The sequence below is a fragment of the Anser cygnoides genome, chromosome 1 (genome assembly GCF_040182565.1).
Source record: "Anser cygnoides isolate HZ-2024a breed goose chromosome 1, Taihu_goose_T2T_genome, whole genome shotgun sequence".
In the NCBI taxonomy this organism is placed as follows: domain Eukaryota; kingdom Metazoa; phylum Chordata; class Aves; order Anseriformes; family Anatidae; genus Anser; species Anser cygnoides.
In genome coordinates, this window is record NC_089873.1 from 87,603,816 (window position 1) to 87,888,023 (window position 284,208).

Sequence of the window (284,208 nt, forward strand, 5' to 3'; positions counted from 1 at the left end):
TGATGCATTGTGATGGTGTGAAGTCCTCGAATGGAAAATGCTGTAGAAATATAGAGTATAATCCAAATTTTTTTATCTTGCCTAGTGTTCTTTAGATCAACTCAATTTACTCTACTGAAAGAAACTCCCCTGGAAGCATTTTTAGAGAAAAAGCCTTGTTGGGTGGTATAAAAGAAAGAAAAGATGTGAGGTGGTATATGCCTTTTCTTTTTTTTCTTTTCTTTTTTATCTTATGCAGTTATACATACAGCTACAAAGTAAATGTAGAATAAGAACATAAAATCAACATTTAGATGATCAGACTATCTACCTCCTCACCTTACTTGAATAACAGCCAAAAGCATGGGCAGAAGACAAAAGCAGATGACAAAAAGCAGAAGACAAAAGCAAAGCAGTCTTATGCAGTACTTCTGCAAACCTCTAACAATCCACAGCTCAAGGACTTACCAGGCCAGAGATGGCTATTTCAACAACAATCAGTAGATTCTCTTCTTGTTCATTTTCTCCTGGAAAACACAAAATTATAGCACAGCAGCCCATCTCAAGGAGCTTTCCAATGTGACTTTATGTTGTGTGAAAACCCCAATCTTGTTCACCTATACAGAATTTCATCTACCGTTTCATTGCTCAGCCAGTTTCATAAGCCCCTGCACATTTCCTCAGAGCCAGCCCTTGTTCCTAATACTTTGAATAAATTAATACTGTCAGCACAGCTTTTTTTCTTAGTAGTCATCCTTCCTCCTTTCCAAGACATTTATGTCTTCATTGAGCAGCACAGGTCCCATCAGTGGTGACCTCCCATCCCTGTCAGAACTATTTACCTTCTGCCTCGTATTTTTAGCTAATAGTTTATCCATGTAAGGAGCTGTCCTGATCTTACCTAACCATTACTTAGTTTCCATGAGATCCTTTGATGATGGAACTGTTCAGTCTCTTTTGGCTCCACACAGACCACATCCACAAGATGTTTCTCATCTACGTGCTTGCTTACTCCTTCAAAGAACCTAACAGACCTGAGAGCACTTTTTGATAGCCAGATCATTTCTTCCTTGCTTGGTGCAGAGGTCAAGCTTCACAGCTGCCTGCATGTCCCTCAGCCTTACCATGTCTGGTTGGTCTAGCACAGCAACCTGCAGAGCCTCTGAATACCTACTCAAGGTACACAACCAACTCTGGCTTGATAGTAGGGCTTGAGGGACTCATCTTGATAAGTATCACCTGACACACTCATTCTTCAAAACAGGTCACATCTTTGTCTGTAGGAGACTCAAGAAGATGGGGTTGTACAGTGTGAGCTACCAGGCTCCCAAGATCTTGGGTCCTGGCTTCATGAACCCATTCTCCAGAGCCTCTGGGTCTGTCCCAGAATGGCCTCATCAGTAGACAACACATATTGCCTTGCCAAAGTCCAATTAAATGCCCAAACGATAGCATAAAATGAGCTAATTACTCCTCCGTACCTTTGCCTTACCTGTTAGATGCACCACGTCGATGTCCACACTCTGAGACCAAAGAGCACAATGACCTTGATGGCCTGTACACGATGCCTGCCTTGAAACATAGGACGTGTAATAGCAGCACAGCACATTCATAGCTTTTCTCTAGGCACAGCGGAATTAGGGGCTAAGCCACAGGCACAGCTTCCCAAGGACAGGAAAAGCAGGAGATTTTGTGCCAACCGATGGTGGTGGGAGTCACCCCGTGACATCCCCAGCCTCCCTACCCCTCTCTTCATCCAGCCCTTCAGTAATTCCTCCCTGAATTGCTTGCCTCTCTGAACATTATCAGGCCAAGGCGTGCGTCCCACTTCATTAAGCCTGTAAGCCAGTGGCTGGATGATATCTGACTTGCATCCGTTTGCAATTTAAAATGGGCATTTGCTTCAGATCAAAGCGGCAGGGGCAGCAGGAACAGAAATTAGCATCTCACGGGCTCTCTCTCCCCAGTTTCATTGCCACAGTGTGTCTCCCTCATTAACAGGGAAATGAAACGTCTTTACAGTTCAAGCTGTCCCTGCCTTTTATCCCGTGGCCACCGCGTGAGGCATTATTGCCGCATTTCACAGCGATTGGTCATGGCCCTTCTCTTTCAAATTGGGCAGCGTGCCTCTCCTCTGCCTTCACACCCTGCGAGGGGGCTGCAAAGAGTCACTGCAGCTCCTGCTTTTCCATATTGCTCCCAGCGTTCACCAATTCATTCCCTCACGCTTAAAATAATACTAACCACCAGCTTTCTTCTACCCCCCCCGACCTGTGAATTTTCACACTTGGTTGGAAGTCCCAGAAATAAATGCTCCCCTCGCCCCTACAATGAGCAGGGGCAGCGGCATGAGGCTGGAGACAAGTGAACCTCCTGCTTCGCAGTCATCCCCATATCCCTTTGGTTTTGTGAAGGGTCTGGGGACAGCACCCCATGGGAGGGCAGACTACAGGGATGCCAGGGGAGCAGCTCCCTCCCACTGCCCTTGCCAACAACCCAGACACAGGACCTGCTCCTGGCACCTGTACAAGGAACGAGCAATTAAAATACAAAACACCCTCTGATGGGATTTTTTTAATTATTATTTTTTTAATGAAGCTGCTCGTGCAGGTGAATGCTTTAGCAATGGCAGTAGCAAGCTACACGCCCACACATCCCCAGAGAGCCCTGCTGGGACTGGCTGTCGAGGAAGACTCAGCTCCCTGCCAGCATCGTTTATAAACATATAGCTCTCCTTAGAAATGTACAGAAAAAGGCATAATGAATGAATGAAAGCAAGAAACCCCTAATGAGCATATGCTCAAAGTTGCTGCTTGTGGTATTCTGTTTCCTGTTTGGATTGCAGAAGCAAGTAGCGTCTGGACCCTGCTTTCCTGTTTGCATTTCTAAACAAGCTGCTAGGGAAAACAGGCTTATATATGTTTTAAACAGTGTACACACACACACAAAATCCTCTTGAAAAGGAGGTAAGGGACCATTAATGTTGTCAGCCCCACAGTACCTCAACCAGCCTCGTTGTTGGCACGTCTAGCTAGCTTCAAGGACGGGGAGCTAGTCCCTCCTACATGCCACAGCAGCAAAGAGAGCCACGTTACCTCTCCCACATCCTTCTCTCCTCGAGCCCTGCTCTTTGTACTGCTTCTGCCTTGGAAAGCATGGCTGTAGAGCAAAGAATGCCTTCTCCTGCCCTGTGCAACAGGGCTGTAATCCCATATTATCTGCTGGAAGGAGAGGGAGGAAGCGGAGAATCAGAGGAGAGGGACCAAAAGCCAGCAGCAGGCAGACACAAAGCAGCATTTTCTTAGTGGTTAAGGAAGGTTTAGAGCCCCAGGGGTGATTCTGCTCTGCCTTAGATGCCAAAGACCAAGGCCAAAGGACACGTGAAACAAGCATAGACAGCAGGAAACAGCTTGAATGCAAAATAGCATAAAGTGAGACCAAAGCAGAGATCAGAACAATATCTTTTATTTCCAGTTTTTAAATGTTTTATCACAGGAAGAAAACTGAACGTCAAATTTCAAAACCAACTCAAAGTTAATAGGAAGGAATGAAGAGATACTGCTTCAGAGGGGCATCCCAGGAGAACTGCACATCATTTGCTTGGAAGCATTTCTTGAAAGTTCGGAAGCCTTCCTCAACAACCTTGCCCTGGCAATACCAGGGCAGCACATTGCTGTTGTGTCCTCTTTTTCCAGGGAGCAGGGCAGGGCAGGCCGAAAACCCTGAGCCATAAATTTTGAGAGGATGCAAAGTACCACCTCACTTGCAAGCGTTCCTGCACAGCAACTAACTTGCCACCCAGCCTCCCTCCTCACAGGCTTGCAGAAAAATGCCCTCAGTGCAACCATCTTCAGGGGAGAGACATTCAGGCAACCCTTTGTACCCCATCACACTGCACAAGCTGCCCATGTGGCCATTAAGCACTGTCCTTGCTTCTCTCCAAAGGCAAGTGCCATAAAAGCCTTCCAGGAAGGCAAAGCAGTGGTTATACTCCCACCTGACCCCCCTCACACCATCCATCTTCCGAAGAGCAAGGGTCTGCCAAGCTGCAGGTCTTCACTTTGAGTGGAAGTGCTTCTCTCCCCTTGCACAAAGGTTACCATGCCTCCCTTCCTGACCGTTTTGGAAAACAGGACTGAAGAAAGCCTGATATTGATTTCTGACCGCATGGCTGCAAGCAACCCCGACCACCCCAAAGCTTCCAGCACAACACAGCCCTTGTGCTTCTGTAGCCCCTTGCAGCTGATTCATTCCTCTTGGACCCAACCCTGCATTGCCTTGTAGCCTGTTCAAGCTCCTTTAAAATACTTTAAAACACTTTAAAAAAGAGGACCCGAAGGACCATGAACCTTCCCACTGCATACTGCCCCTCACACAGGACTGTCCCTTGGCAAGGGTACAACTGGGGTGCAACGGGAGCACTGCTGTGCTGCACAGTCTACGCCATCACACTTTTTCCCCATAGGGTTATTACAGCTAAATATATATTTTATCAGCTGTTTTAGTTTACATCAGAGGCCAGGCTTGAAAAAAAGTGGTGATGGGGTGGCTAAAGGTGGCCAAGAGCCCCGGCAGCAAAATCAGCACCCTCCTCCTGACCCACCACTCATACATCTACCTCAGCTGAGTGAAATGTTCCCTTTAAAAATAGGACTGTGTTTTGCAGCTTTTACCGTGATGAGTTACAACTCTAAGTCCACTCATGGAAAAAAAATACATTTTAAAAAAATATAGCCAAAAGGTTTGGCTGTGACCCAGCAGAACCAGATAAAAAAAAAAAAAAGAAAAACCACCCCTGCAAAAACACACACATTCTTCTCACAGACCCTTTCATCAAGGCCCCAGGCGCAGTTCTCAGACCTATATTAAAACCTCTCAACCTGCATGAATGGAAAGCTGCTACTTAGGCCTCTGGCTAACCAAGAGAAAAAGGGACAGAAAAAAAAAAGGTGTCCTGCAGCAGGGGAAAGCCCCCCCTCTCTGCCCACCTTCTTCCCCCAATCCGCCAGACACAAAATCTCATGTTACGGTAGGGTCTGCAGCTTTTTACAAGAACTTTAGATGCCAGCAAAGATGTTTCCATGGACCTGTGGTGGAGCAGCAAGGTGGACGAGCGAGGGACCAGCAGGGGTTGCAGGACACCAAACCCAGCAAGGTCGCTCCTAGGGCTTGCCACAGAGTAATGAACCAGGTAAGCTGGATTCTTCAGCAGAAGGCTGGTCTTGGTGAGGTTCATCCTAAGACACGTAAAGAGTGATGTGTCAAGCCACATGTGTGTGATTTGCCAGGGTAATGCCTGAGGAGGTGTGAGACACCAAGCAACAATAAAAGAGCGAGATTCTTTAGAAAGAGAGGGGAAACTGAACACCCACGTTTTCCTATCTGTGGTCCTCAGAGGTACAGAGGGACAAAGAAAGTACTTGCAAGCACGTAGAAGAATGCAACAAAAAGAAGAGAAACTTTTTCTTGCTGTTTAAACAAGATCAGTTTGCGTCAGCCCTATCTAGGGGGTAAACAGCAGACATCACAGGTTCTTGACTTTAGCAAGGCTTCTGAAGCGTACTCCCAAGGTGCTTACAAGCAAGCTATGGAAACCATCTGAACCAAAATAATGAGGGAGAACATTATACCGGTAGATAAACACTATGTGCACAGAGTAATTACTAATAGTTGATGGTCAGAGACAGTTCCTTCTTTCTTTTCCCACCCCGTAGCATACCTACATCTTCCTGTATCCCCTGATTATGAGCTGGACACCAGGCAGTGTGTGTAAGGTAATTCATGCTGCAGCCTTTCCTTGGTGGGAAAACACACCTGCTTTTTCTCCTTCACCTAGCTATCATTGTCCCTGAAACTTGTAGGAGTTAAGTGTCCCGGGAGCATCTGCTTCTCTGCCGAAACAGACTGAAACTGGCCCATGAGGTGAAACACTATCAAGACAGGACTCAGACAGCCAGCACGATCCTTAGCAAACCAGCGCAGAAAGCTGTTCATCAACCCTGTGTAAAAGGTGCTTCAGTTAGATAGGAAAAGTCAACAGCCTGGACACACAGCGGAGAAGCAACTTGCTGGACAGCAAAGCTGCAGGAGAGCAGCCCGCCGATTGCAAGCCAAGCACAAATAGTGTCACACTGTCACACACACACACACAGAGAATCAAACATCCTGCTGGAATATGTAAGCAGTGTGTAGTCCACAGGGCAGGGGGAAACCTCTGCAGAGAACCAGTGGGAGCCCTACGTGCAGCTCCAAGTGCTCTTGCCGCTATCGGAGAGATGGCTGGGGTCAGGACAGCTGGGGGAGAAGCTGCAAGAGGTCCAGGAAAATTGACCTGCAGGAAAAGGCTGAGGTGGCTGAAGAGGGAAAGCTAAAGCAGTAGCCTTCAAACTTATGCAAAAAAAAAAAAAGTGCTTTTTTCAAGGAAAAAAATGATTGATCAGTATTTGGAATGCAGGGCAGGCAGGTTTCCCAATTGTAAGGAAAGTGAAGGACTTGAATCCTGATCCCACTTGGGTCCAACATATTATATGGCACAACCCAGAGGTATCTAACGCCAGGTCCCAGCTGTGCAGCTTTCTGAACCACACACAGTCCACTGAAGACCCACTGCCTACAGCAGTCCCAGCAAAGGAAAGAACTGGGAAGACTTTGTACACACAGCTCAAAGATGACTTGGTGTCTTCTCCTTCCTTCTGGGATCCAAGACTCCACGCGAGTCCCTTACCAAGTCAATGGGATTTCTCTTTTGTGGTAGGCTGTGGTGCTCCTGCCGTGGACTTTCTTCAGCCCTGGCCAGCCTTGCTCAACCTCTTGTGATGAAAACCCATTTCCTTTCAGAGAAGATGCTCTTTGGGTGCAGGATCTCTCAGAACCAGGAGACAGCAGTGTCTGAGTGCTTCCCCAGCAAGGGATGGGCAAAGGCAAGTGCAATGTCTTAAATGGGACATGAGCACTCTATTTCCAGCTCTGCCAATGTTTTTCAGCTGCACACTGCACAGATTTTGTCAAGTCACCTTAAAATGAGCAGCCATTTGTTGCTTTTGTGTCCCAGTACAAAAAGAACTGTTTTTTCCCCTTATACCTGAAGGGTGATAACAACACTTCCTCCCCCACTGAGACTGTTTGGACATGCATACTGCGAGGACTTCAAATATACAACAATGAACTGATTGTCAAATGGGTGGGTTCCAAACCCAACAGAGGAATGCCCGTTACAAAAACCTTATTTGCTTAGTAACTCAAAGCTGCCTCACTCCACTGAAAGTAAACACAATTTCAAATATTCATTGCATGAGCTATGGTAAAAACAAAAACAACAAAAAAGGCCCTCTTCATGTACTCAGTCCTCCCTCCTCAGGTGTCCAGTTCTCCTTCCAGTTGCATCTGCCATTTTGGGCCAGCTAAGTTCGCTTGACCCCTCCAGCCCCTTTCAGTTCCATCAGCTCTTCTCCTTTGGTGCAGCCCTTTTTGCTTTTCCTGGAGAGGACGCACCAGCAGAAGCCAGCAAGGGCCAGGAGAAGGATCAGAATCAGAGGTAAGAATAGGATGAAGTTCAGCAATGGTGGAGACGAACAGATCGTAGACAAAACAGTTGACTCTGGAGGAAAAAGAAGACACAAAAAAAGTGAGACCCCAAGCTAGTTTGAGTTCCCCTCTCCTACTGTTTCTGTAAGTTACTTTTTATCACTCTTCCCTCAATCTTTAATATCTACCAATTTTTAAGAATTCATACAATACTTTCAAGGCTACCTGAGGAGAAAGGGAAGAGAATCTAGGTAATTTGCCTGAATTTCTTGCTTTGAGAGGTCAGATAGGGCCCTGTCTTGCTCTCAGCTGAAGCATCCCACCAGGAACAGCGTGGCTCTCCAGCTAATCTGTTCCAGACTGGTCTCAGTAAGGAAAAGCCACGCAGCCATCACCCCGAGGTCCCCGCCTGACACCAGTGAGAGGCAGAGGTCTGTCAGAGGGTGCACCAGAACAAGGAGGGACAAGAGGAAACCAAATGAAATGACACCTAGAAATTCCCTGTCCCTTCCCACCCTACGTTCCCCAGCCACCTACCCCTTCTTGCTCCTGCCACTCTGCTGTCCTATTTCAGCCATGCTGAGCTTCAGGCAGCTGCTGACCCAGCCCTGTCCTCAGCACCTTCTACAGAAGAACTCTCTGGTCAAGGTGAAGGCCACCTGTACTGCTGGTAGACCCTCTGGGTCCTCTGAAAGACTATGTTTGGTCAGCCCCATGCTAGCCTGTCTGGTTTTGTTATGGGCTCTTCACATGCACTCATTAATCCTGACCATTACAATCCCCGCTCCTGTCACACAGCTTCAGCCCCACAGGCTGACCTCAGATGCATGTGGCCTACCACGAAGGGCCACGCCAGCTTGCTTAGATCTCCTTCACCCATCTCGGTGTTGTTCCTCAGTTCCTCTTTACCCGTGCACAGATGCTTTGTGCTTGCCCTGCAGAACCACGCTGAGCATGGTCAGTTAGAGCTGGAGCTGCCCCTGGTTATGGGTGTACTTGTATTTCCCTTTGGTATTACCCTCAGACAACCTCCTCTCTGAAACACTGAAATCTGTGAGCCAGGGGGGCATTTTCATGATGCCTGCATCACTGGAGAAGCAAAACAAACAAAGAGAAAAAGGAAAAAATATCCAGCTAATCTCTCATATTTTGTGAAAGCCATGAAAACCACTTGGCAAAAACACCTATACAAAATTGGAGGAGAATTTTCCAGCAGTTACGGAGCAATCGTAGCAATTGTTTCTTCACCAGTAACAAGTACAACAAGCGATTGGGGTGGGTGGGGGAGATGATGGAGGAGAAATTGGAGTGCTGTAAGGAGCCGTGATGGACAACGGCAGGAATTTAACAGCAGAGGGATGGAGCTCTGTCAGCTCACGGTGCAGCTAAATCCAGATTAGCTCTGCTGTAGGTGCAGAGTCTTGTGAGCAGGCTCTGTACGTGCCTGTGCTAGGAGCAAGCACAAGGGAGGCACTGCAGGGCCAGCTCGAGCCCTTCCACCTCGGTGGGTGCTGGTACTTGTTGCAGAAACAGTAATTCCCTATTGGGAAGCACCCAGACTGGCTTTGATACACCCCAGCTCAGCTGCATACAACATGGCTGATTTCACAGTTCATATTTTTTCCTCAACACAGGTCATCTGAGCCTCCTTCTTCCCCAACAAGAGTACTTTCTCCCTGCCAGCTACCTCCCTAAAAACACTTTGCATGCCTCAGTGAAACCTTTCATTTCTTTAAGCTTCTGTCTGCAGAATCCAGCTCATTTCTGCACCAGGCATACACCCCAAGAGGACAGTGGCAGTTTTTAAAGGTCTCATTGGAGATGCCAGAAAAATTGCTGCAAGATTTCTTTCCCCCCCCCAAAAAAAACAGTTAGCATTCTGGCCCAAATGGTTGGATTAAGAGCAGGGTTTTGGGCACACGATCCCGCAGAGGGCCTACAATCCAGCAGCACAAGGGAGCAGACGGGAGAGCTCCCTTGGAAGTCAGTAGCACCGTGCTGTGGACCACATCTTACTCTTTGCACCTCATCTGACCTCCACCTCTAGCATTTACCAAACAAGGACCTGGGGCCCAGCCCTGGCAGATGGATGGGGCTGGAACCTCAGCACCTCTTCACCAGGCCCTCAGGATGGATCACTCAAAGTGCTCTCCTCCTGCCTGCGTTGCAGTGTAACTCCCCAGTATCCAACCCGCCAAGCTCCCCCACAAGTCCTCCCAGCCCTGCTGCATCCCTGCCATCGCAGCTGTCATTACTAACAGAGCACTGCCACTATCCCCTCAGCCCCCCCCCAGCAAGCCAAGGGCAAGCAGCCCCCGCCCGCAGCACCCTTACCTTTGGGGATGGCGGTGAGCCGGGTGTACCCCGAGCGTGCCCAGGCTTGCAGCGCCCACTCCCCCTTGTCCCGCTGCTGCCACTCCTGCAGCTGGCAGTGATAGAGCCCGGCGTCGCCCACCTCCACGCCGCCCAGCGTCAGGCTGAAGTCGCCGGCGGCGGGGCGGCGGAGCTGCAGCCTCCCCGCCAGCCCCTCCTGGGGGTACTCGATGGAGCCGTCGTGGCGCAGGGTGAGCAGGGTCCTGGGGTGGCCGCCCTCCTCCCCGCGAAACCAGGAGGCCGAGAGGCGGGCGGTAGGCACGTAGGTGTCCTGCAGCAGGCAGCCCAGCGTCACCTCCTCGCCCTCCCTCGCTGAGATGCTGCGGTTGGCTTGCTCCAGGTGCAGCTCGCTCTCTGGGGTGGGAGGCAGGCAGAAAGGGCTGTCAGGGCATTGCACGCTGCTACAGAGACGCTCCCCCGCCTCCAGAAATCTTCTGGAGCAATGCGCAGGGGATTTGGATGGCCTCGTGGGTGAGCCTCCACAGGACACCAGGTGATGTACTTTCCCTCAGGTGTTTTTTCCCCTTTATCCCCCACCCTCTGCTGTAACACTTCCCTCCCAGTAAGAGATATAGCATCCTTTGTACCAAAAGCTATTCAGGAGGCTGGAATCCTCTGTTTATTCGGGGCTGCAACCCATAAGCCAGGTGGGACCAAAAGAGGAGGGAACCCACTGCCCTGCACCCCAGGGTGAGAGCAGAGCTAAGCCCTCGAGCCCTGTTCAGGACAGGGTAAGCTTTGTGTCTTGCTTCAGGATGCTGAGGAGCGCCAAGAAGAGGCTGTTTCTCTGTTCCCAGCACTGCACCACTGACCGAGCACAGCATGTGTCAGAGGGGAAAGCAAGGGCTGTGGTTCACTTTGTTGTGAAGCATTAGACCTCTGCTGCTGGAGGCAAAAATACCAGCTTGATTGGTTTGGGAGGATGCAGTAAATCCTCCTAATTCCCTATTTCCCCCTGAGAGGCCCACTCAACAGAGTGAACAACCCCAAAACAACCCCACACAGGAGCCGCTGCTTCTCCGAAGCCCCGCTGCGGACAAACCCAGCCTCCCCCAGGGGCACCCCAGCTCACCGGGCAGCCGGAGCCGCAGCGAGGTCCTCCCCGACTGCCCCTCTCCGAGGCCGCGCCAGCCGTCCTCCAGCCAGCGCCACTCCTCCACCAGGCAGCGGTACCCGCCCTGGTCCCCCGGGCCGGCCGAGAGGATCCGCAGCTGGAAAGCCTCGCTGGACACCCTCTGGCTCAGGAACCGGGACCTCTGTGCAGGGGAGCTGAAGTCGGCCCCGTACTCCAGCAAGCCGCTGTAGCTGGCCCGCACGATCTGCAGGGGGGTGGCATCTGCTGGAGGAGGAGGTAGGAAGTACCAGGTGACGGCCAACTGAGAGTCGTTCTGGGAGAACAAAATCCTGCACTCGATGCTCGTGTCGGCACCTCCAGCTACCTCCACGGAGCTCTCCTTTGCAGCGACTTGAAGCTTGCTTTCTGAAACAGAGAAACAAAATAATCCCTGGAGGCTGCAGCTGCCGGTCAGGATGGCCTGGACTGCCACGAGAGGTGGGAGGATGAGGATGCTCAACGTGGATGCTGGAGCAGGAGGGCTAAGGGCAGGTGGGTGAAGGGGAGAATGAGCAAATCCACACACCTTTAAAGGTGTGAAAGATGGACCGTGGGGCAGGAACAGGGAAACTGAGGCTGCTGTCATGCTGGGGCTCAGAGGCAAAGCCTGTCTCTGCAGTGAACGTGCCAGCCTCCCACTCCCATCACCAGGCCTGCAGGTAAGGGACAAGCCCAGCCCACGGCTGTGGAGCTGGTAGACAACAGCAGCCTCATCTCAGAGAGGCTGTGGAGCCTGTGTGGGCTTTGCCAGCAGCCATCATCTGTTTGTAGTGGTTATTAACCAGAAACCACACACCAGGCTCCTGAGCGTCCTCTGTGACTATACCTGGCAGTTGTTCAGCTCCACGCCAAGCAGCCCCTTCCCACCATGGCACCTTTCCTACTCCCTGAGCAATAGAAACAGCCACAAACAGGTCTTTCTGAAACTCCCAGCTCCTGCAGGTCACAGGTGAATACCTTCTGTAAAACCTGCTTCTCCCGGTTCCTCAGGCACCCATCCAAAACAAGCAAGCAGATCACTTCAGACACCATCGCTGCCTGTCTTGAGGCCAGCCAAGGCAAAACATCCCATCTGGTGGCCTTTGACATTCCCCCTGCTCTGGAGGAACCGGGGAGGGCAAGAAGCAGAAGAGGGGAAGGCAATCACCCTCATTGCAAGCTGTTCAAGCTTGTCACATACACACATGGAGCAGGCAGACTTGAGCACACTTCAGAAGCAGATGCAAATAGTTGCCTTCCAATGCACTTGCCTTTTTCAGTACTTAAATGGGCACCCAGCCTTGCTCTACGGACGTGCACTTCTTCAGAGGAGGGCACAGTCTCCCTCCTTAGAGATACTCAAAAGCCACCAGGGCATGGGCCTGGCCAATCTGCTCTTGGTGTCCCTGCTTGAGCATGGGGCTGGACCAGGTGACCTCCAGAGGTCCCTGCCAACCCCAGCCATGCTGTGATCCTGCGGCCACTGGAAAAGAGCAGGCTCTTAACCTCAGCTGCTCAGCACATAGTTCAGCCTGCTGACATCCAGGAGCTTCATGCAGGGACCCAGTGCGAGCCTTGCCAAGGGTCTGATGCTGAACTGTCCAGGAAGTCAGAAGTGGAAAGGATCTGTCTTCCTTCCCCCCTCCTGCTGTGACCTTTCACGCAGGTCTGTCCCACCTGGAGCCACCAGGCCAGACCCGAGCAGCGTTTAACCCCCTGCAGCACCCACCGACACCCAGTGGTAAATAAAGCACTGAAGCAGAAGTCATGAACTCGAGTAACTCTGCGGGCTCCAAGCAAGAGATTTTATGCACAAAGGAACAGGCTGGCAATTTTCGTGATTTGCAGCTCTACTTTCTACTGTCTAGCCTCATCCCATTGCTGCTAGAGCAGGCTCCCTCTCCAGATTTACTCTGTACCTCCTAAATATCCTTCATGGCTCACGCTGCCTTTCACTGAGAGGCAGTGCTAGAGCCAGCAGCCACCTCCTGCAACGTGGGTCGCCCCCTCCCAGCATCACAGTATCCAGTAATGGCTGCAATATGTTTGGAGCCAAATGTCATCATGTCTTGCTGTCCACTCTGTGTAGATGATCTATGACCACACTTGCTCATCTTCATGCCACTTACACTACTACTGCACATCCACACCAGCAGTTTACTGTCCCCACAGCCTCCAAAGATCCCTAAAATCCAAAGGAGGAAACAGGAGGGGTAGCACTGCCTTGGGCACCCCGAGAGGTGATCCTACTGGGGGCAGCCCAGCCATCAGCAGTCCCAGCTGCCCTGGTTACTACCGATGGGTTTGAAGGAGGCACACCCGCAGCACCACTCACTCACCTGGCGGGATGACCTGTATCCCCACAGCGTTGGAGGTGGCAGAGGCAGTGGGCTGCCCCCGTGGGGTCCTCCAGAGCCCCACCTCGCACTGGTACGTCCCCGCATGGCCGGACACCACGCCATGGATGCGCAGCCAGGAGGAGGCGTCCACCTTCCTCAGCTGGGCTTTGCCCTGGAAGCGGGGCTGCGCCGGCCCCCAGGACACGGTGCCATTGGGAAGGACCCGCACCAGCTCCTGGTAGCTGCCGTCAGGTGGGTTGGGCTGGAAGAACCACCCTACAGACAGCAGCATCTCCTCTATGGGGTGGCTGGCGCTCACTTGGCAAACGAGCTCAAAGCTCTGCGTGTATCTGACGGTGGCGGTCCGGCTTATCAGCGTGGCACGCAGACCAAGACCTGCTCAAGAGGATGGGAGCTATCAGTGTTGGGACAGAAGTCCTGCCTGCTACCACTCAGAACCTTCCCCACCACCCCTGCCCCATGCCAGCCCCTAGCCCCATTTTCACTCTGCAAACCTCATCATGAAGACAAAACCTCCTTCCCACCTCCCCTCTCCTGAGCTGCATTTTGCTCTTCCAGCCCCAGCCACGGGTCCTATCCTGTCCCCTGGTCCACCACTCCCAAGCCTCTGTGAAGCTTGGGCAGCCCTAACTACCCAGGAGAAGCAGCCAGGTGCCAGCACCAGGAGCACATCATAAAGGAACATCTAAGAAAAAGAGCCCCAAAGGCAGGTCCTGCTATGCTGGAACAATCCTTGTCTAGCATGACACGGAGACCAAGAATCTCCTACACGTCTTTCTTGGAGCAGTTTCTCACAAGTCCTCCCCCAAACCAGCACCCTGTTGGAAATGACAGTGACCCCCTGCTGCCCCCTCCCCGGCATTAGCTGCTTTGCTGGGTCACCCCCTGGTCCCCAGGAGAAGCAACAGAAGCTACCCATAGCTTTTTGTGCCAAGGACCCAACCTTCCCACAACTCCACATATTCACCCCAAACCTGATCGCAAAGAGACCAGGCTAAAGACATACACCTTTTGTTGGCAGCTGCTGCATCTGTCACACTGACGTTTGCCAGGGCGAATGCTCTTCCCATTATCATCTACTGAGAACTGGCATGTTCACACTCTTGCTGTAAGCAGCAGCTGCGTTGTCCCTGCCAAGGCGAGACCAGACTCACCACGTTCCCCAGCCCAGGGATCACTGCAGGTTTTACCCAGAAGAGCCACGAGGATTGACTGACCTATGGGCTTCACGTCGACTCTGATGGCTGATGACAGGTTGGTTTGGATGCTCTGAACATCTCCAGGAGCCTTCACCTCTGAAGCAGAGCAGTGGTAGGCACCGCTGTCCTTCGGCCCCACACCATAGACAGCGAGGATGTAAACTGCGCTGCTTTGCTTGAATGCTCGGAGCTGCCCCAGCCCGGCTCTCTCCTCGTATTCCTTCTTCCAGGCCAACAACCCGCTGGGGCCAAGCCTGGCCACTTCCACGCCGTCGAGGAGCCAAGCCACTTGGAAGTACCTGCTGCTGCTCCTCTGGGCTCCCAGCGTGCAGCTGAGCTGCAAGATGTCCCCTTCAGAAAGGTTGCTCTTGGTGGCGACGATGCCCACGTGGAGGTCGTGGTCTGCAGACAAACACAAGTCAAGAGGGTGCAAATGGTAGCCATGCAGAGGGAAACAAGAGGGGGGTTGCTAAAAAAAAAAACATTTCCTTTTTTGTTACAAAAAGTGATGAGAATGGAAAATGTTTACAACGGAGAGATGGTCTGCAGCCCCCTTAAACCAGAAAGAGGCACGGCGGGGCTCTGCAGCTCAGTGGTGCCCCCCTGTCCCACAAGAAGGGCACGGCTCCGTGCTGAGGTTTGGAGGCAAAACAGAGCACCTCAGCGACTGCTGCTGGAGGGGCTGAAGTACTTTATGGAAAGCACATTGCCCTCTGAATTTAAACATCGCTTCATAAACAGTACGTGAGCAGGAATCCCAGTTGCTGCAGATATGTTCGGCATTCCCAAATATTTGCTGGAGCGTTTATAGAAACCGTCGGCCTGCTCGGCTGCGGTGGGGGTGGCAGTGCCGCGCTGCGGGGCCGCTCCTGCTGAGGGGACAAGGGGCCCCGTGTCATGTCCACCTCTCCTCAGCAGCACTGCCTGTACTGATGTGAGCACCACAGCGGCCCTGTGGCACCTCCCCTCTACCCTCAGCAGCCACCGCAGCACAAATACTGCACTTCCACAAGGTTTCCCTACTTCTAACATGGTGGCATGGCACTGGTGCCTGCAGCCATGTTCTTCAGGCCATGCCACAACCCACCAGGGGAACGAGACATCCTCTGGTCCCCACCTGGCTGTGGGGCTCAAAGCCTGACCCACAGTCCCTTTACACCACGTATGTGGTGGAGGCACCAGGGTGGCAGAGGCAGGCGTGTGAGCAGAGAAACTTTTGTGACACAGCACTGCCAAGGCCACCGCTATACGGCCTTTGGTGCACTGAGGAGCTGGAACCAAGGGCCTTACCCTCGGTCGTGACTGACAGCTCTGTCTTCTCTGTCTGCTTGCGGGAGATGTCCTTCCACGTCTCATCGGGGTCCTCGATCCACTCGGCCGCCTCGCAGTACAGCTGTCCCTGGTCAGAGGGCTCCACTGCCGTGATGGAGAGCTTGTAGGTGGTGTTCCCAACCTTGTCCAGCCGCACGTTCCCCGACAGAAACCTCTGTGTGTAAGATGGCCCTGGCTTCAAGACGAAGTCCTTGGAGAGGGTGAGGATCTCCTCAGCTTGGTGCTCCCCTGCTCCCTGAAGGCGGTACCAGCCGACAGAGAGATGTGTGTGCTGGGCGGTGGTCTTGGACACCTCACAGGTGAGCTCCACCGCGTCCCCCTCTGCCTGGGTGAGGACCTGGGACCCCATGGAAACCGAGAGGGTGTCCGGGATCACTGGGCACAAGGGGAGAAACACAGAGAGAAGCCGATCAGGGGGAAAAGCATTTCTTGGCCTCTATGGGCAGCCTGTTGGTCACTACAAAAACCACAGCCAAGCCCCGAGGAGTCTGACAGCTACGGGACCTTCTCCTGTCCCTTGCCCTGGCTGGGGGGCAATGGCCAGAGCAACCTGCTGAGGGACCCTCTGGGCATCCCAGCCTTGGCCGCTCAGGGTTAGGATAGCATTCCCACAGCAGGAATGTGCCATAGACCTGAAGATGAGCACATCTCCCCGTCTGCAGTGGGAAACCTGCCTGCATCCCTACAGGCTGTAGACCCACATGTGCCCAGGTGTCACTGCACACAGAACAGCACATCCTCCCCGGGAGCTCTACCATCACCTTGACAGTATCAGTAGGAAAATGGAAGTGGAAAAACCCAAATCACCACCACCCAGCAGCTGGCCCCCATGGAGTGAGGCTGCCCTTGGGGACCCACCTGAGAGGTTCATCTTGGCGCTGTAGCTCCCGAAGTACCTCTCGTCGGTGTTGGGCGTGTGGCACTCGTATTCCCCGGCATCCTGGTCCTGCAGCTCCTTGATGTGCAGCAGGACGGCGTCCCCCTGCACCCGCTCCACGTAGATCTCCCGGCTGTGCACCCGCTGGGCATAGACGGCGTAGGGGAAGGAGGGGTCGGCCGTGCTGACGATCTGCACCTCGCGCTCGGGGGCCGAGGGCAGGTAGATGGACCACTGGAAGTTCTGCTCGGCCGGGCCCTGGTAGCCGCTCACCTTGCACCACAGCGTGACGTGGGACCCCCTCACGCGGTAAAGGGGTCCCTTTTGGACGGCCACCACCCGCTGGCCAGCACCCACACCTGTTGGCAGAGAGTCATCATGCAGAAGTTTGCATGGATGCTACTGGAGGCATCCAAAAGGACAATGGATGTGGGCGTGCAGGGGAGTGTAGTGTAATACTGAAGTGAGTTATAGCATGGTCTTATTCTGCGAATCACAAAGCCCCATGGATTCTGGTGCCCCTTGCAATTGTAAGAACAAGCCCTTTATCAACAGACCTGTGAACTTGCTTTCAGGGGAATCAAAAGCCACCTGCACACCCTCCCATCCCACACAGTTCCCAGGGGAGATGCTCACTCTGCACTGATCCTGAGCAAAACGCCGGTGGCATGTGAGCACCAAGACAGAAAACAGCAAGGAGACCAGATCAAGGAAGAGAGCTGGTGGTGACACGGCCTAAGAATGCTTCAGAAACTCCATCCCAAGAGAGGGGGCAAAGTAACCCCTCCCCCCCCACACACACACCCTTAACAGCCACACAACATGGGCTTGCACATCTCCTCACTGAAATCTTGCTAGCATCTGTCATGAACCCACAGCACCGATAGGAGCTTGCTCCACTGTACCCTTCTCACCGCCACAAAGCCAGAGCATCACTGGGGCCGTCCTCACCCTACAGCCTGAGCAAGTCACTTTGCTGAGCCACCCACCCGGAGCATCCTGTTCCCCCATTTAGGGAGGCAAAGCAGCCCGGGGGAGGCAGCCCGCACATCTAGCTTGTGCGGGGTTCCCGCCAGCCTTACTTCCCACTCGCCTGCTGCTGAAAGCCCCTGCCGCAGTGCAGGGCACTCACCCAGGAGGAGAAAGAGGACGAGGAAGAGAGCAGCCACCCTGCGCCACACCAGCCCCATGGGAACGAGCTCTGCTGGGGTCCTCTGCTGCAGAGGCGGTGGAGAGCCCTCATGGGTGATGGTGACAGCCACCCCACAATTTTGAAAGCAGCTGGGAGGAAGCTGCCAGCCTCCGGCGGCGGTTTCCTCTGCTTAGAAAAAAGGCGGGGAGAAGTCAGGGAGCAGAGCGTGACATGACATCAATGTGGTGCACCTCTCCAAGGTGACAGCTGGCCCCACTGCGGCTGGGTCAGGGCACTGCCCAGGCCACCAGCTGTGACTTCTCTATCCTGCAGCAGCTCACACGCAGCGTGCACCGTGGCAAGATGCTTGCCCCCTCCCTTGGCTAATTGTCTGCCTCCCACTCTGTTGCAGCAAGCAGCTTGCTCCCTCCAGCAGCAGTGATGGAGCTGCCCGCCAGGAAGGATGGGGCAGGCTTCTAGGGCTGGAGCTTCCCCCAGGCTGGGTTGGCAAGGTGGGGTGCCCTGAACAGCACATCCCACCCACATCACCCCACCAGCCCATCACCTGTGCGGGCAGCAGGACCTCCATCATCGCAGCTGCGTCCCAGGATGGCCCCCAGGGGACATGGGGACCCCCAGGCCAGCAGCACTGTGGTGAGAGCAGCCATGCCGGGAGGATGCTGGCCTCGGCACCGGAGGCAGGTGCTGTGGTTGCATCCCACCACGCGTGCATCGCTGACATCCCACCGCCAGCACCGCACCGCCAGGCGCACACTGCGGCTGCTGCCAGCTGGGGACAGGGTGGGGGGGCTGGCAGGGACACGTCCCAGGCAGGGTGAGCGTGGCCTCTTAACAAGCAGACAAACGTGAAGGACTTGCGATGGAGGCAGTCTCTGAAAGGATTGATTTGGTTTTTGCAGGGAGGAGGGCGGCGTGAAGCGTTTACTCCTGAGCTGCGCTGCTCCCACCAGCCTGCTGGGGCATCGGCTGAACGGCTAAATTGGCTCAGGGATTCGCAAGCAAAAACTGGCCATAAAACAAGCCCTTTTGCTCGATCCCACTGGACTCCCGGAGGGAACAAGATTCATGTAATGAACCAAAACAAACACAAGGTCCCTCCTTGCCCCATTTAATAAATGGATTCACATGACAGCCCGCAGGGCCAGAAGACAGATGCACAGGCTCCTCGTTGCAAGGCTGGTGCCTTTATCAGCTCTGACTGCTCAGCCTGCGCATGCAGCTCCGTCAGCACTGAGCAGCTCCCCAGAAAGCCACATCCAGCCCAGGGAGACACAGGTTCTGGATCAGGATCTCACCTGTCCCCTGCCACCACCACCACTGCAATGGCAGGGAGCGGAGGAGCAGCAGCTCTTTAGGGTGCAACGAAGGGCTGAAATCATTGCTGCCTTCCACCTCAGGGGCTGGGATGAGGTTTGCTCTCCAAGAGCAACTCAGAGGTGCCCCAGGGATGATCCTGATGGAGGGATCCCTTCGGTGGAGGGAAACGCACCTCTGCCACAGTGGCAGAGAAAAGGGAAAGGGCTGGAGTTCAACCTCGGTGAGCTGCCTGCCGTCAGCGTGCAGATAAACACACACACGGGAACAGTTTGACGCCGAGCCTGCAAAACTCTAATGACGCATGAACCGCTGCCTGCATTCACAGTGGAGAAACCGGGGAGAATAGGATTGCCTCGCCCAGCCCCATCACCGGCAACGATGATGCTCTGTGGAGGAAAACGACAGCTCCCTCTGCCCGGGACCACACAGTCTAAAACTTCCTCGCTCCCTCCTGCACAACCAAGCACCTGGTAGGGCCATTAACCGTGGTAAAGGAGGAGCAGCAGAGAATCCTTTACAGGGATGCACTGACAGCAGAAACCTCATCAGTGAGGCATGGGAAGAGAGATCCTATAAGCCTATTTTCTCAGAGAGGACACAGGAGGGAAACTGGTGGGGAAATGCCACTTACTGGGGAGTATGGAGGGTCCTCACCTCGAGTGGCAGGGCCACCTCTCAGCGCATCCAGGCAGGGCACTGCCACCTCCTGCTTCAGCTGGAGGCCAGCTTGCCCACAGCACTGGCTTTGGCTTTAACAGAGTGATGACAGTCTTTCATTACACATCCCCATGTGCATTTTTGCTCCCCCTGCTCTCCAGCCCCCTTTGCTGGCATCCTTTTGGGATGCTGCTCCACCACTTTGGGCTAAAGCCTTCCGGAAAAACACCAAAAATGCAGCGTGGAAAGTTACACAGAGCCCAGCACAGCCAGGATGAAGTCAGATTAGACCCAAAAGGGCCATCAGCAGTGTCCTTGGGGACTGTGAAGCCTCACAGACGGCCCACTGCTGACCAGATACCCCTGTCGTGGGCCTGGGGGCATGGCAGGATGGCTCCTGCAACAGGACAGAGATACTATGGGGAAGCCACTGATGGTGAAGGAGGTGACACCTCTCACCTTTGCTTTGCAGCTCTCAGGGGACATGCCCCCCTTCCCCGGCCCAGAAATGCCATTGCCACATCCCCAGGGTGACCAAGGAGGGACAGCCTTGAAAGCGAGGGGCCGGAGCCAGGCAGAGCTGGGGGACGCAGGGCACAGCGTGGCATTAGCTGGGATAATCCGGCAGTCCTGGGGGACGTGCTACAAGCCTTCAGATAATCAGGGGAGCTGGCACAACAGACTTTGAAGTCTGCCATCAGGTTTTCTCAGCCCGACCCAGACATCAAAGGCAGCTGGTTGCGTCCCCCAGTTACGGAGCAGGAGCCAGCTGGCTTCCCCACGGCCGCCAGCTCATCCGCCATCCCTCCCGTGGGCAGAGCCCTCCTGACGGAGCACAAACGCCCAAATCCACTGGTTCTTGCTGGAGCCAGGCTCGCTTTGCTGGGAGCCACGCAGACTTTCACCGACAGCTTGCAGAGACAAGCGTGATGGTAGCGGACAAAGATCTTCACCCTGACACACTGCCAAACCACACCACCAGCCCCCAGACAGCCATGAAAGCAAGGGAAGTCTAGCAACAGTGCAGAAAGGCAGGGCCACTTCTGATGGCAGTGGGAAGGACTGCTGCTGCCACTCACATCTCGCACCCCAGCTGGATGTGGCTCCAATGTATGGCAAAGGCAGGGTTTTCTTGAGAAAAACCCACAGCAGTTTCAGCACTGAAAGGCTGCTCTGATGGTTTTGCACCCAAAAAGAGACATTTTCTTTGGTACAGGAACTGAAACAAACCTTTTTTTTTTTTTTTTGCGGGAGGGATGAATGACACGACACAACAACCTATTGAAATCTAAGAGCAGAACGGGCTGAAAAGCAGACAATCGTCAGTACTCTGCAGCTGCAGCTTTCTAGGGCTCTGGCTTTTCTCAGCAAGGGTTGGCCTAGGAGGAGAGCACCCAAAACTCTTTTTTTGGTGAACTAAGGGTTGCTCTCATTCATGCCATTTCTCCTGTAAAAAAGTTAGGCAAGAACAAAATTGGCCAGGGCACTAGAGAGATACCAAAAACCTTCAGAAATGCAGTTCCAGCCACTGACACGCTCATCTGAAGGAAAACCCCCAAGGCACAGCAAGGTGGTCACCAGGGCCTCAGCACCAGCTGGTTTGCTCTTTAAGTCCACACCATCTGCTAAGCCAGAGCCAATCTTCCCTCTAAGCAACACTCGTCAAAAATACCTGACAGGTAGGTATTTTTGAGGTGACAAGGGGCTGCTGCAGCACTTCTCCCAGCCCCTGCTGCCTCCCATAGCCAGCCTTTCCCCCTTGGCACCAAAGCACTGCAGCTTTCTGCCTCTACGACAGCACCTCTGCGGCTCCCCAGGTGCCCTGGCATTTGGGCAACCTTTATCAGGTGGCACATTGCTTTAAGGGGACGACGTGCTGCCGGGGACCAGGCAGCTGAGAGATGCTGCAGCGAGGATGTTAATTCAGCTTTCCCCCAGCAGCTCCCTGCAGCACCAAGGGAAGGAGCTTTGGCACGGAGGCACCACTCGGTAGCTGCCCTTTCCTGCACGGAGAGGCTGTGCTCCTCTGGCCGTGTGATTTGGCTCTGCGATTTTTCTCTCTACAAACCCCAGCATCCCCCTGCTGCAGCACGTGCAGGACACAGTCCTGTCATCACACAATTGACAGGAGCAGCCCCCTGTCTGGCTCAGCTCTGGCACAGCACTACTCCAAACCTCTCCACGACGGCACTCGAAGCAGCATCAGCATTTTCTAAGCAAGCAGCAGCATGAAAGACTGAAGCAGAGCAGCAGAGGATTGTGCCTCGTTCTTTTTGTTCACAGTGGACACAGGGAGGGCAGAGGACGGGGAAGAGAAGAGGGGGTTAAGAGGGGAACAGGGAGAGCAGTTGCAGTAGGCTGTTGTTAAGTGGGAACTTCTCCTGGGGAATACAGAGCAGTATAACATGTGGGAAGAGAAGCTAGGTTTTAATATTAAGCTGCTTATTTAGGTCTCTAAGTTATGGAGATGCTGTGCTTCAAAACTAATTAGATTGACAGAGCTTGGATTTGATTACAGGATTTGCAGAAGCAAGAGGGTTTAAAAAAAATTAAATGGCTGCCCTGGAAATGTTAGCAAGGGAATTAAACAGCCATTGCTGCAGCCAATTGTTAAATACATATAAGCTGGGAAAAATGATAAATTCCAGCTGCCAAAACTTGCTGCAGCAGTGGCTGCAGCAGGGAGCTGCTCTCCTAGCAGGCCTGACTGGAAGATGCACAAAAGGTGCGTTTCCCCAGTCTTAGAGGGGGGCACAGGAGCTCCACAGCCCCTAAGGAAGCACATGCCTCCCATCGATGGCAGCCTGCAAATCTTAGAGCAGATGGATTTTCCCCTGCCCTGACCCTGTGGCACTGAGCGTGGCAGCTGGGAGCTGGAGGCAGGCAGATCTGGCTTGAATGGAGAGAGGCTGCAGGTCCCACAGAGCAGCACAAGAGCTACTTGGGGAAATCCCACCACCTGAAAAGACAGAAAGTCCCATCCCCGCACCCATGACAATACGGCTCTGTCTGCACTGGCAGAGAGATCACCCTGGCACTAAGGACAACATGGAAGTGACACACTGCTACGCTCCTGAAGTAAGGAAGCAAGGCAGCAGTGGCAGAACATGTACAGCTCACCTAGCATCAAAGTCTTTGCTATATTGGTAGCACTCATCTAACAGAAACAATTCCCTCTCCCACTCCTCTAAGATCATGGGAAAAGCAGCAAGTTCACAAGGTCCAATAGCAGAGTTGTGTGCTCTTTTTGAAGGCACACAACTGCTGACTTCTCTTCCTCCTGAAGCACCTAAAGCAACCTCCATCCATGAATATGAAGCTTCTCTTCAAGCACATAGACAGGTGTCCAAAGGAATTCATTTTGGGGCCTGACGGGTTGTCAGACTTAAAATGTAGCGTTAGCATGCTAGCAGTCTGGATGTTTTAGCTACCAGACAGAAGGTCCCAGCAAAGTAATAGATGCTCTACTCCTATATGTCACCTTCTCACCTTCCTTGGCCTCATTTTGTGTAAAGCATTCTGGACAACAACATGCTGTCCACCCAATCTTGCTCTCATTACTGCACAAACATCTTAAGAGAACAGAATGTGGTGTAGGCAATATTGATGCTGTTGCTGCTGGTGTCTTCCTTTCACACTAAAGGAGGATGTCACAGAAAGACTGGATTATATTTATGCTTAGCCAAACATTTTTTCCTTCACGCAGAAGGGAGGAGCTACATCGAGCTCCAAGGAAAACCTCCAAGGCATACAGCTTTGGTTAAATAGAGGCATTAAGAAGGGTTATAAGTGTATGTACTAGATGTCACCTCTTTGTGCTTGGATTGCAAGTCTCACCCTGAAAGCAACTCCTCCTTCAATGCTGCCGTTGCTGCCCAGGGCTTAATAAGGTATGCTCCCAGTACTGCAACACAGCAGCTATCACCTCACTTTAGCCTGACACCATCCACCTAAGAGACCCTGCAATGCCTCCTCAGTTACTCCCAGAGACTTGGAGAACGTCTCTCAACGCGGGCTCAGTCAGGTGGGAAGTGGTGACACTCAGAGGACATGCTGCTGCTGCCGTCCACAGAAGGTAAGGGAAGGTTTAAGCACAGCAATGCCATGCCCATGAGTCCTGAGAGCCATCTTGTTAACTCTGCATACAACCAGGTCAAGGAAGGAGATGAATAGTGACTAACAAAAGACATTCCTGGATGAATGCGGGAGCTGAAGAGAGAAAGAAAAGAAAAAGATAATGGCACCAGGCAAGGACACCTCAGCACGCACCTGAAAGGCTACAGGCAAAGCCTCCAACTTCAAAAGGACCTTAAACATTTTACTTCTAAAGAAAACGTAAACTTCCAGGCTGAGAACTCAGAGCTCAGCTTCTGAAGGGGCACTCCCTGAAACATCAGAGACAGACATCTCTGAGCTATGGTGGCTGGGGGGAGCAGCGAGAAGGACAAACACCGTAAGTAGAAAGACACATACATTATCCTTTTCATTGCTGAAAGACTCACCTTATGGCAATGGTTTTGCTCCAAGTAAATACTTCAAGAAGACTGGTCACTCACTATTAGTGCAGTTACTAGAAGAGATGGCTTCAGAGAGATACTTTGCAGATAACACGCCGGGAACCTTGGTATGAGACTCCAGGAATTCCGTGGCAGGAAAGCAGCATGGCTGAAGACCAGAAGCCTGAGCAGGGATATAAAACACAATTAGAGTGGACTGGATCTTTCCCACAATCCAGTGACTATTCTTATGCAAAGACGGATGTTATAAACTCAGTGAGGAAAAAAAAAAAAGACTAAAATCCATCCTAAAACTGTTTTCACAAAAAGTCTCTGTGAGAATCAATGTTATAAAAAGCTTAAGACATCATCCATGTCTTGGTTGAATTAATGACTACGGCTATTTGCTGTGGTTTCCTCCCTTCTTTCCCGTCCTATCACTAGAGGGAGCTGCTACTGCCTCATTTCTCTTACCTGCCTGGCCAATACTTGTACACACTTACCACACCTAATCCTCACATCTAAGATAAGCTGTCCTTTCCTTTACAGCTCATGGTAAGAAACGTGTACTTGCAGGTTCCCATTCTTCTAAAACGCATGTCTCAAGTAGGTCAGATGAACTTCATTCTTGAGATACCTATTTTGTCAAGTCCAAGGGGGCTAGCCAAGGTGTTAAAGATGAATCCCACCACACTAACCTGTGGAAAAAGACTTTGCTTCATACTAGGTACAACGTTCAGCGCAGGGTTGCTTGCCTGGAACTCACAGATGAACAGCGTTTGTGTTATCATCGCAAGCAGCCGCTTGGAAGAAATCAGGCCAAAACCATCTTATTTAGAAAATCTGTCCTTCTGCTTTGGCAACGAAAATATTGACTTACAGCAGGGTAGAAACAGGGTCGATTCAGAAAACAATTAAGTTCCCCAATTCGTCACACAAACGTAGGCAAATATTTTAAACTTACTGTAAAAGGACTGATGCTTATTTTTCAGGGCAAGCAGCGCTGGGAACAGGACTGGAAGGTTTACATTTGACAACCTGGCAGTAACAATAACGTCTGCATATGTGCAAGGAACAAGGAGGGAACTCCCATAGCACAAACATCCAGACCCACAGCACAAACTTAATCAAAAAGGCTCTTTATTTTAAACAAAAAGAAACATTTTACACAGTATTGTTAGAACTATTGGGTACCTGCATTCCAGAACTGTGCCAAACACTTCATTTTGTAACTTTGAAATTAAAACAAAAGAAAGAAAACATCTTGCCCTTCTGCTATACGGATGTTCAAGCTTGTCCTGGATCAAATTCCAAGTGCCTGGAGGAATTTACCAGCTTACCCAGGAGATGTGGCAATGCGAACAGAGGAAGATCAACATGAGCCCTTAGGATACTTAGACAATACCACAGGTTGCAGCAGAGAGGATACGGATCCTTGCACAGCATCTCAGGCAGCTCACTCTCCTGATATTCTGCAGGTTTAATACACGACCAGGTGCACACACACCTCCATTCACACAAACCCTGGTCACACAAGAAATAATAATAAAAAAACATGAAAGTGACCAAGAGTCTTTTTTTTTTTCCCCACCATTGGAGACAAGATTTCCACTCTATTTTTAAAAAAGGGGATAATACAAAATTGGCACAAATAGAAGGAAATCTGTAGGGTAAGCCTAGCCCCTCAGCTTCTAGCCTTCCAACTACAGCAAATACAGGGTCTAAGGGGATGCAGCATTGCCTTCCAAGGGGCTGGCAGCGGTGTGAGCTAGCAGCGAACTTGCTTCACTTGGAATGACAAAGATGGTTTGTTACTGACCTTGAAGGAAGGCCAGCATTAGCTAAGGACATAGGGACCTTTCCCTAGAGGAGCAGGGAGCCCTGACCAAAATAACCCTGAGTTTTTTTCCGGCAGGGATAAAGTGTGCTATGTTGCGTGCTTGGGAAGAGATGGCGGGTCCCTGCTCATTCATTCCCTAATTATTGCCTCATGACCCTCTTTCCCTAAAACTTAACCAAGGGCACATAAATATGGAGTCAGTCTGCTCAGATAGCAAGCAACTGATGCTGTGCTTTGAACTTCACCACCACTACCAATCGCCTCACCCAAGACACCCCAATTCCACAGGTCTTTTCTGTGAAGAAAGCAGGTATTAAAGCAGGAAAGAAGCTGCGTAGATCAGTGTGGGAAGGACAGCCAGCACCCCAGACATCAGAATGGTGCTCCTTAACATCCAAGGAAAAGCAAGATTTCACTACAGCAGCCAAACAGGAGAGGAAGAAAAATTCTTGCTGTCAAAATGATATTTGAGTGAATTCTCTCCTCGATGCCCTTTCTTTGTAAAGCATCGCTAAAGATTTCTGGGCTTTCACAGTGGAAACTAGAGATTGCTTCTGCCCTGTTCCTCAGCAGAGGCAGCTACATCTGTCTGCGACATAAGCCTTTTCAGAGCTCTTCAAGAGAGGAGGAAAAACATACACACACACACACACCAGGACAGAAAGAGAAGCTGCTAGGAATGTTTAGGCCAAAGTCTTCCAGAGGTTTATAGGCTTTCGGTCTCTCAGCTCTAAAACCCTACACAAAGTGCCAGAGTCCAATAGTGAGTTGCAAGCTCCATCTCTGCAAATCAAGTCCATTTTGAAGATGCCTCATATTCAGCTTCCAAAAATTATTAGACATTGTGTGTGTACATATGTACAGTCAAGGTTAACCCACCAGCAGTGTGACTGTGCATATTTGCATGCTGGGGGCAGAACATAGCCTTCCAGAGAAAATTTTCATGCCGACCTCAGAAAAAAGGTCACAACACAAGCCAAGAAAACAAAACAAAACAAAAAAACCTTACTGAAAAAAAATGGAATAGCTGTAGTGGTGAGTGAAAGGGTCCACAAGCTAATGTGAAATGAGATCATCATAGCACAGACCTGCAGCTCCCCTGGAACAAGCTATTAGTGAAGGAGACTGTCTAGAACATAACTAATGTCTAAGATTGGCAACAGCACACCACAAACACTACCTTCTGCAGATGCCATCCTCCAGAGTCTTTTCTTTTATCCTACAAAATCTGTAAAGGATTGAGCCCTGACCTCATCTCTGCATTTTCAACCCTTCCTGGTGCAAGCTAGACCCTGGCTGTGGTACAGTCCTACTCTTTTGTTTGTACACAGTACTATACTCTGACTTTTATTGCTTAAAATACCAGCTGTGCTGGAAAGACAGAACTGCCTAGAAAAGCAGCTGCTCCCTTGGCAGGAGCCAGGTCAGTGTATGTGGAAGACCAAAGCAGGACTTCTTATAATATAGCACCTAGGAATATGCCTCAAACCCATGGGGAAAACCTCACTGCAGGCCCATGTACGAGACCAGGATCGCAGGTACTTTTTTGCTGCCCTCTTTAGCTTGCTCATATTCCTACCCTAAGCTACTGCAGTCAGACTCTGCTCACAGGTTCAAGGGTTACCACTGAGTGACTGGCAGAAGCAGCATTGGTATCTGGTCTGTGCATTTGGGGACAGTTTACCAGTCTCCTCTAAACATGATCAGTTGGCCAATTGCACACGAAGATCCATCTCACATTTTTCTCATGAGTCACGCCATTGCGAGTTGGGCAAGGCCTCTTGCCTCTGCCAAGGCCAGCAGAAAGCTGGGTCTTGTCTCTAGACACCATGTTGCCCCCCCGCCACAAGCAGAGCAGGGTCTGAGGCACAACGTGAGCAGCTGTAGAGAGGAGAAAAGAAAGTGGAAGGGTTGGGGAGCTGGTGGCCATACGCAGACATCCAACAAATGCTTGTCTGAAGAGTGACTCTTCAGGGCTGCCAAGTTAGCCCCTGTTCACCACAGTCAAGAGCTTTGAGCACGGAAAACTAGAAAAAAATAATAAGAAAAAAGTCTCAAAGACCTCCAGGCAAGTTATGCTTTCAGGTTAATTGTAAACCCTTTGAAAGCCAGGGAAGAGAAGGCATGCTGACAGCCAAAAATCAATTCCCTGCTGGAATAGCCTCATGAGGCACCAGTGGAATACCCTTCTCCAGGCTTCAAGCCAACGTGGAGAAGTCTGTGAGATACCAAGGTGACAGAGGAAGCAGACAGGATGCTGCAATGAGGGTAGAGGGGAAAAGTAGATTGGTTAACACAATGAAAATCTGACGATTCTACCAGTCCCTTCCCACACATTGCCCTCCCTGTCATGTTTTCATAGAGGAAGACCTTTTCAAAAACCAAGAGGGGCTAAACCAAAATATTTATAAAATAACACTTTAGTGAATTTTGTCACAGGGCCCTGCTGAAAGCAGGCTCAACAGTTTGTACATTAGAAGGACACAATCCCTATGCAGAAAGTGCTGCTGGAAAAAGGAGAACTTTGAGTCACTAAACATGGCCTGAAAGCTCTCGGGACATGATGTGTAACAAGGAGAAGCTTGAGGTCCAGGCTGAAATCAGAGAGGAAGTGTGCTGTCTTGTCTGGGCCTGTGAGCGAGTGTCTCAGCACAGTCCAAGAGCCCTGTGAGTCTCTCCCGAAACGCAAGCGTGCCTGGCTCCAGCACTCAGTCCATCTCCATTGACATCAGCCGGCGACGCTCTCGCCTTGTTTCCTGCACTTCCTTCTTGCAGCACCAACGGGAGCTGCAGTAGCCAATGAGGCAGGATAAGAGTCCGATGACAGTGGCCAGACCAATGCCAATCAACAGGGGATACTTGAAAGCATTCAGAACTGAAAAACAGGAAGGAAAACAAAGTTTAGATATCACAGAGAAATTTAAAGGTCGACATTATTTGTTCTTGCCTAAAAAAAGGGGGGAAATCCCAAATCTTTCAGTCATGGGCAGGTTAATTATTTTGGAAGGAAATTAAGCTAACTGATTTCTGTCTTTTGATGCCTGGGATACTGGTGTCTTACTGGACACCCTTACCTCTTCACCATATTTCTTCCTCCACCATTTCAAAGCTCTGGGGAGGCTGGAAGCACCAGAGAAACCTTGCAGTGAGACAGCAAAGTGACAATAGTTCTAAGAAGTACCCCATTACCTGTTTTTCCAAACAACAGCTATGCAAAAGTTCTCTATCAGAGGCAGACTGCAGCTGCAATCTCTTTATAAACCTGTTTCCAAATGGCAAGGACTTTACACTTTGCTTGATTAGAACTGCTCGTACCGTACATTCACTGCCACTCAGCAACTCTGCCTAATCAACCTCCAAAGTTGGTGCCCGAACAAGAAATTTGATTTGTAGGCACCTGATATTCAGTTAAAAGACAAGGTCAAGAAATGGAAGAAGCTTAGAAAGTACAGTTACGATAGTTATCTGCATAGTAGGGAGAACAAAAGTTTCTGATTCAAGTTCATGGAACTTCTCATTGTGACCTCTCCTGAAAATGCTCAGAAGAAAGCAACCAGTTCAAAACCTCTCCCAAATTCATTCTCCTCAGCTACGTGCTGAATGAAGCATCTAGCACACATCTAGCTTCTCACAAAGTCTAGCAACACTTGCAACTCTGATTGTAAAGCAGACAAGGCATTAAGTGCAAGGAGCAGCATGTCTTGTGGTTAGGAGAGGGAGGAAGGCATCAGAGCTCTGACGTTTTGTTCCCTGCTTTGATATTAACCATAACACGACTACTTCAGCACACCCCAGCTGCAAACCAATGCTTCCTCCAGCAGGGAGCAGGAGGATTAACACTTGGAGAGAATGCTACACCTTGATTAAAAGATGCCCTAGCTATTCAAAATGTCAGCAAGACATCAGGGAAAAGAACACTTTGCTCTTACGAGTATGACCTATTCAGGCCTACCTAGTTTATAGAATTTGGAATTACAGAAAACAGCAGCAAGAGGATAACAAAATCTAATGAGATTATCACAGGCATAATTAAAAACATACATAGAGAACATTTGCCACAGAAAAACATAACAAGGTGCTAAAAATCCCACAACACACACTGTAATCCCTTACCATCCATTTTCACAGATAGGAAGACGGGTTTGGCTTTGACGGCAGGTTCCCGCTGCCACACACCGGTGGCAGACCGTACCCATGGGGTCACCACGCAGTAATGGTTCCCAAAATCATGGTCCTCGCAGCCATGCACACGGAGACGGAATTCCAGCGGGCTGATTCTCTCCAGGCTGAGATCACTGCTCCCGTTTCTCCTGCTCTGCGTCACGATCCCTCTCCGGTCCACCGTGGCCAGCAAGACGGGCTCTCTGTCCAGCGCGAAGGAGCGCACGGCAAACCAGGAGACGTCAAAAGACATGTCATCTGCATTCGTGGACAAAGAAGAATTTGGACATGTTGGTGAGCTCCAAAGACTATTCACAGTGCCACTTCTCAGCAGAAAGGTTAATCTGCCAATAGCGAAACCAACATCAGACTGACAGTGGGGGTAGTGGAGGCAGGGAAGAATGCCCTGAACATGTCCTTTCTAGGAGCATTCAAGCAGTGAACTGCAATGAAATGCACTGACAGGAAGAATATAGCTGCACAGGGAGGGTGACTTACTATGGGGACAACATAAAGGAGGTTTCTTGCTTTCCTGCCTGTCATCCTAAAATGTGTATTTCATCTCTAAGTTTTCACAAAGCAGGCCTGGTACCATGAGAAGTTCTATAACTGTGCTGAGCCTACACTGAAAAGGGAGTAACAACGCTAGGTATTTGCTAGCAGAATGATTTGCAATCACTACCTTCACGCAGCACCTGCACAGCTACAAAATCAGAATGCTCTTTCCTAAAGGCTCCTTCTACACATTTAGTCTGCCTAAATGAATAGATTCTATGCAGAGCAGAAAAAAAATTACTTGCAAAAATACAAAGCATTTGGAAGCAAAGCCTGACCACAATGCTTTATGAACTTTTTCTGCAATTGTTAGTGTCATGGACCATCATGCACCATGCCTTGTATGAATTTTACTCTCTGAGGAGATAGCCTACAAAAACCATTTGCAGCACCTTCCACATTAACCTTGCTGACAGGTAGACAGAGCTCATCAGCACATTTAGCTCTTCCTATGTTCGTGCAAAATGCTATTGATCCCATTAGCAGATCTCAATCTTAACCCTATTAGGCCATTGTAGCTGAGTATCTGCTTTAAAAATCAGCACTCCGCTTTGCTAACGTGAGCTCAGTAATACCTGTTAAAGGGTCTGAAACCTGGCATGACCCACAGCGTAGACAGAAAAGGGTTTCAGATGCCTGCTCACTTGGTTCAACAGCAGTTCTTCCTTCCTGGCACTTAACAAGCTGATAGGCCCAAACTGGAAACAGAGGGTACTATTTCTGCCCTGAATTTTGTGCAGACATTGTGCAAGGGGATTAACCTTTGCACACCTAAGACGGTCCTATGACTTTGGGCATGTATCAAAACTCCACTTGCTGGTATTGAGATCTGTGAAAAATACAGTATTAGCAATCTGAAATTTAAAACTGATCTTTCATCTAATCCCTGAACCTCCTGCTGTACTTAAATTATTTGCAGATATAAGTGAAGACAACTTTTAAGCTGTTATCAGGCAAGCTGACATCTTAGGAAGACAGGGAACCTTGGAATAATCTTTTAAAGCAGGGTAGGGACATCCTCAGTTCTGCTACTGGAGGTACAGCATCAGCTGGCCCGCTGCTACAGTCCCCCTTACTGCAGACAAAAACCACTCATTGTTTGGGGTATAAATCCCCAGTAAGGTACACTGTTTCTACACACATCTCCAAAAACAAAACAAAAACCTGAGGAAGCAGATGGAAGCACTCAGTCACTCCCAGAGACACTGGCTGACCAAACCATTTGGGACACCAGCCAGTTTATTGCCCTGCCTGCCATGGCCAGCTGCTCCAGGTGACAACACAGAGCCTCAAGAGAGCACCTCATGTGTTTTGCAGCCCTATCGCGGGAAGAAGTTTCCTGGCCCCACATGGCGGTGAGCATTGGTCATATGGACCAGCAGCGCTCATAACAATCACAGTTTCCCATCATACCACAGATACTACCATTAGCTACTTGGCATACCACTCCAATCCCCTCCCTGGAAAGCAAAGCTAATAAAGATCACCACACACACATTTTCAGTTAACAGGACTAAACTTTGACCGCTGCCTTGTGTACTCACCCGACTAGCTGTGGGAAACAGGGCTTGAGAGAGCTCCGTTTCTATAAACTATTCTTCGTCTCTGCCGCCTGTTTATGCCAAATACAGTATTAACACCAGCCACAGGCAGTCAGGTTGGGAATGACCAATTCCTTCCGAAGATCATCAAGGCTGACATTTGCTCCGTGCTTCCAGGTACAGTGGGAGCATATGGACACCTTCCAGGCTACGTCCAACTACACTGAATACACCATTGCATTTACTAAAATAGATTTCAACAGTAAGCTTGGGTGGGGGGTAAAAAATAATCTAGCCTTCAGATTCCCAGGGGATTTACTACCGTTGAAGAAGTCCTCTGTTTTAGTCTCACTTAATTTGAGGTTCTCTTCCCTCAACGTACAAAGATGAATGCAGGCACTTGCTGTCATTTTGAAATAGCTGAATCTGTCTTCTGTAATTACAACATGGGACAACAGTATTATGCCAACATATTTTATTAGTCAGTATACACAGTGTGCAATTAGTGACTCACTGCAGACAGTCAGAGGGAGGATTTGGCTCAGAGTGCTCTTTGTCGCTATCCTCCTTGAACTAGCTTCATACAGCAAAGTCATCTGATTCGTTTCTATCTCACATTTTTCATGCTGTAAAAACACAGTAAAATTTAGCAAAACAAGGACACAGATCAAGCGCTCTCTAAAGATCAGTGACGGCCACGCCGAACAGCTCCCACATGCTAACAAATACATGATTTTACTGACAGAAAAAAGGCCACACGCTAGGCTTCCCAAAAGCATCTGTTTAACTCCACACACACTTTGTGTCCATGTTGACAAGTCAGACACTCAGTTTTTGTCCCCAGTCTACAAAAAACAAAACAGAACCACTTGACCCACAGACACACTTATGACTACAAAGGTTTCTTTCACCATAAAGGACAGGAAGGGACCATGCATTACAGAAAGCTCGGCACTGGGATGTTGTGCTACAGAAGGCCACCAAGGACCTCAGCACCCACAGCTCGTGCAACTCAGCTCCTTTCATACAGGAGCACAGAGCGCTGGATGCTTCACAAGCTCTGTAAGCAGAGGAAGAGTGGTGCCATCCTTCTTCCCTCCTCAGCTAGTGAGCATCATCAACATGTAAAGCACATCTTTATGCACATTTCGATTTAACACACAGGACTAAGCTGTCTGGGTCTCAGCTGCTTCTCTGGCCAATCACCCCACAGAACTGGGAATCCAATTTCTAGACCAGCTCCTAGGAACCATGCACTTCCACTGCTTAGAATGGAGCTCTCTCAGCTTCTTGTTACAGTGCTGAATCACAATTTTGAGACCCTTTTTGTTTACTACATTTAAATGAGGTTGAATAGGGCTTCCTAGAGAGCTGAGCAAACCACTTCAAGCCATACAAGAGGTAAACAAGCTGGTTTTGTTAAATTCTCCAGAGTGCCCACTGGGTCCGTCTGGAGCAGATTTAAAAAAAAATAAATTCTTTCAGGCAGAGTAAGTAATACTTTTAAATCCCTAAGCACATAGCCCAAGAAGGGGTGATCTGGGAAGTCTAGAGAGATCATTTGTGAAAATGTGTATTCAACAGAAACATCAGAAGCAGCTTTTGTATCTTCAGGGCACAGAAGTACTACTACTATTCCCCCCTGACACACACATACTTCCCTCATATCAATTCAAAACACCAGCTACAGATGCCAAGCCAAAGAAGCACTTCTTTAGACGGAATGGTTGCTGCCATGTACTGAGCTCAGTAATACACACTCCACTTCAGCAAGGTCTCAAAGAAGCAGAGGAAATTAAACCACGTAGCAGTCATGACAAAACCTTTTCAACCCTTTTGAAAGTTTCCCACAGGGTGGGTGTGTGTACTCACACACAGTTGTGAATTGCCTCTACTAGAGGATGGGCCAACCCATAAGTAATGCTTCTAGAAACAAATGCGTGTAAGAAGGGGACTTACAAAGATCATTGGTCACTTAACTTTTACTCAGCTCCTCGGAAGTACTTTATTTCTCTGATTGTGGACACAAAGAGGGAGAAGAGCTGGCACCTGACACCTCACCTTACTACACAAGGTATACATGCTGATCTGCTTGCATACTTGTAACGTCGCTCTACATATACAAGAGCAGAGCCAGCTGGCATACCGAGTACATTCAGACTGTTCAGGAAGTGGATTTAACAAAAGATCTTATGAAATTCCCTGATCCCTCTTTGCTCACAAGAGGGCCCACAATACACCACTGCAGAAGGCCTGACCCCAGAAGAGCAGACCTCCCGAATGACCCACAGAACAGCAGTATAGCAACACGCATATGCAATTGCTCTGCTCTCCCTTCTCAACAAGTTCCCAAATGGAAAGGCCATGCCTGCACTGCTGTCAGCTGTTTTCTTCTAGGAGATGCTGGCAACTCTTGCTTTTCCTATCTTGTTATCTGGTGTAGGCTTTCCCCAACAACACGCCTTATTTCCCCACTGGGATGAGACAGCACTGTAATTTTCACAGTCTGTCTAATGTTTTGGCATTCATTTAAAATGTAAATTCTCCATTTTGGTTGTGAATTAAATTGTGGTACTGAGTGTAGAGACCCATCAGAGATGGGATATGGGGGGAAAAATGTTCCCGTTGAATGATTACATCTGGTTGTTACTAGATGAGCCCTTAAGGTCCTCCTCCGCATAATTTGCTGTTACCCAACTGCTCTCGTCCTCTCCATCTCTCAGGACAGAAGGACAAGAGAAATCTGCACACCCTGCAGCTGCTGCACAGATTCCAGATGTTCCCTGAAGCTCTGCTGCCCATCTCACCCAGAGGACCAGCAAGGACCGGAGAGGGGCCAGCTTCTTAGGCCCAGCTGAAATGCCCTCATGGGACTTCCCCACAGAGACACATAGAACAGGGCTGGTCAGACCCCATATCTTGCTCTTTCAGCAACTGCAGGCTCAGAGCATGGACCAAAATGTTTCCCCAACGCTTGCCACAATGCCATGCTGCTTTACTCCTCTCTGTGGGTTCCTGTCCTGCCCCGTTACAGACAAAAATCCACAACAAAAACAATGGCAGCAAACGGAGAGGCAGGGATCTGCCATTTCAAGATGATATTACCCAGTTACGGAACGCATTACAGTGCTGACATTTAAAACTCTGTGCTGGCTGCTCATGATCTCTGGAAAGGGCAATGTTTCCAAATACAGGCATCATCTATCAATTCAACAGACATCCTTACTCTCTCAAGAATTTTCCCAGTTTAAACTTAACTGTGCTGATCAACAGCTCCTTGAAGAGGCCACCTTTTTATTTAAATCCATTTGATTACCCTTATCTTGTCAGTGCTTCTGTCTCAAGCTACCAAACACACAAAAACATCACAAACCCAACTGCAGCAGAGCACTGACAGGAGAGCCCCTCTCTCAGTAAGTGGCCTCTTTTCAAGTTTTAAGTGGGTCAGGGATGCTGAGGCCTCTTTCACAAGGCAACCCCAAGCTTATTTTAGCTGTCGAACACCAGGAGAAGCAGCAGCTGCTCCCTGCCAGCAATTATTGCTCTGCAAAGGAAGCCAGATGCTTTGGGTACTGCCTTGCAACAATACCTTTAACATCTTAGAAACACCTCAACTTTAGAAGATGCTTTCTGCTGAGCAGAAACTGCAGGACAGATGGAGGCATATGTACAGACGTACGTTGCTGCAGACTGTCCAATATCCCAGGCTATGACTCTTTTGACAACAATAAAGTTTACTCAGCATTTCCCCCCTACCAAGCATTTCAATAATACGATCTACAGACTTCTATCATTTTCTCACAGGCAGCACAGAACTGTAATCTAGGAAATTGCCTTCCTGCTACACTCAGATTTAACATCGAACAGACATTCTGCAATTTCAAAGTGATGGAGCTTCACTAAACTTGGTACTTCATCTCATCAACTATTACACTAACTAACGTTTGCCACACAGCCCCTTTTTTGTAGTGGCTTTTGCATAGATTTCTAAGTCCCACATGAATCATAGTATCTTCATATTTAAGTAGATATATTTATATATTTATATTTAAATACATCTTTACAGATTTGTTTAAAATATTTTTATATTTGCATATAAAAATGACTTTAAAAAACACACTAAACTCACTCCAAAGCCACATTTTGGGTACAATAACCAGAGCTACTCTCACAGCCTTTTGATGAAAAGCAGCTCAGGCAATGTTTGGCAAGCAGCTAAGTTTTGAGCAATTCTCTGAACTTTTCGGCCCTTCACAAAAATCTGTCTTTAAAGTGTCTGCTGTCCCTTTCATAGTGATTAGGTACCGTGCTTCTTTTTTTCTTCTACACAAAGAAAGGAAGCTCACCTTTGAAGGCATCAGGAAGTAATGCTCATATTCAGTATTTAGGCTGCAGAAGTCAATTTCTGCAATTCTTAGTATTATGTTAAGCCTTAAATTCACTGTAAAGTTCTAAGCTGACTGGCCAGGTGATTTTAAGATTTGTTTACAGGTAACTGCTTTCTCCTAACAGGGTTTGCCAATAGACCTTCTTTCTAATTGAAGGAGACAGTAATAGCTTTCACGCCCATCTAGTGGTTGCAGGCTGATTGCCAGCAGTGGGGTCAGTTGGTGCAGACAGCACAGGGGTTAGGAATAAGAACACTTTTCTCCCCTCTCACCTCAGAACGTGAAACACAAATCTTGTTTTAAACTTGGCCGTGTAAAGCAAACATTCTCTCCTGTATTTATCTAGTTCTGTACAACTTTAAAAGTTCTCAATTCTCCAGCTTCACTCACATGACACAGGGTTGTAACAGCTGGTATACAATCTGGAGGCGAATGAGTTACAAGTAAAATATTTTCTTCAAAATACCTGGCTCCAGTGCCATTCCATCCGTTGTGATGATACAGAGCAAGTCTGCCAGTTCACCCTGGTAAATCGTCAGGTTGTCAGAATGCACGGAGACATTAAACACAGGACCTAGAAAAGAGTAACCACAATTATTCATGACAGGCTTCTCTTCAATGTCCAAAAGTATTCTTGCATATTTTTGAATCTCCCTCTACATGTTTGCAGAAACAGAGCTTTGAAGTAGGGACGAGCAGTCGTGCAAGTTTGGGCAAAATAGTTATCCATTTTTAGCCACTAATTGCTGCACTAATACCCAGACTGCCAGACCTGTCACACAACACAGAAATCGCTGCCCCAGTCTTCCTTCCACTGTCCTGCACAAAACGAGCCTTTCTTCCACTGGTGACTTCTCTAAGAAGAATAGAGTTCAGGTCCTCAGGCTAATCCAGCACAGATCATTTTGGCTGAGGCTGTCAACAGGAATTCAAGTTAGAGCAAACCAGTAATTTAACCATACAGGAGGTTCTGCTGCGGAACTGAAACACAGACAATACAAGAAATGCATCTGATAACACTTTTCTGTGGGTTTTCCTTCAGGCTCTGCTACAGATAGCTTCTTTTGTACAAGATGTCTCAATGCCCAAGGGTATAGTAACTCCTTCAGCTGTGAAGTGATGATGATATTGATGAAAACCATTAGGCTGTTATGAAATGCTCAGACACCATAACAACATGTGTGTTTGACTTCTGAGATGCAGAAGATTAAAAAAAAAACAACACAACTTGCCCACATTTTTGACAACAACTACATCTCTGGTGCAAAGTTAACAAAACCACAATTCCTCAGACATGCCTACATTGCTAGGTACTCTCTGTATCACAGGGCAGAAAATGAAGAATGCATCAAAATACCCTTAGTGATTTTTCTACTAAACAAGGCAGAGGAGATAAGCAGGAGGAAAGCTGATGCCAACTGTGGCCTCCTGAATGGCTTTGGGGAAAGGGGCCAGGGAACCCAAGAAGGCACTTGGGATTCAGATTTAAAATTAACTTGTTTTACTTTCTCTGGACTCTCTTAGCTGCCATCATTACCCGGCTCAGCTACCTCTGGAACAGCAGGAGCAGCAACAAGAATAGAAAATTAGTTTGTAAACTGCTGGAAGTTTTGCCATCCTCTGCTCTTACATGCTAACAGTTTAAGCACAGGACTTGTAAATTCCAAATCCATTCAAGATCTGTGGCAAACAACACTTTTGACGGAGAACATTTAAGGAAATCAGCCAAGCAACCCACTTGTCCCCTGCCCTCCCAACAGGTTTCTGTGAAAAGCAATGCCGGTAGCTCACCACACTGCACACGCTTATCGCATCACTTCCAAACCGAGGTTCTGGACAGAAACGTGGAGATGCCATGAAGCTAGAGCTGTCATTTTTGGTGAAACTATTCTAGACTACAGGGGCCTCGCCTGTTTTCTTCAGCAGAAATTACGCAGCACACTAAGAAGTAAATTCCAATTACAATGCAAAAATTATTCTGTGGCTTCCAAAATCCCCCCCACAATTTCCACAGCACACAGCCTGCTGTGTTCTGTTATACCGCAAACCTCTTATAGTCTTCTCTGCCCCAGAAGCAGTTGCACTTTGTACACAAGGACTTCGTGCAAAAATATCCTAACAATTGGTACCCATTTTCACACCAGAAGTCCTCTCTATTGAAAAACAAGATTGTAAGTTGACCCACCATACAAGGATAAAAAGGTTGGTAGAGATGCACTAGAGGTTAACACATACACATGGACTAGTGGCCAGGACTCCTGTGTGCTTATGCTAGAACATAAAAGGATATTTAAGGAAACAAGAGACCCAGAATGCTCTGAAGTATAGCTGCTAAGGTAGTGACTTCATGAGCAGGCTGCAGCCCTAACTTAAGTTTAGCATGATGGGATCCCTTTCTGAGAAAATGTAAAAATATTAATTTGATTGCTTCCTCATACTCTGTCCAGTCTTCCTACAGCAATTCCGTGTTTCCTGACGCTCCTCCTGCCTGCCACTTACACACTCTAACCATATTCCCCTTGCAGCTGACTTGATTATTGCTCTTCAGATAAAAAATGTATTTCACTTTTTTGGGGGTGGGGTGGGGTAGTTGTGCAGACAGAGGTTCAAGCACCCCTGTCCTTTGAATGTCATTAGGGTAAATGCCAATTTGCTTGGTTGGTCTCTCGGCCAGGAGATGCCATATCACAGCAACACAGCACGCCATACAAACCCTCTAGTTCTGGGTCACAAAGTACATCTGTAGCCTACCTGCGTGTGAAGAGTCAAAGCTTCCTAGGCAATAAGAAGGCTGCTCAGCAGCACCTGCTCGGTCATTTCATGATCATACTCCCCCTTGGTAAGCCACAAACAGTAATTTCCCTTTGGTTATTTCCCTACAAGGGTACAAAACTCCTAAAAATTACCATCTGGAACTCCAGGGGAAAAATCACTGCCCTGTGTTAGAAAGACTGGATTTTGACAGAGGCCAGAGGTATCTCAAGGCTGTGCTTCTTCCCTCTTTCTAGCTGAAGAGGGGGAAAAATATTATTTAATTAAATGCTTTTTAAAATGTAAGTAAACTTTATTACAGTGAAGTCTCCTTGGTCACCTTGAAAACTGCAGCTCCTTAGGAGGAGCATGTTTCTACCTTAGCAGTACTGCAGACCTTCTGCCCACATGCCCCATGCCCTGGGCCTCAGGCTGCCCTCAGGCATGAAAGGGCAGAATAAAGAATCTTCATTGATAGTTTTTCCCTCACCACAGAACTTGAAAAGACAGGAGGCTGCTTGCAACAGAGACACCTAATTTAGCCCTGATCTGGATCAAGACAACCGTGTAACCCCTTGCCATCCAACACAAGGTACACTTGCCAGAGCTGCAGTCACTGCACAGCCTGGGAAAGGTTCACAGAAGCTGACAATGTGGCTTTATTCCTCATGAAAAGTCTACCCCTTCTCTGTAGAAGGGTTTGAGCTTTTCAGTTTGGTTTTATTCTAAAGAAAAAAAAATGACAAGAGTTTTTAACCTAATAACGTGTATGATTTATGTCCCCCTGGCTTAAATAATTTCGTCTGGCTTCAGCTGAACCTGCCTGACAACAGAATAAGAGAAGCAGGAATGAACTGCATGAGAATCTCAAGCAAAGGCAGCAGCAAACCAGTGTTTGTTAGTGGGTTACAAGCAAAGCCATCACCTTAGCTAACTGGGTATCTTCTTTATTGTAGGCTCAAAAAAAGCACTTTGGTTAAAAAAAAAAAAAAGACACCAGAGCAAACACAGGATGCTTGCAGACACCTTTTCAAGGCTCTTGAGGACCTCCCAAGACAAACATGCCACAAAGTCTTCTGTGAGGTGTGGATCTTTTTTTTCCACCCATTACCATCACATCACAGTATTCACGCAGCCCTGGATCTAGACTCCACCAAGAGCTCATCACACAAAACCCAAGTGGTGTCCTTAAGTTTTTAGCCTCCAAGTAAAAAAAACAAAACAGCAAAAACCCAACCATACACACTCAACCCCAAGCTTACAGCTGCAAGCACTTGGTTAACAGGAAACCCTCAGAAGACAGGGACAACAGCAACAACTATTGGTGTCTCTCCATTGCCATGTTCAAGTGTTTGCAGTGTCACAGGAAGGAATGGGGAGGTAACAAACTCTCCTTCGACAAGATCTGAGTGCGTGCCACATTAACATTGAGAAAAAATAGAACTCTGCAGACAGATGATGTGGCTTTTCTCACCTTGCCACCTGTATTTAACAGTTTGAAATACTGTTGTTGGCAACTACAGGTCACTCGAGAACAAACAAGCTGGAATTTAGTTTCAAGTGCAAGGCTGACAGATGAAGCATGACTTGCAAAGCTCATCAGGAACAAAGCAAAGTGTAGGGAAGCTATTCAGTAGGTTGAAATCTGAAAAATAAGTGGATTTGAGTAACTTCTGGTTTGAACATAAGTGTCATAATCTCAGCTAGTTCAGAAACTAAAAAAGCAGACTTACAAAATAAACCAGCATTCCCAATTCTAAGAGCCAAGCATCAATTTTCCCCTATATTGTCATCCTCTACTAAGACCTTTGATTTAAACTAAGCCAAACACTCCGTTTCTCACTAAAGTAAGGCTGTATGTAAGCTTAGAAATGTCCCTTTAAAAAATTATTCTTAAATAAAGTAATAACAATTTTATATTAAAAAGCAGCTACTGTCAAGATAGGAAAAGAAATAGTTTTCAGAGTCATTTCTTGACTTCTGAATGTCTGAAAAACACTTAAAAAACAGAAGTAACTGAGGTAAATTGAAATTGAAAAATTGGTAAATTGAAATTGATCAAATGAAGTTTACTAGTACATATCTAGAAGTGCTTAAAAAGAAACTGTGTTCCAGGATCAGGACTTGTTTGGTTTAATTATTCAATTAATTTACTCAGCTTAAGGATTTATGTACTGGAAAAAAATAAATCTTGAGCCTTGTTTACCTGATGTCACCCTACTCTCCCTGCTTTCCATCACTGCTCAGTAATCCGAACACTTTAAATCTGCAAGAAAAGGAAGGGGGGTGAAAGAAGAATAACCAAAAACCAGTTAACATCTGGATTTACAATAGAAGAGTTAATTAACCAGGTCCTAGGTGACGTTTTGGTCTTTTCTACTTCATCTCAGGCACTATTTCTCTGCAAAAACAAGTTCTAATCTCCCCACAGAAAGGAGTTACTTTCATTTTCCAGACAAAGTAGGGCAGAGAAAGGTCAAGTAATCTAACTGGCAAGAGAGATCCAGACCAGGCTGCTCCAGCAACAACCCTGTACCCAGTCCATTACCGAGCACAGCGGCAGCAATCACTGCATCCAGCTCCACTGCTTGCAATCAGCCAGCATCACGGACCACAAGGGGGAAAAAACTGATGCAATCCACAAGTTCTCCATCATCCAAAGTATTACTCATATCTGCCCTGGCAGCGGATGATCCGCTCAAACTGAGGATCCCATGATCTGCCTCTCCAGACAACAAGCTCCTTCACCCGCACCATTTCAGCCCCCGTCCTCTCCCAACTTCTTCACAGAGCTGTTCCCCAGCGAGTTTCACCCCAAGCCTCATAATAGCCATTACTGGAAGAAGCCCCTAGTAGTTTAGTCTGAGGTTTGTACTTCCAGATACAAATTAGTGCACACAGGCACAAAGGCATACAATGACAAAGCACGTTCCTGTCCATTAACAGTGGCTGGAAAATACCAGCCTCTCTCGCCAAAGAGTTTCTGCTGTATTGCTGTTCATTCATTTCCACGATTAAGGTTTCTTTCCTTTAAGAACCTTTCTGCTTTACTTTCTTGCAGCTGAGTATCTCTGGGTCATTGCAGGGCATCATTTCATTTTAACTGCCAGTTCAACATCAATACTCAGCTCATATTTCCGAAGCTCTTAGTTTATCTCAACTTCTTCCAAAGCGAATGATAATACATTGCTGTGCAATGAGCTCACATGCAGATGTAATCCAGAGTTGAAGATTTAATTGAAACACTTCCCTTAAAGTTCTCTTTTATTTTTGCCTCTCCAGAGCTATTTGCCCTTTGTTGAATGGCACAGAGGAAAGCCAGCTCAGAGCACCGCCCAGCTCCAAATGGTCCTCTCTCATAACATACTTGTGAATACACGATTAAAAGCTTCCTTCTTTCTGCTTTCCTTAAGGCAAAGGAAAATAAGTCACTTCTGTGGAAACCTCAGTGAGCATAGAGAGGGCCAAGACAACCTAGACACTAACCTGGGTTGCTGGGTACAGGCTGAAAGGGATAGAAGATTAAAGGATGAATGCCAAAGAAGAATATATGGCTCCGGGATAAACCAGATGGATTTCACAGAGACCAGGTGATTGAGCATAAAAAAAACAACAAACAAACAAACAACAACAAAAACCAACTACAACAACAACAAACCAGCTCCAGGCCAGCTGGAACCATTTATACCCAGTACCTGTACACAGACCTGTATCAGATAAGCGCTCTGATCTCAAGCAAGTTCCCAGCTATTAGAAGCCCACTTTTGCTGGCTGGCTCAGTTAAGTCTGACGGTGATAGTGTGCACACACCAGAAAAAAAATAGTCAACCTCTCACATCTGCAGCTCAGCCGTAGCAGTGCAAAGGCACTGCCACTGGAGCAGCACCTCCAGATGACCAGGAGAGCTGATTTTACAAGGGAGAGATTTCAGGCAAGGTGGGCAGGATCATAAGCCTTACAAGAAGCTGTCTTGATATGCTGGCTTCAAAAGGAAAACAGGAAAAAACAGCAGAAAACAGACGTGTTCCAGGCTGAAAGAAACGCTATGTATATATACACACACATCATCTGATCGCTCCATGGGGGAGAAGCAGCATTTGGGCTTCAGCAAGAACGATGAAATGAAATTAAGAGAAAATCACGAGACAAGCACTAGCAGCTGGTCTTATCCCTCCCATTGCTGGGCAAGCTTTGAGAAGGGATGGTAGCACTTCTGTTTTAAACTGAGCTGACCAAAAAGCAGCACTGAAGAATATTACTTCATATGGGGTGAAGATTACTTCATATCCTCCTGCTTCTTTCCCAAATAAGATTAGTTTGCTTATAGCTACTGGACATACAGCAGGCATTCATTTCCTAAAACTAGCCTAGTGCTCCATGTTATTCATAAGGCCTGACCAGAGGACTCTCAAGATCCCCCTCTGGTCTTAAAATACATCCAGCAGAGAACAATCTGCCATTGATTGAAAATATGCAAACTAAAGACTTACGAGGCTCCTCCTTCCCCTCCCCTCCTCCTCCCCCTCCAGTTTATATAATTCAGTGAACAAAATCCACTTTTTTTTTTTTTTTTTTTAAGTTCAGGAAGTTTCAAACAAATGCCTTTACATTAACATTTCAGATCATAAACTAAGTGGAATAAATACGTCCCACTGCAACAGCAAGTGGAGAAAGAAGAGAGGAGGTCTCTCTGCTTGCAGCCAGCAAGTTCTGCCTTGAATGGAAAGAATCCGAGCGAGACATTTTCCACAGATGTTCATGGAAAAACATTTCGGAGCACTGCCACATTTCAAGCCCATTGTGGCAGGAAACACTGAAGTTTCATGCGCACAGTCCCCAGCTCATATAAAATGCTTACAGGCCTCCTGCTGCTCAGATAGATCACGCTGCATGACGCGTACGCACACCAAAACCCTTCCTTGAAGCATTGCTCGACTCAGAGATCTGGGAGGGAGTCAAGCTGGAAGGAAGGATTTCCAACCCAAGCAAGCCTCCCTGCCCCCTACTGAAGAGGAATCAATAAAAACAGCCGAGAAAGAAATTCCTCCTACCACTAAAACCTTCATGTAAAACCTTTAAGGGCTTCCTTCTGCTGAAAACGCTGCTTCCATATCGATCCCCTCCCCACTTCATTCCCCGCATGGTGCCAGCTGAAACTGCTGTGGCAGCCCAAGCCCTTGCAGTCGGGAGGAGACAGGAATGCCTTCTGGTTTTGAAGTTACACTGCATTAGCATTGCCCCTCCACTGCCACACTTAAAGCGCTTCTCTGCTACACTTTGAGACCCTTGAAGTCAGGAACACTGTTAGCAAGGTAATTGCACTATCGGGGACAAACACGCTCATAAACCACTCACCACATACCCCCATTTAACTCGGGATTTAGCAGAGAGGTGCCTTCCAGCTTTTGCAGTTACCCGCAGAGCTACATGCCCCTCTTTGCTGTCTCTGACCCTCTCTCGGTTAGCTTCTTCCCTCCAGTTTTGGGGAACCTCCCATTTTCCCCAGAAAATCTAGCAACCTCAGCAGTTCTGCCTTACACCGTTCCCATTTAGGAGAATCTGGCACCAGCTTCTCTTTTTGGAGAACAAGTTTGGCAGCTGCCTGTACCGCAGGATGCGAGACAAGGGTACGATATCTGAGCTGTGCTTTTATGGCTGCTCCACGGCTTTGCCACTTACCTTTGGCTGCCTGACCTGGTCAGAGTTTGCACCAAAGAAAGCAGAAAATCTGGGGGAAGGAGGGTATGTAATTAGGGAAGCAAGCCTGCCAGCATCCGTTCTGACTGTGCTCGTCATGTGTCATCATCATGCCCACAGATGAATGTCCAGCATGGATATCTGAGCAACTACTGAAGGACACAAAGTTCATCCATCGGTTGAATAAAGGTATTTTAAGCCAGATTTCGCTACATGGCGAGACTATTTTGGGAAGCAGCTCTCCAGCAAATTGTGCCTGGGATCTCATTTCTGCCTTCATTCTCTTGTAAAGCATGGAAGGCTGACAGGGCTTCAGGACCGTCCCTCCCCCTGCTCCGGGAATTCACACATTCCCAGGGCAGTGCAGCGGGCTGCCTCCCCTTCTTCACCCCACGTGCCGGAAATCCTAGCTGGGCGAAGAGGGAGCGAGTAGAAGCTGACAGCAGAAAGAAGTCAAGACTGTGACATGCACACTTCCCTCCCTTGCATAGCTCACAGGTTTCCCTCCGAACCATGGATATTAATAGCCTCTTGCCAAACCTTTTGGATGGGAGTTCAAAGTGACATAATGCAAGCAATGTCGGCAGAGTCACCAAGCACCACTTTTGTGCAGGAAAGCCCCCACGTCAGCACTTGCAGGGGGAGGTTTGGGCCAGATTTCATCCCTCCTGGTTTCTTGCATCAGCCCTTTGCAAGACTTGCTCTCCCACTGCATCTGATTGAAATAACAAGAGCAGCAAGGCTGAAGCTACAGCCCATTAAAACCATATTTCTAGAAGACAAATCTACAGCAATACTCAGCTGTGACAGCGTTACTCCAAGAGCCTTTTGGAACATATGCAAACTAATAGGATATTTTCAGAACAATAACTTAGCATAACACTAGAAAAGCCAACTGGGATGACCTAGAACTGAACAGGCACTGAGCTGAGTCCCCGTCCTCTCTTTGACCAGCTTAGGTCAGGCTGTGTCTTCAATAGGGTTCGTATCAGGATGATACACTTCAAAACTTCTTACAAAGTGAAGTCCTCATTGCACAGCTGCCCCCATGCTCAGCCCTTGTCCTTTTCCCTGCACACTGGCTACAAAGAAGCTGAGGTTTTAGAAATTACCTGGTGGAGAATGATTACCTTAGTTATAGAGACAACCAGAAGTCAAGCTGCTCTAGCCTAGTCACAGCCACCTCTTCCCAAAACCCTTCAGTCCCAACATTATATGCAGAGTAATTCAGTTCATGAAGAATAAAGGATGCAAAGAGAGACTTTCACCCAAGCTGTGTTTGTGAACAGCAATAGGAGGGTGCAGGAGGTTTGAGATAAGCAGCTAAGCAGAGAGCTCCAACACAGGACACGCCCTTGGGCTACGCCAAGAGCTCTTTACAAGCGTTCAAGTCATCACGAGCTTGGTTTATCGAATCACAAGATGAAACTCTCAGTCATGAGTGCACCGCCATTACAAAAACAACTCTGCAACAGTTCCCACCCACGCACCATGATAGGAAGTCAGCGTTAACACGCACCTCTGGCGATTCAAACCACCACTGCCCCACTTTCTCTTGCCCCAACAGTACACCAGGACAGGCACGCTTCTCTAGGAAAACTCCGCCAGGCAGGGTATGTTACAGACAAAGGTGAGGATTTCAGCAAGGATGTGGGGAACAGGATGCACATCTGGGCACTGAAATTCACTCCAACTCGTGGAGCTTTGCAAATCAGCCACAAGAGGCTTTAAAGGTCTTCAGCAGCAGGATACACTTGCTGAGATTGTTGAAAAATTGCCATTTCCTTGACCTGACCATTTTCTGCAATTACATCAACATGAAGGTGTGCTCAGGCAATTTAATGCTATGCTAATGAAGTTTGTTTTGGAACAGAAATCCAGTTTATATTAATACTCTTCCAAAGCGGTTGTTACCTAACAGCAACCTAGCAATGAAGCTGGTAAATGTGGCAGCAATTATTCCATACTGAGAACTAGCTCCGAGTCTGCAGGACCATAAGACATGCATTAGTAAAGGAAAAATTAGTTATAATCGTAACGTTTGGGTTATTGAATGTCTTTCTGTAAACAATTTGTAGCACAAAGGATGCAAGTACCACCAAAGGAGATAAGCAAACCTCTCAGCCATCAGAGCATCTGGAGAGCCTTTCAATTTCTAAAATAGTAGGTGTTGCCCAGAGACAGGGAAGCCACTGGAAGAGTGTCACAGAACTCCCTCCCCTTCTGGCTTAGACACACACACACACAAATTCTATACCAACCTGATGTCTGGAAGTCTATCTGGATAGGGTTGGACAAGCCGTTCACCGCTTCACGCCACATGCCGCCCCCACCTGGAGACCAGGCAGTCACCACACAGCGATACAGCCCAGCATCAGAAATTTGGGTCTGATACATCCTGTAGCGGAACTCGTTCTCCTGCACCTTCTCCAGAACCACGCCATCCACACGAGTCTGGTCCGTCCAGTCTTCCAGCCGCACCACCGAATCCTGGTTCAGGGAAATTATGCGAGTGGTTCCATTGGGATTCGACTGATCTGTCAGTGGCTTCTCTGCTGTAATGAGGACAGAATAGCGTGGCGTCTTGATGTTTTTCGAAGACACTTTGCATGTCATCTCAAAGGTGTGGCCTGCCACAAAGAATGGCTTCAGTTTCACTGCCTCCACTGTCAGCGTGTAATCTGAAGAGGGAAGGAAACAAGTAACAAGGAGGGGGGTTAATAAATAGTGCAGCTATTTCTGCAGCACTTGTTCATCTGGAAGGTTACTAATAACCAAAATGCTTTTTTTGCAGAGACAAATCCCAGCATATTTATCTAAACACATACGGACATCCCAGAATGCTACTTAACAGCACACAACAGCTTGGGTCAAGATGCAAGGATTCAAACAAACCCCAAACACTGAACAGATGATGCAATACACAGGACATGGGATGACATAACCTCCAGGACATTTTTATTTAAGAGTATAGATAGTAGCCAGATGAGACTTGGAGCCCCCGTTTTGTGCCGGATCTGGAAAAGCCCCATCAGCAACAGAGTACAGGGACACTGACGAAGTACTTGTGACTAGTGACAAAAGCTGCCACTGACTGAATCTGCAGCACTTAGTAGAGCTGCTTTTTATTTCTCTTGAAAAGTTCACCCTAACGGCAATCCAGACATGTTGAGCTGAACTCCCCAAATCATGACAAGATTGCATGACAAGAAAGTTGGCGTTAACATGAGAAACCATCGCCCCCAGTACACTCATACACACACTGCTCTTGAAGAGGTCAGCACACATCTGCCTCCACAAATGCTCTTTTCACTAATTTCTAATGAATTCACCTGATGACAAGCCTAACAGAGACCTTGATGTGTCCCCAGCAGTCTGGCATCAAGAATGCCAACACTTACTACTTGATTTCATTCCTTTTATTCAGCATCCTCCAAGTCTGCGGGTTCCTCAATCCCAGGAATCCCTTAATTATAGGGTTTGGGAAAATTATACATCTAGGAGCAGTGCCTCAAGACAAAAAAAAAAAAAAAAAAGCTCACAGTGAGAAACTGAGAAAATGAGGAATGCCTGAAATCATATCTGAATAAAAGGGAGTTGCTACTTTCCTGGCATTGTGATGAAGAGACATCCTGCACACCCAGGTTCTTCCTTAGGAAAGAAGGGCTGGGGCTGAGCACACAATTTACAGCAACTTCCCATAGTAGCAATATTGCAAGAATTTGGCCAATCCAGTTTTCTGGACTTCACTACAGCATATTCTCCTTTCCCCTCCTTATGAAAAATGGGTCCAGACACATCAAACAAAATCTCCACACATCACCTTTATGCAAGGTGAAACTTCTCAGGATAAGGAAAATAAGCGGTGGTAAGATTGCAACGCTTTCCCCAAAGTGAACTAAATGAAGTAATATTTATGCCCTCCCCATAAGGGCAATGAGATACTTGTCAAGATTACATTTTGCAGTGTTTTGCCTTCAAGCAGCAGTTTTCACAATGAGTAAACACGGCCCGCAAGATGAGAAACCCGGTATGACAACTTTAAATCGGTACTGTATAAAGCAGATCACAGTCCAAAGCTATATAAAGAAACAGCAGGAGCAGCATCAAGTGGTCTAGCTGAGCACAGAATTATTTGATACTCCACACCAGCCCCCCTTGTACTTCCACCCACTAGGCAAGTGGGAATGTACGAGTTGCACATTTAAGCACTGAGGGTACAATCACAATTGAAGTTCCGTGTGCAGGCATCCTCTGCTCCCCTGGGTGAGAACTCATTTTGCATCTGATTCTAGGCTTCAGATCTGTTTTTCTCATTCTGTGTCCCTGAGACTCTGATAACACCCTCTTTATAAGATGGCAGCGTTTAGGAGCCCAGCACAAATCAACTTGCCTCATATTTTAGGAATACAGCCTACAATCATGCTTTTGCCCCAAAAGCAGAGGCACAAACAGCTAACCATACTTCTCTGCCCCTTACGGCTGCTCACTAGACCTTGTGAGAAGGCTCTGGGCAAAAATATTCCTGATGCAAATGTTCATTGTACTTCTGATCTCCATGTCAGAGAGCCAAGCTCTGGACACTGAAAAAGAAATCTTGCACTTGGTCTCTCATACATGTACATAAGGAAAATACCTTCATGTGACAAGAGCAGTACAGATGTAGCTGAGAAGCTGCAACCCTCCCTACCATCTGGGCTGCAAATGCCATACTTCCAACTATTCTCTGAGACACAGGTCAGGAAGAATTACATAGGGGATTGTGTCTTGTCCCCAGCAAGGACAGACCAGGCTTTGTCCCCAGGTGTCCTTTCTTGGCTTCCTATTTGAGAGCAACAGAAAATGCTGCTTTGACCAATTATTTTTGTTAAAGAAAGAAGTAATGGTAGCATGAAAAAGCAACAGAAACGCCGTCTGTAGAGTTTGTGGAAGAGAACATCTGAAGACCTGCAGTGCAGCTGGAGAACAGCGGTTGAATTCAAAAGGGTTAGAAGTTAGGATGCTGAACAAAGAACTGGGAGACATTCTTCTAGAAGTCCTTGCACAGGATTTTTCTACCTTTATAAAAACCCCAAAGCCCCTTCATCCTTAGGTTGGATGAATACCACGGAAGGCAGAGGCACATTCTCTTATGTGAGAACATAAGAAATGCAAACCAGAACGACAAAGGGGACACGAAAAACAGCACCCACCGGTTCTGAAGTGTTTGTTGTTTGCTAGAAAGCAAAGTATAGGCCAGAGAGGTCAAAGAACATCTTCTTTCCAAGAACTACAGCCTGATACCTCTTTTCTAATCTTCTGAGAATTGACAAGAAAGTAATGTCTGTGTCTTGACCACTACTGTGTATGCTTGCCCCTCCATGCAGGCGCACACACACACACAGGCAAGAGTCTCACCTTCCTGTGCAGGCAGAGTCTCACCTTTTTCTCAAAAACCTCTACGTAAGAAAAGCAGGACAAAACACACCCCTGTCCATCGCACATAGGAGGCTGCAATCTGCAGGATTTGTTGGAAAACAGTAGAGGAAGAGATCCTAAAAAAACCATACCCAAAGCTTATAACCAGTTACACACCCCTATTACAAGACAGAGGGCTAGCAGAGAAAAAAATTGTAGCCAAATGATTCAGATAAAATTTGAGTAGTAAACTGTACTTTGGAGCTCGGCAGCACGTGGTGCTGCCTTCCCTCCCTGGCCACTCCAAGTGGATAACCCACACTAATTCTCTTGCTGCTCCCTACGACAAAGTGTGTGCTCAGCTTCAAGGATGCTTCCTGAGAAATAACTGAAAACAGTTTTCACCTACTCTGTCAGTCCAATTGCTAGAGAAGCCTAGCAGCTAAAGGGCAAGGAGACCTTAGGAAAAGACAAACATGCGTGTTCCCTGTACTCCACTGATTCCCGTCAGGAAAGAAGCACAGCAGCCATGACTAACTAATCTCAGAGCCTCGCCGGCAGCGCCAAGTAACACCATCCCAATATTCGTAATGGCTTCTTCATCCCCCAGTGCACTGAACAAGATTGGAAGAAGAGGGAATGCAGCAGACATTAAGGCAATGACAGTTTTGCCTTCACAGGAGGAGGAGGCTATACAGCACCCCGCGGTACAATTGCTGGCCCAGCAGCTCGGGTACTACGAGCTCTGAAAACACAGCCAGCACGCTGCGGCCTACACCATGGTCTGATACACGTATACACGAGGCAACTGCTGTACACACACACACCGATGTCACCTTTACTGCCCTGCTCAGCTCCTAAGCAATGAGTACAACCACTTGATCCTCGTGCAGCCAGGGGAAGAGGAGCCCAGGGGCTCCTGGCAGGAGCGCCTACCTTAACGCACTTGCTTGTTCTCAGGCCCAAATTGGCACGTAGGCGTGACGGAGTGGTGCCATAGGGATGGGGATTTCTCTGCTCAAAAGAAACTGCGTGTCTGCACTGTGCAGTGTGTTACACACCGGCAATTGCAAAGACAAGTGGGTAGAAGAAATATCACCTGCTCCCTGTTCGCAGGACTTTCTGCAAGATGAAGATGCCCTTGCTCCCCATTAAATTTAATGGCAGGTCCTGAGCAAACGTTTAGGACCAGTAACATTCTGTTAAATACAATTACTTCGCAAATTAAAGACAGAAGTATTAACAAAACCCCAAATAATAGTATCTTTGGGATACGCAGTTTCAATTAAAAGATAATGCTCTCTTTTGCTAAGGCTTTCATGCAGATCTAAAGCTGACAACACTGGTTTAGGAAACAAGCACCAACTCTGCATTACACTGCTAACAGCAGCTTTGTTTTAAACGTAGGTAGTACTCACACTCCAACTGATAAATAATCTTTTCTAACTATCAAACTTCTGTGTTCAAAAATCACCTACAGAACCAGGCAAGAAAGTTTCCTTCCCTTCCTTTACCCCTTTATAAAGTACAGATTCCAAGAAGTAAATTACCTGAATACAAAAATACATTCAATGCTTTTCATTTTTGAGATGAAGATGTTTTGTCGCCATTGGTGGGGGGCAGTGGGTGAAAAAAGAAAAAGGCAAAGAAACAGAAATCAGGCAAACCATGTCAAAAGCAATGGTGATGTGCAGTCGGCTGCACTTGTAAAGCTGAATAAGCAGAAAGACACATGAGCTTTATTAGTCCCAACGGATAGACCAGAAAAAAAGGATAAAAGGCCTCAAGTGAAAATGGGCAAGCATACAATTTATTATAAAACACAAGGAAAAAGGGCTTTGACGTCCTCACGTGATGTTTACATTTCAAGCAAAAGCCTGTTATCCTCAACACCCCTCTGTACTGACTGCCCCACGGATGCACCAAGATCATTTCTCCTTTCTCAGAGACTCAGGATGAGCTTTTCCAAAGTCAGATCTCTCTGAAGTCCTCCCCACCCCCAGCACTGCTCTACAGTTAACACAGACAATGCAAATAGTGAAATAGTTGGAAGAAAAGCCTATATGTAGGCACAAGCTATCCAAGGAAGAGGCAAATTTTGGTTCTCTCCTTAGGCAAACACGTGGGGGCCTGGCTGCTTGCTTTTATAAGCATTGGGAGCAATTCGGGACTCAAATCACCAGAGATACTTGTCAAAACAACAGTCAGAGAGCAGAGGCAGCAGCACATTAACTCTTTCATAGTTGGTGGCTGCACCACCAGGCTCACAGCCCCGTCTGGAGCCCACAGGAACCAGCTACGGCCAGGACCAGGGCGTGCAGGGAATGGCATCTGGGGCCAGATTGCTGGAAGAGCATGGCAGGGAGTGGAAGGGAAGAAGGGGGAAATCAAGCTTAAATATTTCCCCCTCCATACATACATATGTGTTTTGTTTCAGGAGAAGAATGTTTGTAGGAGAGTTTGCTTTCACGTCGTAAATACCCCAGCTCTGAGTTTTGCCAACAGACGTACTTTTCAGCATGGGGACTGTAACATTTACATTTGTGTGGCAAAATTAGCAGAGTTTTTGGAACAAAACCAGAAACAAGGGAACGTTCACACCTGTCACGGTTTGTTTTCCCCCAGAAATGTCAACACAGGCTGAGACTTTTCAACTCCAGCTGGTTTCTCTAGCTGCTCTGAAGGCGATGATCCATTACGTGTGCATGCACACACACACACACACTCACTCAGTTATGGCATAACTGAACTAATTGTGACCAGCATTCGCCATTATTGAGAGATCTCATTCCTGCTAGAGAAGCCAGCTCGTAACAAAAAAGAAAACACCCTTTCTGTGGACCAAACTTCGTCTGGGGGTGAAGAAAGGACTAAGCAAGCAGCCTGCCATTTTCTGTCTTTGCTGCAACAGAATCACAGCAGAAGTTCTCCAGTTCATTTAAAGATAATGCCTAAACAGCTTTAAACTCATTTCAAACTAGCTCTTTGAAATACAGTCATCGGACTACCACTGCCTGAGCTAGACTGCACAACAAATCTATGAGGTGCAAAGGCAGCTTAGCTAATCAATTTATTTTTTTTTCGACAAAGATGTTACATCCTAGGCTATCCCATTCAGTCTCCTCTTGCACGACTTCATATGTACGACAAAAGGGTATCACTCCACAGGACATTCAGGCTACATGCACCCACTTTATACCAGCATATAAGTGATTCAGGTACCTTTTTTTACCTCCTAAGAAACGCTTCCAAAGACAGTTTAAATACTGACCAGAGGGCGGTTCACTTCTGTCTAAAAGAGGCCTAGGTTGAAGCAAAGCACTGAATGATTTTGCTCTGTCACATGCTGTTTTGTTTTGGTTTTTTTTTTGATGCTCTGGTACTACTATGCCCACGAACTTACTCAGAAGTGCCCTCTAAACACATACTTGTAAATATAAGTTGGTATAGGGTGAAAACAAACAAACAAAAAAAAAACAAGCAAAAAAAAATGCTATCAAACTGACAGCCAGAGAAGACTTAAAGTGAGTGACATCCCTTCTTTCACCCCAAGACAGCCTTGTTGCTAGCATCAAGATGCATCCTAGAGAGACTGAAATACTCTGGGTCATGAAAGGGAGCAGCATTACTGCTGGATACCACCCTGTCACAATGACAGCCTGGTTCCTCTAAGTCTCAGCACAGTTTGAGCGATGGATCTGTTTTGCACTTCCTCTCCAAACTGTTGCACAAAACCGGTCAGTGCTGTTTAGTAGTTATTTACCTCCAAAAATATAGGCCTTTACACAAAGTAAGAGTTTTTTCCTCTTCATAACACAGAGCCACATTTCCAAAACCCCTTTGTAGGCCTTCTGCCTGATGGACCTACTCAAGAGAAAACTATCTTAGCTTTCTAGGTCTTCCAGTGAAAAGGTGCAAGGTTCCTACCTTGTGTAGCCCATAAAATGCTGACAGGTGCAGAAGTCACGTCTTTGCTTTTTACCCAGCTGTTGTTGCGGTGTCTACTCCATGCAGAGATGACACAGAAGTAATCCCCTCTGTCACTTTCTGAAGTCCACTGGATCCGTAAACTGAAGGTGTCAGCAGCCTTTTTAGAGAAGATTATTTCCCCGTTCTGAGTCCGCTCTCTGCTCCTGTCCCCAAGAAGTAGAGTCCAGTCTGCATCCATGGTGGCCAGCAGTTCCTCTGTCGCAACATCATCACCAAGCAGGTGCTCCTTGTAGTACCATGAAACTGTGAAGCGGATGTTTGCTTCGGTGTCCTGGGCATTTGTGATCCTGCACTCCAGCTCGGTGGGGTCATCTGAAAACTTGGGTGTTTTAGATGCATTTAGAAACACCTCATAATCTGGCTCTGCGGGAGAGAAAACCCAGAATAAAGAAGTGAGAAGATACAAGCAGAAGGAAGCAAGTGGCAGAGCTTAACATATAAGATACTGCTAACATCCAGTCTGTGAAAGCACATGATCCAAAAGCCAAGTGCCAGAACATCTATTTTTCTTATAAGAGCTGGCGATTGGGAACTTGGACTCTAGCTCTCAGACTCGTACTGGTCTGAAGTGAGCCACCCTAGGCCTGAATTTCCAAACAGGACTTGTGTGTCTGCTGAGACCATTTCAGAAAAATCAGCACCAAGTGATCTTATTGAGCAAAATCATTCCCTTCTTTAGGCCTGGCCCCAAGAACCCACAGTTGTTTCAGACATCCAGTCACTTTTGCACCTGTCTGAAGGCCTCCAGCAGCCGGAAGACCAGTTACTCTCTGGCTTTGGACTGGCCAGAGCCACCCCACTTCCCCATTTTCTCTGCAGGATAAGAGCACATCCCCTCCTGATATGCCGCCTTCTCTGCACTTATCATCCCATCATCTCTCTGCAGCACGCAATGAACGTTAAACAAGAACAAAACACAAACATCTCACCCACTCATCCACCCAAATCAGGGGGCATCAGTGCCACTGGCCACAGGCAGCACAAACAGCAGCGTGCAGTAAAGTTCAGCAGGCATCATAATAAATAACAAGTAGGTTAAGCCAACGATGTGTATATCAGAAGAGCTCCACAGAACAGAGAAGTACATGCTGTACAGCTACAAGGCTAGAAACCCTGAAGCTTGAAAAGGATCGCTTGAAATGCACGGGTTAAGATTGGGGCTGTTGTATTTAAATCTAAAATAGCTTGCTGTCCAAAGCCTAAAAGAGATAAGGCAGCCACATGACTATTTTCTCTTGGACTATGGAGATAGTAAAGGAAAAAGATTACAGCAAAGACCTCTTACCACAAAGGAGATACATGTTTATTTACTAGCATTAGAATATTTTTCTCTCTTGCTGCCTACTATTATTCAGAAAAAAGACTAGCCTTCCAACTGTTCAGCCAATACTCATCACATGGATTTTATATTAAAAGCGTATTCAGTGCTCTATATTTATTTCTTGCTTTATGTTGTATTTGGCTTTTTGCCCTCCCAGAAACAATTAACTGAAGCTATAATTGGGACAGAGAAGGCAATCCAAGGCTAAAACTTAGACTTAGCTCACCAGTGAGCCAAGATAATAAAACATCTTAATAGAGCTGCTGCGCTAATGTGTGTGCACATGCACTTTTGGACTTCGGATGCAAATGATGGAAATGATTCTATTCAAGCAACCTGGCCGCTGCCACGCCAGCTTGAAGAAAGGATCTCTCACCATTAAGCGTTCTGCATGCAGGCATGCAGTGTCCTTGCATCTAGCAAGGACAAGGGCATACAAACAGACCAGATGCTAGAGTATCTAAATCACTGAGTTTTTGCAGTGCTAGGTAACACACAAACTTAAAGGTATCGCTCACCTAAGTCCAAAGTACCTACTATTGGCAGCAGTACCGTGCAGCTGTATAGCGTTGTACTCCTTTATTCTGAGAAGCTTTCCTGATATATGCATCTTTGACTGTTAACCTACTTTGTGTTTATTATGATGCCTGCTGAAATTTACTGTACACTAGATCACTATGCACTACATAGTGAACATAAGCATAGATTTTTGCAGACACTCGGTATGAGTAATACGAAATAAAAATTCACTCAATTCCTCTGCTGCAACCAAGTCATAGATTAGTAATGGTGGCCAAAACCCATTTTTGGTGCAAGTAAATCCCCACAGATCCTACAGCTACTCTACCCTTCCTGTCTCATTCCCAAAAGACCAGTCTTCTCCATGGCCTCATGATATATTGCACACACTCTGCAGTTTTCTTATTCCCCCTTGACTCATCTTTATCACCAAAAAAAGAAGACAGTCAAGACCAATTAATATTTTCACAGCAACAAAGACTAAAAAAGCGGAAACTCTTCTCAGGATAGGAACACAGAAAGGAAAAAGCTGCAAGAAAGTCAAGTCCTTCAATAATCACTTCAGGATGTTTTATTTGTGGGGAGGGAAAGGACCACTAAGAAGAGAGCCTTGGCTTTGACAGCACCACTCCAGATAGGCGCTTCACCCTGACAGACATTCAGACAGAGGATTTAGAAAGAATAAAAGGCTGACTGGATAAACCTCATTCCTCCACTCTGTCAGCTGTCAAAGAACAGCCTCACTGACAGTTCAATGACTTAATACCCCAGCAGCTCTTAACTTCCATTAAGGAGGAGGAGTTGGTAAATTCTGGATGCAGCTGAAAACCTCAAATGCTGAAAAATTATTCTACTTTCCTTTGTCCTTAGCAACCAAGCGTCTGCCGAGGAGTAGATTTTATTCTTTCCTTTCCCCAGATAACACCCGATTGGAGTGGAAAAAGCAAGGAATAGTTCTACAGGCACCAGCAACGTAACAGAATATGTGAGCACATGGTGCACCTCTGCGTGCATGAGCATGTGTGCACACGCATGCACGCAGGAAAAGGGGGGAGCTCTCAGAAGCTGAATGTGTGATTCAAATGGCTGAAGAATGGAAATGAAGACTTATCGCTTGTGCACTTACCTCTAGCACACGTTAGTGTATGCAAGAAAGAGCCACAGCTCAACTGCTCTGTACAATGCCAAATTGCAAAATTACAATGTTTATCACTGGAATTTAACCTTGTGGTACAGCTATTTATTTCTGAAAAACAGACTCTCTATACGCTGAGCCCATTCTATCCTTTTATGTTGGAGGAGCTCTGCCTTTATAACTGGGCAGTACCATCAGACTGATTACAGGAGGCTCCAAATGAGTACATGGAGAATGTTTAGGCACAGATGCTTGCATCCAATAAAAGCTGGGAACAAACATCAAGTACGACAGTTCTGCCAGTTCCCCTCCAGTTCACATCTAGGTTCGTTCATGCTTCCAACACGAGCAAGTCTTTGTGAATTTTAGCAGGAAAAAGGTGGAAGTGCCTTACCTACAGCATCCTGCATCACCATCCTGAATTACATTGCTTCTAAATTGAAGTTACTCTTTTCTCGTGATATAACTAGGAGATAAGATAGGTAGGCTGACGTACCCCTAAAAAGCCAGGCTTTTTAGAAGTTTTCCTGGAGTTTCATTCTTAGCATCTCTCCCAAGCAACTTTGCTTCTGAGCATATTTGCATAAAGAGAGATGGCCAAAGCTTAATGTTCAGAAAGGATAATGCAAAGTAAAATATTCACAGTCCTCAGCATGTATATGACCCAGTCGATCTCCAAAACACATTTTTCTCAGGGCGGGGGTGTAGGGAAAGATATTGTCAGCCAGCTCTTGTAGGCCAGGTAGATCAGACAAGCCTGTTGAACCTCTGACCTCCACTCCAGCTTCTGCAGCTTCTGTTCTGTTTAGAATGAACAACTGCTAAACACAGCTCCTCCTAACCACAGCCCCCTTGCAAAAAAAAAAAAAAAAAAGAATATTGATAGTATTAGAGCTATAAGAAGGGAAATAAAAGGGAAAATAACTATGAACAGCTGGGGAATGAAAGAAGGAGAGAATAAAGAGATCATCAAACTGCTGTTTAAGTAGATCTTTTTTTCCCACTAGTAACTTAAAAAAAACTTGCTGCAGAAATGTTGCAGTAACTTAAGGAACCCATACGTTCAGCTGCACAAATAATCCTTTGTGTGTCCAAAAGGACAAAAACCCACTCATGTCTAGAACTGAATGATCAAAAATGCACCAGAGTGGGATATTAAATACTGCAGCAAGATCTGCTTTAGTGGTTACTGTGCTAAACAACACTTCCAGTTAAGAGCTCTTAGCCAGGTCTCTCTTGTTCAGTCACACGATTCAATAGTGCGGTCTCCTAAAATAGACTTGTCTGTTGAGGGAAGAGAATAAAGCAGCATAAAATCCTATCCCATCCTAAATCTACCAGTAGGATGTGGTCTGTCTCTAGTGATTAAAACAAAAAAGAAAACAATTTGAAAGCTATTACAGTTCATTATGAAGTTTGTATCATAAATAATTGTATGGCAAATGATTCAAAAATGATGGGAACCACATGGTATCACTGTTTGGAGCTCAGAAAGAACACCTGCTGCAGTATCAAAGCCCTGCTGACAGTACACGGGAAATGAAAGGGGACAATATGATACTGACGCAGCTTCAGCCCCTGGAAAACAAGGCGGACTTTTAAGTTCTGTTTCCCAGTTACAGACAGTTCAGTGACATCCTAAAATACTATAACATACGAGCCCAGAGAGAGATGATGGATGCAAATGTGTAAGAGATTAGATCCTGCAAGGTCCTTTCCCTTTTCTGATAGGAATAAGAAATGTGTGGTACAATATCCATGACGTTTGCAAGCAGAATCACTCACCTAATGCTGTCACCACTACACTGACTGGCGCAGATGTCCTCTCCACCACTTTATGCCAGCTCCCATTGTGCAGTGGCACCCAGACAGCTGCTTGGCAGAAGTAGTACCCAGAGTCTTCCACACCCACATCACGCACCAAGAGGCGATAGGAATTCCTATCGACATGGCTCAGGCTGATAAGAGTTGAATCACTGACAACAGAGTCATGGTCCATGCTCAACAAAACCTGAGCATCTGACAAGGTGTCATCAGGTGACCCAGAGAAATACCACGTCACCTCGGCTTGGAAAATACCACTCCTGTCCGTTGTGATGTTGCAGGTAAGGTCCAGGGAGTCCCTTTCAGTCACGGACAGATTGCTTGTTGAGATGAGCACATCTAGAACTTGGAAATGAAGAGAGAAAAATTCAAACAAAAAATAAAACATTGCTTTTATTATTATTTTAAAGAGTCCACTCACTGTAAGTTATGCAGACCTTCACTTTCTATTACAGAATTTTCTCAAGTAGCTCAGTAGCCCCACTTTCAAGCACCCATAGACTATTGTGCTGCATCATCTATTATAAGACAAGCACACATTATCAAGCAAGCAAGGGATCTTTGATAAAGGTGGGAGAAAGAAGTGAGAAAGAACAAGGTTTCTATGCCTCAACAGCAACTGGTCTGTGAAGGCTTTATTCTAATCACAGACCGTACACCACCCTCACACAGCAGGAAAACATGAAGGATTCTTATTCTCACAGGAACGTCAAGGTATTTGGGACTCTCCCTCAGAATGGAAAATGTCCACTGAAACCACTAGAAACTACACCAGAACTGTAGTAGCTCTTCTCAGTAGTTCCACGAGTCCCGCCTTAAACAGGCAGCTAAGAGCAGATCAATGATTTCTATGTAAAACCATGTTCTAGTACCTAATACATATCCATCTGTAAAAGCTTTCTAGGACTACCACCAGGAACTAGAGACAGTATAGAAATGCCACACTGTTTTTCTGAGTGGCCGCAACTATTGCCAATAAAACCACAGCAGTACTCATCTCACTGCTCACCACTTGATAGCACAGAACAGACTGAACAGAGGCCAGCAAGCCTCTCCTGAGAGGCAAAGCCAAGTCCCCTATCTGATGAATGCCCCACTGGGACTGGAAACAGTAGGAAAGCCTAGTTAATTTAACAGACCAATGCCAGAATACAAATTAAGAGCCCTCTGAAAAGTTAAGAGCAGTGTTTCTCCAAGGAGCACCTCTGTCTTCATGCACCAGTGACAGGCATTCAGAACCTGGCAGGATAATCACGGAGAGGGACTCTAAGAGAGTTTACTCGTATGTGCCTTCTCAAGGCTCCTTTTTTGGTTGCAGAAGTGCCTGAAGGCCTCACTTAGGATTATATTCCTGTTGTGCAAGGCGCTATTAAAAAAGACATACAGGAAAAAAGTCAGGCCCAAAGAGTTCATGATTTAAGGACACCAAAGTAGAAAGAAGAGTATAACTGCTTTTTCTGTTGTTCCAAGTAACCTGTGCTACTTATGCAAGTAGTTACACAAGTAGCTTTGTGCATGACTTTATTTTTTTACATTAGATAGTAATTTCTGTTATTATTTTTATTTTATTTCTACAAATTCAACCCTACAGTTTACAGCAGGTAAGAAGGGAGGGGGAGGCTAGAAAGCTTTCTTGCCCCTGACAAAGTGCCAGTGCTGCCAATGACTGAGCTGAAAATGAAGGCCAAAGAAAAAATACAAACCAAACAGGGAAAAAAAAGACACACATACAGAGGGAACATTAAAAAACTGCCCCATTAGGCACTGCTACTGGTCCTGGCCATCCTCATCCTGTTTTTCAGCCCACCTACTTAAGCCAAATTCTCCACAAGTGCAACAAAACAAAGAGCTACATCTCTTAATTAGCAACCCCTGTCTCAGCAGAGAGTACCTGCAAGCTTTACTGTGTAACAGACACCCTGAAAAAGGGGCAGATTGATCCTGTCAAATTTCACAGGCTAAACACCACCAGGATACTAAAACTACATCCAAGGGAGCTAGCCAAAACCCAGCAGTTCTGACTTTTCCCTATAACAATTACAAGATTACAAAAATGGAAAGATACCCTTATTGTCTGAACACTTTGAAAAAATACTGTCATAATCTCATATTTCTGAGACCATCATTGCCTGTTTTGCCACCTATTGAGTCACAAGAAGCATCACCCCCTGCTTTCCCCCCTCCAACTAGCAGTGGCAATGCTAATGCAATTAAGCGCTTAGTGCATCTACTCCTGAAACCCACATAGAAAGGGATATCTGGATATCCTCAGCACAGCACTACGTGTATTTTTGTCTCCTTAGTCAAGCATGCAATGATGCATTTAACAGTGCCCGCCAACACAGCGGAGCCATCAGCCCAGTGATCCAGTGGTAGTGATAGAAATCAGAGGATAATTTGTCCTTTGAAATTATCACTGCCTTTCTCTTTTCTCCCAATCTTTCTATGCCATTTTAATACATAACATTCACATCTGTCATGAATCACAGTCCACTTTTACAGGGGAAGCACAGCGGTTTAGTGCTCTCAGATAACCTATGTTAATGACAGCACAGACAGCAGGTTTAGGTTGCTCAGGGTTAAACACAACACTATTTAAGAAATAGTGTAACCAGAGGAAGTCCAAAGTGAACTAAGGATGAGATAAAAATCTCAGTCTAGGCACATAAGAGATTCCAGTCAATCCTTCCATGCCATCATCCCCGTTGCCCCCAGAATAAAAGCTAGCAAACTCATGCCAAGCATATGCTAGTAACTCAGATGTAAACAGGCCAGCTATCCAAACAGCACTCTAAGCTCTCCTGGAAAGGTGTCCTCATTTAGTTCAGCTTATCCAATTTCTACTCTCAAGAAGCATCGCCTCGTGGGCACAACAGCATTGCTGTAGCTACGAGCTATGGCCCCAGCCCAGCAGTAACACTCACCAGTCCGCTGGATCGACACACTTGCTATCTCCACACTCTTCTCCTGAATCTTCTGCCATGAGCTATCTGCCCCTCTCACCCACTCGCTCACGAGACACCTGTAGACGCCCGCATCCACCGACGAGGCCTGGGACACAGACAGTCGATACGTGTCATTCACTCCTGTGTCCAAGCGGATATCTCCATTACGGTAGCGCTCCTCATAGCCAGGGCCAGGCTGGAATTTGCCTTCATGAGTCAAAGATAGGATGTCCTGCCAAGACAATCCACTTTTGATCTGCCAAGTCACGTGCAGGTGAGTGTGCTCCGGTGAGGTGGTGATTGCCGAGCAGCGCAGCTTGAAGGAGTCACCCTCAGAGAGTTTCAGAGATGTTGAAGAACGTGCTTTTGAACCGCTCACCAATAAGCCATCAGAAATCACTATTAAAAAAAGACCAAAATACTCAAATATCATAAAAGCAAAGAAAGAAGAAAACACCCACAATGACCTGTTTGGATATGAAGCACTAAAACTACCACCTCTCCAATCGTTCCTTCTTCCACACAAATACATTCCAGAAACAAGGAAACTCGACTGAAAATTCATTCGTCACCCGCTTCAAACAAGCCAAGGCAAGCACTCAACTTCATTTACCCTCCCCCACTTCAATTTCTCATCCAAGTAATATCATTCAGACTATTCCCATCCAGAACCATCTTGATTTTCATGAGAAAAAGAGACAACACAAAGAGAAAAAACAGTCTCCCAGATCATTATTGAAGAACCCTAAATGAGAGAGCAAGGCTAGGACATAACTGCAGGAACAACATGCTAAAGAAGAAATGGAAGACTACTTCCTTCATAGAAAGATCTCTAAATGACACTGTCTAAATAAGAGAGAACACAGGCTATGTTTTTACCTGAAGTTAGCCCCTCTACCCAGAGGCTTAGTGACATTAAGCATTTGCAGACATCTTAGGAAAACACACTGGTTAGTTTTCCCATATTTATTTAAATATTTCCTAGATAGAAAAAGCAAAAGTGGTGTTTAGAGTAACAGCTCCCCTTTGCTTCTTCACCTCGCTTGCCCTTGCTCCTATCATGCCTCCCAGTTTTGGCTTTAGTAGAATCAAACAGGAAAAAAAATCACAATGCTCATAAGCGACAGAAATTCAACGTTATTAAGGGTACATCTATAATCAATATCAAAAACAAACTTAGAGCACACCTCACTCTTCAGAAATACCTTTCACTTGGACCTCAGCATCATAATTTCCCTGAACGGTGGCATCAGTGCTGGGCGTAGAGCATTTGTATTTCCCTTGGTCAGTTGGCTGGATGTTTTTAATCACGAGTTCCACAGCATCGTTGCTGCTCCGTCTCAGTTTGATATCCCCGTGGCCCACACGTTTTTGGTACTCCTCAGAGGTGAAGGTAGAATCCCAGGTACTCACTATCCGCACGAAGTCAGTCTCTCGGGCGAACTCCCAATCAAAGTTCTGCTCGCTGGGTCCGTCGTAGTCACTAACGCTGCAAGGGATCGCCACCTCTGTGCCCACAACTCGAATCAGAGGACCTTTGGGTACCCTCACAATGCGTCCTCTGCAGAAAGCTAGGTTGGGGAATAAGGAGAAAGAAAGCAGACAGTTAACAAAGGAATCACCAAGTTAGCCTTTGACAAAAAAATGTGAAATACAGTAAGGTTGGGCACCCACCCTGCAGAAAGCTAGAACTAGTAAGAGCAATCTTTCCCATTAACGTTTAATCTCATTGGAACAGCATGGGCAATCTTTGGTTCATTGCTTATTTAGTAATGTGTTAGGTAATGAAACACGGAGATGAGGAGAGAAAGATTTAAAGAGGAAAAAAAAAATGAGAACACTATTTAGCCACAGGTCCAGTGGCTAACAGTTTCCACCAGAGGCAAAGTGGTAAGCCTCCAAGCGCCACGTTTCCACCAGAGGCTAAGTGCAACACACTTATACAGCATTAATTAGTGGTTTTCATTACTACAGCGATGGCATAATCTAATCAGGCATTTTTATGTCTTCTGCTGACATCAGTAGAGGGTTCAAAGAAGGAAATTCTAACTCTCCTTCAGCTTGACAGCCATAAGAATAGCAAGTTGACATTCTCCAGAAATGAAGTCACCTCTTCCCTGCAGGATCTTGGCTTCTCTAACGCAGGTGAGCTTCCCTGCTTTCCTAAGTGACTTTAAAGGAATTACTGATTTCCACAAACAGTGCTTGAATGGGTTTCTGCAACCACACCTGCTTCCAGCACCCACTTCACCTTTAGTGGAAGTCCCAGAACATGGGAGCAGGAGCAGAGCGTGCTCCTTCCAGAGCATGGAAAAACCGTGTTCAGACTGTTTTCTGGGACCATCTAACTTGAAGGACAGAACAGCAACAGCAGTTCTCTGCTGAAGGCTGGCACAGCAGCGTGTTATGCTCCAGGCAAAAGCGCGAACCACTTAAACTAGCCAGAGGACCTGGCAGACATGGAAAGAGACTTTTCTGGTTGATTTGGCTCTGTAGCTCAAAGAACAACCCCAGCGTCTGCACATGGATCTTGGCAGATTCTCACTTCAAGAAGAGCAAACTGCTTTGATTCATAGTTCCAACGAGAGAAACTTTTTCAGCAAAAGAGAGTTACTACCTAAGCTTAGTCTCCAAACAGGAACAACAAAACGCTTACCAATATTCTGCTGTGGACATGGATACCACAGTTCCACATCCACAGCAAAATGGCAGAGCAAGAGAATGGCAGAACAAGAAAAGCCAATATGCTAAAGGGTAGATATTGCAAAAAAACAAGTAGACCACCATAACTATAGCAGGAGCAGTTGGACCAAAGGGTTGATCTAGAACATATCACTCAGGCAATGTCAAATTTAAACAAACAACCCACGTATGCATGAAGCCCAATAACTCACAACTGCTCTAATTCACCAGTTGAACCAAGGACTGACGCTTTCTTTACCTCTGCAGCTGGTAAGGAGATGTAGTCCCCAGCACGCTCTTTGCCTTGCAGGCTGTTCATGTGCATGGGCTCGATCCTAAGAGCCCAGTTTCCTGATTGCCATGACTTTCTATTCTTGCCATTAGTATTTTATTACACTAACCTCAGTCAGCAATCAAAATAAGTGTCTTACCCCCTTACACCTCTCGCAGAAGACTGTTCTAATGCATCCGATCAAGTGATTGACTAGTCCTAATAAGGAGGCCAAACTTCTCTGAGTCTTTCACCTGTGAGCAGGAGAAAAACCTTGACTAACTATGTCTTGTCCCCTTGTTTAAGGGGATCTCTCTAAACACAAGCACCATATATTAAAATCCAGAATACAGAAAAATAACCAACAACAAAAAAAAATAAAGAGAGCTGAGGGGCTCCAGCCAATATATTCTCACCACGTCTTAAGTTCCAGCCCCATTCAATCCTTCAATTTAGCCTCTTGCAGAAAGCAGGAACGTCAGCAGGTAAGCTTTAAAGCACTGCCTCACTTCCACAACAGCTTTGAACAGACCAGTGTGAGAAGTCAGCTCAGGATCCTGACTGAGGGCATTACTTATAAACGCTGTCCTCTCTCTAGAAAACACTCTCCTGTGACACTAAAGCAAGCAGACAACACTGTTCTGCATGTGTCTTCAGCTGTAGACCCACATACCATGTACTGCACTAATCCAATCCAGAGGTGACAAAGGCACACTGATGTGGCAAGGGCTACACATTTGTGCTTGAGATTAGCACTGACAGCTCTGTTTCTCTTCCTTCCGAGGTTGCTAAAGACCCTCTGACATTTAATGAAGGTAGTGGTGATTAGCATCTTTGTAAGAGAAGGCAGACAAAAGGAAAGAGATAGGGGAATAGCGATTCCTCCGTGAATCTGTTCAGAGTCGGTATCCTGCTGCTGCAAAGCACTGCCTATATCCTCTTCACAACAGTCCCAGAAGCATGCAACAATTTCGGTTTTACACAAAGGTGGAAGGCAGGCAGTGGAACAGCTGCAGGAGAGAAAAGGGACACCCTGTAACATTTTCTTATGATTTCCTGCTTTGCAAACAAGAACATTTGTTACTGCTAAAAGAGAGGAGGGTTCCCGTGAGGCAGGAGCACAGAGACAGCATCACGAGGTAAGAGGATGTGTACTTACTGCAGAGCATCTGCTGTGCCCTAACTGCCTACAGGTAGGGAAGAGAGTGCACAGGGCTGATACTCGAGGGTGAGTTGCTATTCTAGGTGACCCAGGAGGCTCACTGTCTAGCAACCCGTGAATTCAGGGTTCTGCTTTTTGTCCCGTAGCAGTCAGCAGCAAGGATATCCCTAGCTGCTCAACAAGGTGTTGTGTTCTTCGCTGTGCATTAGGGATTAATGTCTCATGTAACTGCAGCAGAAGGCACCAAGCCACAGACACCAGTCTTGGCAACAGCAAGATCCATTTTGCTCTGGCAGACAAAACGGGAGGTTTTGCAAATATTTTGTTCTTGCAATGCCCTGTGTTAGACTCGCACACGCCTCCCTCCATCTTCCCAGAGCAATCCAAGTTCAGCTCTCACAATCCAGAAGAGCTTCGCACTCAGTGAATTTATTGGGAACATTTATTTTTCATGACACCTAATATATTTTAATGTTAATATAAGGTGACATGTTCTTAATGAATTCACTTGAATACTATTTAACTGTACAAACAGATGGATCGGGACAGAACAGTGAACATGCTAGTGACAAAGCTCAACAGAACATAAGCAGTTTATGATGGTGCTCTCTATGATACTGAAAAAAATGATGGGTACTTAGTATGGACTTGGTAATTGGCTCTGTATCATAAACTGCAATGCTGGACATCAAATCTGAGTAGAAGATGAACTGCTTAAACTGCACACTTAAACTGCAAAATTATTTTTATAGAGCCCCCAAGCACTAGATGAAATTGCAAGGAACTACTTTTCAAAGCAAAAGGTAATGGAGTCACTGTAAGGAGGCCAGCACACAAACACAAAGCATGGGACTCGTTGCTTGGGCTCATTAGACAGCTGACAGGCCTACCTGGCAACACCGGTGCTTTTGGGCCAGAAACACCCAAGTAGGAGGGCAACCACAGAGCTTTCATGTCTGTTTGCCAAGAGCTTGGTTAGAGAATTCCCCCTCGGAAATGCACAAAATACTCCACCCGAAACACAGGCAAAGTATGTCTTAAGGTAGAATAATAAACTGGGGACTGCCATGTCAACAATATAGAGGCAAGATATCCCAGACACAGCCGGGTTAGTTTTGAGCTAGTGTTTGTTCCCCACTGATGTTGCATGAAGTACTTAGTTTAATTTGCCCCGTCACTTAGATGCGCCATCTCATCGCTGTCATGACATGAAGTATTTTCAAAGGAGAGCGCACAGGAAGCAGATGACTGAGTAGATAGGTTGTGAAGTCAATCCAAGTACATTAAATAGCAACCTGTCATTTTTAGGATAACCAAGAAAACAAGTCAGCAAAATCAAGAAGGACCTAGATAACAAGTGGTCTGTTTAAACTCTTAACCAGCAGCAACTCCTCAAGAAAGTAGCTGGTGAGGATTTCTTCTTACATTAAGGACATTACCATAGATAAGGAAAGCCTCCTGGGAGCTTCATCTTCACACAGGTTGTGTATCTACGCATCATTTGTGAAAGAACAAGATGAGAAGTAATCTGACGAGTCACCCACAAGGCTGAGAAGGTATTGTTATTGTGAAGGACACACTTCTGCTTCAGCACTCTCTTACACGAGGTGCTTCCCCCAGCCCGCATGAGACTGCTCCATCTAATACGAAACAATGTTCTCTTAGCAGCCCGGAGAAGGAAGTCGACTCTCTACATCCGCCTTCCAAAGGAAAATGCAATGTGACATACAGTAGGAAGTCAATTAAAGCCCAAAAAGTGAGAGCTGACGACTCACTAAATTGGCTCAGACTGAGCACTCTGCATCTGAAAGGACACGCAGCCCAGCTCCTCACCCAAGGCAGCCCTGGGAGATGTAATGACAACTTCGCTGATGCCTTTCATCCCCAAAGCATCTCAGAAGAGCTTTCCAAACAAAAGGTTGTTTCATTTGCCAACTAAACGTTAGCATGCCTGGGAAGGAACTACAGCAGCCCTTTCAAATTCACAACGGTGTATGACAGGAAAACATATAGCACCCAACTCTGCAAACGGTGGTAACGATTTTCCTTCTCTCCTTCATTTATTTTCAATCCAGGCACAACTCCGCTGCAACCCTGTACAAATGAGGGGGTTGAGCAGGGACAACCCTTCCTGTGCCACGTCAGAGGACGTACAGTGGATTCCTCACCACGAAAAGCTGTGCTCTCTGCCTCCAATTTGGAGCAAAACTCCTGATCTCCCAATTCTGTAGCACCCTGCTCAATTACAGCGTTTGTGACGCATGAAGCCATTTTATAACATGGAAGAAAAAAGGGATTTGATTTTTGCATCTTTTTTTTTTTTTTTCCTACCGCAGAGACATGTCCACACAAATCCTCTTCCTCTGTTCTGAAAAGAGCTGTTCAGGCCCCCGCCTGGAGGCACTGAGCAACTTTTCCTAGCCAGCAGACAGGTAAAGAGACAGGCAGCATGCCACACAGTCCTAGGCTCTTTTCTAGGGAAGGAGAACCAAAGCATATCAGCAGGAGAGATTACAATCCTTATCTCCAGTCTTCCCCCCCTGCCTCTCCTCCCAGCTTCAATTATCAGGCAGCTCTCCACATCAAGAATGACATATGTGACTATCGGGGAGAGAGAAAGGAGCTTTAACAAGCACGTCTCTACAATGTCTGAAAACCCTTCAATGCTTTTACATACATATATTATTTTTTTTAAATATATAACACTGTTTTCCTAGAAGTTGCACATTAACACAAACAGCACGTTGCTTTGGAATTTCCCCGTGCACCTTTTTAAATGCAATCAATTCAATTTTCTATCCTACGTTGCCTATGTAGAAGAGAAAAAGACAGAAGGAGATTAAGGAGAATAAAAGGGTTTTTATTTTTTATAGTACCAGAAATCCAGCTAATTATTGAAATTTCTTTACTGGTCTTAAAAGTAAATGAGATCTCTTACCATCCCTGCATAACGTGCGCCAAAAGCATACTCTTCTTTCCAGTGCAAAGAGACGCACAGGGGTTGGGACCTACCCTAGACAAAGCGGTAGGCTCTCGCTCTCTTGCTACTCCTTCAAAATTACAAAATTTAGATCATCCTAATCAGCAGAAGCAACCTGTCCCTTACAACCAGGCAGCCTGAATCACAAGGGGCTCCTTTAAAAGAGACCAAAGCTGATCCCTTACATCTAAGGGGTAATCGCCATACTAGCCTGGAATTACTCGAAGCAGCCTGTGCTCTGTCCCTTGCACAGCAACGGTACTGCTCTACCTCCCTGTCTGCTATGCTCTACCTAAAAAAGGACTGGTAGGTTTTTGTGGCTTGAAAGATGTGCAGTGCATCATCTGAAGTTATCAGAGAAGAGCGAATGAAAGAGTCCATGAGAGAGACATTTACATTGTTCTTTCCCAGGCGGCTGGGATTCTTTTTTTAGATAATGCAGAGCTCTTATCAAAAGGAATTAGCCTGGGTGTAATTGCTTAAAACCCATTATCTCTATCAGGATGAAGAAACGCATACTGCATCTTAAGTGAAGCCTCAGAAACGCTATCAAACTGCAAGGCTGCTGGATTGCTCTAATCTCCGTGCCATCTGAGATATCTCCGAAAAGCCACATCTCCAGCCCTGGGTGAAAAAGCAAGTACCTTCACAGTTGGACTCCATCTATACCACGTGGACTGGGATTCACATGAAAGGATTAAACAACATCTTTTGCAGCACAGTAATGAACTGCTGTCTCCTCTATTCATCCCACACACATCTCCCCCAAGAAAAGGGATTTCAAATGCCCCTAAGTGAATCACAAGGCTTTCACTAGGGGCACAGTTCGCAGTTATCCTATGGTGCATCTCCCCAGTTTCCAAGAGTCCTTTTGCACAGCTGTGTTAAGATGCCTGACACCTTAGTTAGCTAGCTACCTAGGCTCTATTTGTCATCAGTAGAGAAAAGTGCTCCAATAAATTCCTCTCTCATTGCTGCTTACGGACAAGCCTCGCGAGACAACCACCTGAGCTCAGCAGAAAATAAAAACAGATTTTTTCCCTCTTTTTCTTTTTTAAAATACACTCCATACATGCAAGACACACCATCACAGTAGGCCAGATGAATATCCAAGGAATCAGGCCTGATCCCTTCTGCTCAACGTGATGATGTTACTTTGGGTAAGCACAAAAAGGGGAAATAAGGAGCCACATAAACCTTTCCCGGCTATGTAGAACAAAAGCCTAGCTTGCCAAACTGCGTACCCTTTGGTGGGCAGAAAACTGCGGCACCTCCAATCCAAACAGAAGAAATGTCTAACAGGCAGAGATGATACTGAAGATTGCGTTATACATTCCTCTGGATGTCAAACAACTACCACATATGATCTCTATTTCCTTTCTCTACCACCGACTGACAGTTGAAGATAAAAGGCTGCATGTAAAGAACTACTTTTGGTAAGTCTCCAAAATGCTGCTAGGAGCAAAGTGGGAAGGAAAGAAAAAAGCAATGAAATGCAAGAGTCAACATGCTGCTTTTTCCTGGGTCTTACCTGAAAGACCTGCTCCTTTTAATGATCTTAATTTACTTTCCTCCATATACTCTCCCAGAACTTTCTTTACCCTACTCTATCAGAGCACCCCATTTAGGTTACCTGGTGACATCCAAAAAGTCCAGGGACTCTAAAACTGACATTTAGACTGTCTCACCAGACAGGTGATTTTCTTTTGTTCTGCCTCAAAAGCAATTTGTATTGCAAGAGGACAGGTTCAATATGTCACATTTTAAGAAAAAAAGTTGACAAAGCAGTCAAGCCCACGACTCAAAGCTGAAGAGTTGGCACAGTTGGAAGCGGGGCTGCAACAATTTGCAGAAATGCCATTTTAAAAATATCTCCACTTTTTTTTTGTGGGGGGAGGAAGGTCACAAGAAAAAAAAAAAAGTAATATTAATCCCAACTCAAGACGAAAACATACATTTACCAGAATTTAAAAAGTCCTCAAACTGCAATATACAGAATTAAAGTCAGTGCTGTTCTGCAACATCATTAACTTGCACTTATCTGTTACCTCAGATCTTTCCCAAAGCAGTTGGAACTGAGCAGAGCAGTCCAAATCCATTTGCTCTACACTGTAATTTCCTCCGGGCAGAGACCAGCCATTTTCTTTGCTCTGTGTGGAATGCAGCACACCTCTAGCATTGAACTGAGCCTTCTTTGGATTTAACTTGAGAAAACAATTAGACTAGAATAGATCATTCCTAAATCTGCATTAAGTAAAATCACACAGTGTGAAAATCCAAAACAAGACAAAAAAAATCCAAATCCAAGGCAAGATCATGTTAAACTGTAGAACCTAATAAATTTTTCAAGCAGCATGATTTTAAACTGAACATAGCACCTAGCAGTGATGGGAAAGCTTTAAAGCTAAGAAAAAGTATTTTTGTCAAAAGACTTTTTAAGAGATGCACATACAGCAATATCCACGTGCTTCATAAATCTATAATTTCACAAAATATTAATCTTAAAAAGGAGACTGTAGAACATTCCCACCTTCCCTCTCTCCCCAAAATAATTTCCATGATTACCACTCCTTTTTCTTCCCATCTTCCCCGAGCAGCAGGTATTGATTTTTATTGGCATAAAGTGATCATTTGTTTTCAAAGTTATCTTTAATATTAGGTAATACACAAAAGCACTCAAAATGCTTTCAAATATAGGAAATGCTGAATCCAGTATGAATCTCCTTTTACCTTTCACTTCTATTAAGAACAGAGCAAACAAAAAACTACCACAGAATAGCTGTTTGTCTTTTTTACTGGCTCAAATTTGGTGCTCCTCATCCACTTCAATTTAAACCCGCGCTTCACCTATACCAAAGTCCTGCCTAAAGCCAAGTGAAGTCTAACGGGGATTTGCAGAGGAGATTAAGGAGCCACAAACCCTTTCATAATCCAGACACTAATCTTACCCGCTATTTCCCCAAACTCCTTGCTGAGGATCATTTCACATCTCAGTACACAGAGCTAATTTCCCAGCAAGCATTCCACAGGATGAGAGAAGCCATCACGCAGACTTCAGCGAATCCAGAGCCAGGCCTGGCTACAGGAGACGGCAGCCACAACAACGAACATCCCAACACCACGTCAGGCTCCTGCAGTCTCTGGTTGCTTTGGGATCCCCAAGGGCAGCTTCACTCTCTTTGCATCTGCTGTGGTGAGAGATTTAAGGAGGTGACGGGGCAGCAGGCCTGCAGGAACTGCTGGCCACAGCAGCATATGGCACTGGCCCGCCTTGGCTCCATGCTTGACAGCTGATTTGCAGCCACAGGAGCCAGTGGAGGGATGGATCACAATGTTTGAGTAATCCTCTTTATCTGTAATTTAATTACCTAACAGTCCATCTTCAACAAAAATAACCTCCAAGCAAGAGCCCACATTAAAAATGCCAACAGCAGATGCACACCGAATGGGCCAGCCGTCTTGCTGCAGAAGATACACCTGGACAAACCAACCAACGAGACCACACTCATGTGGTACAACAGGAGCCATTAGAAATAGATCGGGCACTCCTCATTTCAAGCTTAGCGCCCATTTTGCCGTAGCACACCGTTACTTCACGTAAAGATGAAGACAGGAAGATCTGTTGAACTAGGCAAAGAAGACATGAGCAAATGCATAGGAGACAGCTCTGACTCTTGGTGCCCCCATAGCTCAGGAGGCCCTGAGGTCTTCACGCAGTCACCTGCACCACCACCGCATCTGTACTCTTGCCTGTAACCTGGAAAAAACAGAGGGCAATGTTTTCCAACCCCTCCTCTCAATTCCTAGATCCAATTAGCACTCAAAAGCCAATTTCAGGTCATGTGGAGCAATACTGTTTAGTATGCTAATCTCTATGGAGCCTGCATGTTAGGAGCAGATATTTTCCTCGTAGACAAGAGGGAATCGTACGCATGCGTACACATCCGGAGTATAATTTAAGACACACCAGGGCTCTTCCTTCTTTAATATAAGATTTGCATAACTAATTCTGTAACTGAGAACAGGAGCGCAAGGTATTTACAGTACTTGTTGCAGCTGAGCTTTTATTATTTGCTATGGGACTATGAGAAACTCCCTTGCCCCAGAAAAGGCAGCTAGTTTGGTCTCCAGCATTAAAAAAATTACACATGAAGTTACCCCACCTCAGAAAGAGTCAGTTTTCATTAAGGTATTGCCTCCATCTTGCAAAGTAGAAGACTGCAAGGGGTCTGGAAGGGGGCAAGAGAAAGGAAGGGGTCTAGATCAGAAAAATACAAGAGGCCAGGGGCATAAACAATGCCTAGAAGACACGCAAGGATTCAGGTCAAGGTCTTTAAGAGGGTATGTGTAACCCCACACAGAACATTAAATAAAATTACCCCCAGAAGGGTCTACAGAACAGCTGGCTTTAAGAGAGACACGCCACAGCACTCTTCATTATTTGAAAGAGACTCTTAAATACCAACATACACATTTCCAGAGACACGGGAAAAGCCTTCACAAACAACATCCAAATCAATCAGGTTGCTCGCATTAAGACTTCTGAGAACTGAGAATAAGGTATTTAAATCAGTAGATGGAACACACAATACTCTGTTTACTTCAATAATATCTAAAAAGCAAAAAAAGCTTATACTGCATCATTTATAAACTCACAAGACTAGCACAACTGTCTGCTTCAGCAGCCAGTCCCAAAGGAGAAAAGGCTGTAGAAGGTTGGTGCCGAGGCCCCAAGAACCACACTACACATCTGCTGGGGGTCTGCACCACTCTGGGTTTGGTGCCATAGGCCAAAAGGGCAACTGAAGCACAGCAGATGTGCTGTGAGGAGATTCACCTCAGCCATTCAGTCCTTACCCCATGTAAAAAGGTAACGAGGATGCAGCCTGTGGGCTCCTTCTGAAGGGTACTGTTCACATTTCACTTTTGAGAACTTGAATGTGGAGATGGGAACTCTTCCCAAAAATCACAAATGTGACTTAAGCCATCAACACTTGTCCAGGATATGGAATCCACCCACCCTCTGCAGTGCTGCTCATCCCTGCTCAACAAATTCCAAGGCCAAAGTTTCCAAAAAAAGTGTGCAAGAGTTGAAAATTTGCTGGCATTCACTGCCTCCCAGAGCTTGAAGGCAAATTAGCTGTGTAATTAGCTGTCTTTTGCCTGAATTCTACCTCTGGAAAGCTGTTCTCACACGTGAAAGGAAATGACATTGTATGAGACTGCTGTTTATCCTAACCAGGCCGGACAAAGAGAGGAGACTTGCTGGAACGGGTGGGCAGGTACAGGCATGCGTGAGGGATTCAGAAACCTGTGGAGAAATGAACAACCCTGGGCAAGACTCGCTCCTGGTACAACTCTGCTCCCATTTACCCCTGTCCTGGAGAGAAGCAACCTCTTTGTATTTGCCCTCTCTAGAAAAAAAAAAAAAAAAAAAAACAGGAAAAAAACACTCCACTGATGACCAAAGTTAGCTAGTTCAAGAAAGCAAAAGGCTTAATTTTCAAAAAACCCTGAACATTAACCCTAATGTTAACCTTCCAGGTCTCTTCATAACATTTCAAAGCTCACAGCCTCAAGCTCTCCACCTCCTCTCACCTCTGAAAAGCTTGCCCTGCATTCAGCACAGGTATTTTGTTATCTCCAGGAGCGGAACAGAATAGCAAGGTTCATCAATTCAGTACCTGGCTGAAGAAACCAAGCAGTTGTCCCCTGTTCCCCATCACAAACTGAAAGTTTTTTCCCGCTTTAGATTATAGGCCAGCAAGTTTTCACTGCTATTTTTTCGACTGACTTTCAGCATTTGCAATAGTATCTACTCTTTCCTCTGCAATCAATGCTGAATAGCCTCCCTTGTATACACAGTAGCACATACCACTACAGAATGTCACACACATTTAAGCTTAGGGACAATTTTATACCATTAGACATTTGAGCAAATCCACATGCAGCCACATAATGAAAGACTGCATCGCAAAGTATTGTTTCTTCAAGTCTTAGCAGTTGGCATTCAGCCATGAGCCACTAATTTTCAGATAAGCATGCCTAAATACACATCTTAATACGCTTCCTGTTATTCCCACTTTTAAGAAATTTATCTCACAAGTATTTACTTTGCTGCTGTCACTGCCATGCTGCGTACAAGAAAGGTCAACATCGCAGGTGATAAAAAGAGAAGGGGAAAGTTAACACAAAAGAGCAGCTGATATATACCCTCACCCAGCACACTTCAGAAAATGAAACTTCAAAAGGTTAAATGCAATGCCCATGAGTCAGCAGACTTCTGGAGGAAAACTCCGAGGCTAAACGTGAGGATACCACCTCTAACTTAGAAGGTCTCCAAGCTAGAGATGGTCGTGAGAGGATGGTAATGGGGAGGATGTGTTCTCTCTTCCCTAGACATCCAGTCTTGGCCGCTGTCAGAGGCAAGATACGAGGCTGAATGGACATTTCTGGTCACCCTTCTCTCTCTCCAGCTTCTGGAGGTTGGAGGAAGTGCCTTTTTCCACTGGTTGCTCCTCAGTGGCAGCCAGGCTGGTGGTTCCGCTGTGCCCAGGAGTGAGAAGAAAGGCAAGAAAAAGAAAGAAAGAACAAACACAGCATTTTCAAGTCAGTCTGAAAATGAAAAGCGAGGGAACCCTTTGGGGCATGACACGGAAGAGAAAGGGCAGAGAACCAGCACAATGTTAAAGCAGCAGGAGGAAGAAAATACAGTTTTTGAGAGAAGCCCAGAGGGAAACTGCTTCTTTCTTTTCTGCTCCAGTCTCCTTGCAGAGCTGTTCTAGGGTTACACTACTTAATAAGACAACCTACATACAAATTAAGTAGCTCTTAATATTTGGGTGAAACTTGGATGTCCTGAAATTATTCAGTAACTAACACTTATAATCAGCTTACACGGCAACGGACAGCAGATTGCACTCACCCTGGGCACCCTCACATTTGCTGCACTGGGAAGAACAGGTATGACCCAGGGTACCTTTTACAGCACAACAAAAGACTCCGCAGCCATGCTTCACCCCAACAGAGAGCATGCCAGACATTTTCAGGCTCCTGAACATGTATAGGGCATAAGAACTCAAGACAACGTTGCAAGTTCCAAATAACCATTGCATCAGCAGCAGCACAGTGAGGTCTAAGTCTCAGAAGTCTTACACCAGCCACTGTATTAACACAAAGGAGTAATTTTAACACTGACTGAAAAGAAATGATGTCTGGTGCAAGCGCAGCAGCTGTCTAACAGCACACAATATAGAGCACCATACAAACAGAAAATGGAAAGTACAACACCCATTTAGAAATTCAAGGGTGTTAAAATTCATCAGGAAAGCTGCAGACTTCTCCACAAACACTAGAATTAGCAGCCCACACTTTTAAACAGTGAGAAAAGATTCTCAGTAGCATCTTTTAAGCATCTTTGAGATTTTAGCTAACGTTCATCTCTCTGAACTGCCCCTCTGGCTCCCCAGCGGCACTCTGGTAACAGAGATGTACTCAAGACACACGGAGGGCTAACATTCCCCAGAAGTACCTTTGATTAAGCCCAGGAAGTGGGATCATAAAACACCGCTGTCCAATGGGCAGAGCAAGTCCTGATCCTTTTTCAGAACATGTCCTGGAAGCCATGTGAGGTCAAGGCAAACGACTCACCCAGCCTTGGCACCAGGGACGATACGAACTGACATACCTTCGAGGATGCAAACGCAGAACACTGAGCCATACATAAGAAAACAGGAAGCAAACAGAAATGTGAACTGCAGCTGTACAACACCAACCTATACCCAAGAGGTGTTCTTTTGTCACTTAGGCTGCAAGCAATCTGCCTGTTCTCACAAACATTAGCAAAAAAGGGATAAGCAAGAAAGGCACTTGAACGCTGTGCAATATCAGGAAATTCCCCTTGCTCTCATACCTCATGATAGCGTTCAAAAGGATAGCATCACTTGAGAAAGTCAAAGTGTTGCATCTAAGCCCCAGCGGGCAAAAGAAAAGGAGCTACGCCTTCACACATCCTGTGTCTCTTTCCAAGTGTTAATGCAGCCAGACTTCTAAACGTATGGTTTGAAACAAAGGATCCTCCTCCTCCCAGCTCTGCAGCAATGCCAGGTCCAGTGTCAACAAGACAACAATTTAAAAAGACCATAACAAAGACTGGCATGTATGTAAATACTCCAAAAGTATTTCTCTTTTAATCTCTACGCTGTTAGTAATTTGTACTTTAAAGTGTCCAAGTACTACTTCTACACCCTGCTCACTTGAGTTTAAAGCATCCCAAAATGAACTGCTTTTAGCTTTCCCGCTGGCATGGCAGCCGTAGATCATGTTAGCAGCACTACCCTATAACAAATTTTGTTTGCTATTAGACAGCAACCAGAATTATTTCTGTTGTAGGAAACCAGCAAAGTTCCTAGCAGGCACTCCTGCTGCTAGCGGAGAGCTGCACAGCAGCACTTACAGAGCTCCAGTTAACCGCGCGACTTCCGCCTCACCTCACTCCCTGCCTCCCCGCTAAATTTTTCAGAAATAAGAACAGGTTTTTAGAGATTAACGATCTGAAGAGCATTTCCCAGGAGCTTCAGCCAGTTAAAACACACAACTTCAAATTAAGATGTTTCAGAGAATCCAAGCAGAAGAGCGCCGGCCATAATGCAATGCAAGAGCAGCCCACAAATGCTTCCACTGTTTGCAGTTTTATAGCCTAAGCCCTACCAAGAGTCAAAATGTGGGGTACAAAGCATGCTACTAGTTCAGCTTCTGCCTTTCCTCAGACAAAACACAGATCATTTCAAGATCTTTGTCCCTTTCACAAGGCATAAGCAAGCCTCGGACAAGGGATAGCTACAAAGTCTTAACAGAAAATACAGAACAGACGTCCAGTTCATCCCTAGGTTGAAAAGCAGCACTCTGCTTTTATCATAAAAGGAGATCCACGTTGCCGAAAAGAATAGGTGTTGTAAAAAAATCAGTTTAACACTTTCGTAATTATGTTCCCTGGGTAGCTTTAAGGTATTTGTATTTTCTGCTTGCCCTGTTCACACTACTGTACTTTCATCTTTTAGCGGGTCAGTGCAGGAAATTCACTTCCTATCCATCATCTACAGCTGCTTAGCACTATCACTAAGATCTCCCAGAATTCTCTGAGATTCTATTGAGAAAAAAATCTCTGTACTGATGAAAAGAACCATCTTCATTAATCCGCCTGGCAGATGTATTCTTCCCTTCTGATCATTATGGGAGTTTACAATTCTAATAAAGCTGTACTTACATCACATTATTCACATTACAAAATCTCTGGAAAAAAGAAAGCTCTTGGGCATGGTGCTGTAAATCATCAAAAACACTTCTTATTCCTCGCTGATAAGCTCTTTAAGAAAGGGTTTGTACATAGTTGACTGCTAGGGAAAAGTCACAGGCATGGGCAGGCAACCGATTATCACAGAAAAAAATCATCTTGTAAGCAGAACTCAACTGAGATTATAATCAGAACCCTGTTTTCTACGTGGAAGACACATTTACACAGGTTTTAGCCTGAACTTGGGACTGAAATCCACCCAAAACAGATCTATTGTAAGCCAAGGCTCTAAGTCATCTGTAGAAAGCCTGAAACAATAGCAGAGGTGAAAGCTCCAGCCCTGAGCACCAATACTGGAAGCTAGTAACAAAAACAGCATCATTATTGCGGGCTGTTTCATCATTTATGTGTTTGTGGAAATATGCAACAGTTGAATATTGTTGAAGTGCAGGCATTGCAGATATCAAAGACAGGCTAATATCATGGGTCAGGGCTGTATTTATGGGAAACTTCCTGCAAGAAAAGTTTAACTTGATGCTCTTTAATTTCTGCCTGTAAAGGAGGAGAAGTACGGTACAGACTTCCTTAGCCTAACTTCACAAGCTTCTGCTAAGGCTGGATGTCACTCAGTTAAATATTTGTCCCCATTTCCTCCTTAAATGCCAAAAATCTGAAAGGACAGAGGAAGGAAAACACTAATTGATTCCAATTAGCTTCTATCTCAACATACTAAACATAAAAAATTAAAAACTTGAGCAAACTGAGAATTAAAATATGCTAAGCATGGGGGAAAAAAATCCAGAAATGGACACTAGAGCCTCTAAATGACTATCACCATGAATTCAAAGAGCATTCTGCCAACTATTTCATTTTTAGAGCTTATTTGGTTTTAAACTCCAGTTTTATTATTACTTGAAACTTGTGACAGCTTCCATGCAATGCATAATTCAGCATGCATGTGGCAGAAATCATAATCAGAATTATAACTGCGAGTCACAGAGTAACTGTATAATCTAGTAGCAGTATTTATGTAACCACAGCAGTCTAAGGCAATGTTCTTTAGAAACCCTTCATTAGGCCAGCTGATAGAGCTGAAGGGATGGCACACCAGTCCCCGTTCCGATACGGACACAGTGAGGACCTTCCATACAATTTCACAAACACAGTTATACATTTGCTATCATCCCCCATCAACGGGCTCTGCAGAGTCCCCCGGCCTCCTGTGGCTGTCCCTGTCACAAGTATACACTCCAGTGCTTCTACCCATAGCGATCCTCCCGCAGAGCAAAGTACCCAAGATGACCTGACAAAATCGTTGCTGGCATTCATACTTCTGATGCTGCTGAGAAGACTGCTTAGGCAGAAATAATAGATTTGAATGGAGGAAAGAAAAGGCAGGCAAAAGATGACTTCATGCACAGAAATAGATGTTCTGGAAGAGGGCAAGGGAGAGATTCCATTCTCCTGAAAACGCCAACGGTACGTATCGCCAGATAAGCACAACTCTCACTAAACGACTTCTTCTAAACTTCTTCCACTGAGTTTCTCAGTGGGCCTTCACTGCCCTTTATCTATTCCGATACAAAGCAGGCATGCCATCTTTTCCATCAGAAAGGAGAACAACGTCTGCACAGACATGCTAGCTAGGAGACACTCTCAGGCTCCTGCTTCAAGCTCCCACCAACCGTCCAAACTACACCGAATGTATGAACCAGCACCTCGAAAGGGTGCAACAAAGGATGCAGAACAAAAGCACAGGTAGCCAGATTTGCTCCATCTTGTACATCTTTAAAGCATCCAAAACAACCAAGTTTAAATCAACTGACTATGTTACAAAGTGGAATTGGGTTGTGCTCAGCACGACTTATCCATACACACTGCTGCCTCTCAAGAAGTACTGCAGACCTCTGCTTTAAGTAGTATAAGGGTAAATTTAACACTCAGGAGCAAATTTTATATCAAATTACTACAGAGGTGGTACATGAAACAGCTTGTGAGGGATTTCGGGGTCTTGCTGAACAGGTCAGAACAATCATCAGGTCATTTTCTGTCATAATCTGGTGGCGTGCACCCAGGACTCCAGGAAGGTCTTAAAGGTAGGGCATTAATTACCAGGAGTTAAAAAATCTCCTTGGCTATATGTAAACAAAACAGTTGTCAATTTATGACCTTTCATATTTATAACACACATAAAAACAACCATTTACGGAGAGGTGCACAGGGAAGCAGTGATGTTAAATAGCAACGAGAAGCACGCAGTAACTTTGAAGGCCAAAGGTCTTCCCTTACCCACTCAGACAAAACAGGCAGGAGCAGGGCAAATGTCCCCTCAGCAGTCTCCGTGTGCAAGTGTCAGCCAACACACCTGGCTGCTTTGCATCAGAAACTGGGTACCGAGCTCGTCAGGGAGCAAACTTGCTGACTAGCATGTCACCCAGGACCTGCCGCCATTTCACTCGGGGCAGCAGACATGCATTCACCCAGATCCTCATTTCACACAGGCCCAGCACAGGGCAGCCACCAGGCTAGGTTCATACCAACACACTTGAAAGCAGAAAGCTGTCCTCACGTTACCAAACTCCCTGAGACTCGCTGTCCCCCACCATTAATTCATGGCACTGAGTACTATATTAGTTTTCTTTGTCCTCTGACAATCAGCACAAGGCTTCAAGCCCAAAGTTGTCCACCACATTATCCCTGTCAACATGAGAGTTTGACACCTGAGTAAGGAGGTAGGAAGAAAGAATAGTAGCCTACAAGCAGCTTTTAACACACACAGGTCCTAAGGAGAAGGTCCAGAGGAGGTCCAGCATATTTCATTGCTACGTCTTCTAGTGGCCCATGTTCCCCTCTTAAAATCAGGTACCCCAGCTGCTGTTTTTCCCTTTACCTCCCCTCCCATGCAACCAAGCTCAAAAAAGACCTTATGCCATCAAACCAAGATTATAAAATAAAATAAAAAAATCATGAAGTGGTAGCAAAGCTTTTCATCACTATGCCGCTCACAGAACCTGCAGCTTGGGCCACTGCCTCCTACACCTACCAAAACCTCCAGATAGGTTCCCACCCCCTTGCACAACCCGCTCTTCTTCAAAGCATACACCCTGTGACTCGATTACTGATCATTTCCCTCACAAACTGCTTCTCTGAACACATGTCAGGCCAGGCGCCAGGCACTGAAGGTCTCACATGAGCAGCCCCCTCTGAGGAGGAAACCTCAGTCGCAGGGCTTTAATCCCAAGGACTGCCTGTTTACTTAAGACAGGCACTTGACCAAAGTCCCGCTTCGGACTGCAAGCGAGATCCTACAGCAACAAGGCAACTCCGACCCCAAATTGTCACTCGTATGAGAGCAGTACTCACGCTGGACTTTGGCCAAGCACGCATATGCAAAGCGAGTTCCCACCCCGATGCACCAATACCAGAAGTGTGACGCAAGAAGAAAATACAGAAGAAAGAAGCCAGCAAATTACTCTGATGGCATATACTTGTTCCAGGAAAGCCCTGTACAGGGACTGGTTTCTTGTTCTAGATAGGAATCGTTAATGCAAGGGAAGGACCCACCTTACAAAGCCTGGGCATGGAAATGCCTTGTCCAGGAATGTGCCCTGCATCCTGTCTGTAGGTTACCAGACTTAACATGTAAAGTGTCTCTCTACAGATTCAGGCAGGGAGAACAATGCATACAAACCAATAGCTGACTGCTCACACCAAAAAGGTCGCAAAAAATCTTTTAAATGACCCTTAAAAGCTTCTTTCCAAGTAGCTTTGGCTTATCTCACTTGATCCTCATGGGTTTACCAGGAAGAGAAATTCTGTGACAGGCACACTCCCTGTGCCCTCTGGCCATGAGCAGGAACAAGGACACCCTCAAAAGTCTTCTTTGTCCTGCTGCTTTGGAAGGACACCCCCACCCAGTAACTCTGCTCACAGTACCACAGCCTCCCTTCCAGACTCTAAAGGCGGACACCAAAATCAATCCAGACACCACAACACACCCTGCAGCTGCACCCATCCCACTTCAGACCATGTTTTAAACACTGCAGGAGCTGCAAATCAGCTATGCCATTTACCTGCCAGCGGTCAGCAGAAAACTTTGCTCAGAAAACAAGGATATTTCAAGATTTATTTGCAGAGCTTCACGAAATTCGTGACTGCTACCAAGGCTGTTTTCTGGTGATAACTGCCCCAACAGCACCACCTCAGGCAGCAGACACACCTTTAACTCATTCTCCCATGTTAAGCAAGCCATTCTCCCACTGCCCTTTCTCTCCGGAGCATGTCCTGCTCCAGTACTCTCCCCTAGCCTTCCTTACTCCAACTCCTAACAACAGACACAGTTCTGTGTTCTGTGCCAAGTCACTGCTGTTATTTCCTCTCTCTTTTTTTTTCTTTTTTTTTAATAAATAACCTAACAAACCTAGGGCTGTCAGCAGCTTGGCAGCTATTGACAGGTGCCTATCAATAGAGTTGCCAGCATCCAGAGCTCAGTCAATAGCTTTAATGTCCATTCAACCCTGCTTTGTGACGGAAACGCAGGGCCCAGGCTTACCTTGCTACCTCCCCGCTCCAGAGGATCACAGAGTGATTTTGCCTGCGATAAGCTGTCATGCTTTTTGTTTTCTCGCTGATGAAGCCTGCTCCAGGCACTCAAGCTCTCTAAGCCAAAAGGTACAGCAGGCCTTGCCTAGAACCCAACTGTGAGATCAAAGGGAAACGAGGTTGATGCAATAGGCTTATTGCTCTGCATTCATTTAGATCGCCGTATCAACTGAATATAAACAAGCACACTCTACGTACAACACACAGGCTCTTTACGTAGACACAAACTTCATCCATTGACAACACCTCCCAAAACACAGGATGCCACCGGGCTTCTGAAGAACACGCCACTTCTTTTGGGAAAAGGTGGAGGCTGCAACATCTGGGTGCACATTACGGACGGTGCTCTGAGTACAGAAAACAGGTTGTGGCTATGGTAAAAGGGAAGATGCCACCATCTTTCCCACCACCTAGCACAGAAGACCAACACCTCACCATGTATTCCAACAGTTTCCCCTAAAAAGCAATTGCCTGTTTTCTACCCCAGTATTACTCACGATGTTCGAGTGGAAAAAAAATGCATGTACAGATTAAACATACATTACTATGGAAAAAAAAAAAAAACTACTGGAACCTAATGATTATTCACCCATTGTGTGAATTCTGAATTTTTCTCTAAACGATTATGTTTGGTACCCTGAAAATTTAGGAAGCATCCTGTGTTAGTTCAGCATCTGTTTCATATTTAGAAGCTATTCTTTGCAAACAGAGGGGTCACGCTGCTTTTAAAGCAGCTACTGCCAATTCTCTTTTGCAGGGCAGATTTAATAGCAAATTCCACTGCCACAGGATTCACTGTGTAATAATGAAGGGTAGTGTGTCAATAGATGAAACCGAACACATCAATAAGAAGCTGGCAGAGGTCCCTGTGGATGCCTCTCTTGCAACAATCATTTTAATGCGTGCAGGAGAACAATGCTGTTACAGCCTGCTCAAAGATTCCCCACAGCCACATTGCATCAAAGACTGAAACACGACGCTAAATCTCTGCAGTTGGAGCTAACAGTGGAACACGCACGGAAACAAAGTCCTTTACATTGGCAATTATTCTTCTTAAGGCTGACAAACCTAAGCAGAGCTAGCTTTTGTCAGAAGCAGACTCTCGCTAACCATCCCGACCCCAGCAATGGTTCCACCAACCTCTTTTTAATGGCTACTGATACGGCAAGAAAAGAGTGACTCCAAAAGCACGAAAGCATGCAAATCACAATCATGAAGCAAGCATTAAGCAGCATAGCTGAACCACATCTTTAGGAAAGTCAGCAGAGAGGCAAGCCCAGACTGATCAAGCCTATTAAACAGAAAGAGTAGCATAAGTTCTTTACTTTTTTTCCGAGAGAAACTATAGCAGCAGCAGCAGGAACTGGTTTACAGCCAGCATGAAGTAAAGGACAAAGGGGGACACCTGGGAAAAAGCCTGAGAGAAGAACTGAAGCCAGAGAACAGAAGTTGAAAACCACACATAAAGTTTACATTGATTTTTTTTTTAAAGCCACATATAAGAAAGATGATATATACTTTGTCTGCCGTAAGCAGCAGGCTCTCACAAGCAGATATGATCAGTGATCCACACAGACCAGCAGCACATTGTTCCAATACAGGCCAACTTGGCAGAAGGGGAAAAAAAAAAAAAAACCTTCACAACACATTTACAGAATTCTGAAACCGAATAAAAAGACAGCTTCCACTTCCCCGCCCCCAATTCCAGTTGTAATCCTCTGACACCTCAAAAAAAAAAATTGACGGAGTGCTTCCTCGAGGGACCTGAGACTAATTCCCCAACGAGCCTTTAGAAACGGATACTTTTCCAAGTCTTATAATGTGGCCAAATTTGGACATTTTTCATAAGAACAGCAAAAGCCACATTCTTGATGCGAAGTTAATTCCAGCCAAATTTCCAGCCCTTGCTCTAAAGCACTGAGGTGCTAGAAGTTCTCAGCTTAGCAGCTGCAATATTATTATTTGTTCGAGACTGAGGAGGGGGAATTGGCCAGAACATGTGGGAAAAAATAATAATAATAATAATAATAAAGCTGCTTCTTCCTGCCTTCCCCACTCCCAAAGCATAATGCTTGGAAATATTTGAGCTTTATGTTTGTTCGTTTTTCAGGGGGGGGGGGAAAAAGTCAACGTGAGGTATACACCCAACCCTGAAAATTTCAGCTTGAATGCCTGAAGTCTTGCAGAGTAATAATTTAAGAGATGGCCCTCATAACAAAAAGTAGCAAGCAGACGTACTACAGGCATTGCTGGCAGCCCTGCCTATCAGCAGCTGTGACAGCTTGCCTGTGAGCTCCAGTCTTTAATTAGTTCTCATTCCTGAAGTTCACAAGTCAATTAATTCCAAAAACCATCGTCAAATCCTTTTTTAAAGGAGTAAAACACTGCTCACGACTTGGTCTCTTATTTACTGACTTATTCTTCCCATAGCTCAGCTAACAGTTCAGTTCCTTTACAGCATCCATGCAAACGCCGTCTGGCCGTAGAGATTATCACCAGTTCGCTATTTCAGCTTGCTTCAGCTCTTCTTCTTATTTCTGCAGCACAATTTTGCCATCGCTGCATACAAAAAAAAAAAAAATTGTTCTCTGGGCTGCTCCTTCAGACCCAGTCACATAAGGCTTTTCCTCCAATGTGCCTCACCTAATAGCATAATGAAAAGCACCTACTGCAACACTTCCACAAGTTTCAAGCAGTCCCCAGGACAATTACATCAATTCACATTTACTAGCACTCCCATACAGCTTTTAAACATTAGAAGACTCAGTCAAGTTATTTAGCAACACTGGTCCTACCTTCTAAGCTCACTTTAAGCCTAGCCACAACGCCGTAGCTAAAGTTTGTAACCGTTTCCAGTGGTAACCCGGTTCTGAAACCACTTCCAACTACAAAGGGAAAAAAAAAAAGACCACCCCTTTTTCTGTCTCAGACTTCAGTTAGATGAAATCAGCTGTTTTTCAAATATGAAAGCTCTCATGTCTATGAATAAGCCAGTTTCTGATACAAAAAGAAGTATCTCAGTATTTCCAGTTAAGTTCTGTAAGTTCAAGTTAAGTTCTTGAATCTTATTTTAGATATGCTGATGATCTAGAAAGATAAGATTCAAGGCTTTTGGCATCTGAAAAGCTATTTTTCAGATCATCCTATCTCAAACACAATTTTGTCTGAAACTGATTATCTATTTTTATACCTTTGCCCTCTATAAAACCTAATGCATAAGATGTTTTAAACATTCATCTCATTATTTTAGAGCACTTCTCAGCAGGTATTCAAGCTTTGGAAGAAAGCTACAATTTGAGATTTTCTTAACAATCAACTTACAAAAAAAATGGACAACCGGAGAGCTCAGTATCTTGAAACAAGCTCATTCCTTCTTTAAGGCAAGAAATATCAACATCCAGACAAGCCTGCTTATGTGACAGTCTCTCCCTTCCCTCTTTAATTCAGTTTTGGTGTACCTTTTTCGGGTTTGGAACTAGCGTCGTGCAGGAAATGGCTTACTCATAGAATCACAGAATGGTTTGGGTTGGAAGGGACCTTAAGGACCATCTAATTCCACCCCCCCTGCCATGGGCAGGGACACCTCCCACCAGACCAGGTTGCCCAAGGCCCCATCCAGCCTGGCCTTGAGCACCTCCAGGGATGGGGCATCCACAGCTTCTCTGGGCAGCCTGTGCCAGGGCCTCACCGCCCTCTGAGTGAAGAATTTCTTCCAAAAATCTAATCTAAGTCTACTCTTTTATATTAAAGCCATTCCTCTTCGTCCTATCACTACACACCCTGACAAGGAGTCCCTCCCCAGCTTTCCTGTAGACCCCCCTTAGGTACTGGAAGGCCGCTGTAAGGTCTCCCCGGAGCCTTCTCTTCTCCAGGCTGACCAACCCCAACTCCCTCAGCCGGAGTTATTATACTCGGGCAGAGAGTGAAACATCCGTATCCATAACAAACATTACTTTACAGGTGTCTACGCATCAGGCTTTACCATTCACTACTGCAGATCTTCTAAAAAAGCAGGACCACTAGGCCTTGTAGGTAACATCTCCAGGAAAAGTCAAATGCAAAATGCAAAGAAAAATGCCTTTTTCATGTTATAACAGATACCCTCACTTCATACTTCATCTAATGTCCTTCCTTCAAAACTCAGAGACCTTGACAGACACCGACATAACCCTTACTTTGACCCAACTCATATTAGTAATGTTTTCCCCAAGTACTTTGCAATTTAACTTTCCGGTGATTGACTTCTATACATATCAGGAAGACTTCACACCTTCAGATAACGTGTGTGTTACTCTTCCTCCTAACACACAGGACTTCACAAAAATTATATCAGCGAAAGGCATCTAAAGACAGACAATTGTAACATTCACTTTCTAGAAGTATCTCACTGAGATATGAAACTATTTCTCCATTAAGAAGACACACAGATCTGTTTTGCAGGTGTTTGAAAAGGATTGTGGCAACTAGGAAAAAAAACAACACACCACCACCGCACAAAACCACACAAAACCCATCAGTATATCAGACATGAAAGCTGAAATCTGAGATGTCCCCAAATGTTTGTTTGTATATATATATATAGATTAAAAAAAAAAAAAAAAACCTACAATCCCCTCTAATCAAGCATGTGGCTGCATTTTTAAACGACCCCTACTGCTTAGTTCAAATCTTGTTCGGGCAGGCTCACACCTCGATTCAGGGATTAGAGCCAAATACAACAGAGGCTACCTAAAGAGCGCAAGCTGTTGCAGTGTTGAAACGTAGCAATCAAGAAATCTGGAAAACAGGGATGAAGAAATTTCAGAAAAAGCACCTGTGCTACTGAAAAGTAGTTCTGGACCTCGAAAGATGCATGAGAGCCAGAAAAAGGTGCCTAAGCTATCATTTGCTACCCTGAAAGAGCACAGGGCGCAAGGGTAAAAACACTTGCTGTACTGCTTTTCCTCTGATTTCCACGTACTCCCACAGCCTACACTCTAAGAAAATACATCAGCATGGCAAAACCACATGGGAAATGCTTCCTCCTCAGAAACAACACCTGCCTTCCAGTGCCCCACCAACCCAGCTCCAACGTTAAGAGCGCGCTAAGATCAGGATGGGCTTGCTGGTAGTTCCCCTTTGGGAGCCTTTTTAACCACCTCTAAAGCTACAGCAGAGATATGCAGGCCTCGCCGCCCGCTCCTCCCCCGAGTAGCAGCGAGGGCACGAGTCCACCTTCTTCCAGCAGAAGGAGAGCGAAGGCCACCAGCGCTGAGCTCGCCAGCAGGCAAGCAGACACCAGCAGGGGAAAGGAAGCAAATTCCCTGCAACACACCTTGAAAGGTGCGTGGGCGCTCGTCCATGCACCACTTCCCCGCCCTAAACCTTATGGCTCGCCCATTTTCTCATGCTTTCGCTTTAGGTGCAAACCCAGGAAAAGATTAAAGCGTGCTTTTCCTTTAAGTTCATGATCGCAATAACTTATACTAATTGCCAAAAGCTTTCTAACACAGAGCTTGAGCTAAAGCTTGATTCAAATGACTTGCTGTTGTAGCTCCTGAGGAAAAGAAAAACAAACACTAAAGAATTTCAGGTGCAAGTTGTAGGAAATAACATATTTATGTGCACACAAGGCTTCTGGGGATCTGGCACGCTGGCACTGGATGCTATCACAGCGGGCAGCGCGTGTCACCCAGGTCTAAGTGACAGTAAGAAGAAGGTCACCCCTGGGAAACCCATGATCAGCGGTGTTCCCTTGGGATCTAGCGAGTACCTGCTCTCCTCCAGTCCCACAGCACTTACACAAAAATGAGCTTTTGATCAGTTACATTGAAATCCTTACCTTAAATCTCAAACAACAACAGGAAAAAAAAATCCAGAGGCTGCAAGGCTTACTCACAGATGAGTCTGAGGCCTAGTAACCACTAGATACCTGTGGGTTTGGGTGTTTTTAAGTCTTGTCCTAGGAAGGATGTTTTGGTTTCCAGAGCATTTCACAGGCTGATTAGGCAGGCTGACTGCAGAATGAAATCACACATAAAAGAGGCAATGGCAGCGCAAAACTCCCTCGTGCTGCCCTCTCTCCTCGGGATCTAACCACACCAGAGGAAAGCAGACAGACTAGATCAAGCCTTTAATTCAGGATCCACCGTCTCCTTACCAACACTGACACTAACAGATAACAACAACGGTACTGGATCCAGGAGAAAGGATGAGAAAACATTCCTATTTGTCGCGGCCAGATACTTCAGCCATTTGCTGGGTTATTCCGTAAAGATCTGAACAAAACAATCAAGCCTAAGTACACACAAGGGATGAACTTTTCTATGCTTCAACTCCTTCCCTCCACCTTGGTTATAAGGAAATTCATCAACACTTGCAGCACATTAGTTAAAAGAAAGAAACAACGACCCGTCTCCTTTAATAAGGAGCTCCTGGAAAACACACATTCACAGAAGCACACTTTTCTCATCCAGAGTGAGAGGAGCAGCACCTCCCCGACCTCTCACACAGCTTTCTCGCAACATTTGGAATAGCTCAGAGAAGCTACAAATTGTATCAGGAGATGGTCACACCACAACACACAAGACAAGTAATTCTGAAAAGTTCAGGGTGTTTTTTTTCCTGCACACAAAAGCACTTTCAATTTTAACAGCATGACTGTAATTAAAAAAAAAAAAAGACAGAACATACAGAACATGTCGCAAATGGTGTCCCGATATCTGTGCATGCACGTTTTAAGTTATTGCAATTATTTTCTCTGGAATTAAGGAGGAAAAACAAAGAAAAACTTCCCTGTTGCACACCATCCTTAATAATTTTCACTTTTTGCCGCGCGATCCTGAGCACTTCATCTGAGACTCCTGATTTTCTGCTTGTCCTACTAAACCACTCTCTTGAAAAATTCTATTCCCGCTCCGTTTCCTAACCAAAAAGGCTAAAGGTGTCCTCGCCGGTTCTCCGCTGTTTCCCCAGCTGGCACAGTGCCTACACTCCGAGAGAAACGAGGCAGCCAGCCTCGGCTGCAAGTCAGGGAAAGCAGAGTGGGCACCTCTTGACCTGTACATAGGCATCGCCCAGCCTGACTGCCTCAGGACCGAGACGGGTGCGAGCCCAGCTTTGGGAGGCCCAATTCCCAGCAGCAGCTGCCCGCTCTGCAGACCTGGCTAGGAACAACCGGGGAGCCAAGCCGTGAGGAAGGCGCCCTGGCAGAGTTCAAACAAGGAATTAGTCATTGCCATGTCAAAAGTACAAGCACAGACCAAGTCGGCAAACAGCGTTTTGTCTGAAGGCAGGCGGTGCCGGGCGGGGCTGGGGGCACCCCGCTCGGTGGCTCGCTCCTTGCCCCCAGAGCTGGGGAGGCTGGCTCCCACCTCACCTGCCCGCCCTGACCGTGCCCGGGCTCAACTCACCGCTGCTTCAGCAACGCCGCTGGGACCCCAAAACCCCAAAACGTTCAAACGATGATTAAAAAATAATAATAATACCAGCCAGCCAGACAGTCATCGCCCACCCCTCGGTGTAGGGCCCCCGCGGGAAGGAGCCAGCGCCCAGCACCTGTGCCAGCGGGTCCCGGCCCCCCTGCCCCGGGGGGTCCCCGGGGAGCCCCCGCCCCAAAGTTTGGGGCACAAACCCGGCGCGGGGGGACCGCGGGCCCTGCCCTCCCCCGCTACCTGCGGCCGCGCACCCCCGCGCTCACCGAGCAGCAGCAGCAGGAGGAGGAAGAGGAGGAGGGGGAGGCAGGGCGCCCTGTCCCCGCGCTGCCCCATGCCGCACGCGTCCTGCTCGCCTCCCTGGCCCGGGGACCGGCGGCAGCGCGCTCCCCGCCGCCCGCCTCGCCGCCCGCTGCCCTGCCGAGCGCACGGAGCCGCCCGCCCGCCCCGAACCGGCCGCGCCGCGCCGCGCAGCGCAGCCAACCACGGAGACAAACTTTCCCCAGCGCCCGCCCCTGCCCGCAGGTAGCGGGGGGGCGGCGGAGCGGGGCCGGCCCCCGGAGCCCCGAGCGGGGCGGAGCCGGAGTCTCCCGCCCGGCCCGGCCCGGCCCGGCCCGGCGCGACCGACGCCGCCCGGCCTCGGAGCACGCGGGGCCCGGCAAAGCCGCCGCCGAGCCCCGCTGCCCCCGGGGGGGGGTGGCCGCTGGGCCTTGCCGGGCCGACATGGCGCCGAGCCCGCCCGCCCCGTCCCCCGCAGGCAGTGCCCGGGCGCGGCCTCCAGCCGCGCCCGCTGCTTGCACCACGCGAGTTTTTGGCAGGGGATGCACCCCCTGCCCGCCCGTGGGCACCCCGGGGTGCCCGTGCCACAGCACCGCAGCCCCCCTGCCTTCCTGTGCTGGTGTGTCGGGGGGAGTTTGATTTCCTGTTCGCCCGTGAAAGCAAAAGGAGGTTGCTTGAGAAACTTGGCCAGTTTCAATCTCCTTGCTATATTATAGAATCATAGGATCGTTAAGGTTGGAAAAGACCTCCAAGATCATCTGGTCCAACCATCCCCTGACCACCGACATCACCCACTAAACCATGTCCCTAAGCACCACGTCCAACCTTCCCTTGAACACCCGCAGGGACGGTGACGCCACCACCTCCCTGGGCAACCTGTTCCAATGCCTGACTGCTCTTCCTGAGAAGAAATGTCTCCTCATTTCCAACCTGAACCTCCCCTGGCACAACTTGAGGCCATTCCCTCTAGTCCTATCACTAGTTATCTGCAAGAAGGTATTTGCCAAGAGCAACAAGGTCTCCCCTGGGCCTCCTCTTCCCCAGATCAAACAACCCCAGTTCCCTCAGCCGCTCCTCACAGGACGTGTGTTTCAGACCCTTCACCAGCTTCGTAGCCCTTCTCTGGACACGCTCCACGGCCTCGATGTCCTTCTTGTAGTGAGGGGCCCAAAGCTGAACACAGTACTTGAGGTGCGGCTTCACCAGAGATGAGTACAGGGGGACAATCACCTCCCTGGTCTTGTTGGTTACACTATTCCTGATACAAGCCAGGATGGTTATTAGTTGCAAAATCGTCTCCCTCCTTGTGTGTGTCCTGCTGTTGGCTTCCTAGGCTCCCTTTAGGCCACCTGGTTTGCTGTGTTTCAGCAGAGCTAGGCCCGTGTTACACTTGCTGAGCAGGGAGCTTCCAGAGCCCGTGCACGATTTTGAGCAGCTCCTCCGGCAGCAAATGGCTGGCGTAGGCTTAATTCCGGTGTCCCCAGCACACCTCGGTCTGCCGCACGCCTTGGGTTGGGTGAGGTTGTTTGCTCCCACCAGCAGGAAGTGCGCACTGTGTTCGCGCCTGGGAATGATTACCAGATGGGATTTGGGGTTGGACTTTGCCATTAATTCTGTAATGCTTCACAGGAGGCAGGGTGTTACCTGATAGGAATGAGACAGGAGCCTCCTAAAATTGGTGAGAACTTTCATGTTCCAACAGCAATTACCTGAGCTCTGGTACACGTGAGATACCTGTGCAGAGCTGCAGCTGTGAGGTGCCTGAGGGACACTTGGTCCCAGCCACGCTGAAGTTATCCTGGCTTCCAAATTGCAAATGAGGCTGCAGCCACAAACACAACTGAGCAGGGGCTGCCCAAACAAAACAGGACTTTTTTGTGTTTACAATACCCCCTATGCCCGTTTGTTCTTGCCACCTGTTTGTGATCATTCTGCTCTACCTCCTCCTCTGGCTAGCATTCAAATACATTTTTTTCTGAAATTCTTTTCCTTCACTGAAAAGCATCTCTTCTGTAAACCAAAACATATTTCTTAATGTCAAATTCAGAAAACTGATCAGCTCTCTCCCCCTTACCAGTCTACTTCTGTCGTGCTGGTTAAACTACTGATCCTTCATCAAACTCTAGTCCTGGAAACATGTCCCCTTGTGCCCCTTAAGCCTCGCAGCAGCAATCCTAACAGGTACATGTGGATGTAGTAGTCATGGATGCAAAGTTCACTGCATGCACAATCCACTGGCTCTGCAGGAGCCCCGCTCTGTTTGCTCTGTGCTTCATGTTTCCTATGTTCTGCTGCTGGGTGAGGATCAGCGATCTAGGACCTGAATTACTGAGTGGTTGCAACAGTAGCTTTCTCCAAGAGGTGGTCTTGAGGATTTTCTGTGTGTCATTGGAAAGCTTTGCCTTCTGACTGTCCAGTTTGGAAGGCCCTATTGCATTTACTGTAGCTGCCAGGTGCAGGTGTCTACTTCACTATGGCTTGGCACTGGAATTGTACTGGTGAAAAGAAAACATAAACACCTATGATCCTAGAGTTGTGGCATGTGGTATTCTCAACAAGTGGCACCTTGCCCTTTTACTTCACATTTAGTAGGAACCAATTTCCTTCCCATATACACAGTCAGACTTCCAGATAGGAGGGGCCACAGTAACCCCTTAATCTGACCTGTATACACAAGCCATGAAATTTTTCCCAGCAGCTGGATCAAGGCAGCTTTGTTTGAAAGAAAACACATCTTGTCTTAAAGGCTCCAAGGAATGGCGAGTGCCTTGTTCCATCCGCTAATTTACTCCAATGTCTCGTTACTCTTGCTGCTAGAAAATTGCTTCTTTCAAAGTTGAATTTGTCCGACTTTGCCTTCGAAATATCAGAACTTGTTATGCTTTTGTCTACAAACCTGCACTCACAGCCCATTTTCATGGATAAGTAGCTATACACAGTGCTCCTATCACTGCTCTCTGCTAAACAGAATGGATTGTTTTCTCCGACGCCTCACATTATAGGATTCACTTTCCAGCCCCTGCAGCATCTTTCGGATTCTCCCATATTTCTACGTGCTTGTTGACATGCAGGCACCCACCCTGGATACAATATCATTGTGGTCTGTACACATGCTGCACACAGAAGAAAAACAATTTTTTATCATTATTTGATTTTTCCCCTTCCCACATATATGAAAATAGAATTAGACCACTAACTGCCTACCCTACACAAAAAGCTTGTGGACTCCATCACCCATGCTGAACCCTCAAGTCTCTTTCTGCATCTCTGTTTTCCAAGACAGCCGTTCATTACTGATGTTCTTCCTTTCTCACTCCGTGGCCTTGCAGCAGGCTGTGTTAAACAATGTTTTGAAATGTTGTGACAATTTAAGCAGATGTTTGAGATCCCTCATTCGATTTGAGAACCATTTCTCTGAGGCTGATAAGTCACCAGCGTAGATGCCAAAAAGAACAGGGCTGAAGCTGACCGCTGAGTTAGTCTACCTTCTCCTTCAAAGCCTGTTTTCTTCTTTTTTTGTTGCGTGTCCTACTTTCAACGGATTGTTACATGTATGTGATTATGTCATTTTTTCCCCTTGCCAATTCCATTTTGTATAGTTCAGCTACAGGAGCCAGACCGAGTCAAAAGCTTTCTCTGAGTATAAAGTCGAGACAAATATCTTCCTCTGTTTTTGTGCTTTCTCCATGTTTATTTATGACATGCAGGGTAAATATGTGGTCAGTTGTTTGTTTCTCAGGAAGGCATCCAGTTTGACTTTCAGCATTTAGCATTGTTGTTGTTGCGTAGATACCACATCTATCTCATTTATTGATGACACTGCAGAAACGTTTGTCTACATTTCTTCATACCTAGATTGCTGCATAATGCATTGGCTGAAGGCATCTCTCATTTTGGGGTAACAAGATTAGCCAGCAGTCTCTTAGAGAAGGATTGCCATTGAAGGGTTATATTCAACAATATGCATGCACACATGCATAAATGTGAACACACGCTGATCCTCTAGAAAGCCACATGCAAACCCTCCCTACTTGCAGCACTCCTCCAATGCATACTTGCCAGGCTTTGCAGTTTCCCTCTTGACAAACAAGCTGCTGCGCTCCCTACCTTATTGCCTGAGCAGCAGAGGACAAAGGTGAGATGGGTGCCCACTGGGAACATGGTGTATAGCATTCAGAAGTCACATGCATCTTTGACAGCAGAAGGACACAGCCAGGAGAGGGCCCAGCACCCAGTTCAGGGGCAGGGGCTGCAGAAGCACAGCTCCCATGCAGCGCAGATCTCTGGCTGCAAACCCTAAGCAGTGGAGAAATCTGGTGCCACTGCCTGCTGTAAGTGAGGGCCCTTGCTGCTGGTGTGTCGCAGCCATAAGCTCTCCACAACAAAGAGAGGGCTAGGCAGACAGGTAAGGCCATGCTCAACTGCTCCGTCAGCAACAGGGCAGGCACTAAGGGCAGGAAGGAGACCGTCAGCAGCTTCCAAACTGCCCTGGGCAAAGGGAACCACAGCGCAAAGCTGTCCTGCAGACACCTACACCTAGATGTGCTGTCTAGTGCCGTGGGTACTCGTTAAAGATCCTTTTCTCAAGAGCTAGGGACATTATCCCAGTGTGCTGGCCAAACTCCACAACTCTCGATTTCCTTCTGCTTTGAGGTTCGCTTTGGATTTTGGAGCGGGCACAATACTCATCCTCAGCTCCTGTTAAATCTCACCTTGCCCTACTAACCAGCCGGCATGTTCCAGCCAAGGGGCTGCCCCAGCGCAGCTGTGGCTGGTGTGAGCCCGACGGCCTCTAAGATGTACAGTCAATTTGGTGAAATGCTTCCAAACGTACCTGGATATAAAATACATGCCCCCTGTCATTCCTCTCTCGGTAGCTGAACAGAAATATGGGCAACAGCAGAGAGCTCACAAAGAACTGTGAAAAACTCAGCTTACCCATTATGTATTATGCATTAAAACCTGTCTCTATTTAGCTGTCCAAGATAAAGTCCTACTGGCATTTGATCAAAAGGGCAGGAAATTACCTTGATTTATCCTGGCTAGAGCTGGCTGCCTTCTGTAAAAAGTATTTGTGAATAAATTATTTGCAGATTGACGGAAAAAAAAAGTGGGTAATTTATTTGATGAATATTGTTCAGCTGGCTATTGAGGTAACCAAGTCATGAGGAAAAAATATTGGTGAATGATTTATTTGAAAATCTAGTTGAAATTTGACAGGAGAAAACGGTCAAACAAACTGTTTGCCACTGTTATTCAAATGCTAGCAGACCTGGATAGCATTCATGCACTAGTGAAGTGCACCACGGTGCTTCAAGCCACGGTCCCAAGAAAGGTATTGAAATACGAATTCAAATCTTCAAATCTGCACTCGCATTCTCCTTATTCACCTATTAGTGAGCACAGGATAGATTCTACATTTGCAGCTATTTATTCTTATTTATTATGAAGACATTCTGGAAACTATCTTGCCTGATAAAATAGCAATGAAAATTGAGTACCTTTTACTTCCCTCCTGCCTCCCTTCAGCGGATCTCTAAGCACTTTACAAATTTCAATGGGTTTAATGTTACAGCTGTTCTGTGAGGCAGGAAGACATAATGAAGCCCAGAAAAAGTAGGAAGCACACACTGCTAGCTACAGGTTCCTTTACATCATAAACTATCACACATCATGAGCATTTTTAGACTAGACTCCTTTCAGCAGAGCACATCAGTTACAGACTGACTACATTTTTCAAATCTGGCTGCCTGACGTTTGGTTCTTAATTCTGTACTTGAGCACTCATAAACAGCTGCTTTATATTACATGCTGAGCTCTTGTTGAATTTGATGGAATTTTTCAGCACTAAACACATGAGGAGAAAACCATGTATCATGATATTTCGGTGCACGCATACAGATTTAGCAGCATGACCTTAGATGCTTGCCTGCAGAAATGTTTACGATGGTCTAGGAGGAAGATAATAACTAGGAAGCAGGCAGGTTGCAGAGACCTGTGAGCGGCTGCAGCTTGCACATCCCTGTCACTGGTGCCACCTGAGCAAACCACACACAGAAGAGTAATCCAACCTGCTAGGCAGTAAGTGAGACATCTTCCTCCTTCATGCGTCTCTTTTACATCTCCAGCAGCAGGGCTGCAGTCCCTCCCTTGCTTTTTGCTCAGAATTGTGACTGCTCGGTACCCAATACAAGGAGCTGTACTTTCAGAGCAGTATATGGGTGTTAAAGATTTGGCATTAGATGTTATGGCAGCTCCTGCCATGGCACATACAGTAGAGAAAAAATCAACACCCTGCTCATACTATTGGACGTTTTCTTGTCAAGTTCAGTACAAAGGGGATTTGATCTCTAGTACCAAACCAAGCATCACCAACCAAAGAATTTGTGAACAGAATCTGCATGCTAAGGCAGTATGTGACTAGATTATCGCCCAAAAACTTGCTGTCTAAACTCTGCAGAAGTGATTAATTAATAAAGAAATGATCTAAAAGATACATATTTTTATGTAATGATGGCTGAACATCAAATTGAAGATCTGCTGATCAGCTTAAACACAAACTATAAACCCAGAATAAACATTTGCTTGTTTTCTGTTGATCATTGGTGGCAGTTTAAAATCCAGATTTATTTGGCATGATTTTTGTTCTCTTTCCCACTGGCATGTCTAGGAAAAATCAAAAGGAGTCAATTGTGCTTTCAGGTTTTCTCCATTTCTGTGTTGTGACTGCAAAAATCATAGGGGAGGATATTGCTCTGTTTTAAAGGAACAGCTTTCATTACAAACAGAGGAAGAAAACAATAGAAGCATTTCTGTTGGCATTTGTTTGTTTTTATATGGATCCTCCGAGGCAAAATTGAAGTTGGGAAGGCGGGGAGAGTCTCTGCTTGTAAGGCAAGCAGGTACAATTCTCGTCCTGCTCCAGATTCACTCTCTCGATGCAGTCCAGTTATGCTCCATTTTGGGAGCTTGCTTTGTTTTTTTCCTGGGGTCAGTCTGAGCTTAGCTCTTCTTTGTGTTACTACCTGTGGGACTGCTCTCTTTTCACATCAGAAACAGGCTTAAATCCTTTTCTAACCTTGACTGCAATGAGCAGGACATCCATGCAATGAAGCTGTGTCGAGTTAAATCAGAAGCAGTGAAAGCACGTTTCTCAGGGAGGTTGCAGAGCCTCGAATATCGCTGCAAGGTGCATACCTCAGTCTTTACTTCTTTACTTTGCTGAGGCACAGAAATTACAGAAGCAAGAAGCCAGGAGGCCTCCGCCTATGCAAGGCTGAAATGCTGCAGATAACATACCCTGAGCTGTCACCTACTATCCTGAGTTGATTTAAAATAATCTATAATCCAGGGATGAGAAATGAACACCACAGGATGAGGCAAATCCTTCTCATGCAGCAAGACAGCGTTGTCACTACACCGAACCACGAAAGAAGAAGCGCTATCTCGTCAAGAGAGGACTTCTAATTTCTTGAGCAGAGTGGCTAAAGGAATCTTCTCGAGTGCACTTACATTAGCGGGAGTTAATTAGGAGATTAGGCTGGGGCTGATGATCATGACCCCTTCTGACAATCTGGGCACACTCTGTAGCAATGAGCGCCTGGAAGCAGGGAAGAGGCATGCTATTAGCTGGCACGGTCGCTGTGCCCCAAGGAGCAGAGGACGGCCCACAGGATAACCAAGCAGCCTGCTCTGGGGGCTCTTCCCACCCTCTGGTGGGACGGGAGGAGATGATATGAAGAGAGCTTCGTGTTCTCAGATAAAAAACGGGGAAAGCCAGTCCTAATGTATGTTTTCCAGGTTCATTTTTAACTCAGTGCCAAGTGAAGAGATTAGAGATGCAAAATACATGCAGAATAAAACCAACATAAAAGTTCAGTGACAATTGGCATCTGAAACTTCTGCTTTCAACAGAATTCCAGAAAACAACTCTGAAAGCTTTACGCACAAATAATACAGGAGAGCAAAGCAACCTGTGTTCTTATTTTATTTCTAGTCCTTTTGGCATCTTAATATTCCAGCATCTCCTGCTTACTGCAATTTGCTGTCTTCTTCCCTTTGTTTTGGTTCCACGTTGGATGACCAGCTAACTAGGTATTGAGCCAGCAGAGGGAAAAAACAGGTCAAAAACTGCAGATGTCTCAGTGTTTGAGCCCAGGAGACATCAGATAACAAGCTGTTTTAGTCCATCTGCAAATCCACTGGCTGGCTTTTTATTCTTGAGTGTCTGCATAAGGCCTCGTTGATTCTAGTCTGGCTTCATGCTCTTGACCCTGCAGCGCTTCGGGGTCATCTGCAAGCACAAAAGGTTCATTAGCTCATCCAGCACTCCTTCTGTGAGTTTTGGGTAACATTCAAGGAGGAATCTCAGGTGCCAGCTACCCCGAGAAGATGCATCTCACTGCAGACGTTCAGATGAGCATCAGCTGGGGGATTCTGCATGCCGCTGGAACGCTGCTCCATACATCCGTGCCTCTGCAAATCCTGCATCCTTGAGGATGCTCCCTTGCAGAAAGTGCTCCTGCTTTGGCAACACAGGGAACATATGGTTCACCAGGACAACCAAAAAAGCTCACTTATCGCAAGGTAAACTGCAGCACAAAGTCTCCTTGCCTACCCTGTGACCGCAGGGATGGCAAGCAAGGAAACACATTGAGATTCAAATCACAATATATAAAAATCTCAATAATTTAGACCCAAGAGACTTCAGAAGAGGGCAGAATTTGGCTCTCAGTGAGAAGGCAGTGTCTGCATATAAAGTCACTGGAAAATGTCCAATAAGGCTGCATATACCGTGTCCCCCAAAATCCGCTTCCCTGGCTGGGAAGTAGCTGCTATTCACGAGCTGCATGTCTTAGAGCAGAATGAGAAGGTTCAGTAAAAGCAGCATGAATAAATGCTATTAACACGGTTTTGAAGAGACCTTCAGACCCAGCCTTTGGGCAGATGAGTGAGCACAGCCAGGCAGGGCAGGCCTGCGCAGGGGGCTCCGGCTCTTCTCTTGTACACGCATGGAAATCAGCGCCCTTCCGCTGGTGGGAAGGCAGAGATCCCTGTGTCCCCTGCCACTCACACATCCCACGGGTTTCCCCATCAGCTCGTCACCCACCACGTGGCAGAGATGATGTCTTCTGAGAGTGATGCGAGCTAAGAGCTAGGAGGATGTCTGCCTGTGGAGAGGTTTGGGGGTAGAAGGGGCTTGTAAAGTAGTGCGAAAGGAAGCATCACAGCGTTTCCAGAGCCTGTCACAGAGGATCAGGGCAGCTGGGTAGCCGTGGAGACAGAAACTGAAGGTGTGTTACGGGGATTTACATGCTGTTTTTGGAAGCCCTATTTCAGTTTAAGATGATTAGCAGTAACTGTGAAGCCCGCAGGAAACTGCCTTTATAAACTTTTATTTTTTTTATTATAACTTTATAAAGGCTCCAGACAAGGCGTAGCCCTCTTCTTTGAGCAGGAATTCCCTAGCCAGTGGCTGAAGAAATGTGTTGCGTTTCTCCTTGCTGAGAATAGGCAGCTGTTGTGCTTGCTAGATTAGCATCCAGGCTGCATGGGAAGATTTGATTTAAGGCAAGCCTGGCTGATGACTCTCTGCATGTAAAACTTCCAAACAAGGGGGAGGGAGCAGCTGCAATTACAGTTTTCAACTGGGAAGTGAGAAAATAGAGATAATTTCCGTTTCTACAGCAATATGAATAATTATCAAAAAGAAAATGGTTGATTGGCAGCTAGAAGACTTGCTCCTACTGAAATGGGCCAGTAGGAGTAGCACAAATGAAATCCCTGGATGGAGGAGTTCACTTCCAAATAGTAAAACTCATTTTCCCACTCTCATTTGCATGTTTGCTTACTTGCTTTTCATTCACCCTTACTAAGAATTTACATTTTTCCCCCAGGAAAGTGTTTTACAAGGTTTGAATGTGGACATCTCTTCTGTGATCCCCTGTTACTCCTTCTTACATCTCAACAGCTGCAAGACTGTACATGACTGCAAGCCATTCAGGCATCAAGCCTCTATAAAACCCTGCACCCCCTCGTAGATTGTGAGCAACAATGTTCATTCTCAAAAATATTTGAAAAACAGCCATATTGAGCAGGTAACAGATTTTCCCCATCAAGTTTCTTTCATACAGAGCTAGGTTTCTGGTGCCGCCTCAGACAGGCATTCCTTCCAAATTTCCTATATCCAGCGGTCGACAAATCCATGGCTATAGCCTTCTGATGTGTTAATAAAATACCAAGCCAATTCTGGAGCCATCCTCCAGCATACGAGTCTGGACTTCTTTCTCTAAGTGTTGCCACTGCTGAAAAAGAGCCTGCCACCTAAAAGAATGTGGTGCACCACGTGAGCAACTCTGGTTCAGCTGAGCTGCCTGCCCGCTGCAGAAAGGCAAGTCCAGTGATGCTCAGCTTGTCTAGCTGAAAATCTGCTGAAACCCACTCCAGCTACTAAAACTGAAAATCCACAGGGTCTGAATCAGAACGAGCAAGCAGTCAACCCTAAAACATCACTGCAATTTGCTGCTGAGCCCATGGGCTCTCAGAAACAATGAGTGTTTAAAAAAAAAAAAAAACACTCTTCAGAAAGGAAAGTCATACGTATCTTACATGGCAGGTAATGCTTTTTGTATTTCTCGCTGAGCTTCTGTAGCTGGTCTTGAAATACTCCCATCAGCACATGCTGGAGCACATCTCATGCCTATTCGAACAAACAAAAGAAGATGTCTCATCTTTCACTTTCTCCTTCCTCCACACTGCTGGGAATTACTGCTCTTCTCTTCTTCATTCTGCTTCTCATGTGGAGAGAGTCATTTTTAATTTTCTAGTGCAGTAAAAATAATACAAAGCTTCATGAATGAAGCTGGCAAAATACAGAATAGGGCTTTACTCTTCATGCACAAAGATAAAATGGTAACATAATATTTAATCAGGGAGTGAAAGAAAGAGAAGTGAGTTCATTAACTTTTCCCTTGAGTGAAAACTCCTGTTTTCATTTTTCTTTTATTTTTATTCAAATAATTTGCAAGAGAACACTATCCGTATGCAAATGCGTGTGTCCTCAGAACACAGCTTTCTTTTATATAGATGATCGTGAACCCACTCCAATAAAGAGAAAGAGCTGGGATTTTTCCATAAAAATAATTGGCTCTATTAGCCTCCACAGTTATCTCTTCCACATTCCTGAGAGCTCGTGTACTTCAGTGGACAGCATTTGGGAGCACTGGACGTCACGAGCCCAACTGCTTTTAGCTTGGGTTAATTGTTTTCTTCCCCTACCTCCTAGTGACCAAGGAGAAGGAAACTTTTGCATTTCATTCTTTGTAAAGTGAGATTCACGGCCTTGAGACCTTTGGAGGCTCCACCTTGCCCCCGCATCCCCACTCCTGGAGCCAGCTGGGCTTGGGATGTTGTCGGGGGGAGTTCAGAGGCAGGGCTGCTGTGAGGCGAGGCATGAGGAGAGCCAGCAGGCCTTGGCCTCCAGCCATGGGTGGACATGGCTGTCCTGATGACAACCCAACTGTGAAACACAGGGCATGCACAGCACCAAATCAACCCCACCGTGGTTGTGTCCTGAAGGTACACTACTCGAGGAGCCCATGTCCTGTCTCTCCTGGGTGATCCCTCCAGATACAGCCAGCTGGAAAGCAGTGTGGTTGAGCACGAGCTTTTAAAGAGCTGCAAAAATGATCATTAAAGAAACCTAAGCAATTCCCACACCCCCTCTGTGATATTAAAAATGCACTTGTCTCCCATCACCTGGGCTTGTTATTTCTTGATTCTTCCTCCTGTTGTTTCCTTGTAGATAAACATCTTATCACAAGCCACTAATTTATGAGGAGCAGGTGAAACACAGAAGACCCCATCCCTTCCTCAAAGACGTTACTTCTGTCCGATCAGTATCTGAAAAACCACCAGGAGCCTCTCAATGAATCTTTCTGGATTACTTCCTAAGCAGCTGCTGATTCTTTCTCAGTAATAACAGAAGAGAAATCTGAGAGGAGAAACTGCAGCTGCTGCTGCAACAGAGAGAGCTTATTATGAGGCATTGCACAAAAAAACATTTGTTTTTTTCACTTCATTTTTTCTGTTTTGGTTTTGTGTTGTGTGGTGGGGTTTTTTTTGTTTGTTTGCTTTTTTTTTTTTTTTTTTTTTGCCTGAGCGGTAAATTGCGTTGGAAAATGCACACCAGGAAGCTGATACCCTACAGCCCCATAGCAGGCAGGTTCCCACACAACTGCAGATGACTTCACCTGCTTTGGTTAGCAACAAATTCTACAAGGTCATTCCTGTTTTTGTCACTCGTGGTGTTTCCACTCCCTTTCTACGCGGCTCAGATTTTGCGCTGGAGGCACTGAGCTGTGATCTGAGTGATTTGCCACCAGTGCCTGCCTCTCTCCAGTGCACGCTGGCTCAGGTTACCTCAATTTACAGTGCCACGTGGCACCATAACCACAGGTAACCTCTTACCTGCCTCGTTAAAGCATTTTGATACTACGCCCTTTGGAGAGGGGATCATAATGAGATTTTTAGGTCCTTTTGTAGTACAATAACTGATAACATGAACGCTGTCTGTGGTAAAATGCAGTTCCCCAGGCTGCACTTAACCCAGAATTACCAAAGCTCTTTGAGAACCACAAAATGCTACCTTCCATTCGCATTACAAAGCCATGTGACACGGAGAACAAGAACCAAAAAAAAAGGGAATACCTCATATTGTAATAGAGAGAGACTTCAAGTGGTTACGGGCAGCAGTGGAAGATGATACATGGAAGTGAAGAAGCCTCCGGTCACCAGCAAGCTTTGAGAGGATGAAACACCTCTGACTTCCTCCAACCTGCTTCTTTTCTGCCAAACACCTATATAAAATAAAATACAGTAAAATAAAAAATAAATAAATACAATAAGCCAAACCAAAATAACATAAAATAAAAGCTATTATTGACCACGCAGGTTACTGACCAAGCAGGCAGTACAGGGAATTTATGTTCCCCTTGAATCCATGCCCTTCTCTGGAGGAGGCATGCTTTTCTCTCTGCCACAGCTCACTTGCTGTGTGAGTACAGTTAAGCGTTTATCAAGTCCTTTCCAAATCTGGAAACACTGATGTGTCACGACAATACTTCTTTGTTTGGGAGTTACTGGGTGATTAATTGCAGTAGCTCCTCGAAGGACAACTTAATCTGCATTAGCAACTCACCTGCTTCTCGGTGCAGCAATCATGCATGTGTTGGGGAGGGTGGATGGGAAATTAGGAGGTTAAAATCATTTTTAACTCTCCTTATCTCTTGACATGCCTTAAGCAACTTGCCTAAAAGGCTGGCAAACATTTACCACAGTGTGGTTGTTAGATGTAATATGAAAACAAGTCAACAGAGAACCTCAGGCTGGCTTGGTTTTTTTTAAAACTTTCCCAAGCAATCAGCTAGACCATATCCTCCTAAGCAGCTGAGTCCCTAAATTATTTGTCGATTTTAAAAAATGTAGTTTTAACCAGCAATGTGACTTTGCAAACAGTCCATTGTATGTCTTGGAATCAAAACTGCTCTGTGACACAGACACGTTTCAGTATTGGTCCAACAAGTCTCGATCCCATATGGCTTCAGTTACAGAGAAACTCGCTGGAGCCTTTCCTTTCTTGCACAAAAGCATCGTCAGCTAAACTGCAATAACTGAAGCTTTTTTTTTCAGGCATGTGCAAGGGGTGGAAAGAGCCTAATTGAATCTAATTTGATAGCTTCGTCAGTTTTAAAATTAGCGTGGACTGCCATTTTTTCCTAGAACAAGAGGGAAAAAAATAAAAGAGGTCAGATTCTTAAGAGCTGGTGATAAGTTGATGATCTGGTCCCACCTTACAGCTAGGAAAATAGCAGTCCAGGGATGCAATGGGATGGTGCGTGGGTAAGTGGTGATTGCTACAGACCAGCACACAACGCCTCTACATCTCAGGAGTCAACATGAACACCACATCAGGGGATGGTTTGATAAATCTGTGCTCCTGATTTTGGCAGCCATGGGTGCTCAGTTCTGCTGGCTCTGACACCAGCGGCTTCCCAGGGGGCAAAGCCACCCCTCAACAGAGTCCGGTGCAGGTTCACAGCGATCCAAACATCCTCCTGCAGTTTATGGTCCTCAGCCAATGCCAACTCTAGTCAACGGGAATCTTTTTGTTGACTTCAAAAGGCACTGACTAGTCCCTAAGTTGTCATTAGATCCTTTGAGTATAATTAAAGCCATATTGCATAGAAAGGGAGGGTGGATACAGTTCCTTGGACAATGAGTTTTTATATCATTGCTTGGTTAGCAAGACTGATGATGATAATAACATCAGTAACAGAAGCATCCACTTTGTGCTGCGAGCCTGCCAGTGGCCTCCAGGTGTTAGGTGATTTAAGGAATCGTGACTTTGCTTCAGCCCCAGTATTACAAAGAGTCATAAGGGAAGAAGTCCACATCTTCCCTGCCTTTGGCATCCCTTCACTTAATTGCACCGTCCCCTTCTTTCACGAGATTATCTCACCACTGAATGAGCCCTGTCTGTGAAGCGTGTCCTCAGATCCTTTGAGCACACTTAGCATTTCAAAGCTTGGTGCTAGAAGCCACTGCTTTGCTGCAGTGGGGCCTTGAGGAAGGGGAGTGGGATCCAGCCCACCTTGAGATCAAACAAAACCTTTCCTTGGGGGAAAACGAGGCCTGAGTAGCATCCTGTCTACAAGCTCAGTACCAGTAACGTTTCACTCCATCTCTTTCCCTGATAGCTCTTACTGCTTTGGACAAGTCACCAGGCAATCGCAGATCAAAATCACAAGTGCAGATAGTCACAGCTCCTGCTGGCAGTGCCTTGGCCGAGACAGGCAGCAGCTCACTTTGAGGCGGGAGAAAAGGTGTAACAGCCTCACCGATTTATTGCTGGGAGCGATGGATGGGGCTGCGCCTGCGGCCCTGGCTGGCCATGAAGCATCACAGCCGAGTCAAGCGTGGACAGACTCACAACCAAGTCCTGCTTCCAGGTCCTTCTCCAGGATGGAGAAGGTACGACAGCAACTCCCACCTCTTAACCAAGAGGACGTGCCACCATCCTGCTAATGGGTCCTGCGCTGTACCATCCTCCTCGCAGGGAATCGGCGGTTAGTTTTCTCACAGCGTGTATACGTTCAGACGAGCTAAAAAAGGATTGAATGTGTCTGCTGCATCTCTTTTAGCTAGAACTGTCTGGGTACTGTAAAACGTGATAGGCTGTTGCAGTTGTTCAAAATTGCATCTGTGTTTAATCAGCCCATGTGCCCAGCTGTCTGCTGCAGTAAATCCTCCTGGAAGCCACTGAGATGGGCTTTTCTTTATGAAATCTCATTACTGTGATAGGTGGTAGCAGCGCCTATTATGCAGGTTGCCATTATACTCAGTTTCTTCTGAGGCTGCCTGACTTTAACTGGCTGGGCTGACATCTTCTATGAGAGGTCTTGCCTCGGGCTGACGGATTCCTCAGCCTTTTGTATTACATGCTATTCAAATCCGGTTACTCTGGCCCTATTAATTTCCTCTTAGGTCCTTCTGTAGCACCATTATAATGCCGGAGTGCTCAGGACAGCTCCTGCATTTCTCCCAGCAGCTCAATGCCCGGTGGGAAGAGGCAGCCCCTTCGGATACCCTCCTTGAGCCACGGAGGGGCTGCCTGCCCAGGGACAGCAGCGTAGCACCTGGGTGCTACCCTCCTGTGTGGAAAGCAGGAGTAGGCTGGTGGGGAGCACTGGTCGCTTCTTACTGTGAAGGTGGGATGTGGCCAGGACATGCACCGAAATTCAGGTGCCAAAGAGACCTTAGGTTGTGATAACACAGGTGTAGCTTCTGTTATCAGAGATCACATGCTCAGGAGCACAACCATTTATCCATCTCTGCTGCAGGTAGCACGGGTTTTAATATTTAAAACAACATTTCAAACCTAAATTCTTCCTGCAGTCATGAAATAACAGGAACGGAGGCTTCCAGCTGACAGGCAATCTCTTCCTCCTCTTTCTGCCTGTGTCATGACTGGTCCTACTTTACCAAGCCTAACACCTTTGCCTTCCACTTAGAAATGCCAGTTGGGATTTTACACTTATTAAAGGGCATCAAAGCAGATCTCACAGTCTAGCAGAGCTTGTGCTGCTCTTTTTCCTATGAGCCCATCTTCACTGCTGCACTGAGCAAAATAGGCAATTCTCCTTCTGCAAGCCAGATCTCAAACTGTTATTATTTTCTTTTTTTTTTTTTTTTTTTTCCTGAGCTGCAGTTATTACAAGCTCTGTCTTTTACAGGCATGTTGTTGTGCTGGATCAGAAATAGCGATGCACGGCCACTGAAGGTTGAGCCCCGTGTTTTGCTAACACTTTGGAAGACGATACCATCTGTGACATGATTCAGATCAGTGGTTTAGTGAAATTCAGCTGGCAGGGAGTTATCCACCAGATTAATGTTTCAGAAGTTCTTGTGCTTCCAAAACAACGTTTTGCCTTCCCCCTCCCTCTGCTGTTTTCTTCCACGTCTCCATAGGCAGGCCCTGTCAGGTGTCACAGGCACCTCGTTAACGGGCTTGGACAAGGCAGGAAACAGTCTTTGCCAAAAAAATAAAATTAAAAAAAAAGGTACTTACATCTTGAAAGGGTGCACAGAGATCCTGTCCTTCTGCCACTTTGACTGAGGGCAGCAGGGCGCAGAGGTGCATCTCCCCGCAGGCACCCCACTGCACCCCAACACAGAGGGCACCCACAGTGCACACACAGGAGGCAGCTTGGAAACTTCTTTCCTGGACACCAAGTTTCACCCCTCTGAAGACCATCATAACACATTGTCCTGTGCCTCTGGGATGTGCCCCATTTGCATGAGTGAGAACAAGTGGAAGCTGCCTTTGATTTTAATACCACGGCACTATTGTGGCTCCCTACACACAGTGGCCTTGTCTGGTTCACGAGCAGCCCAAGTAACCTCAATGCTCATTTGCAGAGATGGATTTGCAGACATCCCTCTGGGAGAGAAGGCCTATTGCTTTTGGATGCTGCTCAGACAGCTACAAAGGAGTAGTCCAGTAAAGAGCTCACGGCCCTGTGAAACACCTAGCAATCCAGACACGGGAAATAAAATTCTGCAGTACTGTTGTGTACATCCCCCCATCTGCTTCCTGCAATACATTTGTCCGTAAAACAGCTCTCGCGGTGGCAATTTCCTTCAGCATGGTTCTCCAAAGATGTCTCCTTCCAAAGCACACTCTCAAAACCAAGCTCTCCGTCTCTCTGTGGCCACACAAAGCCTGCCTGCAGCACACAGTGCAGCCAGGGCACCCCAGGACTGTCAGTCCGGGGCTCTCTCCAGTGGGCAACACGCAGCCTCAGAGGCTCTTCAGGGCTGCTGTGGCAGCCTAGGGGCAGGGGGGCTGTTTTGCATTGCATCAGGCCTTCTCTGGGTAAAGCAATTATTTGTAGCTGAGAGTTGGAGGTCAGACTAAATGAATTCTCATCACCATTGCAGATCTTCATAGGCTGCCCACTGCCGTGGTAATTGAGCATAATAATTAAGCAATAAAGACAGTTGTTTCTGAAGTACTTTGAACATCATAAAAATAGTTTTGATGGTTAAAAACCAAAAGTGCTGGAAGCCAGCACTGTGACAGTGCTGAAGAAGAGATATGTGCTCCGGCAGCGAGACGCCGTAAATTCAGACACAGCAAGGGTGGATTGCTTTGGAAAAAATAGTTAGGTAAAACAGAACATTTCCACACCTGCACTTTTCAGCTGATTGGACACCATGTCTGATCATTTCATACAACAGAATGACAACCAACTTAAAGAATTATTTCCTTGAAACAATTTGGAACTATACCTGTTCTTGCCGTGTATTTCATCCGCGAGGCAATATTCCCCTGCCCTTCTCCACATCAGTCTGGAGTTCCTGTTAGAAAGATGTGGTAATACAGAGAGACATCAGCATCATTCACTGAATGAAAATACTGAAACAGCAAACGGTTTCTAAAAATAAAAATATAGTGAATATGTCTTTAGGTCTCTAAGGCATTATACGGTGACTAATCAGAGCAGTTTTCTTACGAAAAAGGGACAGAAGCAATAGAGATGGAATCAAATTTAATAGTACAAAACGCGAGGTCGTGCCCTGAGGGAGTAATAACGAGAATTTCTGCTACCAGCTGGGAGCTCATCAGTTGGAAGTGACAGAGGAGGAGAAAGACCTGAGTGCACTAGCCGATCAAATGACTGCAAGCTGGCAATATCATGCAGATGTGAGAAAGACAAATGTGAACCTAAGACACATCAGATGAGGGATTTCTAATAGAACTAGGAAGATTTTAATGCCATCAAAGAAGTACAGAATACTGTACATCCATTTAAAAGATGAATTAATTTAAAATTGCCTTTTTTCAGCCTTTCTCTCGTAGGATGACCAGAGGAGGAGAGAGCTTTCTTCTACAAGAAGAGAGTAAATGAGCTTGGTTTCTTGAGTCTAGCAAAATGCAGGCTGAGATATATTTGTTGCTTATAAATACCCTGGAGGGAAGCACCAGGAAGAGAGAAGAGCTGTTAGAGTGAAAGGGCAGTGCTGGCAGAAGCGAGTATAAATTTGCCAGGAAAACATTTCAGCTGGAACTGAGAAGAAGGTCCTGACTCTCCAAGAAGTGCTTTTCTGGGGTTGCCTTCCAGGAGGTTTAATCAGGACAAAAATCCCAGTTTGTTTTAATGCAGAGCCAGGGCAGTTCCCTACCGATACCACCCCTACACCTCAAACAGCTGGGGACTGGGCAATATGACACAGAAGGTGCTTTCCATCCTACTTTCCATCATCCTCGTAAGAGGTGCTTATCTCGTTCAACAACCTAAGGTTTCATACAGCTGTTGTTACACTGCCTTGTAGCTGCTAGAGCTGCCAGGTTTGCCTCGTATTGCTGACCACAGAAAGAATGGCGAAGGCCTGGTCCTGTCTCCTGGGTGCTTTCTGGCCTGTTTCATTGCAGAAATCGGTGAGCCCAGCCCCACGCCCGTTTCTATCAGACAGGTGCCACGTGACTCCCACTATCCACCCTGTCCGTGGGGAATGGCCCAAAGGCTCCGAGTCTCCCGCTGCACTGTGACCAGCTCTCCTCCTGCTCGGAGCGGAGGGAGATCACTCCCCGCTACATGAGCATAACAAGCTCTCCATGTTGAGGAACCACCTAGCTAGAGATGGAGCTTGGGGCAAATGCATGGAGAAGGGTGGAAATCTGTGAACTGCAAGTCACTAAGAGGACGATGAAGAGAAGCTCAAGGCAGCTTGCTTGCCAACTGCCTGGCACTCCATGCAGTTGTAAAGACATTTGAAATCCCAAAGAAGCCCAGTCCAGAAGCAAAAAATAAGGTGAACGGGTATGGCAGAGGTTCAGCTGGTATGGCCTGATGAGTGAGGTTAGGCACATGGCATTAGAGTCCTGGTTTGAGATGATTTAAACCATACAATCGGTATAATCTGAAGCTAGGAATCTCAGCCCTGTGGGGGTTTGCTGGGTGGCTTTTAAAATTGGTATAGCCTGGCCACCCCTGAGGTGCACGAAGTTTGTTCTTCCTCTGCCTAAAACGGGACTCTGGGAATTGACAGATGATCTTAGAAGGACTAAATGCAAAGCACAAGATAAGGAAAACTTTAAGTATGTTTCTTTGGTCTCAGCCGTCAATATATCAGCACTCACCTTTGTTTTCTTTAACCTTCTCCCAGGTATATCATGGCCATCAGGCTGCAATGTTGTTACGGAGGTTGTTCTTTTCAAGTAGCAGTGTAACTTCACGCAGCAATTTGTCACTGCAGATAAAACATCTTTGCTGTCCCAGGTGGCTTACAAGCTGAAACAGGCAGGGCATGCAAATTCCACTGGAAGGTACGAGCTCAAGCACAGAGGATCCTGGAGGAGACGGAGGAAGAGGAAGTTCTCCAGGAGGAAGGCTTTGCAGAGGGCTGCCGAGGAAGAGGAGCACTGTATGTGCAGCAGTACCAGGGAGGGCGCTCCGGGCATGAGGGCAAGTGTGGGAGCAAGGGATGCAAGGAGGGATGTGGAGAAAGTCCAGAGAAATGGAGGGGGAGGAAGAATTCAGAGGGAGCTAACAGCACCGCGTGTGTACTGGGGGGCTTTGGAACGGGAAGAACGAGCCCAAGGACCCTGTAGGTCATGCAGAATGGATGCTACATCCCACCCCAGAGCTCACCACCACCTTCATATACACATGCACAAAGCACTTGGAGACACTTCAAGGCGAGAAGCACCTATAGAAAGACTTACTATTACTGAGATTAAGAAGCTGTGGAAATCTTCACTCAGAAATGTGCCTGGGATTTTTCCCTTCACAGCACGGATGTTATTCAACTGCAGATCTGCAGGGGTGTTTCTTAAGTGCAAACCTTTGTGTTTAATTTGACCGGTTTGCTTGGGTTTGCAGCAGCAGAATCCTTCCTGTGTGTTTGGACAGTACACACACCAAGCCCTTACTCTAAGCACAGCTACTGAATGTATATGTTTATTTCGGTTTTATATTCCAGGCACTGAGCAAACCCTCAACAAATGCTGTCTTCAAAAATTGGCCGCTCACCCAAGCCCGTCAAACTTTCCATGGAGTCAGACCCTCAGAAATCCCTCACCAAGAAGGAAACACTGGTCTCGCCTGAATTCGTTTAAGCAGAGGAGGAGAAAAAGAAAACACATTCATCAAGTTTTTGTCTGGTCAGATGATACTGGCCAGAAACTCAGCCTTCCACTTCTGTTAGACTGCATGCCCTCGCTGACCAGCTACATCTTAGGCTGGGGACAGGAGGAGGAAGGAGGTGGAGGGGACCATCCCAAAGCCTCGTTGCTGGCGCTCACCACCAGGGAGCCTGCAGTGCCCTTGGAGAGGCCCCAGCCCTCCAGGGAAGGCAGGTTTTTGCTGTAAAGGGAGACAGAGCAGGGCTTCATTTTTGGGCAGGCTACGTTAGAGTTAGGCAGCACAGAGCAGATGTCCAAGAGAGAGCCGGGAGGTGGGACTGAGGCACGGCACAGAGAATGAGTCACCCGCAGCCGGAGCCAAGCCAGGGCTGAACGCTGCAACAAATCCTATAAGGCACGAGCAGGCCAGAGCAGAGCGGGAGAGAGGAGAAGTCATCCTTGCAGGGAAACAACCAGAGAGCCAGAAGGAGGAGGGTGAACGAAATCCAAAAACCGACAGAGAGCAGAACGTAAGAACAACTGCCCTTCACCAGTCCAGTGGGCATCCAGCTTGGTACGCTGCTGTTAGCAGTGGCCTGGAGCAGACATTTAGGACAAAAGCACAGAAAAGCCAGGAGAAGTGCTGTGTGACTCCCTTGAGGGCCCTCCCAGCTCCTGGCAGCCCACAGCACAGGAACTCCTGCAGCCAGGGGCTGCGCCTGCAGCTTTCCTGGCCCTCAGGGACCTCTTCTCCCCTGAACCTAATGGCTGCCCGGCCCCCACGCGCTGCTGGCCCCCGTCCCACCTGGCCCCGCAGCCTGAGCGCGCACCAGCAAGGGGGGCAAGGAAGGGGGAATTTCTGAGGGGGAAAATGACAGAACTGACAACTTTCAGCACCAAGAAGTTTCTCTTCCACAGGCCCAAGGAGAAGCTCTCCTCCGCAGGCCCACAGAGTCCCTGAAGGACAGTCCCTCTCCAAGAGAAATGCTCCACACGCTTTGCAGCCCATGCTGGAGCTCCTTGCTAGTCACCTCTGCTTCAGAGAGGCATAAACCTGCCCCGGGAGCAGCAAGAAGAGAGAAGAAATGCTTTGTTTCCTGAAATACTAGAGCATTTGTATTTTTCCTCAAGGAAAGGGGTGGCAAATAAAGGTTTTGTGACCATTAAAAAAGATAGGGAGAGAGGAGAGGGCAGGATTTGAGTTACAAATGAAGCTGGCATCTTACAGTGAGGGACACTGCAAGGTACAAGGCCATAGTATAACAAAAAAATGAATAAATAAGAGAGAGAGAGAGAAAGAAAAGCATTCAGAGCCTTTACAGCATCCATCAAAGCAGTAACGTTATTGCATGGTACGTTTATAGTTCCCTTGCAGCCACGGCAGCAGCTTTTCAGTCGGGCTGGGCTTAAAAACGAGGCCAGAGCTGTCTCCTTGCTGCTCCTCTGTGCATGGGCATTTCCCGTCCCCTCGCAGCGACTCCGAAATTCATTTCGCCCTTTAATTGGATTTCACGCAGCGGTGCAATGCACAGCGTGGGATGGCCAGCGCTCCTCCGGAGAGGGGTACCCACTGCCCATCCGGGGGCAGCAGCACTGGGGATGAGGATGAGGAGGGGTGGGATGCCTACGGACACCTCACTGGGTGGCTGCTGGGCAGGCAGCACAGATAGTGCCCTGCTTCTGGTGGCAGATTTCAGCAACACACAAGTCGCTTCCATTTCATCACAGTCAAAACTGGCTGGGCTTAACTAGGTCACATTTCCTCACCGTATCAGAGGCACAGGCTTGTCTTGCTCGAGTAATTTAAGCAAGACCCAGCCTTTGCACAAGGCAGAGGTGCCAGCACCCCTGCTGCAGGAGAGGACAAGGAGCAATGGCTTAAAACTAAAAGAGGGAAGATTTAGACTTAGATTAGATTTTTGGAAGAAATTCTTTACTGTGAGGGTGGTGAGGCCCTGGCACAGGCTGCCCAGAGAAGCTGTGGATGCCCCATCCCTGGGGGTGCTCAAGGCCAGGCTGGATGGGGCTTTGGGCAGCCTGGTCTGGTGGGAGGTGTCCCACCAGTGATGGAACTGGGTGGGCTTTAAGGTCCCTTCCAACCTGAGGCATTCTATGATTCTAGAAATTGATTTTTCTTTATTTTTTAGACACCTCACCGCGACCCTCCTTATACAAGTGGGAGCAAGACAGTCACTATTTTCCATCTCTCTGGATCCATCATTTTCTTTGCCCATTTTTGGCTCCCATTTTTCACCTGCATTACTCATGCAATAGAAGATTGCCCCAGTCCATAAATCACCCACTTTGCTCAGACAGCAGAGAGGTGGCATTTTTGGCTGGTTTTTTTTTTTAATCCCTCTCTTTATGCAGCCAGCCATTTTATTCCCTCTTGAGACGGCTGCTCCAGACTGAGCAGATGTTTCCACTGAGCTGTGTGCAGTGACACCCAGCCTCCCCCTGCCGTCACCCGGCTAGCCGTGGTAAATCGAGAGGCTGGCAAGGCACAGAGACATCCTTCTGCACTGTGTTTGTCAACAGCGAGCTTCGCCTGCCCACTCACCTGCCGTGGGTAAGTCCCGCCGGGCGCCTTCTCTCACCTAAATAATTTCATGCCATCTGCAAACCTTGCTGCTTCGCTGCTTCCCCCACTTTTCCGAGCCATTAATAAATACTAAGCACCAGCAACAAGCGCACAGCTCACTGTCCAGCCCACTCCCCGCAGGGAGTGTGTGTTCCCACCTCACCTGGTGAGACACCGGCATCACCCCCTGGCATCCCCAAATCCCTGCCTCAGCGGGGGTCCCCAGCCCACACACCACTGCTTTGCTGGGTGCAGTGTGCCATGACTGGTGTCAGTGGAAATCCTGCCTCATGTCCCAGAGGAGGCACCTGTTCCCCTTGGCACGCTTTCCTACGGTTTTCTCTAGTCCGTGGGGAAGACCTGCTTTATTCTTGCCTTTAAGGTGAAACAGAAGGAAAACGGGAGCTTTGTTCTGCAGGCCTTTGAAGCGCTGCTGCCAGCCAGAAGCTGCTGAGGACATCACATCTGCTTGCCGGGAGAGCAGAATACCCCACGTGCTCCCAGCTTTTTGGCTCACCTCATTCTCCCTGAAAGGTCCAGGAAAGGGCCCTGTTCCCCAGCCCCACTACCAGCTGCAGGGCTCCTAAAGCCCCAAGGGGAGGACACCGTCCCCGTCCTGCCGGATGCTCCGGCACCAGGCTCTGCACCTCTAACAGGCACCAAGGAGCTGCAGTGCCGGGTCTCCTGCCACTCTCCAAGCCGTGCAGGGTCAGGCCATGTGTCTTGCACAGCCCACGGTCCATTTAACGGGACCCGGTGCCGTGTTGGGAGATCAGCTGCTCATGCAGGCTGCGAAGCCTTGCTCAGCTGCTCACGTTGCAAGCTTAGCCATGGAAAAAAGTACCCAGCACGCACAGTATGTGACTTTAAAGCAATCAAAATTCCGTCAAAAGAAAGCCAGTGTTGCTAGCAGAAGTTACTTCCCCACCTGATTTCCACCTTTCATTCTCTCAGCTTTTGACCAAAAGCCTGCTAGGAATGTCCCTGCTTTCCTCACAATCACTGACCAGACCTCATATCTTCTCATTTTCCAGGAGGATCCTCCTTTCTGCAGAGACCTGGACTGGAAGAGTGAGCACGGCCTGAAGGAGGAAGACTCAGAGCGGGCTGGAGGGCACAGCACAAAGGCTCAGGGGTGCAGGTGGAGGCAAGGCCTGCTCCCCTAAAGGCAGGAGGGATGCAAAGGGCAGATTTCCCCCACACTGTTTCAGGCTTCTTTCCTCTAGTGCTCAGCTACTGCCAGCTCTGCTGACAGCTCCCCTCCCGCAGCTCGGACACCCGACCCACCTTTTGCACTGCTCAGATTTGGATAGCAGCTCCTATCACTCCAGCTGTACATCCCACAAAGGGAGCATGCTTGGGTTTTTTAAGAAGTATCTTGAAAAGAGAGAGGCTATTAACAACAGCTCTTGCTGATCTCCCTGCTGCATCCAATTCATTTTTAAATAGCACAGCTAACACGACTAAAATCTATATAAAATATATTTCATGCTACCCCTTCCTGAAGATAACTTGCTTAAGGATTTTGTTCAAGGTTTTCTGTTGCTTTGACGTTTTTGTGTTTTGTTTTTTTTTCCTGGGTAGGGTCAGGAAGGGAAGAAGAGCTCCTGAGTGAGAGTTTATAGATATTATTTCCATTACAACTACAAATTAAACAGCAATGAGAGAGAATGCCTGAGAGAATGATTGACTCCTTTTTTTTTTCCTTTCTTCCAAATCAATTTGTAGTGCAAAAGCATTCATTATTTCACAGTAAATCTTCTTCCTGCTATTAGACCTCTCTATCAAACTTTTCCTAGTTGCATCCCATCCCCCTCCACTCCCTTGGTTAATGTTCATCAGATTACTACTAATCTTATCAGAGATTTCATTGCGCTGCTTGCAGAAAGCCATGCCTCCACAATGTCCCCCCTATTCCTACTGGGGACTGCCTGATGCCACGACTGGTAGCGCCTTTCCCATCATCGATCCAGATCTGATGGCACCAAAGCCTTCAGGGGAATGGCACAGCCTGCACAACACTTCATGTGAAAAAAATAAATAAAAATGCAATGAGTGACTTCAGGCAGCCAACAGGCTTCACTTCAGCATTTTCAAAATGAAGCATTCGGAACAATGTTTCATTCCTCTCCAAGCCAAAATCTCAAATCCTCACAAATGGAATCAAGAAAGTGAAATAAGGCATTTTTCCCCTCTTTGTTTTGCCATTTGTTCTTAATTTTCCATGGATGCTCTCTGCGTTTACCAAGACCTGGCCTCTGCACAGGGTCGCCCTTTGGCGCATCCTGAACTGCATGGAAAACTCTTTCCTGGCCAGGGGGAAGCCAAGCAACAGGGACAGCTCTCCTGCACGTCACCCATGGGTTATTTCCACCAGAACATCACCCCAGTCCAGCAGCTTTGTGAGCCACTGCCTCCAGGCACAACCCACAGCCAGCCGGGGATGCCCGAGGAGCACAGAGCAGTGGTGGTGCTGCACCCCTTGTGCTGCACACAGACGTCACCTCCCTCTTCCAGAGCAAGCAGAGCCCTCTCCTGCCCTCCCCACAGCCCACAAGCACCAAGCACCACTGCCAGGATCTGCACTGCAGGTTTACAGGGCGTCCAAATTGCCGCCCGCTCCCCGCAGACCCCATTCAGCATTTCCTCTATCACCCTCTCCCCGAGTATCTGTTTCAGATTAATTGGCCTGAAGATCGGGTAGCATGCATTTGTCTGGATTATTTCCTGCCCAAGCTAACCTCTATAGATATAATTTTTTTTCAAAGGGAACGTTTTGGCAGAGCATCAGAAAGGAAAACTCCCTGACAGTGCAATTACGGCTTAATGTGCAATAGCCATCCGGGAGACGCCGGGAAAGCCCCGGCGTTCGGGGCGCATGAAATGCAACTCACTGCTACACCAGGAAAAAAAAAAAAAAGTGAAAAACCCACTGGAGAGGACTTTGCAACAGCCAGAGGTGAATGGACGCTGTGCAAAGCGACAGCTCATTTCCATCCCCACCCCAGAGAGCCCAGGCCAGGAGGGCTGAGGAAGAGGAGTACAGGGATGCACGGGAGCTGGGGATTGATGTCCCACGGCCGTGGGCTGAGCGAGGAAGCAACACGGGCATGCCCTGATCCCTGGTTCGGTGACACTGATGGAGGCACAGGGGGGATTAATTCAACCTGATTGACCAAATCTTTGCACTTCGCGTTGCTGTCACATATGATTAAAGCTGATCAAATTGCTCGCTGCAGATAAATCCTCGGACAGACGCAGCCCCATTATCCAGCCCTGAATTATCAGCGAGCAGCTTGTCTCCTTGCAAACAGGGCTGCCCCTCAGGTGAGTCTGACAAGTACCTTGCAAGAAGGCATTTTAACATGCGGCTTCATTGGGACCCCATCGCAGAAAACATCCCACCCCTCAGCCCCCCCTTTTCTTTATGCCACTGGTCATGTAAGTCATACTGCACTGCTTCCAGCCAGAGGCCATGCTTCACACGCAGGAGACACATCCTCTTCTAGCTGCAAGTTATTTGCAATCATGCCGAATTGTTCCACGAGCCTATCACGCAACCAATAGAGCTCTTCAAAATGGCTTTGAGAATAACGCCAGTGCAGGCGCTCAATTACGTTTATTCACATTACTCTAAAAGATGGCTTGCTTTCGTGAACATCGTTGTAGGCAGAAAATTTTTTTCAACAGTGTTTGGGAATGAAATGGGTCACAATCGCTAAGGAAGACAGTCTGCATGTTTTATTCAGAAGCACATTTTGTGAACGTTTATTGCTACATACGCCCGGCTCTAGTGAAGATGGACATCCCTAGTTTTCCTCTTCATTTCTCCTCCCTTTGTTCTTATTTTTGTCTCTGCGTATTAACTGCAACCTATTGACATTTGCAGCTATCAGCTGGAGGAAAAAAAATAAAAGAGACGGGGTGGTGGTGGTGCAGGAAACTCTATGCAAAAGGAAAAGTTTATTTCCTCTTAAACCTTTCCCTTAAATTCAATTATGTTGTTCTCATCCACAACAAGCTAATGGCCACTTACAAACTCCATATCAGATGCAACCACATAGTTTCTGCTGAGCAAAAATTTCCCTGGAAAAAAGCCACTTCATTTACTGGCGAGTTGCTTTGCTCAGTGCCTCTCAGCTTTGACAGACTTCAACCAGTTATTGCACAGGGTTGCCAGGATGAGACCCTGGCCTGGCAGAAGTGCCAGCATGGTCCCAGCACCAGGGAGGGCTGCAAGGGACCCTTTTTGGCACTGTGGTCCCATGAGGTCTCCCAGCCATTTGGTTTCCGTGCCCATATGGTGGCAGCCAGGGTCTCGGGGGCAATTTCTTCTCATAAACACTTTGTTTGGTGCTTCCAGAAGCAGCTCACTCTTACAGGCTTTCAGGACATGCCAAAATGCTGGGAGACAGTCTCACCCTGACCAAACAAACACCACAGGTTTATGCAGCCCAGCCACCTGGCTTCTCAGGCAGCTTTGGGCACCAAAAGGACCCCACACAACCCCAAGGGACCAGAGAGGACCTCACGTGTTACAGAGCCCAGGCCTTGGCTCTTGAAACATCTTGAGCACTGACCTCATCTCATCGCTGTGTCAGGCTCAGCAGGAGAAGAGAGGCCAAGAAAATATGAAACAATGTGGGGAGGAGCAGAGCCATCAATCAGGAGACAGAGCAGAGCTGGCCTCCCTTCCTCCAGGAACCAACGCCAAGAGCAAGGGATGGAAAAGTGAGGACGAGGTGCCCTGGAGAAGGAGGACAGAGAGGAGGAGTTGGGAGCCTTACCCAACTCTCTTTGCTAAAGGCTGTTCTTTTCCTCTGCCCCAGAAACATCAGCATGGAAAGGGAAAATGATTTTTTTTTTTTAAACACAGCTCTAAGATAAAGATAAGTAATGCCTTCCCTGAAGGCAGAATAAAAAGTCTCGGTTTAAAAAGCTAAAAAGGTGGAGGAGGAAAAAAATAAATAGTCCCCTGATGTTGCTGTCTTGCTCTGAGTCAGCCAATATTTGATGTAGAGCACACATGTGCAAGGACAGCCACACAGGACAGCAACAGCGAGGAACGGACCCAGACAGCTACAGGAGCCACAGGGCCAGTGAAACCACCCAACACCCCACATGGGGCTGATCTCACACCAGGTACAGCCACCACAAGGGCTGTGGGGTGGCCATCATGTAGTTGGCCACCATGTCCCCACGGCAAGGCAGCATCACCTTCCCATGGGGTGTGAGGGCAGGAGGCATACTGGCCATGCTCCTGCCGTCAAAATCACAACGCCCTTCCGCCATCTCCTCCAGATGAGGTCTTAATTATTTAAGCAAGCCCTGCAAGTCTTCGTTAAGGCACCGAGTTATTATTTCCATCTTACAGGCAGGGAAGCGAGGGTGTTTTTGTGTGAGCCCATATGTTCTCCATTACGGACCATCGCTCCTCCTGGCTGCAGCACGACCTGACCGAAGTGCGAAACAGCGTCCAACATTTGTTCTCCTTGTACGCCCAGACCAACCAGTAGCAGGAAGCACAGTTGCAAACTCATGCAAACCTGGGAGGTCTGGGGAGCGTTTAGGCCCCTGGAAGCACATACTCAGAGACCCAGAGCAGGAAGACCAAACACATTGGCCTTATGCATGGTGAGATATGCCTCCTGCCAGGGGTACAGCAGGGGTTACCCCAGCCAGAAGCAGCAGGGAGCAAGGAAGGCAGCAGCATTATCCATGGTGAAGCGAGGGGTCATGCTCCAACCAGCACTGCCACCCCTCTGGAGGACAGCGTGGAAGGGATCCACAGCTGGGCTGAAACTTTGACCCCACTCACATTACCACAAAAGTCCCGCTGAGTCCCTGTGGGCCAAGAGTTATTTCTAGACTTTGTCTCCTCAGCAACACAATGATGCCTTGCAATCTTCCTTCTTCATCTGGGGGCTCCCCGGGGCTTGGACTAGGTGGCCTCCAAGGGGTCCCTTCCCACCTAAATTAGGTGATTCTCCAGTTTGAAGGGAATTGTTCAGAGCCAACCCATCACTCAAGTAACAACAATGCTCCTCCCAGCAAAGTCACTTTTTTCCTCAGCTCATCTTTGAGGAAATTGTTCTGGGTTTCAGCTTGGAAAACAACACCCCTGCAGAGACACAGCTGCAGCTGTGTTAACATGGCTGGTCACCCAGAAGCTTCTGAGGAAAAAAATCAGACCATTTCGGCTCACTGTACACAAAGAGGATGCTGCCTCACTCTTTGCTTTGAGTCTCATACCAGTGCTGTGGCTTTGAGGGAGGGCTGTCAGCATATAAATTCAGCTTACCCCTGAATGCAGAGCCTAGCTGGATTTCTCAATGAAGGTAATAGAGAGCCGTGGCCTCCCCATAGGCACCAACAAGCCCCCCTGCTCAACACACGCATGTCACAGCCCCCACAGCCACATCCAACCCAGACCCCAGCACATCTATAACATTTGAAATGCCCTTTGCAACCTGAATTGCCTGCTCAGGAGGCAAGGGTCATACGGAAGAGATTTTCTCTCCTCAGGTAGCCTGGATGTTTATCCACGGCACAGAGCCAGCCCAGAAGCAAAGCAAGGAGCTGCACATCAGACCACATGCAGGAATCCTGTGCCTTTCCCTGCAAAGACAAAGCCCCAGGTGACAGCAGGCTTGTGTAAAGACCCTGCTAATGATTACAAACAGAAACACACCACACTGTCAGCCTCTGCAGGCCGTGAGGTATCCAACAACCTTTTCACAGGAGCCGACATCCACGGCTCTCTCAGTTTCCTTAGAGCTCGCTCCTCAACACATGGCCCTGTGCCATTCTCCCACATCCAGCCCCAGCCGCTCATCTTCCTGGCCATGGAGATGAGCAGCTTGCTTCAGCTCTGGCTTTTCTTTCTCCCCCGCACCCTCCGGGCCAGCCGCCCTCCTTCCCACACAGGACAGCTGGCTCCATCCGTGCTCACGCGTCTCCTACAGACCTGCACCTTTTTCCCACTAACACTGCTCTTTGTGTATGCCCAGAGGTCTCTAGCTCAGCAAGCCACCGGGGAGCTGGGGCCGTTGCTGTACTGCACACGAGGTACATGTGGCTCCTGCCTTTGGCTTGTCTGGGAACCCCATGCAAGAGGCAAATGGGACGGCAGAGAGGAAGGGCATGACTGGTTTAGGGCTTTAACCACAGTGAGAGAACCAGGAGACTGGGACCAGTAGGGGCGGAAAATGGGTTCAGTATCAAGCACGGCACTGCAGAGAAAAGCCAGTGGAGCCCAGCTTCCCACTGCAATGTTTCTGAATGTATTTCATCCAAATATCTGTCACCAGCATCACCCACAAGGCAAAAATGCTACCTAGCACAAGATGCCAGCCCCCAGGGGCACCACGGGAATGGGTCTTGCTTTCCCCAGGGGGGTCAGAGAGGTGCCTGCAAACAAGGGGCCTCACCCCACACCTCATTACATAGATGTTTTGGAGACAGGAACCCTTTCAGCTGAATCAGCACCCATTTACCCTGCTTCAGCAGAACCCCCAGCCACATGTGGATGCAGCTGGGGGTCAGAGCAGAGAGAGGCACTTCGCACAGCTCTTTTTGCCACACATCACCCATGCACCAGGACAGGTGGAGGTTCACAAAGCCAGAAGCCATGTTTGCACTAGGATAACTCCACAGAGCCAGCACATACCTCTCAACATCACTCCCTACACCTCTCCAAAGCCCCAGCCTGAGCAAATTCACACTGAGCACTGGGAAGCCCATATTTAAAAGCGAAGCACAGCTGGGTAAGCAGCTGAAGGCTGGCTGGGGCTAACGCCCTTTCCCCAGGGCACGGACCTTGCCCGGGTGCAGAGCCTGGCACCTCAGGTACTCCCCTCAGGTACTCCACCTCTTGCAAAAGCCCCAGCAAGGCCGCATCCTTCCTGACCCTGGTCTACCTGTGCAGCAGCAAGGTGCAAGATGCTCAGTGGGGGGCAGGAAGGGTGGCAGAGACACTCACCACCTCCCCTTGTCCCCGGCACCACACCACAGCCGGCTCCTCCTCCAGCGACAGGAACCCCCTGCCATAAGCTGTGCCCTCCCAAAAGCTGCAGGTCTTTGCTGACGCCCCCAGATTCCTCCCAATTGACCCAAGCGCCTGCATTGCTCACCCGGCTTCCTGCTGCTCCTGCCCGTCGAGCCCAGGGCCAAGGCAGGTAGCGAGCCCAGGCAGGCTGGATGTTTGGCCCCGCATGTCCTGGCAAGAGGAAGCTGTTTGCAAGAGCGGATGTTGAATTTTTTTTGGCTTTTGCAACAGCGATGGAAGAGGTGCTGCACCTCCCCGAGGAGGATCCCCTGTCCTCACCCCTACAGCACAGAGCATCCCATGGGGGGGAATGTGTCATCAAAACGCTGCGGTTTGCATTTGGTACCCTTAAAGTGGGGTGGAGGGGAAAGAGCACACGTGAAGCCCATTTGAACAAGACACCCACTGCCCCAGAAAAACGCCTTGGACAAACACAGTTTCAAGTGGTTTGTCTGTGGCACCTTGCAGCTCAGCTCGCAGCCTGAACAAGCGAGAGATAGAAGAAATTTGGGAAAACAATGTCAGAAAAAATGGGGAGCAGAAAGACCAGAGACAGCTTATCAACAGAGCTTGTCTATTCTGGAGAAAGGAAAGTGTGTGATCACGTGTCTGTGCAAGGAAGAAAGCACGTATATTTATACTTGATGTTGTACAGACCGCGTGGGAAAGGTGCCTGTAAACACCTAGAGCAGTGGATGCCTCTGTACCTAAAAGAGGAGACGTGCATGTAACTGTGGGTTGTGTGTGGGTTATCCGGGCATGGCATGAAATGTGCGGCATGAAATGTTTATTGTGTGCACGCACTAAGAGAGAGGGGTGCTCACCTGAGGAAGGGAGTTGCAGGGAAGTGATGCAATTAGGACATGAGTGTATACACCCCAGACGCACAGCACAGCACGTAAAAAGCATTTGTTGGTACAGATTTTATGCTTGAGTCTGCACGCCCCCATGGGAAGCGAGGAGGAAGCAGTGCGCGTTCAGGGGGTGAGGGTGAAAAGAGCGCGCGTCTGCAAACATGAGACAGGGAAAGACTGTAGATGCTGGCACCCCTGGAAAGAAGTGTGGTGGGGATGCTGCGTGGTGACCACATGCGTCGAAATTCACTCCAAACAAACCCTGGGAGCTCTGTGATCTGGATTAGATCGGTGTCGCACCCAGCTGGGTGTTGCAGCTGACCTCTGCAAATTTCCCAAGCCTGACAGCTTCGATTTGCAGTCCAATGTGTAGGATCTCTGGCTCGACGTTTTCAGCTTTCTGAAAGCCAGGGTTTCGGAGCCAGTGTGTAGCAACACCTCAAAAAGACAGCCAAGCTCAGCACTGCTTTTCGCTTAACATTCTTGCTCACCGAGGTGGTTTATTTTTTCCTTCCTCCCAACCCCAGTGTGGTTTGAACGCAGGTGCTGTTTCACTGAAGTCTGCATGTTTCAGGGAGCTTTTCAGGAAAAGATAAATAAATACATAAATAACAGGCCTGGGTTTGGTGCCAGGATTGCTGCTGTCATTGTGTGGTTACGATGCACTCGCACGCCCATGCACGCTTTGTAGCCAAGAGCATTGCTCCATGCAAGCGTGGGCACGCATGCAAGAGGGGTGCAGCGTGCACTGGGGGGGCACAGTGGGGAGAGGACGTGGGGCAGGCGGGTGGGGATGGTGGAGGGCGGCTGGTGGGAGATGTCCTGTGCTCACCTTCCACGCCACAAAGCAGCAAGCACCCAGGAAGATGAAAATGGCTCTCGGGGCCTGTGCAAAGAAAAGCAAGGGGAAAGTAAAATGGGGGAGGAGGAGGAGAAGGGGGGGGGGGGGGGGGGGGGGGGGGCGAGGAAAAAAGGGGAGGAAAAAAGCACAAAAAAAAAAGGAGAGGGAAGAGCCCAACAGCAGGCACAGCTGTGCAGAAAACAGTTGTTTCCAGGTGCCCTCTTCTGGCCTTTCTGGGGTTTCTCCTCGGATGCTGCCTGCCCAGCCGTAGCCGGCTCGGGGCCCGGGCATGGCAGGAGGGGTGGGTGCTGCCCTCGGGGCCCCCACCAGAAGCTTCTGGCCCGATGCTGGCTGGTTTGGTACGGCACCGTGGTGTTTTGGGAGCTTCCACCCAACCCAAGCTTCTGTTTCCCTTGGGGTTTTGCTCCAGTGCCAGCGAGCTCCATGCAGAAGGCAGCCTCCTCCTTTCCATCCCCTTGTTCGTGTCCATGCTCAGCAAATGGACAGAAGGGAAACCTCCTCTCCTCCTTCACCTGCCCCCCTGCAGCCCCCATCATCCCACCAGCTCCATCCACCCACCACCCGCTGAGCTCCTGCGGCTGCCGGGGCTGCCACTCGTAGCTGGAGGAGTCAGCTGGGCCAGGAGCGCCTCACGCAGCAGAAGAGAGTAAGAAAAATTAAGCGAGGAGTCCTCCAGAAGCCAATCACTTATGTTACTTAAGCAGGTGTAACCTGCAGGTTGATCTGCTTGCTTAAAGATAAATAAATAAGGAGCTGCTGGGGAAGGATAGAGAAGGACAGCACAAACGGGGGCCACCAGAGGCACACCTTCATAACCCTGTTTCCTTAGGGGTACCTCAACCAGCCAAGATCACCCTCCCCGACACATGCACAGGTGTTGCAGATAGCAAGATGAAGGATTTCAACCTAGACCGAGTACTTAAAACACAGCTAAGAAACCCCTGTATCTTTAAAAAGAGAAGCCCACCAATGTTTCCTGTTTGGGAGGCTGCTTTCGGTTGCCTGCCCAAGCTGTGTTTGCATCCCAGCTCCTACCCCAGAATGAGCAGCGTCAGATTTTCCAGCATTCCCTCGCTGTGTGGGGAACAAGGCGCTTACAGGACGAGGCCAGGAGAGGCTGGGAAAAAATGAAAGATGAGCTGTGAGACCCTACTCCCACCTCTGCCCTTCCGCTGCCACTCGGCCTTGAATGCCTCCCAAATACCACTCCTTTCACAAGGCTTTTTCCTTCCTGAAGACAAGTCACCTCAGTGTACCCTCTGGGAAAACCCCGGGGCCTCCAGCAGGGACGTGTGCCTCCTCTTCTGTGAGTGGCAGAACAAGTCTGAGCAGCTACAAGAGGAGCCAAACTACTTGAACCTACTTGTAGCAGGGATGGTGAACACAAAGTAGTGACTGACATTGTGTTTTGAATATGAATCACAAAATTCAAGTGTCTGAGGGAAGCCTCTAGCTTTGACTGCTCAGATTTCCTTGACCACTACACAAGAACTAAGTCAGACAAAAGACAAACCTCTATTTGATCTGTGCCTTGAGCTGATCCCTTTTGCTGGCACAAAATGCACCTAATGGGGAGGAGGAACGTCAGGGGCCAACCCAGTTCGTGAGTTTGGATGAACTCCCTTTGAGCCTAGCCTGTGACACACAAGCCTAATAAAAAAATGTTTAGGAAACCTGGACCATTAGCAGCTTTTCTGCTGCTGCTTCTAGGGAAAAGCCCCTCAACACTCCCAGGCTTGCCAGTCAGGATGTGAAGAAAAAGAAGTGAAGAAAAAAAAAACACATAGAAAAGGACACAGAACCCTGGCCAGACTGTGCTCCTGTAGTCCCACTAGATGACAGCACCACCAAGATGTTGTGCAACTCATGCTCCCATCAGCAAGGAGCAGGATGCTGCAGGCACCCACTGCCTCCACCTCTTGTCTCTGGAGATAGCTGAACAAAGCATTTAGCCCAAGGACAAGGCTTTGTACAGGAGCTGCGTGGTAGATCCGTGCTGTAAACTGCCTTCTCTACCTAGAGGTGTGTGCCAGAACCTGCCTAATAGGTACCGTGCTTAAATAAGGCATCCCTAAACTGTTGTCGTCATTGTATGGCCCACGCATTCCCCATCTCCTCCTGGTGGGACCAAGCAGTGATCAGTTCCCTGAGCAGAAATGGGCTAGCTGCCCCTTAAGCATGGGTCCAGGTCTTGTGTCCCTTCTTCCTGCCATGTTGCTCACCACCCAAGGTTGAGGCCTTGGACACCAGTGGCTGTGGCCAGCCAAAATCCCACACTCTATGCACAAAAGCTTCCACAGGAAATCATATAAATCATCTAGGTTGGAAAAGATCTTCAAGATCACCAGGTCCAACCATCACCCTGACCTACCAAGTCCCGTCAATAAACCACATCCTTTAGTGCCACGTCCACATGTCTCTTAAGTACCTCCAGGAATGGGGACTCCACCGCTTCCCTGGGCAGTCTGTTGAACAACTGACCACCCTCTCTGTGAAGAAACTCTTCCTGATGTCCAGTCTTAACCTCCCCTGGTGCAACTTGAGACCATAAATGTATCTAAAGACCAGGAACATCATAAAATGAAATAATTATCATTTATTTCATCCCATGCAGCTACAGCAGTTTTGTTTTTTGTTTTGTTTGTTTTTCAAATGGACACAGCACCTTCTTTCTATTCCTTGGAGAAGCAGAGCTTTTGGTTCTCACCTGACCAACCTAGGCCTGTAAACTGCGTTTCTGTACAACTTCTAATTAGGGCTTTGGAAGCACATGTCCTCCAAAGCCTCCAGAGAGGGTTCTCATCACTTACCACGTGCATACGCACGTTGAATCAGTTGAGACAGCTGCTTTGGCGCCCGATGGTAGCAGAGCAGTTTTTCATCTCTAGATAAGAGATCGGGCCTGAATTTGCCTCAGGTGTTCTGTCACAGTTGCTGTTCTTCTCTAGCACATATGCTTTGAGATAAAGAGGACTCACAGGCACGTCTTCCTCCACTGCCACTGTGAAATGCCTCTCCTTCCCTTGTCATCCTCCCCTTACACTCGTGACTCTTTGGAGCTGCAGTTTGGTGGTTTTCCTACAGCTGAACCACTTTTCCTGACGCGGTCTTGTCAGCATCAGAGATCTCCCCTGCTTCTCCCCCGCCACAGGCCAGTCCAGTGCCCTAACCCAGCAGAAACACCCGCCCCACCAGGACTAAGTGGTTAATTCCCAGCAAGGCTGGGAGCTGAGCAGCCCATTTCAGGGCTGGGGCTGGGGCAGAGCTGGCACGAGGGAGCGGGGCACTTTTAGGGCTGGTAGATGGGAAGAGGACAATCCCTCAAGTCCCCAACAGCAGCTTTTGGGAGCGATCAGGCAGCTGGCCTGACCCTAGCCACAGCGGCATCCACCACAGGTGACATTTGCTATTTAGAGAAGCGTATACCCAGCCTCTCCCTTTTCTTTCAAACGTGTCTCAGCTATTCCTGTGGCACATGGACAACAAGGAAGAGGGGTGGGATAGGCAAGAACGCACCTGATAAGCGCGTGTACTTTGGCAGCAATCACCAGGGACGTATTTGCTGTTCCCAGCAGCGCGAGATTAGGCAGCCTATGTGCCGCCCAAATTTCTAGTTAAGATGAGAGGCCTGATATAGAAAAAGAGTGGGAGTCCATTTATTTCCATTCATTTTTGCTTGTTAAACAGAACTCTCTTTTGAGGTCCTTGGATTCCCAGAAACTCCTCCAACATGCAGAATTTAATTTCCCACTACAAGGCCTGAAGTCTCCCTACAAATCATTTTCTGTGCAGACACATTTCCTTCCTGCCAGTGCTTTTTTTTAAGACTTGGTGCTGCTCAGTTCCTCTTTTGCAGAGGCTAGCTTTTGGCTAATATCTTCTTTTTTTATACAGCTGAAACAAAAACAGTCTACAGAAATTATAAGCTCAGCAAAAGGGTGTTGGAGGTTTTGCTGGTCGAGTCTTGGGTTTGGGTTACAGGCATTTCCCCTGCACTAGGAACCACATCCTCATTCTGTCGCTTGCTCGCACTGGCCCTGGCTACTGAAATCACAGTGAAGCCAAGTAAAACTGGAGATTCAGCTAGCGCAGTGCCCGCACCATGCGAGCCCTGCCGCAGCCCTTGCAGTGCACGCCTGCCAGCCGCCAGCCGCTGGTAGAGCCCCAAGTCAGGCAGCCATTCTCGGAGACACAGCTCCCTCAGGTGGCTCGCTCGGCAACTCTGAAAGCTCCAGGAAAGTGGAAACCGAATAGAGCAGAGCTACGGTGATGGCAGTGAGAAAGCAAGACCTCACAGGTGCTCCCTTCTCAGATAAGAAGAGAAATCAGGTCCGCGTCCCACACGGGAGCACAAGCAGCAGCATCGCAGCAGCTTCTCAAGCCGACAACGTGACCCTGCTCTCCCAGGTTGGCATCTGCCAGGAGAGCCACCAAGGGATGGGCAGAGCCCATCGTGGAAGCAAGTGAGGTGCACGCTTTGCAGAGGAAAACCTGGAGATCCCTTACGTTGAAGTGACTCGTTAGCAAAGCAGCACCCCTTTATTTCATTCCCTTTCTCGATGGGAAAGCTCACCTTGCATTTAACAGAGGAAGAAGGGGTTGTCTGACTCAGGCTGCCCATCAGAGAGGTCCCAGGCTGTCCCAACAGGCATGACACGTCAGCAGGAGGCTCGTCAAGGGCTCAGTTGTCCTAACACAGCAGACTTACTGCCCGCTCTGCCTCACCAGGGCTCAGCTGGGGAGCCGTAAGCATGGAAACGCAGTTTCGGGATGCCCACAGGCCGTTTGGTTTTGGTTTCCAAGCTGTTCATTTTACCCCACGGTCACCCCATGCTCGCTCACCTGCCCGAGTCACCGAGTAGGATTGGAAATGAAAGTAGGTATTTGTGTGGGAGGGCAGGCAGCAACCCCAAATGCCTTCCTTCTGTTATTATGTAGGCAGAGAAAGCGCATGGGAAACGCAGCCAATGAGCGCTGCTGCGCTCAGAGCTCCTCTGTTGTGGGGTTATCTCTTCCTGTTATCTCAGCACCTGCATTTCAGAGGCACCGAGACAGAGACCATCTAACAATACCACCCAAAACAAAGGGACATGAAGCGCCGGTGCGGTGTTGGGGCTGGTGCTGCTGACAGCCAAGCGGGCAGGCACCAAACGTCGACTCGAGGCGTTTTTCTGCCCTGGTTTGTGTCCTCTCCGTCCCTCCACACACACTTTGCCCAACCAGCTGGGTGTTGTGTGCCCAAACAGGGTGAGCAGGACTGCTGTACCCCAGCCCCTGTGCTGTTGGGGCTCACTGCCCTCACTGCGAGCCCTGGAGAGTCAGTGTAAGCCATGCACATCTCAACGCAGCAATGCCCGCTTTCTCTGCACAGAGACGTTCCTCTCCTCGATCCTTTCTAAGCCAGGGCTGTTTCCAGCAGCACTGGTAAAGGCTGAAAATAGCAAAGCAGCCTGGAGATGAGCTTCCCAGGACAGGCAAGGTGAGCGGGAACCATGGTCCGCAGCCACTCGAGGGCCCTGCAAGTCCCCTCCGCTTCCTCTTGGCTGGCATGAGGCAGAGAGGCACAGAAGCCAAGTGCAAGGTTTCGGTTTAAAGAGGAAAAATAAACCACCCAGTGTGGGTGTTTTGTAGGAAAGGAAAGCTAGAACAGAAAGTAACACTTCAGTAGTGCAGGCTCGGGGTAACTTCATGGAGGGTAACAGAAAGGCTGCTGGTCCTGATCACAGAAGGAGGGGGAAGTGGGAGGCCCAGCAAGGCAGCAACACATGGGCCCTGCCCCAGGGGCTCACCACAGCTCAGATGAGGTCTCTGCACAGAAAGAGAAGCCCAAATCCCTGCTGGGAAGCCCAGGGCAGCATGCCCATACTGATCCTGATATGAGGTAGGTCCTGGTGAGCCTGCTCCTCTCTCCACACAGCTCCCCTCTGTGCCTTCCCAATTCCAGCAGATCAAGGGGGGCAGCAGCCAAAGCAACCAAAAGGGAGGCACTTGGGGTGCTGATGCCTTCCTGGCTTTCAGGACAGACATGTCAGGGTGGCTCCCTTCTTGGCAGATGATGCTCAGAGCCCAGCTATGGCAGATCAGTGACTGTGGCCCAGCACAGCAAGGCAATTTCCCATCCTTGGAAAAAGTGGGAGAGGAGGCCACTTTGTTGGCATAGGGCCTCTTACTGTGCTTGCCTTCAATGAACTCAGCTTTCTTCCCACAGTGAGCCAGCATCACCCAGCAGGGTTATTTCACAGATTTCCCAGTTACTAGAAATTGATCTTACCCACAAGCCTGAAGTCAGACCTCTGCACATCATCACTCGTAATGCAGGACCAGTCCCTCAGTCCCTCTGGGTGAACGTCGGTCCCTCTGGGGATCAGAAGGTGACAGCCCTGACGGCCCATGTGCTGTGTGGCCAGCACTTGAGCTCTGCTCCAACATATCACCCACGGCACACACCATGCAGGACTGCAGTTTGAAAGACAAAATCAGCATTTCTTGAGCCTACTGCATGGTTTCAGCACAGCTGAGGCGATGACGCCCTGTCTATCAGAACAGAGAAGGGAGCTGATGGGCAAGACAGTCCCAGCTGGCGCTGATCTCCATCAGCCTGAAGATCCGACGCAGAATAAGGACAAAGTAGGCGTCATTTCCCCCAGAGCATAATTTTGGCAAGCATGCCAAGACAGACCTTTGAACCAGCCACAGCCTCCTACTTGACCTTTCATACGCTCAAAGTTTTATTTTAGAAATTAAATTAACTGAGTCCAGCCCTGCCTGTGCCAGAAGCAAGAGCCTTCTAGACTGATTAATGCCTGGCTGAGGTTACAAGCAGGTCTTGTATGCTTCACCAGAAAGCCCAAGTTTAGGCAGCAAGTGCTGCTGATGTCAAGTGGCCTACGACTAGGATGGAAGACACAAAGACCAACCACTGCTTTTTCGGATGCCTACTCAGACCACACAACAGGTGAAAGCTGCAGCAGCACAGTACAACTGCCTGACCGCCCTGCTCTGATCACAGCATTGCACTTTTCCTCCTATTTCTTCAGTGCTAGGTCTTGATGCCCATCACCAACCAAAGCTGCCTCCTGCATATGCTGCATCTCTTGAATGGGAGGACAAGCCAGTGTCCTTGTAGAGTGCAGCTGAGCACGTCAACCCTCATCTCATCCTGCATGGGAGGAGTGGAGAAAAACACTTCATCTGATGTGAATCATGGATAGATTTGTCTACGAAAGAAGAACCAAGAAAGTTTGCAGCAAGTATCATCAGAGCTGAGCACTTCCTGTTATTTCTTAGGTCTTAAAGTTGTCTCATTTTCCAGAACTGAAACATCCTCTACAGCACAAAAAACACCTAAGATTTGAATGCTCCATGACACACACACACAGAAATTGCTGACTTCTTGTAGGCATCAAGCAGAACTCAGGAACGTACAAATACCCTCTGTTGCAGTACATTGAAACAAACATGAGACATCGCAAAAGCAACGGTGACTACCAGAGAAAAGGTGACAGAAACAAACATAAGTATTGCCCTAACAAGACTCCTGTTGGACAGGGTACTCTGCACTCATTTCCCTGCATCTTCCTGAGGGTGGTTACATTTTCATACAACTCCACCCAACAAGGCTATATTCAGCTTTTTTTACTCAGCTTGGAGCCCCTTGTCACCTCAGAGAGAAAGGTTTAGCTGAAAAGCGATGGAGCAGGAGCCAGAGGAGACCTCAGTGGGTTGAAACGTGCACCTCCCCTGCACTCGTGCCCGCTGCTGTGGGCGTCTGCTGGCAGCCATGCCCCCAAGAACAGGAACCAAGGGCAGAATTTGGGTGTGCTCAGCCTTGCAACAGCTGAGACAAGGAGGTTTCATGGTTCACAGCGTGGTCTCCAGTCTGGTCTCAAGGGTGGGGTTGGACCCAGTTTGCAATCAACAGCAGAAAAGCTTCTCCGGCTGAAGGAGAGAGCGAGGACCTGAAACCAACCCCAGGAGCGGCCCCTGCAGCTGGGAGCAGAGCACGGATTGCAGCAACAGGGATCAGGCAGAGGGCACGTGCTGCCGGGGCGCTTGGTAGAGGTCAGCTGCGGAGCAGGAGCATGGCTACGGCACAGCCGCCACGCTGCAAGCGCGGCCGGCAGCGTTTGCAGAGCCGCCCGCCGGGGAGTTGCCAGCACGGCAGTTCGGCTGGGAGCCAGGCTCTGCACGACTGACCCCGGGTGATGAGGACACCTGGCACAAGGCTCCCAGCTGCAGACCCCCACCACATAAGTCACAGAGCGAGGTCCCTTGACCTAAGCAGCTCTCTAAGAGGAAGGCAGGTGACAGAAGCTCACCAAGCCCCAGCCACGGGGAAGGAGCATCTCCAAAGCGCTCCTGCAGCTCTGGTAAGCCCAGGGCACCGACAGCATTGTTCAGTGGCAGTGGAGTCCCAAGGAGGAGCCCATCTTCCCCACCAGGTCCCAGTAGCCCCCCTCTCTCCCAGGAAAGACCAGCACCACCCTAACCAGAGCAGTCCCAGCCTGGCTGCTCGCTCTGGAGAGGGCACCAGGAAAGCTCCAACTGCACCAGGCAGGCGGACACAGTGGCTGTATTCACCCACGCTGACCTAATCCCACCAGCTGCAGGTACTCACATGATGACCAGCACCTCCCGATGACCTCTGCAACACCTCCTGCAACCAAGTTTCTGTGGCTCAGGGACCAAAACGATTTTCCTTTCTCCTCTGTAGCAAAGTGGGATCCAGATACTGGAATTGCAGCACAGGTATGAACTGAAATACTCACCACCCACACTTTTCTTTATTCATTCACTATTGGGACATAGCTTGTATTACAAAATTAGCCACGACACGTTTACTGAATGCAACTTTAAATAAGTAGAAGCCCTAAAACAAGCTGCAGAAAGCTAAGGCAAGAACAAGTGGCACTTCCAACACTGTGTCCACAACTGGAGATCGAGCAAAGTGACTGAGCTCTGGAAGAGGCAAATACCTCCTTCTCCTTGACAAGTTTCTTCTCTGCCCTTATACCAGAAGAAAAAAATAGTCACACTTCTGAGGAGAAACAAAGGATGGCTCTTTTAACTCCCATGATGGGTGCAGAATAACCAACCCTGAAAGACGTACTACATGTTCTACCTATTGCAACAAAATGCTGGCCAGATGGCTCATGCTCTGTGGCTCTGGTAGCTCTCCCTTTCTCCACCTATGCTGCAGGTTACACCAGATAGGCTCATTTATCCATTCAGATATTGCTCTGAGTTATGTCCTTTCCCAGCTCCTTAGCTGTCCAACAGAGGCAGTTATGAACACTTCCAAGGACCAGAGGAGTGAGCAGCATTTGTCCAGCACATGGAGTGATGTATGAGCAGTTATTGCAGTCCGTATACACACCTCTCCCTTTAAGAGATCTCTCAACAATTCTCTGCAATCATCTGGTTATACATGTAGGGAGTATAGTTTCATTTTATTTGCCAGCAAGAAGTCAGAGAAAACAGCTGAAGCAGTCCATGGGGAAACCATGTAGCACGTTCCCCTGGCCCTCAGCAGATGAGGGTACCTTGCAGGTTGTTGTCTAATACATCCTCTGAAACCCAAAGTGTTGGTGATACTCTCACAGAAATTTGTCTCCGCGCTTTGTTTGTCTGTTGGGAAAAAAAATCCAATCTAAATCTCTCTTTCTGCAATTTAAGCACGTGATTTCTTGTTCTAAATATGGTAGAGAAAGTGAAGGGTTTACTCCTTCCCTACTTGCGTTTTTCCCACATACATGCTTCAGGCTTTCACATCTCCTTTCAGTATTTTCTTCTCTGCATCGGACAACACAATTCTTTCAACATCAGACAAGCAACTGATCACGTACAACTTATCTTTCTGTCCAGGAGATCATGCATTTGATGCTGAAACCAGAGGGCTGTCCTAATGCATGGCAGGAGAACAGAAAGCTACGTGACAATCACGTGAGATCCGTAAGCCCGTGTTATCTCCTTAGGGCTCTCATTTCTTCTTGAGATAATCCATCCAAAAAGCAAGACAACAACAAGGTGCAGTAAAAACAAGTGAACCACAGAAAGACACAGGTGTCAAGGCTCAGTTGAATTAACTTGGCTCCAGGGATGAGGTCCCTTCAGTGTCCTCCACCGTGTCTCTCCATCTCCAGCTATTTGATGTTCTCTCTAATTTTATGCAACGAAAGCTGGCGCTTCATAGCTGAGCATTACACAAGCCTGGGCGGGAGGGTTTCCTGACGACTGTAAACTTCCTTCTTCTGGCAAGTCGTGGAGCAGGGAGAGCTCTGTCCCTCCGAGGCCAGACGCTCAAGGTCTCTCTCTCGGTGGGTTTGGAGTCCGCGGCTGGGTGCGCGGCCTGGGCCACGGAGGCACGGCTTGCTGCTGCCCCTGGGGCTGCGGCAGAGGCCTCTGCTGCAGGCGCACCTGCCGCGGGGTAGGGTTGGCTGGCGGACGAGGGAGCTCCCGCACCGCCATCTCGGTCTCTACCTTGCGAATCTGCATCATCCTCTCCTCATCTGCAACGACAGGAGACCCCAGCAGTCAGGCGCCTACTCACGGCTAAGCAGAAGGCGACGTTGTTATTTAAGTCAGTGAGGGAGAAGAAAAAGCTCAAGGAAGCAAAAGCCAGATATTGGCCTTACCTGGAAGGCCGCTGTCACTCTCAGATTGTCTCACTGCTTCAGAGGAACAAAAAATCACTGTCATCTATGCACCCCAGGCAAAGCTGAAAGCTTTGCAGTTTCCCAGCTGAGGTCAAGGTACCTGGGGATGTTTGAGGTGACTCTGCCCTCTCTGTGCTGGTCACGCACCGAGGGACACCCCCAGCCTGAGCTGCTCTGTCATCTTTTGAAGATGGGCCACTGAATGAAAACTGAGAGGTACCCATAGTAAGCAACATAAAAGCACTCTGACCTGCTACTGTCTGTGCTGGGATTGCCATGAAGATTTCCAGGCACTTGGTAATTGCCAGCATTAATTTCCCAACATACAGAAGAATTAAATACATGCCAGCTGATCATTAACTTGTAATTTCTGAAATGTCAGTCATCTTAGCTTAGGGACTGAGGGATTTACCTCTTGGGGCACTGAAATGTCTTCAAACACACAAACTCTTTCAAAGAGGCTGGTCACCTTCTTATTTTAGTTCTCATTCTCCCAGACATCTCTTTTTTTTTTTTTTTTTTTTTTAAATCCAAACCCAAGAATTGAGGAGATGCTGTCACTGCACAGGTGAGGGAGTAATTTATCCCAGTCAAACAAGAACAGCCATAGTGTAAAATAACGCTCTGATGGCATTGTGCTCACAACCTATGCCAAGCCTTCTGAGATGACATCCTGTGGTTGCACTGCTGTGAGCTCTCCCAGAGAACAGAGAAAGCACCTGCCTGTTCTTTGTGACCAGGTGAAGTGAGAGGGCCGTGGTGAGTTACTGCACTAATGTCATACCCTCAGCCACGGGAAAGACCATTCTCAGACCTGCTGTCAACCTGACCACAAGCACCTTCGAGGCATCAGCTGGAGTTTCTTTCAAACATTGCCCTCTTCACCTTGACAAAGACTGCTGTGGTGTACAAAGGAGTCTTTTCTCCCATTTTGTAGCCTGAACACTGACTCACGCAGAGACTAGCTGCTATTGAAGACCACACAGGAAGCCTGACACAGTATGTAGGTGCAGGACTTGAAAACAAGCCTGCAACACCGAGGTGCTCCCCTGGCTGCTGGGTGACCTCATAACTTTAGCTTCCTCTTCGGGGTGGGCCAGCCAGCTCTTCATGAGTGGCAGCCCGGTGTCCTCTGCCCACACAAAATAGGGGCAGCACATGAGCTGTAATTGAAAGAAACCTCTCCATCAACACTAAGTCCATGCTGAGAGATGACTCCATCAGCATATTTCCTGTGGCCTTAAAGAAGCCTGAATTTTGGACAGATGAAATCTCTGCCCACTCTGAAAGCACGGTGTCTCTAATAAAGTGCCCCACGTTGGGCCTCCAGTGTTGACAGGCCTCCAACAAAATTGCTTTGTAGAGAGGACAGGCACCAGAAAATGCCAGAGGAAACTCACCAAAAAGCTGAGCCCTTCTTGCCCGTGCCCACTATATACAGTGTTTCTAAATGTGACTAATGATTTCAAAGATCCTAATTTTATACTACATAAATTTACTGGAAAAAAATCTGCTGACAGAGTATCTAATTGTATGTTTAGCCCCATGGATGTTCATGACAGGTGGTCTTGGCTGAGATTTAGGGGAGCCATTCTTCTCCCACAGATAAACAGAAGGGTTTGAGACCAAAAGGTCTTTTGTTCCGAGCACATCCTGAGAAACCAAGACTGACAATAGCAGCTGATCTGCTGAGATTCACTATGTGTGAAAACTGGGCTCTTGCTCAAGCTATGGCAAACAGCATGCTCCTGCCCACGGGGGTGCAATCAGTAGGAAGCCTGAAGAATTTAGGTGCCTGGAGAATAACGTAAAGCCTTTCAACACTTACCATCATCTTCAAGCCTTTCTGTTCTTTTCTTCCTGATGCAGAAAATAAGCAAAATCACAAAGGTGACAAACAATATTGCGCCTCCTGCTATGCTTATGATAAGATAGAAGTCCAGCTGGCCTTGTTAAGAGAATGAAAGAGGATGTTAGAGGGAAAGAAATAACTTGCATAGTGCCTACCTAGAATTCTGTATTTTTCTCCCATTGACTATAAAGGCAGCCCCAGTGGAAGAACCCACCCTTTACCCTTTCTCTGTACAGAGCAGAAAGTTACTGGTCCTCATTGTGAACGACACAGTGTTGGAGAACGCTGTGGAAACTTTGTCTGCAGCAAATTGAAACCAGAGCACTCATGTGTCAGCTCCTCTTATTTAAATTAACACAAATAGTCTGTTCCTGCAAGGGACCCTTTTAAGGACAACAAGCATCCAGGCAGTGCTCAGCATCCAACAGAAATAAACTTTTTCTATGTACTTCCTACTGAGCTGGAAACACTGAGATCAGCTTGCCTCATAGCATTTTGGTACTTCTGCTTCAATTTTTGGCTCTATGCAAATTAAAAAATAGCAAAGATGGAAAAAAAACAAATATCCTACAGCCTCAAAATGAGACTTTGGTTTGCTTGGTGGGCAAAGATTTATGTGAGCCTCCCTTACTTTGGCCAAATAAGGTTTGTTGGACTCTTGTCTTTCTTTGCTACCTCCTGCTTGGGCTGCTCTTCTGGCATTTGGTGTTCATGCCTGAGCACAGGTGCTACAGAGCTGAAGTACCCAACAGAAGTGCACCTTCCTTTGCTCCCTGGGAGACAAAGCTCCGAAAGAGGAGGCACTACTTGTACCACCCTTAACGTACACCAGGCATGCACACGGAGGGCATGAGTCACAAGGCTGAAGTCAAGATGTTTATCTACAGTATGAAGACCAGCATCAGTCTGGGCTGTAACGGAGAGAAACAAGCACACTCAGTGATTTAGTTCATCTCACCTGCTTCAGCTGTCAGTGTTGCACTGAGATGTGTTTCAAGGCCTGTTTCTCACAGTTGACTATAAGGTGAGCCCAGGCAGATTCACAAACAGTTATGCTTATATAAAGTTAGATGAGCTCAATCCCATCTGAAGTATGCCTTGTCCACTGAAGGTCAATATTCAAGGTGATAGACCTCAAATTCAGGAAAAGATACTCAAGGAGATAGACCTCAAATTCAGGAAAAGATACTCAAGGAGGGCAGCAGGGTTGGAAGAAGATTTGACTGAAATTTTAGGGATTTTTAAATCTACTATGGAGCTATTCATGTATTGCCACCACACTGAAAGGCTGAGAATTTTTTAGTTTGCATAGGAAGGGTAGCATTGCATGGTTATGGTACTTTATCAGTGTCGCACACATGCGTACCTTCAAGACCAGCATGGCAAACATTTTCTTTCTCCATGAATAATTTGAGAGAAAAACAAACTGTCTCACCCTGTGGAAGAGGAGCACTTCTTCTCAAGGATGACCCACTAGATGGAAGCATCTGTCTGACGGATAATGCCTACACCAGCACTGCAGGCAGGCCCGTGCTTGCTTGGCTCATGCCCTGGGCTGCCCAGGCCCACCCCGTCCCTCTGCTTTTTATCCTTCCGTCAGCCACAGTACACCTTGGTGTCACTTTAGTGAGGCCTGTGCCTCAAGGATTTGCTCCCTCTCTTCTCACACTGTGGGCTGAACTTGGGACTTTTCTGGAATTTGCTGTGGCAGAAATAGCAGGACATTGGAAACACTACACCAGCTAGCTACCATGAGTCCCCACTCTCCGCTAACTGCAGCAGGAATATGGAGCGAGTGCTTTAAGTTCAGTGCTGCCGGTTAGGTGGGATGAGTCCAAGATCAGCACACTCAAGGACTTTTCCCTGGTGCTGCACCGGATATCTCAGCTTAGAACTGAGCACCACATCCAATGTTACACTGGTATGACCCGTCCCTTGTTTTCACCTTAACTCTCAAAACACTTTTACTGAGGTGGGGTGGGAAGGGTATAACCTCTTTTGCCTTTCTAATCATTTTCAGCATGATTCTGCCCATTTAAAATACATTTCCTCCAGTTCTCTTGCTGTGACTGTGTTTGAGGAAGGTGAAACTTCAAATGAGTAAGGAAATCCATGGTACATTTGAGCCATGCTTATCTGAGTCATGTAGCCCCAACACTCAGCTGACTTCTCCAAAACCTCCTTCCTGATTTTTAGGCCAAGCTGGGAGCCCAATGAGCTTATTTTTCCCCTTGTGAGATCACCCAAGCACACCCACAGATAGCAGACAACTACCACCTATGAGCATGGAGAGTAGAAAAAGAACATGCAACTAATTTTCCCACCATAAAGATGTAAATCAAGAGCAAATCCCCAAAACCAATGCCATGGCTTCATATACACAGCAGAAGATCCCAAGCCACATTTCCCAAAACAAGTTGTTAATTTATGTTGTAGTAGCTTGGGTAGTTTTATACTGTCGTACTGAAATCACCTCTTTCACGGTAATCATTTGGGAAGTACCACTTGTTTTAAAGGAATAAAGAAGTATAAAAACAAGAGGAGTGATTTCTGCCTGTTGCAGACTGCTGCATGCAACAAAAACCCAGCAGCAGCACTAGACTCATGATATTGGGTACAGGGAACCATTGATATTTCTGGCACCTGGAACAATCCTGTAGATATGTGCAACTACATCAAGCCCTCTAGGTCAAACCAACAGATTGTAGTAAAAATGGATTTTCTACCTGAACACTTGACTTGTGTCTCGGTTGTTTTTTCACTGACTTCATTCTTAACAGTACATCTGAACTTCCCAGAATGGGTTGTAGTAAATTCCACCTTTGTTAAATTACTTTTTTTAATTTTATCATGAGCCACTTCTATCATAAATGTTTGGTTCTTAGACGTCTGCTTCACTTCACATTTCACAGTTGTGGTTTTATTAATGCATTCGGCGTAGATGACTGGCTGAGGGACAGGCTCTGAAAAAGAAGAGAGGGGACAGGCAGGTCTGACAAGGTTTCTCCTTTTGAAAATCTCCATTATTAAGCAGAACAAGGAATTAGCCACCAACAAACAGTGAGGGAGTAACACCAGCTAATGAGACCAGAGAAGAATAAAGGGCAAATTAGACCTCCATTGTAGAAGCAACACAGGAATGATAAACAAAATGCAGTACATTAGTCTACATATGTGTCCTAACACATTTCTGATCTGTTTTATCTCTTTCTATTCCCTTCTCAATACTCTGTAAAGTGCCTCTTCCTTAACAAGACATTATTATTTCAGCAAGAGCATCTACACTCTGCCTTCTCCTGTACCCATGTTCACTGCAGCATTACCCACAATTTAAAACCTGAGTTTTATCCCCAGTTCCTCCTCAGAATAGAAATATCTGTAGTTCACATCATAAGGGCATTTTAACTCCAGGTAGTTAACCATATACTGTGCAACCTGAAGGGATGCTAAAGCTTACTCGAGTGATTTGGGGCGGAGGGGAGGAGCCGCGGATGTGGAGCTCCGCCAAGATCTGGAAGCCATCTGAGAGTGTTTCAGCAAAGCAGAGCTGAACCAACACGGCTGGATGACTTCCAGGCCCAGCCTGGCTCACGGCCAGCCCAGTGAGGGTAGGGGAGGAAGGTGTGTTTTGGGGGGAAGAGGGGGACTGGAAACAGCCCTCTGCAGCTCCTGCTCCAGTGTTTTGGTGCAAATTAAGTGAGCTCTGATCTGCCTGTACCCATCAGGAGAGATTTCCTCTAAGGCAGAACAAACAGCTGGTTACAGTGCTTTATGTATCACCAAAGGCACTCAGCTTGCATGACAGCCACAGCATGAAAAGCCATCAGAACAGAAATCACAAAACAAAACAGACCACTCCTAGCTCTCAATGAGGCTATGACAGAACCAATTTCTGTCTCTCCTTGTCCTGCAAGCAACTAGTTATGTTTCAGTTCCAGATTCTCTGTCACTGGTGACACTGATTGAAGCAGAAAAGCCTTGCAGGACTTTTGCTCAACCAAGGACAACTGGCAGGGGCATCAGATGGAAAAAGTTCAATTTCTACCTTCTAAACGAGGCAAACAACTACACACCAGGCTCATCTATAGCTGTAGGCAGTGTAAGCTATGGAGAGCATAAATTTTAAAGCCATTAAGAGCTGCTCATAGCAAATGAAGTCTAGTTTCACACTGAGAGAAGGAAAGGCAGCGTCCCTTTCCTCATTAAGCTCCTCTTCTGCAAGCTGTAAGTTATCTTTCAGGGGAATGTCCTGGTGTGAAACACCAGAGTCCAGGTTCTGGTGATGGAGTTGGGTGACAATGTCATCACCTAAACAACTTTTTTTTTCTGTTATAGAACTGTTATTTTCCAACACTAATAACAAGGTATAAACTGGATGACAATTGACTCAACCAACAGTTACTAGAGGATTTTACTTCCAAAACTGTGTATCAGAGGCAAGGCAAGCTCTCTGCTGCACAGTACATGAATTGATGCAGCACACAGCTAACTTGCAACTTATTGCCTTAACCCAAAATTAAACTCAGGTAACCCCAATGACAGCTCAGTGCCTTAAGGCATGAGTAAGTAGATTCAGGCCTCAACAACTTCCTGAACCTGCAGACAGTTTGCAATTATGGTTTTCGAAGTAGTGAGACACCCTCACTTCTCAGCAGTCTTTTCGTTAGCCACGGGGCCTCTGAACTGCACAAAAAGGCTGCTAAAGCCATTCCAGCTGTCTTTGCTGCTGCTGCCTCGTGAAGGCATAATTTCAGTAGTGCCAGCTGATGCCCACACACTCGAGGTTGGCAAAGGTCTGCATGCTGGCTGAGGAAGGACAGAGCAAAACCATCCACTTGCTGGGAAGAAAAAAAAAAAAAAGAAAAAAAATGTTGCCCTATGGCTTAGCAGTCTGGAGAGGTGATAGCAGCCACTGAAGAGCAGAATACCCATCCCCATCTTTCCTATTCATCCCAGAAACCTTGGGCTGCTACCACTATCATCTCTCAGCACAAGATACAGCACGGAACTGTAGGCTGCCTTCATGCTTTGAACCCATGCAGATGAACTCCCTGGGTGTGGGCTTAAGGGTGCTTTTATTTGTTGCATTATGCTGTCTGAGGACGGGGGTGCAGGAGTTATCTTCCCCTGCAAATTCGATCCTTGCCCATTGCGGTACATCTCAGGGGATGTGACTGCTGGAGTTTCTTGTGTTTGAGGCAAGAAAAAGTGTGGGCTCCCACTGCCTATCTGCAAGCTTTTAGTGCTGCCTGGGCACATGGAGGGATCAGGTGGCTGACAAGGAGAGGAGCCAGAAAGCAACAGGGGACCAGAGGGAATCAACAGGAGTAACAGAAGGGAGCAAAGAGGTACATCTCACAGGAGTCCCCCCTGAAACAGAAATGGGGCAATGAACAGGAAAGGTTGTATGAGGGTGTGGAAACACCAGGTCTTTTTCATCTGTGGCTGGGAATGCTATGGGGAAAGTAAAAACTCACCCTGAACAATAAGTGCTGTTTTTTCTTCTGCCTTCAGTTTTCCGTCTTCGTGGTAAACAAGCACTGTGTACGTGCCGCTGTCCTCTTTCATCACATGCTGTATCTGTAGAGTCCCATTGAAGAGTACCTTACACCTGCAGCCACTACTGTCTGTGTAATACTTAATTTTCTTATTTTTTATCTGAAGTAACCTCTGATCGTTTCTTGACCATGTTGCCTCATGCACAGTCCCAGTAGTCATGATGTTGAGAAAAGCTGACCCATCCACTGCCACGTAAATCCTTCTGGTGTCAGCGCCTTTGAAGGGAAGCACAACCAGCCCATCAGCAAGTCTTGAACAGCCACTGCTGTCCTGTTCACCGGCCACAATGGTGACCCAAAAGGTTTTCATTTCTACTCTGAGTTCCCTAAGCCTCTCTGTTACTTACGTTTTCTTGCCCTGCTCCAGAATTCTTCTTGATCATTCATTAGCTAAATGTCGGCACCCAATTTAAACCTGAGACATGAGGCAGCTAAGGGTCCAGTTTTCAAAAGCAGGCTTTATACTCTGGCTGATTTATTCAGAGTGATTTCAGATGCTGAGATTCATGGCTGCTCATGAACTTAACCCTTCCTGAAGATAAGGTCACTTTGTTGGGTTTAGCATTTGGCACAGGCTGACATTTAGAGCGCTCGTCACTGCAATCATTACTGCGGACAGCGAGAATGCAAACTGGAACATGGGATCACTTCAGCAGCAAAAGTGATGGCAATAATAATAATAACAGTGGCCTAAAAGACGTGCCTGTGTCAATCAGCGAGTGCAAGACACCGAACTGGAGGAAGATACAGGGCTGTTGGTTGCTGGTGCCCCCTCCTCGCCGCTCCGCAGTGCATCCTCTTGGTGTGTTTAGCACACCATCACGGTGCGGGCAAGTAAGGGGGGAGAAAAAAAGCTAACCTCAGCCTGCAAAATTATCAGGCCCTGGAGATACTGGGAGACAAGCAAAGGCAAAAAAAATCTTATCTCTTGACAGGTGCCCTTTGATCATAGATCCCCTCTGCAAAACAGGTGAGAGGAGGCTACATCACAAAGGTGCAGCCAGGACTGGGTAGCACTTTTCATGAAGACAATATTCAGAAAAAGCAAGGGCTGTCGAATGTTAAGCACATTACTGCCACTGGAGATCAAGTACTCTTCCCGCTGTGCCTGGGTCTCATGCCCTCTACACTCAAGGGTGCTTCACAGCCTCCGCAAGGCACAGCTCTGGTGAAGGGGGGCTTCTGAGCACACATTTTGTCGGGAGGTCACTTCAGTGCGGGCACTGCCTCCACCCCAAGTGTGGGTGGAAAATTTTTAGAAGATAAAACAAAACCACCAGAAGTGCTTACAAGTGTCAGATGGAATATGTTCATGAATAACAACATTAATTCAGAACCACAACTTATTTCATTCATCGTCTTCTGTATTCTGTATTCATTCCTCTTCAATTTATAGGATAAAGCAGAGGCAGGAGGGGATTTCTTTCACATGACCAGGCAGAGCCAATTGTGCTCTAATATTATAGATTTCAAGCACTTTTTCCCACAGGCAGGAAAACTGCGTTCACGCATTTATTACAGTCCTTCACAGTAGCATATAATCCTTTATTCTTTGTATCTAGTACAATGATAATCTCTATGACAGAGGAGAAATTGAAATCCAGCTTCTATCTCACAAAACTAACAATGTTAGAGATAACCAAAGAATTAAAATATTGTGCCTCTGCAACAAGGAAATTAATACTGAAGTGTTTCCTACAATTCACCCCCAGTCTAAAGAGAGGTTCTTAGTTCACTATTGCATTTTTTATGAGGTATTTGATGTATCTAATGAACTATTCTGAAATCAAGCTATCAAACAGATTTGGAAACAGCTAACCTCCACTTCGATGACACTACAGGTTATACTCAAATGTCTGAATTTCAATACTCATTTCTGCTCAGTCATAAACAAGTATTTAGAGCTAGTAATAGGATTTCTTTACATAACAGATACTAGCATTTATTTCTTTCTCTCCAGAAGTAAAGAAAAATAATCTATGTTTTCAGGGAAAATTCAGTGGCATCTCAGAGGACTGACCACCTAGACATATCTCTATGGAGATCACACCAACACTCAGACTTGCTGATGGAAAGCGGAGGCTTCCACATGTGTGATATTAAAATTTGTTCAGCTAAGGAAACATCAATTCTGTTATTGCCAACTGTAATGCTCTTCAAGGGGCAGAAATATCAGAACTGGCAGCATAGAGCTCATTTGCAGTCACAAGAAAGAGTTAAAAATAAAAGCTCCAAATAGTAACGTTAGAGAAGTAAGGAAGTCTTCTGTTTTACAGCTTTTTGTATATTTGAAACCAGTTTTCCATTCAAGGGAAATAAACTTCATTTCTGCTTGGGAAGATTCTTTTATACATCACGTACCAAAAATAAATTCCTTATTTATCTATTCATTTTGTTCTGAAGGGAAAAAAATTTAAACAATCTGTAGTGAAATTAACAGAAAAAAAAAAACCGTGCCTGGTTGTGTTGTCTTCACCTCTTAAAACCTTCTCTAACCTACACGTTAACACCTTAAGTTTTTAGATTAACACTTTAAAAAATGAGAGCAGTATTATACAAAATATAAGTACACATTTGCTTACTGTTTTCACATCCTAGGCTCCTTCAACTCCACTGCTGACAAGGAGATCTATCACTCTTTCTGTTAATATTTATGGAAGAATATAATTTGCGCTTTCAAAAGATTTGTTCATCTTTGATAAGAAAAGGTAATTACATGTGACAATGGTTCTGCACAATGCACCGTGAACTAGATCTCTAATGTGGTACAAGCTACCTTGAGGGCAGAGAGAAAACTGCATGCTGACATTTCTCATTATACACGTGTCAAATTAAAGCTCGTTAACTTAAAACCAGAACTGTTTACAGCTTATTAATATATTTGAAATAGGAAACTCAGGTCTTACCCTCCTCACCCTGGCTGAAAATTAAATCAAGTAATAATAGCAATAACCCAAATGTGCCCAAACACCTCACCCACTGAGAAAGTGGAACTAGTTTCTTATCAGTAACATCCCACCAAGTTGTAAATGGTTTAAAATGCAACTTTAACAACACCAGCCTGAGAAAACAAAAACTTAATGAAGGCTTACCTTTTACACTGGGAAACCAAAGCAGCAAGCACTTGACTAGGAAAATCCTCCTGAAGTTCATCTTCAGGGTCCAAAAAGCCAGTGCCGCCTTGTCTAATGATAGCTCCTGGCAGGTGAAAGGATGGTCTGCTATAAGCAAGCGGTCGTGGGCTGTGCCTGCACAGCCCTCGTGCCCTCCTCCCCCTCTCACTCTAGCACTTCTCGTTTCTCATACGAGCACAGAAAGCACAGACAGAAATACCCTCTGAAGGGCTGCTTTGTATCAGGACGGGGCAATCTGCACTGACAAGGAAAATGCAAACCAACATGCATGCCCCCAAGGTCTGCATACCCAGCTGGAGGGCCAGCCAGTGCCCTTGTCCTCTTCCATGTTTGTGTGAAGAGTTCAGCTCCAACATCCACACCACATGCCACCTTCCTTTGTGGGACAGATGTGTCTTTTTTGGGGAGGGAGCGATGGGGACCCTTCCACTCCCCTGCAACCCTTCAGCAGAGAGGGGACAGCAAGTCCAGGTCCCCCAGTGGGGAGCAGGAACTGACAGCTGTTGGGCGACACGTAGAAAGGAGATGCACTTCCCTGGGAAAGCATCAGATCAGCTTCACATCAGCATCTGATCCACAAGGGGCTGGCCAGTGCGGCACATGGGTGTCCTGCCAACACAGCCATCCGTCTGAGCAAGCTGTGGAAGAGGGATGAGCTTGGAAGGGGATGAGCACACTGCCTTGGTCTAGCCAGAAACCAGCCCCAGAGCTGGCTGGTGTTGGAAAGACTGTGAGGAAAGAAGATGGGAGGAGGGATTGGAGTTAGGTCCAAAAACACATGAGAAGCTAATAAAATCTTTATTCCTGTTTCCAACTTGAAACAGATGGGGTGCGGAGGATTTTGAATTATCATCCTCAGCACAATCCCTTTGCAACAGCGGCCACTGAAATCCTCCAGCTTTTTTATCGCAGATGTAAGCCAAGAAAGAAGACAAAAGAAAAGCTACGGCACAAGAGATGTACAACATTAGATAAATCTTTCTCATTAATTCATGTCATTCTGCTTTCTTGAAGTTATAGAAAGATCTTCTAAAACCCCTCCCCTTCTCCAGCTTTATCATCTTTCTCATCTTCAGCAAACGCTTCTGTTTGCACAAAAGGAAAAAAAGTTACCTGAGGAAAAACGCACTAAGGCCACAGTCAGTATTACTGATTTCCACATCATGGAAAACCTACCTTTTCTTTGTTTTTTGTTGTTTCCTTACAAAGAACACACAACAGAGGCCCATGCAAAAGGAGAGAGGAAGCAACAGCAGGAAGACGACATTTTTGTGCCTGACTTCTACACTCAGTGGAAGAAAAACAGGCTGAGGCATGGAAGATGCCCTGGCATCTTCCCAGCAAGCGATCCGTGTTGGCAGCGCCAGCCCCGGGGGGCTGCAGGGACCTCTCTTCCCAGCCACAGGGAGCTTTTGTCGCTGGGCCCATCAAGCAGGGCAAAAGGAGGCCCTGCCATGTTGAAAGCAACGCCTACATTCTGCTCAACATTGTCTGTTTTTTTCCTCAGAGCAACATCCCTTGACGTCAACTTCTGCTTCCAGCAGGCCCCAGCTCTTTGTCAGCACATTCATAGCACAAACACACTGGGGCAGGAACTGTGCCTTTGCTCTGGGCACAGAGAGAGCCAGCACGGTGCTGTCCTGCTCGCTGGATAACACCTGCTGTGAAGCTGTGACCGGAACTAAGACTGGCATGACTGAAATGCAGGTGGAAAGATGTCAGTGTGTAAAAGCGAGAGAGAAAAAGAGGTAAAGCTCCGGCAGCAGAACGGGGCTTAAATGATGTCTTGTACTCGTAACGACGGCCACTACCTCTAGATAATCAAGTTTCTGTCATGCCCAGCACCTGCACCCTTCTGAAGTTACAGCCCAAATGACTCAGCGTGGTGGCCCCTATGTCCCCACAGCCCAGTTACAGCCACCAAGCTTTTTCCTGGTAGAGCAACAGGCAGAAAGCAGCAAGAAACCACTCCTAGAAGGTCTATTCAGAAAATGAGCTTGCTGTGCCCAGTGAAGAGGAACTCAAGAGAGGTGGCTGGGACTCGATAGCCCTTGTCCCCTGTACGCTGTGCATCACAGAAGTGACACCAGGCCTGAGCACTTGTGAGTAGGTCGGGCTGTGCGCACAAAAACAACTTGCTCATAGATTTTGTACAAGAAAATCTCCTTCCCCTTCCATAAGACCTCAGGACAGGCTTGGCCACACAGTCTTCCTACACCACACGGCTACATATCAAAGCTCCTATGCAAAAGCTTAGGGCACCATGCCACAGCCAAGCCAGCAAAGGGGCTCACCACCCCTCTGCCAGGATCTCACGGGGAACCCATGCTGCATGGGTATGGCCCAACCCCACCGAGCAGCCCCTTTCCTAACCAGCGTCGAACACCTCCTGCACCAGCTGCTGCTCACAGCTGCATGCTGCCACAACCCAAACACCACCCCAAGATGTGCTGAGCAGGTTGAGGCAAGGCCTACTAGGCATGGAGATAACCATGGCCCCACAGTCTTCCGCTCACTGCAGAAACCCTCTCTCCTACTCGATACACAGGAAGTAACATTGCCGGGCTAAACACAAGCCGGATAGAAAAACAGGGCACAGACACAAAAGGAGATGTCTCCCAGTACCGCAGTGCTGGACCTGTCTTCAGCTAGGCCTGTCATCCAGCTCATCGCTAAGGATTCTTGGTCCCTGGTTAGCCCATCGCATTGCTAGAAGTCTCCATCTTCTGACACCTAGTAAACCAGAGGACCAAATGCAACCATGACAATGGGGTGTTTCTTTGCAGCCACTGCTGTCTCTGTGGTATTGTTTCCACTGCAAAACCCACAAAGCACTATAGTCATGTGGGTTTGCTTTTGTTGCTTGCTCTCTTTTTGACTCTTCTGTTCTTTGTAATACGCTAACCAGTTTCCTCACAGGGAATGTATCATACTTACATTTCCATGGAAAGGTGACAGACACCCACACATCTGAAGGCAGCATCTCAAGAGACAATATGTAGCTGTTCCCATCTCTAATTGCTCAACCTAGTGATGAGCTAATAAACATTCATGCCTGAGGCTAATAAAAGAAGAAGAAAAAAGAATTACACTAGATCTACTAGAAAAGAAAGAGTACAAATACACTTATCATGTTATTCCCAGGAAAGATAGCATGCAATAAGCTAATGTGCGCTTGTAGCCCATCTGCTAATTTGCACCATCGTGTCTGACAAGAAGGTTAGGTTGTATTAAATGGCATTTAGGTGGGACTCATTACTCTTCCCTCAAAGTAGAGTCAGTCAGACACCCTGATCTCACCACCACGTAAGACCCTCACCATGAAAGATGACAGGAGTACTGCAAATTCACACCTATAAATTTCTCACAAAGACAGGTCTTTAGTTAGGCACAGTGAGGCAAACAATGAATGTGATATTGAGTGAAACACCAGGTGGGTAATATCATGTGGAGGATGTAGAGGGGAAGCTTTGGATAAGGCTAAACTTTACACCTGAGAGCTCTCCTGTGTTGGGGGACAAAACACCCCAGCCTGTAAAACTAACAGCTGGGCTCCACCTGAGTTGCCCTAGGTAGTAATTAAGGGTTTCAGGATGGCACAGTCCCTTCTCCTTTAGCATAATTTTGCAGGACAGGCAGAATTGTGGGCACTGGCTGGAGTGGGGAAGAAGCAATGTCAGCCTTGGCAGAGGGAGTTGCCCCTGCAATGTGAAACGCTGAGGATCTACGGGCTTCCACACACAGTTTCTCCCACTTGGGCGATGAAGGCCACGTATCCCCTCCTCTTCACTTCTGACACACACAGAGCTAAGAAAGAAAGACGTCCAGCCTGAACAAAGCGGTGGAAACAAGAAGGTCATGAAATCAAAATAAAGACAGTGGAGACACTGACTAAGTAGCTTGGAGCCCAAGGCTTTGACTCCAGTACATGCAAACTGAAAGCACTGCTTTGCCTGTGCACAGCAGAAGTATTCCAAAAATGGCAACACACCCTGTCAGTGCTGAAACAGCTGGACGAAGAAACTTATTTTTATCCTTCTCTGAAAAAAGGTAGATGGGCACTTTCCAAGAGAGACTCACACAGAATAGTCCTTGGCTGGTTTTTTTGGAGAAAAACGGCTCCCTTGCTATTTCCATAACACCATATCATCAGTCCTAGGTCCTCTCTCTCTCAGACTCATTTTCTTCCTTTCTAGTTGTAAAAATGTGTCAGCAGCCAAGCCTCACAAATACACCTCATATAAGCCTGGTCTAAAGGAAAGTAACTGCCTCAGAAAGAGCATTCTGAAAACCTGCAGCTCACAGCACTGACTTAGGCCCAAGAGGATGTCAGCATCCCATTAGGCAATTGTTCTTGCAGACAGTGCATGTCAGTCTTGCTTGTCTGACACTGATTTCCATCATCTGTAATGAAAGAGATTTAAGATCTAACTTTTGGTGTCTTATTCTAGCAATTTCAGTGACCTCACTACTACTGCAAAACACACTGCAGTTCAAGCAAAAGTTTGTTGGCATGATGCAGTCAATCTGTCTTACACAAGAAGCCGGAGGGATGAACAGAACTGTCTCTTCCTGTCTCAGCAGTAATAAATACATGAAGGCCTGTATTAACTACAATATACTCCTTCATCACCAGAGAGATAATGGACTATGCGAGGAAGATATTAGGACAGCTGAGGCCAAGCGTTCATTTGTCCAGCTGCAGGAATATGTCCATTGCCTGGCTCAGATGATCTTGCTTCATGACATGTACAGAGATAACATTTCACTGCTGACAGGTTATGAGTTTGATGTGACAATGATGCTACAGTTGCCAGCAGGTCTGGTATCATATAGGCACGGTAATAAATGTCAAAGGGGGAGAAAAAATCTGCTCTTAGAAATATATCCAGGAAAGACAACTTGTCATCATCATGTAAGTAAGTAATGTTTCTGACAAGATCTGACGTTCTCCAGAAACCATCAGCTTAACAAATGAATAACTGATCTTTTGTACAACATTTTATTTTGTTACAGTATTTCAACTTCAGAGAGTGTGGAGCAGTATGAAATAGGTAGCTGGGAGGATGAGAAGTGAGCCAGGAGACTGAGCACTAAAATCTGGGTAATACATTTTAGCACTAAAATTGCTTATTCCTGGGAGAGGCCCAGAACGGCCTTTACATAGGTCCCCCCCACACACAATGGAAGGTCTTAACTTCAAATGCAAGCCTTCAACACAAGTTTCTTCATAAGCTGCAATGTAGGGATTTGTCCTATCAGTGTATATGTGGGATGCACATATGCAGGCATAAAATGTTCCTCCTCTTGGAAGACCTTGAATAAGCATCTCTCAAGTGGCACTGTGGACCCCCAAACTGATGTCAAATGTGACTAATTTATTTCTTAAATGATGGAGATATGACACACAAAAGCCCATTATGTAGCCCTGCACCTACACAGAAGGAGACCTGGCCATTATTGCCAGCAAATTAAGAACTAAATCTCTCAGAAAAATCTCTGAGTGACTTGTCAGCACAGACTTGCTACTGGACATGGAAGTAAAGGAAAAAAAGAGGTCCTGATGTTGACATTTGCCTTATGCAAATGCTCTTTGTGCCATGTGCATCAAGGGCCATGGGGCTTGGTGCAGCATACAAGCCCTTTTGAACCTCAGTGTGGATCCTGACTTTGCAGCTCAGTTTCCCCTGCTTCCTCCCAGGTCCCACAAGTTTTCCATGCCCTGTGAAACTGGTTTTGACCTTGCTGGTGTCCATCCACTTGTATGTACAGACATTTCTGCTCGCTGACTCATTCGGTCTTGCCAGCTGGCAAGCTGTGAGGACAAAGCGAAGCAGAAGACAGGAACTGAGACCCTTGCCACCACTACAACCGTGGCTAGCTGGTGTACCAGGACACCCTGCTCCCCCTGGAAGCCTTATGAAAGCACCTCTGGCATACCAGGGCCAGCCCCTAGTTTGATCAGACAAGGCAGCACCCCTATTTCCACCACACTAGGTCTGGAAAACAGCAGCAAGCCCAGGGTGGGCAGCTCCTCCAGGTGCAGGTACCACAGGGCAGCAGGTCAGGTCACCCTGTCTCGGCTCTGCTGCCAGCACATCATGCTTGCATGGGAAACACCAGGCGACTGCAGCATGAAGTTACTTGTGCAGTAGCACAGCCTTATCCACAACAGCACAGCTCTGAAGAGTACAGGCAACAAAGCTGCCCATGCTTCTGATGGTTTACAGCCTACAGCTCCTGTTGTCAGCCTGTAATGGCTAAGGTGCTGTGTCACTCCATTTCTGAGAATTTCTGGTTGTTTAAGATCTTAGTGAGGCAGGCAGAGGAAGTTCTGGGTAACGCACGAGTGCTGGGGAACTGTAGGCAAGCTGTGGCTTTTCACAGTGTTTCTATCAAGGCAATACATCAGGGCCAGCTCCCTCTGCCACACTCTTGTGAGTCAGAAGGAAACCAGCACCTAGCAAGTTAGCATGGTTAACGAGAGAAGTCCTATCCACCTGACAGCCTTGGTAAGCACCATTCTACACATCCTGGGCAGTCAGACGTCCTGCGGCAGCCAGACCACAGCTGCATCCTGGACAGACCACTATATGCAGCACTCCATGGGGTCTCCCCCGTCTTGGCAACACCAACACGAAGGTGTCAGGTGCCACTCTATCAGCAAGGCCTTTTTTTTTTTTTTTTTTAGGGGATTATACGGCTATTCCAGCATCACAGATGGACAAGTGGAGGCAGGGGATGATGACATGACGTGCTAAGATCCACAAGCAAGTCCAAAGAAGAAGAGCAAATCAAACCAGATGCTCCCACTACCTTGCCACAACCAAGGTCTAAGTGGTCAAGTTCAGGATGGTGTCACCATTCATTTCATCCATGCCTCCTTGTTTTCATTACAGAAGGGCAGCTTTTTGTTGACTATGGTCCTCGCTTGTTCCCTACACACACAACTTTCAGCTACTCAGTAAATATCTGCTGAACCTTAAAGGCTTCTTTGAAGAGCTGCAAGTTTACAGTGCAACCTCAACGGAAAGTTACTATGGATGTTTTGTGCCCACATAAGTAAGATGCACTGGGTTGGAACTACAGTTGCAGTGGTTATTTATAGTATCATGGAAGTTCCTTGAAGCTCTGCAGCATCCGTAATTCAGCATAAATACTGACAGATACTTTCCTCTCTCACTAAGACTGTTTAACCATTCTTTCCTTTCCTTTCCTCTCTCAGATTCATGGCAGCATTGAATCCTACTGTTTTTCTCTCCAGCAAAGAAGAGCCCCTCCATCTACAGCTCACTCCCCAGGGAAAGCTATCAACAGTTGTTTGAATTTGCCCAATAACATAGCTTTAACCTTTCAACAAAAGGTATGCAAACAAAACTCCTTATCAGAAACTAAATCATCTGAAGAAAAAGAACCCCAAACCCTCAATGGCTGGGCAGGAACAGAAGTTGCACAATTTTCTTCATGGCCTCATATCACAGCAAGAGAAATCTTGACTGCGCACGGAGCATAAAGGGAAACAAGTGCTTGCCTGTATTCAACATACCTAAAACTGGCCAGGGCCCTAGGTTTCCACCATTGCTTCTCCCATTTCCTTTGGAAAAACCCATCTCAGAAAGTGAGTTCAAAATAAAAATCCCGAAAGGGTTGGCTAGGTTTAGAAAATATGGAATTAAAAATATATAAATAAAAAAAATAAAGAAAATGATGTGGGTTTTTTTTTTTTTTTTTTGCTACTCTGGGGTAGATTTGTTTGCTCCCTCCTTCTCAGGCTTATCAAAGCTAGCACAACACATTCCTTGCAAATGGCTAATGAGAAAAGCACAGAGGAGAAGGGTCCAGGGCCCCATCCTGTGCATCGCCAAAGAGGCTCAGGGGAACTGTGATCTACCACTAGGATAAAAGTGCATTCATCTGAGGAATATGACTCTCGTCAAATGTCAGAGAGTGTAGGTGTAAGGATGAAGCAGCAGTGACTACTATTTTCTGAAAGAAGACGTTTTATATTCCCTAGAGAATTTGCAGGACACTGTTGGATGTAGGACTTTGCTGGAGATCCCAGCATCCTCCTCCCCTCGAGAGAAGAAGCAGTATATATGACTGCTGCTACTCACCACCACGTCTGTACCCTCAGTCATTAAGGCAGTATCCTTTCTTCCTCTGGGATCCTCCGTATCAGACAGTTCACTCTGTGTGGCATCCTCCTCCTCTCTCAGTCCTACCGCAGTTCATCCTGTGATGACAGAGGCACCGGCAACAGACACTGTCCCACCCAGCAGGTAGCTCCTGCTCCAGGCTTGGTATATCACCTAGGAAAAGCCACCTTAGCTCAGAGTGAGTTCAGACTGTGTGCCACACAGCTGACTACTCCACTTCCATATGCCACTGAATCCCATCCCTGTTGTCCCACATCCCGTAACTACAGGTTTGTCTGTTATTTCAGAGGAGAGATCTCTGAGGATCATTGCTCTGGGATGAAAAGTTTTCACAAGAGTGCAACGCAAACTCTTAATGCTCATTACTTCAAGCCATAGATTTGAAGTCACTGTTACAATTCTTTTTAAGTAGGCCAAAACATCAGTACATCGTCTTTTTCTTTCTTTTTTTGTTTCTTTGAGGTTGTCTTACTACACAACTTTGAGTGCGTGTGTGTGTGTGTATACACATGCATAAACACTTCTTAAAATGTTTCACTCCTTAGTTTTGGGAAAATGCATTTTGCCCTCAAAGAGGAACTTGTGTAAGCTAAAGCTGAGGCAGTATTGCTGGAAAAAGAGTATAGACACTGAACTGTATTTCTTTATTCCATTTGCATACAATACAGGAACAGATAATTCTCTTTAATGTACTGTATTTGCAATTCCTAAAGATTTGCTGAAAATTGCCTCCAAGTAATGCATGGCATATAATACATCTATTTTCTATAGTGCTGGACAGCACTACAACTATGAGTAGCTGTGATCAGTTTAGCTGATTAAAAAAAGAAATCTCTGTAGAATTCAGGTTTGAAGTTTTGCTTTCTCAACTCGTTTTCAGTATTAACTATAAAAAACATACCTTAGAAATATAGTTCTGATTATTTTGTAATAACAGATATTGACTGTTATATGGAAATGCTAACTAGGAAAAGAAACCAAAAATAAGCTGACATAGGCCACCCATATTTGCTACCTCTGCAGACGGGTTCCTTTTCTGTTTGCATTTGGCACAAAAGCATGATGAGCAGTCTACAGACAACTCCTAGTGCCACAGAACCAGCCCCTACCCTGACAAGCCCATAAACCAAGTGGGCATAGGCCAAGTGTTCCCATTTCCCAACAGACAGAGACTCACCCCATCCTCACGACACCCACCCACCCAACCCCAAAGACCATGCAGCAGGTAAAGTGAAAACCCACACATCACTCCACCTGCAGAAATTCGTGTTCAGCTCCATTTGGGATACTGGGCATCCCTAGGACAGACCATCAGCTTCCAACCCAGCTCCACAGAGCAAACAGCCCTTCTCCAAGCAAAGCTTGAAGGTGACGGGAGGCACAGACTGAAGAAGATGGCAGTGTTAATTAAGTGCTGGAGTAGGGTGGCTTGAGTTGTTGTTTAGAGCCCACCTCTTGGCTGGGGTGGGAAATATTCCCGTGAAGATGCCCATCATGCTGTCAGCGTGCACAAGCAGAACTGCTCTGGATGCTTCATGTGCTACTTTAATGTAATTGCTAACCACTTCCTGAGGGGTTTAGCCATGTTTGAAATGTTTTAGGAGGACATACATTCCCCTGCCCACCACTCTCAGGTTCTTTTTCACTAAACATCTTTTGCCCTCCAGGCAGTCTGCTGTGGTACAGCCAGGGAACAGTTTCTTTTGTCCCTACCACCAGTGGATGGCTGAAGATAGTGTGATTCAGCCACATTGCTTGCTGATGATCAAGATAGCTAGACATGTATTGGGTTTACAAGGCAAAGGTTTGTTAGCAGAGGTGCTGCAGCGATGGCCTCTGTGAGCAGAGCCCAGCAGCTGCCCCATGTCAGATCAGAGCCAGCTCCAGCCACCTCCAAAAGGGACCTGCTGCTGGCCAGAGCTGAGCCTGGGAGCGACAGTAGTTGGGCTTCTGTGAGAGCAGACAGAAGGAAGGAGAAAAACAAAACCAAACACAAACAAAACCAAACACAAACAAAACCAAACACAAACAACATGGCTGTCTGACAGCAGCTAGGACAGGGGAGCGAGAAAGGAGACAGAATCATCCCTGCAGCCCCCAAGGTCAGTGCAGGAGGTGCTCCAGGCATGCAGCAGCAGTTCCCCTGCGGCCTGTGGAGAGGCCCCTGGTGGAGCAGGCTGTCCCCCTGCAGCCCATGGGTCCCACACGGAGCAGATCTCCACGCTGCAGCCCCCCGTGGAGGAGCCCCCGGTGGAGCAGGTGGATGTGGCCTGGAGGAGGCTGCGGCCCATGGAGAGCCCCCGCAGGAGCAGGCCCCGGGCCGGAGCTGCAGCCCGTGGAGAGGAGCCCACGCAGGAGCAGGGGTCTGGGGGGAGCTGCCGCCCATGGGGGACCCGTGCTGGAGCAGTTTGCTCCTGGGGGATGGACCCCGTGGTACGGAGCTATGTGGGAGCAGTTCCTGAAGAGCTGCTGCCTGTGGGCAGCCCCCACAGGCTCAGTTCGGGAAGGACGGCATCCCGTGGGAGGGACCCCACGTGGAGCAGGGGCAGAGTGACCATGAAGGAGCAGCAGAGACAAAGCATCAGGGACTGACCGCAGCCCCCATTCCCTGTTCCCCTGCACCACTCAGGGGTGAGGCGGTGAAAGAGGGTGGATGGGGGGAAGGTGGTTTGAGTTTGCTTTTAGTTCTCACTGCTGTAGTCTGCTATCAGTAAGTAAGAAATTATTTCTATCCCCCTATGCTGAGTCAGTTTTGCCCACAATTATAATTGGTGAGCAGTTTCCCTGTCATTAACTCAACCTTTGAGCCCTTTCCATCCTATTTTCTCACCCTCTTCTGTGGAGAAGGAGAAGTGAGAGAGCAGTTGTGGTCAAGTTCAGCTGCCCAGCAGGGTGAAACCACCACAACCTAAGTCTCTCAGTGCCATAGTTGGCCAAGAGTTGACCTTCATCCCTTCAGTCTGGAGTCACAGAAGCGGCATTTGAACAAGGTCAGCCAGAAATGTATCATGCTTCCTAGTGGTCCTACACAGCCCAAACTATCCTCTAACTCATTGTTTCCAAGTTAAATTACTCTTAATGTAACTAACAAAACACCTGCCACCATGTGCTTGCTGGAAAAGTACAAATATTTAGAAGTGCTTCATTTAAGGCCTTCTGAGTTCTCAGTAAGAACTCCCCTGCTGTCTCCAGCCACATCTCCTGCATCCTGAGAAACAACTTGCTTCAAGTTGTAATAAGGAAACGCATTGGTTTAGTTCACAATGAACTCTGTAAGACACAGTCACTGGGCTTCAAGGGTCACGGGGCTGATGCTGTTGATTCCTCGTTCATTTTACACCACAGGACGAGAGGGAAGCATTTTATGTGTGCTGGAGGGATTTCTCTGCCACTAACCTCACACGTGCAGGATCACAGCTCATCTCTGCTCCCAGGGTTAGAACAGTCTTTGTACCTGGACACTGGGCAGCCTGGCTGAAGGAATAAGCAATACCCAAATGCTAATCCAAGCCTTCATGATGACACATCACTAGAATCTGCATCTATCTCTGACAGAAAGGGGTGGTGCTGCTCTTCTGGCCACCTTCTGATACTGGTTCTGTGTAGATAACTTTTGAAGTCCATGCAACATCTCACTCCACCCCACATGGTGGTAGTAATGACTTATCTTCTGGATTTTGTAGCACTGTAAGAATTTGTTAATGAATGTTAAGGAAATGGTTTTCTGCAATTTCTGTCAGTGACACCGCATCCTACAACTGAGTTAAACATGAACTCCTATTTACTTATTTTGAAATGAATTAAAGCCATTCAGAAAAATTGGCATGAACTTACTATATGCGTGCCTAAAATCTAGAGATTTTTTTCAAATACACAGACTGAGATATTCAAAAGTTAACCATTGCTCACACACCTCTTTAGTATTTATAATGAATGTTTCATTCACTGTTGTGAACTGGCCTTCCACCAGTTTTGTCTATCTGCTTTCAGACTCACCAACCTCAATCATTTCTGTAGACCTGATGGCGTGGGGAGAGTCCTGGTCCTCCAGTCCCCCACCAGATGCTGGCTCTCACCTTGGTGCACCTGCTTCATGCTGGAATCCAAGCGAGGACTCCAAGAGCTAAGTACACAGCCACTAGGACATCAGGCATGGCAGCCCAGAGTAGAGGTTGGAAAGCAGAGTCCCAGATGTCTGCATTTCCCACAAGGCAGAGCTCCCTTGTCCCACCAGAACTTGAAGTGCACAGCAATGGACCCTGCCTGACTCACAGCTTTCCCCATCCAGGGGAGCTGGCTGCCAGGAGGCCCAACACCACCACCAGTGGCTAAAGGGGACAACCAGAACCACTGCTCTGGTTTCATACGATCACATATCATCAGGACATGGACTGTACCCACTGTCTGGTCCACTTATCTCAGAGCTAGAGTGCGAGCCACCTCCTCCTTGCAAAAGGCATCCTCTTCTCACAGATAAAGTGGGTTAGGTGTCACACAAAAAATACAGATTGATAAAAAGCAAAGCTACCTCCCCGCACCTCTTCCCACCTCCCAGCTTGGCAAGGCACCAGGGATCATTTCGGTAAGCCACCAGTGCACATGGATGTGCACACACGAGTGCACACACTGACGGGTTTTATGACACTGTCCTACAGTCTCTCTTGTTCTGACTTACGAACAAATGCCTTGTGATCTCTGTTCCCTAGACTACCCGTGCCAGCTCTAGTCAACAGAGAGTTGCAATCACCTCTCCTATTTTGACCATATGGAAAATTGGAAAACAGCCTGCCTTTTCCATGAAAGCCATAAAGAAACAATAAGTAAATAACAGAACTTAAACACTTCCAAAACAAGTAAGAAAACAGATCTTTTTATTAGGAACAAAATCATTGCAGGGAAAAGAAAAAGAACACCATAAAAAGAACAATAGCTGGGCATGAGCATGTACAATTACAGGAAGAGTACAGGCTGCACAACTTTTCTCCTGACCTCACAGTAGCAGAAAACTTTGCCCCACTGCTGAACAGCCTCTTCATCAGGGAAGCAAAGAAAACCAGCTGTGCGTGTCCTATCTGCCTCGAGTCTCAGACTCTCATCTCAAGGGGAAAAAACCTCCCATACTGGGGGTACAACAGTAAGGGTGCTAAGAGCAGCCACAGCATCCCCAGCCATCCCAGAAGCAGGAGAGCAAGGAGGTGAGCTGGAGCCAGACAGGCTGGCCCAGCTCTGTCACCTCACCAACCCTCAGCCCCAAAATGCTGGCACATTTGCAGCACAGCTGGGAGCAGCGTTCAGCCCCTGAGGCTACGCGTGTGCCGGAGCCGATCATCCCCTGCCTGCCCCTGCCAGAAAGGGCAGAGGAGAAACAGTGCTGGCCACATCTCCCCATTTTCACAGCTGTGGCCCCCATCCACATATGCAGCACAGTGACTGGGATGTTAAGTGCAGCTGCCACCCCAGCACCCCATATCACGCACTTTTTTTGTCACTCTGCTCATGGCCTTTGAGGAATGTTGGTACCAAAAGGAGATAGAACAGCACCATGAGAAAAGTCATCGTCTCCCTCTTACCATGGAAAAATCTGATTCCTACGGCATCCTTAAAGAGCAGAGATGGACTGAATCATTGCCAACACAGCACACAGGATCCAAAAACCTTTTAGACAGCCACAGAACACGGGAACAAGGAGCAGAACAGCCTATAGCTGGGCACCACCGACGCAGAGCTTTGCCATGTGCAGACACGAAGGACATCCAGGGAAACATGCAGCCACCCCGCCAGCTCCCCCGCTTGGAGAGAAGTGCTCGGCAGGTTTTTCTTTTGCAGGGGTGCCTGCAGACCTCAGGGGGTGGGTGGCATTTACAAGGCACACCTCCAGCCTGCTTCCAAAGGATTTGGGAAACAGCATCAGCACGATGATAGAAGGGACAGAGCAAGGGAAGAGAGAGAAAGGCAGCACACCTCCCTACCCCATCCATTTCAGACCCACCACCTCGCTTTTGCTTACCAAAACGTACCTATGCAGTAAACACCCTGCTCTGGCAACACAGCCCTGCAGCACTCAGGTGGCCCAGCAGCCCCCAGCAGTTTTGTCAGGGTCTCAGCTTCCTGCAGCATGGGATCGAGTCCTTGCCCTCTCCTCCCTCTTCCCTGAAGGTCTACCCCGGCTGCGGCACTCACAAGCCTCCCTTAAGCACAGCAGGATGCTTGCAGCAGCAAGGCTTGCTTAAGGGACTCCATAAATTGCTGCTGTCTGTGCAGATAGCGCAGCACTGAGAAAGCCTACACACACAGGCAGATGGCCAACTTAATCAGCTTGTGGTAAGTAGCTAAACCATTACGATAAAGGCACTAATGCTTGCACTGATGAATGATCTCAGCATTATAATCAATGTTTCAGCCAAAATTAATGCACCCAAGCCCCAGGCAACCTCCTGCTGAAGGCAAGCAAGCGATAGAGCTGTATGAGCTCTGACAGCCCAAGCAGTTACATTCTGGTGGAAGGTATCCGACAGCCCCCTGCTATCACAGGGCATCAGGATGTGAGCAAGCCACCAGCGCTTCCTGCCCACCGCTTCACACCTCACGCAGTCCATGGCGAGGCCCAAATCTCAACAGGGTCTGGAGCTCAGAGGAGCGCTTCAGATAAATACCTGGCACAGCAGGTACTTAGCTGAAAGCTTGGTCAAACTCTTTGCAAGGCCTGTGAAAAAATGCCTTGAAATCTCCTGAGAAGAGGCTTTCTCAGGAAATTTCTGGCAGGTCCTCATTTCTACCTGGGACAGGTGTGCTACCACAATCCACCTGTCCCTTGCAGGAGCCACTAGCTGGCAAAGATGGGGGAAGGCATGAAGAGGGCAGGGAGCAGGAGGTATCACCCATCCAATCTCAGGCTGTCCTCAGGGCTCTATCATGTAACTGCAGATCTGCTAACAGGCAAAGCACCAGAGAGCTGCCCAGTTTTGTTAGGGAACCTGCCAGCCCATGGCAGCGTGGCCTTGGAGCCACACATGGTTTTGTTTTTTGTTTTGTTTTTAAATGAGGTTATAGCAGGCCTGACACATCGCATCTTTCCCCTGCTAAATTTTTCCAGACCAATTCTTACACACAGTGAGACTATGGGATGCAAAGGACGGGTGTCACAGGCTTCAGGAGAGGGTGAAACAGCAATCATGTCACATCAGTCATCAGTTGGGTCCGGGAAACAGTCTGAGGCATGTTCCTGGCTTTCCACATAACCTATCATCTCCTGTTCTGGCATTTCCTCAGGTTCTACCACCACTGGCAAATTTTCTTCCACCAGGGGTGGGGGTTCAGTGCCTGGACCAATCTGGGCAGTGTCTGGAAAAGAAGGGGGAAACAGCTTACACATGTGCAACACATTCATCCCTGGGGAAATTATCCCCTCCCCTCCCCAGCCCTCAGTGCTCCAAGCTGCCCAGCCAGCTCAAGCACCCCCCTCCCCAGGCTTCTACAAGCCACATTTCAATATGCTTCATAACTACTCATGGAGCTCTCTCTGCAAGACATGTTGGTGCTGAAGCTCTCTGAGCCCAACAACCCAAAATATACCAAAACACCAAAGCCAAATCTATTCAGTTTTATTTAAATCATAAAAGCTAGCTAAATGTACACATTTTTAATATGTTCTCACCTTAACACTTCCCACATGTAATTCTGCTTTTACTAATTCGTAGAAAAATTAAATATGGGATGTTTTGTTAGTCAAACCAATACTGTGGATTTTTTTTAAAATAGAAACAAGTTCTACATTATTAATATATTAATATTAAACAACTACCTGAATGACTTGCATTTTTTTCCCCTTTCTTGCACTACATTCAACAAATGCTTCTTTAAAAATGATTTAATTATGATGCTTCTTTAATAAATGCTTTTAATAAACTGAAGGCAGGGCAAAGCAGCATGTAAGGATAGACAAAAAGCACAGATGAGCAGGTGAGAGGCCATGCACAGTACAGCGAAGGACACAGGGAGCAGAGGCAGCAGAGCTGAGCTATGACCTGTGTAATGATGTCTAAGCTGGACCTACTTCAGCTCTTGATGATGCATTACTAAGGAAAGTGTTGCCAAGCATTCACGTTTGTGACATAAATTTGAGGGAAACATAATGCAAAAAGCAGAGTATTAATATTGAGTGCTCACAGATTTCTGAAAGGTTTTTATTGCTGCATTCTCTTGACCACACTATGCTGAAGCTGTGGGGTTTTATTATTGATTATTTTGAAGGATATAAAATGTGATTGTATTCCTATTTTGGCCCCAGTTTAAGGAAATATGTAAACCTGACTTTGATAGGATTTAGCCCTGTTTACAGCATATTGGTAGATGCTGTCCCAAAGACGATGTCTGCCTGCTAAAACATTGCTGATTCTTATAAAACTGATGATAAAGGTGGGGGGGGGGGGGATAAAAATTGCAGGAAAGCTGCTAATTTGGGGGATGGGGGTTGCTGGGTTTGTTTTTGTTTTTAAGGGACATGTTAGCACAGGATACAGTGGCACAGACAGCATACAACCTGCTGGCAGCACCCTCTGCAGGACACTTACGAGAAGGCTGCTGCTACATCCCACAGCTGGATGAGGGCAAGAGCTACCCAGTACTGCACCGATAAGCGACCTGCTGCAACTTCTGTCACCCAGACAGAGTTCAGCGGCCTAGCAGCCCTCACTAGCTAGCTTCAGGCTTCCCTCTGCAGCCAGGTCCCCCCCGCTGTCACACACGTTCATTTCACCCTCCTCAGCAGGCTGTCTGGCGTGAAACAAGTCACTGGACGCACCCGGCACTGGAGGGCAGTCGATTTGGACAGCTTGAGCCTCCACATGGTCTCCGTTGGGGGGGCTCTTCACAGCTTCACTGGAGACCACTGACATCGCTATTCCGTCATCCTTTTCATCCTCTGCAAAGCCAAAATGAGAAACTTGAAGGGAAGAGGCCCCCCAGCCCCCGGCAGCGCTGGCACGTTCGTTGTGAGGCCAGGCCTCCAGCACACACGGCTCCCCCTCACGTGGCGCTGGCTCCGCTCCCAGAGCGGACAGATGCCAGCACACAGGGCCACTGCCGGCCTGCCAGAGACCAGCCTGGCCGTGCTGGCAGGATCACAGCCTGAGGTGGCCACGCAGGCAGAGAGCACTTGGGGACAGGTGCTGACAGAGGACGGCCAGCAGAAGCCATCAGGTTCCGTCAGAATCAGGCCCAAACGAGGCTCAGTTTTCTTGCCCATAGAAAAAGTTTTGCTGCGTTTCTTTCTGGCACACACTAGCAAATGTGAGCTGACAAAAGGAAAAGCACAGTTTTCTTCAAGACCCCATCAGTCCTAGCAGTTGCCTGTCAGCGAGTAGGTTTCTGCTCCACTGGGTCAAGGGAGAGCTGGATGGAAAACGAGTATCCACCGAGGTAAGGCCAGTTCATGCTGGGGCTATTTCCACCCCAGCCCATAGACACACTGCCCCTTCTGGGTGACCCAGGGGCAACAGAGCTCTCCACTCACCTGAAGGCACTGGGATGAACTTGTGCTTCCTCTTCATGCAGCAACAGATGACTGAGGACACAACCACCACCAGGATAGCTGCACCCCCTGCACATCCTGCCAGGATGTAAATGAACAACGGGTACTGCAGCAGGTCTCCTGCAGGAAGGACGGCATTGTTAGTTGCCAGGGCAGGCAAGCTTCTTTCTCCCAGCTGGAGAAAGCCCCACGGCCAGATTGGTGCATGTGGGCATTACTGTTGCTTTGGATCAAGGATGTTTGAGAGAAATTATGAGCTGTAGCACATCGTCATTCATGTCACGTCGTTTAATCGTGGTATGGAATTTTTCATTATAAAAAGAGACTCACACAACTATGCTGTGTGCATCTGTTTGTCTACTCTGAACAATAACATCTCAGATAATCCACACTTGATCAAATTTAATGGAGGAGGTGGTGGTTTTAAAGATGCTACATTTCAAAAAGTTTTGTGAAAACCGGAAGCCCAGAAGGAGACCTAAGCTAGCATCTCCTGCTGAAAGAAGGGCCACAGTCTGCCCTCAGTGCTCAGAGTATGCCTCAGAGAATCCACTTCAGATAGCAGTACAGCAACTACGCCAACCTCAAAGAAAGTGCAGGCTCTGATCTGACTTTATCAGACACCAGAGGATCCAGACACCAGGGCCTCTAAAGCACGCTAAACCTCACCATAGCTTTTTGAATCATTGGGACCTCTTCTTGCCTGCTACTCAACCCCTTTGAACAAGACAGCAGTAGCTTCACATAGCGAGACTGAACAGCGAGGAACCAGACCAGCTATCCAAACACAGCACTTCTTCACTTTCCCTGCATCTCTCTTTTTAAAAACACACTGGCTAAACTCTGGGCAGCGCCACTCAGGTTCCCCCAAGAAGGCTGCAGACAAGCTCCTTTCTGAGCTGGGCGCAGCACAGCGCCAGCACAATTCTCCTGCGTGGCCAGCCTCTGTAGGGACAGTTAGCACATTTTTAAAAGTCTAGGCTCAAAATTAAACTTTCAGGAAATGAGAAATCATTGCCCTGATCATTTTATTTCCTTTTTGAGGAAAACTCAAGAGAATATTGTCCAAGGCCTAAAATATGTTGAAAATGGTCCTGAATATTTCTTTTAAAAATGCCATTTGTTCAGAAGGTCTTTCCAAGAAGTATTATGTTAAAAATCAGAAATAAAACAGGCAGTAATCAAAATATGAATAATAAAATCCTTTTATGTATGTTGACTTGTTAACTTCTGAGCCATTTGTTTTAGATCCTCCACAATGAGAGCCCTTTGGTGCCTTGGAAATTTATAGTATTTCTTCCAAATTGTTTTAAACACTTAAAATTAATTTCATCAGCCAACAGGTTGCCCAAATGAGTGCTTTTACAATAGATCTTGTATCTGAATTGGAACAACTGTGGAAAAACTATATTTATCCCTTTGTCTGGAACAAATAACTCACAAAATGAGTTAGTCTTTAATTCATTTAATTGAACTTATTTCTCTCCATTTTTCTAGTATCCATAACAGCTTTATCTCACTTCTTATGAACATGGCTGCATTTGGTGACTAAAAAGTAAAAATGCTGCTACTTCCTTGCTCTCACACCCTTCCCAATACATGTTTATGCATGTGCTCATCCCAGCAGAGCTATCACCAAATTCCCTCGTGGGCTTTTGAAGAGGAAATGAGAAACTGATATCACACCCAGGGAATTGGGCAGCCACCCAGAATAAACAATGGTAGCTGTCAGCAGTCGTGTAGTTTATCACAGGGCTTGATTCAGAGCTCATGGACATTTGCATCCTCACTCCCCAGTGTCTCAGTTAACTTGGGTCTGACCATACTGAACAACTTTTGGCCAATTCAACTGGACAATATTAGGACTGTTGCTCCACAATCACCAATGCCAAACTTGTACAGGCTGGCCTGCAGCACCAATGCAACCAAGCACAAACAGCCCACGGCATTTCTGCCAAGTGCCAGAACACAGAATACGGTGCTTAGGTCAGTATTTTTGCTTTTATACCAACTCTATGCCAGCCATGAGAAAAGACAGTACCCAATCTGCTGCACAGTTAGAGCATTTCAGACAATTTCTGAAACACTAGGTGCTATTGCACAGTACAATTTCTCTAGCAGCAAAGATTTGTTAAGTTACTTACGACTAAATTAATAAAAAATCCTACGGTTAAATTATGTTATCCTGACACAGTCCTGATGACCATCTTCACTGCCAGAGAGGACAAAAACCTTCAGATCTTCACTACTGGAGATGCAAGTGAATATCTAATCAATTTGATTTTGTTCTTTATTAGAAGTCAGCTTACAACACTGACCAGTGCTTTGCATCTTGAGGTTATGGCAGTCCTAGGATGCAGATTTACTGTCTCATTACAGCATGGTCTCATTCAAGCAGGTTACTCAGCATTTATGGAGAGCTTGCAAAGGGATCAGGTCATGGCCTTCTCACAGAACTACATACCCAAGCAGGGACACAGATTTTTTTTTTTAATTTTTTTTAATTTATTATTTATTTTTTTTTTTAAGTAAATGACTTGCATCTTTACCTTTATCGGCCCTGCATTATCAGAGGTGAGGTATTTATATAGTCTGGTATATCTTTGTGTTGCTGGTCTAGACAAGGAGAAAGATGAGGAAAAACACCTCAGCTGAGTCCAGCAGCAACAGGGCTGAATTAGTAGAAGTGTTTTTCCAAGAATGTTGCAGAAATTGGAAGGCAGTTAGGGTAACGGGTGAATGTCAGAGTAGGAAGCATCTCGTGTTTCTACATTGACTCTTAAAAGCATGTAAAATCTCCATCACTGGAAGTAGAAAAAGAAATAGAGATCCTTCCCTGCAGCAGAGTTGGGTAGAAGGACCTGCTGAACAAACTTTCACCCTTTCTATGACTGTAGGCTCAGTCTGAGACAGAGCAGGAAGAAGGAAGTCACTGGGACACTTTCTAACGGAGGATGTGGTAAGTCTGGAAGGCAGCTGCCCGAGGACAGAAGACCTCGTTTTTTATGCTGACAGCAACAACTCCTAAGATTCCCACCACAAGAGACCAAGAGGGAGATTTTCTGGCATTGCCATTACTCACCATAGTCGCAAGACAGTGCAATGGGCCCGCACCTCGCGACGCCGTTCCTGTGGTGAACCTCACATACAAACTCCCCATGCATGGTTTTGTCCAGGCGAACCTTCTTCCCACCATCCTTAATGCAAGCCTCGGAGGTCTTCAGCTCACTGCCATTCAGCAGCCACTCAAATCTCATCCTCTCGTTGCTGGGCACGTTGCAGGACAACTCTCCGGTCCCATTGGGGAAGCACTGGATAGCAATGGCTGGCTCTGGTCATGCAGCACGGGGCAACAGGAACAGGGAGGGAAGAGAGACAATGAGCAGACTCAGCACTGACTGAGAGCTGGGCAGGAGCTTTTCCTACCAGGAAGACTCCCACAGCATTTGCAGTTAGCCAGGGTGCACAGCAATCAGTAAACACTCTTCAGGGCCTGCTCCCAGCCCTTTGGCAGCACTCACCCAACCCTACTGCTGACTCTTGGTCAATGTTTTGGGGACACCACAAAAATACAGCCTCTCTTCATTTTCCATGTAGAAACTGACAAAGGTAACAACAGAAACCCATGATCTGAGGATCGTGGACACACCCTAAGCATCTGGTGGCCAGAGGCTTCCTCCGTAATCAGTGGATAACTGTAGCTTCAGAGGAGAGTCAGACCTCTCCTTGACCAGGTACTTTTGCTGTCATTGTCTCTACTGTTTTAGCGAGGAATTAGTAGAGATCATGTCTAACATAGGTACCAACACAAGACACCCACAGTTAGATAGAACGGCCCAGACTAGGACAACCGAAACTGAAGCAATGCATCAACAATCATATCGTGTTTTCCTGATTTTCTCTCTTTCAGTCTACTATAAGGAGCCAAGCTACTTCTGACATTTGCCACTTTGCAAATACAGGCTAACCAGAGAGGTTGTATGGTTTGATGACCATAAGAGTCACATAGAGAATATCTATGCAAATCATCTATGTAAACAAGCTCAGAAATCACCCTCCTCAACTATGACATCAACTTCAACTAAAATTACTGCCTCCAGAAATACCTTTGCTGTGAAATTGTTTCCCTGACTTTATGTGGCAACAGAACACAAGGAGGAGACAAGAGTTCCCAGAGTAAATTCACTGAAATAGAGGTAAAAAAACAGGACACTTTGCAATCTTTGCCTACTTCCAGTCTAAGCCCCTGATCTTTTTTGCCAAGGAGTCACATCTTTGACCTACTCTCTGTGACAGTTCTGCTTGTTTGCACTTGAACAGCGTAAGGATTCATTTGTCTTCACTGAGGTCAGTTTGCTTTGACATTTTCATTACACTTTCATGCGCTCCAATTTCTCTTAAAATCTTTTAAGTGAAAGTTCTGTAAAAGGAACGGTGGAGATGAGGACAAGACCCATGGTTAGTGGCTATCTAGAGCACTGTTCAGCCAGGGACTGAACCTGTTTAAGCCTTCTCTGTATTAACCCAAACAACAAGCTGGATTCTGCATCAGTGACTTCATTTCCTTCTTTTCAGTCCACAGGTGGATGACCAGGCAAATGAAGGGGAGTGGGAATGCTGAGGCCACGGCGATGACGTCAGAGAGACTTGCAAGGTAAGGTACCTACTGCAGGTCTCTACACAGACCCAGAAAATACTGACCTCAAAGCTGATAGTGGGCAGGAAAGAATCAGAAAATCGTACCTGGACTCTTTCACTACCTTTTCTCAACTGCACAAAGCCATCTCTTCATGAAACCCATCAGGAAGATTGCTCTAGAAATGGACTGAAGTCTCCAGCTGCATGTCTATATACTGTAGACTCAGCTTTAAAAACACTTGATGCTGCTGCCTCTTACATCAGGTAAAAACAGCACATAGCTCAAATGACTGGCTACTTGAAGGGAGGCTCAACAGACGGGAAAGGCTGACAACACGGATGCAAAAAGCATTCTTTAGCTTATGCTTACCATTCCTGCTCTCTGAGACTTATGAAGCTGTGCCTTCTGTTCCAGAGGTACCTATAGCTCCTGCAAGCTCAAGAGGTGTCTTAGAAAGAAATTCAAGGCAGCAGCTTCCAGACAGGCTCACAGGTTCACAAGCTATTTATTGTTAACAAAGTCACTTACCAAGCACTTTCAGTGCAAAGGATTTGCTGATGTTGTTAAAAACAAATTCATAATTTCCTTCATCCTCCTTCTCCACAGTCCTTAGCACTAGAGAGCCATTCTGCAAGTTCAGACGTCTGTAACATGTGCCACAGCTGGCCAACCAAGTACCATTTACCACATCTACGAAGCATCTCTCATTGTCCTTGCTCATTTTGGAGAGGTTCTGCAGGTTTTCAGTTCCTATAGAAAACATTGCTGAGCTGCCGCTGAGCACACTAATCATGGTGACAGAGCCTGGAAAAAGAGCACAGAGCATGGGCAGTGAGCTTTCTGTGTCCATCTGTTTGTCATCCATCCTCAGCTGCCCCCCTGAAGGGCAAAAACTGAGGTGAGATGTAAGAGGGACCCACCCCTGGGGACACCAGGAATCAAAAAAAATCAGAGGAGCAGGAAGGGTGACAGTATGCCTTCTATAAAGGCTAGCTTTCTTCCCTGCTACCGTGAGCGTCGTACACACACCACGCACACAGTGACACAAGTCTGAACAGCTGGTCTTTCCTCTCCCCAAATTTTACAAGACCCTACCCTCTATCTACCACTTCTCCTGATTGCTGACTGTCTGTGCAGAGAAAAATGCTTAGGGCATTAATGCCATAGGTCTAGTGTAGATAGTAGCAGAAGCAATTGCTGATTGCACAGCTTCTTTTACCCAAAGAGTACTGTCGCAGCGTCAGCATGAACAAGCCTCACAGTATCCCTGGACGTTATTAAGTTGCTGTACTCAAATCATAGATGGGTAAATGGCAGGGTGACAGCGGCTCAGGGACTGACCCAAGGTCACACTGAGTGTTAGGAACAGGACCACATTGCTCTCCACCCCTCCAACCAGCGTTTTGCATACAAGGATCTTATGTTCTCCATTGAAATGCTTTTACAGACACAGTACACTGGGAAAGTACTATATTGTTAGTTATAATTAGTTTACTTAAAAAAAAAATTACACATCTTCCCATAGTCCGACTGCCTCTTTCATGCATTAGCAGTTACACTACTTGATGTATCCCAGAGCCTGGTAGAGTCCTTAAAGATCTTGGAATAAAATTAAGGTGTCCACCTATCTAGGCAAATCTGTGCCACAATGCCATAAAGAAAAATCCCACTTACCATCAGTAACGGTTATTATCAGCAGCAGAATAAAAGGAGAGTTGAAATCCATTTTAAAGAGCTCCTTGCATCATATGCAGAGACGATGATCTGGCTACAGAGCTCAGTGAATATAGCGTTCAGGAAATGATGTCAGAAGCAAGAGTGAAAAAAAAAAAAGAAAAACCCCATACTGGACAGATTGAATAATGTTACAAAATAGACCTGCAAGGTTTTGGGTGACTGAATTCAGACTGAACCGACACGAGCCACAATGTGCTTTGCAAAGTCCCGCACCTTGGAGCGGGTTGCAAGTGTGAGAATAGGACTGGGAGGTGAGAAGGAAAAGCTCTTCTGGTCAACTCACCCCACCTAGCAAGATGCCAACGCAGAGACTGGGCAAAGGGGAAAAACCTGTTTTTTGCAGTCTTTTACACTTTATTGAAGTACAGAATCCCCACGTAGGGAATAGAAGTCTGTCCAGTCAGATAAAGCACTGCATGTACAGGCTGATTTTCTGCAGTACCAACAACTGTCCCTCACCGAGATCCTCACCAGCAGTAGGTGTGGGAGAAGACTCTCCCTCTGTATACAAATATACCTTGCCAGCCTGAACTTTGCTGGGCTCTTCCAGTGTTGTGCTGGTACTGCCAGGCAGGAAAAAGCTCTCTATACAACCACCCCAAGAAAATACAGGCTACAGAAAGCTAAGTTGCGTTGCAAAACCATACCAAATACAGCCTGAAAGCTATTCCAGCTCTGTTTGGAGTACAGCTCCCAGAGATTAGACCAAAAAGCCAGCCCTATAGAACCCCTGTGGAACACGTATCCACAGAGCCAGTGTGACTGCCCCACTTTGTTCACACTCACTGAGAGGACTTAAAACTCCCTGGTATTTCACACAGAGCGAGGAGGAGGAGTGCTGCACACAAGCAACGCGGCAGAACCTGCCACAGCGTTAGAGCCGGCATCTGGATGTTCTCAGACACGCTTAGCAGATGTGCTTGGGAACATCTGCAACGGGAGTTCAGGATGCAGCTGGTGATCTTATGCTTTTGTGTTGTTTCTCTGGACATGCAGCCCAATGAGTTAAGGAAGCTCCACATGGTGCAATTCTGTATATACGCACGATTCTAAGAAATAGTGAAAAACAGCACATGTAAGGAATTTAAAACAGTTTGGCTCTGCTTGATAATTCCACATTTTAGCCAGTGGTTTGGCCCCTCCAACTTCTTAGCAATGACAATTAAATCTTAATACCTTGTGTTCCCTAGCGTCTAAAACCTACAAGTTAGTTCAAGGCTACCACAGCATCATCCTGTCTTTACCATACATGCATAGGACAGTCCTAAATTGATCTACGATGTGACAGAAATAGCCTTCTCTGAGAAAAGCAGTGAAGTGAGTCTTTAGACACTTGCAGCAGAGCAGTGGAAGGAGGAAAGAGAAAAGTATTTACAGCAAGAAACACTTTCATTTCCTTCTGTTCAGCTGAAATTACTTGAAAAAACTCTCCCTCCAAATACTGCTGCAAGACTGTGGCTAGCCATCTGCCTTGGATGTGCGTGTCCATCTTCATTTCACCTCCACGTTTGAAGGGCAAGCTGGTAGAGCTTAGGATTGCAGTGCTCTGGTGGAGACAGGAGGCAAAAAAGACGGCATGTACAAGGGTTGCTTCAGACTAGAACTCCAAAAAGCTCAGAGCCTCAGAAAAACAGCAAAAGGCAGAGGGTGTCGGCCCACAGCAAAATCCAGCAAAAGTTCACCTTCTCTCCTAGTCAATGACAGCAGCCTTGCAGAGCTCATTTGCAGATTTGCAGTAAAATGAAAGAAAAAATACAGCCTTTCTGCTGTAGCTTCTTTGTTATAGAATAGACTCTGCATGACGGTGACATTGTGGTGTCCTGCATTTAGTCTCCCTCGCAGTGACTCCAGGGCAAGCGAGTACATTTATGAGTTCAATATTTCTGACTGCTAGCGCCCCATACATCACACAGGGTATGAAGTCCCATTAGGCTCCTTCTGTCCCTCAACATCCTGGCCAGTGGAAAAAAAGAAGTCACAGCCAGGATGAAGATGACTGCGCGTGCACTGTCTGTGTTGCCATCAATCAGCAGTCCTTTCTTAAAATCAACTCTCCCAAATTTTGTACATAAGGAATCTTTAGATGAGACCAGACACTAACTTCTGACATTAACTAATGAATGCTCACAACACCCCAAAGTAGCTGGAGAAAATACTTCCCCTTTTTATATAAAGATGCATGAAGTTTTCCGTGACAAAAAGCACCTTGTGAGGCTTAACAGAAACCACAAGAAAAAAAAAGTAATTTGCAGTTGGAAGGTGAACTAAAATCTTTTTTACTTGGTGAGCTGCAAGTTCAGAGGGCCATTTTGCCCTTACAGCCGCTAATGGCATTGCTAACCACTTTTAACAGAGGAAGGACACTCATTCCCTACACAAGTCCCTGTTGGAGCACAAGAGACTGAGAGACCTGAGCTAGTAAAGTAGGAAATAAGCTGTGAAGCACTGCGAAGTAAGTTTGTACATCTGAGCTCTGCATACCTTCCTTTAAATAGGCAGGTGACCACCAGCAGCGCACCTATTTTTACGGCTACAAATGCACGCAGCCTCCCTTCACACAGGGGGAGGTTGCAGAGCCCAGCACCGCAGCCTCTGTGCATGGAAATGAAAACAACACAGCAGCTCTGGTGATGCACAGGACCATCTCCACAGGCTGCAGCATCACCCCCATGCCAGAAAACCCACAGCTCGGTTGCTCAGCTGTGCAATGGTACGGCCATGACCTACAGAGCTGCAGTCCTGGGAGGAAGGAGGCCTGTTGCCCTGTTAGTTGTAGGTATGGATGGGACAGCAAAGCTATCAGTGCATGAGAAAAAAAAATTAACACACTTTGAGTGCAGCCATGAGGCAGGAACAGGGTGCAGGTCTGAGAGATGCTTCTGAGTGGTGGCAGTAGGACCCCTGAGACCACAAGGAGAAGATGTGATGACAGGGAAGAGTAATACGAATTCTTTGTTAAATGGAAATAGACAGATCTCTATGCTTGGACCCTGAACTCCTTCCTGATCTATATTATATATAGATCTATATATATTATATAGAGATCAAGAAATTATATAATAATTTTATATAACTTTATATAATAGAAAGTATTATATAATAATTATATACTAGAGAGAGCAAGTAAGTTTTCAAAGATAAACACAAAGTTGTATGCTTACATGGTGATAAAGAGAGTGCTATGCAGCTTGTTTCTCTAACTGCAAAGTTGCAGAGGTCATAGCTACTCAGTAACTTATTTAGGAAGTGGAATTACCTAGTCTGGGTACTCCTCTAGATCATGTTCAGAGCAAGTGACTTTTGGACAAAACATGATGTACCAGGATAGCAGGACAACGGTCACAGATGAAAACCCTTTTCTGTCAGGGAATCTACAGCCCCACACAGAGCTGTGAAATGGAAATAAACCTGTACCCTCCCAAACTCCTACTTACAGACAATCATCAACTGAGGCATACGTAGGATTTCCCCATCAGCTCCTGTCAAACACCGTACGCTCCGCATGAGACCTGCCCCACTGGCCCTTGCCTCAGCTGCTCCACAACAGCTCTCATACTCAACACGTTTGTTGCACAGCACAGCAGCTCTGCTGCTTTGGGACTCAGCATCTCAAACAAAAGCAGTCAGCCTGATCCACGACACACAGCCAGCTGCACCTTGTTTATGTGGTCCTGCAGGGGCAGAGAGAGGCTGTGGTGTGGCTGTGGATGGACAGACCTAGAGCAGCCCCTTCTCAAAGCTGATCCACACCTTAAATGCACACGCCATGCGCTTGAACAGATGCACGCCACACCATCTGATAGCATGTCTGACAGATTAATGTTCTTCCTACCATGCAAACCAGGGCAGGGAGGTCCCATGTGTCAAGCTTTAGGAAAGCGGACAGGCCACACCCAGGTCACTGATGCTTCTCCCCACCTCCCCAAATCATTCATTTGTTGCCATTCCTACATAAAGTTGCACCTGGGGAATTTCTTCTCACCAGCTCTTAACCTAGATGCTGAATGAGGCAGATGAGAGAACCGGACTTTAGCTCTCATTCCTCTTGCCTCCATCCCAGAGACAACCTGCAGATGATTCCCCTTTCTGCCCAATCCATACAAACTGTACAGGCTGAAATATGCCTGTACAGATACACATGCTCAGGCACAGACAAAGAAGGACCCGGGGATCTCCTGCGGAAGGTCTGCCATACCTCAGACACATCTCCATGAGACACACACCGCTGGTCCTCGTCTCATGCTTCCTGCCACAGCACTGACTTTTGCTATGCAATGCTGAGGCTGTCTGAGACCCACTGAACCAGACACTGCTGTTCTGTCTAAAATGGGCCACCCAAGTAACGGGGCATGGCACGTAGGATCCTGAAGTGGCAAAGGAGACAAGGTTCTGCACAGCAAACTGGGGACCTAAACTGCAGAAACCCTCTGCTCAAAATAAACCAAGCAGAAAACCCACAGTAGCACTTTCATTTGCTGCGTATCGTCACATACTTTGGGGGAGCAGACTTCTTTGCTAACCTGTAACGCAGAGCAGAAAAGTCCCATGCTTTCAAAATACAGAGAAAACAAGCTGGAGATTTTCAGCTTCCATTTCTGACAAGATAAAATCCATGTGTTTGTCACACTTAATACACAAGCTTCCCCCTCCAGCTCTCTCTGGTGTTGAAATGAGACCGATCAGGGTTACAGAAGGAAATCAGACTTCTGCACATTAATAGTTGCTGTCATTCTCCTCTTGTCATACCTGACTGCTTCCCACTTCTCCCCAGCTATCAGAGAGCTCCAGGGGGAGCACCACACATTCATCCCACCCACATGAAACCCCCAACTCCACTTAGTGCTGAGCAGCTACGTGGGGAGAGACCCAAGCAGGTCCACTGAGCAGCACACACACGGAGACGGCTCCGTGCCACAGTGCTCCTCGGGGCGCTGGAGCACGCCGAGTGCCGAGTTCCAGGTGAACGGTCTGATGATGGCAGAACACTGCATCATCCTGTCTCAACGCTCCTGCCACGTACTCACAGCCTTCGCACACACCGCTTGGGGCACAGGCTCTGGCTGCCCCCAGTGAGAGCACCGGTTCTGCTGCCAAAGGTCCCAGCACCAGCTACTACGTGCCATGTCAGTGCTCGTCCATCACCTTGCTGCCAGGGGACAAGAACATGAGGATCCCAGATGTCCAAGCCAAGCGCAACGATCACACACAGTTTCTCTGACATAGCTCTCCTACTTTGACCCATGATAATGATAGAAAAAGAAGAGTCTGTATATGGAATAATTGCCAGAAACCACACAATTTATATTTAGTGCCACTGTGTACAGGGTGAAGTGCTTTGCATTTGCTTTGGGAAAATATATAATATATATACATATTATTACAAAACTATTGGGACGTATGGGTTCAATCAAGCTTCTACAAGATCAGAACTTGACTGAACAACCCTATCAAGGACAGCAAACACAATGCCTGTAGTCTCTAGGCTTTGGCCAGTTTCACTAGAATTAGAGGAAAATCTGTTGCTGTGAGTGGACAACACTTGGAGAAGTCAAATTAGGATCTAAGCTGCCACAGGTTGCCACAGGTCAGCCGTGCTTTTATTTCGCCTTTTATTACCCCTTTGTGCCTTCTGCTGAAGCTTTGCTATCCGACACAAGAAACTGCATCTGCTGATACCTGGAGCAAATTAGAGCATTTAAGAGCTTTAAGAAGTTTTTTTTAAATAGCACATACATACTCTTTGATCAAGTGTGTATATTTTTTTATATATATATATATATATATATATATCTCCAGCTCATCTAATTTTGTATTGCCACTTTAAGTGCTTAGCAAATCCAGACTAAGATATGTAGAAAAAACATTCTTGTCAGAAGACTGAATTATTATTTTTTTTTTTTTTTAATAAGGTCCAGATCTCCACTAGGAACGTTTTAGGGGTCTACATACTAAATGGGGCTGAGAAGCATTTTTTTTTTTTTGTGGGATCAAAACTTCAGCTTGCGAAGTTGAATCTAAAAGGCAAGTGGAAAAATCCTGGTTGAGGCCAAGACAGCAAAAATAAATATGGCCTTTTTAGACTAGATAATTCTTACGTACCCCAAAAATCTGAAATGAAACAGACATGGCCTTCTGGACTGACAGCTTAGTTCATGGCAGAATGGACTAGGTCAAATCTGAATATGGGGGAAGGCAGAACACCGTAACACCCAGTTCTCTGCAAATTGAGTGGTCCCTGAACAGGTCCAAACCACATTGCAACAGAGATTCAGCTCCATGGAAACAAAACCAAAGTACTGGCAGATCTAAGTCTTCTGAAACTCAGGAAGGCCACCATGAGACTGACTTCCACATGCTAGAAGTTTAAGAATATGGACTGTAAGGCTTTCTACCTTGTATTTTCCAGTGGTTTACAGAAATAGTTCTGATTACTTCCAAGTGTAGATAGTTATTGCAGCGGAGACACATATTCTATTAAATGAATTTCTAGCAATGCTGAAAACCTTAAAGTATTCCCTGGATATCGAGAGGTGATCAAGTTCAGATCAAGTTCACATTCACCCATGGTTCTTTTCCCTAGAGTACTTCTTCCTAAACTTTTCTTGTTGTCTCACTAGAAACTGAAATTTGGGTGTGTTCACCGGAGTTTTGGATCTGGGGATCTCTCCAGGAGAGAAAAATCATGAAAAAAAGGCAGAGTAGTAAAATGACAACTTGAGAAACGCATCACTTAGATTTTTCTGCCTAAATCCATATAAGATTTATTTGCAAAAATATCTCACGTTACTTACTGTGTTTATTCAAAAAGCAATGGAAAACTCAATCATGGACAGAGATAACATGCATTTTCACATTTCAGTTGAAAAGACTCCATTCCTAACCATATCATAAAGACAGCATTTATAGGTTGCTTAAAATTCTTTTATGTGCCACAAGGAATGTGATGGAGGGATAAAAGTAACACTCTGAGACACTCAATACGGCACAATAAAACACTATGCTTAAGACTTTTAAACCTACCTTACAGATGTAGTTGAAATACTCTTTTTAAGAGAAGATCACCAGATACATCATACCTCTTGACAGCATGCTGTTCTCAATCCTCTTGCAGTGCACTCTTGAGAATTAAGGTATTATTAAAGAAAGACACAAAAAACTACTGCTGTCTGAAGAGGGCTGATTCCTCTGATCAACCACGAAGGAAGATGAGAAGTTGTACCAGACAACCTGATGAGATTGTCACTGGAGCAGAATACATTCCTGGGCAATAAAAGAAAATGTTACAGAGATGCTGGGCTCTAACTGTAGGATAGACATGTAGAACTGATTAGAAATGGAATTGGAAATTCATATAGTTCTACCCCAAAGCTGCTCCCAATTGGCCGTATAATCTTAAGAGTGTTTCTATGTTCCTCTTCTTTATTTACTGTACCTGCAAAGCATCAATTATGGACCAGTAACTAACTAAGGCATTTAATTAAATTCCTTGCAACCCACCAATTCTTTCAGAGGCACAAGAGGCATCATATCCTAGGACAAACATGCAAGATTTTCTTTTGAAAAAAATCGCAAATTCTGAATGGATTTTTAAGTAACATTTCCATCCAGAGAAAAAAAGCTTTTAAGGGTTTCCAGAAGAACCTCTTTGTCTGCCTCAGATGTCTACTGCAGGAAGGACCTCATTTCTCAAAGTCTTCAAAATTACCCACTCAATGCAAGGGATGCCCTAAGAAACTTGTACACTTAACTAAGCTAAGTCACAGGCCTCTGTAAATTAGGGAAAAATTGGGCCACCGGAGGTATGTCACACTGAATCCCAGCTATTGCATTCTACCGTGACAGAAATGCAACTGGCTCACTTCTCACAAGAGCTCTGCTGTTTTACCTCTTTCCCATCACACCACATTTACAGCCTGTACCTGGTTGCATGGGAGGTCACCTGCCCTTTACCAGAACAGTCCCCCCCAAACACAAACTGTGATGCAGTGAACTAAACTGGTGGTGGATGGTTTTGCTTCACTTCTCCTGTTTCCCCAATAGCTGATCACACATACCTAAAACCCATCAGGGCACACACGTTCATGCTGGAAAAATCCCCCAAGACAATCCCCCCCACACACAGACATAGTGCAAATCACTAGAGCTGAACAAATACTGAACAAATAAAGGGTTCTTGATACCCTTATTAAGTACACATGCACATTCGAAAGGAAAGAATCAAAGAACAGCTGTGCCCTGAGTCTGCATCCTCTTAAATGAAGCGTTGGGAAATTACAGGAACTGCATTAGCATCTTCAACAGCAGTACATGGCCCTTGTCCTGTCTGCCCATACAGCCCAGGGAACCCAAAACAAACACCCTTCTGTTTCAAGAGGAACAACATGCCCTTGGCAACCCATACATTTGTGTGTGCAAATACAAGCACCAGTGAAGAACCACTATCCCCACAAAGAGGAAAAGCCCCACGTATCTTCACTAGCCAGCTGGAGACAGGAGAGGAGCCTGAAGGTCACACCAGAGTTTTGAATGCACACACCCCAAGCAATACAGACCAGTTAACCAGACCCACACAGCTCCCTGCGCAGGACCCCATTCCACCTGCCCCCCAACAGACCTACCATAAGATTTCTGAGGCTCGTTTCAGGTGACCCCTGGAGAGCCTACTAGTTTGAGCACGAGCCTACCAGTTTTGTACGAGTGCAGAATTTCAACCAGTCCCGTCTAATTTTTTGCCAAGTTAGGCTGCTCTGGCCAGAGATGAGCAACTAGTCTTTGATTACTAAGTGGTTTTTTTCCATCTTTTCTCTCTTGATTTTATATCCACTGAGGCTGAGATGAGCATACAACAAAATTCTTGCCCTTTCAATGAGACTGGATGCTAGCCCTAAAAAATTCTGTATAAAAGTTTCCGTCACCTTATCCCAGGCCCTGTGTGTTTTAGCTCTTAGAGACACTTAACATGCAAAATACAGCAGCATTCCAGAAACAGCAGTGCAAATCCTTCTGGAGAAACTTAAGCACGTCTTGTGCTAATAGTAAAGAAATCTTCTCTTGCAAAGTACTCATAACACTATTAATTCCATTGAGAAAATAAGTCTAGACATTTTAAGTGAACTTTTGTCCACTTTGATTTTTGTCAAAAAAGAAGAACATCCATTATCTCCATTTTTCCTCACCAGTGTGAGGATGTGCCATCAGTCTGTCTTCATCTTCACACAGAGTCACAAAACTTGAAGACAGCTATCTGTCAGGAGTCACTACAATACATGGGTGCATGCCATTCCATAGCTGACCCTATTGGAGCAGGACATTGGTCTACATAACCTGTTTATCCTATGATCCTAGGTGAAGAAGTATACAATTTAGAAATCACTAAGCATAACATCTCCTACTCTCTTCCAGTAGTCCCTGAATTATTCTTAAATTCCCCATCCTCGAACCAAGTGAACTGCTCCACTGTTCCTCCACATTGCCCACAAGCCTTGGCTCTTTACAATGTTTCTCCCGTCTCCAAGAATGATCCAAACCCATCCCAGCAAGATCAGTGAACCAATGGTTGCACTAGGAAATCCATCTTTGCATTTCCCAATTTCTGTAATTGCCTCCTCTTCCCATTACTAATGAGAGATTTCATTATTGCTGCCAAGGTTCCCCAGCTGAGTGGGAAACCTAGGCTATCCTTCCACATAATAAACTAACTGAAGCCCTACCTTTCAAAGTTAGCTGCTGCACTGCTGAACAACCTTCACCATGGTGCATAGCATTTTGTTCAACTATTGACTGATCCACAACACAAATTACAAAGCGAAAGTATGAAAGACTGCAAAACTTCCAGGACTTTGTTGAGGTTTATATGTTGTATATATATAATTCATATCTATGAACAATTCATATATGTTCATATATATATGAATTGCTCATAATATTGTTCAAAAAGATTGTTCATATATTTTATATTTTCATATTCATATAAATATCATATTTAGAAATTACAAGACAACCTTTACTAAAGGTTATTTCCCAGGGATCTGTGAGAAGGTCACTGAGAACTGTGGTTACTGCCTCTGGAGAAAGTAATTTTTTAGAGGAAAAACATCTGAAGAAAATCATAGAATCATAGAATCATAGAATATCCTGAGTTGGAAGGGACCCTTAAGGATCATCAAGTCCAACTCTTGATACCGCACAGGTCTACCCAAAAGTTCAGACCATGTGACTAAGCGCACAGTCCAATCTCTTCTTAAATTCAGACAGGCTCGGTGCAGTGACCACTTCCCTGGGGAGCCTGTTCCAGTGTGCAACCACCCTCTCTGTGAAGAACCCCCTCCTGATGTCGAGCCTAAATTTCCCCTGCCTCAGCTTAACCCCGTTCCCGCGAATAAGCATAGTTTTCTGTGATTTCACACACTGTTCATAGGGTTAACTCTGGGCACACATTCTAGTGCTATTGCCCCTGTTCCTTATCTCTGACTGGGGAATGCTGCCTCACCACGCACACAGGCATTCATGTAGTAACAAAGCTTCTAGTTGCTTGGCACCAGTTCTTCAGTAACTTCTGCATCTGTACTTTTTTGTAATATAACAACACATAGCAACTCATCTAACTGGAGGAGAAAAAAAAAAGACAAAAAATTCTGGACTGATATGCTTACACTACTTTGCTATCCTTAGTAAAAATCACACTCTATGTACCACCACCACCACAGAAGAGCAGGGAGGATGGAGAGGCATAGACTGCTGGCAGAATTTGCTTCTGAGTTTCTGCACATCCTGTCCCACAGCAGCCAGCAGCGCAACACTGAATGCAGCATGAGGAAGTGAGACAAATTAGAAGAACTGAGTCCCAGTGGTCAGTCTTCGCTGAAGGACAGGCTACAGTTTCTGCCTGCAACTGACACCAAGTTCTTTGTAGCACCTGCAATTACAGCACTTCACAAACTGAAGGGGAAAGCCTTGACCATATGTCAGTTAGTTCTGTAAAAATTTTAAGAGTTCAGAAAACACAAAATACTTCATTATTAAAGATGCAAATGTCTACATGAAAAAAAAATATGTTTGCTCAAAATTCAGTGCATTTAAAGATAACGTGAATTATTTTGCTTACATTTCATTGTATATAGCCTTGAAATACAGACTTCTGTGGCTCCAGTAAATTTAGCTCACATATTTTTGGTATAGCTAAAGATGTGCACGCATCTCACATTGCTGTTTCTGTTTGTCATCTCTGATCGGGAAACGATACCTTACTACAAGCAAAGTTGCTCTTGGGGCATTTACAACCATTCTGCCTTTGAGTGTATGTACAACACAGCTCACCTGAAGATAAGGAGAATGGTCTTGTAAGGGACTTCTTTCCCAAAGGAGTAATTTTTCCAGAAAGGTACCTCTTGATACAGGATTTCCTCATGTTGATCTTCCTGAGCATAGAAACCCACTATTTAGAGTAAAAGCAGCAAAGGAGAACAATTTCCTCCAGATCATGATTTACCAAATTGGCTAAAGGAGCCTAAGGGCAGTGCTGCAGATTAACAAGGAAACAAGAGACAGAACACAAAACAGTCAGGACAATGTCCAACACTCCCTTTCCACCGACTTTTCTGCTGCTCCTTCACCTTCCTCTCTGTCATCCAACCTGTGCTGATGTTGAATACCTGCCCAATCCACACATGACATGCTTTGAAATCCACCACTCTCTACCACTTAACCACAGTCACTTTCTTTAAAACTGAATGACTGACGTACCATTTCAGAAGTCTCAACTGGGCACAGCAACTGAGAACAAACAGAAGCTTAGACACAGCTTTAAAACTGCAGGATATATTTGTGGACCAACTGCATATTCAATAAATGTACCCTGAGCCTTCAAATACCTCATGAAGCCAGATGGGGAGCCACGAGGGGCAGGGTTTCTGTGGTTCTCTTGGCTGAAGAGGCTCATGTTTCTAGCACTCAGCACTTCCACCACAGTGTGGAGACACCAGAAGGAAAACTGCTTAGGTAAGGAGTAAAAAAAAGATCAGGAGACAATCATATTCTCAAACCTTGTGGCTACAGCAATCACTTCAGTTTCTGAGAAATCTGCTGTAAAACATGATAGCAGCAACAAGGTTTGCAACTCCAAGTAATGTTGGCTGGCTGTGGAAAGTTCACAAAGTTTATAGTTGGTCATGTAAGCAGTAATACTGAAATTAAAGTGGATAAATCTTCACCTGACCAATGAAGACACATGGTTTTAGTTACATCACTTGATTTGACAAAAAGATTTGCTTTTGCAGACTTTTCTAATCATTATACATAGAAGTGGGCAAATACATGCAAGAAACAAACTAAGTAGAAGAGCAAGAGCTTTCATGCATTATAAAAGGCTCGTACCTTTCTGTGTTCTTTGGGATGCTTATGGGTTTAAACATGTGCCTCCAGGCTTTGGTTTAAAGTGGTCATACAATCACTGAATCAGATGTTTTGCATATATTGCCACAGACTCGGAATGCTTCTCTTTGCAAGGTTTTACATACTCAGTAGGGTTTGATAGTTAAGGTTTTACTTCCTCTTGCACAAAGAGCGATAAACAGTTTTTGACAGACAGCAGTGCACTTGAGACAGACTGACTGTAGCTATCCTTAAGAGGACACAAAAAGCGTGGCTTGTAACTCTGTTAATTTTAGTCATACAGTACAGGGGTTGGAGCGAGCGCTGTCCAAATAAGGTGACATGGAGCATGGGCTGTATGCTAATTTCCCCAGAACCGCTTCTGTCCTCCAGAAATAACGCTAACAGTATGTCCACGTTTACCATTTCCGTCAAAAACCTCCTCTAAGCTGATCACCTTCAGACCTGTTTAATTATCACATAACACTCCTCCAAACACTCTGGAAGTACCAGAGTTTAGGTAAGTTTTCCATTAATTTTCCTCTTTTTTTTGTGCTAGGGAGCCCAGGACTGGATGCCTTTTCAAAGGCAGAGAGAAACGAATCAATCTAATTTGCCAATATCTAGAAACTAAGACAAACGCTGGTCTCCTAACAACACTGCACATATCGACAAGTTGCTGACTACACTATGCCTGAACAGAAACTAGTATTTTTGCAGGCCAAACTCTGTTTTTAGTAGCCTAATTTCAGATGTCTAGCATTCAAGTCCTGACTTTAGTGTGAACGCTGTGAATGACTAAAATTACATAACCAAAACCAAGGACATTCTAGCATAACCACCTTAAACCATCAAAGACAGGAGCCGATGATAGCAAAGTGACACTCTGTAAGAAAAAACAGAGGATCTGATCCTTCAGAGTAAGTCACTATTATTATTTACAACTACCACATTTATTTTAAGTTTTATTTGTTAATCACCTGATAAAGGTTTCTGTTGCACTGTCCTGTATCCAATCTAAGCACTGCTGAGGACAACAATTCCATTACAAAAACCCAAAAAAATCTACTGACGAGTCCAGTTCTTTAGGAGACTCCCTGCCCCCAACCTACCAGTACGAGCCAGTTGCTCCAAACCAAGTACTGTCAAGACTAACTATCCACTATCTCACGTACAGTTCACACACCACCATGCTCTGGAAACACAACACATTCAATACCCAGATTCATACATTTCTGAGCTGCAGAATGAGGTGGTCTGGGTGATGCCGGTATCCGAAGCATAAAATAGAAACAAAGACCCACAGGCTGAACTGGAGAGTGGTGCTCAGGAATTGTTAATCCTGTCCCTAACTGTGCTCCTTAGTCACTGTATGAACTCAGGAAAATAATGTCATCCTCCTCCATGTTTCCCCTACCCATATAGGGCAAAACGAAGCTGCGCCAGACTTTTCTAATTTATCATTCATAAGGATGCTTGAGGAGTACTTTATAAATGCATTTATAAAGGATTTTATAAAGCACCCTATTCTGAGGTAAGAAGGATGAATTCACAGTAATTGATTTTAATTAAGTTAGTTTTGTAGCCACTTCAGAAACCATAACTAGCTTCCTGCTTCTCATGAGCCTCCAGAAAACTTGCAAACAATATTAATCTGTTATGACCTTTGAAGAAAACACAATCTTATGACAAAGTTTTCTATATATTCAGTATTTCTTTTTCCCAATGTTAATGTATTGTTGAGAAATAATATTACAAAGGAACAAATAGATATAACAACCTGCCATAAACTCACTACCCAAAACACTGTCTAGAAGGAAAACATTATAACATTTATCACACTGAAATCAAAATCAGTCACTGTACACATAGGCATGACTACTACTTGCCACACTGGAGCAAGGGCAGAGAGTGACTATGAAGGAGCAGCAGAGACAAAGCATTAGGGACTGACCACAGCCCCCATTCCCTGTTCCCCTGCACTGCTTGGGGGGAGGAGGTAAAAGAGAGCGGATGGGGGGGAAAGTGATTTGAGTTTGCTTTTGGTTTCTCACTGCTCGAGTCTGTTAGCAATAGGCAATAAGTTATATTAATCTCCCTAAACTGAATCTGTTTTGCCTGCAAAAATTGCTGAGTGATCTCCCTGTCTTCATCTCAACCCTTGAGCCCTCTACATCATATTCTCTTCCCCACTTTGAGGAGAGGGAGCGAGAGCGCGGTCGTGGTGGAGCTCAGCAGCCCAGCTGGGTAAAACCACCACACATGCACTAGTGCGTCTTAAAAACTCCTGAAGTATTTTTTGCACAGCACAGAATTTATCTGTCTTCTCACTACCACATTAGATACTTTGTGGCCTAACAAATGACTTAGACTACCTAGTTAGGACTACTCAAAAATAACCCTCTTCACTCGTTTACTGACCACAAGCACCAAGAAGTCGACCCTGTATGCACCATTTTACAGCAAAAAGCAAGCCACAGTAATGTCTCTGACCCTCTCTGTGCTCGGATAGCATATACAAGGATTAGGAGAAAGTAACAGGTCAGCTATAAAAACAAGATAGCTTGTTTGGCTTTGCAACCAGAATTTTTCAGTCTGTATCCGTGGTGGAAAAAGTTGTGTAGCTCTTCTCAGAGCTGTTCCGTCAGTCCTGTTACACAACTGCTAGGCTTGAACATTTTTGCAATCTTCACTGTCATATGGCACGCAAAGAAAGATACCCGTTTATAGCCAAGTCTTTCTTTTAAAGCACTGGAGCTTAGGAATAACATTCTCAGTCTACATGGAGGTCTACATTTTAAGTCTACAACTTAAAAAGGAAATTATGAGGAATCTCTCAGTGCTTCCTACCATTCACATAGCGTTATTCAAGGAATCTAATCTTCACAAGCATCCTCCTGTCCAGAAAATTAAAAAAAAATAAAGTGCACCATATCAATAATTAAATAAACTTCACTTAAAGAGTCAGCATTAATATCATTACTAGTGCCATCATGTTAATTTCAGGACTGATAGACATGCAACTAAAGTTAATGGCATAGGTATTACATGTCAGGAAGGGATGATACACTGGAAATCACAAAGAAAGTTTAGATGGCGTGCAGTAGAGAAAATGAATGAGCTGTTTGTAGTGTGCCACCTTTCCAACCAAGCGAAGCATCCTTCCAAACACACGTTTTCCTGACAGGTAAGGATCATACTAGACAGCCTGGCTTACAGAGCACTGGAGGGGACAAAACTAAACTTCTATGTTCATGAATGATGGCAAGCAGGACTAAATCAGCCAAGATATGATTTTCAAACTTGACATGAAAGACAACACAAAGAGAGACTAAGTTACACATCCTGTGGCCAAGACTGAGACCATAGTTCTGAAGGTGAACTGAACACAGTCTGCTGAGTTAGCTTACCATAGCAGTATCAAAATGATCTCCATCTTACTTGTTGTTTTAAGGAAGTTAATAGTTGAGGATGAGTGGTAAATTTGCACCAAAAATTTCCTTGCACAACATCTTTTGGGATGCATCATATACTTATCTCTATTCTTTAAAATAATGCATACTAACAGGGACCATGCTTGTAGGGAAAACCTCCAACCTATAACTGCTTGAAATGAGACTGTGAATGTAATTTCCACCACCTCTGACCCCATATCCCTTAAGAAAATTGAGTTTCTGTTCAAGAGATTGCTAAACTGTTGGTAGCTCCAGAATAATGCACCAGATGAAAATCCAGATGATCCAAGTAAAGTGGGAGACAGTAAACCAATTGCTGAGATGCCCAGTTTCCTTCACAGAAACAGCGATGACTAATTATTTGGTGGAAGTTATCTGTATATATAGCAAAAATATGTAGTTCTCAGTTCAGCATTCATATTAATGTTCTCCTGTACACGTGCATACACACTCTTGAGCAGACAGAACTGAAAGAACGCTTTCTGGGTCACACATCAGAAAGGAACTACCCCCAGCAACTCAACATCACCTTTGGTTTCTTCAAGAGCTCTGTTCATAAAGTAGCTTATTACAGAGACTAAGACCATTCCCAATCCCATGGTATCTTCACAAACAGCAAAGCTTAGTTCCATGTTTAGAAGCACTCTAAACATGAGACATCCCACTTGGGATCCCACAGCAGAGAAATGAGGCTGGCAAAGTGGGCAGTTTACGGTCACAGCTTATGATCCTGGACAAGGCAGCAAAGCACAAATTCAGAGGCAGTGGTGTTTTTAAAAGAACAATTAAGGAGTAAACAAGATTGAGACAGTGCTAACCTAATGAAAGCACTAGCTCACATATGTACTGTCATTTAGCTTAATACATGGACTTACCTTTACACTTCTTTTACAGAAGAGAGCACTTCACTTTGGCCCTCATACACAGTTACACTACTTGCGTTGATCACACTCGTAAAGGAAGGAAGGGAGGCCAAAGCACAGGGAGACCCATTTTGTTTCCTATCAGAAGCACAGCTGCAGTCAGTCAGTCCCATCTACCCAAGCAAGGTGAAAACTATACCTTCATACCAAGGGAGCCCATTGCAGCAAGATAGGAAGTGTTAAGCATCTTGAAACAACGCTTAGTTCCTCTGACTAGATGCAAACTGATGACATTCAGATACTGATTTGAATCTGGACAAGGGTTTATTTGCCAAAACCAAAAGAAGCCATGCAAGGACAACTCACCAAAACAGAGAACAGTCAGATATAGTCTACCACCTTCCCTTGCGTGATGTACACAACACCAGCACTTAAGACCACACATGACAGCATGGCAAGACAAGGGTTTTTTCAACTAGAGAAGCCAAATCTCCTCCACAAGAGAGGCCTACAATACAAGCATCCATCAAGGTTTGCTCACCTGGGCTCATTCAACAACATTTAAAGCAGAGCATCAATGCAGAGATGTTGGACATGGTTATCTTTCTAACGTATCACCAAGACTAACAAAATCTGCTATTTTAAGAAAGCTTGTCTGCCAGTTTCTGCCATGGCATTTCTGCCATTTCTGTCAGCAGATCTGCTGTATGTGAAGAGTGATTGTTTCTTGGCACAGTGTACCTTTACTAAAAAAAACAAAAAAAAAAAAAACCCACAAAAAAAAACCCACCATTTTCAACATCCTCCTGCAGATGTCCGCTCATCTTCTCACAGTCAGAGAAGATTATTTTTCATTTTCAGGTTACATGGTAAAATTGATAGTTTTAGAGATTTAAAGCACTTAATAGTTATGCTAACATGACACAGATGATAGCTATATATCTTTTCTTCACAGCCTTGAAGGTGATTTGCATGCATACAACTGTTCATGGTCTCTAAAGAGCAGAGAAATTTATACGAAACACTGCTAGTCTCAATTACAATGCTTATTACAGATCACAAATAGCTTTTCTCCAGAGAAAACCTGAACAGACGGTAGGGGTCAGCAAAGCCAAGCTAACGGTATTTCTTTTCTCATCTTTTTGCTTAACAGTACAGAAGCAAAAATTCCAACCTGAACCCCACTGTAATGCCCTCTTTACTGAACAGTTGCCCTGCCTTTGTCCACAACATTTTATCTACCCTGTTCACAACACAAAGCTTCGGACCTGCCTTGGGAAGACAAAAGTAGTGAAGGACAAGGCAGCTCTCACATTTGCAGTTACCACCTTCTCAGCACAGCCCTGCTCCCCACTTTATGGCCACAAAAGCCCTGGGGTCCTGATAGCAAGGTCACCTTGTGTTCAGATAGATACCTGGATCACACATATTCTTTAGAGAACAGCTTTTGCACAAGCACAAAAAGCTAGCTGTAGTACCTAAAGTCTAGCTTTTTTCTCACTCCCCTCTCTTCCGTGCAGCATTTTGCCCTTTTTTGAGTATATTAACACAAGGGTACCACCAGCGTGGCCGCAGGGCTCGGCCATGCCCTGCACTGGGGCAATGGGAGCCAGGTGGAACCAGTCATGTCCTGCACGGGGCAGCCACCAGACTCTTCCCACAGAGGGCACACCCACTAGCAAAAACTTGCCACCTACACCCAATACACACAGCAAGAAGAACTCAACAAGTAAGAGCTGACAAAGGGTTGTTTTAAAAGCAAAGCATCTTTAGCTTCCAGCTTTCTTTCCATAATTGGAAAACATTTCATTAGAACATCTGCTGCAACAAAGAGCAATAACAACATTCACAATGCACATCATCCGCAGAGTGGGACATTAAGGAACCCACTTCCACACTGCTCCATCTCACACAAAGTTTTGGAGGAAAAAAGGAAAAGAATGCATAAAGTTGGTGGGGGAGAACCAGAAACGTAGAGAAAGCAATGTGAATTCAAAAGTTACCTTGAATCCAGGAGAAACTCACTCAGAAGGACTGGGGTCACAGAATCACCAAATGGGTGAGGTTGGAAGGGGCCTCTGGAGACGCTCTAGTCCAACCCTCCTGTGCTCAAGCAGGGTCACCTACAGCACGTTGCACAGGACCATGTACAGGTGGGTTTTCAGCCTCTCTGAGCAACCTGTTCCAGTGCTCTGTCACCCTCACAGTGAAGAAGTTTTTCCTCATATTCAGATGGAACTTCCTGTGTTTCACTTTGTGCCCGCTGCTGAGTCCGTTGCTGAGGCCTCATCATTTTTACGTCCTCAAGATATTTATATACATTGATAAGATCCCCCTCTCAGCCTTCTCTTCTCCAGGTTAGACAGGCCCAGCTCCCTCAGACTTTCCTCATAAGAGAGAAGCTCCAATCCCCGAATTGTCTTCGTAGCCCTCTGCTGGGCTCTCTCCAGGAGCTCCAGGCTTGCGCTGGGGAGCCCAGAACTGGACCCAGTACTCCAGGTGTGGCCTCGCCAGGGCTGAGTGGAGGGGGAGGATCACCTTCATCGACCTTGACCTGCTGGCAACACTCTTCCTAATGCACCCCACGATCCCACTGGCCTTCTTGGCCACAAGGACACACTGCTGGCTTATGGTTCATGTGTTGCCCACCAGGACTCCCAGGTCCCTCTCTGCAGAGCTGCTTTCCAGCAGGTCAGTCCCCAGCCTGTCGTGATGCTTGGGGTTATTCCTCCCTAGGTGCAGGACCCTGCACTTGTCTTTGTTGAACTTTTTGAGGTTCCTCTCTGCCAACTCTACAGCTTGTCCAGATCCCAGATCCCTCTGAATGGCAGCACAGCCTTCTGGTCTGTCAGCCATTCCTCCCAGTGTTGTATCATCAGCAAACTTGCTGAGGGTGCACTCTGTCCCTTCTTCCTGGTCACTGATTGTACAGGACCAGACAGTACTGACCCCCAGGGACACCGCTAGCTACAGGCCTCCATCTAGACCCTGTGCAACTGATCACAGCCCTCTGAGCTCTGCCATCCAGTCAGTTCTCAATCTGCCTCACTGACCACTCACCTAACCCACACTTGCTGAGCTTACTTATCTATGAGGCTATCATGGGAGATGGTATCAAAATCCTTGCCGAAGCTGAGGTAGGCAACATCCACTGCTCTCCCCTCCTCTACCCAGCCAGTCATTCCACTATAGAAGCTAATCAGATTGGTTAAACAGGACTTACACTCAGTAAATAACCACTGACTCCTCCTGATCACTTTCTTTTCCTCTACATGCTTAGAGATAACAACCAGGATGAGCTGTTCCATCACCTTTCCAGGGATGGAGGTGAGGCTCTCTGGCCTGTGCTTTCCTGGGTCCTCCTTCTTGCCCTTTTGGAAGACTGGAGTGACATCGGCTTTCTTCCAGTCCTCAGGCATCTTCCCTGTTCTCCACGACCTTTCAAAGATGGTAGAGAGTGCCTTAGCAATAGCATCTGACAGCTCCCTCAGCACTCATGGCCTCATCCTACTCAGGCCCCTGGATTTGTGGGCTTTGATTTTGCCTTCAGCATGAGGGCACCCACACTACTCAGCAGCTGGCCTACATTTTCCCTGGTCTTCCTCCACAGCTGATCTTCTCTGAAGAGAAGACACATTTGAAGAAACTTGGTCTTCTTGACAGCCCTTCACAGATTTAATTCCAAACAGACCTTGGCCTTCCTTCTCACATCCCTGAATACTCTGACAGTGTTCCTATATTCCTCCCAAGGGGCTCGTCCCTTTTTCCACGTTCCATATATTCCTTCTGTTTCAGGATGAGGAAGCTCCTTCCTCATCCAAACAGGCCTCCTGTCCCCTTTGCTTCACTTCTAACTCGGACCGATGCACACATCCTGAGCTTGGAGGAAGCGACGCTTGAATAGTAACCAGCTCTCCCAGACCCCGCTTCCTTCTAGAGCCTTAACCGATGGGATTCCCCCAACTTGGTCCATCCTGCTCAATCCTACTCATTGCCCTGCTTTCTCCATGCAGGACCCTGAACTCCTCCACTCACAGGTGTTGCAGCTAAAGCTGATGCCAACCTTTACATCTCCAACCAGTCCTCTTTTGTTTGACCCATAAATACTGCCATGGTCTTCCTTGACAGTCTCCTCCAAAACAAAGCATGGGGCTAACTCATAAAAAAATGAGTACTTCAACCACTACCAATAAATCACTACAGATAATGAAGAATTTGGAAACTTCTTTTCAAGCAATTTTACCTCAAATATCGTGATTTTTATAAGAAAGCATATAGACAGATGACTGCTTCACATGCTACTACTATAATTCCAATTAATACATACTTAAAGTGGAGCACAGCAAATAACAAAGCTCCTGCTGCCTGCCGAAAGTGGATACTTTGGTCAAAAAAAAAAAAAAAAAAAAGAAAAAGACACCAAAGTTGCGGTATCCAGTGAGCGCTGTGCCCTTCAAAGGAACCATTCCACCTCCTTCAGTAGGTCATGACACTGCCAGAGCTGGCAGGAGCACAGGGCTGGGTGGCCAACAGCTGTAGTAGTGAAGTTCTCGTGTGCAGTGTTCGGATATTAATGGCAAATAGTGATTGTGTAAATGATTCTCTGGCTGGCTGGCTAGGGGACAGAGTCTCTGGCTGGGCACTGGGAAGGTGACAGGCTTTGGGACTACTCTGTCTGGCTGACTTGGGATTTTTTACAACATGGAATTAATGTAAGAATAGAATAATTAGAATACATTTTCAAAATAACAAATGGAATAATTCTACAAAAAAAATCCTACTGAAGGTTAAATCGATGCTGAGCCTTTGGTGTCTTTTTTTTTTTTTTTGGAAATGAGGAGAAATTTCTTGTCAGAAAGAGTAGTCAGGCATTGGAAAGGGTTGCCCAGGGAGGTGGTGGACTTACCGTCCCTGTGGGTGTTTAACAAAAGGTTGGACCTGGCGCTTAGGGACATGGTTTAGTGACATTGGTGGTTGGGGATGGTTGGACCAGATAATCTTGGAGGTCTTTTCCAATCTTAAAGATTCTGTGTTGCTTCTCAGTGTGTCTATGTCTCTACTCACTGCGTTCTGGCAAATAAACTTTGAGTACTGTGTGCAGTTCTGGGCACCACAGTACAAAAAGGATGTGAAACTATTGGAGAGTGTCCAGAGAAGGACTATGAAGATGGTGAAGGGCCTAGAGGGGAAAATGTATGAGGAGTGGCTGAGGTCACTTGGCCTGCTGAGCCTGGAAAAGAGGAGGCTGAGGGAGGACCTCATCGCGGCCTACAGCTTCTTCACGAGGGGGAGTGGAGGGGCAGGCGCCGATCTATTCTCTTTAGTGACCAGCGATAGGACTCCAGGAAATGGTGTCAAGCTGTGACAGGGGAGGTTCAGGCTGGATATCAGGTAGAGGTTCTTCACTGAGAGGGTGGTCGCGCACTGGAACAGGCTCCCCAGGGATGTAGTCACAGCACCAAGCCTGTCAGAGTTTAAGAAGTGTTTGAACTGTGCTTTTAGTCATATGGTCTGAATTTTTGGGTAGATCTGTGTGGTGCCAGGAGTTGGACTCGATGATCCTTGTGGGTCCCTTCCAACTCGGGACATTCTATGATTCTATAAACAGCTGAATCACCTTCTTGGTCTTCTATCAGCACCCATCAGGAATTTTAAGAGGACTTACACCATCAAAACTCAAACTCACACCATAGGCTGGAAGGCAAACCTCAGCTTTTGAACCAAGTGGTTGCTCTGATAAGCCTGAATGCGAGCTAACAGGTGAGCCTCTCAAAAAAAATAATAATAACAATCTAACACCTCCTTTCTGAATGCAGTAAGAACGGTAAGAGTTGTAAAGACAGGCAGTTATCCTGATAGCTGCAATAGTAAAACTGCACTCAGTTGTGAGAAACCCAGGTGAAGAAGGTTGTGGACAGATTGGGTGCACTCTCCACAGCAAAGAACGACCCTCTGAGAACAAGATGAAAAGGGCTTGTTCTGCTTCCCAAGGAAGAGCGGAAGTGGGACTGTAATCATGACCGTATCTTTGCTCTAAAGAGACACCACCAAATTATCTCTGTTTATTCTAGGGTTAGAATACAAAGTTGTAGATTCTGTCCACATACAGGGCATTAGGATGTACTTACTCAGTCAGTCACGTTATATGAACAATCCCAGTTCATAGCAACACTCAGCAACAGCTCTTCAGTTATAAGAGAAAATACTTTTATTTGGCATTCTATAAGGAAAGATACTTCATGAAACCTACAAGCAGCACCTCATACCTGTAATACAAAAACCATCCACAAAAATTACTACACGCCATTTGAGATGCAATTTAATACAGGTATTGAAGAAAACACATCTAATTGCTGTTAATGAACAGCCTTGGTAATTACAGATATGGCTATACCCCTTTGCTAGCAATGTTCTGGTTTCTCTGCGTTCTTTCTTTCCTTCTAAAAAAAAAAACAAACAGTTCCTTAATGTGCTGTCTAGCAAACGCTATAGTGAAATCATGTCCAAGTCTACTGAGTTACACTGCAGCTTTCGTATCATCATACACCAGATGAAGGCTTTGGCAAGCTGCCCATGTCCAACAAGCTGTTAGGGTGTTCATCCTCTTCCCTGTGCATTTACACAGGTGCATGGATCATACAACAAATGGGGACTGAGGTCTGGGGCCTGACTTGGCCTCCGGACATCCCCAAGGTCCTGCTTTTCTTCGTTGGAGCCTTTTAGCAGAAGCAAAGAGGCAGAGGCTCAGCTCAACTCCTCTCACAGTTAGTTACCATGCCTCTTTTCCAAGGGGTTCCTAAGGGGTCCTCCTGGAACACCTTCAGAAACACAAAGGGTAGAGAAGGGCTTATCCCTGGAAAACAAGCTAATCCCCAGAGACACTTCTCTTCAGGCTTCTAGCCAATTCTTCTAAGCATGTGAAGTAGCAGATTCATCTGAGCAACAGCAGAACTGCAATGTTAGCTCAAAGCCAGCTGAGAGAGAAGGGAAGAATCCAAACTTCAGTCCAATACTGTCAACATGTTTCCTGGCAAGTCTGATAGTAAGAACTCCATTCCGAATCTCCAGACTTGTCCTCTGCGCACTCCGTTTTGATCAAAGCATACGTAGAGGGTTCGCCTCCTTCACTGCATTTCCAGGACACTTTGCACCTTGAAGATGCATGGTATGCATTGTCCATAACAACACCCTCTTTGTCATTCAAGTCCTCAAACCCTGGAGGAAGGAACTCCTCAAATTCTGCAGGAGCACTGTCAAACACCGGGGGAGCGGGATAATCAAAGTTTGACGGAATGCAGTCCTCAAATGCTGGATGGATGTTGTTCTCAACGTTGGGGACAACACACACTTCACTAACTGAAGCAGGAGGCTCTGCAGCTTTCCTGCCTTTCAGCTCTGGCAACTTGGGTTTTTCTTCAGCTGGAGGAAAAAGCCAGTTGAACAGAAATCTCCTCAATGCCAACGACTAGAAAAGACAGTGAAGACAACACAGGAAAGAGACAGGGCCACAAGTGGCAAAGGCTGGCACTGGTGGTAGAAGCAGTCAAAGAGTACGTGTGAACATGATCCCCTTAAACTAAAAGGCTGTCTTACTGATTTTCTTTATGTGATTTGTAACCAAGTGACCAGCTGCCAGCTGAGACACCATGACACCCCGAGCCAGAGCTCACAGTGCATGCTCCCTTGCAGCTTCACAGGGGCACCCACAAGCACAGACTGACCCCACCGCAGTGGACTCTGCTACCTGGACAGGTAAGGGCCTTGGGACACCACAGTCCTGTTGCCTTCCTGGGGTGCCTACTCTCCTCGCCCTGCAAACAAACCCTGGCTCAGTTTGTACCTCTGCTTTCTGATGGCACTGGCCCCAGCTCTGGACTTTCTTACACCCAGCGATGACACATGGAGACCCAGAACATCCCAGTCATGCCTGAGGCAGCAACATGCAAATGGATCTTTCCCTCCATACTGAGCTGGTGGGAGCAGGGCTGCTGGCCAACAGCAAATTGAAAGGATCGCTGCAGTTAAGACAGGAGAAAAACCTGCCCTACATGATCCGAACAAGCCCCTCTGCCCAGAAAGTGTCATGCCTATGTCACAAATGTGCCATGTCACAAATGGGCCATTTGTGCCCATGTCACAAATGTGCAGGGCAAGTGGAAGAACAGGCGAAAGCACCAGCAGTCCCCAGGCAGTGAGTAGCTACCAGGAACCACAAGCCTGCACAGCATTGAAGAGAACCCTGCTATGCTGGGGCAAGAAGGATCTGAGACTGCAGAAAGAACTCATTATCTAGATAGTCCCTTGTTATCTAGATAGTCTTAGTGCAGCACACATGTGATTATCTTAGTATTAATGCCATCGGCAGCTCAAAGTGCTGTCTTTGGATCTTTCAAATTTCAGATGTTTCAATGTTAGAAAAAGTTCCCCTTGATTACAGTACTCCGCTTGCCTAAGACAATCATGCCTCACTAAACCAAACTCAGACAAGCCACATCACGCTCTTAGATCCCTGTCTGCAACCCATAGGAAGGCACATAATGAAACATACTCACCATTTTCAGACCAGTCATGTTGCTCAGGATAGTCTCCGTCATCTGTTAGTCTCAAGCTTGAATGCCGTAAGACTGGTACTCCTAACCAGGAGTTAAGCCAAGTCAAGTGAAAAGCAGATAAATATACTTAAGTGTTTGCAGGAAGCCGTCAAAGAATTCATATTCTGCATATTGCTCAATTCCCTATAGCTTATCACTTGCTAGAGATTAGAGGATAGGAGGAAATTCTTCACTCAAAGGGTGGTGAGGTGCTGGAACAGGTTGCCCAGAGATGTGTTCAAGACCAGGTTAGTTGAGGCCCTGAACAACCTGGTCTAGTGGGTGGTGTCCCTGCCCATGGCAGGGTGTTGGAACTGGATGATCCTTAAGGTCCCTTCCAACGCAAGCCATGTTATGATTCTGTGAAGTCCTCCCCCTCTGTTCAGCTTTTAAGCCTTTCAAGTAACTACCTACTTCTTCTTACCAGACAAGACAAACTACCTTATGTCTTCATTACCTATGTGCTGGACCAACTTTGAGTTTCAACTGCAAAGCACCACGGGGCAATAACAGCTTCTTGTCAGAAGACCACCCTTTTCCACCCTCTCCTACCATTAGGCATTGCAGCAGGGAAAGGAGATTCTCCATCCCATCTTGCCCACATTTGGGGGTGAGCTACTTGGAACTAAGAAACCAAAAGATCTTCAGGTAGAGGTAAAAACTCACACAGGCCTCAGAGCTAACAGGGCTCTGGAGCAGCAATCAGCTTCATCCATACTGTGCAACACTGCCAGGCACTTGGGAAGGTTGCCTTGGTTTCAGCCCCGGCTCACCAGCTCAGGAGGAAACGCAGGTCCCTCCCCTTGCCTGCACTCACCAACTCTGTGCTCCTGGAAGTGACCAAACCCAGGGGAGTTCAGCAGGGCACATGTCCCACAAGCAGAGATACGAGGCCCTATCCTACCAATGTCCCACCACAGGAGAAAAATAAATAAATAAAAACACAGCTCTCAGCAGACCACACACCACACAAACAGGAGAACGGCAGCTGCCGCAACCTCCTAAGGCCTTGCCACAAATCCACCCTGCAGGCACCAGACCAGCCTGGACACTCCCAGCACGCGACCTTGGCAAGGAGGGCTGAAAATCGTCCCATCAGTGTGGAAAGGCCTCGGGCAGTCAGTCCCTACAGCAGAGCCACGTGCTGTCACCAGCACTGACAGCAGCCTGCTCCTCTGGACCAAACTCATACCAAAAACCACAGTCAGATATCTCCTGAATACAGAGAACTGGATCTATGCATCAATTGCTATTTAAATAGGCTATTTAGGTGTTGAAGGAGATTTCTTACCTGTCCTGTGCCCAGGCTTCTGAAAATCCCATATCAGTGCAACCAAGAAAATAGTAACTACAACAGCTGCTGATATTATGAGAACATAGAGAGAAGGATTTCTTCCAAGCACCTCCTTTTGCTCTACAATGAAAATTTATTTGTCAAAACACTTACAGTACAGCAGGTTGAAGCTCCACCATTAGCTTTTTTGATATTAATCATTATTCTTACGTCCTGTAAGTAAAATATCAGAAAGCTGACTTCTAAAATTAGAGGTTGTCCTACTGATTTTCCTTAAGTGATCTGCAACCAAGCAGTCGCTTTTCACAAGGTGTCACCTCTAACCCAAGGCATTAGGACGGACCTCAGCCAACCTGCCACCAGCTGCTCTTTGTCTCATGCCACCAACTGAGAAACTGATAAGGTGTAGTGGTAATAATAGCTAGTATGCTATTTTCACATGCTAGGCAATTTGCTGTCGCAACACACCTCGCTTAAACTTGTGAGTCTCCCTGTATCCCTCTGGTTCGGTTTCTCCATCACAAAAGCTGTGTAGTTTAGAACAAAACCATCATCATAAGCAGCATTGCATTGAGAGTTTCCTGCTTTCCCCAGCACAGGAACCCTTGCGGATGTGCCGGTGAATCTGTTCTCAAGTTGGGGAACAGTCATAAACTCAAATTCACCAGAAAGCCCTTCTGATACATCTAAACCAGCAATCATTTAAAGATACAGCATTTACTGGCCCCCCCAAAAGCCATTCTTCTATCACAGCTCATAGTATTTCCTACATACAGTGGAGTAACAAAGTAGAACTCAAATGACACCTTCTGCCACTCTGGGTGAAGTAGGCACTGGCAGAAGAACGCCCAGCTTTACCCAGCAAGGCTTACCCCAGGAAGTCTGTGCTTCATCTCTCTGCTAATTACATGACTGCTCGTCCATTTGGGGCCGTCTCCTACATAGTCCAGTAGATAATCCAGTACGCAATCTCTTACATAACCCAATACACAGACAGGTTTCTGTCTCTAGTCTGGACCCAAGAAAGCTTTTCATTTTTTAGCAATACTCACCAACATTCACATTAGTGATGCCTTCATACACAACTCTGCCATCTCTGTCTTTCACTTCTATAGAATACCTGCCACGGTCACTTGTCTCAATCCTGTCTAGTCTAAGGCTGTGACTAGACACAATCTCAGACCTGTTACCGTATTCTCCATGGTACCAAAACCAAGAACCATTTGTCCGAGCTACTTCCGTGTTTTCCTTTTTCCAGGCTATCTGGAAGAAGTGTTCCGGCATCATCTCTGTTAGATTCAGGAATATGGACCCGCCGATAAATTCTGTGATTTCTTGAAGTGTTTCCACTTCTGAGGGGAGAAAAACATCAGCTCATTACTACAGGATTTTATATGCCATACAGTGACCACAAGCAGGAATATTCCTCGCATTTCTTGTTAAGTGGAAGTGTGCTTTGCTATAATTGATGTATCAGCCCAAAATCAATACACATATATTTGTTTTGAGACTGCTCTGATAACTTAACTTGTAATCAGGTAGCTTCTCTTCCATTATACTAATGCTTCTTCCCCACCACCACCTCCTTCCCGACAAGGGAGAAAGACAGTAAATGAAGGGTATTGCAAGTGCTGGAAAGAGCAAAGGGAACATGAGGAAGTACATATGGAATGAGAGCTAGAGCACGCCTCAACAAAGCCAGGCATGCTTGCCTTCAGGATTTGGTTTTACATCACACCCAAGAGCCAGGTCTCCTGCACTTCGGAGAAGGCTTGAAATGCAGTAGGACTTCCCAAAATTATCATCTGAAAAGCTGGTCTGAAAGTGACAAGAACCACCCTCGGGCACATGACTGTCCCAAGCACTCATTCCAGACATTAAGCTGTGCCTATAGAGACCCTCTCCCCGCAGGCAAACTGTTCTGTGGCACAGGACTCACAAGCGGGGATAGCAGCCTGGCTTCTTGTTACAAGATGCAATTTGAGGTTGATACAAACATGAGGTAAACCACAGGAATGTGGACCCTGGTTGGACCCTCTCCCAATTCAATGTTTTATGGAGATTGCTTGCACTTCTCTTTTTCTTCATACTGGCAAGGAAACCATGAGCATATGCTGGCTCAGGGGGAAAGCAACTGGTCTTGGGCCACCATTTTGTTGAATTTCATGAAATAAGATACCTTTGGAAAACAGGCTCTGGAAAAGGAAACTTGCCAGAGTAGCGTACACCATCTACATGTTATTTTCAGAACTTGCCATAGAAATAAGTGCATCTCCTTTCTCTGATAGCCCCATCCAACCTACACATTTAGACTTGAATCCTACAACACAGCTACACTCAGAGGAGGGAAGGGAAGAAATGCGCAAACGTTTTTCCAGATATTTCATTTGTCTACAACATGCATCATTTGGGAAAAGACTCATCTAATCATTTTGTAACCCAAAGTGAGACATGCAAACGCAGAAAGGACACCTGAAAATACATACATTTAACGCACGTGTATAGCATGCTCAGACTTACTCTTCAGTTCCAGGTGAAAAATCTGATGCAAATGCAAGCCATCCTGATCGTACACTTCTGCCACATACTCTCCCTGATCTCTCCATTCCGCGGGGCAAAGACTGAGGCTGCCATTGTGGAACACACGGGCCCTCTTGCAGTAGACCTCTGACGCGTTGACCGATTGCCTTCTGATCTGCGCCACTCGCTGTCTGTCTTTCTTCCAGATGGCATGGATGTACCCAGCTGACTGCAGGCAGGCCAGGTGAAAAGCAACACAGTCACCTACAATCCCTCTGATAAGGTATCCTGTTGAAACACGTGCATGTGAATATTTACTTCAGGAAGATACAGGATATCTTGTACTTTTGCTTTTTGAAACTTTTTACTACCTTGGAAGCATTTCCACACAGGCTTACAAGTAATCTACCAGGACCTAGCATGCCGACAGCTTACTTTTAAGAAAAGGCAGATAATGAATTAAGTCCCTGAACAGTTCCCTAAGAACCCTAAGAAAGTCCATTGCCTCGTCATGCTGAGGAAGCAGTTTACTTGGATTAGATTTAAGAAGGGAGAATCCTACGGGGAGGTCACAAGATATATCAAGAGCGTATTATGAATCGGCATCCATCATATATATTAATGCCTAGGGACACATCTAGAATATTGTCTTTGACACTGACCAAAACCCAGAGAGTAAGTTTTCACAGTTTCCCTACAAAATTGGATCCTGGCATTTACAACAGCTGCTGTGTCAGAAGTAAATGGAAACAATAAGCCTTATGTCTTTTGTCATAAGTGGAATTCAGCATGTCTAAGTTATAAAATTACTATAGTCTCTATGTCTGAATGAAAATAATTCCCATGCTAATGATAATTGCTTGTTTCCAAAAAGCTAATCACTTCTGGGCAAAGATTATTTTGCCCTGACAAGCAAGGATTTTGCTTATCTGTACTTAATTCTTTCATCCCCAAACTCTCAAATCAGTCAATATCGTACTAGAGCCAAAAGAAAAAAAAATCTTCAGAATGCAGCATCTAATTTATGCAACCCAAAGTAACAACTGCCGTGCAACAATAAGCAGAGGGTGGTGTTGACGACATGGAAAGCAGGAAAGCAGAACAGAGCAAAATCCTGACTAATCTTCAAGCAGTGGATAAGATGACAGCAAAATCAAGATCTGAAATAAAGTCATAGCTACATTTAAAAGTCTAACTGTAGCATCTTGCTTCTAGACCTGTGGCACAAGTGGAGATACTAATCGTGAGCACAACAAATGTTTAATCAAAATCATGGCATGCAAGTGTTCTCACGAGGTTAATACGTGAACTCAAGAACGAAGAGGCAGAAGATGCCAGCCAGGAACACACAACCTATACATCGTAATGCAAACTAGCGTCTGATCCAGGCATCCCTACATAGTAAGGGAAGGTTGAAGTGATAACTTGCACCCACCATGTACATGTAACTGAAATGTTCTTTGGTGGAGGCAATGCTGAGAGCTGGCGCAGACCTTAGCCGTGTACTGTCCTGCATCCTCCTTTCCAACAACGCGGAGCCCCAGTGTTCCATTATGAAAGACACGAATCTGCTGGCCGTACCCAGTGCTGCCATGTGTCCCCTGCTTTAAGAGCACGTCTCCCTTGTACCATCTGATCTGAGAACGATGCTCCAACTGGGCAAAGCCAGGGTCAAAAATAACATAGTCGCACGCATTTCCATTTATCGTTGTCACATCACCGTGAGCTGAAAATACAACACACAGAACGAGGTCATTGCAAACAATTTTCTTTCAGTGTAACCCTCAAATATTACCCTAATCCTGCAATTAACAAACCCAGCAGCACAAACCTCTTGGAACACATCCACACCAAAACACATTTTCAATCACAGTTCAGCGTAAAAGCACATAATGGCTACAGAATTAGGAATCAAATTAAAAAAAAAAAAATCTTACCTTCAAGAATAACAAGTGCACACAATGCAGCCTGGAAGGTGAAAATAGGTAACATTTTAGAAATGATCATTTCTTTGCTATTATGTATACATTTCTGCATGGGCTTGTTCACCAAAAAATCATTAAATCCTACTAGCTTAGGTCACTAATGAATGATGTGACTTGAAGTAGGCGAGGAGAAATGTTTAAAGGATGCTTTTATGCTAACCGCTTCCTTACTGAAAAAGTGCATGAAATTCTCAGACAAACAGAATAGCTATTTTAAAAAAACACACACTGTGGTTTCAGCCTCTGTGTCAGAGACGCATCAGCTATGAACCTGTGAGTAACCTTCCCTTTTTTCTTTCTTTTTTTTTTTTCATCATGCCACAATTGCTATCAGACTACTTTTCACAGCAAAGTCCATCGAAAATATGTTTTCCATTGCTACTGTGTGCAGAACCTTAGCGCAAATCATGACCTGGAGGTCAGCTGCGTTGCAGCTGGGACAGAGTTAATTTTCTTCCTAGTAGCTGGTATGGTGCTGTGTTTTGGATTTAGGATGAGAATGTTGATAACACAACGATGTTTTAGTTGTTACGGAGCAGTGCTTACAAAAGACCAAGAACATTTCTGCTCCTGGTGCTGCCCTGCCAGCGAGGAGGCTGGGGGTGCAGCAGGAGCTGGGAGGGGACACAGCCAGGACAGCTGGCCCGGGCTGCCCAAAGGGATGTCCCATGCCATACAGTGTTCTGCTCAACCCTAAAACCAGGGAGTTGTCTGCGGGGGCTGCTGCTGCTTGAGGACTGGCTGGGCATCAGTCATCTGGTGCTGAGCAATTACATTGTGCATTGCTTTATTCTGAGTAATCTTTTCTTCTTTTTTTTTTTTTTTTTCCCCCATGCCTTTTCTTTCCTTTTGAACTGTCTATCTCAATCCACAAGTTTTACTTTTTCCCCCCCTCAATCCTCTCCCCCATCCCACTGGGTGGGAAGTGAGCAAGCAGCTCTGTGCTGCTTTGCTGCCAGTCAGGTTAAACCACAACAGGTGCATAGTTTTATAATCACAAGTGTAAGGATGTCTACAAAAAAAATGTATCACTTATCTGCAATACTGGAACTTCCCCCAAGGAAACAATTTATGTGAAAGAGTGTCACACTATACAGCAGCCCAAAATAGTGTCACACATCCCATTCAGCTTCCAGTTTTGCATGAATGTGCACATGACACTAATAAAGCGAGCCATGGGAGACGATGCAAAGTGCTTCTTGATAGGCCAAAGGAACTTCTGCAAGTCTCCAGAGAGGCCTGTGGTGCCAACACATCTGTCAGCTGGGTAGTCAGCTCAGCAAGTGAATTTATTTCTGGAGTGCACACCATCTGATTTCTCATTCTCAAGCCATAAATTAGGGTGAATTTGCCTTTGCATTGCATGCACACCACCACGACTGCAATTTGTGCACTAAATTATTGATTGAACTTATCTTTGCTGTCTCCTGGTTGCCCCAGAAATGACTGTTTCCACTTGAACAAGAAAGAAGCAAAACTGCACATAGGGCAGAGCTGCATTGGAGGCCCAAGATGAACAACAAAATGGACAGGATTTCTGGGGAGGAAAGCACGTTGTCTCTCTTTCTGCTTGTGAAGCGATGCCTCATATCCAAGTAGAGCAAGTACAGGGCCATAGAAAGGCATGCATCTGAGAGCCGGAAGATGAAACGAATGTCAGCTGACTAGCACTGACAATCCAAAATAACAGCTTATGTGGTTCACACTCATATAGAAAACAAGAGACGTCCAAAGCATGCGTCCTAAAGACCACAGCCCAACTGAAAATGTACGCCGCCATACAGGTAATCAACAAGTCAACCACTTCTGCTACGTAAACTTGATCAGAGAGTCTCCATAACCTTCACTGCTACCTTCTTCACTGCATGTGTGTTTAACCATGAAATACAGCTTTGCGGATCATTTCACTGCCTTGTTTCAGCAAACGCAAACACTGTGGAAACTACGGCACTCTGAAGACTTAAGAAGCGGTGATTGCACATTCAGAAGAAAAGGAGAACTGCAAACTAGTTTCTTTCAACACAAAAGCATTCAAACAAATATTAAGAAACGAGCACAAAAAGCCATCAAATACAAGTCTAAACAGTCCCATCTCAACTCGGAGTTATGAATGAGCAGGGTGATTTAATGAAGCCAGAGAGGTAGCCATGGGTCTGTCAGTGCCATCTGAAGCCATCATTCAGCTTCAAAAGCCCTCTGAAGGAGAGCAGCTGCAACAACAATTAGCATCTTTCACCATAACAAAGATGACCAACATGCTGCTTCAGACGTGCCCTCCCATTATCAGTCTTGGCATGGTAGTCTATGCCTGGACCAGCTAAACAAGCTCCACAAACGGTGCAGGCCCAAAAGGCATCCATCCAACCTACTGTTTATTTGCTGGTGATGGCACAGGCACTCTTCCTTCCTGCGCGTCTAAACCTGTGATATTCCTTGTTAGATAGAAGGAGGGGATCACTTTTACCAGGTGGTCAGTAATTCATTGAGTCTTTACACAGCCAAAAATGGCAGCAAGACTTACTAAACAGCGGCAGTCAGCTTTTTAGATGTAGTTTCATGCCAGGCTCACAGTGGAAAGATGTTGACTTGCACCTTTAGTCACACTGGTCTTGTTAACTTCAGTGTGCCCTTCGCAATTCTCATGCTATATGAAGAGTTATGTGCATGCATGTGTGTATGTGCATGTGTCCATGTGCAGCTATACTTGAGTTTTTTTGTTTTAAGCTTTGCCTTGCTTGTTCAGCCCTCAGGCAGTCATCATAAATAGAAAAGGCTAACAGAAACCAGCTGAGTGGCTCCAGCCCACCTCTGACAGGCTTGCATACAGAGCCTTCCCTGGGTACTAGCCTCCAGCATTCTCATAATCACCTCAAATGCTAAAAAAGTCTCCTTCGTTAACCACTTCTTCTCAGCGCCCACCCACAGACCACTGAAGCCCAAATAATTTGCATACCATTACCTTCAGGCAGATAAGGCATGTGTGTGCAATTTTGGGTACACAGTTTCACTTGTAACTTGTAAAGCAATCAATTCCAGTTGAAATTATGCTGCCACGGGACCTGAGGCTGCTATCTTTTACTTTGCATAACACAATTACCCTGATGAGGGCTACAAAATATATATTTAAACAAATAACCAAGTTAATATAGTTCAATTCGTGTATCAGCGTTCACCTAAAATTAAATAATTCAACACCATGCTGCCTGAGGGAAGAAACAGGGTAAGACTGCCCCCTCCTGTACACAAATATGTAATTCTCTGGATAGTTGAAAGCAAAAATCTTGCTTTCTTAGTATACCTTGGAATATTGATCTAATTGGAAATATATATATATATAAAGCATACTTAAAGCTGTACAAAGAAGTTTCTGTCACTGTTTCTAACAAACAAAAAATAATGAGAGTACTGACTCACTGGTCAAATACGTACAATTCCAAAATAGGCCTGGCTATTAAAAACACATGAACAAAAGCCAAGCTTCAGTAATACAAGGCTCAAAACACTATGTAGTGCACAACCTATTTTTTTTTTCCTTGAGTGTATTTCCTCCACATCACTTAATCAAGCCTTTTTTCTTCCCCCAGACTGAAGTGTCACTGGAGACTGCATTATACTTCTTGCAGTCTGAAACACCTCAACAACACGAAGAACAGCAGCTGGCATTTTAGGGGCAATTCCCCTTGTAGGCATCCCCTGGGATCACCTTCTCACCTTAATTAAAACAGTAGCACTGTTTACAGACCCAGAATACCCAGAGAGTAAGGCATTTTCTGAAACAACACGCTGACACCTGCGAAGAAGGGAGGACAGAAAAACATGTTTAACCATAATGCAAGCTCTACCTGAAGCAGCCACCCCTGGCCTAAGCCCCCTCAGGGTTTAGGCCAGACCTCAGGGTTTAGACCCAAACGCTAAGGGCTGGGGTTAGCTGTGGGGAAATATGTATTTTTAGTCTTCTCGTTGGTGAGAAATGTTCTTTCACCTGGCTGACAAGTGGTTTATAACAGTTCCTTGGAAATTGATGGGTTTTCCTAGATATTTGAGGGCAGATATCCCTAATCTTTCATTTACAGACACATTAAGGGAAGGCTGAACAAAAGAGGGGAGGACTTGGGGCAGCCATGAAATGGACTAAAGTGATCAAATGAATCCTTGGAGAGCACTGTACTACCACAGAGAAGCATCACCTGCCACCAGCGCAGGAAAGGGAGCCTTCCTTTCCTCTGGAACAGGGAAATGGGATGCACAGGGAAGTAAGACGATTTAGACTGTTTACTGAGCAAACTACATAAATTGGGTGTCTTCTAACATGCCATTCAGAACCTGCAGAAAGACTCCTCCATGTAGTTTCTTTGGCCCTACTTGGTTTCGTAAGAGCATTGCCAAACCAATAAATCTAGGTAATGGGCAATGAAGTAATCAGCAACTGAGATAAAGCAATTCCTTTAGCACACAAGTTTTATTGGGTACACAAGTTTTATTGGGTAAATACCTGACTGCATAAAGCATAACCTCCGTTAACAAGCTTTCACCAGTCCATTGGCCATCTGTCTCAGTAGTCCTGGGAGTTTGAGGATTTTCTCCAATGAATTCATCCAGAGATTTACATAGTTGTGTTTGCTTTTTCTTTGCTCTAGTCCTCTTGTATATTTTTTCCATTTACTTGACGCTCAGAATGCCTCTGCTTATACAGTGGTTGATTTTCTTCCCTCAGATATTACCTTCCTTTCTACATTTGTTTTTGATTGGTTGGTTGTTTTTGGTTTAGTTTGTTTGTTTGTTTGTTTTGTTGTTTGTTTTTTTCCCCCTTATCTCTTTCTGTTTTACTTAAGGATTCTTAAAATTATTACACAATGACAGCTGCTCTCTGTTTGGATGAGGTAGAAGCCAGTCACAGGTTGCTTACGCTAACCATCATTCATGGCTACAGATTGCTGGTCTACAAGAGTGTACCTGGGCAAACCCCCAATCACTACTTTGCTTTACAGGGTGTTTAAACACCAAGTCTCCTCAGCTATAGGTCACTTGCTGAATTATGCAGTGCCTCTCATATGTAATTGGCCAAACACATTCAAGTTAATGATTTCTTCAAAAAGGAGGTGTTACCTATTGCAAATAAAGTAAGACCTTAAAAATAACAGATGTATGGACATGAACTTTTTTTTTTTTTTTAATTCCTATTTGGAAAATCTGTAAATTATTCAGCAATTTAGGCACACTTGAATCAAACCTAGCAAGAACTTTGTTACAACAATGGGTTGCTGCTATTCCTGGGCAGCCCTGACCTGATATGTATTATTAGCATGTCTGATATATAATAGCTTTGATGGTCATTTTAGTCCCAGTCGGTCAAAGGTGTCCTTGAAGCTTCTAGCAGAAAGTTTTCTGCATTCATTTTCAAGACTGCTAGCAGATTTGATTCAATGCAAGATGCTCAAAGCAGCAGTTACTAACAAATACAATATGAATACCTCAACCTGGAATCCTTCCAGAGAACTGGAACATATTGTAGTCTAAAGAATGTATGTCTTTGAAACACAATTAAGCTGTTCTGAAATACTAAAAAATGGAACATGATACAGTGATGCTGCTACGGTTTAGAAGTTGGCTTGCTTGTTTATTTGTGAGCACATGCCTAGATTCAGGTAGTTGCATTTTTGCACTAATAAAGCAATTGCTTGCTTTCCAATTTTTTAATCAATCTGGTAGTAGTTTGATTCCTGTCTTTTTCTTTTTTTTCTCCTGTGAAATGTAACACAGATGTAATGGAGATGTAGTGATATTCAGAACCTGATTGGATGTGATCCTGGGCAGCCTTCCTTAGGTGACTCTGCTTGAGGAAGAGGTTGCACTAGATGATCTCCAGGGGTGCCTTCCAACTTCAGCCATTCGGAGATTCTGTAATTCCCATGTCAGAAACACCTGGGAAAAAAAAATATGCTTCTGTACTTCAAATCCAAACCTGGGGATATCATTATCCTCTTGGAAGGCACTACACTTAACTTTTTGCAGCGTAAACAAGCAATCTTACCTAGGCTGTGGAAAATTGCCTGTGTCACTGGTTTAAAGCTAAAATACTTACAGGAGTGTTTTCTGTCAAATGAAGAAGAAGACAGCAAACTGCTCTCATTGTTTATTTCTCTTTCAGCAGCTGTGCAGAATGTCAGTGCTCTACATATGAGTGATTAATGTATCACTCTGCACAGAAAGCTCTTTCAGTGCAGGTGAAAATGGTTGATCAATAGGTAAGTTTAAGAATCAATCTTCAGTGGGCAGCCACAATCTTTCAAATGTCTTTAAAACTTTCCTCCATTCTATTCAGATAGCAGTTTAGCTGATTGTAAAATAATTATTATAAAGACTGTTGGGTAGATACAGCATTCTTCAATATCCAGAGAATGGTAATGCTGAAGGTTAGCTAGAGCTAACAGCAAAGTGGAAAAATGGTTATTCCCCTGTGTAGTGCTTCTCCTTTTCTACTGTAATTCTCATTGGGATTTTTTCATTGCTTTGCTCCAACAAAATCTTCATTAGACATGGGGTTTTGGTCATTTCAGCTGTTGAAGCGTTGCTTTTTTTAACAACAAAAAAGTACTTTTAACACTAAATGCATAGAACCTTTTAAAGCTGATACATCAGCTTTGTCAGAACAGAAAGAGGTACTTCCAAATCATTAGCCAACTGAAGCTCAAAATCACCAAACACTGAAGTTGCTCTGAAGCAGTAAAAAATGGAGCCAAGGCTTGACACAGTGGTGTTTTTGAACTAATACAGCCATTTTGAAATGCAAGAAATTTTTGAGAGCATATGTCAGGTTTCAGGCAGTTACATTTAATAGTGACCTAGTAAATGCCAGTTTACCATTTTTATCAACCTGGAGACACTTTGTTTCTTTTTCTCTTCCTTGAAATATGATTGCATTACCCATTTTGAGCACTTTATTGCTTTATGCATTTTTTAAGACAGCTAAACTTTCCTGGGAGGATTTCTCCCAAATTACTGACTTGTAATTAATGAATGGTCTGCAGGATGATACATGTATTGTGTCATGTAATTGCTGACATCTTGCTCATGGAATCACAGAAAAGGGTCCTCCAGAGTCCAACCTCCTGCTCAAAGCAGAGCTGTCACCAGCACCAGATCCGGTCAGCCACGGCTTTGTCTAGCCAAGTTTGAAAAACCTCCAAGAATGAGATCCAGCAACCTCTTTAAGGTAGCCTGTTCCTCTCACACACTACCCTCATAATGAAGATTTTCTCAATATCCAGCCTAAATTTTCCAAACCACATTTGCCTTTGTTTTATCATCTCCCACTAAGCAGAACAGTTTGATCCATCACCTTTGTACATCCTTTCAAGTAGTTGTTCGAGCATCCTCTTTGCAAGAACAAACAGCCCCAACTCCCTCAGTTTCTGCTCACTGTTTGTGTGCCCTAGGCTCCTAACCACCTCAGGAGCCCTCTCCAGTTTTTCCACATCCTTTTTGAACTGAAGGGCCCAAAACTGGGCACAGTATTACAGGTGTGGCCTCAGCAGCTCTGAACAAAGAGGGATGATAACCTCTCTTGATCTGCCAGACGTGCTTTTCTGGATGTAGCCCATTAAGCAGGTTGCCTGAATTGAGCCTACTGGGCCGTTTTCTGCTTGGCCTAGGACCTTGGTGCAGATCCTCTTCAGCACAGCTCTTGCTCAAGCAGCCACTCCCAGCCTGTGCTAATGCACATACTCTGACATGCGTGAGGAACTTTGCCCTTCTCCTTGTTAAGCTATGTCAGGTTTGTTGGCCCAATTCATGAGTTTCTCAGGTTTCCTTGGAACCGAATCTTTGCTGTATGAGTATCTCAGCTCCCATTCCACTTCAGTATCACCTGCTAACTGGCCACGGATGCGTTCTTTCTCATCACCCAAGTTGCTCGTAAAAAAAAGTCATTACTAACCACTGGCTGTTATGGGTCATGAACTAGACATCAAAATGTTGGCTGAGCCTGGAGGACCAGTAAGTTTTCAGCCTCCCAGCTTCCAAAGCAGATGCAGTAACCCATCAGGAGCCTTATTAGAAATAAGGTATATTACATCCCCTGTTCTCTTTTCATCCCTATCACCAGTCATGTCTTGATAGAAGGGAATCAGGGTGGTCAGTTGGGGTTTGTCCATGGTAGACCCATTCTGAGGTTTTCCAATCACCTCTTTTTCAATACGTATTTGGAAATGAATTTAGCAGTTTTCTTCACCAATCCTGGACAGCAGGCTGATGCCTGAGCCTGCAGTGTCCCCTTGTATCAGTGTCAAAGCCATGGGCATTACTTTAGTTTCATGTGCAGGACTACTTTCCTCTTTCATTCGTCTCTATACATTTGTACTTTGTCTGTGAACATATTGGTCCTCAACCCTCCATATTTCTAAGCAGATGTGCTATGCTGCAAACATGACTGCGATGCAGCAATGCGCCTGACAGTCGTACTGTTTTACCAATTGATGGGGCTATGTTTTCCCTTTCATTCTATTTCGGTATTCCCAGCTTATTTTGTTGATGGCCATTTCTCCATCTGTCCAGACCCAGTGAAATTACAGACTGCAAGCTTAACAAGCCCGTATCAGACAGACTTCTCCAACAGAAAGTCTTTAATGCAAATTGATGCTTAAACCTAACAAACAAAGCCTCAGCATGACAAAACAACCTTGCTCATTTCGCTCTTAATTGCAATTCCCGTATTGTTTAGGGCACACAGTCACTAAGGTTTCTGACTAATTCAAATCACTTTTGTGTCTTGCTAACAATAGCTTTAAGTGAAAAGGAAATTTGAGTGGCTTTGGGGGTGGTTTTTATGCTTTGTTTCTAGGAAAGAGTTTGAGATTCCTTGAAAACCGCTCGCTCCTGTGCTGAGCCAGTCAGTCTTTGTGTACCACCACTAAGCACACGCTGTGTGTTTGGGCGTTTCAGCTCCTAAAAAACCGTGTGGTTTTCTATACTATGACACTGGAGCGGTGTAGCAGCGGTCCAGGCCCACGGTAAGGCGGCCGGGAAACCCAAATGTCACCACGGCGAGAAAACAACCGCTCCCAGGCCACCACGGCAAGAAAGAGGGCGTCCCTGACACACACGAGGGAAGAACTCGTTCACGAGGGAAGACCCGGCCACCTCCTCCCACAGCCGCCCCCCTCGGCCTGAGCTGCTGCCTGGCTTAGGGGCGGCACGGCTGGGAGCCGCCCCCCGCCCCCCTACCGTGCCGGCCCCAGAACTGCCCGGCCCGGCCCGGCCCGGCCCGGCCGCTCCGCCCAGGAAGCAGCGCCCTTTGCCCGCGGAGCAGGAAGCGGCTGCCGCCCGCAGCGGGGCCGGCGCCGGGCGCCCTGCAGGTAGGCGCGGCACGGCTCGGCTGCGGGGAGGGGGGCTCCCGTCGCACCCAGCACTAAACCAGCGTGTGCTGGGTAAAAATTGTACAGCTGCACCATTAATTGCTTTTTTTTTTTGTGATGAAATCGTCCTCACTTTGATTTCAGCAGTGTGTATCCCCGATACTAGTTAGGGAGGGGAAGCCTTGAACGCCTTCTTCTGAATGGCAGGTCCGCGCCCTTGTGCCTGGGGTGACCATGCGGAGAACGCAGCGGCAGCGCTTCGGGAGCCGGCGGCAGGAGCCCGAGGAGCCCGAGGTGTGGAGCTCCGCGCTGCGATGGTTCCCGGAGGCGGTACGGCCTGCCACGGCTGCAGGAGGGCTGCGGGGCTGAGTGGCCAGAGGAAAAGGTGAATAGATGCCTGCAAGGAGCCGAGGTAAAGAAAATAAGTCGTTGGACCCAGCCACAAAATCTGCTGTTGTGATATATGCCGTTACTATACTGAAGTCAAGGACCCCAGAGTGGCGCGGTGTGTTTGCTGGAGGTCCAGATCAGACACTCTTCGCACCTCGTTTTAGTAAAGCTATGAATGTTGCATACGGTAACCTCCCTAACCTACATAGACAGATGTTCTTACTGTCTTGGCTTTCACGTTCAAAGAGTAACACCCCAGGATGTGCTTCTGCAGGGTCAGGAGGGAACTAACTCTTCCTTCTACCTTGTCCACTTGCTTAGAGGCTTACCCAAGTGGTTGTGGTTGGACATTTATCACGATGATAGTCCCTCTGAAATGTGGAGGGATCTGCTTCTCTGAAGCTCCTGCTTGTTGACAGCCTTCACAGAGAAACCCTGCTGTTTGTGGTTAGCTGCCTCGAGGGAGGTCTGCGTGGACGAGGTTTTGTCTCCTCCTGCTTTAGAGTGAGGGCAAGCCATCTGGTACACACTGCAGCATGTAAATAGCTCGGTTGGCTTGTACCATCAACCCGTTGCAGCAGAGATTCTTGGTAGTGGCAAAGTCCTGAGAGCTGTAAGGCTGCAGATAGCAACCTACTTTGGAACAGCTTGAAATGATGCATCTGCAGGGGTGGTCCCCTTCAGCATTCAGGGAATATTTAAAGTAGGCACTCAGATTATTCTAACTTGTAAGGTTTCTTTTTTTTCACGTCTGTTTTTTGTTTTCTTTCTTCAAGGTTCTGTAGTTCAAGAAGTCTCTCTTTTGTTTTCTCCCTTTCTTTCTGTCCAAATGTGTCACCTGGGATCAAAGACTTCAAGACTGGTGTTTTTGTAATCACTGGTATCTGAGGTCCAAAACCATTCCCATCACCTGAGCTGTCTCCTTGATTCTGGCATTATCTAATCCCTTATTAACAATTACCTTTCGGTAAATAACTGCTGGTGATGAAGTGGACCACAATCTGGCGCCCATCACTCTGTGGTGTTTGCACCAGAGCCCATCTGTCCAGTTAGTCAATTGCATTTGGAGCTTGAACAGTTGTCCAGAGGTGTATTTTTACTTTGGCTCAGCCATAAATAAACAAGAAGGATTGGTAGCTTGAAGCACAGTTCAGGGAATATGTTTCTGAAGTGATGCCTGTTCCCATATTCAGCAGGGGCAGTAGATTTTAAGGTATATTGTGTGATGCACTCTTGTTGAATATTCAATTAAGCTTAATTTTGCTTGCTTTTGTAAGGATTCCTGATTGCTGAACCTGACGTAAATGCCCAGATGGAGCAAGGAGAGGAACAAGATCACGAGGTGCTGGAAGAGATGCATATGGGTGAGAAATAAATCAGATAAGTTTACAAATAGAGCAAGCAAATTGTTCTTTGAGCTTCCTCAAAGTTATTTAAGCTGCTTCATTTCATCCAGCTCATATTGAGATCTGCTCTTTCCTCCACAGGGCAGGCAGACCACCTGCTCTTGTCAGTGTGCTGTTAAAAGATGTATGGGAAGATGTAGTATTAAGACAAAATATGAAGGTTTCCTGGGGGCAAGGAAAGACCCATCCCTGGAGGTGTTCAAAGTCAAGCAGGATGGGGCCTCGGCCAACGTGATCTAGTGGGTGGCATCCCTGCCTATAGCAGGGGGGTTGGAGTTAGATGATTTTTAAGGCCCCTTCCAACCCGAGCTATTCCATGATTCTATCAAAGATCTATAGCATCCTGCTGTTTGTGGCACACATGCTCCGGGTCGCATGGTGAGGCTACGCTACTATGGATAGTTTTCCCTTTGCTCCCAGTCCTTCCCTTTACTGCTTCTCCTACACAGTGCAGGCCAGGCTCCCTGGGAGAAGAGCTTGCCCATTCTCTGCCACACCATCTCCAAGCAATAATCACAATTATTTGTGCATTTTTTCCAGGTGGCGAGGTAGGTCGCCTTCGGGACCGCTTTGCAAGCGCAGATCAGCAGGATATGTTGGCAGTGGTGGCGAGAGGAGGAGAGCAACAGTTGGGTGATGGCCACGGAAGTCAGCACGTCTCCTCAGAGGCACAGCGAGGTGACTATAGGGCGGCAGAGGAGGCTAAGCTGCCTTGCTCTGCCATCAGCCTGGTGAAAAGACAGGAGGGAGGGGTGGCAGCAGCCTCACGGCGGGCCCATCGCGCAGAGCGGCCCACCATCTGCTCCGAGTGTGGCAAGGGCTTCAGCCGGAGCATCCACCTCATCCAGCACCAGCGAATGCACACCGGGGAGCGCCCGTTCCTGTGTGGGGAGTGCGGCAAGGGCTTCAGCCAGAGCTCCCATCTCATCCAGCACCGGCGGGTCCACACGGGCCAGAAGCCTTACACCTGCACGGAGTGTGGAAAGAGCTTCAGCCAGAGCTCCAACCTCCTGAAGCACCAGCGCATCCACACCGGGCTCAAACCCTACGTGTGCAGCGAGTGCGGGAAGATCTTCAGCGACAGCTCCACCTGCATCAAGCACCAGCGCATGCACACAGGCGAGCGGCCCTACAAGTGCCCAGCCTGCGGGAAATGCTTCAGCCAACACTCCCACCTCCTCCAGCACCAGCGAGCCCACGACGGCATCCGGCCTTACTCCTGCGGGCAGTGTGGCAAACGTTTTGGGCAGAGCTCTGACCTCATTAATCACGCTCGGACCCACACGGGTGAGAAGCCTTACAAATGCAGCCAGTGTGGCCGGGGCTTCAGCGGCAACTCCAACCTCATCAAGCATACCCGCATCCACACGGGCGAGCAGCCGTACCGCTGCACCCAGTGCGGGGAATGCTTTCGTTTCCAGCCCCAGCTGGTGCGCCACCAGAAACACCACACGGAGTAGTTGGCCCTGGGGACCACGGGCAGCAGCTACCTGGTGCTGCAAAGACACCTGGACACCTCATGTGGGGCATGAATTTGGGGGGAGGGAGCCCTCAGAGCCTGTCCCCTTTTCTTCTGGGTAGGCCTGTTTGCGAGCACTGCCCAGGTGCACAAGAAAAGAGGGAAGCCACTGCCAAATGAGCTAGTGCACGTTCACCGCAGTGAGGTGGCTGTTCCCAGCCCCTCTTTCAGGGACGAGGAAAAAAAAAATGGTGCTTACGGTATGGTACGTTCAAGGCCAAGAGGGGAGAACATAGAACCGTTCCAAGGATCAGTGCCTTCTGCTTTTTTTTCTGTGGGGTGTGATTTTTGCCCAGGTAAAAACCAGCTGAAATCTGTTTTCTCTACAAGCTGCCTGGATTTTGCCCTAGGGGTAAGGCCACAGCCTTACACGATCTCTCCCCTTAGAATCCACATCTCCCACTTGGCAGTTTTCATGGTTTTAGGTGGTGTTAGCAGCTATTTATTTTAAACCCCCACAATATGTTGTAGGCCCAGCCGATACTCTGTGGAGGCCCTGCCTATGGGATTGTGTTTTTGCTGGGTTGTATGGTTGTTAAATTGACAGTCCCACAAATCGTGCTGCTGTTTGACAGCTTAATCCTCAGCAGCAATTAAGTAAATTAACATCCTAATAGGTATTTCTCCCAGGTTCTTGTTTAGGCGCTTTTGTGGGTGGCACTTTATGAATGTTTTTATAAGGCTTTTAAAAGTATTTAGGATGACTTTTTAAATTGTGATCTTCTAATTGTCAGTTGATGAAAAGGAAGAGACTGATGTTAATGATGTTTGAAAAATAAGCTATGTCAAACTTTGACTTTATATTAAATGTTAAACATTTTTTCTTGCATAAAACTTTTTAACTCAAACACTGGTTTTGAGTTGTTAATGATTACAAGGAGGTGATTATGACAATGATTTCTAGAATTTCTGTGCATTTCTGCAAGCGGTTTTGATGTCGTCTTTAGTATTGACTTTCTAAGGAATATGGGGGAGGCAGAATTCTGAGAAAGCAGAATGAGCTGACCTCTGAAGAGACGATCTTCACTTTGAGGAGGAAAATACTACTACTGGGAATCTGTCCTTAAAAGGAATTCTAGCTCAGACGACCACTTGGTACGGGGGAGGAGAGAACTGGCAGTAATAACAAAGATGTTAATATCTCTAGCACGGAAGAACTCCTTGTAATGAACGTGGCAGTGTATACTGAAATGCCTGTTCCACCCACGGAGCCAAACAGGGGAAGAAATCACCGTGTGCTTCAGGCAAGAAAATGAAGTGATTGAATCTGTTGTGCTATAGAATTTTTATTTTCAGCATTGCTTATGGGCCTAATGCTAACAGTGAGCTTTCAGGTGGAGATGAGCTCCCAAATAGCAGTTATCACTAAGGGCCAGGAGAAGGCCCATCTCAAAGAGCGCAGGATCCTGGGGAAAACAACAAGCTGTGAGCAAAAGCAATGTGACTAGAATTACTGGCTGAGTACTGCGGGCACATCTACACCTCCCTTAACCTCCAGCTGGTGTCGTGGAGGGCTCAGCTTCATGCTCCGCTGGCAGTAGAGATGGTTTAAGTCATTTGGTTTCATTCTACTCCCACCTTCTCCCCCAGAGCCTGAATTAATGTAACTGTGCGGACTAACTGTTCACATGGCAGTGCCCTAAATCAAATCCATGAAGTGATCCACATTTTTAAAATGAAAGACTTCAGAGAGTTCATTTTAAACTGCACGAGTTCAGCCTAGACCACAGCCTCACGAGCAGTAGGGTGCATACCACTGAGAGGCTTGGTGACAGAGAAAAATGGATGAGCCAACAAGCAAATAAATAACATAGCCAGTACTGTTGTTAGTTCCCAAACAAGACATCATTTAAGATGTTTCCTTGTTACAGGTTTGGGTTTGTCTGTTTTTTTCATCAATGTTTCTAGGGAAGATTAGACCTCAGACCTGGAAAGGCCTGACACATTGCCTTTATTGTTTCTGCATTCCCCCAGCCACAGTGGGAGGACGTGTACCCCCAGTGCCACAGCATGATGGAAACTACAATTCATTTCTGGTGCCCTTAGTGCATGTCCTGTTATCCAAAAGGTTATTGATTCTAAGTGGCAGTTGCTTTTCTCCCCCATAAACTGGCTGAAAACCTCTCTTGCCTCTGAGTTGAAATGTCAGCATATTAAGAAACAACAGCTGAGGACATTTTCTCTCCTGCACCTTTCATATATATACTCTTAGTCATGCATTCAGCAGGTACAGCAGGCAGGAAGGGCAGTAGGCCATTTTGGGGCCAGCCTCCTTCCAGGAAAGACAATTAAAATGCTGTGAGGAGTTGCCTGTAACTGCAGCATGATTTCGGAGAGCTGGTTCTCACATTACCTAAGTGCCAGGTTGCCACCTAGGTAGACAGGGCACTGCCCACATGTTGCTCTTGGTAGATCTGTTCCCTGTGCTCCAAGACATATCCTGCAGGATATCCTAGCGGACTGCCCTGCTCAACTGGTGGTCCTTTAGGAGCAATTAAGAACTACTGCTTGTGGGCTGTTGCAATTTCACTCTGCAATACAGCACAGAAGTGCACAAATCTGTTATGCAGAGCAGATGATCAGGGACTGGGCACCTGCATTCACTCCCTGGGACTATATTATACACCGGTACAGACATAACCCGAGTAATCAGCTAAGATTATCGACGTTCATGCAGCATTTCTCAGTTCCTTGCATTGTCACTTGATGTGTTGAAGTACACCAGCGTACACATCCCATTTTACTCCTGTGCTTGCTTTTAGTGCTTATCTGAAGTCAGCTGCTTTCCTGTCCTCCTCCAGGCTCTCACCACCAGCTGCTTCACAGTGTCCTCCCTCAGCAGCTTAAACAGTTTATCTAATATTTTGACCATGGTTTGCTATTAATTGGAACAAAATTAATCATGAAATCAGAGTAATTGAGATGCTTAAACAGGAACCAGTTAAGCTTAGCTGCAAAGGCTGTGGGTGTTTTTTTATTTAATTAAGTATTATTATTGATTTGCCTACAAGTGAAGTTGAGCGTTTCACAGAAGGGCCCAGATCTCAGGTCTGCCAGGCAATACTACCTGCACTTCTCCTTTCAAAGATCTTCGCAGTAATAAAAAATTATTCTAATGCTTTTCAGATTTGTTTTGAAAATTGTGCTGCACATGCCCACATGTCGAAACTTTTAGACTTCTAACTTGTTTGAAGGCCTCTAATACCGCATGCTGTTGGTAGCGCTGTAACTCCACTCCTTGTTATGATGAGGGAAGTTGAGACACTTTTCTTTCAGCTACAATATGGTATCTTATCTTGATTAAGAAGTGTTTCATATCAGGAGAGCAGGCCATTCATGGAGACCTCTTGATTACAGAGCTCTGCTGCAATAACTTTCCTTTTACAGCTATTTACAAGAACCAGCCTGAGTTGCATGCTATGGAAACTGGGGAGTCACATTTCCTATTCAGGCACCATATTGGGCTGAACAGAAGGCAGCCTCTGATCTCTCTGCTTAGAAACTAAACACAAAAATGACTATATATAAAAACATGTTTCTAGAGAAAAAAACAACAACATATTTCGCTCCTCCAGCACTACTTAAAGTGTACCTTAGTCTCCAAGTCTGCTACCCACACATGTTCTGTCACACCAGTCATAGGTGAAAGCATATTTGTACACGGGACAAATCGCTCTCCTCTTGGTCTTGGCAGCCTAGTTGTTCAGCAGAGATGCAGGTCCCGCATTGCATCATTTGGCGCTGCACAATGCAGTCTCTGTAAATAGTCTGCACCGAGATGCTTGCAGGTTGCTTTTGCTAATTTGAGTTGTTTCACTTCCTCACAAATCCTGGGCACTTGACTCTGCTGATGGTTTCAGCACTAGGTGGCAGAACTCCAAGTCCTAAAGAAAACTGTTCCAGGTAGCAGGCCCATACATCCCTTCAGCACACGCTTAGTCACAGTAACCAGGTACACAAAAAGACTTTTAAAGTCCTGCATTTTAGGTAGGTATTTCTCAAACTTAACTGTACAGGCCTATCCTTCAAAGTCTAAAATTGCCAAAAACTTCAAAGATAAACCAGGAAGAGCTTATATAGCTAAGCTCATCCTCCTTGCAGAATGTTACCGGTCTGAAGACGAGAGGCAGGTGCTCCTTGTCAAGGTGCTGGCAGGGGGCTGCTCCCTAAGGGGAGTCTATGGCAAGTAGCAGCAAGCCAGGTGGGGCCATGCTAGTCCCATAGCACCAGAGGCCTCTGGGCAGTGCTTGTTGGCTGACTTGCTTTAGCCATGCCTTACATCCTCCAGTCAGGAGGGATGCTGTTTGCAAGGACCACCAGTGTCTTTTCTGTGGTTGTACATCGATTTACTGATGACAAATAGGTGCAGCTGTCCATAGGTAGGGCACAACAGTATATCTGTAAGAGGTAAAGTCTTTAGCATTTTAAGTTTTACCTGATCTCCACCTTCCTGGAGGTTAAAGTCCTTGCCAAAACTTGTAAGTCCAAGGTGAGCAGGACTGAGGCCTGTAGAAACAGGTTCTGCCTTTACCAGGATATGGGGTACTTCAAGGGACTCATCCTTGCCCATGCGGAAGCCCAGCAGGGGGTTGGAACTGGATGGTATTTAAGGTCCCTTCCAACCCAAGCCGTGCTATAGTTCTGTGATACTAAATAAATTAACCATTTAGCAGGCTCTCGAGTATAAAATGCATCCAGTTGGAGCTCAGACTCTCGCTACCCTGGAGTACCTATTGAGAGGTAAATATGCTGACAAATCTGTTGCTCACAGAGAAGATGTTATAAAAGGGAAACAAAAAAAAATCACCAACAGCTGCTCTGGAGAGGGGCTGGTGGAAGCGAACTTGGGAGGTAACCAGGAAGGATTTCTACCACGCACTGAGGACTGACTGAAAGCACAACGCCTCTTGTAATAAGTGGTCCTTTGCCATGTGAGGCTTTTTTTTTTTCATGCTCATTTCTCTAATTTAGAAATGGGCCTGAAACAGCAACCCACACCTAGAGCGGAGCGCGCAGGCCCAACTGGATCTGAACACAGAGCAGCCTCATATGTACGGGGGGGGGGGGTGGCTGGAAGACACCAGCAGAGCTGTCAGAGCCTCTGAGCCCTTGGCCTGGACCACGGACAGGGCCACTACCACATGGCCTCTGGGTGCCTGTCCCCATCGTCAGCAGTGGAGCAGCAGGGTCCAGGCCTGAGCCACCCCACAGTGTGTGAGGGGGCGTCCAAAAGCAAAGTGGGTGACCAGGCCGGCAGGCAGCTGCGGGTCAAGTGTGGACAGAATTGAGTCCCCCCCCAAGTCCTCTCCCCAGCACAGAGGGGTCAGGGGCAGCATTGGGCAGGGGTGTGTCCCCTCAGCACTGTGCTCTAAGCTGGGGGGCCTGGTGGGTCTCCAAGGATGGAGCTCGCTTACAGGTGTCTGTAGGCCGGGGGACGCGGCTGTTGGCTTGGTAGGGTATGAATGTGAGGATTGAGCCTGTGTCTGGATCCACGTTTGCCAAGGAAAGAAGCCGTGGCATGGGCTCAGTGCATAGCGGGGCCGCTGGTGACGCAGCCCAGCACTTGTGAGTGGCAGCAGGAGTGGGACAGGGCTCGCCAGGGCCTGGCCGGCACTGCCCTAGGGAGCAGGCGGCTCTGCATTGCTTCCCCCTTCACAGGAGGCAACTGAAGAGCGGGGAGATGACGGTCATTGCACCGTCGGTGCTGCACGCTCTTCTTTCTCCTGCACCTGTCTGCTGGCACTGCCTGGCAGATAGGGATCTGAACACATAAATGCTGTTCAGATTACACCCACAAACTGTGAGAATCCACATCCGTTATTTACAACAGGGAGACAGGGGTTGAATGAAGGTACTTGCTTATGAGAGAGAACCATCAATCCACAGTATTGCAGACATAAGGACAAAAAGGTCAAACTGCCAAAATGAGAGAACGTGTCTGTAGAAAAAAAAGGTAAAGTTTCTCAATAAAATCTGCAGGGAAGAAGCTTTTAGGTCTGCAAAACCAGGGAAGAATCCAGTGAAGCCCCATAGGGTACTTCAAGGCATTTCATGTATGAAGGGAGGGTTGGCAGAACGTGCTCCTTTACGTTATGCCATGAGCTAGGATATTTATGAAGGGCTCTGCTGCTCCACTGGAAAATTCTTATTGTATCATCCATTAATCAAAAAAGGTTGAAAACCACTCATGTCAACTGCTCATTTCTTAGCAAAAAGTGGGCAAATTGTTTTGCCTGCAGGATAATAAAAAGGCAGATTAGTGGTAGCTTTTCCTGCTTTTATTCGCCATGGTGACAACTCAAAAGCAACAACTGTGAAACTGCAAGCATGGTAAATGTATAATGCTTGGTAACTGGGGATGAGGATGTGTCCCAAAAAGCTATAAAAGTGTTGTAATTTCATTGTACAGAGCATTGTTAGGTCTTTCTTACCACCATCCCCCATTTTGAAGATTAATTACAGGAGAGAAAGGAAATCTAAGGAAAATAGCAAAAGCTGACTACAACAAAGAAAGCCACTCACTCACTGCATAATGGGGGAAAAATAGTTGGTGCAGATAAGCAACCACAATAAAAAATAGAAAACGAAACAAACATAGCTCTTTGATAAACAGCAAGAAGACTATATCCCTGGCTGGGGATTTCAACAGGGTCTGTGAAAAGCCCATGGCAGCGGGGCACCTGGCTCCCACCCAGCACCCCACACTGCACGGTTTGTACAGCAGAGCCACGGCCGCCTGTTGGGATGCGTGATGGGGGCAGCGCTGGTGCTCCACGGGTGTGACGGGGACTGGGTGCAAAGAGCCTCCTGTCACCTGCACACTCATTTGGTGCTTCGTGCACAGAGGGCACGTGGTTCTCAGGGCACAAGTAAAGGCTTTGCAGGGGAAAAAAAATAAAAAGGTTTTTCTCTCAGAGTGAGCAGGTGTGGCAGAGATCCAGCAAGAGGCGCTGGAGATGAAAACCCTGCCGTTTCCTTGACCTGAATTTTGTTTTTTAAATGAGCCTGTCAACTTTTAATTCATGCTTTTAAACTCAAATGTAACTAATAGCATCTTGGAATCCCATTTGCTTTCTATGACTCATGAAACACTGCTTCCCTCTGCCACTGCTCTCACCAAGGACAATGAAATCTGAAGGGATTTGCTTCTATTGTTTGCACTCCAGAGCTTACTGCAGCTGCCCTGGGGTTGAAAACAATATTTACTTGTTTTGAAATTGTGTTCAGCTAGAATTTTTAAAATATTCCCAGTAACATCCTTGCTTGGGCTTAGAAAATATATAGCAGGTTTGGGGTTTCCTTTTGTGTTTTCTGTACTTTTGCCTTTATAGTGTTTTGTTTCTATTTCTTTGGTGGTGTTTGTTGTTGTGGGTTTTTGTTTTGTTTTGTTTTGTTTTCAAAGTGCCACTTGGTCCACATCTAAACTGACTGGAACCTTTAGGTATGAAGCTGAAGGTTATCTGAAAATAGTCAAGGCAAGCAGAGTGGTCAGAGAGGGATTACAAGCATGACACAAAATGACACGCAGAAAGGGAGAGGAGGCAAAGGTCCCTGCACAGGCTGGGGCGAATGTCCAAAAGCAATTATAAAGATCACAAGAGAACTTGAATGGGAGTCATGGCAGATTCCTTCCTTTAGAAGCAGATAACTTTATTCTTAAGATTGTTCTGTGTCTGATGCTGGTAATTCAGCTGGCATTTTTGAGGTGGTATCAAGACTGATAGCCGACACATCTCATTATGTACAGGGATGTCTTTCCTGATCTCCCAGGCAATGGGAAAGTGGCTTCATGAGCCCTAAGTGAAGATGAGGATGAATTCAGCGGCACAGCTGCTGCAGAAAGCGCCTATGCCGGTGCTGTACCGCAGGTTTCAGGAGCCGGGGTCAGTTCTGCAGCACCTGGCTTATGCCAAAGGCCTCTTTGCTCCTAGACCCAGTCAAGGAATGAGCTATATCCACTTCAGCTTTCATTTCCACATGTCCCAAACCTGTATTTAGTGACACAGAGCAGATCCTCCCCCACAACTTCATGTCAAAGGCCCCTAGAGAAAAAAGAAGGTAGACCTACGCATTTCCTCAGTGGAACAGTCTCCATGACGTTGTGTTTATTTTCAGAATAGTCCAGGCATGATAAACACTGTGTCCATGTGCCTATAAAAGTTTGTGGCTATGTTTGGCTTGCAAAATCTTTTGTGAGTGCTCCTTCTTAGGGATCCCTATCTGTACAGCCCAGGGTCTGCCCTGCATCTCTTCAGAGAAGCAGCTTTGGAGGCGACCTTGAGCTAAATGAGACATACAGACCCCTCCGAGTACATGCAGAGGGAGCAGTCACTGCGCTCAAGGCAACCTGCAACCGTAGGAGTAGGCTGGCAACTTGGCCGAGAAAAGCTCTTCTGAGCAATGCCAGGAGGCTGGTCACATGCCAGTGGTGCCATCCATGTGTGGTTAACTCTCCTAAAACTCCTCGAAAAAAAAATATCTGAGAATGAGAATTTTCCATTTTTAGAAGGCCAGTTTCATCTTAAGGTGCCTGATCCAGATACTTTCTTTGCTGCTCCCTCCCACAAATTTCTCTGGCCAGTTTTAGGTGACTCTTTGAAGAAGATTCATATGTTAAAGTCTTCATTGGCTGCAAAACCATTCGTCTCATTTCTGTTGCAGGAGAACTGGTATTACCCACCTAGAGTGGGCTTGTCAGAAAAAAAGGCCAGGGAAGGAGGGTAACTGCTGGTCCTTGGCAGTGGTACCCACAGAGTCAAAAGCCAGAGCCAAAGCCACGATGCAGTGAGCTGCTGAGGGGCCCTCGCATCGAAGCAGGAGCAGAAACCTTCCAGGGAAACAGCACACACTTCACAAAAGGTGAGCCGGGCCTGGGTCACGTTGCTGATGTCTGTCTCTGACTTAATAACTCGGTCTATGATGTTTACAGTTTCAGTTCTTTCCCCTATATTGTATGCTAACACAAAGAATAATGCTGGCTGGCTGGCTGAGCTGATGTATGTTGGAGTTCCTCCAAGTTTCTAAGTAGTCAACGTGCTAGTTTTGTTAATTTTCCATTTCAGTGGAAGCGGAGTGGTCTGAGGATATTTGCACTAAACCCACCACACGGAAATTTTACAATGTACCTTAAAGGAATAATGGGATTATTGAGAAGTCATCACCGTTGGCATTTATTTTCCCATCCCATTACGTCAAAATTTTTTCAGTAGCCCAGATAACATTTTCGACAGCACAGCCAGATTTACTGCTGATGCTTGATCCTGCTGTTGCTCTGAGGGCTCATAATTTTTTTACAGGATTCACTCATCATCTTAGTTGTCTTCTTAGCTAGTCACTGTTGTGATGCTTCATTTTAAGGCCACAAAACCATCTGCATCCTTGACATGACTCAGACACCCATATCCTGTATGAAAAGGATTTTAATTTTATGCCAGCAATAAAAATTGATCACTGGAAAATTTATAATTTGAGACCCGGGTACACCCACGTCAGATTAAGTGCAGTAATTAGGCTCATTATTTTCCAATGCCTGCATTCTGCAGGTGCTCTGAACGATGGTGCAGGCACAAAGCTACCGTTACCTCCTCTCTGAAACAAGTGACTCCTCACGGCCCCTCCATCAGCCTCTGGCTCGCCGTTCCTCTCCGTTGCCTACCCAAGAGTCACAAGTCATTAGGGCTATGTAGCTATGGAGATGAAAGCCCTGCTCTACGTCACCCCTTGCTTTCTGATATGGTCCATTTGGTGCCAATGCAGACACATTTCCTGTGGGAAAAATAAAGATGGCTTCAGGACAGACACCATCAGTAACTGAGAATTCCTTCAGATTTGTGTAGGGAGATATGAATTGGTTGCTAACGTATTTGGAAAATGTAAAATTTTAGAGCAAAGGCACAGCCAAATGATGGGTGCTGCCCAGATCTGAATTTAGGGAATTAAGACCTGCTCTTTTTTTTTTTGAGGCTGAATTTTTTATCATCTGGTAAAACTTGTAGAATCCCTAATCATAAAATCTTCAATACTACTCCAGGTACTTGGGTTCAAAAGCAATGTTGGACAGTTCTTACGAACAGTTGTTTCTACGGTTAAAATTGTTCTCTTAAGAGAATTAGCTTATAACTACTTTTCTACATGCTAGGTAAATAAAATGGCAACTTCCTAAACACAGTGTGCAAATACACTAAAGTACCAGGCATCAAGCAAACAAAAGTGATTCAGATAAATGAGGGGAAGGATTGCATTTTTAATATACACAACTCATTCCTGAGGGCTTGATCAAATCAACTACAGTGACTGAGATAAGGGACAGACACAAATGAAATGAGATTTTGAAAGCTCTGGCTTTCAGAGTGATTTAAAAGATACAAGTAGTCAGAGAATGTTAAATTGCTGTTTTGCCCCCTTTCTGACACAATTATTGTTGCAGACACACATTCAAATCTCCACGTAAAATGCTTCCTGGGTCTGCTGGATGTCTGATGAAAGGACAGCAGGATAAACTCCCCTAAAATCGTAACATAGGGGCTCCCAAGGTTTTTTGTTCCAACAAAACATTAAGTTTTGCTGGCTGTATCAGCATATGTCAGAGGTGAAATATTTAATTTTAAATGGCACGTAATGTAGCTCTGTATGTTTCTCGAGGCATTGGAGACCTCAGATGGAAACCACCTGCCAGCCTTTTGTTAACCATCCTGTGGTTTTCCTAGGAACGTACATTAAAGATGAGAAAAGATCAAAATACTTACAGTTTAGTCTCTCCAGCCATAATGCAAAGCAGAGACAGGTATAGTACGCCCCTACAGGCTAATCCTTCTTTGGCCTGGAAGACCCAGGACTAGAATTTACAAATCTGCACTCACCACTAGAGAAGTGTGGAGAAGAAAGACATCCTTGTATCATTCACCTAGTGTGAAAAACTGGAATGTCAAGACAGCTGTGGAGATCATTCATCCTCTCCTCTGACCATTCCTGATGAACTCATATGGCGAAAGAGTAGTACAGAAAGCAATCTGCAATTTTTATGGAGAACTGCAGTGATGTTCATTAATCCAGTGTTCAAAAACGTATTGCTAGAGTGAGCACCTAACAAACTTGAGGCCAGGTAGCTACCAAATTTCCAGAGTTAAGAGAGAGATGGTATTTCAGAGGCTGACAATGTCCATAACACAATATGGCACTAATTCGTTTCTAGGCCTGACAGTGGTCAAGATACTGGACCTTAGAATATTCCCACCATTTTCCCTCACATTATGATTTTAGCAGCTAAAAATTTAAAAAAATGACTGCATTATACCCTACAAAATCCAGACTGTAAGGCTTCCAGATGGTGCGAAGCACTCACTTCCAAATTCAGCTGTTCCTGAGGCAACAGCCACTAACATCATGTCACAACTGTAGTGACTGAAACGACTGTAATTGAAAAAGGTGACTTTCAAAGCTTGTGTTCATCCACAGCGTTAATTCTTTCTCCGTTGTTCTTACTGCTCTGTTCAGCGCCTGAGAACAATGACCAGAAAGGACTGATACCAATAGCATAGAATGAAGATCTGCAGCCTTCTCACTGCAATCTTTTCCCTTTTGCTTCTTTAAAACAAAAAGGCCGCTATGCAGAGAGGTCTGGTGATGCTGGAAGCAGAACGCCAGCAAAGCTAGAGCACTGCTTCTGATATGGTGGTGTAGATGTTCTAGCTTGAAGCTCTACAGGGCCATAGCTCAGCTGCAAGGAAATGCAACTTTATCAAAACAAATCACAGTTGGGGATGGGGGAGAAAAACACATCATGCTCTCATCACAAGAAAAGCTACTTTGATCCACTTTCAAAACAATACATCAATCTCACTTGCAACTCTCATCACAAAATGAACATAACTAAATATACTGAACAAACCAGCCCATACTTGTCTCTCTCTCCCTCTCTCTCTCTCTCTCTCTCTCTGTTCAGCCCTTGCCAAAGAAACACCTCATCAGTCCCTGCTCTATGGTGTCTGAAACGATGTAGATTTTCTTTCATAATTTAGGGCCTGATCAACTGGAGGCAGTCTGCAGCTGTAAGAACGAGGCCTCCTCCCAGCATGGGGATGATGCTGAATAGGCTCCAAGTACAAGCACGGGATGATATTGATCCAGAGAAGAGAGGAGACAGAGAGAGCAAGAGGTATGTATGCACACGGGCCTCTCCCTGCACGTGAGACAGGGCAAGAGGCACAAAGGCAGCCTCGTTCGTAGTTCAGGGCAGCAGGGGCGGTAGGGACGTGGCTGCCTTCCAGCGCAGAATGGAGGGTGCCAGAGAGAGCCCTGGCCTCATTTTCTTTGCAGACTCCCAGAGCCTCTGAGATCAGGCGCTGTTCGTGGGAGTCTGTCTCTTAGGAAAGCCTCTGCTCCCCTGATGAAACAAATGATTCAAACTAAGTCCCAGGCTGGTGGCTGCAAAGGTTCACGGGGGCCTGTTTTGCTTGTTGCTCTGTGTCTTTTCCACCACAGTCACCTCGTGGTATCCAGCCCATCAACATGACATGTCCACAACTTCACACCACGAGGGACATCCTCGTTGGGAAATCGTTCTGAGAGGAAAGAGAGGAGACAAGTGTCAATAGGAAACCACCCACAGAACGGACAAAGAGACAGATGTTGCTTTGACAGAGACACAACCGGAGAGTGACAACTTTTTCAGGCTCACGCCCCTGTTCTTTCTTGCACAGGCCGCTTTGCTCAGGGCCAAGACCCGAGCTCTTGGCTTCCCCTCCCCAGCAGCCACAGTCTCATCAGCCCTCACTAGCCCGGACTGGGGCAGGATGTTTCGCACTTGCTGGTATCCTGGGTGACAGATGCCTCTGGTGTGCATGGCACACGTGCACGTGGCCTAGCGCACACACCCACAGGCATCTGTCACCTCACCCCTTTCATAATAATCCCGCTGAGGTCTCTCGCAGGGTTCCTCATGCTATCTGGGGTTCCCCACACTCCGACTCCATCCATGCTCTGCCATCTCCTGGAGAGCCCCCTGCTCCTAAACTCTGCTTTGTGACCCCCGCCTGGCGGCTCACGCCTCAGCGTATTTGGATCAGGATCACCAGACATGGCCTCACTGTTTTCTTGGGCTCCTTTTTCCTCTTCTTGTCAGAGGCGTTGAGGTAGGCCTGCTCCCTGGCCCGGTACGAAGGGCCTCGGCTCAGCTCCCTCTCGCTGTAGGGAGGCAGGGTGTCCTCCCCATCCTCCTCCTGGTCAGACGACGGCGGCTGCTGCGACTGCTGCTGCGACGGCTCGGGCTTGTAGGTAGAGGGTGGCGACCAGGCATAATACGTTCCCCCTCCTCTCTGGCTGGGCTGCGAGCTCAGCTTTGAGGGGGTTTCACAACAGTCACCGCTTTCATCGTAGCTCCGGGATTTCCTCTCCAGGACACTGCTGAGGTAGGAGTGATCGTATTTCTGGCTCCCTCCGGGCGTCCGGCTCACCAGCCGGGGCAGGTGCTTCTCCTCGTGGGCCCGTCTCCGGGGCGGGCTGTATGACCAGCCCCGATCCGAGTCCGTCAGCGGCTCTCGGTTCCCCCTGCTGCGCTTGGTGTAGTACTCCTCCAGGGAGCTGTCCTGGTGGTGCAGCCCTCCGCCACGCGACTCCGAGCGCTCGAAACGCCGAGTCTCCTGGCTGTCCGCCCGCCGGGCCCGCTGGCTGTAGGACTCCGCAAAGGCTGCCAGCTCGTCCATGGAGACGGCCGGCACTCCCACAGAGAAGCTCTTACGGGACAGCATCTCGGACTTGGATCTCTGCTGGCTGGAGGAGGGAAAAGGTAGGGTTAGAGACCAGGATTCAGCTGCACTCATCCCCTCGGCAGCCTTCAGAGACCATGGAAGGAAACAGGCGCTCCTGGGGCATGAATCATCTGACCTGTTTTCATCCCCTTCCGTAGGAAGAGATGTATCACATCCTAGAAAAGCCTACTTCTCTCTGCTGACTGTAAGGGCGGCCTGGTGTGGATAGCTCAGATTCTACATGCTTGACATTACCAGAGATTAACCCCGGGATGCACCTTCCTTGTTCTCCGCTGTGCAGGGCTGAACTTTCTTCCCTTAGCCCCAGCACTTGTGGGTGTATGTCCTGCAGGGAAAACCCAAGAACCTGGCTACAGAAGCTCACAGGAGGGTACTTTTGAAGCAGGTTTAAAGGGAGTGAACTGGCACAACAGCTCAGTACTGATGGAAGTAAATCCCTGCCATCGCTTTTGAGGGACTAGGCTGCTGGTATGAGGGAAGAAGCACGTGACATCTCTTCTAGGTGCCAAAGTGCCAGTCCTTCAGACCTGGAATACAGGTCTTGGTGCACCAAAGCACCAGGGTGTGACTCCTAACACAGTGCACCAGCACTGAGAAGTGCCTGAGGGATCAGGTACAGATCTCAAGGGAGCACTATGGGAAGGTGACTTTGTTTCCTATTTATCTCACTTTTACATCCTACCTGGAATGGTGTCAGTACTTAGCACTGCCCAGCTGGGGAGGCTTCAGCAGACCAGTAGGAATCAGATCGATTCTGTCCTCATCTAAGCCATCTTCCATCTGAACCTTTCTCTCCAGCTGCAACCCCTCCGTCCTACTAGGCTAGACCAGAGCAGCAGGAAATGGAGAAGAGCTACCAGTACATCTGTCCCTTCTCCTTAACTTACTGCTTTGGCAGATACAGTAGCCTCCAAAACACAGCACTCCTCACCTGTGCCGGAAACTGTCCCTCTCATCTCTGTAATCAGAGACAGCCTGTGATCTCGACGTGCTGCCCCCGCCAATCACTCCTGCCCAGTACTCAGCATCCCCATCCAGGTCTCCTGCCGGAGGCAGAGGTTTCCTCCGCGCCTGGCGGTAGGGCTGTCGGAAGTTCAAGTCGTCCTCATGCAAAGAGCTGAGTTCAGAGATGGTGTTGTTATCTGAAGGGGAGGTTGCAGAAAAGAAATGAGATAGGCATTACCTAGTAGCATATGGGAGAGGAGAAGAGAGGACAGGAAGGCTGTGGAAAGCCTGCAGATTTCTCAGACAGAAGCTGAGCTGTCCTCCATTAGAAAAAAAAAATCAAAATGGAATCCAAGGTCCAAACCCTTGTGTGACTCCTGTGGCTCAGTTTGGACACAGAGCTGGTGTTGGACCTACAGGTCTTCTGAACTGGTTAACCAGTAGCCAGATGGGATATTCTAAGGGTATCTCAACTGGCATCAGATGCTTGTGTTCAGACAACAAAGTTCAGCCTTTGTGCAGAAACCCCCCTCAGCCCTGCTTCGCTAGCATTTGTGAGCTCTCCACCCTCACGAGGTGGGCACTGTGCTTGGTGGTGCATCATCCCAGCAATTGTGCCACCTCCCCCTTTCCTGGTGTGAGACAAGCTGGCTCTGGATTTGGCCTGACTTGCTCAGTTAAAACAAAAACAACCCCCTCAAAAAAAAAAAAAAAAAAAGAATTTAAAAAAAAAGTAGGAGACTGTCTGAATCACTGTCAGTCTCTACCCCGTCAAGCACATTGACATCTGGAGGTCTGACATACCAATCTGGAGAGGTCTTTTTATAGTAAATCTTGTGGGTGGAGAAGACAGTGTGCTCAGCAATGACTGTTTTAGAAGTACATATAATTTGTTAGTTATGCCTAATCTGTACAGAGCCTTGATGTAATGTCATTCCCTAAAGCCCCTACCTTCATTGATTTGCAGGATCTCACGTGTCTGTTTTAAAAGAGCCTCTGCCAGTGCCTAATATGGGTTAGCTCTGCATCAGTCGGATGCTGCACGAAGGAACCAAGCCCCCCAGCCTGCTGTTGTCCTCAGAACAGCTAGAGAACAAACACCAGCACTGCAGGCCCTCCTCGTGCACATAACCTGTCCCACCACTGTACCTCTGTCTCCTAATGCAGAAAGATCCTCAGATCCTCACTAGGGTTTGTGCTGACACCCACTGAACACCCCTTCAGTCTTTATTTAGGAAAACAAAGCCTGCAATAGGAAGGCAGTGAGGAGTTCCCTGCAGAAGCTCCCTTCTGAGCTTGCATCATGCCCCTCCCTTTCACCTGCAGTGTCTGACTGCCAAGCCACCAGTGCTGCTGCACATAGTGCCTCTGATCTTACGTTGGCCAGTGTCACCAAACCTCCTGGCAATCCCCTTGCTTCCTGAATCTTTCTTGTAGTCCCTTTTGCAGGGCAAAACCCACTCCAAACTACCTTTATGCATCATTCAAACCATACTGTGGGCACCACAGCACACAAAACAGACCTGGCTTTTCAGACCATGATGATCCAAAAGCTCAATTACCCGAGCAGCCAATTTTCATGATAGTTTGAGTCTCCCACACCTTGTTTAGTCTAATGAAGGATGATTATTAAGTGAGCAGTAACTCTTTAAAATCAGAACATATCCATAGATTCCTAAGATCCAGACTTTATCCATCCCAAGATTAATATCCTAGAGGCTAGCTTTAAGACAAAGCCAGTGAACTTTAGCTATGAATTTGCAGAGTATTTTTCAGGTCAGTGAAAAACAAAATCAAAACCATTCTTGTTCCTCACATCGTTCTCGCATCCTCCTAGCTGGGTCAAACTGAGCCAGTTCTTTCTCGACGTAGTACAGCACCTTCATGGAGTCCCTTTCCTTGTCAGTCTGTATCCTGTACCCTTTGCGCACTGCTGGGGAGAAAATAAAAGAATTTAGAGGAAAACACATTTAAGTTTGAGGAGACTTTCAGACAACATTGCTTCTACAGTTGAGCTCACATTTGCAGGCAGGTAGGCTGCATCTTCCAAAACAGTGAGTCAGTCCTTGCTTCAGAAGAAATTTGTCTCTAAGGTGGGATGTGAAGTGAGCAGCTGCATCGTTTAGAAAGTTTGCAGCAACAGCAAAAAATGTCTTGGAAATACCCGATCTGTACAGCCAAATGCATCAAGTGGTGACATTGCCACAGTGATTCCACCTCCTACAGAGGATGGCAGGGAGGAAGGTAGCAGTCGCTTCCCCTTCCTTAGCACTACCAAAAGGATTTGTCATGGTATGGGAGAAGCAGTGCCAGAAGATCAGGCTTCCTCTATGCAGCAGAGGTAGTGAGCTCCCAGGCTGCAGGGGAAGCAGGTGGCTGAGCATGTGGGAGCTGTCACTCTGCAGGAGCACTCCACACTCCCCAGCGCTACGAATTCTGCTCACACAGGTTGAAAAGCATGTGGTAGGAGATGCTCCAGAACACGGAAGGAAACACAGAAAGTCCCATAAAGCACATCGCGCTGAGATCTATACCAAATCCAATAATGGGGCCAATCAGGTCACTGGGTAACTGTGAAACTGCTTGCTCTGGAATTCTTTATGTGCAGTATTTTACAGAAAAGGTAGGTTTCACACGGGCATTAGTCAAGCATTAGGCTTGACTCCACTTGCAGGGGAAGCCTGGACAGCTTTTTTGGCTTTGCCACTTTCCTGTGCATAGAAAAGAAGCTCCTACACATCCAGAGCCACAGCAGCTCTAACTCTGGCAGGCTGGCTCCATGCACGCTTTACGTGCTAAGCCTATGAATACCCTGGCTACCTCAAGGCCAGCCTACAGTCAGCAAGCAAAGAACTCCACCTATTAGGGCTTTGAAGAAAATAAGGCTTCTATAGCAGATTGTTTAAGAAACGTCTCAGCCTGGGGCTATTCGAAGATTGACAGAAACACAGGTCTCAGTCCCAAGGAGCTAACCCTGAAATTCAGCCTCATCAGAGCACTGCTGTAAGGATGAGTCGCTTATCAGTACAAAACGAACCTGTCTGCCTTGCACGGGGCTAGTGTGTTCCCTTGTGTGAACACTGCAGCATTGCATGAGCCCTCCTCTTGACGTGCTATTTTAAAAAAATACTTGGACGGTGGTAGTGAGCCAACCTCTTCCTTCTGTTTTATCCCATACACCGATATATCAGTATCTAGCATATGGGTTTGATAGTACGTTGCATAGTATGCAGTGTGGGCTGAACAAGGACTTGGCAGAGGTATTCTTAGGCACCTTCTGTCCTAAGCTGCTGTGCTTGTGTCTGTGCACTATGAAATAACCATGCTCTGCCTCAGAAATGGCTGTGCCATAGGAACTGGTGGAACAATTCCTGTAATAATCCTGCAAATTGCTTCAGGAGGAAGTGCTTTACTATGGATTTTAACTGTGTGTATGTAAAGTGAATTTCTAGATTTGAAACATTGCCTAGTGTATTTGTATTTGGGAAAGGTATTAGGTGTTAAAATGTAGTACGGGTCTATCGCAGTCCTGCTTTCAATGTGTCTCCAGGACAAACCCAGATAGCTCAGCTGATGGCAGTCTGGAGTTTCACAGTTTTATCATCACCACAAATATGCATACAATAAGTGTAAATGCACACCGTGACTTACAGAACAGAAGGAACCCTGCCTCTGCCTTCCAAAGTGGAAGACCAGCATGTCTCTGCAGGTGAGTTGGACTGACTGGCCTCAGACGTGGTGACTCCTGCTGCACTGACAGAGCTGGCACAGCATAAGCAACAGCAGTGCAAGTTCTCTGCTTTGCCTCACCATCACAGTTGACCTCTGGTCTGATACACTGCCAGGAAAGAGTCCTCTCGCTGTTCTTCCTTCCAGAGCATCTCCTAGGAGCTCAGCTGAGCTACCACCTCATTTTCACACAGGCCAACAACCAAGCATTAGCTGGAAATGACTCTGACCTACTGATAGCCTTTGGGGAACTTGAGCAGGCAGCTTCCAGATTCTGTCACACAAGAACCACTAATCATGCTGAGGCTGTGCCAAATATCTATTTGGGCAACATCTTTAGCTCCTGGAACTGATGGGAGAATTAGCTAGGCTTCATGCTAGCTTCATGCTTGACTTGCTATTGCAGCTATGTATCAAAAGGAAAGTGACTTTCTTGGGTAATTCTGTAAGCATCCAGAAATTAACTTGGGAATTAAATCTGCAAAGATGACTGTGAGCAGCCCATAAAAAGGATTTTCCATTACAGATAAGGCATATTTTGTGTCTACTTTTATTTATTAAATACTTCCGGCAATGATATTGAATGTTCAACTTATTAAATCTCTTTATTATTCCTTTGTGTGAGATTCAAAGATATTATTGCTTCTTCCTCATACCCTTCTTCATCCATAAATTGCCAAAATCCTTTAAAAAGGTCTGCATATTTTTAGACCCATCTCAATTATAAGGAAATGAAGATGCAAAGATGTTAAGCACTTGTCCAGAACCATTCCATTAAAGTCAAAGGGAATGAAACATTCTTCCCTGCTAGAGCATATTTTCTTCTCCTGAACAGTTCATACATTTCTAATGCTTAATTTGTTTAACTATGGACACTTTTTTTATTCTTCTGTGGGTGGAACCAAGTCAGACAAAACTGTAAACTGTTTCCCTCCCCAGAAAGGACAGCACTACTATTTTTTTCAGGCAAGTGTGGTTAGGAAGTAAGTGATTTCTCATCCTTTTCTATTTCTTTTCACATTCTATATTGGAGGTCTGGAGTTCAGCTCTCGAATTAAAAGATTCCCTATGTGCATGGTTTAGAGAATCTATGCCACAGTCTCCAGGTAACCACTACATTTAAAATAGAGAGCATACATCCTAACTTCTGTGTTCCCAGCAGTTCTAACTACGAGAACTGAACGTTCGTTTTTATTTCCTGTTCAGCCCTAAGTTCAGGACCGAGTTCCTAAGCTTCACTGGAGCTTTGTCACATGGCGTTTATGTAACTGTAAGCAAATTTTTTAAATATTCTCGTGCCTTAGTTTGCTCACTAGATCACCTCACAGAGGTCAGCTACAAGCACAGAAGCTAACTAGGGCAAAGGCTGCACTTTTTAGACTGGCAGCCAGGATTACAGAATCCTCCAGTTTCCATCCCCTAGCACTTCTGATCCTATTGACCATTTTTAAATGAACTAGACAGAAGTTTTTGGTATCTAAGATACCAAGTTTTTACAAGTTTCAGATCAGACCTACAATAGCTGTGTGGAGGATGCAGAGACCATAATTAGTGCTCCTTCTGAGCAAAGACCTTCATTATCCATTCAACTATTATCTGTTTTGTTTAGCTTGCCGTCTGGCCAACCAGCAAATAAGCAGCTTGGAAGAGCCATGTAACGTGTTCTCTCTTCTACAGCATGTAATTAGGGGATATTCTGGAATGATAACGGAGCTTAAGAGACAAGGAAGGGAGTGCAGGGAATCAACCTGCCTTAGCTGCGCAGTTCAAGGAACACCTTCTTTGTGCGTCCCCCTGCACAACAGGAGCATGATCCAGGCTAAGGGCTTGTCCATATTAATAAAATAAATATTAATTTTAAAATAATAAATAAATAAAAAGCTTAAGAACCTGTCTTCTCTCCACAACAGTTAAAACTCACTACAGTAATAGTTTAATTTGCACTATGTAGTATTGCCTGTCAAATATTGAGTTGAAGATTTAAGCCTTGACAGTTTGATTCAGATTATATAATAAATGCATTTTTCTGTGTAATAACCATGGATGCTAAAAGCCATTCCATTTGGTTTCTAAACACATCCACAGTATTTTATTCAGCATTTGTGCTCTGCTAGTAAAGCACAGCAGAGACAAGCACTGGGTCTGTGATTTGACTCTTAAAAAATCCCTGAGGTTCCCACAGCCAACACCGTGTTCTACAAGCAGTGACATTTTGCACAAGAGGAAAAAAAAAAAAAAGCACTGTGGCTGTCATTCATCATTTTCTGACAAAAGATTTTTGAACTGGATACATTCTGCTTTGGATCAGTGACTGATTTATTTCCTATTTCAAAATGCACCATTCCAGAGCTCTGTTTTGATTTTGGTGGGGAAAAAAATGTATGACTGTTGAATGAAAATACGTCTAGTAATTCTGGGAAGGTTAATATATTGACTGGGGCAGGGGAAGAATGTGGAAGGTTATTCCAAAAGCTTAATTATTTGAGTAGGCTACTTGACTGTGGAACTTTTTGGAACTGTCTTATCAACACACTGTCACGAGTAAATTTAACAATTTATAATTAGTGTAGAGCTTTCAAATCAGACATGTGGCTGGATCAATGGCAAACATAGTCTGTCAGTATGGTGACTATCTTGGTAAGTCACTTCTGCTGCTGCAGTATGTTTGAGTTCAGGCAGCCACTCTGGTCTTGAAATGCTGCTAGGATGTGGCTAAATAGCCATCCTCTTCTTCCTTGAAGGCAACTTCCTTTACAGCAGAAGTGACCCTCACTGAGATAGAAGCACCATACCCATATTCTCTCTGTCTGACATTGATCTATAACTCCCTTCTAGTTAGAAGCCTTTTATCACACACATTTCATAAATGGAAAGGCTGAACAAGCCAAGTGACCTACTGACTTCTGTCAGGTATGGGAGGGGATCCAGCCGCAAATGCTCTTGGGCAGAAATGACAAGGGAGCACGTACCTGTGCTCAAATTGCTATAGGGACAGTAAAACAAGCTGCAGCAAAAACTGCTGCCAGAGGGGATGCAGCGCTCTACACAGAGCAGCAAAAGCAGTTTACCAAGACAGAGCAGCTTGCAAGGCATTGGCTTTAAGGGGAAAACAGCCAATGCCTCTGCTCCCCTGCAACCACCTTCATTCATCCTTTTCTCTCCTGCAAGCAAAGGTTTAGAAAGGGGCCCAGAGCACGAACCTGGCCTCCCATTCCCTGCTGGCCTAATTCAGTACCCCCAGACAGACACTTTGCTGATGGCACTAGACAAGTCTGAGCACATGGCCCTAAGGGATGCAAATGTCATTGCCAGCACCAGGATTAAAATGCGGTTTGTCTGCGTTTATCCTGTTCATAGCACTCTATCAGCAACGCTTACCCCTCCCTTTCCCAGCCCTGCTCCCAGGAAGAGAACCGAATGCTGTGCTTGGCACTGCAAATTACCATTTTGGCTTCCTCCGCTGGTGTCACTTGGGGCTAAGGGAGGTGGGTGCGACTTATCCATCAGCACAGCAGGAGACGGGACACCAGCTACAGGAACACTGGGGATGTAGTATGGACCTGGCATGGAGGAGACCGCAGGAGGGTACCCGGCCTTTGCTGCCTTGCCTGCTACGTACACTGAAAAAGAAAAAGAACAGCAGTCAGCATCACGCCAGCCTCCCCCAGACCCACATGGCTTGTGGCAGAAACCTGCACATCGCTGACGTTGGTGACAACCCAGCAGGAGACAACTGGACAAGTGAAATGACAGGGGCCGATATGAATTTCTCTAAGCCTCAAATAGCACTGAGGGGAGTTTAAAAAGTGCTCACGGCATGTCATGTGAACACTCCAAGATGCCCAGCGTCTGGAAGATACCCGGCGTGTTAGAGCCAGCATTACTGCTGCCACAACTTAGCGGCAGCTCAGCTTTAAAAACAACTTATGTCTCAAGCTGCAGGGATGAGGCTCATGAAACTTGACAGATCTGCCTGAGCCTGACCAGGAACCTTGCTGGGTTGCAAGGATTTTGCAGTGTTGTAGAGGGCAGCTGCTTTGCACTGTCAGGAAGAAACCTCCCAGGATGCTTTTAGCTCTGCCCCCGCAACACTTGCTGACATGACAGCAACTTTGGAAGGGGAGCATGACACTTTGGAGAAGGAGACGCAGCTGCCAAGGCAGGGAGGCCTCAGAGAATTACATTTGTAATTAACTTTGAGCGCTCAAGCATTGAGCAATAGGTCAGATGCTTCACTCCCCAAGAACTAGCTCTTGAGTCAAGCAAAGTGCTCAGGGCAAAGGAAGCAACATTAGCACATTCTCCTCCTGTTCTGCCAGGGAGCAGAGGAGGTAAAGAAGATCCGTGCCAGGCCTGGACAGGGTCACTCACGCGCCCGGGGACAGCAGCAGGACTCAGGACAGCAGGGGCAGCGGACGTAACAACAGCAGCTGTGTGGGCAGCACTGGCACCAGCAGATCCCCACCAGGAGGAAGAACAGGAACGCGCCCAGGATCACCAGGCCCACAAAGACCCACTCTGGAAAACACGGGGAGAAAAAGAGATACTTACAGGATTGCACATCGCTGGGGAAGCGAACAGCAGCAACATCATCCCTGGGCAGAGCACAGGGGCAGAATAGACGGGTGGGGCTTTTAATAGAAAGGGACTCCCTCCTGGTTTAGGACCATGTCAAAGCAGAAATGGCACATGGCAGTGAGAAACAGAGCTACCAAAATGTGATCCCTTGTCAGCCTCTCTGGCTGGCTGAGAGGCAAGCAGCATGGAGGCAAGAGCTCTGGTTCCCCACACGGAAACCCTTCATCCTGTGGCAGACCTGTACAAATGCTGCAGGACATGCCCTATTAGCATTTGGGTCTCATTAAAGACTCATTCTTCTCAGCCATGTTCATGCCCTGCTTATGTGTTTGTTCCCTACCCATATTCCAGTTTTAATGGGACAAGCGACGGTGAAAAGCAGGCTATAAATAGCCCAGTAAATGAGCCAGGCCTGCCCCTTCACAACTAGGCCCACGCACACAATTATTCTTTTGAATGTGCTGAACGAACATCCTATTCAGGCGCTGCAGCCCGCCAGGAAACCTAACAACCACTTTTTTTTTTTTAATTTTCACTGAAGCCTCAGATGAAGTCTGTACAAGTGATAGGTCAGAAGGGACGGTCCACAAAAAGCGTGATGGAGCTGTAATGGGCTCTATTTACATTACATGGGAAGGGGAGCAAGAAAAGGTCCCTAAAACTCTGCTGCCAGGAAATCTGTAGCAGCAGCAGCAGCCATGCTGAGGGGAGGTGCCCAGCCTGCCATGGGGCAGCTCTCAGCCCTTCACTTCACCGGGGATGGTGCGCACAAGGCTGCGCATACTGCCACATGGCAATTCCCTGGATCAAGGGAATGGTCACCAAACCCATGTGGACCAAGAAATTTCAAGTCTTTGAATGTAGAGGAAGCCTGGAGTTGGTTTTATATCAGAAATATGTAAATATGCACCAGCCTATCTGGAACTAAGACCGCTGGTGAGGGAAAACCTGTGGGGAAAGACACCAGAGGTTCCCAGGTGGTTGCTCAACCACCTTGGAAAGCTGGCAAGAAGGCAAAGAAAAGAAGTGGCGGGGCTGCTCAGCAGTGGGGTGGGGTTTATACCACGACAAGAAAAAACAGCAGGCCACTCTTTCTGAACTGAAGTCAAGCATTCTCTACAGGGCCTCCTGGCACAATGGTATTTGGGCTGCAGAAGGGTTGATACAAGGACTGCAATGCAAGGACGGAATAACACTGAGCCAAGTGTGATGAAAAGTCGAGGAAAAGGTTGTTCGGCTTGGAACAACCAAAACACAAGTTCTTTCTAGTTCTTAATAAAATGCAAAAATGAGAGGTCTCATTTTTGATTCATCCAGAGTTCTGTTTGAGCAGAAGTAAAATCCTTTTCTTTGTTGGCATTTTCCTTCACTCTTCTACAAATAATTGCCTTTTTTAAATGCAATTTTTAATTTCAAACTTACGAATGTCAGTGAAAGATCTGGCATTTACAAATCAAAACACTTCATTTCAGAAGTGTAAAGTGAAACATTTTATGTTTTTTGAATATTTTATTTCTCTCTTGGCTGAAACAGATGAATTTCATTTAAACTTGCAGATAATTTTGGTCCTTGTGGAATATTTTTTGGTGAAGTTACTCTATGTTGAGAAAAACTCAGCTAATGAATAAGGAAATAGCTGGAGGGAAGCATTCATGAATGGAAAAGTAACAGCTGATAGGAAATTGTTAATACAGTTCCTCAGGTACCAGTTCTAGGAGCCATCTTATTCAATGTTTGCATGAATGACCTTGACACAGAAAATAAGAATACATTAATGCAACTTAAGGGTAAGAGGTAGGGAAGCATTACCAACAAAGATGAATACTGGAATATCTTACAGAAAGGGCAAGTTGTCCTTGGGCAGGCCTACAATAAGAAACATGTAACACAGCAATATGCTGAAATTCAAGGTGTGCAGCAATACTTTCAGGGTCACGCGTTCAAGGATCAAGAATAGTTTCTGCTGTGAACAGGACTTCATTTCTTGAAAGCAACCAAAAATAAAGGACACGCTATACTATTCCATCACAGGACAACTGTAACCACTTAGGCTATACAGCCATGAAAAAATGTAATTGTAATCTTGTGCCCCATAGAGGAGGAATTTCCAGTAGTAGTGTTAAGGAATGCCTTCATAAAAGGCCTCCAAGTAACTTCATCTGAAGTTACTGACATTATACAACTCGGATCATCATTGTACAAGAAAAGATGGATTCAGGCTGGAGCTCATGCAAAGCGAGGATTCAAGAGTGAAGAACAGATTCGACAGCCTGCCTTGCACAGAAAGAGCAGAAGCTTGCTGCATTAGCCTGTCGTAAAGAAGGCTGCAAGCAGACATAGTTGCTGCCAGGAAATATGCTAGGAGGATGAATGCTAGGGGAAAAAGCAGTTATTATGGTTAAGGGTCCTAAATAAATGAGCATAAACAGGCTATGAGTAATGTCGGTGGAAGCTAGAAGCAGCACATCAAAGAAGGTGATGCAATGTGAGAGAAAGGCCAAAACCAGGCTACTTTTAAGTTTTTTAAGTTTTTTTAAGTTTGCTAAGTTTATGAAAAGCATGAAATAACATGGTGCTCGGGATAGCAAGTGAGACAGTAAGCCAGACTTCTTTCCAGCCCTGTACTTCCTAGTCTATGCCACTCTGAGCAGGGCAGAAGCTTTCTTCTGTCAAGTTCTTGTCATGAAATATTACTGCCTGACAGAAGTGGCCAGCCACAGCTATGCAATGAAGCTCAGGTGTCAGATCTCCAGAGCTGTTAGTGAACTGTTCACTAATAAAGGATAAAAGCCTGGTGGAGGAAAAAAACAAACAGCAAGTCCACTGTAAGTGTACTTGTGGTCCTCCTGAAAATGTTCTAGGAGTATAAAAAGAGATCAGATTAGTATGTATGTTTCGTGTTACTCAGCACCAGGAGAAAACATTTGAAATCCATACCCCAGTCACAGGAAGGATTTGATCTCACAGAGTTAGACCATTTGCTTCTGTGATAAGGTTAAGAAAACAGCAGAACAGCTCGCTGGCTCCTCCGTAATGCACAAAACTGGGAGTTCAACCAGTTTTACCTGCAATTGCCTAATCCTCACCCTGCTACAACAGCCATTACCTTCTCTCACTGCCCTTCCAGATACACCTGTGTAACCCTGAGGTGTAAACATTTACCAAGCTGAAATGCTATGAACCTCACTGTCTGAAAACTACGGGTTTGTGCTTGCAAGAGTATCTGATTTTGTTAATTCAGGTTAACAGGTAACGCAGATGATGTGTGGTCTGTTACTGCCTTTTATACTTTCTTGTTTTTTTAAGTATGCAGTGGGGTACCAGAAAGCTACCTGGTCAACATACAGGAATTGTACACCCATCCAGTAGGACTGTAAATAGTGGGGAAAAAAAAGCATTAGGCAACAGAGAATCAACCTCTGCCTACGCTGAACAGGCCAATCCCTCTCCTGCCATGCTGAGCTTCCAGGGAGCTCTGGGTTTCACTGGAGGTGGAGGAGTGTCTGCCTTCTCTCCATTTGCATCTCTGGGACAGCTTTGAAAATAGCTTCACACATTTATATGGAGATGTATTTCTGCAGAGAAGTGTGAAAGAATGCCTTCCTGGGCACTGTCAGGGGATGATCATGACTCTAGGGCTAAATGTTCCCACAGCTCTTCCCTTTCAAGGACAACGTGTTGCAGTCTGTTTCCTCTTTAAGGAGTGCCCCAGTTGGTGGCTCTCATTAGTTTGGCTAGCAAGGGAGTTGTCACAGGCAGAGATCCCTCATAGCCGGTCCAGCCACCTGGAGTTACCTAGGATAATGCCCAGGACACACGGCACGAGAGGGCCCGTGCCACCGCCGGGTTGCTAGCCAGTGCTCTATTTCTAGCACTTCCTGCGCTGCCATCTGGGGCGATGGCTGTAACAGTGCCTGCAGCACAGAGCCCAGGGAGGGGAAGTTACTGGTGCAGGAGAGAGGATGACGTACGGGGCCATATGGGCACACGAGGCTGCTGAGGTCTCCACAGGCTGGAGCAGCGTTGCCTTTGTTCTCGCTGAGAGCTTGATACGAAACTTCTTCTGAACAGCGCTGGCATTTCTGCTCTCACGCTGACCCTGGCATGGCATTAACCATTTCTGTAAGTCGCCTCCCAGCATGGCCACTCCTCCCCCAGTCCCAGCATCAGCTCTCAGTTCTCAACCCAACATGCATTTCCAGTAAGCAATAGGCTTTTTTCTTTTCTTCACCAGATAAAGTACACATAAGAGTAAAACGTACACCACATAAAAGATGCTGCAGAGGGATAAACAGACAAGATGACAGACGACTGCATAATTAAAGGATGAAATGGCTGAATACCTGGCATAATCTCCACAGCAAAACTGGGCAAGAGATCAGCAAGCAGCCCTGTCCTGCCTAGAAAAGACAGAAGGAGGAGAAGAAGGAGAGAGGTTACTGCAAGAAAAACACACTTCCCAGCCCCTGCCTTAGCTTCCAGTCCCCTTCCTCATCAGCCCACTCGCACTCCTGGCAACCACAGATCTCATCATGCTCAATGACTGGTGTCTGCCTCAGCACCTCTGCCATTTCTCTGTCCTTGCATTTTATCAATTTCTCTCTTCCTCAGCAGAGCTTGGGGGGAACAGAGCTTCTCTGATTTAGGCACAAAATGACAAGTAGAGGGGGGTCCCCTTAGCGTGATTAAAAGGTAGTATCTTTCTGGAGTTATGCTCTACACATGCAAAAAAACTCCTGGAAACACACAACATCCCTCCAATAGAAGGATTTGGTTTACTTTAAAAACGTACTGATGTAGTTTGAAAGGATGTGCAACATCTTTAACCCAAGGCCCTTGACAGCCACATGCATTGAACAGTCACAGGTCGTGCCCTCCACGTGGGGCTCTGCAGCTCCAGAGACAGCCCCAGGAAAGCACAACTGTGAGTATGTGCCACTTCTTTCCAGATGCACGAGCAGCTTGGTGAGACTGTATGATATAAAGCCAACTCTCAAGTGAAGCAAACCAACCAGGGAAGGGCTCATGTACAATTTCACAGAATCATTTTGCAAAAGGAAAAGAAAAAAAAAACATAAACAAGAATTTGACTTTTAATTTAGAACTGAATACAAACAAAATCCAAGCTCAAAGGCAGCTTGGTGCCTATTTGTTTTGGCACTGTGTGTCTGGGATAATTCTAATACACAGCAAACATCCTACACAGTGTTCAGCTATAATTCACATGCACTTGTGCATTGGCAGAACAGGACTGTGTGCAGTTGTGCTTTGTGCTCTTTTCAATAGCACTGGGATCGTGCTCAGTTTTTTTAGGACGCACTATAAGGTAGGAGAGCTGTGCTCTAGAGAGGCATGCATTGTGGCTGGACCTTAGCTGATGCAGCTGAGGGTTAGCCAGTGTAAACGGCAGTTGAAAGCTACCCCACGTGTCCTCCAGGTCCTGCACCGAGCAGAGCTCAGACACAATGATGAATTGGGCCCCAATTTCCTCAGCCTCAAGCCTGTCCTTGAAGTGTGTTATAATAAAAGAGATTGCCACTCTGTTTTTCTCAGTGCTTCAGCTGAGCTTCTGCAGAGATCAAAAATCCACCAGGATGCCTGCTGGAGCCATAATGAACATCCTCTGAATACAGGCAGTGCTTTGCAACCAGTTGCAACTCATCAAAGCTGTCTAGTGCTCACTGTAACACCACCAAAAGGTGCTCCCGAAGCCTTAGCAAATGACACAGTTCAGGTAATTGTTCTTCATTTACTACTTTGAGATAGGACTCCTGCCATCCGTCTACTGCAATATTTTCATCTGCATATACAAAGAGTTTCACGACATTGGTAGTCCATTTGCTGGAAGGATCAAGTGTCTAAATGCTTGTTCAATGAAAACACACGTACTCTCTGCTCTCTAGATATGGGCATGCACATAACACGCACAGGGTAAGTCTTGGGTGTCACAAGTGGGCTCCAAATGTACGCCTTGTGTCAAGATATACCAGATTTACATTATGTTCCATATGCACATTAAATATAATCTCTATTTTCTCAGCATGCACAAACAATATGCAATTCTTGCATAGGCCTTCGTGCCTGCCTGTGAAGAGTGCACGTGTGGGCCACACGCTCACAGAGCATACAGGCAGAAACGGGCACGCAGCCTGTCTCCCACATATTACACCTCCACGCAAGCTTGTGTGCAGTCCTTGCCCGACAGCAGATGTCAGTGGCCAAACAGCTGGAGGTAAAGAGCTAATGGGGTTTGGGATGGCAGAGGTGAGGCAGTGACAGCCATGCAGAGCAGAATCTCCACCTTGCTAGTCCAAGAAGCTGCCTGCTTTGTTATGAACCTACCCGAAAAGCCTCGACCCTTGCATGTGCTGAGGCCTCATGATCCCCAGGAGGAACCGAACGTTCAAGGGGTAAGCAGCAGCATCCCTCAAAAACAGCAGCGCTGTGACAATTTTGGTTACAAAGACAACTGGGGGCTCTGTCCCCATCCCTGTCCCAAATTAATTCCCCATTAATCCTTCTCCCTGCTGCCAGGTCCAGGCGGGTGAGGCCAGGCCTGACCACAGGGACGAGGCGGGAGGCTCCATCAGGTGCCACGTGCAGAGGCCGACCTTCCTCCTCCACCAGCATAGACAAGTGGAGCCGAAACACCCAGGAGCAGACTGTGGTGCCAAGCTGCAGCGCTGCCCCCCATCCGCAAGGGCTCCGTGTCCTCTGCGCAAGCTCCCGCCCTTGAGCCCCCAAAGGGATTCAAGAGGGAATAGAGGATATAGAGGACGGCCCCATTTACCAGGGTCATCCAGGAAGCTCTGATCGAGCCAGGAGCATGTCCTCGTCCCAGCACGGATCTGGGACACGTTCCCATCTCTATTCCCACCACACTTGAGGCTGCGCTCCCCCACAGCAGGCACCCCTCGTGCCCCAGGCCTTGGCCAAACCCGAGGTGGGAGGCAGCCCCCCAGCCCCTGGGCTGTGGTGGAGGAGCACAGTGGAAAAGGTGGAGGAGAAAGGGGTGAAGGAAGAGCTGAGGGGGTGCAGAGCAGGTCCCGATGGTGTGGAGATACAGGGGGGCACGCGGGGAGAGAAGTCGATACACAAGAGGAAGGCGGGTGGCAGCGCGAGGGCACAAACAGCAGCGGCTCAAGGAGAAGCAGGAATCAAGCAGCTACTTAGCAAGAGTCTGCAGAGAAAAGACACGAAAATAATTAGGGTAAGTGGTACAGCTGAAAAAGAAGCTACGGCAGGAATAAAGTAGGTGTAGGTGCAGTCAGGAACATAGCAATTGGGTAAATACAGGAACATGGTAAACACTGGCGACTGCATTAAATGCCATAAATATTGGGTAAATACAGGAATAACTGTTGAATTGGTGTCCCTGTTGGAAACCACCTGCAGCAGCAGGGCCCATGGGAGGCAGCAGCTGCAGAGGGAACAATTTCTTCCTCAGAGGTGGAGAAATGTGCCAAGCCATGCCTCGGCCAGAGGCCGCTGGCACGGGACGCTGCCCCGAGGGGAGGCTGGGAAGCACCGGGGAGGAAGCGTGGCGCCTGTAAACCCGCCGCTTTTCCAGGGAAGCTGCTGCGAGATTTATTGGGAGAGCAGGGCTCCACAGCGAGTAGGGCCCTGTAAACTTTATCCTTTCTTCCCATCCTTCTCTTCCCTCTTTCAGTCGGAGGGAGAAACAGCAGCAGCCCTTCTCGGAGATCAAAGTTTTATCAGGCAACAAAGACCTCCGAGGAGGCTGTTGCCATGGCTGCCTTGGTAACGGAGGTCTTCTAATCACGCCAGCCTCCTTTGTGAGCAGCGTGTGGCTGTCGCTGGCAAATACTGAGGAAAAGAGGGGTAAAAAAAAAAAAAAAAAAAAAAAAAACCTTGGCAACAAGTAGCACTTGTAAGTGGCGTGAAATAAAGAGCCAGGAGCGGCCTGGCCTGGGACGAGCGGGATTGGACCGCGACGACAAAGGAGGCAGCGCAGCGGTGCGGGGCAGGGCAGCAGAGCAGTCAACACAGGACGCCCAAGGAGGACGGAGGACGACGGAGGACGTGCGTGCCGGGGCTGGGGGGAGGCCAGCGGCCTTCCTGGCCTCCAGGCCTCTGCCAGATTTCTCAGCGGAGGCTCCCACGCCCGTCGCTTCCTTCACCCGCTGGCGCTACCCGCCTTCGGTTGCGGAGGCGCAGCTCAAGGTCGGAGAGCCCTCGCTGGGACGCTGCTCGCGGACACGTCCCGGCGGAGATCTGGCCCTCTCGTCCCCAGCACGTGGCCGACAGCGCTGCCATCCCCGCCACCCGCTGCGACCAAGTGCTGGCTCCGATGCTGCTGGCAGCCTCTCAGCAAAACGCAGCGAATCCCAAAATTGTCATCTTGGACGGGAAGATTTTGCCAAGAACTTTCCCATCTCTGAAACCACATCAACTTTTATAATGCAGTCTCTCCTGGCAAGCAGGAGACTCCGAACCTCCCTTTATTTATCCCAGGTATTGAGTCATTTTGCTGAGTAAGAGCCATCTTATTAGCACTCCTTGCCATACACACATGTCCCAGGAGAGACTTATCCTCTCTGAAAGCCAACGCACATCTCCATTAGTACATTAGTTACTGTACAATGTGCTGTGTGTACGTGTGTCTGCCTTCATTCCTACCTATGGGTATTACACTTGAAAAATTTGGGGTTTAGACTTGTATCAATATTGGCTAGTAATATAAATTACCGAAGATCTTGGTTTACCTATCAGGTAAGTGTCAGTTTCAGAAATTAAGAAAAACCAATGTGCTAATTTTTGTTGTTTAAAACACAATAACGATAGAAACTGAAGCATCTGAAAGATTACTTATAATATTTCACTAATACATCATTTATGGAGTATTGGCTGCCGAATCGGATGGAGAAAAAGTAGGCAAGAGCTGTCTGGCAAAGCACATGGCTCACTAACCAAAGCATGAAACCAACAACCAGGATTAGTAGATCACTTTCCTGCCTCATCCAGGATTAGCAGATCACTTTCCTGCCTCATCCAGGAACTCGACATGTTCTTGGGAATGAAGCCACTGTGTCTTGAAGCATGTCTAAGCAATGCACGATCCTGTCAAGCAAACGTTCCTGAGCCTGCACAGACCTATGCGTTTCAGGGTAGCCATCTGTGCCTGCCTACACCTATAGCCATTGCCCTCCAGATGTTAACAGCCTCGGAAGAGAGTGGTATAGCTGCTTTCACAGGACCCCGCAGCTGATTAGCAAACTCTGGCTTCCAGAAAGGCTTACTAGGTTATACGCAATGCTGTGCAATTAAGCTAGACAGCTTCTCAGTGTGAGCTGGGTCACATGAAGCTAGGACAGGGTATCTCCTGACACCGCCCTGCACTCCTGATTCAATGGTTACTCCAGGTACCCTGCATCCACTGCGCTGATGCACTCGCAGTTTCCTTCAACAATGAAGGAAATGCGGCACTGAATGACTTTATTAAAGCCCACGGATGTTCTCATACAAAAAGCATTCATAGGCGCTATGAATAACAATTTGATTAATAGCACTGTGTGTGTGTTTCTAGAACCAGGTCACTCCGCTGCTACCTACTAAGATATAAATGTAGACTTTCTTAAATTTAGGATTCAGCCTTTTTGGTTCAATCATACATCAGTTCTAAAAAAAAAAAAAAACAAGTATGAAGTTGCAAATGGATTCACTAGCCCAGATGTCATGCCAGCAAAGAGTTCTAAAATTCTAGTAAAATACAAGTGTAGCAAGCCTCAGATGATTCCTGTTGTGCAATTTCTAAGCCCTGCATTAACCCTGATGCAGCAGAAGTGGAGTTCATACATTTTCTAGCATGCTAGACCCTGTTAAGAGATGCCAAATCAGAACACAAATATTTGATAAAAATGTAATAATATTTTTAAATTGAAATTCTCTCCTTTCCTTTTCTGGATTCACTCTCTTTCTGTGCTTCCGAGGCACAGAGGTTACCATCTCTCTTCCCTTGCCTGCACCGATTTCCTTAGCAAGGGTTAAAGACCCTGATAAGCAAAACCTACTGAAGGGTCTCTTCAGCAAAACACATGGTTAACATCAGGTATGCTTTATAAATCCTGTCAGCTTTGCTGGGCATGAATGGATGTACATAAATGCTTATGTGCTTTTCTGAAATAGGCCTGAAATAAAGACAACACGTGAAATTCTCTGCAGCTACCTGCAGTTGCCCAGTCTCTGTGTGTGCTAATGTGACACACTGAGGCAACAAAACTCAACATGTAATCCCACCATGACCTAGGCAGACTGGCTACTTAGACCCCATCGGTAAACTGCAAATAGAGCCAGAAGTCTCTGTGATTATTTCCCTAAGAAAACAAAAAAGGAACACTGTAATTTATTTCAAGTTGTGACAAAGCAGCTTTTGACCACAATGTTAATGTTGTGATTCACTGTGCAAAAGCAGGATCCTCTACTTTCAGCTAAGTAAGTTTCTGTTCATGTATTGACACTACTAGGCACCTACCATTTTTGCCTCTCAGACCTTCCAAGGTTTCTAAGTGACACTAAGCTGTCCTGAGAAGCAGCATCTTTCTCTAACCTAAATACAGCTTTATATCTTGGCATTAATATGCAGCAGCCCCAAAACAAGCAATGTAAATTGCATCTGAAAGACAGCACAGAGCAAACAGCAATGTGCCGTGGGAATGGCAGTATCTCTTGCAGACACTCTCTCTCTGATGCTCCAACCCCTCTCACAAGGAACCTGGGTTCCACTCAAAGAGCAGCAAACAGCAATCTCTTACCATGTGTCCCCTAGGACTGCTGAAGTGCTCAGATCTACATTTGTATTCAGTGTCTCCCTGCAAGTCACTAATATCTGGGAGAACGATGATATGAAATAAAAAATGTCCCAGAAGATGCCAGAATATTAAGAAATGGTATTTTCACCAATGGCTGCCTCCTCCTCCTCCTCCCCTGCCTCCTCTAGCCATCACTGGGAGAGGTAAAGAGAGAAAAAATACCAGCACAGGCAGAAGGAGAAGTCTTAGGTGGGAAGAGGAAGAAAGGAAGGAAGATGATTAGGTAACCTGGACTCACTCCAAAAGCTGGAATGTTGCCTCTGTACACATTACCCAGGAAAAGAAATACACACAAGCTGCACCAAACAGCATGAGGCAGAACAAAGTATGCCCACGATAAGTATGTTTTCATGCTGCTGCCAAACTTAGCGGAGCACTGCACAAAGTGCAAGGTCAGACCCACGGGCTGTAGTGAACAGAAAAGCAGATGTGGTCAAGATAACACAGCCTAAGTGATGTTTCCTCCCGACATGACCACCACAAACCAGGGCCAGGAGCATCACCAAGCCAGCTTCAGAGGAGGGGATTTCTTTTTTTTCCCCCACGTAGTCCTCTGTACACGCTGAAAACCAGATTCTCCCTGTTACCATGGCACTGTATCATCACTGGTGCCTGAGTGCAGTTGTAGATACAGATACGAGAAGACACCAAATCATGGCAAGGAAGGTGAGGAAAGGACAAAATTCAGCAGTACACGACCACAGAGTCAGTCAGCTCCTCTGAGGCTACCTAACAGCTACAGCTCCACAGGGCAGAGAGAGAACCTCACTTGAACTAAACACAGGTCAACCTTGGGCCTGTTTTTAACCAGCACATGATGATACAAAGGCATGCTGTGGATTTAGACAAGGGTATGACACTGCTTTTTGGAGGGACCCATTCTCCAATTGTCTGCCACCTGACTGATACCTGAAGGAACGAGTAGAGGAGATGGCACTGTCCCTAACCCGTGCCACTCCATCTGATTTATTTTGTGATGACATCTCCAAATAAAAATGTCAAATAAATTTTCACCTGAGCCTTGAGACCAAGGGCACTTGACAGACAGGTTCTACTGTATGCCTCCAGGTATCACTACACACTACAGACCCAAGGTTTTTTTTAACATCACAGGATGTACAGAATCTGTACACTCAAAAACCATGCAAACACACTGACCAGGCAAACACTGGTGTCAGCAGGTCTTACAGTAAGTTAGAAAAGCCTCAATATACCCTTCTAGAGCAGTACGGTACTACAGTTGGGTTAAGGTAAACTCAACAAATGCCCCTGAAAGCTCAATTCCACTCTGTTTTCTCTTGTAGCTGGGATGGGTAATTTTTTGACCTATGGAGAGAGGCAGACTGTGGAAGCCAGGGCTGAAAGCTAATCACTGCACGAGAGAAGCCTAACAGACACACACACACAGAGCCAAGAGTGCATACTGCAGAGAGGACAGGTCCTTGTAGTGGCAGCACCAGCTGAGACCCGACTGAGATCATGGAACTGTAACTCTAAGTGTACAAGTACAATTAGGCAGGCAGAAAAATATCCCAAATTGACACATTCAAGCAGATAAACACAGTGCTTCTTGACATCCCCACAGGTCAGAAAAGTAGAGCCAAGGGAAGGTTAAAAAACTGCAAAAAGCACATGATTTGATGTCTTCTGAGTGTCTATTTTTGCAAGACTCTATCTCAAGTGTTCACTTTGCTGCAAGTTTATTGTTTTACGCCTTAAAAACAAGGGTTCTGACTTTCCCCAGCCCTGCACTTTCTGTAGTCATTTACGCCTGTTTAATGTGTGAGCAGCGTGGGTGTAAACATTACTATTCTGGTTTGGCAGCATTTGCCACCCACTTTGTCTAGGTGTGAATGACTGCACAAGGTGCAAGGCAATGGTGAAGGTACTGCGGGGACTGTTTTACATAGATTTTACACCCATAGTAATATGGTGCGCGGTTATGCGGAGAGAGAGAGAGAGAGCGGAAGGAAAGATACATCAGCTATCGACCCAAGACTCAATCTGGCAAGAGGGCTTACCAAGTACAAGCAGCTCCACCGATTCTTCATTCTTGCCCTCCACGTCATCTGGTGTGATAATAAGGCAGTAATAGAGCCCACTGTCCCCCCACATCAGCTTCCCAATCTGAAGGTCTGCATCTGAAAGGCAAAAAAGAAAAATCAGGGGTTCCCTCCAACACCAGTCGGTAGAGTGAGTCTGTCTCCAAGCCCCAAATCCAATTAATTTCCTTATGAAGATGAGTGGTTAACCTTATTCTGAATACCAAGAAATTCACGAAAAAAAATATACAGATGTGGGACTCTGGCTGTAAATGGGAAGACAAGTAATGCCACAGAGGAAGCTCACTCTGCAAGTACTGAAAGCAGAAGGGATAACTAACATTACTCTGCCTTCCCATCACCACATTTGTGCCATTCACGAAGGGATTAAGCAGTACCTCCTCTGCAGCACTTCAGTCACCTGCCAAAGAGATCATATGGAGACAAAGGAAAACACTCACCCTCGCCAAGGCTGATCACACGCTTGCCTCACCAAGGAGCCCTGGACTGCCCCCACTTCTGGCTAGGTGGTCGCCTGGGCTGAGCAGAAGCCTTGCACATGTGACAGGGCAAGGTTTCTCACACAGACTCGGACCAGAGCAAACGTTTAAGGACCCGCCACCCTCCGTCTCCACCCAAGTTGGCTTCACCCCGTGGAAATCTCTTCCACACTGCCCAAAGCTGCATAGAGTTTAGGTTCACAATGGGATGAGCTGGTGAAGTCCAGAGCTAAATAAATATGAGGTGTAGGATAATTCTCTTATTTTGGAAAAATCAGTGGAGTTTGTAAGAAGAAAAACATGGCTCATAGAGACTGAAATTATACCTCTCATGCTGGTGCCCCTGTGTTAAGGAAAATCTATATACAGAGCAATATGCAGAAGCCAGGAATAAAAAGCTTCCTTTTCATCAAAGGGAAAATAACACTGTAGCAGGGTTAGAAACCTACATACAGCAGCATGAAGTGCGGCACCAAAGGAAATGACCTTTGGGCCCAGGGTTGCTTGGTTGAATCCTAAACATCTGTCATAGGAAAGTCTGCTGGAGGGGAGGCAACTCTTATAAGGGAGTTAACTGAACAATTACTGCCAGCCTCCAGTACCCCAAATTGCCAAAGGTCAGTTCCAGGCCCCATCACACATCACAGGGGTAGGAGAGTTACCGTGGACAATGCTGACGTCTCGTTCCTTATAGAAGTCCCCTATAGTGATGGCAGAACCTTGCTTGGAGGCCACGACGCGGACCGTCCTCCTGCTGTCCACACAGTCCAGGTAGGGATCCCAGTCCAGGTTCCTCTTGCTCATTGTCTGTACACCAGAAGTCGCCATACCCAAAGCTTCTCCCATCCGGTCTTGGCAGTACGATTTATACCTCCATTGTACCACAGCTGGTTGGGTGGAAGAAGTAGAGAAATGGCAGCGAAGCAGAGCAGGCTGAAACAACATGGCCACCTTCTTCTTCTCGGGCACGGTGACTTGCAACCCTTCCACCTCAGCTAAAAGACAAAAACATGAGCGTCATATACCTTGGCGTTGCTTGAAGAGGAGATTATGGCACTTTATCATAGCATCACCCACCCCACGTGCATAAAATTATAGCATCACATCTCCTCTTTGAAGGCCAGGCAGCACGCAGCGCCAGCCCTGCCCACTGCACCCTGTTGCCCAGCCACTGCTGCTTGCTCTGCCAAACTAGAGATGCGAGAAAGAGTAGATCCAAATCGCATAGCTCCTGCTGTGGCTGGCATGTAGCGCTGAGAAAAATTGCTCCATGTGGGAGGTGTGGAGAAAAATGGCCCAAACACTCAAGCTTTTCACATTCCCACGGAGGATATGGACCTCAACACGTAGTGTTTATCTACCAGCTGACGGGAAAGCTGCAGCCTGGAGCTGATGTATTAAGGCTTCTGAGAAGATACATGGGAATGAAATAAATACAGGACTGCTGCCACATCCTTGTGTAGCTTCGGGAGAAGCCAAGAGATGGTAAGCAATGCCAGCAGCGAGCACTCGGGGGAGTGAGGTACTCCACCTACCCGCAGCACAATGTCCGAAGCCTCCCACACGTGCCCCTCATTGCTTCCCGCACCGCAGGCAGCACTTACACAACGCTGCAAACACACACAGACACTTTCCCAAGCCTGGATGTGCCGGCCTGTGGAGGCACAGAAACAGCCCAGGAGCAAAGTGGGGCATCTGAGAGGGAATAAGTTTGTAAATGGGGTCTGCTCGCTGCTGCTGAGGAACATCGGGGCCCGACAGCAACAGTTCACATGGGCAAAGGGAACCAGTATGGCAGCAGCTCCCTACGCACAGCTATGATACACCCCAAGGCCCAGAGCTCTGCACACTGAAAAAGAGGACAAGATGCAAGGAAATATTAAAGAGAAGAAAGCAAAAGAGTACATTTACGCTGCATCATGAGAGACTGCTGGGCTTAGGTGAGGCTTAGGGAGGAATGCAAGATTGAGGACAAAGCATGGCTTTGGGGGAAAGCAGTAGGAGAGAAGGACAAATATCAGAAAAGAATAAAACATAGTAAAGTATTAGTGTAAGTATAAGCAGCAGAAGTAGACAGATGATAACCAAGGAACCACCTGGAAAAAGCTGAAGGTGTCTTAGTCTAGGTCAAAATAATTTCAAAGGGCTGGAGCCAGGTTGCAGGAGATGAAGAAATGATGCAGAGAAGAAACAGTCTGATGATGCAGTCAGCAGAAAATAAACCACCCATTCCAGAAGCTGGAGATGAGAAGGAGATGGAAGCTAGCAAAAGAAGCTGAAATGGCAGGGGAAGTCTTTAGGATGGGGGGAAAAAGGGCAGAGAGACAAAGCAGTGGAGCTTAACGCAGAGAGAACAGTAAGTACACCAACAGTACGACAACAGCGGGCATGAAGGGACAGGGTCAAGATGGAGACAGCCACAGACCTGAAAAGCAAAAGCAGGCAAAGGTCTCATGAGAAGGAGTCAGAACCACAGCAAAGTGAGAAGCTTAGACCAACACTGAACATTCATGTCAACAAGTTATCAATGTCCACAGCATAAATCACAACAAAGCCTACAACCACCAGTCAGGCAATAAATACACCGTACGGACAGCAGCTAGGAGGAAAGCTTATTTCAGAGAGATAAGCTAGTCACTGATAGCAACAAAGAGTTACTGATCGAGGCACAATCTGACCCTGGGGACTACTAAGCGAAGGCTCGCAGTGCACAAGGGTGCTATGGCATTTGCAAGAGGAATGCTATATTATGCATATAATGAATGCATGGCATTATGCATATAGCACTTATACTATATGGAAATTGCACGGGGGGCGTCACGAGTTTTGATAGAAGTGCCTGGACCCAAATCCAAACGCTGATGTTCTCCAGAGTGCCATGAAAAGCAACTGAGGTCCCAGCAAGATGCTGCCACAGGAGAGGCAGCTCCTGAGGTGCAGGCAGAGACAACTCGAGCAGCACCAGCTGGGACGTTTCTGCCAGGCCTCCTGCTCCCGGGGCCAAAGGGGCAGAAGCAGGGGGAGCACACAGCACTGGGAGAACGTCACCACTCGGTTCTCCTGGTGACGTTGTCTTATCCCCTCCTCCCCAGAGGGCCGTGCCTCCCGGGCTGCATCTGAGCCTGAGAGGCATACCAAACACTTTGAAAAACGAAGGGGTCCCGGTCAGACCTACATCTAGCAGCTCTGCCTGACCCCACGCAGTCTGCGGCCAAAGTCGACGCATGACGTGAGCTGACCAAGTGACTCACCACGTTACTTCAGCTTCGGGGACAAAACAGTGACACGGGGAATATTTAAAGCTTTCCCCGGTGAGCGAAGTACGCCGCTCAGTAAACACAGTGCTTTCGGCTGTCTGTGCGCTGTAGCCCTCCTTCCCTGTTAATGAGATTAATGAGTTTGGCAAGCCGGGCACTGCTTTAATAAATGATTAGCTGAGCTTTAGCAAATTCTCAGCTGACAAACTTTCCCCACCCCACTCCCATGTGAATGTCTATATTGAGAAAAGAAACTTGTAAGCAGCTTTTGGGAAAACACAGGACTTTTTTCCAAAAGCATTTGGGAGATGCACAGAAAATTATCTGGCATCTTTTATATCCCATCCCAAGGTCTTTATTAACTTTTAAAATATTCTTTTCGGACCTTTCCCGGAAATAACATTTGAGAACAACCCAGTGCCTCAGACAGAGACTGGAGCAGTGGAAACTCTCAATCTATTTAAGTCAAATTGTATATAATTATATGTGGCTGACCTGGGAAATTATACACCTGTTATTTCCACTGCCAAAAAAAAATAAAAGTCAGAATCTATTCGTGTCAGGTGTCACTGCTGTAACAATGGCCATCCAAAAGGCCAGGAGGATGCTAGGCTGCCTGAAGACAAGATGGTGGCTTTACACCTACCAGTTATGTCTATGCACATGAATTACAGAGGTCTCCTTAGGACTTCCTCTAGTTCCAGAAGAAACCGCTGAACTCAGAAATCTTCGAGAGACTAGCCAAAAGACCAGAAGCCTCTGGACAGAAATCTGCATTGTTTATATCACGGAGCCAAAAAACAGTAAAAGATCTGAAAAAGGACGACAAGCTTAGTGACAGCAGACGTGGTTGCTCCTTGTCTAGTTTAATACAAGCAGGACCAAAAAGAAACTGAATTGTGCTCTGCTATGTTTTGACTAACATGGACAGAGTAAGATTAGCCCTTATTTCGAAATCACCACGGAAATGTAACTCTTGCACTTTGGAGAATCAACCTGTTTATTGTGAATTTCAAAATGTCTGAACTTTCACAAGAAGTCTAGCTCGTGGGAGTCATACGATGTGACAATTTTACTTTTTTTTCTTGTTCTCCTAAATCCCCAAGGGGAAAAAAAAGTCTGCAAATATTAATCAAGAACATCTTAAAAGCACAAATATCCTCACTCTCAGAAAGTAAAAGGAATCTGTATTTTTGTACGTGAGTGCATAAGCACACATAAAGAGCTTAAAAAATATCACCCTTCAGAAACACACGTATGCTTCTTGTCTATTTCTCACGTGCAATGTGTATTTGCCTTTTTTCTCTGAATCTTCCCCTAAACTATTCTCAGATTATGCATGCAAACTATGCAATCAACATTACACACAAACTATCCCTAATACATTTTAGCTGTGATTAAAGAAAATTCCAGGGAGTGATCATAGAGGGCTGTATTCATATGGGCACATTGGAACCTTGTGAGACTGATCTTCCTGAGTACCTTCCACGAATATAAAAAAAAAAAAAAAAAAAAAACAGAAAGGGCAACTGAGAGGTGCTAATTTAGGTTCTTGATTTCCAGTTGTCCTTCAGACACAGGAGAAGCCCATGCCTCCCTGAGGCTAGATGAATCTCAGGAAGATTTAGCTTCCCTACGCAGCCTTAAGCTAGCCTTTATGAATAGAATAAAGTTGATCTGAAGCACTAATCCCTATAAATAACAACAAAGCCAAACACTGTAGTTCAATGTACTAGGTCTTAAACTGCATCCTTCTACTGCATAAGATAAGAGTCCAAGAGAAGGCAGTACACATTATTCTTCAGGTCAGCATGGGCGTCCTTATCTGTGCATGCATCATCACACTTGTTTCTTTGCTATTATTTGGCCCACATCACCATTTGCCTGAGACAGCATGGCTGATGCTATGCAACTACTGAAATTACACCCCTGAATTTTATGCATCTTTACTGGTATGAGTGCCAGATATGCATATGGGAGAACAGAAAGTCCTTACGCCCTGAACCCCTAGCCTACACTTAAGGGCTTTGGCAGAAAAACTTATGTTCACAGGTAAAAGGCAGGGGACTCCTAGGGGAGTCTCTATCACTTCTCCAAACAAAATAAACTCATGAGTAAAAGGATGCTGTATCTGTTTTTATTGTGCCTTGGCTACTGCACATCAATTTTAAGTATTCTTCCTCCCTCCTCCCCTGAATACAGGCGCTCGGTCCGCATTTTCAAATGTGGATCAAGCCTAACCTAGGACGTTGAAGGGCTGGGCTTTGAGACTGGAAATCTGAGATGATATGCAGAGGTGCAAGCAAGTGAATGAAGATCCAGTGGGATCACTGAGATAGCGTTGTACAGATTCTTGCCTACTCAGGCTGGGTTACACCCAGTCCATGCAATTAACCAGCAAAAGCCATCACCAGCTGACTGAGTAGTTTATGGGAAATTAATTACGTGTCTTGGTCTAGTTGCTACCAGACTTGTGTTCTTAGCTCCATAGCCACTAATTGTCAACTTTTTTAGCCAGCAGGAAACCAATGCCTAAATAGGTCAGCTGCAGCTGAGGTGGAAGGACGGCACTGCTTTATACAGCTCCAAAGCAAAACAGAGAATTTCGGCTCCTAAACTGCTTAACTTGGGCAGGTGCAAAACCAAAGCAGTCGCAGGAAAGCACAGTGTTGCACACACAGCACAGAACCTCGACACAAAAACTCTCCATTAAGGTACAGCTCAGACTCTGCAAACCAACTGCAGTAGACTTGGACTTTCTTGCTCTTCCAGAATGATCACTCAGCAACCGGTCACCACCAGAAGCCTGAGAACTAAGGCAAGAGATGGAAAGAGTCTCTCCAAGCCTTATAACGGTGAGCCATGACACTTGTTCTTGAGATGGCATTCGGATTTCCATCACTACCAGTCCTCCTGCAGGGTGATCTCCCAGGAACAAAAAGTAACGAAAATGTAAAGTTTCTTCCCAGCTACACTAAGCTTATGCTGGGTGCAGCAAGTTGAGGGAAGTCAGATGAATAGTTTAAATCAAGATAGATAAAACAGACCATCCATTTTCCTGCCTTCCCAGGGAATCTGCTCAGTCAGCCAGGGAACACACACATGGAGCACTCCATTGTGCCCCTTCTGCCTGCCCTTCCAAACTGTAGATGGGACAGCAGGGTAGTCAATCTACCCACCTTTGTATTACACCATGGCATTGCAGTGGCTCTTCTGCACAGAGAATGCAAACAAGCACTGACTGCTAAATTACTGGAGGAAAATGACTTCACAGGGAGAGGTCACATTTTAATGTGGACGGTCTCCTAACCATAATCTTTCCAGGCTTAGGCTGAGTCCTAAAAGGAAAAGAAAATTTGCTCTGCCTGTTCTGCGGGTAAAACCAGAGTTCAGTCTCCAGTGCAACGCTTCCCTCTAGTTTTAAATGCGTTAGGAATTACTGCATTAATAAGAATGACGGTAAACATGAGGGGAGAACTCTTCCCAGAGTCAAGCAGCACCTGGTAGTTTATGAGAACCAGCTTTACAGAGGGGCCTAAAGATACTTGACAAATTGTACTTTCTTTTTCTAGACGGAGTCAAATAGTCCTGCACATATCCCAACCCACACCACTTGACGCGAAGGAATAAAGGATGACCTGCTCTTCATCCTTTTGCTGCTGTTATTAAAACACGAGCTTTAGGCAAGTGGGAGAGCAGGGCAGAAGAGAAGCTGAAACAAACCCATCATACTTCACACGGGATTTTTTTGAATTTGCAGTAAGAAGTCACAATGCAAAACCAAACAAAAGATAATGCAAGAGCCAAAAATTAAAGACAAACAAAGGACAGAGAGGCATTATTGCTGGGAGGAAAGGAACTGCAAGTGCTGATTAGAAATTTCTCAGCCCACCTAGAGGAGGGAGGAGGGGAGAGCAGGGGGCGAGAGCCTCCCTCTCTTTCTTGCTCCCTTTTGTCTCCCTGCTTCCTCCCTGTCTTGCAGGCTCAGTCTCCTACCCTGGCCCCTCTACCTCCCAGCCCCCACTCCTCTTTCCCAGAGCAGAGCGCTGCTCCGGCAGGATTAGGGCTCCTTACCTTGATACAGACCTTTCATTCCTTTGCACAGCCACTGGGGAGAGAAAATCTTGAACCCATGTTTGCCAGCCTCTCTCCCTTTTCCGCGCACACTCTCACACTCACTCATTCACACGCACACACCTTTGCTTATTTGCTTTCTCTTGGCCACGAAAAAGGCCGGCGGCGCCTGCTCCTTCCCTGGGTGGCAGCAGCTGGAGGGGAGCAAGCTGACACCGGCTGCCTCCATCTCTCAGCGCACGGCTAACCTGTTGCCTGCCAGAAGCCTCTGCCTGCCTGCGGTCGACACCAGCAGCAGCAGCAGGCAGTCCTGTCGCCAAAGCCCAGGACTAGAGGAGACTGGAAGGTCTTCCTACCGCAGCGATACCTCGCTCCGCACAGACCCTGCACGCTCTGAAGGGCGGACGCTGCCAGTAATCACGAGCTGCCTCTAATGGAGGGAGAAAGGTGTCAACAGCCCAGCCTTTTAGCTTGATGCAAAAGTCCTGATTTAGCCAGACACGTCCAGATAACGAAGCTCTTTAAAAAGAAGGAGGAATGTAATGTGTTTATCTACACCTTGCGCTCCGTTACCAGTCCCTGGATGCTATTTATCGGCACGCTACTACAGCGAGTAGGGAAGGAGCGGTAGCTGTGGGTGCGCTGGCACTCCAGACCAACTCGCAGAAGTGGGATACATTCGGAAGCAGCCAAATGGCAGGGAGGGAGGCGGGGAGGGAGGCAAGATGAGCCGGGAGCTGCTAAAGCCCCAGATGAGGCCGTGAAACCCTGGAAGGGAGCAGTAGGCAGGCACCAGCGCTGAAGATGACTCAGAGTGAAAAAGCAAGGAAAGGGGTGGGTGGGTGGGTGGTGGGAGAGAGGTGTTATGACTAAAAGCCGAATTTACTGCTTGTGAATCCTAAATCTGAAGAGGAAGAGGGAAGAGCCTGAGGTCTTTTTTTTGTGGGATACATCGGTGGCGGTGTGAAATCCAACTGCTTCTGCTTCTTCCCCGAGCCTGTAGCCAGCCTCCCCGGCTAAGCCAGCCTGCTGCAGCCTTTTCCACAGCCTCCTGCGCCCGGCTGCTGCACCGGCCGGGGGGCACAACCATCCCCTGCTGCCCCTGCCCTCCCCTCTCCTCTCCTCGCTGCCCTCAGCTCAGCCCCTGCCCTTCCCCATCCCGGAGCCCCGCCGTGCTCCCCCTGCCCGGGGGGCCCCGGGAGCAGCGCTGGGGGGGCCGGCCCCGTTCGGGGCTCACAAAGGGCCAGGCACCGCTGCTCTACAGGCCGGGTCCTGACCCCAACGCCGACCCCAAGCCCACCAAGCCCGGGCATGGCAGCCCCCTCCCCTCGCTCCTGCACTGTGCAGCCGGGACAGCGGCGGACAAGTTCCCCCGATCGCTCCCGACCCGGTGGCGGAGGAGACCCCCCAGTCTCCCCCTCCTCGAGCCCCCCCCCCCCAAAACCCTCCGGGAGCCCTTCGGGACGCCTACCTGCGAGCCACAGGAGGACGATCCAGCCCAGGACGTGCCCCTCCATCTTCTGGCGGGCCGGCGGCCACCATGCCGCGGGGCGGCGGGAGAGGCCCGGGGGGCGCCCGCGGAGCCGCTGCCCGGGCCGGCTCCGTGCGGCTGGGCTCTGCACGGCTCGGATCGGCTCAGCACGGCTCGGATCGGCTCCCCTCGGCTCCTCCCCCGCCGCCGGGGCCGCCCCCGCCGCTGGCCGGGAGGCGGGCGGGGGGCCGCGGCCGTAATTGCCGTCATTTTCGATGGAGCGGAGCTGAGGAGGAGGTGTCGGGGGAGGGGGGGGGGGTTAGGTTTTCAGGCCAGCGCGGGGTTGGAAGGGGATGGAAGTTGTCCCGAGGGAGCCGCCGAGTAGATGTGCTGCTGTGGAAGATCGTTTTGTAACGGGACGGGTGGTGCTCTGAAAGTAAACCATCACGGCCCCACATGTATACGCAGTGTGCTTAAAACTTCTGAACTCCATGCGAGAGTAAAAGAAGGCGGTGGGAGTCTGTGGAAACTGCTCAGAGCTGACTGAACAGCGACTTGTTTTCACAGAATCACGGAACCATTAAGGTTGGAAAAGACCTCCAAGATCATCTGGTCCAACCATCACCCTACTGCCAACGTCACCCGCTAAACTTTTGGTGGGTCAGCACCAAAGAGAAGCACCTTCCAACACGGCACTCGCCAGCACAGCTTCCCTTTGTGTGCTTCTCATCCTGAAGGCATTTTCTTTCAGGGGCTTGGCTTGCATTTGTAACCGAAGCGTGGATTCTGCAGATGTCAGTGACCCACACGGGAGAAGGGAGTAGTCTTCAACCTCTTCTCATCCGAAATCTGCCAAAGAACATAAACAATCCTGATTTTCTAACACCAAGTTGGGCCCCAGAGGGAGCAGTGCGAGGTGTGTCCCTCTGCTAAAGGCACCCTGCAAGTGATGCCTGCAGTAAAACTTTATAAACTATTTGCATTCTAGCAGGTATTTTCCAGTTGCCTGTAGATTCCTTATAATTTTGCCTTTCAGACTGAACTTCTCTACAGGCAAAATAAGCTTTTTTCAAACGAGTGAGCAAAAATAGATCAATAATTTCCAAGTGAAAAAGCAAAACAGCATGTTTGCTGTGATAAAAGATGTGTTGAAACATTTTGGTTGTTTTTGAACAGTTGTAGTTCCTCTGCTAATGTAGTTATAGTGGAAGTGGGCAAGGAGACAATCCCAAGGCAGCCAGTCTGTTTTTAAGCGTTTTATTCCAAGCTATTCAATGTTATTTAAAAATACTTTTCACATAGAAGTTTATTTTTATTCAGCATTACTTAAAAAGAAATACACACCCATCCCCAAATAGTCTCCTGACCTTTTGGGGCTCAGAAGGTTCCTCTGACCCAATATATTAGTTTAATTGTTTTGCAGTACCAGCTAAAAGCCACAATGACGAACTAAGACCCCGCTATGTAAATAGCGTATGCACAGAGCAGTTCTCCTTTAGCTCGCAGTGATCTGACACCTGACTGCCTTCGTGCATACTCACAGCTGAAAGGCAAAGTAGAAACTCTTATTAGGGCTGCAACTTCAGCCTCAGGAAATACATGGAGTTCCAGAAAACTCATGGTGCCACGACACTTCAGAACATCTGAGTGCTTGCCTCACCATGATTAAACATCTATAGCGTATAATCCATGAAGGTTTGTATGCGCTGAACTAAGATTCCTAAAAAGAGGACACAAAGCTATTTTTTCTCTCCCTCCCTCAATCATTTTTCTTAACAACCCTCAAAAATCCAAGTGAAATCCCTGTGCCTTGCCTTTCTGTAACTTAATTGGGCAGGAGGCTGATCCAGTTTCCTGAGACAATGTTGATGTGATCTCATATGTTAAAGGTTGGGAGTAGGACAATCCCTTATGTATCACTATTGTTAGCTACTCCTAGCTTTTTTTTTTTTTAATCTACTCCAGCTTTTGCAAATAAATTTGGCATACAACAGTTTTGCTAAACTTTTGACTCACAACAAAGGAAGGAAAGATTTTCAATACGTGGAAGCACCATTGTTTTGCATGTAACGTTGGATTTATAGCTGCTTTGAAATTTTCATATACTCAAACTCAGTGTACGGTTCTTTTTCACGTAAAGTGAGCTGTCATTTGTATATATGCATGTATGATGGATTAATAGATGTCTGAGCCTTGAATAGATGTTCCAGATCTCTGTAGACCTTTGATCTGAATATTGCAACATCTGTGCTGGCTTAATAGCTAACATAGGGATGTTGGCTTTCATTTTAGCCAAGTCTTGAAGACAGGAAGGTGCACTACCACACTTAGCCCCATTTCACCTTCAGAAAGTGGGTGAATTCCTAACCAATTACTCAGATCACTTCAACCTGCAGTCCAGCAGGGATTCTTTGTCCCCTGAAAAACAATTCCCCGTGGCTGTCCTGAATAATTTAGCCCCAGACTGAACTGGAAGAATACCACTCTACAACACTGCTTGATGTAAGTGATACCTCAACACTAGCTGGGAGCAGTTCTCTAAGCAATGGGATCATGCAAAATTCAGTTGAGCAATATGGAAACAAACTCACTTCTTGTTACTCATACTGTAGTAACTGATGGCTTTTTTCTCTTCTTGCAAACTACTTCATTCCTCCCTTCCTTCTTTGATCTTCCAGTACCAGTCTTTTGTGGTCATTTCCTCTGTTGATAAGCAGAGGCAGCTTTTTAATATGTTTCCAGCATCTGGAATGATATACAGCAGCACCTCACTCAAAATGATCCATCTTGGCAACATCCCCAAAAACCTGACATGTCGCATGAAAATATTTCTCTTCATGAGTACTTTTGTACATCCATTCAGCCCCCTGAATTTCCTTGGTAGAAATTTCCATACAAACAGTGTTTTCAACAGCTTTCTGGGATGTCATACTAGATTCAGCCATTAGGCACTATTCTCTTGATTTAGTACTGAGACCAACACATTATAGAAGCTATTAAGTGACACATCATCAAATCACAGTGTTTAGCGAGTCTCTTCAGAATAGCTACTAACTAAAACTTTTCCTCATTTGCTTTGTTACCCTGGAATCTCTTATTAATCTTCAATAGCTTCACAGCAAGACATTGCAGAAATATATGCATTCTCTCTGTATATGCTATTTTTTCTCAGCCGCCTGGCTACATTTGATCACACAATGATATGGAGCTTTTACTTCCCATTAACGTCAGGAGTGGGTGATATGGATATATAAACTGCTTTTGTTCTTAACCATGTCGTTTGTAACAACTAACATTTAGCATGTTTAATAGAGAAACTTGATTTTCTCATTCCAATGAGAACATAGTATATTGTGTATCTGTAATATAAATTCAATACTATAAAAAAAAGAGAGAACAGCATCTTTCTACAATATTCACTCCTCCATATAAATTTCCCATGCTGCTCCTGATTCTTTCTTAGACACCAAAAATCATAGTTTCTATTTGCTATGCTTTGAGATGGGACCTAAAAATTTGCACTTAAATAAAATACTAAGTGCATATCAGCAGTAATGTTTTGTGAGGTTAGTATACAGGTACACATTCAAAAGTGAATCCTCCCAGCTCGTAATCTTTTATGTGTCACTGTACTCAAAAAATACACAGAATAGGAACAAGACAAATATCTACATCTTGCATATCTACAGTTAGCCAAGGATATAACAAGTTGTTAAATTGTCTGTGATTGCTGGCTGTAGAGAAACTGTGGCAACACAAATGCCTTCTGGGAACCGGGATTCAGCTGTGATAGTCTTATCCAGCTTTCTTAATGAAACAAATCACATCACTTTGCCACACTACATCCTGTTTGAACCACAGCATATCTGTCAGAAAAAGAACCACAGAGTACTTTGAGTTGGAAGAGACATCACCCTGCGCCTAATTTCATCCAACTTCAACTTCTAGTACTGGCTAGCCAGATGGAAAGGTCTTCTTAGGGGATTTCTGAACAGAGGCAATGACTGTGATCAAAGCACCCTTCAACGTTTTCTTTGGAAGTTCAACAGACTTTTGTTATTTTGCTATATTCTGGAGCTAACACCAGATCTGGAGAGAGGATCCCAGGCACAGCTGCTAAAAGTATGAAAGCAGATGTACTACATTATCGTCTCTGCTGCTGATACTTAGTTTTCCTTCCAGGGATGACACCGTTAGTCCTTTTGACATAGCATCACATGGGGAGATCCCATTTGGTGGATATCCCACTCTGTCACACTCATTACTAACTATTCCCTCCATCTTTGGATCATTTGCAAGCATCCGTGACAACTGCATGTTTGTTCCAAAGGTATTAAATATTTAGTAGCATGCAGCCAAGAAATGGCATAAGAGGGATCCTGCTGAAAACGTGCAATAACAATTCCTCATGTAAAATTACATTTTGAGACATCCTAAGCTAATGTTTTAATGCATTTACTGGCGACCACATTGTCTCTGTGTCATTCTGTTTCCTTGATTTAGTGTTGCGTGGTCGAGTCATATGCCTCGCATGTGTCTGAATGCATTACCTTTACACACTTAATATCTCTTTGATGCAATTACAAACTAATGTGACAGAATCTATTTTTCTGCAAACCCAGGCTGATTGACATTAATTATGTTAGTTTTCTTTAATTCATTACCGAAGCAACTCCTATATCAGTGATTCTATTCTCATGCCTGGGATCCTCATCAGTCTGACAGGTCTGTAATCACACAGGTCATCCTATTTAGGGCCAGATCCAAAACAAAGACTTTGGAAATTTTTCAGTACCAAACTGTAGAACTGCAATCTAAAAACCCCTCATTCAGCAGCAATTTGAGACATTTACCAAAGTTGACTGACTATACACTTACAGTTTTGCTTCCCTGCTTGCCCAGACCATTTTGGGCATGTAAGACATTAAACAAGCACCCAAGACTTACATACACGTGGGTTGTCCTGGCCAGCTCCAAGCTTTCCACCTGAAAACTTAGTTGAGGTCTTACCAAATATTAAGGATTTCTAGTATTTGTCCAGGAGACTGGAACAATGTGGCGGCTTCATTGGAGCCACGGCGTTAAAGATATTTGGAATACATAGCATAGATGGGATGCAGCTGCACCCCACACAGGCAGCTGGTTGACACGTACCTTGTAACATGTTGAGTGCTTCAGGGACATGCTGATCAGCAGAGATAAAGCCCATGCCCAGCAAGCCCCATGCATCCCACAGCCACATCACTTGCTGCACTGCAATTCCCAGCACAAAAGCTAGTATTTCTGAAGAGCAGACAGAAGCATAGCGGCACCCACTCAAGTCCCTCTTGAAAGCTGGAAGAAAGATGCAAATGTCACCTGTGAGGCCTGATCCAAGACATTCACAAGATGTCCAACACTCAACAAAGCCCTGCGAAGGCAGGCAAGGGAACAAGGCAGGGCCATATGGCTTACCTTTTGTAAAAAGACCTTCTGACTCTTAGGTGTCCAAAGTTACATCCTCAGTCACACAACTGAGGTGAACGGCATTCTCCACTCCTATTGCAGTTGTGACACCGTTCAGAAAGGAACCCAAGATTCATTAGATCAGGGGTGAGACCAAGAGAAAAGCTGACTGCTAATAGCTTACTGCTTAAATCATTTGCCTGTGGGAGGGGAAGCCTGAAGATTCTGATTCCTGAAATGCTTATGCACTACATATAAACCAGTAATAACTACTGGACTGGAAAGCCAAAGTTCCCATTTTATATCACTCTCCTGGGAAACTGCCATAGGTCTAAAAGCTCCCTTACCAGGCTTAGAAAGATATAAACTGCAAAATTGTGTGGTAAAAACTCATCTTCACACCCACAAAGGAGTGCAGGGAGACAATGACATGGGGGTAGCCCGAATAATACCCCACCCCGGCTCCTCCCTGGCCCATCACAAAAGCCATCAGCCCATCAAAGGCCCACCTCCGCTAGTCCAGAGAAGCACAGGAACAAAAGGGCAGGCAGGATCCCAAATTCAGGACTGAGGGGAAGGAACGGCTTGTCTGGGCCCCTCCCAGGGCTGTTCTGGAACAGCCCCAGCCCCAGGGTTCAGGCGTGAAACCCATCAACACCACAGCAACTTTGGGACTGCAGCCGAGGAATATAGGACACATTATGGGATGCAGGGGAATAGCAGTTCAGGATTGCACAGGACTTACAGGATGTTTAGGGGAGAAATCAAAAGTAGAGAAAGGGAGGGAGCTAGGTGATTTGGGAAGGAACAAGTGTGGGGAAAGGGAGGGATGAGGGAATAAGAAGAGCTGGTTGCAAGTCAACAGTTTGCTGTTTGATGTGCTTGCCTGGCCATGCCCTGCGCCTGCTCAGCACAGGCTGTTCTAATTAAATTCATTTCTAGCTCTTTTCCAGGGTGAGGGACTGTATTTTGCGTGTATGTGCATGCATAAGGGGTCTGAGCACCAGCGATGAGACTCTGACCATGGGTCAGAGGACCTGTGTGCCTTGGTGCCAGTGACCGGAGAGACACAAGTGGACAAAACCAAGTGACCCACTGGGGTGGGCCAGGGTCACAGGAGAAGCTGGCTACTGGATCTCACCCGAATTCCCTAATGTGAGCACCAAATATTTCCCACTCTGTGGGACAGGGCTCTAGCCTCAGAGCAGTAGATCACTGGGTAGCAGCGGATGTAGCTGCCAAGTTATTTCAGAATATCTCTGCTTGATCTTTCTAAGGAACAACTGTAAGACACATCTTGGAAAGAAGATGATAGCCATGAATCCTGAGTGAATGAAAATGCATTACTGGCAGAAAAATTCCAAATAGATTTTCTCTTTCAATGTACGTAGACCCTATTTTGAGACATCTAACGAACTACGTGCATTGATGGGAAAGCACAGGTCCCCAGCTGTGGAGCTGGGTTTCCAAGGCCAGCTATTTAAGAGTTAGGTGTTGGCATATCAAGTCGTTTAATTGAATTACGTACTTTAAAAAATAATACTTAAACACTGGCACAACCCTTGCTTTTATTCCCTGGAATGGCCCCAGTGTGACTTACAAATCAGCATAAATGGTCTAGAGAACTCCTTTCCCAGCTATGTTAGACAGCAGACAATCAAACAGTTAAAACATGAGTTTCCAGTTAAAACACATGGCGCTCCCCAGGGTCCCAACCAAGAATACTGATGACATGGTGCTCCAAAGATGACCTTTTTCCTCTTTTTTCTCTCCCCCAGCTCCACATATGAAAATCCTTTCTCTCTTCACTGCTTATGAATTTTATTTTCCAACCACACCTCTAGCCCTAGGAGAGCTATTAGTGGAGCCTTGTCTTCTTTAAAGAGTTGATGCACACATTATCTAATTTTTTTAAGAGGATGGGCTGTTAAAGGGTGGGTCACAAAACTGCACACAAGAAAAGAACATGGTGTGAAGGAAAATAAAGCAACTGTGCACAGATGTACTCCTAGCAACAACTCATACAGTAACACAACAGCAATATTCGCCTTTCAGGCTAAAAAAATAGACTCTGCAGAAGTTTGTATTTAAAAGATTTATTTCTTGCAGTCTCTCTTCAGAGATTTAAACTAACATATCAAGAACTAGTCCTGGATATAAGTAAATTTCCACAAGAATGACAGTGACTTTAAACATGCTCATCTATTCTCATTGACTTTACGTCGTGATTTTATATGTTTTTAACAATGTGATTGGCTCCTCCTGTAAATTTAACAGCAAATTCAGTAAGTGGTTCATAAACAGCATAAAACAAATTGTTTCATTGGATTTGAGCAAGACCCCAGAAGACTAAACTGCACCAGCATTTTTTAACCCTCAGAGGAAACCAGCCACCAGTAGGATGCAAGAGCAATGTGATCTGACCTTACCTGCCAGTGGTTCCAGCAGCAACAAACATAGTTAGCTGAGCCAAAGATCTAAGCCTACACAGCAGCTACCTCCTTTGGAGATAAAAAGACTCACAGTTACCTAACCAGAAGATGAAGAAAGCAGACAGACTGAAGGGAAAAGTTTTCCAATGAAACGCATTGAAGTTTTCATCACTTTTATATCCTCATGTCCAAATTTACAGTAAATTCAAAAGGACTCTGGAATAGAGGATGGGAAAAGAATCTTCCAAGTCAAGGCTGTACTGTCCATCTTTATTGAGATTGCTGGGGTAACTTCACTGAAGTCAGCTCCACAAGCGTAGTGTGCTGGCTCCTGTTCTGCTACACCATGCAGGCTCTGCAGGAACTGCAATCACATACTGAAGAAGGTCCCCCCATCAAGATGGCCCCCAAAGACAAAAGGAACAGTGAGTAATGTGGGAGATACCACATATTTGCAGCAAGAAAAACCTGGCCAAAATTTAATCAGAGCCTTTGCTGACACTGACACGTTGGCAACTCTGCTTCAGGTTAAATTTTGGTTTCTCTACTGCAGGCAAACACATTCCACAATCCCTTCTGTAAACTGATTAAACTTTCTTCTATGGCCAGTTGTGGATATATATATATATATATATATATTTTAACACACTATGACAAGTCACGATCACTTACTTTTTGAGAGAGATTGATAGAAAGCTTAAGGAGGGAAGCAACTCATCCTGCCTATCAAGATGATGCAGATCAGGTTGTTTCCAGCCTTTATTTTATGTGAACTGTGGCTCAGTATGCAAACTTTCAGTGAAGGAAATGTCAATTATGTCAATGAGATAGATGAAAGTCTGGACAGCTTTCCCAGTTTTGCAAAATATGAGCTCCCAAAGTATTTTTTAATAACCAAGTGCAAGTCTGCCTTTCCAAGCATATATGCATGCCCTCTCACCTCCTCCACTCTTCTGCTACATATCTCAAAACTAAACCCGTGCCTCTGGTGTGAAGCTGGTCTTCCCTTTTCCCCGACTCCCTCCTGTATCCCTCCTGTGAGGACCTCTACTCCTGTTATCTGTCACCCCGCATTCTCACCCAGAAATCTGGGTCCTGGCAGCACTTTGAGCACTACTGGATGTGTCAGAGCAGGCACACCATCCTGACCCTGTCTCATGGAGCACCAGCTCCTCCCGAGGTCACTGTCAGGGAGCACCAAGAGCCAGGCTGCTCCAGAAGGAAAGGCAAGCCAGGAGCTCAGGGCAGTCACGCAGGCTGCAGGGCAAGCACCTTGTCAGCAGCGCCCATCCCTACAGGACAAGCTGGTGTGCAATGGCAGCAATAGCTTGCACCAAGTTCTTCCAGACATTCGAAAGGCAGGCTCCCCACCCTCACAAAGTGGCAATACACTGATTTTTCAAATGAAAAAGTTCATACTCCCCTATACCCTCCCACTCTGAATAATGTTACATATTAAATTTAGTACAATCCTTACAAGAGTCACTACGCTCATTTATGAATATAGGTATGTTTGTACATGTATAAATAGAAATAAAAGAAACAGAACAAGAAGACTTGAATTACATATCCACAATGCATGGCACCAGGAGATGTATTTGGGACTTAGAATATGCAGAGATCATTACTTACTACCGGTTGCAGGTACTTCCCCCAGGCCACAACAGGCCCCTTACTGCACCGCGCTGCCAGGGAGCAGCAAGAGTACGGCTCCTCCAGGGGAGTTTGAGCCAAGAGCTGGGGGTGACCCCAGCCCAGGCAGAGCAAAGTGCATCACGGGGAAGCCTTCATTTCCACACAGGAACGCAGTGCCATGACCAGACGAGGACCACACGTGGTCACTGGCAATAACAGACTGCGTTTTTATTGTGTTTCCGCCTCGGCAGATGCCGGAAGACCTATTGAACCGGACATGAGGGAGAGGAACGCTCGCAACCCCAAACAATGCAGCAGAAAACATAACAACACAAAACGCCACCTGCCACGCTCTCCTGCTGCGGCAAGGCACTAACACCCGTGGCCGCTCCACGCCCCGCTGCCGGCCATCCCGGCGCTGTCACCGCCTCCCGGGGGAGCGGCTGGCCATGACGGCCACCTCCCCTGCCCACCGCCCCCAGGCGACGCCCACCGCCCCTATAAAACGCGTGTTAGGAAGCCATCCCCCTGCCCCAGCAAACGCCGGTTGCCAGCGGTAAGGGGGAGGCCAGGAGGACAAGGCCAGGCAGGTGGCGGCGGCCATGTCGTGCCCCAGGCGCTTCCGCAGCCCCTACTACTTGTTTGCCCGTGACCAGCTGCCCGAGCTGCAGCAGCGCGGGCTGCCCGTGGCACGCGTGGCCGACGCCATCCCACACTGCGCCGAGGACTGGGCGGTGAGGGCAAGGGAGCCGGGCTGAGCCCTGCTTCTGGGGGAGAAGGGCTTTGGGTTAACGCTGCTTTGTTGGAAGGGGGTCAGAGGGAGGCCTACTGCCTGAGTTTTGCCCCAGCACCTCTTGCTGGTGGCAGACTGGCAGCCAGGAGTTGGTGGTGGCACGTGTGGTGGTGAAACTCAAGAATGGTACTTCTGAGAGGGGGAGTTAGCTGGTGTCCCAGCTGCTGTCTGCTTAGCACAGCCTTACCTTTTCAGATGGGTGCCTTGAGCAGCTCTATCTGATTTCAGTTAAGAGTTACTCCCACCCTGTCTTCTGCAGCTGCAGAGGAGGACATCTGGCTTGTGAGGTGGTGGCACCCCTGGCTGGTGAGAGGAGCTTCGGGAGACCAGTCTGTGCTGTGACAGAGCCAGCTTGCCCTCTTCTGAAGGTGCTCTAGGTGCATGTGCTCACCAGGTGTTCTGAATCAAAGCTTAATGGCTTTGTAAGTGAATAAGCTGCCCAAAATCACAGAATCATCTAGGTTGGAGGAGACCTCCAAGATCACCGAGTCCAACCTCTGGTCTAACACGAACAAGGCCTTCACTAAACCATATCACTAAGCTCAAAATGCTCGATTTGATGATACCAGTTAGCAATTTTTACTAAGTATTGATAGCTTCCTTTTGAAAAATGGTGTAAAACATTTGATTTGTGGAACTACTAGAAGGAAGTAGTAAAAACTTCTTAATAATTTGCTTTCTTTCAAGTTGCTGACAGAAGAGGAAAAGATGGCATATAATGAGAAGGCTCAAAAGTGGAAGAAAAAGAAATCACAGAAGACAATAAAGGAGGTAAATGCTCAGAAATTAACACCTTTTGGGAGTAAAGTGGTGCTTGGGTTTGGCAAGGTGGGACAGTATAGGAGATAACCTGTACTCCTAGCCTCAGACTTTTGGAAATTATGGCTGATGTGGTAGCCCATACTGTTATGAAATTTAAACAGAAAATTGTTCTGGTGTGATTTGCTAGTGAGAGTACTCTGTATCTCTTTAAATAATCACAGCTTGTTCTTCTGTACTCTTTTAGCTACTAAAATGTTGTTCTCTAACAGCTTAGTTTTATGTTTAGCAGTATTTTGCACTGTCTGATTTAAAATGTGTTTTATTTATAATATGGTAAATTAGCATGGCTTTTAGTCACAGGTTCGTGTTACCTTTGCTTTGTGGATGTCCCCAACTCAGGTCATTCTTGTCTGATGGCCTGAAAGTAAGTACATTTTACAAGCAGCTGATTTGATGTTCTTGAGGGGCTCAGTGGTGGGCCAGGTCAATGAAATGTTGCAGCCTGCACACACACAAAAAAGTTGCTTGCCGTTAGTTTTAGATTGGGTTGATTATGGAGAAAATAGTGGTGAAGGACAAAGTCTCAGTGTAGGAGTTAGTAGTTTTCTGACTACAACAACGTTCAGTTTATAGTGCTCTCCCAGCAGGTCCCTGAAGTTTTCCTTGAAGTTTGAATTATGTGAGGTGTCAGAAAGCTTATTTTATTCCTGTCTTGGTTGTCAGCATAAAAACTTGTATGTCAAAGCAAAGAGCCTGATTCAGTATGTGGATAATACTGCATTTACTTCTTTCCGTATTACTTTATACAGGCCATGAATGGTGAGGGTAAATCTTAGGACATGAAAGTGTTACTCTGACAGTAGAGAGAACGGTAGGATGACGGTAGTTTGGAGTAACTAATAAATCTGGATTAGCTGAGTTAGTTAATTTGGACTAGTAAGAACATGTTAGGTAATGTCTTCTGATTTGGGGGCCTGTGTGTATAGGAAAGGACTTAAAACATGATCATCATGTTATTTTTAGCAGGCGAGGGGTGTATAATTAATGATGTTCAATGTTCATATATAATGGAGAGCAACACGAAACATCTAAGTCATAAACAGAGACTTGTGTATTTCATTCCACAAGAGGTAGCATTTTAGAAAGCTTTAATCAGGAATGGAATAATTGCTTTACTAAAATAAATCACATCATCCTCATTGCCTGCCAGTGGAAATACAGGACTGTGCATTTGAAATTGTGATCTCATTTTATTCCTTGCACTTGGGTACACAGGAAACTACAGTTATTTTGCATAGTGAAAGGTCTTGGTCAACTTTTGGAGATGACCAAAGCTTACATGGGTGGGACTAATTCCTGCTTTTAAATAGTTTAAACTGATAACTATGAGAGCTTGTCAGGCAAAGATGATTATCTGGAATTTGTGTACCTACATGTGGATGTTATTCACAATTTGGGCCTTGAATGATTGAATCCTGTAAGCCTGTCATGTATCTGGGCAGATGCCCAAATCTCCCTGCCTTCTTAAAAGCTTATTGTTCATGCATGAATGTGCAATATTTTACTTAACAAGCCTGTGAGCCCCTCTTACTTGCTCTGTACCAGAGCAGTCTGATGAATTGAGGCTTTACCGAGTTTTCATGAATGACATTCCTAGTCAAAGACAAATAATGTACGTGGCAAACTTTTTCATCAAGTTTATGTATTGTTCGAAATTCCAGTTGGAATACTTCCTCCTGTGCAACAAGTAGTTCAACCTAACAGAATTATAATTTTTATATTTGTATTACATTTTAATGAAATAGCTGTGGTTCTTTCCAGTTGTGAGTTAGCCAAGGTACTAAGACAACTATCCTTTGTTGGAAGAGAAATCTTGTTGTCCCAGTCTGCAAGTACACAGGCACTTGTACATAAATGGCAGACTTGTTCCACCTAGCCATAACTAGTAATGGACATCAGATGTTCCTCTAATAGAAGGAGGTGAAGGATTGTATTGGGTGTTAGTAGACTGATTTTTAATTCTTTCATCTTTTCTAGATGCCTAATCTGGATCATCCAGCACCTGGTTGTCTGACCACTGTGATGCACAGAGTTACTTCTTTTCCTGATGTCTCTGCTATGTCGTGGAAGAGTGATCAGGGTATACTAATCTTACAGTAGTTGATTCTGTTAGATAAAAGCTTGCTTTTGATAGATATTCTGAGTGGTACCTATACAAAGGACATTTCCACTTTTTTCAATAGCTCTCTGTGTCAAGTGTGTGTTTTTAAAGTAATGGTGTAGGCCTGCAGAAAAAATAAAAAACTTATGCATTGCATTGAGAGAAGTCAGTGCAAATGTACTTCTGCCTTGCCTGAAATAATTTTGTCTTCTGGTGTTTTTTTCTTTAGCTTAATGGGTGTATATCTACTATTACATTCTTTACAATTCTTTCAAGGCTTTTAAGAAAAAGATACTCTGACATATTCTTCTACTCTGACATTTGTGATTTACAAGGCTAATCCAAGTTCAGAATAAAAGAATGCTTCTACCAAGTTCAAAGAGCGAGGAGTTGTTAGATAGCAAAGCTCAAACTTTGTATAGGTGTTAGAGAAAATGATGACCTGGCCTCTTTGGGAGAATAAGAGTGGATATGTACTTGGTCAATGCTTTTATAACATCCTGGCTTATTGAAAGAACTCCTGAAACCTAAACTTTTCCTATCTTTACCTTGTCTTCAAGTGGATATTCTGATTTAGAATTGAGTAATGAACACATCTGTAATGTTTCCCCAACAAAGAATATTTTTTTCTGAAAAATGATAAATGGTAGTGCTTACAAGGTAAGTTAATCAGCCACTTAATGCAAGCTATTTCTGTACTGCTCACTTATGTCTCTGCTCAAGCTTTTTACTTAAGAAGCCTCTTGAACCGTTCTCAATATTTTCATGGTTATAGAGGGTCAGGAAAGAGTAGCTCAGTTTAAAATGTGTAATACCTGTTAGTTTCCTCTCTGCCAGAATCCATGCTCCCCTGTCACTGTAATGCAAATCTGAACAGGTTTGTCACAGTGACTTGGACTGACAACTGATTATAACTGCTCTTATTCAGTTGAAAGATAGGGGACAACTGAGATGCATTTTATGATGCTGCTCCTTAAATATTTCTCAGTAAAAGTCCTGTATGGTTGCCCATACCTATATCCATTTTTGTCATAAAGAAAGCAGTTGCACCTAAGAGGTATCTCTCCTGGAACTTGTAGAGATTAAGACCCATGCAAGAGAGCACCAGAATTCAAACTTAGGACAGATGGTGTTGCATGTCATAAAATCTGGCCCACAACATCATTTCTGTGTTAAAAACACAGATACCTCACTATATAGTTCTCCCTATATAGTAGAAAAAGTAACCTTTTTTGGGTAAGGGGCAGAACATAAGCGTAGGGATTAAATAGATATTTTAAACTTCAGTGGGAATGTTACGTGGCATTCATTGAAGATTAAGCTTTAAGGTGTATTGTATTTTTCACAGTATATGATAAATTTTTTCTTATGCATTCCTTGGGTATTCTTACCTTCTTTGGGAGCTCATTTAGTGAGGAGAAGTGATCCTTAGTATTCTTCCCATCTCCTCATACTGTAGGTTAGCACCAGCTCACTTAACTGATCTAACTTAATGAATTGAGCTTGCAATGCTGCTTTCCAGTTAGCAACATATTTTTAGGTCTCTTCACCCTGTAGGAAAATAAGGCTATCATAAAAAGGAATAGACTACCGATATGTCCGACTCTTGCGTAAGTATTAGTTACCTTGTCATCTCACATGTCTTTCTCCATCTGTGTGCTTCACTTGGTCATTACCCTACTTTACTCAGTTCTATGACAAAGTGCACAAAAGCTTTCACTGGATGAGGTGAGGCCAGGATGGCTTGCTGTAACCTCTAGTGATTCTTCTGAAAATGTTTGTTTTTTTTCCTATCAGCTGTGGTTGCAGACATCTTCTATTTCCTGAACATTTACAGTCATGGCAAGCTGCCATCCCACTGTGAACAGCGCTTCCTTCCTTGTGAGATTGGGTGTGTCAAGTACTCCCTGCAGGACGGCATAATGGCTGACTTCCATCACTTCATAGATCCAGGTGATTTCCAAGGAAGGGTAGACAACAAGTAGTTCATCTTCTGCGTTAAGAGGGAGGCTTTCTAATGTCAGTTGCTGCTGCCCAGATTAGATTTCTGGTATTAAGACAGGTTTATTTCTTTGACTATAAGTGATTGGACTTCTACTCACAGTATCTGAGCAGTGCTGTTTCCTGTTTCTGAAGATGTACTTAAGTGCTAGGACTGCATGAAGCTTCAAGGAGGGTAGAATAAATCCAGAAGGCACTTCTGATGTTTGTGCTTTATATTTCATGCAAGGAACATTTGTTTTGGACCTAAACATAAGTGCTATACAATATACTTTTTTCTCAGATACATGCAACTGCAAATAATTTTTTCAAAAATAGTTGTGGTACTTGTACAAGGCCACAGGGGAAGATGAAGCTGTTCCGTTCTCTAAATCAAAATGTGGTGCGTAGTTCGGAGTTAAGGATCTGTCATTGTGGTGCTGGATGATGGTTGTTCTTTTTCTCCCCTCCCTCACGCTTTTCTGCAGAAGTGCCACCACGTGGTTTTCGGTACCACTGCCAGACTGCTAGTGAGTATCAACGGAAAAAAAGCGGTATGCAAGGGTGTACAGTTTGAGACTTGGCTTATCTGATCTGTGTCTACATGTTTTGTACATCCCTCCTTCTGGGAGGTCCTCTTTCCAGTTTTCTCTTTCTGGGAACCTCATCTCAAGTTTTGACGAGAAAGAGGTGATAGAACAGCTTGTTGCAGTCATTTTGCATGTTTCTTGTATCCACAAATGGCAGAGCTCTTGACTGCCTTGTTTCCCTTGTGACTCTTAAGCAGTGTTTATACATTCCAGCTTGTTTCTGTTAGTACACTTCCTCCCCTTTTGTGCAGAAGGAACAAACTTGGCCCATGTTATCCTATGTCAAATATTTAGATAATGGCCTTTTAAGAGGGAGTAAGTGTGCGTGTCTGCTCACAGCCCAGACCAACTAGTCCTTTGCTGTCGGAAGCAAGGTTTTGATAGTTTAATCACGGATGCTGCCTGTAGAGAAGAGGTGTGTGTGTGTGTGTTTGTGTGTATATGTGTATATATAAAAAAAGGTACAAAGGGAGGTTGGGTGGGGCTGTATCACTTAAAGAATGATTTCTCATAACTTCCCCCCCCCTTCTGCCTTCATTAGGCGATGCCACTCATAAGATCCCTATATCTGGATTCCATCTTCAACGTACCTGTTACCCGGTTGTCTTACGTGAACTTCTTGAGTTTGCCCAGCCAGACGGAGGTGGTTGGCCTCGCTTTTTCTGCAGGGTATGGTCAAGGTCAAAGTAAGGCACTCTAAATTCTCTTCCACTGGATAATCAAGGGAGAGACTTCATTCTAAACCGTAATCAGCGTGCTGTGGTGGGGAGGGGGATTTGAGTTCTAGTATAGGAAGAAACAGTCCCATTTAAGAAGTTGAGTGACTTTTAACTTTGTTAGTGATTACAGCTTTTTTCATTAACAAAAAGCAATAGGGAGCCTGAATAAGCAAAATCCCATTTTTTTTTCCTCCCACACCCACCCACTCACACGTACTCCCACCCTGTTTAGGAAAAGAAGCTAATGCTTTTATAAATCAGAGACTGAGTTTTTTGCCTTGTTATTCTGTCTGGCTCTAGTCTATTGATGAATATTTACCACGGTCTCTGATAACTGTTTTGACTTAGATAAGGATTTTTAAGACTGTACTTAAATTGATTGTGCTGAATAATAGTCAAATAATCTGGCTTTTCTATGGCTGTTTTCACATTTTAATGCCTTTTTTTTGCCATGAGAATACCATAAATCTTACTTTACTTGTTTCACTGAGTTGCCAGTGAGTGAAACAAAACATTGGGGTTCAGAGGAGTTTAAGCTTCATGATGATTATTTTTTATTCTATTCAAGCCTGATCTTAATTCATAACAGGAGGAGAGGATCGAGATCTTGGGTTTCATCCATAAATACAGGACTCTGAAGAAGTGTGTGTGGAAAAAATACTATACAGCAGTTAGTGGAAATAGCTGTAGCATGGGTTAACTGTTAACTTGTTCCCAGACATCGGTCAAATTTCTCCTGAGGTTTGGTTGCAAGTCTGCCTTGGTATTAGATTCCAGTTCAAGGGAATTTTCAGAAAGGTTGTACAAAAACATGGTCTTTTGTTTTGGAGGCGACTTCTTAAGATGCAGCCAGAAGTCTTCAGATGTCAAAATTCTATACTGTAATTGTATGTAGTTCTTGAATGTGACTGAAATTTTCTTTTCTCTAGTCTGATGACAGATTCCGAATAACCTGGTGTCTTGAACGAATGGCTACTGTAGCAGGTGGGAAATCAATCCTTTTGGGCCTTATCATTATGTAATCATGGATTAGTCAGGAGTTTGAGTCTCAGTTTTCATAAAAGCTGGTACTGATAGCTAGAACTACTTGGTGTGCTACTCCCTCTTCTTTTCCTCCAAATAACTGCTGTGTGGTCAGTCAGCTCACTGGGTAATGAGCACATCCACAGAACAACACACACTATTCCTTGCTCAGCTAGTTAAAGGAGCAGCAGAGACAGTGAGATTACTGTGAAGATGTGTGTGGTAGTAGATAGGAAAACTAACAGCTTCTGAGGAAAGATGGCCTGTAGGCCATGTAATTATTGAGGAAGAGAAAATTGTGGGAATACAGGACCTGCTTTGCTAGGAAGCCAAATGTTAGTAATACCACTGGTGGAATGAATAATTCGTTGGGGTTTACATGAGCTTTGAGGTTCAGAGAAGAGGCTGAACAGTGAACAAGGACTAGCTGAAAAGTGGGTGAATGTTCTGCTCAGCTGACTTTTCTGTTCTGACCTGGATCTCCTCTGAGCTATAGGCATTGAGAGCCATCTGGAGCTTCTTACTGTAGAAGACCTGGTAATAAAACTGTACCAGAAGAAATATCAAAAGGAGCCATCCAAGACTTGGGTGTGTAGAGAGCTAGATGCTGTCTTGTGGGATTTTTCCAGTAATACCAGGTATGTTGGCTTTTTTTTGTGGAAATGGGTATTATCCTGACATGTCTTGGTGTCCTATGTACAGCTTATGCACTACTAGGCTAAAATCTTCAGCAAACTTCTAATCAGAAATGCTTCTTATCACAGCGTGACTACAATAGGAAATGTGAAATTCTGTCTTTCCAAAAAAAAAAAAGTGTGAAGATTGGCTTTTAAATGCTGAGTCTGGGGCCTAATTTAAAGGAGGGTTAAAAAAGGGAATTAAATATATTGTGATACTTAACTGGAAATCATAAGTGAGAAGATTCAGAATCTAAGTTGTAATTAGGATGGGAAGCAGGCTGTTAGTATGTACCTCATGCTGCAGCTGTGATGAAGGCCTAGGTATGCATGCTAGCAGCAGTAATCAAATTCTTAAGTGTAAGAGTTAAGCTAGATTTTTTCTTCCTGAAGGAATGCTCTTTATACAGCTCTGGAATGCACTTACTTTGTCAGATTGGTGTTTTGTTTCATTCCCTACGTGTGTCTTGAACAGTAAAATTTTTTTCTGCTTTCAGATCCTTGTGTTTCTATGAAGAAATGATACGTAGTTAGTGGTGTTGCAGGGGAATATTTAGCACTGATGTAGTTTACTTAGAAACATACCTTAACATTTCCCTCTCTTACTGTTTTAAGTAAGAACTAGTAATGTGATCTCATTTTTTTAAATCTACTGAAACCTATCCCTAGTCTGCTTACACTGTGGATTTTGAGATCACTTGTTGTAAATCAGTGTCACTCTTTACATTTGTATAGTCAGGCAGTTTTCCATTTGCGTGAGTATCTTCACAGTAGTGAGAGACCTTTTCAAGGATGGAAGAGTGTACTTTAAAACACACATTTGCAGAAGGAGGTGGGGTCGCTTATACTAAGAGGAGCTATTCCACTTTAATGGGAAGCTTCTAATTGTTTTCTTTTAATTCCATTTATCTCATAGGATTCTCTTTTCCTTTTCCCTCCCACCCCAGTGTAAAAAAAAAAAAGCCACTTAAGCACGGTTCTTGACTTTACATAAACCACTTAGATCTTTGTTAACGAATGCTGATCCTATGTGAAATTTAAAATGTAGTATATTTTCACTGAGACAAAAGATAACATCTTGAATGTTGGCTCCTGTTCCTTCTAACCATACCAACTATTTGCATTGATTAAAGGTACTTTTGTAATAGACCTGAACTTCATTTTTATGTAGGTGCAAGTGGCATGAAGAAAATGGTATACTTTGCTGTGCTTTGGCATCTTGTAAGAAAATTGCGTGAGTATCGTACAGGAGTTACCTACGGTATGACAACTCTTCATTTTGTTATAGACATGTGCTGCTTGGCTCTGGCTTTTCTGACTGCTCTGAGCACCGTGGTTCTAAATCTCGAGCTTTATTTAATCCTTCTGCCTCCAGGTCTTTTCTATTTGTAGCTTTAATTTTTGTTTGTATGTTTTAGTAGTATGCTGTATTAGCACTTAAATGTAGTGTAATTTATGTGATAGTAATGTCCATCACTTGGTTTGTATTCATCCTATTGCTACCTCCACTTACTACCAGAGAATTGAGAGAAATGCTATTTATGTTAAAACTTGCTACTTTTCTTCAGAGGTTTAATAAACTTCTGTTTGGTGGGAAATTCTCAGTTTCTTTTAGTCCATCTCTACTTTGGATATTTTCATACTGTTCTAAATATAATGTATCTGCATAAGCTTACCTAATCTCGAAGGTGGGGGGGGGGGAGGGAAGAGCAAGTAAGTAGTTGTGGAAACAAATGCAATTAAAAATCTTGGTCAATAGTAGTAACACTATTTGAGAGAAATAGTAATGAATAGTTTTTCATTTAAAAAAAACTCCTGTTACATATTGCTATGCCTTGCCAGAAACTTTCTTTTCATATTAAGTGGCCACATTAGATAGCGTAGGGAAACTGTTGTGTTAATTTCAGGTGTAGTTGTAGAATAGGCTGGTGGTGTTGTAAGGATGCAGGGTCACTATCTAGGTGCTGTGACAATACTCTACCTTCTGTCATCTCCATGGATCACAGTCTGTGGCTGCTTTTGTTCATTGAAGAACTCAGAATGCTGCGCTTCTCTAAGCGTTACACCCCTCTTAACAAAACTTCTCTTGATTTATTTTCTTGGTTAAGTTATTGCATCAGTAAATCTTTAGCTGGTGTGTATGGAGTTTCACTGACAGCTGCTCACCTACCTCTTCAAGACTGTGATTCCAGTGGAAATAGAAGTATCAGTTGGGTAATACTGGATGCTGGACGTTTTCAGGTCAGTTTCCTTAAATTAGTTTCCTGTGTTATTTCTAGTTAACTTGGGTGTTTTAGACAGAACAAACTTGCTGATTTCAAAAGATCCGTTTTCATTTTGGATGTTGTCTTCTGTGAGGTATACTAGGCAGCCTGAGAAAAAATCTGTGGGTGGGCTATTTTTTTGTGGTCAATTTTGACTTAACTCCTAGGTATCATGAGTAGTCGGGCATATTTCATTTTGGAAGACTCATCTATTATTTTGCATGTTTATTTCTTCATACAGAAAATGAAGGCTGAGAGTTCTGGATATGACAGATATGCAGCTTCTCCAAGTCAGGATCAAGAACACGTCCCTTCTAGTTGTGAGTGTGAGATTTCTCCGTTTATAAAGGGAAGGGGTATTTAAACTTAATCCAGTTGCTGCTTTTTCAAATTTCTGGATAGAAAAGATGTCTGTCAGTGACGTAAAGGGTATTCAGCTCTGTATGAGCTGAGTTTATTTCTGTCTACAGTTACAGATTTCATTCAACTTCTGAAGATGAGAGAACTGCCCTTTTCTTATTGGACAGAAACTTATGGTCAGAAAGTCTATCCAAACTTAGTTTTATTTAAAAAATGTTGCTATCTGACTTACAACCTCTCATTTTCCTGTTACGTGAAGTCCCTTCTTGCATGCTTAGGTGCTTTGAGGTAGGGCATCTTTAAAATGCTGTCTCTTGCTCTTAAGTCATACGTGCAAATTCAGCTGGTATCTGTTGCAAGTATTCTGTTACAACAGGGCTTTTAAAAACTGCTTATTTAAGGTCATCTTTTTGGCTAAGTTTCTAATAAAAAGCATGTGCACTCAGTTCATTTGAGCAATTCGTGGTTAATCTTCAGAGGGGAACAGAATAAAGTTTTCAAGACAAGTAAGAATTCTGAGTTTGCAGCTTATTTTCTGCATAGAAAATGCATGCTGAATTAAATGCTGAAACTGTTCTAATTATAAATTGAGATCATGGACTTGATGTTTTTGGAGGACAGAATCCCTGTCTAATTTCTTGTATTAGGACTCTTGAATACATTCAGCTTTACACCATAAGAAGGACAATTCCATTAGTTCATGCAAGCTTTGAGGGCTTATTTAATTTGTAAGCTTTATTTAATTTAATAGGTGATTCTTCATGTGACATGAAGACTTCTTTTTATGGAACAAGTACCATGCGAGGCAGAGGAGTTACTCGATTACTGGAAAGTACATCTGATCTATACAAGTCCTTCAACAATTGAAAATCTTCTTTACATCCAGGACAGCTGCACATTGTTTTTTTTCTTGTTTCCCTAAGACAACCAGCAGTTTCTCCAGACTGCAGTTAGTCATCTTATGTGCAACCCTTGACGGTTCGTGTTCTTGTTAGAATGATAAAACTGTTATTGAATTTATTTTAAAAAGATCTTGTTTATTATATCCAACAAGACATTCTGAAAGAACCTGGCAGTTTCATCCTCTAAAAATAAATGCCATGCTAGTTCTGTTTCTTAATGGATGGAGTGCAAAGTCAAGATTAAATACAGTGTCATTGGGTTAGAAGAACTCTGTAGTGGCGAGTGTGACTTGCTTTTTCTTCTTAAATAACCTCCTTCCCCTCTTCTGTATGTGGAAGATAAAGTTTTAGTGTATAACAGTCCCTCTTCAAAATATGGTGGAGGGAGCAATGGAGGTATGACAGTATGCTCTAAGGGAATTAAGTGTAATGGTCTCAAAGGATTGTTCATAATCTGTCTCTTCTGCCCATTAAGAATTTGAGTGGTCATTCAAGCCAAAACAAAAAAAGCAGATTTTCTATGAAATGTCTTGGAAAAAGTATGGTGGCAATTCTGTTGATCTGATAGTTCTTTTGTAGGCACAGTCTATATATCAGGAACATGCCTATTTTCCCCTTTGCATTGGTTTTCAGCAGTTAAAAAAATGTCCCTTAAACTCAGAAGGAGTGTAGGTGTTAACAGTTGGGTTTAGTGGGTTTCTTTTTTGTGTGCATGCACAATTTTGTTTGATTTTTAGGGATGTCAAAATCAAACATACATTGATCTGCGGATGTAATCTTGCAAGTTTAATAGGGCTGGGACAGATACCAGTCATAATTATTTGAAGGGACACAAAAACTGGGAGACTCTGACATATCATTGGGAAGTTAAATGTCCCATTTCATGGAGATGCAAGTCTTGGACAAGCCCCTAAAAATTTGTCTACTACCTTTAAGCAACTGATTCTCAAAAATAAAAGCTTATATTCTGAGTTGTTTTTACATCTTATTCTGGTGGAGGTCCAGTTGTGAAATACTACTTCCACAGCAACTAACTGTAAGAGGAAATGATTTCATTCCTTGTAGGAACTGAAAATTAGTAGTTCATCTTTTTGGATGATAGGCAAAAAAAAGTGATCAATACATTTATCAATAAGCTTAAGCATGCTGATCAGTATGTTAAAAAGGCCAATTGCTGTTTGGAAACCTGTTAAAGTTGCTGTAAGGCCATTTGAGGGCTGCCTTCCAGTATTACAGGATCACTGAGCCATTTTCATGTCCCCTACTTAAGAGTTGGTTGTATCATTGAATTTTCTTGTATGATTCTGTATTTCCCTGCTTTGAGGCCATTGTTCTACCTGCCAAACTTCAGCAAATTAAGGACAATAAACCTTGAAGACAGATTTACCAATCTTAGAGGCATCTGGAAGCCTTGTACCAGGGTCATAGTGTCTGCTTATTAGTGGTAAAGGCTTCTCTGCAGGGGAATATGGTTGAGTTTAAGTTTCATAATTGACAGCCATTCCTGCATTGACACGTCAAAATGTACAAAACCATAATTTGGAGATTATTTTCAGAAGTCAGTGTTGCAATAAAAGTTTCCTGTTTCAGTTCTTAAGAAGAGAATCTTAAAATACTTGTTCAGATATCGTACCAGTACATAGACCTATAAAAGCTTTTGCTACTGTGCTTCAAGACTGAGATGATGAATCTTTCCAGAAATGGAGAAAAGGTCTGTGGGTTCCGTGGTGTCTATACTTTATCACCTGTAACATAAAATAATATGCATGTTAGATGATTGTTACATACTGTAGACAATGGTCTATAACTAGGGCAGTAACTGTATTATTGTAATAACCAACAATGTGTGATGGTTTTTTGTAATGAAAACTAAAATTTGCATAATGATTTATTTACTATCATCTTTCTGTGTATATTGAGGGGAACCCTAATAGCTACTGGAGAATGATGGCAAGTTCTTTCATTTTGGAATTCTATTTCTATGGCTGTTGAACAATTTGAAACTTCATCTTTGTTTTCTTGAAAAATAAAAACTGTTTAATAAACACAGTGCAGTAATACTTCTTTAAAAGAAAAGTAAAGATTAGGGAAAGATGATGATTTAAACCTTAGCATGCTCCTTATGTCAGACATAGTTGATTCCAGCTGGCTCCAACAGCCCTACTGCAGGGCACAGCTGTGCCTCTGGGAAAACATACTCAAAAAGGCAAAATGCTGCACAGCAGATGAGTGTCAGGGGAAGCGTGAGAAACAACCCTGCAGCCACCAAGGTCAGAAAAGGAGGAGGGCGAGAAGGTGTCTGAGGCGCTGGAAGAGAGGTGCCCTGCCAGCTTCTAGAGAAGGCCATGGTGAAGCAAGCTTGTTGAAGGTGTGCTCCAGCCCAGTGTCTAGATTGTAAATGAAGAGGTAAATAGTATTGGAGTCAGTAGGAACCCTCTATGGATTGGCCTTCAGCTGGACTTGGTGCCTGTGAGCCTGGCAGTTCAGTTAGTTTTCTGTCCACATTGTGGTCCACTTATCTGCTCTGTACTTCATCCGTTTGTCTGTGAAGATGTAAGGACAGTGTTGAAGGCCTCACTAAAGATAAACATCCACTGCTTTCCCCTTGTCCACCAAATTCTTAATACCACTGTAGAAGGGAAGGCTGCCAGGTTGGTCAGATGAGATTTTCACTTTGTAAATCTATGGTAACTACTCCTAGTTACCTTCCTGCCTTTCACATGTTTGGAAGCGGTTTCCAGGTTTACTTGCTTGATCGCTTTCTCAGGGATCAAGGTGAAGCTGACCAGCCTGTAGTTCCCCCCCCATCTTCCTTCTTTCCCTTCCTGAAGATGGGAACAATACTTGCTTTCTTCCAGTTGTCAAGAAGCTCTCTTGATCACAACAGCCTTTCAAAGGTGATTGAGTGGCTTTGCAACATTAGCCATCTCCTTCAGCACTTGTGGGTGCATCCCATCCACTTTGTTTAATTGTACCCTACCATGAACCTCCTCCACTGAAGGTAAGTCTTCCTTTATCCAGACTCTTGCACTGTTTCACAGACATGGGATTGCTGGAGTTGTCTTACCAGTAAACATCAAGGCAAAGGTGTCCAATACCTTGTCCTTTATGACCAGGTCCCCTTTTCCATTCAAGTGTACCAACAGAAGCCCTTCTTGTTGCCCTTTGTGTCCTTCAGCAGATTTAGCTTTGGGTGGGCTTTGGTTTACCTAACCACATTCCTGTATGTTCAGACAACGTGTATATTTTTTTCCCAAATTATGTCTCTGCTTCTACTTCTTCTACGTTGTTTGTGTGTGTTTGGTTGGTTGGTTTTTTGTCAGGGTCTCTTTGGCCAACCTTTGTTTTCCTGTTCATCTTGGAGGAGGTAATACTTGAAAAATCAACAAGCTTACCTGGACTGCTCATCTCTCCAGGGCTATCTACTATAGGATTCTTCCAAGCTTATCCCTGAGTATGCTGAAGTCTGCTCTCCTGAGATCCAGGTTTGCGATCCCACTTTTTTCTTCCTCTTAGGATCCTGAACTCTGTAATCATGGTTACAAGTTTGCCCCCAGAGTTTGCATTCCGGGCCAGTTCTTTCTTGTTTGTAAGTATGGTCCAGCAGGGAGTGCCTCTCCTCCTTGGCCCCTCAGTCACTTGTAGCATGAGGCCTTTTCCAGTTGTCTGAAGGAGGCCTAATCTACTTCTTCCTGATCAAACTCTTCACAGCAGGCACCCACTAGAATGTCAACCATGTTGGTTTGCCCTCTAATCCTAACCCAGGAGCTCCCAGCTGGCTTATTGTCCATCCCAAGACAAAGCTCCATGCATTCTAGTTGCTCTCCCACATAAAAGGCAACTCTTCCTTGCCTTTGAAGTGAGAAAACGCTAGGCAATAAGAGATGTGTAGATTCAACACTTGTGCCCGTTTCAGCGTCTACATTATAACTAGTTATGTTATCAAAGAGAGTGTAAGTAAGATCGCTCTTTATTATGCCTTTAGCAATATGTCAGTCTTCAAAATCTTAAAAGGTAGAAGGAGGGTTGTAATTTGGTGCGGACTGTCTGGGTGGAGAGTCTGTCAAGTATCAGGTATTGGCTTTTGCTCTTCAGGCAGATGTCAGACTGGAGGAAGCAATGCTGAAATCCTTGT

General features: G+C 46.3%; 8 protein-coding genes and 1 long non-coding RNA gene across 28 annotated transcripts; 2 read left to right on the forward strand and 7 right to left on the reverse strand.

The window, feature by feature from the left end:
* Nucleotides 1-3,430: 3,430 nt before the first annotated feature.
* LOC106039917 (immunoglobulin superfamily member 2) lies at nt 3,431-25,349 on the reverse strand. Its single transcript, XM_013187402.3, has 8 exons — nt 17,870-25,349; nt 16,719-17,096; nt 15,819-16,235; nt 14,547-14,930; nt 13,309-13,704; nt 10,949-11,356; nt 9,838-10,230; nt 3,431-7,576 (listed from the first exon to the last, which is right to left on the reverse strand). The coding sequence occupies exons 1-8, from the start codon at nt 17,925-17,927 to the stop codon at nt 7,380-7,382; spliced, it is 2,631 nt and encodes an 876-aa protein (XP_013042856.3). The 5' UTR covers nt 17,928-25,349; the 3' UTR covers nt 3,431-7,379.
* Nucleotides 25,350-25,483: 134 nt separating this feature from the next.
* PTGFRN (prostaglandin F2 receptor inhibitor) lies at nt 25,484-129,029 on the reverse strand. 5 transcript variants are annotated; one of them, XM_048071586.2, is made up of 13 exons: nt 128,708-129,029; nt 110,807-111,016; nt 108,955-109,023; nt 103,813-103,961; nt 101,713-101,803; nt 63,630-63,995; nt 62,404-62,823; nt 59,441-59,824; nt 54,618-55,043; nt 47,555-47,974; nt 37,312-37,419; nt 30,314-30,619; nt 25,484-29,075 (listed from the first exon to the last, which is right to left on the reverse strand). In XM_048071586.2, the coding sequence occupies exons 5-13, from the start codon at nt 101,774-101,776 to the stop codon at nt 28,909-28,911; spliced, it is 2,661 nt and encodes an 886-aa protein (XP_047927543.1). In that variant the 5' UTR covers nt 101,777-101,803; nt 103,813-103,961; nt 108,955-109,023; nt 110,807-111,016; nt 128,708-129,029; the 3' UTR covers nt 25,484-28,908. The 5 variants fall into 5 exon arrangements, with proteins under 5 accessions (XP_047927543.1, XP_047927545.1, XP_047927541.1 ...); XM_048071588.2 differs by lacking the exon at nt 101,713-101,803 and having other exon boundaries at nt 63,838-63,995; nt 128,708-129,028; XM_048071584.2 differs by lacking the exons at nt 101,713-101,803; nt 103,813-103,961; nt 108,955-109,023; nt 110,807-111,016; nt 128,708-129,029 and adding an exon at nt 91,092-91,277.
* A 3,866-nt stretch (nt 129,030-132,895) lies between these two features.
* Nucleotides 132,896-145,519, reverse strand: CD2 (CD2 molecule). The gene is made up of 5 exons (XM_013187396.3): nt 145,292-145,519; nt 142,119-142,415; nt 139,368-139,604; nt 136,618-136,737; nt 132,896-134,642 (listed from the first exon to the last, which is right to left on the reverse strand). The coding sequence occupies exons 1-5, from the start codon at nt 145,350-145,352 to the stop codon at nt 134,434-134,436; spliced, it is 924 nt and encodes a 307-aa protein (XP_013042850.3). The 5' UTR covers nt 145,353-145,519; the 3' UTR covers nt 132,896-134,433.
* A 15,040-nt stretch (nt 145,520-160,559) lies between these two features.
* LOC106039877 (uncharacterized) lies at nt 160,560-186,197 on the reverse strand. Of its 5 annotated transcripts, none has more exons than XM_013187370.3 (6): nt 186,094-186,197; nt 168,186-168,461; nt 166,101-166,349; nt 163,001-163,138; nt 162,290-162,409; nt 160,560-160,830 (listed from the first exon to the last, which is right to left on the reverse strand). In XM_013187370.3, the coding sequence occupies exons 2-6, from the start codon at nt 168,448-168,450 to the stop codon at nt 160,670-160,672; spliced, it is 933 nt and encodes a 310-aa protein (XP_013042824.2). In that variant the 5' UTR covers nt 168,451-168,461; nt 186,094-186,197; the 3' UTR covers nt 160,560-160,669. The 5 variants fall into 5 exon arrangements, with proteins under 5 accessions (XP_013042824.2, XP_013042799.2, XP_066857860.1 ...); XM_013187345.3 differs by lacking the exon at nt 186,094-186,197 and adding an exon at nt 180,711-180,811; XM_067001759.1 differs by lacking the exon at nt 186,094-186,197 and adding an exon at nt 173,590-173,610.
* Nucleotides 186,198-192,208: 6,011 nt separating this feature from the next.
* Nucleotides 192,209-201,376, reverse strand: LOC106039869 (uncharacterized). Of its 2 annotated transcripts, none has more exons than XM_013187326.3 (7): nt 200,424-201,360; nt 199,922-200,212; nt 198,487-198,774; nt 197,019-197,318; nt 195,964-196,086; nt 194,634-194,714; nt 192,209-193,500 (listed from the first exon to the last, which is right to left on the reverse strand). In XM_013187326.3, exons 1-7 carry the CDS (start codon nt 200,521-200,523, stop codon nt 193,097-193,099), a joined length of 1,587 nt encoding a protein of 528 aa, XP_013042780.3. In that variant the 5' UTR covers nt 200,524-201,360; the 3' UTR covers nt 192,209-193,096. The 2 variants fall into 2 exon arrangements, with proteins under 2 accessions (XP_013042780.3, XP_013042784.3); XM_013187330.3 differs by having other exon boundaries at nt 193,365-193,546; nt 200,424-201,376.
* Nucleotides 201,377-209,685: 8,309 nt separating this feature from the next.
* LOC106039859 (zinc finger protein 436-like) lies at nt 209,686-213,987 on the forward strand. Its single transcript, XM_048071569.2, has 4 exons — nt 209,686-209,824; nt 210,032-210,236; nt 211,492-211,578; nt 212,161-213,987. Exons 2-4 carry the CDS (start codon nt 210,218-210,220, stop codon nt 213,078-213,080), a joined length of 1,026 nt encoding a protein of 341 aa, XP_047927526.1. The 5' UTR covers nt 209,686-209,824; nt 210,032-210,217; the 3' UTR covers nt 213,081-213,987.
* A 9,375-nt stretch (nt 213,988-223,362) lies between these two features.
* Nucleotides 223,363-258,524, reverse strand: ILDR2 (immunoglobulin like domain containing receptor 2). 5 transcript variants are annotated; one of them, XM_048071566.2, is made up of 10 exons: nt 258,331-258,524; nt 250,191-250,523; nt 249,008-249,127; nt 240,501-240,557; nt 235,951-236,097; nt 235,023-235,199; nt 229,667-229,783; nt 227,837-228,047; nt 226,225-226,906; nt 223,363-225,699 (listed from the first exon to the last, which is right to left on the reverse strand). In XM_048071566.2, the coding sequence occupies exons 1-10, from the start codon at nt 258,374-258,376 to the stop codon at nt 225,664-225,666; spliced, it is 1,926 nt and encodes a 641-aa protein (XP_047927523.1). In that variant the 5' UTR covers nt 258,377-258,524; the 3' UTR covers nt 223,363-225,663. The 5 variants fall into 5 exon arrangements, with proteins under 5 accessions (XP_047927523.1, XP_066846476.1, XP_066846475.1 ...); XM_066990375.1 differs by lacking the exon at nt 258,331-258,524 and adding an exon at nt 256,860-256,983 and having other exon boundaries at nt 229,667-229,780; XM_066990374.1 differs by lacking the exon at nt 258,331-258,524 and adding an exon at nt 256,860-256,983.
* Nucleotides 258,525-259,708: 1,184 nt separating this feature from the next.
* Nucleotides 259,709-264,512, reverse strand: LOC106039822 (uncharacterized). 3 transcript variants are annotated; one of them, XR_007166039.2, is made up of 3 exons: nt 264,285-264,512; nt 263,485-263,868; nt 259,709-261,075 (listed from the first exon to the last, which is right to left on the reverse strand). It is a non-coding gene; the product is annotated as an uncharacterized lncRNA (long non-coding RNA). The 3 variants fall into 3 exon arrangements; XR_007166038.2 differs by having other exon boundaries at nt 263,485-263,664; nt 263,785-264,512; XR_007166037.2 differs by having other exon boundaries at nt 259,709-259,873; nt 260,922-261,075; nt 263,485-264,512.
* Nucleotides 264,513-267,994: 3,482 nt separating this feature from the next.
* On the forward strand, nt 267,995-282,118 carry MAEL (maelstrom spermatogenic transposon silencer). 5 transcript variants are annotated; one of them, XM_013187239.3, is made up of 12 exons: nt 267,995-268,576; nt 269,323-269,406; nt 271,435-271,537; nt 273,356-273,511; nt 274,027-274,068; nt 274,670-274,797; nt 275,777-275,831; nt 276,361-276,508; nt 277,719-277,781; nt 278,656-278,788; nt 279,053-279,131; nt 279,923-282,118. In XM_013187239.3, exons 1-12 carry the CDS (start codon nt 268,445-268,447, stop codon nt 280,036-280,038), a joined length of 1,239 nt encoding a protein of 412 aa, XP_013042693.1. In that variant the 5' UTR covers nt 267,995-268,444; the 3' UTR covers nt 280,039-282,118. The 5 variants fall into 5 exon arrangements, with proteins under 5 accessions (XP_013042693.1, XP_047927524.1, XP_013042699.1 ...); XM_048071567.2 differs by having other exon boundaries at nt 267,997-268,398; XM_013187245.3 differs by having other exon boundaries at nt 268,007-268,576; nt 276,367-276,508.
* The last annotated feature ends 2,090 nt before the right edge of the window (nt 282,119-284,208 follow it).

Bases quoted from the DNA above. Each gene is read 5' to 3' on its own strand.
- LOC106039917 (XM_013187402.3), bottom strand. From the start codon at position 17,927: ATGGGGCTGGTGTGGCGCAGGGTGGCTGCTCTCTTCCTCGTCCTCTTT. The intron at 16,236-16,718 runs GTGGGTCCCCAA...CCTTGTGCCCAG, and splicing joins CGCCAAGATGAACCTCTCAG to TGATCCCGGACACCCTCTCG. The intron at 14,931-15,818 runs GTAAGGCCCTTG...GTTTGTCTGCAG, and splicing joins GCTGTCAGTCACGACCGAGG to ACCACGACCTCCACGTGGGC.
- PTGFRN (XM_048071583.2), bottom strand. From the start codon at position 69,036: ATGCTTTGGTTCTCCTTCCCTAGAAAAGAGCCTAGGACTGTGTGGCAT. The intron at 47,975-54,617 runs GTAGGAACCTTG...TTCCCTCTTCAG, and splicing joins CATTTTATGGGCTACACAAG to ATTACACGCTGACAGTGGAG. The intron at 30,620-37,311 runs GTATTTTGAAGA...CCACGAATGCAG, and splicing joins TGGAATGGCACTGGAGCCAG to ATGACATGTCTTTTGACGTC.
- CD2 (XM_013187396.3), bottom strand. From the start codon at position 145,352: ATGAACTTCAGGAGGATTTTCCTAGTCAAGTGCTTGCTGCTTTGGTTT. The intron at 139,605-142,118 runs GTGAGTTTTTAC...CTTCTTTTTCAG, and splicing joins AACAGCACTTATTGTTCAGG to AGCCTGTCCCTCAGCCAGTC. The intron at 136,738-139,367 runs GTAGAAAATCCA...TCTCTTAACAAG, and splicing joins GACACAAGTCAAGTGTTCAG to GCCAGCTGGACTTCTATCTT.
- LOC106039877 (XM_013187345.3), bottom strand. From the start codon at position 180,801: ATGAGGAAATCCTGTATCAAGAGGTACCTTTCTGGAAAAATTACTCCT. The intron at 162,410-163,000 runs GTGAGTGGAGAG...TTGGCTTTGCAG, and splicing joins GTTCATCCCAGTGCCTTCAG to AGGATGAAAAGGATGACGGA. The intron at 160,831-162,289 runs GTGCGTCCAGTG...CTTCTTTTCCAG, and splicing joins CGACTGCCCTCCAGTGCCGG to ACACTGCCCAGATTGGTCCA.
- LOC106039869 (XM_013187326.3), bottom strand. From the start codon at position 200,523: ATGCAGAAATGTATACATAATAGCAAAGAAATGATCATTTCTAAAATG. The intron at 198,775-199,921 runs GTGGGTGCAAGT...GTGTTTCAACAG, and splicing joins ATTTCAGTTACATGTACATG to GATACCTTATCAGAGGGATT. The intron at 196,087-197,018 runs GTGAGTATTGCT...TTTTCATTGTAG, and splicing joins CATCACTAATGTGAATGTTG to AGCAAAAGGAGGTGCTTGGA.
- LOC106039859 (XM_048071569.2), top strand. The intron at 211,579-212,160 runs GTGAGAAATAAA...CATTTTTTCCAG, and splicing joins GCTGGAAGAGATGCATATGG to GTGGCGAGGTAGGTCGCCTT.
- ILDR2 (XM_066990374.1), bottom strand. From the start codon at position 256,968: ATGAGTGAGTGTGAGAGTGTGCGCGGAAAAGGGAGAGAGGCTGGCAAA. The intron at 228,048-229,666 runs GTGAGGAACAAG...CCTCCCCTTCAG, and splicing joins TAGGAGGATGCGAGAACGAT to ATAACAACACCATCTCTGAA. The intron at 225,700-226,224 runs GTGAGGCCATGT...CTTTCCTCTCAG, and splicing joins AAAAGGAGCCCAAGAAAACA to AACGATTTCCCAACGAGGAT.
- MAEL (XM_013187239.3), top strand. From the start codon at position 268,445: ATGTCGTGCCCCAGGCGCTTCCGCAGCCCCTACTACTTGTTTGCCCGT. The intron at 274,069-274,669 runs GTGAGTATCAAC...TGCCTTCATTAG, and splicing joins GTACCACTGCCAGACTGCTA to GCGATGCCACTCATAAGATC. The intron at 278,789-279,052 runs GTCAGTTTCCTT...TTCTTCATACAG, and splicing joins TGGATGCTGGACGTTTTCAG to AAAATGAAGGCTGAGAGTTC.